The sequence below is a fragment of the Anopheles marshallii genome, chromosome X (assembly GCF_943734725.1).
Source record: "Anopheles marshallii chromosome X, idAnoMarsDA_429_01, whole genome shotgun sequence".
In the NCBI taxonomy this organism is placed as follows: Eukaryota; Metazoa; Arthropoda; class Insecta; order Diptera; family Culicidae; genus Anopheles; species Anopheles marshallii.
Window position 1 is genome coordinate 9602655 of NC_071325.1, and position 219318 is coordinate 9821972.

At 44.3% G+C, this 219318-nt stretch overlaps 14 protein-coding genes across 14 annotated transcripts; 9 read left to right on the top strand and 5 right to left on the bottom strand.

Annotated features, from left to right (window-relative positions):
* Window positions 1–62572: 62572 nt before the first annotated feature.
* Window positions 62573–63665, bottom strand: LOC128707452 (transmembrane emp24 domain-containing protein 3-like). The gene is made up of 4 exons (XM_053802407.1): window positions 63471–63665; window positions 63092–63202; window positions 62800–63019; window positions 62573–62730 (listed from the first exon to the last, which is right to left on the bottom strand). Exons 1-4 carry the CDS (start codon window positions 63663–63665, stop codon window positions 62573–62575), a joined length of 684 nt encoding a protein of 227 aa, XP_053658382.1.
* Window positions 63666–67590: 3925 nt separating this feature from the next.
* Window positions 67591–73339, top strand: LOC128714566 (diacylglycerol lipase-alpha). Its single transcript, XM_053809444.1, has 9 exons — window positions 67591–67685; window positions 67750–67856; window positions 67939–68543; window positions 68618–68716; window positions 68780–68980; window positions 69059–69477; window positions 69551–69925; window positions 70053–70185; window positions 71450–73339. The coding sequence occupies exons 1-9, from the start codon at window positions 67591–67593 to the stop codon at window positions 73337–73339; spliced, it is 3924 nt and encodes a 1307-aa protein (XP_053665419.1).
* Window positions 73340–75964: 2625 nt separating this feature from the next.
* On the top strand, window positions 75965–76240 carry LOC128711428 (UPF0729 protein AGAP000931). The gene has a single exon (XM_053806308.1). The coding sequence runs from the start codon at window positions 75965–75967 to the stop codon at window positions 76238–76240; it is 276 nt and encodes a 91-aa protein (XP_053662283.1).
* Window positions 76241–79233: 2993 nt separating this feature from the next.
* On the top strand, window positions 79234–84804 carry LOC128706888 (coronin-7). The gene is made up of 11 exons (XM_053801868.1): window positions 79234–79729; window positions 79817–80370; window positions 80437–80589; window positions 81032–81556; window positions 81926–82234; window positions 82451–82468; window positions 82650–82831; window positions 82891–83811; window positions 83905–84386; window positions 84457–84572; window positions 84712–84804. The coding sequence occupies exons 1-11, from the start codon at window positions 79234–79236 to the stop codon at window positions 84802–84804; spliced, it is 3849 nt and encodes a 1282-aa protein (XP_053657843.1).
* Window positions 84805–89652: 4848 nt separating this feature from the next.
* On the top strand, window positions 89653–97520 carry LOC128707685 (fl(2)d-associated complex component-like). The gene is made up of 3 exons (XM_053802646.1): window positions 89653–89814; window positions 89895–93836; window positions 96249–97520. The coding sequence occupies exons 1-3, from the start codon at window positions 89653–89655 to the stop codon at window positions 97518–97520; spliced, it is 5376 nt and encodes a 1791-aa protein (XP_053658621.1).
* Window positions 97521–101761: 4241 nt separating this feature from the next.
* Window positions 101762–105291, top strand: LOC128712285 (uncharacterized). The gene is made up of 4 exons (XM_053807183.1): window positions 101762–102301; window positions 103860–104159; window positions 104311–104777; window positions 104853–105291. The coding sequence occupies exons 1-4, from the start codon at window positions 101762–101764 to the stop codon at window positions 105289–105291; spliced, it is 1746 nt and encodes a 581-aa protein (XP_053663158.1).
* A 2788-nt stretch (window positions 105292–108079) lies between these two features.
* On the top strand, window positions 108080–135160 carry LOC128707246 (sushi, von Willebrand factor type A, EGF and pentraxin domain-containing protein 1). The gene is made up of 10 exons (XM_053802200.1): window positions 108080–108272; window positions 129302–129478; window positions 129732–130301; window positions 130384–130536; window positions 131214–131540; window positions 132685–133215; window positions 133298–133891; window positions 133965–134318; window positions 134387–134566; window positions 134646–135160. Exons 1-10 carry the CDS (start codon window positions 108080–108082, stop codon window positions 135158–135160), a joined length of 3594 nt encoding a protein of 1197 aa, XP_053658175.1.
* A 1241-nt stretch (window positions 135161–136401) lies between these two features.
* On the bottom strand, window positions 136402–137361 carry LOC128712118 (peroxisome biogenesis factor 10). The gene is made up of 2 exons (XM_053807017.1): window positions 136846–137361; window positions 136402–136785 (listed from the first exon to the last, which is right to left on the bottom strand). Exons 1-2 carry the CDS (start codon window positions 137359–137361, stop codon window positions 136402–136404), a joined length of 900 nt encoding a protein of 299 aa, XP_053662992.1.
* A 2029-nt stretch (window positions 137362–139390) lies between these two features.
* Window positions 139391–139915, top strand: LOC128718900 (myosin regulatory light chain sqh). The gene has a single exon (XM_053812552.1). The coding sequence runs from the start codon at window positions 139391–139393 to the stop codon at window positions 139913–139915; it is 525 nt and encodes a 174-aa protein (XP_053668527.1).
* Window positions 139916–148832: 8917 nt separating this feature from the next.
* LOC128713762 (uncharacterized) lies at window positions 148833–167155 on the top strand. Its single transcript, XM_053808632.1, has 14 exons — window positions 148833–149225; window positions 149495–149821; window positions 150830–150920; window positions 150985–151903; window positions 151976–152094; window positions 152281–153596; window positions 153726–153848; window positions 153931–154306; window positions 154437–154502; window positions 159398–161827; window positions 163308–163763; window positions 165342–165486; window positions 165754–166114; window positions 166187–167155. The coding sequence occupies exons 1-14, from the start codon at window positions 148833–148835 to the stop codon at window positions 167153–167155; spliced, it is 8091 nt and encodes a 2696-aa protein (XP_053664607.1).
* Window positions 167156–168285: 1130 nt separating this feature from the next.
* LOC128719056 (mitochondrial import inner membrane translocase subunit TIM44-like) lies at window positions 168286–169167 on the bottom strand. Its single transcript, XM_053812680.1, has one exon. It carries the CDS (start codon window positions 169165–169167, stop codon window positions 168286–168288), a length of 882 nt encoding a protein of 293 aa, XP_053668655.1.
* A 1794-nt stretch (window positions 169168–170961) lies between these two features.
* Window positions 170962–172302, bottom strand: LOC128712558 (uncharacterized). The gene is made up of 2 exons (XM_053807454.1): window positions 171244–172302; window positions 170962–171156 (listed from the first exon to the last, which is right to left on the bottom strand). Exons 1-2 carry the CDS (start codon window positions 172300–172302, stop codon window positions 170962–170964), a joined length of 1254 nt encoding a protein of 417 aa, XP_053663429.1.
* Window positions 172303–173957: 1655 nt separating this feature from the next.
* Window positions 173958–176831, top strand: LOC128707010 (brahma-associated protein of 60 kDa-like). Its single transcript, XM_053801957.1, has 3 exons — window positions 173958–174062; window positions 174140–174321; window positions 175619–176831. The coding sequence occupies exons 1-3, from the start codon at window positions 173958–173960 to the stop codon at window positions 176829–176831; spliced, it is 1500 nt and encodes a 499-aa protein (XP_053657932.1).
* Window positions 176832–177571: 740 nt separating this feature from the next.
* Window positions 177572–217977, bottom strand: LOC128712852 (uncharacterized). Its single transcript, XM_053807724.1, has 3 exons — window positions 217313–217977; window positions 190102–190248; window positions 177572–179282 (listed from the first exon to the last, which is right to left on the bottom strand). The coding sequence occupies exons 1-3, from the start codon at window positions 217975–217977 to the stop codon at window positions 177572–177574; spliced, it is 2523 nt and encodes an 840-aa protein (XP_053663699.1).
* Window positions 217978–219318: the final 1341 nt, after the last annotated feature.

The following is a 219318-nucleotide window of genomic DNA, read 5'->3' on the forward strand; positions in this document are numbered from 1 at the left end:
TTGTTTGTTTTATAGCTCCTTTATGTTTTCACCTCCCATCCCATCTCCGTTCAGGGGGGTTTCCTCTTAATTCTCTGCTGATGTTATTTAATACTTCGTCATCTGCATTTGCACTGGTAGCGTTCAATCCGTGGCAGTTGATGGGGACTGCTAACCGCAACAATTGCACTCTCCATAATGGTTTGGTTTATTTTTCCTGCTTGGATTATGGCCATTTTCCACCCAACAAAAAAAAATTATCCATTATTGTTTAACTGTCCGGTAGCAATGTATTCAATGGCTGCATCCGTTAAACTTAAATGGTTTTTTTAATACATTTGGAGGTTATTATTTAATTACCATTAACGAACAACCTCACAATATATGTGGACAGTTTTTTTATACTAGACACTCTTTGTTAACTAAAGTTTTCTTAGGCATCTATGTCACTAAAATGTTGTAGCGCTTATTAGAAGACGGACTACAATACAACATATAGCAATGCATAGAGTCGACCCGGCGGTCTTGACACGCCATCATCAGATGAACGATCATCTAAAGTGCACATTCAGACACTTTTTTGCTGTATTGGTTTCACTTTCGCTTGTCTTTTGCACTGGCTAGTTTTCTAGTAGTATGCAAATATAGCATTCACCGCACATATATTCTCTTTCACTCCTCTCTCTCTACTGCTCTCTCACTCTCGCCTTTTACCTTCACATTGCCGAATAGTACGTTATCGCAACACGGAAATCAACCGCCACTCTATTACACTACTTAACCGACCGAGTGCGTAGATCCCCTGTTTCCAACCGATTCGTCCTTCGTGCTTCCCAACCTCGACGGTGCGTCGTTTTCTTATGGCATCTCGCAAAACGGGGGGCTGATCGGTATCGTTGCGTGTCTGTCCGCGTTCGGTTTTCGGTGCAAACTGATGCCGGACCACACCGAAGCGTCCACAACGGTACGGTATCTCCGGATACAGCCTCCGACGACGAAGGCCCGACCGCGCACATCGTACCCGAAGCAGAGCAACCGAAGCACGAACCCGAACCATTTATCGGGGACGCAAGGATGCTGGATTGCAAGCGCCTAGCCTAACCAAAGCGACCGTCGGTGAGAGCAGTTTCCTTCCTGTGTTTTGGTTCCGCTCAGAGAAACCGAACCGTCATCGAAACCGTCATCGACAAAAGGGAGTGACTTCAATGACGATGCTCGCTTTGGGATAGTTTGTCTGATCGAGGTGGGGTGATGGGAATTATCGCATCGTTTCTGCGACACTACCAATAACAACAAACCATCGCAGATGAGAGTACCGGATGCAGTGAAAAGTTTTATAGTAATATGTCTGGAAAATTCGTGTACTTTACCGATAAGATCCTAACGCTTGATAGGTGTAGGCTTCATCAGAAACATTCAATCCGGTATATTACATCATAAACTTATTGTTCTGTTTATTAACAGTGTAGTACAATAACTCTACAACTTCTTTCTCCTATGTGGCTTCTTACTCTATTTGCTCTGTTTTGTTATTTGTCCATTTCTATTTCTATTTGTTTCTTTTCTTTATGTTTTCCTAGTCTGGCTATATTCGCTTGCTCCAGCAGTTTACTTAATTTTCTTTTTGTTTAGAGTTTAATTTAGATTTAATTGTAATATTGAATAGCCCCTGAGGCAAACAATAAATTAATAATAATAACAATAATAATAATAATAATAATAATAATAATAATAATAATAATAATAATAATAATAATAATAACAGTTTTATAACAGTTTTTACATAAAAATTCATTCATTCTTCAGTGTGTATATGTTTAATTGAAAAGCAAATATTCAACCATTTTGGTACACACACATCTACGTGTAATGAACAGCTTACAAACAGAACTATAGAAAAATAAGAACGATTCCTATGGTAGTGAAACATCTTAATTCCTATAAATTTAATTGCTAAGTACTAAATGGACAGATACGAAGACTTAGTGCTAAAAAAAGCCTTACCTTTTCATCGTATACGAACAGAGGATATTTTGTGCTGGACATACCATGCAGTTTAAAATAATAAAATTAGAGTTTAATACACACTTTAGCATAGGAGCAGACATAACGATTCCTTTTCGGACAATCGATGCTCTCTACCAACAACTACCTACAGATATTGTTAATCTTGAACATGTAATGTTTTGGCAGATTTTTTTGTTTTAACGTTTAGCTGTGGATATTGGTTACTCTCAATTTTAGTATTTTAAGTCCTAAAGGTTCCGAGGTAGATAAAGAATCCTATCAAATTACTAAATCATAGCTTGCGTGGATACTTTCGTCTAAGTTCCACTGTGAACTTAGTTTCTTCTCTTTTAGTTCTACAAACCGTCTTGAACTTAGGCTTGACAAATCCTATTAACTGGATCCTCTAAACTAAACGGTAGTGATGGGAAAAAGAGCTCACTAAGATGAAGTGACTCAAGGTGAGTTACACTGAAGAGATGTCTCTTGAAGAGATTCTTTGAGGAGATATTCTACGCTATAAACATAGTAAAAGCAAGAATGAGGGTAAGTGGATTGTGGGGCGAAGTCAGCTCTTCATCGCATGAGTTACAACTCTGAGTTGCTAGTCGGAGATATTCAACTCATCAGATGTTATTTTGAGTGGATAGTCGTCATGAAGTGTTATGGTTCAACTCAACAAACACCAGAATATGTTACGGAGCAAATCAACGGACAACAAAACATGAGATGTTAGTAGATCAGAGATAAATGTCAGCTCCCGATAAGTGGTGGCTTAAATAACTAAGTCGTGATTCTAATCTCAATGAGTAGGCTTATTCGCGAATGAGTGGTAATGACCTACTCATTATTAAAGTTTAACTCATTCGATCATTCTTACACAATAAGTGTTATTTAACCGACCTTCCGAAACTCTTTGTCAAAGAATATGGAAAGAAATTCATCGATAGTGACTTAGTTCTGCATCACACAGTGCAATAATCATTTTACGAATCAAATTTTACACATCCTTCAAACGATCCTAACATCAAACCATAACTCACTGGCACCCCCATAGAGTAAATAAAGAAGCCGTATTACATAACATTTCTCTTCCCATTTATTTTATTTCGAACTTCTTAAGAATGCCAAAACTTCCGCACATACATAACACATCGCTAGGAATTATCCTGGTATTGCTGATGATCTGAACTGTGCCGAAGAGCGAAGCGAATCCCGTGGACGGTTCCACCAACCCGGGATCCACTCTTGCCGCAGCGCGCCACGGAGCGAAAGTTTTACTGCATTTTAATTCAGTCGAAATAAACAGAAGTAAGTTAAGTGCGTCGTAAATTGAAAGTGTCGTTGGTGTAACGGTGAGATTTCGGGGCGAAAGAAAGTAGCTCCGCGCTGCTTTTGTACTTTTTTATGTGTTAGAACTATGTGTGAGTGTATGTGGTGTGTTGCCAACAAAGCAAATAACAAAAAAAAAGCAACCTACAACGAAAGACGCTTGAGGTTGCTTGAAACGGTGCTAAGATTTTGCAGCGGACCGGCTGGGTCTCAGCCGTTTGGCAAGATTTTAAATATAATGTTCGCGAAATTTCCTCATTAGAGGGTAGATTGACAATTGCACTCCAACTGGGGCACTATTGACAGCTGCAATTAAACGTCTCGCCCAGCAGGAAAGCTAAATCTTAGCGAAAGAAGAAACCTCTGCACTTTCTGGAAGGCTCGTAAAACTCGGCAACTAACCCACCGGGCTTTGCCCAATAGCAGGCAGGCAAGTCGTGAAGATTACAACTTTACGCTCTTCGGCTGTTTGTTTCACTCGGGCCATGGAAGTTTATTGGGTCGTACTTTGAGCGTCCGGACCGGGTCGAATATCACCGTGACGTTGACAACCGCGGGAGCGCCTCTGTTCCGAGGGCGCCTTGCCGCATCGGCGATTTATTTGCATCGTAAATTTCTCCATTCGTCACGGTTGACCGGTTCGACGCATTTTTGGGTGCCTGCCCCAACGTGCCACTGTCTGTTGATGAGATGCAAGGGGAGTAGTTTGGAACGGTTCCAATGCCTACTTTAAGACTGCTAGCAGCGTTCGGCACGGTTGGTCATCGGCGCGGAAACGCGGAAATCTCGGACTAAATCTTCCCATTTCGCCGGAGTGCCGGTTGGGGCTATAACAGTTGAATTCACAATCCCGCCCGGCCGATGGCATTCCTGCTGGCGTCAGCAACAGACGGCCCCGGTACCCGTTTCGTCTGCGAACGGGGACGCAAAGATATGTGCACGACAAACAGAAGTTCACCAATGCTGCCAAGTGCAACGAGGTGTGAAAGTTGATAATCGTAATAATGATCCCTCGACTACACTCTGCTCTGCCGTGACCAAGAATTGGGGCTGCAGCCTCGCCAGGCTGGAAAGAAAACTAAATGTCTGACAATGGGTTTTTACCTATTTGTGGCATTTGTCAACCACTTGCCATGGTTGGCGATCGCTTGTTTGGCAATATACCGCATAGAAAACTTAAGTGGCTCGTGGAAATTTCGTGGCTCTAATATTATTATTATTATTCCCATGCCCAGCCATTCTCCTTCTCACGCTTCCCTTAGTTTTCAAAATATTTCCCTTCACATAAAAAAAGTGTTCTTGCAATTGAACCATGGTCGTAGAGTATCTCTACGCCACCGGAATTAGTCACTCTGCCACAAGTTAGCGATAACAAATATCCATGCCCGGCTGCATATCCCCACCGAAGATAAGCGCTTTGTGCTCGTTGGGCCTCCTCCCTGACTGACAACTACTTGACAGAACATGATCAACGCAGGTCTAGCACCTTTTTCGCCCGGCACCGTACAGTTGTCGCCCGTCATCCCCGGGAATGATTACCAGGTTTAAAGGCCAAAATGGAGGAAAATTAATTACCCTGACCCTTGTCATAAGTCAATTTTAATTAAGGCGACAAAAAACGTCCTCGCTGCAATCTAAGGGAAAAACTTCACCCACGATTTTCAAACACGGCAGTACGACGGAAAGCTGAACAGGAAAAATTGAACGCAGGAGAGCTTGAAGAAAGAGTACACTCATATTTACGAAGGAAAAGAAAGTTCGAAATGATCCAGCTTAATGTTCTTCAAAAATAAAAAAAATAGATCGATACGAATGGCCGATTGGCTCTGTCGCGTCGCGAAAAAAAGTCTGGAAAATAACTTTTTATTTTCTCAATACTATTACGCGCTTTACTAAAACTTCAATTCTCTCCTCATTTGCAGAAATTCTAATCAAATTCCTTGCAGCAATTAATGCTCCTTTTGCTAGTTCTACATATAAGTAAAACGTCCTTTATGCTACTAAGATATCAGGTAAAACCGGGACACAACGTTTCTTACATGTACAATGCTGTGTCTCTAGGCCACTCTGAAGATCTGCGAAGGTTTACCTCGGTTATCTCGAGCCCTCAGTTTTTCCCTAAAAATTCTTCATCTGGCCATTGCGCTCATCAACGAACCGGAACTTGGTGTAAATGGATGTGCGATGTAGTACTACGGGGCTGACGATTCGCGGCAAAGCAAAAGTGACAACGATGCAAAAAAAAAAACACCAAACAAGATGGTAGAATTTCCCTTCGCTTTCATGCATGATTAATGCACAGCACAGCGTAAAGACATTTATCTTCCACCATTGCGTGAAGGTTCATTCATTGTTGAGTGAATGGTTAATTTTGGGTTTCGCGAAAATGACATACGAATGAAAGTGCTGCAATACATAAACATACATAGAACAGGACCTTATTGCTACGGCGCTGAAAGAATAGCGACTTCACATTATTTCGTAAAGCTGCTGCATCGTGCTTTTTTTCCTTGTCAGCACCTTTTCCAAGTGCAGGCTATTAATACGCATCTTAATCATTCCTCAATTAACCACATGCAGGTTTCTGGTTGCATGTTGCAGCACGCCATTTTAAAGTAATTGTTTGACTTACGGGTATCCTCAGTCGGCAGATAACAACTAAAATATCGAACCACGACATGCGGCAAACTCGTGCTTAGCGAAGAAAGTCCTGTCACGTTGACCCGCACCTTTAAACCATCATTTATGTTTTCCCGCTTCACCGTTCTTATAGAGAGACTCTCAAATTTCCTTTCAACAGAACAAAACAAAAAAAGAACACCTCCCCGCCCGAACTACTTCACAGCGACTCAAAATTCGTGCAGGTGCAGGGTGGTTCGGTGGCAACCGGAAGTGGGCACCACTTCATCATCCAATTAAATATTTTTCAACAGGATTTATGATGGCCCATTTGTTTTCCACTTCGTGGTGCTGTTGTGGGGTTTGTAGATAAATATGTTTTTTGGGTGGCAGTGCCAGGAAAATATGGTTTCTCATCGTTTTACGAGCGAATAATGGAGCCAGTCGCATGGGCAGCACAGGTGTACGGACCTGTCATTGCAACAGTAAAGAATATTGTGGCGAGAAAAAAGTCCTCTGGCAGTCCTCTGTTCGCTTGATTAAAGCGAAACTGGACCGCGCTCGCCAAACTATGTTTGCGTAATCATATCCTTTTTTTCCGAACATAATGAACTGAAGATATTTTTTATAATTATATTTAAACTGTGATATATTGTGTTGCTTCATAAACTTAAAGGTAAAAAAAAATCTTTAGTTTAAGCTAAGCATACGCTCCCGGATATCCAAACGATGGCTAAAAAAGCCGCCTCCCCCGACCCGTACGATAAAAAGAGCTAATAAAGATATTGGCTTAGCGGATGCGACCATTGCAACGGCCTCGATGCTCTTATCTGCGCACGCATGGACACGCTTTATTGCAAGGCTGGTTAATATGTTGCAAATGGACACGAAAACCCATCCGGCTACTGCCAGCGTACGGAACGGTTCCGGAAGGCTTGCTGCAGCCAATAAATTTTACCGCGCATCACGGAACCGTTGCAAGAAGGTGTGTTTTCCCGTACCACATCACCACATCCCAGCGTACCGGATACAGCTTCCAGCCAGCTCAAATTGCAACCCGATGTAACATCATTAAGCTCGGTGTGTGTAGAACTCTTTACTATCCTTCCCGTATGCCGCGTTGATAAGTGTTCGCCAGACATGCTGACAGTGCCCGGATGCAAGTATTTAGCTTGCCGAGCTCGCGCTTGAATGTGTGTGTGTGTGTGTATGAACGGACTGACGATAAGCCTCATACCGTCGACGCTCCTCTTAAAGATGTCTTGTACGGACCGAACAAAAAAAAAGGCCCTTACCTTAAATCGAGTATGGTTGCGGCCGGGCGTGCGAACCGATTACAGATTCGTAAGGTAATGTTTTCCCCCACAAGCACTGTCGCTGCCGAGGTGAAGAAAACCGCACGGCCATCCTGTACCACACCGAGCGGAAGCTGAAAGACAGTAATGGGAACCAATGGAGCAAAACCTGAGGTTGAGCTAGTGGACGTATACCAACAAACAAAAAAAATATGGATGTCGTAATGCATTAGACAAGTCAACTGGCATTGGAAATTTATGTTATTTTCTTATCGAACTTCCTTCTTACCCACCTATGTTGTCCCTGCAGGGCACAAATACATTATAGTTTTTCGCCCGCATTCTTGAAGTGAGGTTTCTTTTTTTTTTTTGGTCCACATCGCTTGTTCCAACCAAGTCTTTATCAACCAAATTCCATTTTTGAGCAAGTGTTGGTCCGGCATGTTTGTGGGTGGGATCTGCATTCGTGTATTAAAGCGTTCTTTTATATTCATGCACAGACGTTTGTTTTAAACTGTCCTAAGCTGATCATTGCCATTATTGAAGAGGGTGATGCACTCTGAAAGTCAGGATAGGTGTACAAAACAGTGCACGTAAAAGTTGTAGGACAAAGCTAGTACCAGATCCCATCCGGATCTTCTGGTTCACCTGGGATAAGGTTTGAACATCCGGCTATCTGTAAATTTTTAACATTGACTACGACGTGCACTCCAAGGCATCGAATGAAGAAAAACGAAAACCTTCTATATCTAGAGACACTTCACATCCGCAATAGATACCCAACACAGCAGTAATAATATTTGTCAGTTCGGGTGTGAGATCTGAGCCTCAAATAGCAATCGTAGTTCTGATCCTACAACAGCTTACGTCCAAGCGCGCCAAAGACTAAAGATGAAGATCGAATATAACGTGACTTCAATGTTCTCCAAGAAGGTTGGGCGGTGAAGAAATACTTAGAAAAGATAGCGATTGTTTTTTTGAAAGTGAAATTCAGAACAACAAGTAATCACCGAGATGTATCGGCTTGCAAAGCTGATGAAAAATTGTATTTCCGACGAAGCGCGATACCAAACTTTTAATGGATGACGAGGCGTATTGGACACAGGATGGTAACAACTTTTGTGGAAGATGTATAATTTCATACATCCTCGTCTAACAGAATCAACATTGAGGACTCCAACCTCATGTTCCCGAAGCAGGTGTGGGTAACAGTTAGCGAACATTTCCGTTTCTTCAGACTTTGGGATATGTGCTCAAAGTGTCTTCTTGAAGATGACTACTTCCATCAGAAACTATGACCTGAAAGGGTATGCGAACTTTTGAACTGATCTGATCACGCATATCATGCAAACAAAACTCTGAATGGAATGGGATGTCTAAAGATACCCATACCTTCAAAAAACACCCACCCTGCCAATGGTTCTCAGAAGGTGGCGAGTAGAATTTCATGATCAAAACATAAACGAAGCAACTCTTTCATGAACTTTGACAATTTCCTTTAGCCGTTACCTGACCATCAATTTTACACTCGAAATTGTTGAAGTACATCTTCCAGTTGATGTACGCACCAAAACTGTAATGCCTCACCTAGGGAACTCACCTGAGCGTTACTGAGAAGGTTGGTGATCTTCGATAAAACCTCTGTCCATCTTGATTATTTAATCCACCTTAGTTCCTCTGTTAATTTGACTTGATAAATCCAGACAAGTACACACAAAAAATGCGTTCATGTTCCACTCATAGTTCACTGTTACTGTCACTCTGTGAACAGCTTGATTGTATACCGCTTTTTTCCTCCACATCCAGCAGCAAATACGTGCTGGACGCAGTCAGGCATAGGAAATGAATTTTCTGGAAATTAGATGTCGGTGTGTAACCTAGTGGTCTAGTAAATTTATCACACAACTTCCGTCCTCAACCGCTGCAGTCGTGAAGCGTTTTCTAGAAGCAGTGTGGTTAGCATATACCTACCATTTGTAACCGACCTATGACTAAGGTTGTTATTGGTCGATTATTGAATCATGTTCTTTTTATAAGCCCCCTGGCTTATTGCTAAAACGTCAAGTGCAGCTGCTGCTACAAACCGGCCCGGACTTTTCATCTACAGCAGTTGCGAACTGTTCAGTCTAAACGTGTGTCTTAAGATGGTCGGTTGTGGCTTTCAGTGGCTCGATCTAGTCAATTAAGGTCAGTTGTTTAAGTTCTCTAGCACCTTTTCCCCGGTGGCGCACCATCCTGCAGCAGACATTTATGAAACGGAACACCAGCACGGTTGCATTGATGATTATTAAAGATAGATTTTTTTACACTATCCGCCCATAAGCAAGCCGTCTGTTTTCGACGCAACATTGCTTCCAATTATTAGCGTTCTGTTCAATTTACCACCGGTTCTTCTGGTGGCGTATTCGAGTTCGCTCTGCAACCGCCAACTTCATAAACTAGCCAACTTTATTCCCCCACGACACACAGGCATCGGGCGCGCTGGATATTCATTAGGGACGGTATCTCGCACTCGGTGGCTGTGGTAAAATTTCCCCGAGATCGAGATGCTTTCTCAGTCGGGCAGAATTGTCCAGAAGAGATCGGGCGCATTACCGCGTACCGGCGTACCGTGAGAGGAAGCATGAAATATTTTAAGCACGAAGCAAAACCCTCAACTACGGCAGCGGCCGGCAAATAAATACAACCCCGAATTGTACGGGACGCCAACCGGTACCGCTGCCCATCGTGCGCGCGGCCCTGGAATGGTAGTGAAAAATTGTTTGTGTACCATATTTTTAAATTTTACGCTTTTTTCCCCTCCCCCGCCCGTTTGCCGCCCCTGCCCTGCCCCGAACCCTTCCAGCCTTCAGATTGTGGTTTTCATGCGTTATTAAATTCTTACGTTTCGTTGAGCGGCAACATGGGATTTGCTGCTTGACTGCCCGTCCAGTCCGTTCCGGGTAGTTCCGCAAAAAGGGTGGTATACGGACCGGGAAAAAAGAGCGGGGGGAGGGGGGGGAGGGAAGCATGACATGATTTGGAGACGATGCAGGTGGTGGGTGCATCGATTGCAGTTGGCCCGTTGACAGCGAAATGCTGCGAAGAAGGCACTGCTGCCAACCGCACACTGCGCCCCGATTGCTAATGGGGATGATTTAAAGCGCACAAACTTTAAATTAATCGACTCTATGATGTTTCCATGGACCATGTCCTTGGCAGCGTGTATTGAGTGTGGCCAGCAGGAGCTGGTTTTGCCAAAAACATTTCTTTGCTAGACGGTAGACGACAAGACAAACGACATGCCGTGCAAAAAAAAAATACACACACACAGAAATGAAAACTTTCAGGCATCAATTGATGCGCACCAACCTCAAATCGTTCTACATTTTATTTTTATCGAGCAACAGTTTCTGATTTTAACGGTTTTTTTTTATACCAGTTTCCTGTCGCCTAATGGTGTATTCACTTATACATCGTACATTGTTGTGACATTAGATATAGACGATAGACAGCACCATTAGACTGGATGGACAGAATATATCGCAGAGTTATTATTTCGCACTGAAATCTCCTTCGCGAAAGGATTCTCCAACTACGACTAATCCATTAAGATGTACCTAAAAATCACTACACAAATGTATGCCTCAATACTCACTGCATCTGAGCAGCAGGACATTATCATTATCCTTTCTGATAAAACTCCTCACGGTGATCTTAATGGATGACGAGAACTACTTTACGTCTTCCTACCAATGAGGATATGCCTTGACAACTCCCATACCAACTTGCGTGATGGTGTCTTTCTGTGGTTGACGCCTAGTGAAGAGGAACTGTTCCTTCCCGTTCAATATTTGCGATGTGTTGGGGCGAAAGGGTAGGTGCGACATATGAATCAAGTCCATCGCGGCACGAAGAATGATGCGATCTTTCGGTCTGTTCTAACCTTACCTCAACATGTCGAAGATATCTCTAGGGGGTAATGCATCCTCAAGATATTCGTCTAACCGAAAAGAAACCTTTATGTGCTCAGATGTGTCTGAGGAAAAGGAAATTGGAGAAAGCTCTTAGATCTATTCCAATAAATTTGAGAGCGAAACGGAGGAACACCGTAAACAGCAGAACCAAATGCTGGTGTTTATTTTATCCCCGACCATACGATGAAGTTTCGGTCAGCTGGAGTAGAACCAGCATCAGTTGGCGATGCAGTCTTCTAGCAGGCCTATGAAATGTAAGTTTTATATTATTTGGCTCATTCTCATCCACTTTTATTATTGTTTAAGCTAATTTTAATTGCTGTTAAAACGCATGCCTTTAATGACTCCCAATGAATTAAACAGTCTGGGGTTCTACATGGTGCTTTATTTTAGGTTAACGGTCCATAACACTGGGATAAACGAAGTGTGATAAAAGGAATCGAAGATTTGGAAGAACGTGTTGCGATGATTGTTGTTGAGATATTACCCATGTAAGTCATTCAACCGTTTACAATTGTAACATACTACACATTTGTAAACGTCGTTTCATGCTGAAGGATTTCAGAATCTGGGTTTCATGCGATTCCTAGCCCGTCTGTGTCTCGCCGGTGAATTTTGCGGTACAATGCAAATAAACCTACTCACTTGGCAACAGCCACAGTTTGCTGGGCGTGAAGAATCGTTGGCATTATTGGTTAGTCGCAAAAATGTCGATTAGCTACGCATCGATAATTTATACGCGCGAAGCAGCAAACCAGCGAAGCGTTGCAGTAACTAGCCTGCAAAATGCATTGCCACACCACACTGACGTCAGACTATCGAGCCAGCAAGGCACGTAGAGACAATGTGGCCTGGCTATATCATGGAGATGTAAAGGATTGTGTTATCGCTTACTGGGCACAATTCACTGCAGCAGTTGTAAAAAAAATCCCTTATTCTCTTAACGTTTTCCATTTCACATTGGGGAAGCAACCCTTCAAAAAAAATTGTTGCCTAACTCCTTCGCTGAAATCGATATATCGATGAACTTTTCGATAACCGCCCAATGTTGTGAAACACTAAAACATATTGTTGAAACCATCGATCCCATCCTTACATCACGTTGCAAAACACAACAATCATAAAGTAGCTACTAACATAACATCCAATCAATTATTATCTATAGGAAAGTTGCACCATTCAAAGGCTTGTGCAACCGTTCTAACCAATAACATGTGCCCGACCGATATCAATCGTAACTGGCAAGCGCACACAGGCGCACCGTAACATAAGCTTACCAATGCGGATGCGCTGTTTGCTAAATAATTTAATTTATTGCTCTCAATTGAATTTGTAAGTCATCAATCATCGGATTTTATCGAAATAATCAAAAAGCATCGTGCACTGCTTGCTGTCATGGCTCACTCGAGAACCAAGATGGAGTTTCCATGTCAACCGTCGGTTCACGCAACCGCTTGGAAAAACCCCAGGCCGAACAGTCGTGCACACACAATATGGACGGTAACCGAGTGCATTGCTGGTACGGGAATTGATCACTAAAGCTTTAACAAACCTTCCACCCTCCACCCCCGTTTTTTCAGGTTTATGGTTCTTGCAGGATCAATGCTTTGGGAAAGATAAATCGGCATCGAAGCCAATCGTTCGCTGTACCACGAGCGCATTCGGGATAGCATTTTAGCGTTGGAGATGTTGCTTCCTCTGCGAAAGATCTCCGCCGGTAGCGGAGTTGATAAAATGTACTGTTTTGTGGATCATTTTGTTTCATCCGAAATTCCATTCCGATGGCAGTACATATACAAATAATCTATTTTATTGTGATTTTTTTGACGCACTTACTTGGAAAAGGACCATACATGGTGATATGCAAGTAGTAGAAGTTACTTGAACCTGGTAAAATGCTAACCCGCTCGATATGTACGATGTTCATGAGGGCTCAAGACAGCTACGCAGAAGAAAATTAATTTTATGATTTCTAAATGAAAAATTATTTCTTATCAGAAAACAGTTGTGTTTTTGTTTGGTTTTTTCCTTTTATTTCATTATTTTTTATTCCTATTGTCTTGTCGTACAATTGGAAGTACTCTCTCTAAATTACAGGCAGTCCCCGAGATACGTGGTTCAGTAAGTTTAAAGCACAAAACCTTAGAAAAAAGATGATAATTGGTCGAAAGTATCTTCCTTTGTCATGTACAACATTTGTTTTTAGTTTATGTTAATAAATTTCTTCAAAAAGTCGTCTGATTTACTGAATAAATTAAGTGCAGAGAAGAAGAAAAGAAGGAAGTCAGCATTGTAACTATGAAATATAAACGATTTTACTCTCGTTATAGCGGTTATAGCGGTCCGCTATAATAGCATATTTAGAGTACTGCATTAATTAATTCCAATTCCAATAATTAATTACATCAATTCTATGATTGCTTCCACTACAAAAATAGTACCTTCTTGTCTCTAAAACTCATGCGAATCGCCTAGTGAAATTTAATGTTGCGATAATTTATGATCTAAACGTTCATTAGCAGAAAAACAATTTACTTAAAAAAGTGTCCTAGATCACTTTGATACTACGTGGTTTGTGTCTAGGATGATCTAAAACGTCATGTGACGTTATTGTATGAGACGTATGGTAAATCGATGTCTTAGTTTTAATCGATGTTATCGATGTGTGACTTAGTTTTAATGTATAATGCGCTCCTGATTAAGGTGGTCGAACCTACATGGTACACTAGTAGGTAGATGGCCTTAATCGTTGATATTTGTGTCATAACCACTACATTTAGATAATTCGTCTATCTCCATCCTGTTAATGGACAGGAGATGGGACATCATCATCATCTTCAATAAACCTCGACCAGGTGTATGTTTCAAGGTTAGTTGCCGTGCGGCGCAACGTATCGTTTTCGGGTGCTATCACCACACTCTTACCCCTTCATGTTAAATACATTTACTATCAACCGGTTTGGTGGCGCACGTGGGTTAGGGGTTGAAAGCTTTTATCGCCAGTTGACAGTGTAATTTCCGAAAAATTGTTACTGCTCGTCAATTTCCGCTCGATTTTCATCATTGTCACCTTTTTTTTTCATTCGGATGGGCCGGAACCCTTCAGGTTGCGACGGTCAGCGGCTGCGGGTCCACTCGTATTGCTGCCGGACGCAAGGGATGCAGCGACCGACGCACGTAAGGGCGTTTCATTTTTCCACTTTATGCTTTTGCTGGAAGAAATGGTCCCGCAGTAGGTGAACATCTTCGCAGATCGGTGCCAAATCGACGACCGCTACCCGACGGACGGCACATAAAAAACCATTGTGAAAATGCAGTAAATTTTATAGCTGTAATAAAATCAAATATATACCGGGAGCCGTCCCTCCGTTTGAGGTTGCGCATATTGCTGTACGGATTAAGGTTCGCTTGTTATCCTTCGGGCGGGAATGCAAGCGTACACGCAGAGGGATTACACTGTATCGACTATCCTGAACAGTCGAACATCACCTGTGTCCTGGCACGTACCATTCGACCAACGTTGACATTAGCTGGTAATATCGTAGCCTTCACGGCAGATACCGTGCTAGAGGAAGGTTAAAAATCGTAACTACTAGTTTCTTAACCTTCATATCTGAATTTTACCAGGTTATCTACCAATTTAAGTTTATTTAATGCATCTTTTGTTAAAAAACAGTCCAACGGCAGTACCTCAAGCGACCGAACCCGTAGGGATGTTGTGTATAATGTGAAAAACATACGAACAAATGAAACCCCTTTCATAACCGATTTCTCACGAAATTGATGCAGTACGACATTGACGTGAACATGTTTATTATTCAACGCGATTTCCACCATCGGTATCCGCACAGCATCGACATCGCCATCCAGACACAAGGCTACAGATTTTATGAATTCCTTCTCTCTCTCTCTTTTTTTATGTCCGTCTGAACAACTTCAAGCAGATCGTGAAGATCAGCGCGGAAGCATTGACACGACTATTTCGGGCCCGGTGTGATCGCTCGTGGCGCTGGGGAGTGAACATTTTATCGCTCCCCGAAACAATTGAAACAATTTCATTTAATAGATTATCGTTATTGCTGGTTGGGTTTTAACGTTCTCCATCTTTCCAGCCGAGTTTGGTTTGAAACAACCAAACGAATAATAGCTACCAGTGTCCCTGCTTCACCCTGCGACAGTGAATGCACTGTCGGGCCGGGGCGGTCATAAATCTTGAGCTTTTTATTGGTTGTAGCATAATCATTGTAATATGAATTATTTATTGATAATTGAAAAGATAATTTTTTTTGTTTTTCATTAGAAACAACTACCTATGTTTTTGCTATATTTTTTGTCATTTAAAATAAGTTTAATAATAATAATTGTCAATTTATAGTACGGCAAACAGTAAAATAAATATAATAAAAAAATATTACAAAAAAAGATATTACAGATGAAATACCAGCCCCAACACGAAACAAAAACAGGCAGTGCTCTAGATACGTTATTATAGCGGACCGCTCTAATTCAGGAATGTACCACGTATCTCGAACTTCCACGTATCCTGGTGCGATATCGTTTATCGTTTAGTTACAGAGTCGACTTACTTATCTGCATGTTTCTATTCAGCTTTTTAGTTTGATTAACATTAAAAACAAACTAAAAAGCTGGCATCAAACTAAAGCATTGTGATTAAATACGTGAATCTTTATTTTAACCACTCTTTCACATTTCATTGCCTAAATGTATATCTAACAGGTACCTTGTATCTCGAAGACTACCATTATTATAGTAAGAGTTAGTGTCTGTTGAATCTGATTGAATCATACATTAGTATGATACTTAGTGTTGCTATTATTATCATGAATCGCTATTAACATCCTGAACAATCTTTTATCACATAAATAATCTTTTGAGAGTTAACTCTTAACTTGACTTAAGTTAACTCTTAGTTTGAATGAGTCTTTACTGAACATTCTTATAAACTACTCGTCAAAAGACAACAATACAACGACTGTATTAAATCTGCTGAAAACTCCCTCTTTTACCTTATATAATTTATAAAAGACTTGATTTATATTATTCTTAACGATATTTTTTATACTTTTTAGCAAAAAAAAGTTAAAATACATTAATACTATTGTTTTTTGTATTCAAAATGCAACATTACCAGCCCTGCTAGGCCATCGTTTATTAATTTAACTAAAAAAACGCATTATATGACCATGATGTTGACCAAACCATCCCATAGTGCAAATGGTTTTATCGGAAAGCTGTTTTTTGGTTTCATTTTCTTTCGCCCCCTCTGCCTTTACACCAAAAACCTCTACGTACCGGTTTGATGGCTTGGTGCAAAAGCAATTTTGTTTAATGTTTTTATCCATCGGCCCCGCCTCGGTTAGGAACGCTTTTTTTCCCCCTACAGATGTCGTTCATTTTTTAACAAACCGCTGCTCCGTCCGATCACACGTTGCACACTCGGTAAGCGTTCGATCGTGGTCTTAAATTATTTATAAAACGATTAAGAATTTCCTTAATCGTTCGGCCGGTGTTCACTATCGGCGGTTGCCGGTGGTACTACCGTTGCCACGCAAACGCTGCTTTTAACCTGTGAGGTTTAGAGGTTAAATATTTTACTGCCAGCAATCGCGGAAACCGTTTGACCGCAGGCTCATTTCAATAAACGGAACAATTTCAGCTCAAGTGGAAAAGTTCGATGGCTGCAATTGCTACATGGGCGCCAATCTACGTGGAGGCTACAGCAATAGTAGCTAGTAGCAGAGAAGCTTGTTTACACTGTACTGTATTAATATCTTCTCCTGTGTGTTTAACTAATCAAAAAACTCTATTTTTTATTATTATAAAACTCCTATGCATGTTTGAGCTTGCCGATACTATAGATTTAACTACTCCAAATGGTTTTCCCTTCGTGGATAACATGGTACCAACATTTCTAATCTACTGTTACTGCAATTCCACCATCCACCCAAATAAAATCAAATAAAAACATAACCGACGGTAATAAAGTGCATGGGAAATGCATTGGATGGAAAAAGACAAACCCATATTCCACTGTGTTAATTCAAAGTCTCCGATTTCTGCTCCGAAGCACCGGCACCGCTGTGCGAGAAGGAAAGCAACCGAAACCCCAAAAACGATATCGTACGGCTGGAACAGCGCGGAGCCGTAAGCGGCGGGTAAAAAGTCAGCAAAAGCGGGCCAACGCAGTGGCCTTAAAAGGGTTGCCAAAGATGGCAGCGTCAGTATCCTAAAGGACGCAGGTGGCACGGTGCGAGGAAATGCAATTTATTTGAAATTATTAACGGGTCAAAGCGTTATGCAATTCATACATATAAATTTTCGGGACGCGCAAAAACCCCTCCGTCCCCGAACCGAAACCGAACGAGCAAGTCGATGATCTGCCCTCGGCTCGTTGTAAGATTCGGCGGCGCGCATTGATAGGCAGGGCCTTGCCTCCCCCGAAACTTTCACCGATGATGCACCGAGCGTGGCTGTTGGAAAAGGTTCCTTTTTGCAAATGGGCCGGCCATGCTTTCCAGCACCGATAGCGCGTTTATGGGCGGAGGGGGCTGAGTGAAGAGAAAAAAGGCATCCACTTAAATCAACAGAGAGGCGCGCGTAACGATGCAATGGGGTTTTTTTTTTGCGAACCGATGACGGGTAGGAAACGATCTGGACGTCTGCTGCCAACTTCCTGTCCTTGCAATATAGCTTTGAGTAAGATAAGTTGTGGAGCTTTTTCGGTAATCGGAGGATGTCTTTTATCAAGTATTTGATGACCTTAAGTATCAAAATGACTTCGGTGCTTCATATGCAAGTGTTTACTGAAAGTCGTTATAAATAACAACATAGCGACATTCAAAGAAATAAATAAATGAGTAAATAATAGAAAAATAAATAAATAAACAGAAAATATATAATATAATAAACAAATAAAGAAATTCATCAATAAGTAACAAAAATCATAAAACAACACACAATGAAGTAGCTAAATCTATGAACCAAATAACTAGTAAATAAACAAGATAAAACCGTCTAATTTACATATTTATATTCTCCAACTACAATGGTCTAGGTTCTAAAAGCTTAGATCAAAAGCATTATTTAATGTAACTCATCGATTTTGTGAAAAGTATTAAAACACGGAACAACTTTTTATCCGCCAGTCACGAAAAGAACTGAAGAACGAAGACGTATACGCTGAGCGGAGAGAGATGATTTGACCCATTGCCAATTACCTAATCTCCCTGCTGGAGACTTCTTAATAATAGCCTGAAGAGCTTGTACCGCCATAAAGAGGTATGGCGCAAAACGAGCTCTTTTCAAGCAGTTTCGTATGTACCTATGGCAGGATGTTTCATTTTCGACACTGACGAATAGTGATGGTAAGAAGTTTCTACTTTAAACTTAAACTTTAATCATCAGCTATAAACTTTAAACGTAGAATATTATAATAAAAGAACGATAGTGTTTTTTAAGTAAGATGTAATAGAGTATTTGCTACCAGAAGTTTTGTTGTTGCAGCTCTAGAAAGCCGCATAAATTGCTTATAACCGATCGCTTTTGATTCGTCAACGACCTCTTACCGTACAAACACGAGACGGGATGCAGAACACTACCAACAAGCGTGACGATGGAGTGCGATTTAAAATGTTAGTTTGCTATTTTTCTACCTTGTTCATCCTCCTGGGATTGGAAACAATAAAAAATAGCCGAACTACTTTCATGCACGATGGCCGAATCGGTGTGTAGATGGTAAATAAATTGAAATGTAGAGCATTGGCAAAGCGACGGATGTAGGAAACGACCGGAACCAAAAAAGGAGGGGAAGGTAAACCCAACTGACCGACCGACAGATGATTGGAAATTCCCGAGCGCTTGCCAAGATCCGGAAAAGGTGGAGTCGATGTTTTATTCATCCTACGGTCAATTTCCACACCCAATCAAACCACACGAAAGTAACCAAGCGCCGGGAACGGTCCGCTTCCTGCGTGGAACGAGCGCCGCCCGGTGGACGCTGCTTAGCTTCTTTTTAATTCCACCAATCCCACTCGTACGTTCATTTCGGGGCCAAATTGAATGCTTAACAACAAGCGAAAAAAAAGGAGCCGCGCGCCGGATGACAGGATGTCCCAGAAAAGTGATTTTGCAACGCAATGTCCGTCTGGGCGCCAATTGCTGGTCGCGTCCGGTAAATGACTGTGGTTTGCGAGCTAAACCTTTCAACGCTGCCGGCACATCAGCTATTGATTTGAACCGATTACCGATCAAAGTGCTGCGAGACGAGCTCCTGCATATTTATGCTGCGCCAAATGTTCGGCCGCGCCAGAGTAGTGCGGGTAGTTTCATTTATTGGACACCGGGGTTTGGAGGGTGCTAAAGTGAGCGGTACAGCAGAAGCGAGTGACAAATGGGTCTGTTACCATACACAGTCACACAGGCTGGCAACTGATTGCTATTTTGATTTTTTTTTATTCGTGAAGAACAGCTAAGCCATACTACTGCTGATTATTACTAGATGACAGGAGACATAAATTACAAATACTACTCGAAATGCCTTGGAACGTTAGGAAGTCCAGAGTTCGCAAAACGATTGAATCAAAACGAGTCACCGGAAGAGGACCAGATAAAGACACGTACATGTGTCATACATCAGGAAGTAGTAACCATTTCTTTGATTGATAATGGTAGTTTGAGTTGGAGCAAGAGCAAAAAAAGCATAGAACTTCCAATCCCTTGAGGTCTAAGTGGTCTAAGCACTTCGGACGGTTTTGTTCCCTCTGTTACTGCGAAATTTGATTACTTTGAAGTTTAATCACCGATCGTACTGCATTCGCTATCATTGAAATTCGTACCACTTCACTGCTGAGATCTACGATACGCTACCCAATTTTTTGATGCTCAGGACGCAGGGTTAACGCGGGTCAACAGTAGGTGTGGGCAAGCAAATAATAGTCGTGTTATTATAAGCTCAAACATTGTCAGCATCGCAAATGTAGTTAAACATTCATGGCCGTTCGCGAAATCGTGAATGCAAATGATTTGTTAGGGAGGTGGGAGGGGGGGATGGGGGGGGGTTAACCCCAACCCATACTGCACGGGACATATGCGGGCGGTGTTAGCCAATTGCAGAGGTGTAGACTAACCACGTGGCAGCTTAATTAAACTAAAATAATATGTAACGTGTCGCAGGCAAACGCTTAACCGTGCGCTTACCACATTTCGCCGGTTGCAACTCATACACCTACCTACCGCCGGCCCGCACAACCTACGGCGGAGGGGCTAACTGTAGTCTATAAATTCTAATGCAACAATAGCGCGCGGCACGGAACGCTCGGACGCACTGGTGTAATTCAAAGTGATATCCTTTCGGTGAAATAACAGCTAATGTCCGGCACGGTTCTGGCACAGGTTAAAACGTTTGCTAATGTATGAATGACACTTGAGATACATCCATTAATAATTGAGAGACCTGATTTAATGCCCGCTGTTCACTGTTCCGCCGAACTTTGCACAAACGCGACGAGGTCTTTTCGGTACATGGAATCTCCAATGAACGGAACATATCAGCTATCACTGGCAATGTGTTTTTTTTGCTACGCAATAATAAATGCGCGTAACTTGTGACTCTTCTTTACCTCATCGTAATAATGCCGATAGTGGCTTGCTCGCATATTATACTTCCCCCATCGTACCGTTGTGCGTTGTGGACCCAACGCTCTTACACCCATTTGCCATATGAGCGGAGCAAGAATCACATGTTCTACCACGGGTTTTCCCCAATGCTGGTGCACGGATTTTGTCGTGTAAGAAAATACGCCCCATCCTGGCAGACCTCCGATAGAATCAGTAATGCACTCACCAGCCATTTGCAGCCCGGAAGCCGATAAGCAACATGAGAGCGGGAAAGCAAAAATAAAATAGACATTGAAGGGCGGAAGAATCCCGCACTGCCGACTACGTACGGCAAGCAGCGCAACAAAAAAAAACCCAGCATTATTCTCGCCGCAGAAGGAAAACACTAAACTTTAAAGCACAGCTCAACATACGAGAATGGGGCATTCACTGCAGGAGCCAACTATTGTTGGATTGAGGCCCGTTTCCCGGCGTGGCAGCAGTTACTTTTGCTTCCCGCAAGCGACTCCCAGGCGCTGGGAAAACCTCACTTTGCCGAACCGTGTGGTCCCACCCTTACCCGACATCCTACGCTTCCTGCCAAAGGGTTTCGTTCAGATCGTGTTGTTGGCATTGAAAGCATGTAATACATATTTTAAGAGACTTTTAGAAAACTATCCCCTACACCGCCCGCAACCCGTTCGCCGGCTTGGCCGGGGTTTCATTGCCGAGCAAATTCACACCCGCCGTTGCCGGTGGTTCCAGGGCCGACTGTGCCAACGCCGAGGAGTTGTGCGCCGGTAACGTATAACGTGCATAAGAAAGGCATGTTTGTAGCCCCATTATTTGAACAGCACCGAAAAACGAGATACCGATTCCGCCCACTGGCGCAAGCGGACCCACAATCTTACCCAATTGTCAAATTTTCACACTGCCAGGGCAAAGCAAATCGACTCCAGACCGATTGAATGATGGAATGAAAATGGAAGTTGTAGACTCAATTGGTGTTGTCTAGTTCGATTTTCACTGCAACACGCTATTGGCAATCAATTAGTCATGGATTGCAAAAAAACACTTGACTTCCATTTTGGAAAAAACTATTACAAATTTCTCTTCCCTGACAAAAAACCCTTGGTCCCTTGGCCTTTGCATCGATGGCATTCATTTAGTGCTGTAGCTCACATTGAAAATCCCTACCGCCCTGCCCAAAAATGCCATTTGGCATCAGCGATCGATCGTTCGTCATAAAGCCCTCGGTGGGTTTTATCACCTTCGTCTGGTTCCCTTACATCACCTGGTCACCATTGGCACTGTTTATCGAGTAACTGCAATGCGCCGGTCGGCTTGTCATATGCATATTTGTACATCGCATCTGCCTTAGATACTCACAGCAACAAATCCACAAAGATTCCCGTACCTTACAGTGCCGTAACTGAGCGTTTTTGTTTATTGTAGAAAGTTACTCAATCTCCAGCATTCCAGCATTGCTTGGAAAAAAGAGAAGTAATACGACTATGAGTAGTTGTGCCACGCAAGACCGTTTTTTCCGAACTTGACGGTGCGTTTTCAGTAATCTAGCGAGGGTTGGGAGAAAAAAAAACACCCAAAAATTCTACCAGGAACATCACGCTGGTGCTCTTTTTTGCCGCCAAACCCAAACCTGATCTAATTGCTCATCGGTACCCATGATCCTTCCTGCATTGTCTACCTTATATCTTTGGAGCGCAGTGTGTGCGACGACCGTATGTGCGGACATTTTCACCACTCCCCAGGCAATTTGTACACCACCTTTGCTGCTTGTACGCTGGGTAGCATGGCCTTTTCTCCTCCCAAAAAAAAAAAACCCCCGCACACACACACACACTTCACTCCCATGAGACGGTCCTCCCCCTCCCCTCCCTCTACCCCTAGAAGCAGTGACGGTAACGGTTTGCGGCGAATGTACATGATTATGCTCTTAAACTCGGCAGCCGCCAGCTCATCCGTTCCAATTGTCTCGTTACCGATGTGAGGAAAAACGGTAACGGTTTCGCTTGGGGACTTTATTTTCTCCTGTATCTGCCCACTTCCGTTCTCAATGTGTGAATGTGTGGTCGTTTATTTTAGCGCGATTTCCGTTGTTTTTTTTTTCTTTTTTGATTTTTTTTTGTTTCGTGCCGTTGTTCTACTGTCAAAACAGTGCTGCAGCTGCTTTTAGGGAGCGGAAGTTGCCGTGGAAGTGTCGCTGGATAACGAGTCAAAAGGTCACCGCGGAACCGGAACACGACCGCTGCATTAGTGGAGTACTCCTCAACTACAGCAACGCATCACTTCTTTTTTTTTGTCGCACGGGTAATTTCCCAATGAGCTGAAGACACTGGCTGTCCATCTGATGTGCGACCATCTGAAAGGTTTTTAATGCACTGTTCCACGTTGATTGAGATGCGGAGGTCGCGTTGGGGCGGTCCATATGTTAGAAACAGATTTTACAAACTTTTAAATCCATATTCCCCGCTGCCATCGCCACATTCCTCAACAAGTCACTCATCCTAGTAACAGGTACGATCAAACAGCTCCCAATCAAAACCCAGCAAAACGGACCATCGACGACCCACGCATGGTCTAACTTTGCTCCAATAGTTAAAAATAGTTGCCTCAAAATCGATCATACACTTCGCCCTAGGCAATAGCGTATCCCTAACGGACGACTTTTCCAGCAGGGCTGGGACAGGCTCTGACCGACGCCAAGGATACAAATAATAATGATTATTATAAACTTCTGTTGAATGTTTATGGATACTAATTAGACTACTTTCGCCCCGGCGTAGCACCCACTTCGGCACAAATCAAGCTAACGAACCGTCTGGTCACGGTAGGTCCAGCTGCTGGTACATATATGCCTTTGCCGGATGCTGGCCTTCTTCCGGCAGCTTAACGCGGCGTCGAACTGACGGGCAACCGCACCATGCGAGCGGCGTTGGATCGGGGAGTTTTATTAGCATTCATTATATCACGGTGGAAACCAGTCGGAAGCGTTGAGATTTTTGCCCGCACGTGCACGCTGTGCAGTGCCTTTGCCGTGGGAGCATCGGTTTGTGGTTCGGTTGGAATTTCAATTAAAAACTTCTCGCTACATAACGATCCGACAGTCGCTCGTACTCATTGTTGTAACCTGACGAAATGCGATTTTTACTCCTTTTTTTCTCTCTCTCTCTCTCTCTCTCTCCCTCTCTCTCTCTCTCTTTATCTCTCTCTCTCTCTCTCTCTTTATTCCCTTCGTACACTCGCGGGCGGTGCAAGTTTATAGCGACTTTGCTTTTTTTCCCGGATGATGGAAGGTGTTAATCAGGGTGAGGTTAAAGTAAGCACTAAAGCCAGGCAAAGTAACGCGATCCAATGCTTAAGACTATTATTTCCAAAAAGTTCATTTCGCATATCTCTAGCAAGGTGGAGCGAAATTAAACGTGAAGGTGTTAATATCCGAATACTATGTAAACGATTCGGACTTTTGTTTTACAAGTTTTGGCGAAGCGGCCTTTGTTTTTCGTAGGAATTTAATATATTTTACTTTTACGAATTACTGAGAGTGGCATTGAGCATGTCTAGACACAAGCAATGCGACAACACAACAGATATCGGCATTATGACCATTCCAATATTTGCGATGCGAGTTCCAAATACAGTCAAGTCTCTTTAACCTGCAAGCTGAAGGAACCGCTATCTTAGACAGACTTGCAGCCTTGAGAAATAAAAACACTTGGTTGGTATACTATTTACGTATGGCAAAAGTCTTCAACCATACTTTGTAAACGCTGCCATCTCGAACTGTCATTGGTAAACTCCAAAACATGGCTACCTTAGAGAGACATTAGTGAATAAACATCATGTGTAGCTTAAAGAATGCCATATTAGGGAGACTTTGCAGCTTTGAGATACATAAAATGTATTGAAAATGAAGGAACTGTCGAAAATGTGCATCTTAGGGAGACTTGCTATCTTTGAGAGACACTACCTTAGAGAGATTTGACTGTATTGATAATTGGAAAACGGTCTACTTTCCTGAGTACTATGGATTAAAGCTCGAGATCTCAATTCCAAAAACACCTCATAACCTACACATATCTCGAAAATATCTCTTCTAGGTCTTTCTAGTCTAGATCGATCTCTGCTATACATGTCTAAATCTCGAACCTCCTGAAGATTCCCTCATGTACGTACCACTTTTTGTATCACCTTCCACCAAATTGCTAAGTGACTGAAGTATAACTTCCACACCCAAATATCCGTTACCAGGCAGTCATTCGTTTATTTCTTCAATAACGCAACATAGCTCTCATAACTCAGCAATATGAGATCTTCATTCCAAAAGCACCACAAACCTACACATATCTCGAAAATATCTCTTCCAGGTCTTTCTAATCTAGAACAAGATCTCCTTTCGATCTCTGCCATACATGTCTATACCTTGAACCTCCTGTAGATTCCCTCATGTACGTACTACATAATGTATCACCTTCAAACACATTGCTTAGCGACCGAATATCCGCTACCATTCGTTTATTTCTTGTCCACCTTGTGGAAGATTAAATGAGTGGCTAAATCTAAGTAACTAGTAGACAATATGATTACCCAGACACTATTCTTGGGGTTTAGGATGTTAAGCTTTTAACACTCGTAGAAATTACATTACCTTTAAGCAATCCGGAAACAATCACATTCTATGTATTCCTAAACCATTTTCTAATGACATTTTCCTACTGCTATTAGGTATCAAAACATTTATACACAATAACAATATTTCATAACTCACTTTAAACTGAAGAGCCACGCAAAATGGTAACGCTTCTTTTTGGCGACTGAAAATTGTAATCATACCACAAACCGTTTTTTTCAATCACGATACCGGCGTTTGTAGTTGAAATAAGTAAGGGGGAGTGGGTGGTGAATAGACTCCCGAAACCATATTCGCGTTAGTTGGAGAAGAGTGTTTTTACTGGTCCTTTTTTTACGTAAAAGCGTTCCGATTCTCTATTAACCCTGCGAGAACCGAGAACTGATGTAGGGTTGGCCGTTACGTGAGCAATATCGTAATAATTCCTGGTCGAATGGAAAGATTTATCCCTGAACTTCATTAGAGCGTGGGCTCCGAAACGAAACCAAGTGCGCTAGCTGCCAAACCTTTGATGGTGAACCAGTTACCGGACGTACAAAACCGAAGGCTTCGCGTTCTTCTGCTGCTTCGACTGGAACGCACGAATCGAAGCTATGAACGGGCACATACCCTTGGTTCGGCTCCTGTTGTGTTAGCTCCCTTCCAGTTATAAGCCTATCTATCAAGATCTACCCGTCCGGTACCGGTCCGGAGACGAACCGACCCAGGCTGACCTCCATCCGCCCGTCCCCCATTTATAATCGCACCGCACTTCTAAGCACGGCAAATCAGCAGCCCGTACAGTTGGCCGGCAAAGACCGGCTGGAGATAATTTATTGGAGCATAAAATTTACATATTTCAAAATATTGACTGCCCCATAAATTGCTTGCTGATTAATTGAATATTGATTATTTCCCGCCAGCGCACTCGATTGCAGGCGACTGGATTGGGCCAGTGTGTAAATGGGAGGGAAAGGGGGGCTTTCCCCGGCGACAGACACGGCGGAGGATGGAGCGATGCCGAAACGCTGGCAAAAGTCCACTCCGAAGCATACCGTTTGCGATGCACACGTTCGCCAATTGAGGTACGCTTGGCCGGCTAACGCTATGAGCAGCGTACCGTGACCAGAAATCCTAAGCGCCTTTTTGCGATGGAATTGGCGCTGGTGGTGGTAGCAAAATGCACGGACGGATCATTCGCTCGGCTCAGTCAATGCCGCTCAACGATCGGCACTGGACCGACGGCAGTACCTTTCGTTGGGTGCAACCCCAAAAGCACGATACAGACGGGTGCTGCTAAAGAGCCGCTAACGAGCTTTTACTAATTGCAAAATAAACACATTTAAACCAGTATTTTAAGGTAGAGCGGATATTTACAATCATTTTTTAGCAGCCTTAAAATGTCAAAGTTGAACCCGTGCTAGATATTGGTCCTAAAATAGTAGACTTCACTGTAACTGCGTCCGGAACCAAACATTTCTACAACTGCACCGTGGACACTGCGTACTGGAGTTGTGGATTGAAACAAATGATCGAAGATTTCGTATAGCCCCAGACCGTTTCATACGGCACGGCATGGCAGACAGCAGAGCGAAAAAATTAGAATCCTTCAAGCAGAACGAAATGCCCACATACACAAATACTGCAACACCTGAAGACACACGTTTCGTGCATGGCGATTATTTAGTACATCCGAGATGTGCGAGAGTTTTATAATTAAAACGGATGAGTTTGCTGTAATTGTTTCCCGTTGGCGTGCACTTGTATGAGCGTGAGTTTCTACTTTTGCCTTAAATTGTTGCACTCGGAATAGTCGGATCATTTATAGAAGCTTCCTAAACAACATATGTTTTAAAACCTGTACGAATTCTCTATATTTTGATCCAAACCAACAGTAAAAAAACAAAAAATTCTCAACAAAGCATCAAAGATCTAGAAAAATTCAAAGAATTCAATCCCGAATTACTGCTAGAAATGAAGAGCTGCAGTATAGGAGGACGTGAGTTATTGCTAGAAATAAAGAATTGCAGTAGAGAAGGACGTGAAGTTCTTCAAGGAACTTATTTGTCTTGATTGGAACATTAAGCATTGACGAAGGGTCTGCAAAGTTTATCAAAGAAATCATTAACTTGGAGAATGAATTCTAAAAAATGCGGAATCCTAACTGTCGGATCACTTATAGAAGCTTCCTAAAAAACATATATTTTAAACTTGTACGAATTCTTTATATTAAGATCCAAATCAACAGTGAAAAACCAAGAATTCTTAACAAAGCATCAAAGATCCAGAAAAAAATTGAAGAATTCATTCCCGAATTATTGCTCAAAATGAAGAATTGCAGTATAGGAGGACGTGAATTATTGCTAGAAATGAAGAATTGAAGTAGAGAAGGACGTGAAGTTCTTCAAGGAACTTATTTGTCTTGATTGGAACATTAAGCATTGACGAAGGGTCTGCAAAGTTTATCAAAGAAATCATTAACTTGGAGAATGAATTCTAAAAAATGCAGCACTGTCGTATGTGGACTATGGCTCGCTTCACTCTTACAACTTGAACCTGTGTGCTGCTAGACAAGATTACTTAATTCCGGATGGTTTGCAGTATGTTCTACTGTAACACCACTTCTTTCATCGTGATGCGTACGGCACATACCGATCTGGTGCACGACGTACTGCTGGTTGCTGATCATCTTGTAGGAACTTGTGTCGCGTCGGTTCTCCAAGTCTTCTGGTTTTGTTGAGATGGATGCTGATCAGGTATTCTATTCTTAATGTGGTAGTCCCTATGCATCCAGCAGGAAATCCAGAAGAACTGCATCTTTAATTGCCAAGTTAATTGCCATGGGCACGTATGAGCCGTCCATATTCCGGCAGACCCACGTTGTAGATGATGATTTCAATGCCTTCGACAACTTCTACGATTCAACTCCAAGAGTTACTTTGATTCAATGGCGCATTCACCATATCACCCCTTACAAAATTATTTGATTTCGCACCGTTCTTAATGTTATATTGGCGATTTTGGCGGTTATTAGGCAGGGATGTTGGACAAAGAAGCTCCAGATATGTTCGCATTGGTCGTCCAAGCATTATTTCTTTCAGTGATTTTCCTGTAGGTGTACTTCGACATGATGTAGCTCAGTAGGATGTTAGGGAAGTTTATAATTCCGCTCATCGCCAATTGTTGTATAACTTACTTACGTGGTTTATTGCTACTTGATTTTGGTTGCTTTTTGGTACGTTCTTCTGCAACACTAACTAAGCGATACTTAATCGCCAACATGACTCCTAGATGTCGAGGAATACAGTGAGGTAAGCCTCACAAAACGAACGGATCATTGGATGGACGACTTCAAGAATTTTGCTGCAAAGTTATCTCCGATATCATATATAGTAACGGAAACACGACCAAATATCATACAATATACTCGATAAAGTATTCTAATAGCACAACGCCTCTGCTACACTGCATTCGATCTACGGCGCACGTCGGTGTACGAACGAATCGTAAACTACCCACGCTTAACACCGTCCAGAGGGTAAATAAAACCCTGCACCGGCCACGGACAATGCACGGAAGGAAGGCCCCTTTTCGCCCAGTTTGATCTGCAAGACAATAACCAGTTTGCTTCATTGATTTCCGGCAGCACCTGTCGAAACCTGTCTGTCAATGCTGCCAGCAAACAAATCATTAGTTACCATCAGGCGAAATCTTGCTGCCATCCTTTTGTCCACCACTGTCGCCCTTCCTGGGACGGTAAAGAAATCTAGCCACTTACGAATTAGGCTAACAATAGACAGATCCACCTGGGTGCTGGTGCCGGGCAATAGGACACGGACAAGTGACCGGTCCGTGGCACAATAAGCGGTGGATGCCTCGGACCCGGGGCGGCCAGGGTGACCACACACAATTGTACCTCATCCCGAGGTGACGGATGAGTTCCACACCGGCTTGATGCCAACCGGGTGTGTGCGTGTTGGTGTGTATGTGCACGGGGGAGAAAGGGGGAAGGAAGGAACAAAATGAACATCCCCCCTGCCCCCTCGCAGTCGGAGTTTCGGCTGGCATTTCCCGATTGCCTCTAAGGGATCGTCTAAGGTCGAAAAAATGGGCTATCCTTTCATTCATTTTCCTTTTACATACGTCGCTTTCATGCACCTTTCAGTGGAGCCCTTTCTTTCTTTTTCTGTTTTTTTTTTTGCCTCACCTGAAACATGCGAGAAAGGTCGAAAGTAAAGGCATTGTCAGTGCATCGAAGGAGCCGGCACGTGTGTAGATAGCCCGATCCATACCCGACCATGCTGTGCTGTTTTGCTGCTCGCACACACTCTTCACCGGGTACGGGTAAAATCATTCGATAACTGTGTGCGTTTTTTTTTTTTCATTCTACCCCCGCTTACTGTCTATTTTCCCGTCCCTTCGCTTCATTTCATCCCACAGGTGAGTTCATTCTTTTCCTTTCTTCTCATTTCGGTTCATATTGTTAGTAATGCTTTCAAGTTTTTCCTTGCATGTTGGGGCCATTTTCTCGGGCCCGGACCAAGACAGACTCTCCCGGCACCGCTGGAGAGTGTCTTTTTTTTTTACTTCCCTTTTGCGTTCCAGCCTTCCTTCGATGTGTGTTTGGTAAATGTTGTTGCTTTTCTTCCGCCCCGCTCACCGGATCCCGCTCACCCTTCACACGTGTCCATCATTTCCTTGAGCGGAAGTTCAGAACAATGGGCAATAGAAAATTCACCAGTGCTGCACAAATGGAGCATCTCCCACTTTTTTTTTGTTGTTGCCCTTCCTCGCACTATGTAGCTCCACTTCCACTTTCAATTCATAAAAAGAAGGACATACTTCAAGTCTTCCTTCGGCCTGTTTTCTTCGTAGCGATTTCGGGCTCGCTTGCAAAGACTTCAAACAATGGCAACAGCAACAAAAAACACTCACACACACACACACACCGTTACGGCAATTTGGCCACTTCGCTGCAAGGTGTGCAGCATACGAGCCGGTCGAAACGGTAACCATTAGGCCATATCCGGCCACTCTGGAGTTGCTGGAATCACGCCCTTGGCGACCCGGCAAACACCAGCGGGCAAACCATCGCAAAACGGGTCGCGCGCACCAGTGGAGGCAGCGTCCGCCAGCGGGCACGGCTACATATTAAATGTTTATCCATTTATATCGCACCCGCACGCAAACAGATGGGTTAGAAATGTGTTCACGGGGGCGTATTAGCGGTAAGATATGAACTCTAAAGCCCCGGGAAAGAAGTGATCCCAAATGGGATATCAGCGAGCGAAACGGCGGGGCGGTCGAGTAGTGCCAGCAAACCAAGGAAGCATCGGTACAAATTGTAATCCAATAACAATGACGATAAAGAAATAAAACTACGAAAAGCGATTATACCGTGCCGGGGCAAAAGGGGGAAAAGATTAAGGCCCACGTACCCATAGTGTTCTTCATACTGGAGAAGGAAATGCCGTTGCAACTTGGGAATTTAATGAAACGACCCTGCGCCGGGAAGATGCTTCTGTTTGGCCGGAATTCCATCGGAGCTTTACCGTCGAAACACATTTAAAGCATTTCTGCGTTTGCTTTCATTTAGAAAACCTTTAGAATTACAGTGCTTGTGATGCAATATGTAACAACGAATATGTTAAATAATGGCAATGGAAATGTTGTGGGAGATTTTCTCTAACCTTTATTAAACAGTGAAAGGGTTTTTCGGCCCTATTCCTGACTTCCCTTATGTCCTCCCTTGCTCGCGTGGTCAACTTATTCTGCCTCGGCCCTGACGCTGCGTTCGTTTCGTCCCTGTCACCTGTCACCGCGCCAGGGGTGTCGCAGCGCCAGGGACGTCGAACGTTTCGTCGCAACAGTAAAACACATAGCAAAGCAAGAGTTTTCTTCGGTTTGTTTCACATAAGCGACTATTCATTCGCTGATTACGTACAGTAGTGAAGGAAAACTGATTGCACTCGGCAATATGGTACGTCTTTTTGCTGCTATCTTAAGAAAGTTTCTTGATAAAATAGTATATTTATTAGACTATGTTTCATATCCGGTCCAAACAATGAAAAGCATGGTGAAGAATTTCAAAAACAAAGCACAATGCACGATGATTTCAAATAGATTTGATCTCGTAGCTCTAAACTAAAGAATAAAACACAATTAAGAACAATATTCCGGGCAAATGGCCCATGGATGCTTGTTTTATCTTGCTATTTGAAGCATGCGTTCGCCAGGCTATCTTTCCTTCCTTCGCGTCTAACACTGTTCGCCACCTGCACCTGTTTGCGACCGGAAGTATGAAACAAAACGTATGAGCATCACACTGAATGGGATTTCTATTGAGTCAATTATATGATTTTCATCCGTCCGCACCTTTGACCGAGGTGCAAGCACGCAAATAGTTCACCTTATTGCACACCTGATTGCTGTCGGATATTGGCCCGAAACGTTATGGCCCCAGATCGGCGACGGATTTGTGCCCGTTATTTGGTTCGTTGCACTGCTGTAGCTCTGCGAAAGACTCCAACCTTTTGTTTTATGTTTTTTTTTTTTTCGTTACACATTGTCTTGTTCGTCGAGCAGGTCATAGCATTCTATCACGGGCGAAATCGAAACCCCCGAATAGAACGAAAAGTTTATAACGTAGAAGATAAAAAGCATTTTATTGCACTTGCCTTGGAGCGCACGGTTCGTTACGGGTAGAAGCGACTAGCTGCTGTTGACCGAATACACTTGTTTATTGCGTTCTTTCGCTGTTGAATAAGCGAATGCTTCGGATGTTTTCAATACTTGGTAATTACTTTTGTTTTTTGCTTTGTGCGCCAATAGCTCATCGGGACACCCTGCAGTATTGCAATCGCCGACAATTCGACCGGGCCATTTATATTTTTACGCAAAGATTTCATTTCATACATATCTTTTTTTTAAATTGAATTGAATTTGAGAAAAAAACAATTATTCTAGCTTTACGCTCTCTAATCTCGAAAAAAATACCATACAAACGAAAAACCCATCGTTCAAACCAATCGTTTTACGCTCTCGACCAGATTGAATTTCATATCTAAACCGGCCCAACAACGCGAATGAAAACGAAACCAAATTAAACTACACTTGCAAAGCCTTGAACAAAACGCATCCGGATGGTTGATGGTTTCTCTATTAAAAATATATTGCATTGCACTTACTTCTATTATGGGGATGAAAATAAATAAAAAAAAACAACAACTACTGCATCTACTACACACGATGCAAAATTGAAACGCCAAATTGAAATGGATGCCAGTATCGATAGAATCGAAAAAAAGAAGCACCATCCATCAAAGCACAAATCAAAACAATTCAACTACCACATAAACCATGTGCAACCAGTGAGATACAAACTTTTGCTGTACAGTGATGGGCATATGTTTACCGAAGTTGGTTCGTTAACTTCTTGAAATTGTGTGATACAAATTGTTAGTACAGTCACCCGAGTTACAAGGATAATGCATCCCAGAGAAATACAAGTATCTCGGAATTTCTTTAAAAAAAAATGCGTTTATATGACATATTATGGGATCGAATACTTATTTCCACGTTACGAAGCACGTTCTAAATTGTTATTTATAAGTTATTTATAACAATAAAATGTTTTGAAAAATAGGTTTTATATTAATGCAATGTAACCTTTTTTTGAGAATATTTATAATTTGCAAATAAAAAATTGAATTCTGTCATCGTGTCTCTGAATCGATATAAATCGAGAACGGTGTTACTCGAATATTACTCGGGATTATACCATCATTATTTGAGTAATAAAACTAAAGCGACTTTTAGTAAATAAATAAACTGTAGACTGTCACTGGAATGTAAAATACAAGCACAGAAAAGTATTGTTCTAGAAGTAAAAACGATCGCCCTGAAAGAGTTTGACAGCGCAAAACTGGTGGGCGATCTTCGTAGACCATACAGATGTTAAGTATAAAAATAACTACTGGCAGTCACCGAGATATGCTATTATAGCGGACTGCTATAATCCCGGGAAATATCCGGGTATCTCGAATTTCCGCGTAATTCGAAAGCAGGAATAAAATCGTTTATACTTCAAAGTTACTTAGTCCACATCCTTCCCTGCACTTAATTTATTCAGCAAATTGGGCGACTTTTTTAAATTTTATGTTGTATATGACAAAGGAAGATATTTTCGATCAATTATTCACCTTTTTGCTTAGATTTTATGCTATAAACTAACTCAGCTGTCAAATTTTCAAAAACCGCGTTTCTCCGAATCTCAAGTACTGTATTTGCAACTTAAGAGCAATTAGCACTAACACAATCAGTTGCCCTATGGAGCTATAAATGTTTAAACAAAGAAGGTTATATCATTTATTTAAAAAATGTTTGACTAAAACATTTCTGTATTGCTTGCAACAAAATTGTTAAATAAACTGCTTTGGTTTGCTGGTTCAGTATTTCGCTGTAATTATTTTAAATTTTATTTAACATTAGGTGTACGTGCACTTACATCTGTCTGTCACTGTCTTTTGGTAGGTGATTTTGTTATTCTGCATACAGGGTTTGAAAATGTTGTTGTTAAAGTTGTTATCGGGTGCAAATGTTGCTTTACCACAACGCTCAGATCAAGTTGCTTACAATTAATGCAATAGCACCCTTAAAACTGTTGCATAGGAAAACATTTTAGTAGGAAAATTGTTGCAATCCACTAACGGCCAATTGAATAACTTTGCTTGTATTTTTATCTATATGAAATGAATCGTAAAAGGTTCCGGATCGCAACGATTGCCGCCAGGTACGGTACGAAAATCAATATCAAAATAGTACTAGACACGGAGCAGAAACAAATTTCAAACAGAACACATCAAATGAAGCGCATCGAATCGGGGCCCGTAGCAAGGTGAAAAGGGACCCACTGTGAAGGGATGCCCCAACAAAAGGCAAGTGCCTATATCGGACCCTTATCAACGTATCCCATCCATCCGTGATGAACAAACGGTTCGATCAAAAGTGAAAAACCAAGTCATGTCGAAGGAGCGAACTGTAATTAAATAACTGTTTGATTAAAATCATCCCTGCCCTACCCTCGGCAAATCGGACCCATCGGCTGGGTTGAAGCTTTTGCGAATCGGCTGGCCAACTTGCACCATCCTTCCTCCCTGTGAGGGGGGGAGGGGGGGGGGGGTTGAATGGGGGGACCCAATGACTACTGCTGCTTCCTTGCGGTTCTCATTAATAAATTCCGGAAATACCGGCCGGCACCTGCGGCCCCGAGTCCCCGACATTTGGGACTCACGATCGTGGTCGTTTGGTGCGTCCGTAGCCGTCCGGTAGCATTTGCTTGCCCCGGCACATTCTCTTTCCCCCCCGACCGCAGCACCATAAAATGCGATGGCGCGAATATGAGATGGTGGAATGAATCCGAACCGGTCCGAATGAAACCTATCGACTTGGACGACATCGCGGCGACGCTTTGCCACCTAGACATACGTTTGCCGTGGGGACGCGACCAGAGCGAGCAAGACGAACCTGAAAAGGGACACGAACACGACTGCAGCGGGATCAAGCTAACATACTTTTGATCCGTGCAAGTCATGCGATCAAATTTCCTCACTGATTAATTGAACATCAAACGGTTTCGTGGCGGGTGGTGGCCACCGACTAGCGATTCCAACGTAAACTTCCCGTGGATAGCATCGGAAACGGTCGACCAATCGTTCATCTTCAGTTACGGCACACGGGAGTGCGTATACGTGCACTTAGAGCGTGTGTATTTACAGACCGGGAAGGACCAAAATGTCGCATACGAATTGACAGTTGTCAATAAAGAGATGAGTGCGTTACAGGCCGGTTAATGAAACTAGGAGAACCTTTCCGATGGCAAGAACGCAGGTAAACGGAGTTAAAGCATGCAAAAGGGTACCAATCACATCCAAGATTAGGCGTCAGTGGCAGGATTTTGAGTACTCCTACATTCTGGAGATACAATTTCATAATATAACTTGAGCTGCAAGAATTCCAGCATGCTTAAATTGTGATCCTTTGAAGCAGCTAGTGTAACTCGGAACAACTTAACCTTTCAGTCAAAGTTTATACCTCCACGCTGCTAGTTAAGATGCATTTACGGATTTCCCTCATCCGAAAATACCTTCGGTGGGTAACACCTCGGGAAAACATCCCAAGAAGTCCCCCCGCGCTGGCGCACTTCAGCACTACACCGCCACGGCTAGATTTCGCATCCGCAGTGTGTGCCTAGGTACGGGCGGAAATGGCATGTGATTAGCGACAAAATCTTGATTTGCGAGCATCATGACCCGGCGCTTCGCTGCGAAACTGCGTCGTCTCGCAGTGGAAGTTGCCTGGCATCGCCGCGGTTGCGTTGTTCCCCGATGTGACCCCACGTGCTGACTGAGAAATTGAGATTGATTGCATCTAATTAATGGCGTACTTTATACGTGTCAGCTTGATGAGAGAACGGCAGTACAAGCATTAGATGTCATGCTTTCGCACGTTCCCCAAAAGCTTCACCATCCGGGTGTGTTGGAAAGGCCACCTAGCAGCAGGAATCACGTGGGAAACTGTCATCGGCTGAGTAGTGTTTCACCAAACACCTCTGCGTGTAATAAAGCCAACTATGCCCATATTATCCTTATGTCAATGTGCACGGCAACCTCCACCGCCTTCCCCTTCCCCCCACCTCCCCCCTCCAGCCGGAAAAGGTCACGAGAGAATTCATCGGAAAACAGCCACCCTATACGACCCTGCTATCAATTTTCCAGCCCGCCTGCAAAGCGAAAGGGCGGATGGTTTCTTATCACCTCGCACCGATCGTTCATCCGGCACCGAGCGACCGGCATCATGAGACACTTATGGAAGACAATGAAGTAGAAGAAATCGTGACAGAATGCTAAAACGTACTCGCATAATCACACACATTAAATCGAGATGCTTTTGTGTATACGGCAGAGATTATTTTAATTTCCATGCCGTACCCTTTTTGGGATTAATTAGGCGGCTTTTATTTATTTGAGGTTGTTACCAAAAACAATACAACAATTTGTTGTTTTTCCTTTTCTTCTTGTTTTAAATTATCGCATAACTGGTAGATTATGACTATCTCTAGTATCTTCATTACCAACACGGGCCGCTCTGAGTGGATTAGAGAAAGGAGTTGCTTTAGAGCTAGCACCGTAGCAGTACTGGGAAATGAACATGTCATGTATTTAACAGCAGAAGACTTACTATACGTTGGATTATATGTATTCTACATGGACATGGTTGGATTAGTAATTGTTGACTTTCATAGCTCGATATACTAGTACAAAACAGCCAAACGACATACAATTTCATGCCTTAACTATCTTGACGTTTGAGATATACTAAAGCAGGGGTCTCCAAACTGTTCAGCAGGCGGGCCGGATTTGTTGAAACTATGATAACGGGGGTAGAAGGGGGGCACTTACACATTACAGGGTTTTACATTAGATAGGATATGGCGAATCCAACTTACCGGATCGCACAAACAAATAATATAGACACGAATATAGATATTCAAAAACAACAAACTTTACTGAATCGCTTCAACTGGACAAGCAATAGCGTGCACAATTTAGTGAGTGCTAAATCGGGCAGCCTGTTTACGTACTAGCGGATTTAAGAGTTGAACTACAAAATAAAATTGGAAATTAATAACAAGTAGTTATAAAAATATAATTTTTAAAAACAAGTTTTTTTTGTTCAAAATTTTGTAATTTAATATTGTATATTATATCCGGTAAGTACTTAAATCCGGATTTGACATTCACTGAACTGTACCCCCGAAGCACTAAAATTGTAAATTTTCCCGTACGCAGGAACTGACTATCCGGCAACGGGTAAATAAAGTCACAGAAAGCCAGCAATGGGCAGGCCTCTTGAGTTTGTTGTCAAGAGAAGAAGAAGAAGAACTTGATCCCGATATCCAGCTTTTGCGATTCAGTAAAGTGTTTTGTGTTTCACTCCTCCTCTCCTCCACTCCTCATCTCCTCGTTTATCATATAAACTTACGCGATTCATTAAGTTGGGCACGCCATATTCTATCAATTGTAAAACCCTGCATCTTCCGGGTAATTTACAAAGATGTTCAGTACGCTCGTGATGATTTTTTTTGTACAATTTCTATTCCCAAATATCAGTAACTATTACAAAAATTAATATTTGAACAGTTAAAAAATATTACAACTTTTCTAAATTAGACATTTTCGTTAAAATTCGTTACATTAGCAATAGCGTCGCGGGCCGCCCAGGAGACTCTCGAGAACCGTAGTTTGGAGCGCCCAGAACTAAATTATTTGTGCATAAAAAAAGCAGAGGATTACAGACATGGTAACCTTACCGCTCACCAAATGTGCATTGAGACAGCGTTAGTTGAGTTACACTGAAGACGGCAGTGCTGCCAAATTTATAATGTGTCGTTGGTCCCTCTGCAGCAAAGCACTATCATCTAGCTATCATGGACTAAATTATTCCACTAGTTGAAACTGCTATTTTCATATCCGGCTAATACCTGTTTTGCCCTAGCAGACGCAGAATTCATTACAACCCTCAACCAACTCAGTGTATTTTTTATTTACATTAAACTACAATACCGAGAATGAGCGGAAAAACTGGAAATAATTTGCATTCTAAAATCTTTCCCACCAGCTGTAAGCCGTGCGAAAGCAGCTCTGGGGCTGTTCCGTTTCGCAGTGCCGAAATGGAAAGTAATTATCGCATGCCAGTTTGACCAATCTAACGCTGTTTGTGCAAGCACACGATAAAGTCCACCCTCGATAACGACAACGCTGGTAAAATCCGATTCGCATGAATATGGTTAGCGACCGTTTCGTTTTCATTATGAATCAAACTCTGTGCAGAGACAAAAAAAAACTCACACACACTCCAAAACCACAGACCGACAGACGGTTGGGAGGGTGACACAATTTCGGAGCGAAACAGATTGTAGATGCAAATTGAGACTGTTAAAACTGGATGGTCGCTTGTCTTGGGTCTGGAGAACAAAAAAAAACTCCCCCTTCATTGAGATAAAATCTTCTACTCCGTCTTGAGCCGGTCGGAGGCATTTATTGGGTTTAGTTTTCCTTGTTTCTTTTATACGGGGGGCTGAGTATTGTGTGCTCCATTAATAACTAATTCTCGGTTTTAACATATTTTATCACAATATCATGCTGTTTAGATTATTTCGTTTAATTTGATGACGAAGGAGAGGGAGGGACCATCTTTGTATTGATATAGTCATCGGCCGCCACGACATGTCTGATCAAGGGCTCTTGAAGTTGCACAAGAAAAGAAGATTTTTGTACGTCTAAGAACTAGTTGCTACAGAGCTTATTTTGAAGAATTCATCTTTATGCATCCTTCATGTTATTGCCCTCATAAATAAATGGTTAAATGGCCAACATTATGTCTGACGAAAACCTTGAACTCTTCTCCCCATACATCACCAATTGAAATTCCACACTAAACGCCACAGTGCGTTAAATCATCACGACCTCCAGATGCCCAACGCTTGAACAGAACGTATCGTCCCAGCTAGAACAGACGATCAGGCTACCAAATATGCTATTTTTACACTATTTATAACACCGACCAACACTGAACATCTTTCATCCATACCGATAGGTGTAGCCGTTCAGTGGCGCCCAGTTACTGGATTGGCATTCGATGGACACGTTCATCCCTCAGCGCCAAAGCAGGTCCCCAACAAACAAAGAAACATTACATTCCAAACAGCTTCCACAGAGCCATTTCATTACCATCATCATCAACATCATTACCACTCGCAAAAAGGCATTGCATTGGCTTCATTTAACGGGTGGCTTTACGGGACGGCTACGTTTGTTGCTACCGAGGCAGGCACGCCGCACGCTGCTGCTGTGGGAAATGGCGGTTTAGGGTATGAGAACGATTTTCACACCCACCGGCCCAGCATTCCCAGCATTGTGCCATCCGCACCCAACGGGTTCCACCTACAGCGCGAAAGCCAGCAGCAAATGATTGAATTTTATGAAGCAGAAAGTTAATTACTAGAAAGCGGATGAGAACCCCGGTGCCCGTACACCGCAGACAGCGCAGTTGCGAGCTGCTGCGGATCGGAAGACGTGAAAGGCTGCTAGAGGAATAAATTTTATTGCATTAAAGCTTTACAAAAAGCCACACATCCTCCCAGGCATGCACAGATACATATATATACACACACACACAAACACCGAGTTTACAGAGTACGGTGAGCGAAAGCCACTACAAAGGCAACCAGCGACCATGCGAAATCGGTGGCAGGATGAATTTGCATTGGCGGATTGCATTACCGCAGGATTTGCATGCACGGCGTCCTAGCGATGGGTGCGGGTGTTAAAAGAAATTTTCCAACATCCCCGATAAGGTCACGAACCGAACGTGACTAATAGAAAATGTCTAAAATCGCCGCTGCGAACGTCTTCCACATGTTGGTAGTGTATTGGTGAAGGGAAATAGAAAATCACCCCAAAGCCACCCACCATTCCCCGGGGGCATTTGCTTACGCTAACGAATCGGGTTACCGAGTAACGTTGTTTGGATACAATAAAGTATCAAAGAAATAACACGTTTCCAATAAGATCGAAGATTTGTGTTTTTTTTGGTTCGCCCCAAAAGCCTAGCATTCCTGTTCGGGCCAAACAGTGGAAGAAAGAAGTGAAACAAATATTGCGGGAGAGAACTCGAAAACCTTTCAAACTTTTGGGAACCCATTTTTTTCCCCCCCACAGCGAAATGCTTGAAACAATTCTAATCACTGCACCAACTCCCTTCACTTACGTTTATTGAGTGCGTACATAAAAGCATTTTCCTCCCCCAATGCAACGCGCCATATCGTACGATAGAAGGGCAAACAAACGGCCAGAAATTGATTGCATTTCCCGATGATGCGCAGCCAAAAAAAAAAGCTCTCCTTGTATAACTCGGCACCGGAATCGTACCTTGTTACATGGTGGAACTGTTTTCCTTGAATTTGGAAAAGAAAAGCACCCGGAAAACGCACGTTGTCTCTACAGTGTATGATGTGATTTTACCACTTTGGAGCACCCCCCCCCCCCCCACCGAACTGGGAAGGGTTTATCATCGCAAAAAATAAACCTCAAACACACACACACAAAGCTTCATCTTCCATCTTTCGATCGACCAAAACCCAGCCAGCGCCAGTTTCGCAGACGTCACCGAAAACCGGGCGTGCACCATTTTCCCACAAAACGCGCACATCCCCGCATTAAGAAAGGTAGGGAGGGAAGGAGGGGGGTCCGGACGAACGGGGAGCTCTCCTTGCGTCGAGTTTCGAGCGCCGAGCGATAGGGAATGGATAATTACTATTTTATGAAGACGAACAAAAGCTTTTTAAGCGCTGCGCTTCTGGGGTGTCGCTTGGTGATGATATGCGCCAATGAAAGTTCGCCCCACCATCTACCATCCCTTCGCAAACGTTCACCACGCGCCGGACGGTGCTGCTTTTGTGTGGAGCGGCTTTTATCTCTCTTTCACGTTCAAAAATCTGTTCACCGATTCGTACACTCGCATCCGATGGTATTTCTTCGTGGGTTTCGTCCGTGTGCTTTTTTTTCTTTCCCCTCACCCTCTCCTCCCCCCCCCCCCAACCTCCACTCTTGAGCCTGATTTTACCCACCCCACACCACCAGCAGCAATCCTTCAAAAAAGCGTACGGTTTTGGGAAATTTTATGGAAAATTTATTCAACCGTTATTGATACAATTTCAATTTTCCAAAGACTCCTGGTCGTACCGGCCCTATTTGTAGCACACCGTTCTCGAACTAATGCCTCACTTTCGCTATTCCCTCCCCTTTCCATTTGCCCATAATACCCGGCCTTCCAACACGTGCCCTCGAAGTTCTTATCGGTCGATCTTTTCCGCACCATGGAGCCATTTTATTCATTTTAGCCTGCCCGCGTCTGCCATACCCCTCCTCTTTCCGCGTCCTTATATTGGGCTCACGCCCCGGCTACGGACAAATTAAAGCCCGAACCTCATCAGATGAGTAGCGATATCATCATTCCCCGTCCCGGGTGAAGCACTGGTAACTTTGTCCTCTCTTACACGCTTCTTACATCTGGAATCAATGAGTTCGCCGTCCCGTAACGGGTTCCAGGCACAACCCACGGTGGGGAGGGGAGGAGGCTAACACGGATGAGGTGGAACCATGGTTCACCATTTGAACATTCTTCGACGCTACCACCGTCAGGCTTCGGGGTTTTTTGGCACCGTGGAGAGTGGAGATAATGGGAAAGTTCGAAAGTTTTAAGCCAATCGGAAATTGCAAATTGACTTCTAGCCTTGCTTTGCATTGTTTGAAATTCGCGAAAATTAGTCGAAACTACTGAATGTAACGCAGCGTGCAAGCGGGCAAATGGGGTGTTTAGCGGGGCGGAGGGGGAGGCGTGGGCGTGGGGATGGGACGTTGATCAAAGTCAACGTACAGTTTTACAGCATCAGCCGAAGCATCAATGTATTTAGTACGTACAAAGCCGCGCCAAGGAACGCACAGTGCCAGGAGAAAATCCCTATCTAGAGAAGGCCTGCGGAAAGTTATTTAAGAGGCTGTAAAGGTTTTTATTGAATAGGTACATCGATTTCGCAGACGCAGCCCATTCTTCGGGATAAGCTTCGTACAACAGGACCGGTACCAAACTAAATAGTAACTTCCGCTTTTCCCTTTCCATGTTTGTTAAATACACGAACTGAACTAGAAACTTCCATATCATTATAATAGTTTGAGCTATTTCTAACGTCTATTTTCTCATCTTATTTACTTATCCGGCGCTGCAAACGCTCTCTCTCTATCTCTCTCTCTCTCTTTCTCTCTACCGCACTTTCTATTTCTCTCTCTCTCTCTCTCTCTCTCTTTGTCTTATTGCCTACCATTTCTGGCTTACTAGACTTAATTTTACCAAATAGTCGGATAGTCAGTCCTTGCTGACGGGAAAGTGTTCCGATTGGGATTTTGGACCGGTCCTGTCTTGTGAAGACCGATGCTGCTATCAATACACCATCGGCCATCCGCCATCTAGATCGGCTAGTTTGAGCCTCTATCTTCTTACTATATCTGCTTCTTCTCTAGTTTGCCTAATAGACCAAATAGAAGATGTAAAACTGACACCATCCATGAGGACGACCTAAACGATCTTTGCAGGCTGGATCGTCCGGTGTTGGATTCTAATGACGTGACCAGCAGATCGAAGAAGAGCGAGTTTAATTCAGTGCACGATGGTGAAATCTTTGAATAGCCCATTGTTTTGGCTCCATTGATTGTCCTTCTACACAAACGGGACCACACATCCTTCTAAGTTTCCGTTGGACTATATCGATATCTGAAAGACATATGTGAGTACCGGAACTTTATATTTTCTAAAAAGTCTCAGCATTGAGAACCCTTTTTGAGTTCTTCAATTCTTAACATTTTCGTGAATCGATATTTTTAAACATTCTCATTTGTTGACAGTAAAGAGTTGAATTTAGTGTTTGGCCGTATGGAAGCAACTCATAATACAAGATTTTTTTCTAGTCCCACCATATACACAATAGTGCTTTTCTGCTCGATTTTAAAGGCCGAGCAGTGCAAGAGGTGCTTAACCGTACTTTGACCCTAATCTTTTCCACACAATATTGTCGTAATTGAACAATTTGCCAACCCTAGTCGCCATAACTAGGAAAGGCTTGGGCAAGGCTCGATAGGCGGACCACCTGACCACCCAAACTCCATTCGTCATACCTAGAATATTTCACAATGATTGAGTGCTACTATTTTTCCAATTTAATAGAAAAAAATCTGGAAGAATTTATTTGGCGATGATACGATCATACCCTCCGCAAGTTAATATTTGTAAAACAATTATCAATCACTCCAAAACTCAAGTGAATCAACACTAAAAACGAAGCCATTACATTCTTTCTACATCTTTCAAAACATGCTTGAATTCTAAAACAAAAAGTGAAGAAAAAACCGAATCATCAATTACGATTACCTTCTGGCGAAGCAAACAGGAACCCAATCAAATGCGCCGACACGAACTTTTGTGTGCGGAAAGATTGCGCGCGGTCCGTCCGCCAGGTGCCAGCACAAAGAGTGGCCGCTTTGTGGACACATGCCGATGGTTAATTAGCGTGTTTCCATCTAATAAGGTTGGGGTTTGCCATGGACCGATCAAAACCAAAGACGGTGGCACGCTACGTTTTCGTTCACAAGAAGAACTCATTTAATTGTCCTATTACATTCCACTGCACAGCCGGGCTTGACGAGGGAAAAGGAGTGTACCTGGCGCTGTTTGTTCTTGAACTGTTTGTGTTGTGAGCGCGAATTTGTATGAATAATCATATTAAAAGCTTTTTAGGATTTTTTTTTATGAGAATGAAAAACTTTATTTTCGATTGGGGTAAAAGACAAAACAAAAACCTTCTGTAAAACATCTGGCACGAGTCAAATGTGGCATTTTTACACACATAAAATTCACCACTTTTGTGGAAGCAGCATAAAAGCTCGTTGATAAAATTCTGTTTGTCAAGCTACAAACAACGTGATAAAAGCCTCGACATTGCATTCCACACATGTCCGCCTGTTCTACACACGGTCAGATTTCACGGTTCTGCCGGTGGAAATAGAATTTCCCGAACCCTAAACATCACGTCGTGGTCGGCTGAAATGAATCAAACGCTCTCGTCAAATGCTTGCACAGCGTCAACATTTGCGACAGATTTCGTTTGATCATCTGCGTCCCAGGAGCGGGAACCGCACCGGACGCCCGGAATGCCTTTCGGGAGGTTCATCTTAATCAAGTTTAAAAATTTACAAGCCACATTCTCGCAACAGCAGTCTGGCACCGCCCTGTTTGCCACGTTGCCGACCGGCCGAAAAATGGCAAATGGAAAGAATCAGGCGGAGAAAAACCCCCTCCCCGGTGAACGAGGGCTCGGGTTTGAGCAGCTCCCGGTGACGATGAAGTTACCGTATGTAACCGTAGCGGTTAACTCACCCCTTTCTAGGAACGGCTCGAGAGACGCCGGCAGGGGCGCGCGGTGCCACACATGGGAAAGGGAAATTTAAACTTGCCGCAGTGTGGAAAAACGGTACTGTAAGATGAATCCTTAAATATTTCATTGATTACAGTTTCAAAGAATTATTATCTCTGGATTGCGAGCGTTTCGCCGAGCGTGCAAGTGCTTGTGTGAGTGCGTCTGGGGCATGCGGAATTTAGTCGTTTCGGAATGTCTGTCTGCCCGAAACGGATGATTCGTTCCGAGCGGGCGAAACATTCGCCCTCGCAAAGCGTCTATTTTATTCACCCCCTTTAAATGGCGTTGTGTTTTTTTTCCATTTCCAGGTTTTGCTTTCCCGTGGCTATTACTATCATTTCCTTCGGTAACTGCCATCCCATTTCTTATTACAACATCCCTTATTTTTCTTGCCCCGCCACATTTATCTGCCAGTGCCGGGTTTTTCGTGCAAAGGACCATTCACGGACATTCGGAGCGTTCGTTTCGGCAAGCGTTGAGCATTTTAAGCCATAACACACACTGACTCCTATCATGAACAGAAGTACATGCTACTCGTCTATTTATGAGGATGAATAAATAGTTGTTTTTTTTTCGGTTAAAGATTCGTTATACGTTTTAAAAAGCCAGTTTGAGATCGGATATTTGCATGCTCGCTCTAGTTACTGGTGTAAACCATTTAAAAAGGTTACATTGGCATGAAATAATAACACATTACGATTTGATACGAATGCGGAAACGAATCATTCCAGTGCAAATAATATATTAAAGACCGTTCATATTTTTTTTAATAACACAATAAACATATCTTGTAATACAGGGGTTTCGACTGCAAAATTCTTAAAATTGGCGTCACAGATTCAAGTTGAACTGGAATGTGTAAACATAACTATGGAATCGTTCCGCCTTTGTTGATCATTTGCCAGATGAAATAAATTAGGGTGTAATGATTTATCAACCCACCCATTTAATAAGTTTGCCTCCCATTTTCACCTTATTTTTCTACCTTTTTAATTAAAATAGCTGTACATTCTCCAGACCTTTGAGGAGATCTTCAAAATGGGAAGGGTTTCCACATCCTTCGTTGCATGTTCCAGTTCAATTTGAACAATCTCCCCAAATTGGTTGGAAACCCCTGCAATAAAAACGTTTAAAAACACATTCACGTTTCGTGCAAAATACATGGCATTGGGCAACATTCGCTCCTTTTTTTTTCTCCCATATCACAACTCCAAATTAACGAGTGAAGGGTATAATGTAGCACAAATCAAGCATCATTCTCGGGGCATCGTCAACACAACAAGGTTCGAATTGATATTTTAAATTGCAAAACGAACGACGACCGCATCATCACTCGAATCCATCAATAAAATCCATCCACCTCCCCCCCCAAAAAAAAAGGGTTTTCTTCATCGTAAAGATCCCCAATTTCTATCGCCTTCCCATTTCCTCGTCCATACAGCACAGCATTATTCCTCTCTTTCTCGCCCCTTTTTTCTGTACGGAAATCGACAGCATGTATTCGTTCCTTTATTAATTTACCCTTCATCATTAAAGGTCGAATATTTGAATTCAATGCGACCACTTTCACTCCCAACGCTCGTCCATCGTAAATAGAGGAAGGTTGATACTTTGATGGTTTTTCTTTTTCTTATTCGTCCATCTTCCGGCTTCCTAGTTCTTTGGTTCTGACAACATTGCCGGAATTTGCATGTAGGCAAGGTACACTTTCCTCTATACAGGAAAGTGTAGAAGCAGAACAACAACAAAAAAACTGTTATAATAATCCGTGTGAAAATCTTGAAGAATAGAAAGGATGCACAAAATGGACACCCGTACCCGTACGCCCAGTCATCAAAGCGGGGACGATCGTATCGACCCCCGAGAGATATTGGGAACAAAACCCCAAATACGTTTAATGTATTCCACCTCATGGCAGGACGGATTTATTCAAAACCAATACATACAGCAGGGCGAAGGTGTGGGAAACGGGAAATGGAAAATGCAAACGCAACTCGATGGACACCATCCTCGTCAATCGGAAGAAATTCGTCCCCCTCTTCGTTGCATCCCGTTCCCTCCTGGTTGTTCTCCTTCCGATATCTTCCATTTAGTTTCCACTTTTTGCTTCGCCTTTCGCTCCCGATGCACGCTGGTTCCGAGCGAATTTAGGGCTGAGCCAGAAAGCAGTGCACGGAAATGGTTGAAACCATTTTTTCTCACGATTTTCGCTTTCGCTACTCAAGATTCGGGCACATTTTTTCTTGTACTTTCGCATTAAAAGCAATGCCGTAGAGTTTTACTTCCATTTGCCGGTTAAAAGGGTAGGAATGAATTTTCTATTTGCAACCAAGATTCTTTCGAGCCATTCTTTCATTATGCTCTTGTTTCAATCTTTCGAACTTCAATGGGTTCGATAAACGAAACCAGATGTGTTGTCAGACTAGCTCAACATATCTTTCGGTAAATCTTTGGAATCAAACGATTCTTACTGATTTGTGTATATATTAAGTTCACCGGACTTCTACGGTTTTTATGTTAAACATATCAAATCACTTGCTTCTACAGGGTTTTCGAGCTCTGGAGAGAATCTGAAAGTAGTTCAGCAATAGAAATAGCCTGAGATATTTCTGGATTATTTTCTGGAATATGTAGAGGTGCAGGTGGAGTCACTTATAGGGAATCTAAACTACCAGCTCTCCAGAACTTGTTCAAAATGGTGATGATTCTGTACAAATCATTTAAAGTTGACATTGAGATCGAAAAGATTTCATATCAAAATCTTTAAATGTTCTACTTCAAACTCGAAAAGAATCCAGAATCCTTTATCATGTCCTCTGACGCAAAGCCCTGTACTATTGACCACCATATGCGACTTCACGAATTTATAAGTGTCAAACATAGCAGTTAAGTCAAATATGATCTGATGTGAATAATTTATTTTAAGTCCTAACATCAAATCAACTCACCACTTTTTTAGCAATTCAATCTATTCAAATGACTATGCAAAATGGCTTACTCAAACTAATAAACAAACATCCATTCCAACGGTCGGTATCGAAAGCAACTTTTCAACCTATTGCCTTCAAGCAGCACTTCAAAGGTGACAGAAACTTAGACAAAAAGTTGCTGCTAGTCAACCATATGCAATTCTTCTGCGTTGTAGCAAAACAGAAGCTAAACTCTAAAACCCAGCTGGCGAGCTTTTTTCCATCCTTCACATCTTCTGGTCTCCGTGTTGTGCAGCCGGATTATGCGAAGGTTCATAAAGCAGTGCAGCCCCTTCGAAAGCGAGGGAATAATACAGACCAGCGGCCCAACACACAAACGGCCATAAAAAGTCGTATCCGTCAGAACCGAAAAACAGCATGTAATTCTCGGATTTGATATTTGTTCCCTATCAATCAAATGATTAATGACCGTTGGCGGTCGGGGAAGCGAAACTCCGGCATGAAGATATATCTTCACAGCTGCCAGAAAATAAATTTCTCGTGCGAGAGGTTTATCAACGACCGGAAAATCAAGTTTTCTTGGGGATTTCTTTTTTATGTCAGCTTGGCATCGACATTGAAATGAACTATAAAACATAAGCGGATATTTCCGATTCGCCAAGCCGAGTGGAACTCTTTTAACTTGCAAAGTGTATTTCACCCTTAGAACAGAAATTTGAACTTTCACTAATGAAAGTCGCGTGTATAAAACACCCTGTTGAGAACTCTCTGCGGAAGGAAGACGGTAAACACCTGCAAATGTCGAAATGACCATTCAGCAACAAAACTAACTTCCATCACCTACAGGCAAAGCTCATATAACTCGATTGATGATGATTGACACGTTCGTAAAACGGTGCCCCACTTAAAGCGCACGAGTTGTTGATGGTTTTCATTAGGCTGCAGGAAAAAGGAGATATGCTGCACATGCTCTCTTTCTAGCTCGCAGCGGGAGTGCGATTTAAGGGGGCGGCATAGAACAAACGCGCAAACCATCCTGTACGATGGGCTTGTTTTCCGGATATTAAAAAAAAACAACAAACAACGGAAGCCCCAAACCATCGACCGCGCTGGCGCGAAATATTATCAACCCACTGATTCCCACCCACCCAATGTGCCGTGCCACTGTGGGACGCGTATCTGCATCTACACGCTGCACCGTGTACGTGTGCTTTCTATACAATGCGCTGCCCCTACCCAACCGTTCATCGATACTTTCGGGCACGTTTTTATTATGTACGTTTCCACGTTGCATCAGATTTCCATCCGGCATTCGTCACTGCACACGGTTATGCGATACTGTTCAAAAGGAAACAAGCAATCTCATTCAGTTTTCATCTGCTTCATGCGCCGCTTAATGTTGTGGGTGGGAAGGGGGGAGATTCGCGCGCTAGTTTTCTTCCACTGTCCGGGGGGTGCTGCGATCAGGGAAAAGGTTTTCCCTTTTTTTTCACTTTTGCCCCATCCAATCGAATTGAAACCCCATCCAGGAGAAGTGGTTTTAACGGTTTTTCCTGTTAAAAGGAAAAATGCTATTGATTTTCGTTTCAGTTGCACCGTGGTGTGCGATCGAGTAACGCGGCTTGGGTTCTGTTTTCTTGTTTCTTTTTTTTTCGTACGGTTCCACTTAGTACACTCTGCGTGCGAGTTGAAATATGATCGAGTGGTTTGCGTGCAAACTTAACCACGGTTTGAACCCTCACACTGACATACACACGTTGACCGTGGTACAGCAATGTTACTGCGACGCATTTACGAACTTACAGGCATGGGGTAAATGTAAGCCCATATGTGTATTATTTAACTCAAGAAACTTCTTACACTGTGACGCGTGGAAAATACCCAGTGTGCCAAATTTCGTTAAATTACCCTTAAATCATCCCTAATTCATCGGGTAATTTAAGGGTAATTTAAGGGAAAAATAGCTGTCCTTAATTGTCTCTTTCTTTCTCTTTCATTGGAGGTGGACAGGTGGTGTATTGGTAACGGCGGCGGTCTTCACACGACAGGACCGGTCCAAAATCCCATTCGGACCAATATCTAAATTACCCTTGAATAACCCATAATTTGCCAGGGAATTTAAGGGTAATTTAAAGGTAAATTAAGAGTAAAATATCAATCCTTAATTTATATTTTTTTCTCTAATTGGGGGTGGCCAGAATTGGTAACGACGCCAGTCTTCACACGACTGTACCAGTCCAAAATCCCATACGGACCAATCCCCAAACTACCCTTAAATAACCCCTAATTTGCCAGGGAATTGAAGGGTGAATTAAGCGTAAATTAGCAGTTCTTAATTTACTCTTTCGAGCAGTTTTTACATGTTTATATTGGTTTTTTGAGGCATACTGATTTTCCCTCTATTTATAGCTTAATTAAACGATAAAATAAAGTAAAATCTTTTACTGAGCGTGCTCCACGGGCAGAGTAAAAGCTGTTAAACGTTTTAAACCCATTTTAAACGCATGCACAGCATAAAATCACTGTTTTATTTGATGCATTTCAGGACGCCATCACTGTAACCTCCACAACACACGAGCGAATTATATAGCCTGACGAAGCAAGCTGCTCGAATGGGTAAATTTACAGCGCGTCGTCTGACTGGGTAATGATTTCAAAAAAATATTTACCTTCACCAGTAAATACTGCTAAGGTACAGGAAGTTCCTTAAAGTCACTTAATGCCATTAAAAGCTGTAAATATTTCAAAAGCAATAGATTTTTCGTACAGAAGCCTGATGAGCTGTAATGTAAAATAATAAAATAATAAATAATCTTCTTTTTAGAGATTTTCTTTTTAGAGATTCTTTTTAGAGATTCTTTTTAGAGATTTTCTGCACTTTTTCCTACCCCACCTCGTAAGGTACCAGGCGCCTCCATGGAATGCTCTCCGACTCAACTAGGTAACTGTTTGCTGCCACCGATCGGAGGTGAGATAGAGCACGACTGCGGTTTTTTGATAACGCTGGGCAACGAAATGAGCAACATCACGCATGCTGACGCCACCCTTCATTCGCCACTCTTGGGAGCGACTACGGACACCAAAAACCTCCGCTGGTGTCCTTCAAGAAATAACCGAAGAAGGCGTTTGTTTTCTAGGCGCCGTAGCAATCTTCTGCGTGCTTATTGACTGTGTTGGGTGTCGGTGAAATAAAACAAAACGATGCAAGAGATAAAGAAGAAAAGATTTTCAAGACATCAATTCCATTTCCATATTCAATGAGCGTCGATTTCATCCAACGTTGCGTTCCAAACCGTTACTCATACCGCCAACAACCGTTCTGCTCTGGTTCATGGTCCTTCGTGTTGAACCGTTAAAGAGCGTCGAGAATACTTTTGGCGCCCGTAGAATATTATAAACATGACGTCCATTGGGCTCGTTCCTCGAGAAGCGAGTAGTCCCCGATTCCTCCAGTGGGAGTATCTAACACGCGGCACTAACTTCCATAAACGCGCAAGCCCTCACTGCTGGTACGACTCGTACCGCGCTTATGCATATTGTTAGCTCTTTGTTGATTTGCGCCTTTGATTCTCCTCCGCCTCCCCGATGCTTGATGCTTGAGTCGTATGAAACAGCAAGGGCTCGAACACAGTCTATTAATAGCAGCTGATTTATGATTGTAAACTGATTAGGCCACGATTACCAGCTACAGTGCTTAAGTATACATCGCTCGTACATTGGTGACATCTTTTTGATGTGGCCATGCACCAAACTTAAAGATTTGCAACAACGGGCAGAAAGAAAAGCAGCAAGCCAGGGCGGTGATGGAAGAAAACTTTAATACCATCCCTGCAATTCAATCGTAAAAGGCCATATGTACGGCGTCATGTGTAGCGCACGGTAATTCAATACGTCCGTATCCTGCATGTCCTGGCGCCACCGGCGAACTTCGATTTTCTTCATACTACGAAATAGGAATCCAATTCCTTGCCCCATCCTTACCTTCCCTCCCACCTTTCCCCCCTTCCGAACATCGCCGTGCAACGGATGCAGATCGTCTTCAAACGAATTTTCAACCACACACACACACACATACACGGGTGGTGCCCGTACCGTGTCCAGGATACAGTCGAAACTGGTGGATCAAAGCGAAAGCCTCAGTACCAGCTGGATTGAATTACGAACACTTCCGGCTACAAATTGATTCTCGAAGGTACCCGTCTAATGTACTCGAAATGTCGTTCATGTTGAGGTTATATTTATTTATTTATTTGTGTTCTTTTTTTTGTTTGTTTGTTGTTTTTTGTGCAGTTTTGTTTTGCACTTTTATTTTTTTTTTTCACCAATTTCGTTCGCATTCGTGTGCGCTTCAATATATTGCTGTTAGAATTTGAAGTTTTACCGTGCACTCAAGCAAATCACGGCATATGTGTCTTGTGGGCAATCGATGCGAGGCTTTATGCTGGAAAGAAACCCCCTAACTAGATGTCTAATAATACGCCATGGTTGAGATTGCATCCTTTCTTTTTCTATATAAGTTGTTAGCTTAATTGCGCAGACATTTTTCTTTTTTCCAAAAATTGTGATCTTCGACAACGGAGGTTCTGAGCTATAAGCAAATAGTTTTCACAATATTTATAATCCATCAGATTACAATTTATTTCTCCTCCCCCAGGAGTCTTCAAATCCGTACGACACGCTCGTTCATTCTTAACATTAGAACAGAAAGTTTGAAGCAAAGTCGGTCGTAGCTGGTGAAAAGAAGTGAAACAGAGTTCCGCAACAAAACCTCATTAAATATTAACCTCGGTAAACAATATCCATTGCACACAGCAGAACACGGCACCTTTTTCACACCGAAGATGTGTGTTCTTTTTGTGTGTGTCCTCCCCCCAACCACAAATCAACACTGTGGTCCAGTACGTCAAACAATCGAAGCTGCTTCCGCTTACACGTCACGTATTTCATATGTTTCAATTTCAGGCTAAAACTATCAATTTACTGATCCTCCGCTATCTACAGCCCTTTCCCATATCTTGTTGCGATAGATGCTTTTTTTTTCCTTTGTAGCACGTAATGAAGATCCTCTTTATGCTGCGGCAACCGTACTAGCGGGATTTAGTTCGCCGAAAGGGTATGATGTCAAAAAAGTTGCCATTAATATTGAGTTGTTTTAGTGTGATAAATACACATCAATATTGTTCGCTCTGTATGATTTACAAGTAGTTGTACGCTAAACCTAAATTAAGATGTCCATCATACTCCTTTCAATATCCCAAAACCAAGTCGACTCTGAAAAAAAAAGTTCACCGGACTCCTGCTCCTCCTGATTCTAATGCTAAACATTTCAAATCACTTGCTTCTACAGGGTTTTCGAGTTCTGGTGAGGAACCGAAAGTAGTTCAACAATAGAAATAGCCTGAGATATTTCTGGATTATTTTCAAGTTGAACTGGAATATCTAGAGGTGCAGGTGGAGTCACTTCTAGGTAATCTAATCTACCAGCTCTCCAGAACTTGTTCAAAATGGAGATGATTCTGTACAAATCATTTAAAGTTGACATTGAGATCGAAAAGATTTCATATTAAAATCTTTAAATATTCTACTTCAAACTCGAAAGGAATCCAGAATCCTTTATCATGTCCTCTGACACAAAGCCCTGTAATATTGACCACCTTATGCGACTTCACGAATTTATAAATGTCAAACATAGCAGTTACGTCAAATATGATCTGATGTGAATAATTTATTTCAAGTCCTAACATCAAATCAACTCACCACTTTTTTAGCAATTCAATCTATTCAAATGGCTATGCAAAATGGCTGACTCAAACCACTAAACAAACATCCATTCCCACAAAACATTGAAGATACTGTGTCTCAGAGCTCAAATACATTGTTTTGAGCAATGCCATCGTGTAATGAACTTGTGACGTTGGCTAAAAGTTTAGAATTGAATTTTGATACCAATATAACATTCAAGCGCTTCTATCAGAGACACCTCCTGAAGAGCTTATGGAGTTACTGATGCCATGCAGAAGAATACCCGTAGAAGAGTAACCAAATACCCTCAAGAAATCAAAGACATTCTGAGGGTAATGAAAGCATAGTATGCTGTTTTCACAAGCAATATCCTGAAAATGCAGTGACTTTACAAGCTTTCTTATTTGGGCAACATTAAAAACAAATTTGCCCTCACAAAAAAAAAACACCCGTCAAGACTTGGAATGTCCGAGTTTGTCGTGCCTTTTATCATCCCCTAGTAGAAGCGTCGGATCAAAGGTTAGAAGAAGAAGAAGAAAAACATACTTTCTATGTAGCATCGACGAATCGTTCAATTGCTGCTTTATTGTTCTAAGAAGATGAGAAACGGAAACATGCACATGTCAGATGCAGGTCCCAAAATTCACTCGTACAAGGTAAGGTGTGGTACCTTCGGTTGACCATCCCAACCCTGTTTTGCCATCCAGTAACATAAAGTACCGCCCGAACGAGCCGAAGCATAAAAAATAATCACTAGTCTACACGAACAACCTCGATCGTGTTTAGATGAACCTAGGCTAAAGCCCGGCATTGTGAACGCAGTTTTGAAGCATAAAGAGAAAACATTAAGAATGAGGAGAACTACGCGAAAATATCAGGGAATGTCAACCTGCATTGTGATGGTGCTAAAGTCTGGTTTCATTTTTATTATATTTCGGTTTCGGCATTAGTTTAATTCTACTCCAGAAAGTTAATCTGTTATATCGAATTACATCTTTCGTGTCTCGTTATTTACTACTTTATATACTCGATGTTTCATATGGACTTCTAATTTAATCAAGTTCAATTTTTGATTCCATCAAACAGTACTATTAGGTACATTAGATATCGTGGCTTTGCTAACTTTAGAACATGCATTCATCAAGAATAACCGCCTTGTGCCAAAAAGGCCTAGGATGAGGCAACAAATAATCTCCAATATCTCCTGAAGTTTCTACAGGAATTCGGGTACTTCATCAAATTTGTGGCGTGTTTGAGATTACTTGCTCTTTCATTACCGCTCAAAAAAGGGATATCTGAGGCTACTTCTGACAGACTTAAAGAGTAGGTTGCTATTGTTCACCAGAAGCCATAGAAATTCATATGTACCCAAGAAATCATCCGGAAATCCTCCTGATGTACCAAAAGTTAATTCGCCTTGAATCAGGGAATTAATAAGAGCTGCAGCATATATTCGCAAACAATTTAAGAATCACTTCATGGTGTACTAATATGTTCTTCAGATTCTTCAGAGAAGAGAGAAAAATAATTAAAACCTTGAGTTCCCAATTTTCGATGAACCATAACTTGGAATAAAATATGTTTAAAATAAGAATCTGTAAGTACTGAAGATGTATTGAAAGTAATTAGAACTTCTGATCAGTAAAAGAAATTAAGAGTTCTAACAAATGCTCCGTACGTGAATAAATTATTTATTCAGCTATAATTACAAACATTGATGCTTATAATTTACTAACACTGTGGGAAATTTGAGTTTTCATCCCAGTTGCTCATCACTGCTTTATCCGGCTCGGGCTGCAAACAGTACCGACAGCGACACGTTTCAATGAACGTGTTGCCGATTCCCTGTTGTCGCGCTGTGCTTTTATGCTGTTTGCGGAACAGATTGCGGCTTTCCGCTTGCTCAGCCATTCGAATGCACCGTTTCGGACCGTTCTAAATCAAGAATGCAGAGGTACCCACCCACCACTAAACCGTTCCCGACAGGCCCGCGCTAAAGCATTTAGGGCAAGTATTCTACACCAACAAAAAAAAACAAAAAAGGGGAAAAAGAATTCCACCCCATGCCCGTAGTGTGCTGCACTGATAGGCCGTACTTGCCACCGTTGAGAGGATAAGTATCTCGTACTACCCGGTGGCATGCGGCTCGGCAAATGGATCCCAGTTTGCAAGTTCTGTTTTCCGGTCGTACCCCCCAAAAGCGCACCAATCAAACAACATTAACGAAGCTCCGGTGCCCAAACAGAGACCAGAGCCCCGGTTTTCAGCATCATGGCAGCTGTGAACCTCGCATGTCGAAACGATTTTTATGTGATAGTACTAAATTATCTGCTGCCGGTGTTGGATCTTGCCGCTCTTTTTTTTTTTTTTATTGTACCCGAAATCTTAAGTGGTACACCAGAGCGCTTTTTAGTCGATCCGAGATGAAATAGAACATCCTAGACATTGCTTTTTTTTTTGTTTCGGGGGAAAAAAAATTGGAGAATTCCTCCCTTTTACTGAGCACCAAACCTAGACGAGCGAGCAGATATCTGCCATTGGTTGGTACTGTCCCGCGTTTCGTTGCGTGACGGTACGATGTTCATCTCAAGGCTCAGACACGATGAAGCTGTCTGTACTACGTCTGCACCGTTGCAGCAACAGAGGAAAAAAAAAAGCAAAACCGGTTCCCCATTGTCGTTGCGAATTACAATTTTCCGCATGCGACTGATGCTGACCTGAAGCACCTAGAGCGAACTTCACCTGCTAATAATGTATGCTAAATTCAATCAAACAAAAATGATTCACCGGGCAAAAGAAAAAAAAAACAATGACACATAATCATTGCGACTACAGTGCTTCAATTAGCCTCACAGGAGCTACCGTTACGCTCCGGTGCGGAACACAAACGTCAACACCAGCAGCAGCAGCAGCCGAAGTAATTCTCTCTGCCCGCACGGAACGGGCCGCTTTCATAAAGAATTCAAGTCCCGAAACCGGTGTCGCCCAGGTTCTTTGCTTCGATTTCGTGAAATAAAACTTCCCACCGACCTGAATACCGTGGCAATGATGAACGACCGACTAAAGCCAACCGTGACAGCGAAGAAAACACGCTGACGTGACAATTCCGCAACGTTGGCAAATGTTGTCAAAGCCGTCCGCCGTCCGCCGTCCCGGCACGCTGGCCCAGAAATATGCGGATGTGATTTCGACCAAATCGTGGCGAAAAAGACGAGCGAGACGGCTTTGGTACGTGGGTCCGGATGGGCACGGTGGGTTCGAAGTTGGGTAGGGCATGGCGATTTTGCTGTAAACATGTGCGCATCCGATTCGAGGTTCGGAAGGATTAGAAGAAGATTTTCCGCATTCTTGGGGTTGTTTTTTGGTTTTTGATAGTTTTAGAATTTATTTATTGGAGATTGAACTTTTTTTTTTTGACGTGAAATAACATAAGTCTTACAGAGTTCGTTTGGGTGTTGTCTGGTTATTTTGTTTTTGCAAGCTCCCACGGCATACATCGATAAGATCTGATGTACTGAAACAGTATCGCTTCCCCCTGCCAAGCTCACAGTAAGCACCTTCTGTAGTATTAATTGCACACCGGTAGTTTTGTTACACCGTACAGTTGGGATTTGCTGATTCCTTGCAGCAGTGCACACGGCCATTACACCGAGCCCAGGCTCACATTTGCGCCTCAATGTCCGTAATCGTCACGTTGAATGGGCCATAGTTCGGGGGCATCATTCTTCGCTTGCTCCTGTCGATCAATGCAGCGAACGCAGCGGATGGATCACCAAGGTGGAAGGATTGCTCGGTACCGAAAACGGAACCGCCCGTCGGCAGTTGAGAACAAAACGCCAGGAATGAAAACGGCGTACCAATGCCAATTCGTTCAATAATTCATGTACATCACAGCAGCAGCAGCAGCAGCAGCACCATCAGCAGCCCTAAAACCATCGCAGCACATATTTTCATCGTGCAATGCCACTGGTGCCACACATTACTGCTGGTTCTGCGTTTCTGCTGCTGCTGCTGGTGATGTCACCGTCATTTATGTGATTATTTATGTTTATTGCGGTTAGGTCGGGTTATGGTGAACACGCAACCGGTCACTCATCTCGCCCGGGATGTTGTACGCATTCGGAGTGAAAGTGAAGTCAACAGCGCCAGAACGCCCGAGTAGCAAATGGTGTCCGTCCAACCACACGCACCAAGACAGACGATGACTTCTGTACAGGGCAAAATAAAAAAAAAACCACACAACAAGCTCACATTCGGTATTCTTCTCTTTTTTTTTGCGCATCCGTGGGCTTAAAACAGTAACTGTGTACAACCCAACAAGTTTGAATGCCGTTCGGATGAAAGTTTAAGCAATCAATTTCACACACACACACGAGCGAGAGAAAAAATGTAATGAAATTACACTAAAGATACACCATAAATCAGGATTATTATGCTGCTATTAACCTGTTCCAACACGCGGCGAACAAATGCTTGTGACCGCTCCTGATGGCATACTATTCGCAACGAATTTATCAACACGCAACTGTAATGATTTATTTAAGTTGTTTGCTTTTCCGGAAAAAAACCATTTCGGATCATTTCTAAATATTGAATAGTTGTGCTCTTCTCCAGCCCTCTGGGTCCTCCTCAAGGATTTCTAAATATCGTATAGGAATTCTTTTCTAGAACTATTCCCTCAAGTAATTCTACATATTTAATTCTATAATAGTTCTAATCTTGGTCTATTTCCTCAGGAATTTCTGAATATTGAACAGTTTTTCTACTCTTCTTAGCACTACTTACTACTCTTATTGCTCGACTTCCTCAGGTATTTCTGCATATCGAATAGTTCTTCTACTCTTCTTAACTCTTCTTACTACCCTTCTTGCTCTACTTTCTCAGGTAATTCTAAATATTGAATAGTTCTACTAGTCTTGGTCTACTTCCTCAGGGATTTCTAAATATTGAACAGTTTTTCTTCTATTCTTAGCACTACTTAGTGCTCTTATTGCTCTATTTTCTCAGGTATTTCTGCATATTGAATAGTTCTTCTACTCTTCTTTACTCTTTTTACTACCCTTCTTGCTCTACTTTTAAGGTAATTCTACATATTGAATAGTTCTGCTATTCTTGGTCTATTTCCTCAGGGAATTCTAATTATTGAATAGTTTTTCTACTCTTCTTGGCACTTCTTACTACTCGTATTGCTCTACTTCCTCAGGTATTTCTGCATATTAAATAGTTCTACTCTTCTTGGTCTATTTCCTCCAAATATTGAATGACTTTGCTACTTTTCTTTCTACTCTTCTTGATAATGCATAGTTCTACTTTTCTTAGATAATTCCTTGAGTACTTCTAAATTTTGAACAATTCTGCTTTTCTTGGTCTACTTCCTTGGGATTTCTAAATTTGTTATTAGAATAATATAATATAGTATAGTTATTCTACTCTTCTTGATCTCTTCCTCAGGTATTACTAAATATTTTATAGCTCTACTTTGCTTGACCTATTTCCTTAGGTATTTCTACAAATTCTACATATTTCTACATATCTACAGTATATTACCTCAGAAATATCTAAATATTTAATAGTTCTGGTAATAGAAAATATTGAATCTGTTCTTGGTCTATTTCCTCTGGTATTTCAAAATATAGAATAGCTTGTCTACTCTCCTTAACCTCTTCCTCAGGCATTTCTACACATTGAATAGTTCTTTTACGCTTGTTGGTCTGGAATGGAATAGGACTTTTTTCTAATATGGAATTTTCTACTTTTCTTGACCTTTTCCTTAGGTTTTCCTAATTATTTATACTTTCTACTGTTTCTTCAGGTATTTCTAAACATTGAATAGTTCTTCTGTTTTTCGTGATCTACTTTTTTTAGGTATTTTCTAAATATTGAACAGCTCTACACTTTTTGGTCTATTTCCTCGGATACTTCTTAATACTGAATAGTTCTACTCTTTTTGACATATTTCCTCGATTGTTTGTTGTGTAATTGTAGGAAGCAATGAGAAGGGGTACCGTCATGCCGTCTAAGGGTGACAACAAAATAAGCTGAATGTTTTCCAAGTCCCTTGTTGCATCATGGCCGCACCGCTACCTGTTCACGACCACGCCACACATACCTCGAATCCTGCCGAAAGTAATGGAAAAGTGGATTCTTATGCTTCGCGCGTCACGGTCGATAAACCTGCGGCTAAAATATGGTTGGACTAGCAGGCCGACCAAGCCACCGTTTGCCAAGTCAGCCGGGAAGAGGAACATGCCGACACGAGCCAAACGCAGTTTGCTCCACTATTGAGGGCACCCATGCAAGAAGCTGACCTTCTTCGCGATCGGACTGTAACGAGGCGTCAGTTTTTTTTTTTTCGGAGGGGGAAGAAACAACCTACCTATTACATCCAGCAACTCTGCCCAACGACTGGGGTCACGGATGATGTCGCCATGACATATTCTACATTTATTATACGCACACGCAAAACCAATCGCGTTCGTTTATCGGCAGAGCAACATAAAGCTGTTCTCAAACCAGGCCGAGAGTACGCTGTGTCTTTCCATCCTTCCAACATGCACGGGCATGGCATTTGCAGAATATCAACGACAGAGGATAGTTTTACACTTCTGTTACTGCTTATTAATCATAAATCAGCTTGTAACACTGGCGTACCAGCATTTTCATCGATATTTGTTGACTTATGTGCGTTGCGCTACGCTCTCCCGCGTGTGTTGGCCCCACCCAGCTCATTCGGCTACATTAGTTGGTCTACAACGTGAGAGACCTATAACCGTAGTAGTAGAAAAAGGAAGGTTTGAAAAAAACCAAATCTCCAGCCACGAGCCAGCACCGTACGGATGTTCGGGGTAAAAGCTGGACATTCTTATCGGCAGCCGCAATAAATCGCCCATTTTATTGTATCGTTAATTGCCACCCGGGAAAGTACACGGGCAGTACCCCTTTTTGTAATGGGTGCATCGACGCTCCCGTGCGCTCGTAATGGGTTTTTTGGGCAAGGTGTCGTCGGTGAATAGTCATTTCCAGGCAAAACACGCACACGAAACACACTGCTGTTTTAATCCCTCACCCCCCCCCCCCCCCCCCCCTTCGATTTTCCGCCTGACCGATCGGCCAGATCATCATTCCGTCCGGTAAAGCCGCACGGAACGATCAGACACCCGGGCAGGCGTGATAAATTACCTGCTAATGCTGCGGAAGAATTAGCCCGCCAAACGGGAAACTGCACTTCGCCCAGCACGGTACGATAGCTGCGGATCATGTTTAGCGCGGCGGACAACACGGTTGTCGTGCATCGATTTATGTTCCGAGCGCCACCAATATTGGATTCCGATCGTCTAACATCCGGTTCTGGGTGCTGCGTACCAGCGAGGCGGGGTGTGCTTTTTTATCTTCGCAAACAACACTATGGTTGCGATGGTTAAGTTCGGTTATTCGAACAACATGCAGCACAGGACAGCGCTTCCACCTGCTGTCTGCTGCGTCGTACGTAAATCAGTTTTTTTTTATTCAGAGTTCATCAATTTTACACACAAACGGGTGCTGTTAGTTGATATTGTTTGTAGGCATTTGTGTTCGCTACCTCTTGTTACGTTCATTTTAGTGCCAAAACGAGCCCATTTTAACCATCCATGACCATCACAGGATCACGAAATCCTTGAAGTTGCGCAATGGTGAAAACATTCTCAAGAAAAAAGACTGTTACTGAGACAAAATTTAACTTGGCCCCTATACCTCAAAGTTGTCTCCGTAGTGATAGTACTCAAGGCAAGTTGACTGGCCCTGTGCTTAAACCCCCCAGTACCTCTGGAGGGCGTTCGGGGCAGGATATCTGACTAAAGAGTTCCTAAAAAATCCTTGAGAATTTTACATACCAACATGAAGTCGATGAGGACATACCGAAAATGAGGACAATCCTTGAGAACATCCCAACAGAGGAGAGAACCTTCATAGGACCCACCTTCCAGAAGGAAAGGCCTGTCGAGCAGAAGCCACCACACTCAGGATACGGTTCTATTTACCAAAGCACCTCTCCTCGGGCCTCATAGAACCTCGGTAGTAGGACTTCTGGTAACTATCGAAGACCTTCTTCAGGCTGCACATGTTCCTTTGGCTAGTAATGCCCACAAGTCTGGCTAGCACAATTCCCAAATTGGAGGACTCGATGATTGCATATGGTGAAGGAACTCGATTTAGAGTCCGTGACCGATAAACATCTGTGATTACCTACCCAAAACACTTGTTAAAGTCCCGAACTTGATGTCCGGAATCAACTACCTGTTCCGAACGTCATGCAAAATTCAGCTCAGCACGATGCAATACATCTTCACAGCTACTGGTTACACCAACCGAATCGAGATCTATTTGCCCATATCGGTGGACTCACGAGAACAGAGGCCTACAAGAACGTTTTCACGACTTTTAAGCTCCGTCTCCAAAAAAAAATTCATGCGTAAAGTGCCTATTATGATTCGACCAATTAAACTTAGTTACTTTTAGACAATACTTATTTCTTTTGAAAAACACTCAATATTTTGTATAAGCTTTTGTGATAATGATCGACTAATTCCTGTAACTGTCAACCCTCAATCCGCAATCATTTAATAAATTAATCGAGAAACAAACACAATTATATTTTTATTAACATCCTTTTATTCATCTTACTGTTAAATTTTATTTACATTACCTGCACCTTAAAACATTTCAAAAATTTATTAATAATATTAACAAAGCTTTGCTTTTTATTTTTATAAAGCAACCATCTTCCCTCTTAGCACCATACTGGTCACGTTTAATTGTGCTATAGTCGAAGAAAAGTTTCCTTCCCTGCACTACTTTTCTATTAAAGATGAAAAACATACATTGACTGTAGCACATGGAAATACTTTACATCCTCCAAAAAGAAAAGTAAAATCATGCGAATTTAAAACTTTAGTATGGCAACGTAACACATACAACTCGATACAGCGCAATGTTTTACCTCACCTGGCCTTGCAGGTTAATGACCTGGTTAGAACAAGTTGTTGCATATCTCTAGCAATTATTGGAATGTTCTTCCTAATTTAACAATTCATATTCGTGTACACGGTGGATTCAAAGTAGTTTTTGTTGCTTCATAGCTAGCGGTTCACCCCAGAGGACCCAAATTACCCGTGCTTAATATTTAAATTACCCATTTCTTCTGCATACATTTCTTTATGTAAAAACTTATCTGAATTGTTAATATGCTCACTTTTAATTTTAGATTAGACTGGTGGACCAAAGCTTCAATGTCAATGGAGCATTTAACAAATATTAGACGGATACACAAGTATTATGGCTTTTAAAAACGTTGAAAAAAACCTAATACACTCGTGGTCAATACATTGTACGTTTTGTGAATATTACTTCACTAGACGATAATTCATCTGGCTAGGTTTCTTTTCCGTGAAAAAGTTTCTCAACACCAGCACCTGCCCGATGGCTATCAGCAGGATAGAGACCGTCTCTGCCAGTGACCACAACAAAACACGTTCATTCAGATCTTCAGCTCGCTTCCTCCCTACGAACAAGGAAACGAAAAGTATAGGTTACATTCTAGCAAACACTTGATTTTGCTATCTACAATTACCTTGTGCTTCTCTTAGCCGATGATGGGTTTGATAGTCTAGAATAGCATTCAGCCTTATATGGATGTCTTGGGCCGACGATTCCAGCTGCGTCAGCACCGTCGTATGATCCTCGATACCGGGTAGTGGCTGTTCCTTGCCCACTTGGAAGTCCATATACACGATTTTATGTGAGAAGGTAGAGAACTCATTGCTGAAACATGCAGTATAAACACCGGTGGCCTATTGAAAAGGAAAAATCATCATATATGAGTATTTATAAACGTTGGGAGAACGTATTGCTTCCAAACGTACCGCAGCGTTGAAATGATAGGAATCGAATTGACTTTTTATCTGCCGATAGATAACTTCGCTAGTGGGGTTCTCCAGCGTTACATCGACGTCGTACCTTCCACCGTTAACAACCTGTAAAAAACGGGAAAACAAAATAAAATAAAAAACAACAATTTGTTATGTTACCGACAGTTCAATACCGGTAAAATAAGTGTTCACGCTCACGCTTATTATTCTGGTAAATATTACTACGAAAGAAAATAATCCGTAGATCAAACGTATTTTAGTTGTTTCGCTAAAAAACTTCCACGTACAACATTAGAAGTCTCTGGAACACGTTTGCACTACTAATTTTGCACAATATTCATGACGTGTATTCGACACGGCGTGATTGCTTTACCTGAAACTCCAGCGTCACCGTCTGATTCTTTATCACCTCCTCATGAAAACATTGCCTTGCGTTGTCTGGCAATTCGAATGTAAGTTCAACGCTATTTACCACGATATTTTTACGACAAAGTATTATTAACATAGTAAAAGCTAAACGCAGAACCGGCTGCTGATAGTATTGCCGGCGTGATTTTCTGTCGCTCATTTCCAGCTTTAAATATCACGCACACGGTAGATTGTTTCACTTTTTAATATTTTAAGCACGTAGTGAAACTAGACAGATTGGAATGTACTAACAGAATGTATATTAATCCAACAACTTTGTACAAATGCTATTTTCGTCATTTCCAGTTGAGTTTGTTATTGCGAAGGGCTCCTTGGCCTGCACGTACAGATGTCAACAACATTGACGTTTACAGCCAAGGTATGTATGTATAAGTTCCCTTTTTTGTGTTTATATATTTACTATAATTTTTGTATTTGTTTTTCAAAAGACAAAAACTTAAATAACTAATCATTGATTGTATAACCAAACAACACAGTTTACACAACATAAAGAGTAGAACAAAAGTAATTAAACCATCGAGCGTACATTGCATACATCTTGGCGTAAAATTTAAAAATAAATCGTTACACGCACAACGTGCTCACGAGTTCAAAAGAAAAACTAAAATAGCCCAAGTGTAGTAATTTATTGTACTTTTAAACAATCGGAAAAACTAATTTTAATTAAAAACAAAACATATTTTCACTGTTTCATAATTTTCAATAGACTTTATCAATCATATTCATAATTCATTACAATTGATAACGGTCAGTTTAAACTGCGAAGCAAGACTGTAATCAGAGAAACACATTGTTCCTGCAATGAACGTTTTGATATTTCTACGCCAAGATGTATGCAATGCTCATAGCTCTACAAACAACTGTCTGTACCTAGATTGCATATATTTTGGCGAACAAACTGTGCTGAGTTCAAATAGCTATTCATGCCGGACTGAATCGAATAACTGAATATACAAATAAAAACAAATAAAAAAAAATTAAATTACATTTGAATAGATTTCTTTTCGTTAGCACGGCTTAACCGTATTGACATTCGAATAGATTTTTACTAAAGAGAGACAAAAAAGGGAAACGAAATATAAACAATTGTTCAACCGATACTTTACTCATGCTAACATTCGAGTTACACTGCCTTTAAAACACATACTGAGTAACTCGGGAAATTATTCACTCGCACAAGATGCTTACAGTGGTATTAATAAAGAAACATGTCGTGAGCATGCAATTAATGGCCTCTTATACCTCCAATTGCCTGTAAAATCACCAGCTTACAGCATAACAAAAGAAAAACAATACCAAAAGCAAAGGTAATCTTTAAGCTAGCGTTTGGAAAATCCCTAAACTAATCCTTTTTAAGATCCGAGAGAGTGTGTGTGTGTGGTACTTCCGCTTCATTGGAATTGTTGAGGTTTGTTGTCCCCAACGAAGTCCTGAGGAAGGCTTGAAACACTCTGTCGGATGTTATGTAATTTCCGCTAGCGAAGGATAGAAATCGCCAGCAAAACATCAGAAATCATATGCATCGCATTCGTTTCTTTAAATCCTACCCAGGAGAGTTTGATATTCTCAGATCGCTTAAAACACTGTACGTCCAAGCGTATCCCAATTATCCCAAACGGAAACTCTTTTATCATTCTAAAACTTAATCACACACCTCTCACACACGTAAGAAGTATTCATTCTTGTTAGTTCACTCTCTCTCCCTCTCTCCTAAACAAGCACCGCATGGCTGTATGCGTAACCTGATTCGGTGTAATGTGTTGGAAAGCAAAGCGCAAGTCACGAGATAAGGCAAAACCCCGCTCGAACCAACAAAAAAAAACACACACACACATCCATAGAAGTCCTGCCGTGTTTGGGGGAAAAACCCCGAAAAACCCCCTGTGCTGGCTCGCAGCCCGAGTTTTCCCTCCCGACACGCACCACCGTGTGGGTCGTCCTGCCCAAGAGGCGGTGTATGCGCCGCCGAGCACCCGTTGCCGATAAGCGTCGGCTGAAATGCAGACCACCGACCGAATGAAGACGGGCAGATAAGCAGTTGTAAACCCACGAACGCTTGGTGGTGGTGCAGGTCCGGCGGCATGTGGACGAGCGCTGGGGCAAGGTTTTCCTGCACCTGCCTTGCTGCTAGAACTTCGGCACGGTTGATTAGTACGCATATCGTTTTCTTCTTTTCTTTTTGCGGGGGGGAGAGACGGCATGCACTTGCGCACTTGTGCCGCTGTGAGGCGCGCGCACGTGTTTGTGTTAGTGGTGCACGGTGGTTGCTGTATGCGTGCACTGTGATGATTGTCGGCGACGGCGACGAATTTCCCGTCGCTCAGTGATATTCCTGCACGAAAGCGAATTAGGCAAACGGCTGTGCTGCGGCCTGCGACCCGTTCCGCATCGAAACCAGACGATTGAAGCGTTCGAAAACTGCCGCACATTCCGCACGGCACGCGTCCTGCATGCATTAAGGCGGAACACACCGCCTCGGGGGGCCCCGTTGTTGTGCAGCTACCGAGCCGAGCGAAAGCGTTTTCGGTACAGCGCTACCGTACGGTACGGTGTGTGTGAAATTCCGTAACCCAGCGGAACCAGTGTTGTGACCGCCACCGTGCATGTCCAGTCGGTGCTAGTTTTCACGTGTGCGCAACCAGGTGTACCAGCGACGGTGGCAGATGCGACAGGCCCGACTCCCCCAGAGGACGACGCCGACGGCATCACTGCGTACCGACGGTGGCCGCGCGGAAGAAGAAATGGTGCCACCGCAGAACAACGCCAAGTGGTCGTAATACTCCTGCCCACGCTTCTTCACCCGTTCCACCCAATCAGCCACCCCGATCAAGTTCACCTCCGCGTGCACCGGCTACCATCACCCTCTATCATCCTGAACGGGGCCCGTTTTACGCGGTGAGTATGGCTTGGGATACGAGGCTTGAACGTGTGAACGCGTATGCAAAGCATGTGTCACGTTCCATGCGTTCAACGCTGCTGCGACCCGTGCTCCGGTGCGGTGAACCGACCGAAACAAAAGGATTATAATGCGTTTGATGTGTTCGGGTTAACAGAGAGACACCTCCGGTGTGATTGTTTGTTTGACACTATTGAACTATTTACGGGTCGTTTGACAAAAATACCTACGCCATGTTGTACTACGCCATGATTCCCACTCTCGGACCTGGGAGATATCAGAAGTTCACATCTCCGAATAAAGTAACCAAGATGCTAACAACTTCAAGACGCTTCTGAGGTTTAGCCAAACCTCCTCGTAGACTTCCTATTTACTTTCGCCATCTTCTTATCTAACCGTTACACGATAAAGCGAGTCGCTAGTGTGTAGTTTAAGCAGAAGACGTTCGCCAGTGTACCGTGCCTCCAAAGCCCATCAAGTGATGTTTCCGTGCCACGAAGTGATGTCATATCTTACCCGGAACGTCTCGTAAACGTTCCTTGAGCTCGTTTTCACGCAAGTTGCGGCATTTGCCGTATCGTATGACGAGCCCACCCGCAGATATGACGCATAATCGCAAAAGAAATCAGTTCATCACCCCCCCCAAAAAGACGATCGATGGCGGAAAGACATAAAGCGTGTTCGGGGTGTCTCCAAAGGCTTCGCTTTCGTATCGACCGTTAACTGAATAGAATTTACTTCTTTTTTGTCATGTCTTGGTTATTCTCCAACTTCTTCAACTATTAGGTAATGCCGGGGGAGCATTTGGGGGAGTTATTGGAATTAGTTCTTCCAAGAAGTCCGCGGGGAGGAGCGTTACTCGTTACACGACCTTCAAAGTGTGTTAGACGAAACGCGTAGTGACATCAAACACCGTGGAACATTCCCCTTTATTACTTTTTTTTTGTTCGTTTAGAACGCGCAGCTCGGAATTCCAAACAAATAGACGTCAAAATTGGAATTTTAAAGTAGCTCAGGACATCCACTATCATGGAGAACAGAGGACATTGAATGCTTAAGATTAGTTAAGTTATTAGAATTATTGTTTACAATATTATATTACTCGGACTAGGATTTGGGCAACGCTTTGTATGAAACGTCATCAAAGTTCGTCCACTTTCTGTTTCAGATGCCTGGTATAGTAGTGTTTCAGCGAAGATGGTCTGTCGGTTCAGACGATCTCGTAGTTCCTGGCCTATTCCTACTTGTTATTCATTTCATTTGGTAAGCAATTGCTTCAATTATAAGGTACGAGTGTCTTACTTACGCCACACCACACTTCTTCCAGGCTCGTCGTGCTGATGGTAATGACGCTAACGTTTCATTTCGATCGCACGGAGAATTGTGTTCTGCAGCTCTGGTACTTCCAGATTGGATACATGGTACTGCTTGCAGGTGAGATCTCTTTGATGACCTTCTTCCGATCCCGATTGTTGCATCCGGCGGCTTCAAACCCTTTTTTTTTTTTTGTTGGCAGTGTGCATGTGCCTGGAACTCTCCATCTGTGTGGTATCGATGCGTGGCAGCATCCTGGACACCGAGCCGAGGGCGTCGATGCAGTACCTGCTGTACGGCCGCGTACTGTTGATGCTGATCGATCTCGGCCTGCTCACGGTGGGCATCACCTGGTTAAGGGATAACTATGCCACCTGTCCGGCGGCGGAACCGAAAGAGGTGATGTTGGCCGCGATTGCCTGTAACCTGTTCGTCATCCTCAGCATGATTACCACCGTCTGGTGCACGTTTGACCCGGCCGGCCGGTCCTGGGTGAAGATGAAGAAGTACCAACGTTCGATGCGCGAGTCCGAATCACGGTTCAACTACAAGCGCAGCGGTAGCCGCAGCCGGAACTGGCGACAGCGCAAAGTGATCCGGGCGTATCAGGACAGCTGGGATCATCGGTGTCGGTTGCTGTTCTGCTGCATGGGTAACAGCGATCGCAGTCGCAACTCCTTTACCGATATTGCCCGCCTGCTGAGTGATTTTTTTCGCGACCTGGACGTGGTACCGTCGGACGTGGTGGCCGGATTGGTGTTGCTGCGGAAGTTCCAAAAGCTGGAGCGTGAAGTTATCGTGCGACAGGTGACGATTGCCTTGCAGACAGCAGAGTGGCGTGCGAGTTTTAACGATTCCATTCTATGCTACTATTATTCCAGCAAAAGAACGGAACGCACAAGTTTCTGTCCGGTGTACCCATCAACGCTGGTACACAGTTCCTGGCACTGAACGATTCCAGAGATTATGATCATTTTCAGGTGAGCTCCTATTGGGCGGCTCAAGAAATGATACCCTTTCATGTCGATTTCCCTTACTTGCAGACTGTTATTCGGTACATGTACTTTGCGCAAGGTGCGTACGGTTGGCCCATGTATCTCATGAGCCATTCGAGCACCGGCGTGTGTCAATTGGCTTCCGAGTTGCGATACTGTTTTTGCCGGCGAAATACAGTGGACGTGGTGGACGACAACTGTTGCTTCTGTAATTACGCCGCGCTCAAAAAGATGCTTGAACTGGGCGAGGTAATCGTAGCCGGCATAGCCGTTAACGCCTCTGTACGTTTACTTTACCACCACATCAATACTCTCTCGCCCATAAAGGTTGAAGTTATTTATGCTACATATCATGTTGATATCGCCGAAACACCGTTCTTCGTTGCGATCGATTACAACTACAATAAAATCGTCATCAGTATCCGCGGTACGCTCAGCATGAAGGATGTGCTGACGGATTTGAATGCCGAGGGCGAACCGTTACCACTGAACCCACCGAGGGAGGATTGGCTCGGCCACAAGGGTATGGTGCAGGCGGCGATCTACATCAAACAGAAGCTGGAGGAGGAAAATCTTATCCAACGTGCCCTTAAACACAATCCTGCCCGGGGTACGCACGGTTTCGGGTTAATATTGGTAGGTCATTCGCTCGGTGCCGGTACCGCGTCCATACTGGCAATCCTGATGAAGCAGCAGTACGATGTGTTGCACTGTTACAGCTACTCCCCACCGGGTGGGTTATTAAGGTAAACCACGTTCCATTTTCAAATTTCCGGTATACTATCCGGTTACAGCATCGTCTCCTTATTTTCTCACCAGTATGCCTGCGGTAGAGTATAGCAAATCGTTCATCACCTCGGTGGTGGTTGGTAAAGATGTCGTGCCACGAATAGGGCTCTACCAGATGGAAGCACTGAGGGCCGACCTGATCAACGCAATCCAGCGTAGCATCGATCCGAAATGGAAAACGATCGCGTGTTCCGCGATCTGTTGCTGCTGCGGACCGGAACCGACATCCGTCATGATGATGTCGACAAAGGATTCTAACGTGCAGCGTTATAAGCAGGAACGCAACAGTGCGCGTCAAAGCACGGTACACCCGAATGATAATTCTATCGCACTAACACTGCATCATCCACTCTATCCACCTGGTCGCATCATACATATCGTACGACACCATCCAATCCAAGAGGAGTAAGTATCGTCCGCTATAAATTGTCCGTTTATAGCCGTACCCACTGGAGAACCGAACTGAAATTCGAAACTGTGCTGTAATTTAATAACCGTTCTGTGTTTGTAACTACAATTCTAATCGCACCAGACAAATGCTGAAAAAACGAGACCCAGTGTATCAAGCTATTTGGGCAGACAATAAGGATTTCGATGAGGTACTCATTTCGCCCGTCATGATTCAAGATCACATGCCCGATACTGTGCTGGCAGCACTAGAGAAGGTAAGAAACATTTACGTGGCGCATTTTGCGTTTTTTTTTTCTTCACAGTTTTAAATTCCGTTTATTTTCGCCGCTTTCTCGGCATATCGCTTTGAAACACATGCAAATCAGCCGGAATACAACAACAGTTTTGCTCGCACTGGTTTGCAGCCGTGCCGTGTAACGTTAATGTTATTTGCGACCAGCTCCACGATGTACTCTTTGTCGCTCAAATCAATACCAATCTTGGACGCCTCACGCCGGATGCAATACTCCAACTCGTTTCTACCCAGGCGGGCAAAATTGATGAGCCGTGCCTCGGGAATTGTTTCCCTAATCGTATCGTTTTGTAGATTATCTGCCGTTCCTTTGAATATGAACAGTGCCTGCAGTATCAAATGATGCAATTTGCTCAAGGCACGCAGCCGGTCGCTCACTTTCTTCACGAACGGCATATCCGTAGGGTTTACGTAATCGAACACTAGCATATAGTAGGTGCATTTGCCGTGAAAGAATGTTTCCTGTTGCATCTTAAACACGGCCGTCTTAAATGCTGCGTAGCGTTGTTTCTCATCGTTCAACTTCGTACCCGACACGTGCAAAACATTCCTCGGGTATGGGTAATGTTCTGCGATGATGTTGGCCGTGAAACTTTTACCCACACCAGTTGCTCCTACAAATAATGCGCAGCTGTATGAAGAATTTCCTATTTGTTGAAACCAATCGTCCAGTTCTACGTGTAAATGCTGCTGCCCAGTAACATTACCGACGATTGCTTCCACGGTTGGTGCGAAGTCAGCACGACGTTTCGTACAAAGATCGTTGGATAGTCGGGACAATCGTTCGTACGCCTTATAATAATTGGCTTTCAAATGTTCGCCAAACTCTTTGGTACTGCTCAGAAAAACAATGAAAGCACCGATACAAAATGCAAACAGCAGTAGTTTAAGGAACAGCCACACTGTAGAGGTTTTTCTGTTAGTGCGTATCAGGCACTTTGGATCTTGACGATCTCTTGTGGCACGTGAAGCATTTAGATTACGAATTCTGTTGGCATTGCGGGACCGTATTTTAATCGTAGTTAAATTCTTAATATTATCATCCGGTACTTCATCAACATCCATGGCTTCCACTTCTGGATACATCTGAAAAAGAAAAACAAAAGAACATCTATTGTTACTCTGCTGTATACATGTATTATTATTATAAATTAAACCTAGTATATTGGTAAATGTCAGGTTTTAACTTTGTGTTGCATCAATTTAAAAAAAAAAACAACTTGCAGGTCGTCGCATCTATCGGACCCCAGAAACCGAATCGGCAATTCACTAGCCCTCCGCTTATTTCCACGGACATTGAGGAAGGTCCGAGGGCCGCAGGAGAACAGTCAACCGTAAGCCAAACACTTCAACCAAATCTCGCTTCACCTGTCGCACAACATAAGATCTGTCTGGAAACTTCTTTTACCAATATGCAATTGCTACAGCTACAACGCGGCGAGTCCCTGCACGCACCGGCACACGAGCAGCAGCACATCGATATTTCAAAGCCGTCTTCGATCGCGGACAGTGTGGTTGGACAGCATAGCGCCCTGTCCAGCCTAGTCGAGGATAGCGGAATTCCTAAGAGCATCTCAGGGCCGAGCGAAGTAACAACTGTGATTTTAGCGGAAGTACAAAGCGCGGTTGCACCGGCAATGGCAACCGTAACCCGTGTTCCTTCGGTTACCAGCGGTAACGCCGCCAAGACGTTAAATTTTATCGCCTCAGCTAATCCTACGCGGAACGATATGTACCTCATGTTTCAACCTGCCGCACCCGGCGGCACTGCGGCGTACCGGGCGGACAACCTGTCACTTGGCATCACACGCCGAAACTCCTACGAGGTGCAGAAGATCGATCTAATACACGACGATTGGTTCGGGATGGCGCCGCTTGCTAGCCCGGAAAGTTTGTCGGAACTGTCCAGCATAAGCTCGCGGGCGAGCATCTCGGCCTGCATGACGGGCGGCGTGGACAAAGGGTTAGACAACGGCAAGGAGCCACGGCCGATGCGAGTAGGCGAGCGGAACGACTTGCAAGCGGTGGAATCGCAGCTGCACACGCCGAAAGTGTTGCGTCGTACACCGAAGGTGAGCGGCAATTTGTCGACCTGCGCCGAAGATGCGCGTACCGTTTACCAGTACAAGCGGATGGGAAAGATATTCGTCCTAAATCAACCTTCGTCCGATTCGAGCACCACCCTTGAGAGTTACGACCAGGAGCAGGCTGTAAATACAATGGAAGAGAACGGTGTACTAGCAACAATCAGTGAGAAGGGCACTCTGCCGCTTGCTACGAACGGTAATCAAAATATTCTGGTGCAGGATGATCTGAATGAACACGCTGCGGGGGAAAGGCGAGCGTTTGGTAATGTCAGTGATAGCGCAACACGGTGCAGCTCGAGCTGCCCGACCTGTCCATGCCGAAGCATATCGAATGGAAAGTGCTGCCAGAAGTTTAACCACCGAGAATGTTACAATTATAAGTACACGTCATTCAACATTTTCAAGTTTAGCAAACCCAGCGAGGTTGCCAGTGGCAATGCTTTCATCAACAAAGGCCTCCACCAGCAGCACGACAAGAATGCTGGCCCAAGCTCTTGGCCGCAACACGACCGGTGTGCAGCACCGACACAAGCAGGAAACGAGGACAATAATAATGTTTACCCGATCCATACTGTTCCCGCTTTGCCATCACCGCCGGTTAAGGCCGGACTGCTCGAGTCACACTTTCCCGTTTTTTATAGCAAAAACGGCAATAATGACAACGCACGACCATCTCACGTCCAAACAGCACGGCCAGGTGCTTTACCACCGGCCAAATCCGTTAAACCGATTACACCGATAAAGCTGGCAGGTGCGCAAGAACCGCTCGCCACAGCTATAGAGATACGAACCGAAACCTTCCCGTTACTGGTGAACCTGGCTGACCATTCGTCACCAAACACGAGCGGCTTTGGGCGCAGGAAAAACACGGTGCATCCAACCGAGCGGCACATTATAGCGGTGGACGGGTTTAATCCTGCCGGCACGGAAGCAGTCGAGTCACGTTGCTCACCGGCGAGTTCCTGCGCCTCTCTCACCACCGGCAACAAGCACATCCAGCAAGCGCGCAAAAACGAGAGCAACGTTTAGGTATGCGAATCGTAACCAGTTACATTCACTTTACTTCTAACAGTGAGTAGTGATATTAAATTACCTCCAGGTTCAATAGCCATGCTTTTGGTTGATTTCATACGAGCTCTCTTTTTAATTTAGTGACATTTTGCTCAACGGACCAAGTGGGACCGATACAGTGTGCCAAACAAAAAAAAAACCGTAGGCCTGTGATGCTCGTTATGTATTCCATTTTGCTGCAGCACGTAGCCCCGATACCGATCTCTGGGTCTGGTTGCGGTGTTTAAGAAATATCTTAAAATTACTCTCAAATGATCGTATCTCATTGCTTAGGTGTTCACTAAACGCTAATCGAATAGTAGGGATATATCCCAATTTGTGAATTGTGAATGTCAATTTTACTATACACAACACAATGTACGTGGATGCATGACCCTTGGGAGGTGTATCCAAATGGAAGGAGAAGGTAGCATAAAACTAGACGATTGATTGAGAATTGAATTTATAGAATGTGTATTGAAGAGTAATTACAAAACAAATGAATAACATTGTAAAAAACAAAACAAAAATAATAAAACAGTCGGAGAGCAGAGCCATTACTAATTAGATTTAAACAAAACAATTGTTGTAGCGTAAATGATAAACAAATAATTCTAATGTTAGATGGATGAAAAACAAGGGTAATATATTCTAAATTTACGATCTTAATCAATGGCAAAAGAGAATATGTGTATTAGAGAGCAAAACAAAATTACATTAAAGAAACAAACAATTAAAAGAAATTAAATTAAAAACGAGCATTCAAAACTAAAAACGATCATGCTAAACAACTATTTCCATTTCTTTTATCTAATCAAATTTAAACCTGAGATATTACTAAAAAAACAACCCCACAATAGTGCAAAGCAAGTTATTCATTTTGTTTTTGATAATAGTACGGCCACTTTCTTGCCAATCCCCCCAATATCCCGAATAGTTAAAAATAGGCCAGCTGGCATATTTTGGACCGGTTTACAAACAATAGACAATTACCGTACGTTATAAATGACTCCGTTCGTGCAAAATGATTCTACACTAGCCTATCGACAATGGTATTGTGTTACTAGATGATGATAACGTATCTATTGATATTTTGAATAAAATCGAATTTTGTATTTGCAAATTATCTTCGTTCCTTCGATGTTAATGTTGTTCGTTAATGTACGGCAATAACAAGCCACAATTTAATTTACCACTTCTTGATGTCCGGTATGATCCGGTAGTGATCAAACAAAACCACAAACATGAAACATTCATCAATTACAGTAAATATCGTAAAGTTATCGTGTTGGAGAAGTGTTCACATACCTTTTAGTTACGCAGGATAAGATGTTTGGGCACAGCGACAGCAATCGTAAAGTTCTTGCGCACTAAGAACACAAGCGTAGTTGCTTCCAATCTAACTAATCAGTTGTAAAGTGTGCAAGTACTACACTTTCCAATTCCCGTATCGTAACTGGAAGGAAAAATCAAACGTTAAGCTACTGGCTCACCGTACAGCTGGGTTACCTATGGTGCAAAAACGAGCGTATTTTACCAAAGTTGCCTTCCGGTTTCCGGATTGATGCTTTCAATTAGAAGCGGTGCAACGTTCGATGTTTCGATGCTAGACTATAAGCAGAGCTAGAAGAAAGTAATGAATTGATGGAGTGTTCATAATTATGGTGAAATAGTGTTTTGCTAGCTAGATAACTGTTCCCAATGTGTTCGAAAGATTTACCTGATTGTAACTTTCTGTTGTGCAATTAGGCGCGGATATGTATCTTTACTTACACTGTATATCAATTGCAACGTGTTTTCCGAATAATCCAATAGGTAAAGTATAGATATTTCCATGGAAAAGTTAAGATTGCCGCGGAGGTCAGCTACATTCCGGCTTGTTCCAGAGCCTGCAAAAGTTGTTGACAGTTTATTTTGATTTCGAGTTTGACTTTTCAAAGCACCAAAGTGTGTACAGAACAGGTCGGGCATCTTGCCTGAATTTGGTTTTCTCCACTCCGAAGGATCGAAATTCGTCAACGTGGGATTTTTTGAATACCTGTACGTGTAGTGTGTAGTATGTGTAGTGTACTTTTTCTATGTTTCATACATATCAGGATCCTGCAGGAAAACTATCAATCCATCCCGCCAAAAATCCATCATCAACGGTATTTTCCTCATCAGCTGATTCAATTCTTTCGGGAAGTTTTCTGCTTATTCCAGCTGTCATTTTCGAGAAACCTCCGCTACATTTACCTTGCTCTCTTCTTGCTGACAGGTTTACAACTGTCATCGAAAGTTTGTTTTTATTGCGTTCAATGCAGAACAATTGGAAAATACGAAAAATAATAAAATTTCACTCTTCATAACTTCAATCAACACAGATTATCTCAATTCCCTGACCGCAGGATGTTATAGAGTGGACAAAAATTTATCCATGTAACATATAAGCAAATAGGTATATCTTCCAGTGTAACCCTCGGACCCGATATTTATATTCTTCATTTGCCTAGGTAAATCACCATTCCGACGGAACTCAGATCCAAGGTCAAGCAGCGCAGCGGCCAATAAACAAATCCTATGCTAGAAAATTTTATCAACAGATTAGAGCAGCAGTGAACGAAAATGGTTTGTGTGCCGTGCTTCATCGTGCCCGTTCTGCTCTACCTTTGGCATAAGTTCGTCCAACCTATTCTGCTGAAATATTGGAATCCGTGGGAAAAGAAAGACGAACATGGAAACGTTATTAAGACCGAACCGAAAAATCCGTTCGATTGTAGCGGTGGAGTGTGTCGGTTTGCGGGCAAAAAATCAACCGTCGTGGAAAACTCCGATGCAGCTGTTAAAACTACCAACGAAACACCCGTCGATCCAGACGAAACGAGCAAGAAAACTCTTTGAACTATCGCATTTGTATCCGCCAGTTGATTTGCAATAACCATTGGGGTTGGAAGATAAAAATAAACGCTAAATGCTAGTATAGAGTCCAAACACGTGCTATTCGTCAGGCAGTAATGCAATCTCTTTTCATCTAAAGAACATCTGGATAAACTTCTGGACTTCAAAGCATTTCCCTGCTTCAAATATGTGAATGTAATAACACAAGCAAATGAAAGGCTCTTTACTCTGATGTTCTGTGGAGTAACAAGCCGGAAAGAAACATTCCTACCGTCATTAATTTCTTACCGGGACCCTTTTGTTCTCTCGTACTGCACAGTGCATCTTGCTATCCGGCAGTACATTCGTTTATTGTTTGTTGCCACCATATGTGTCTGCACATGTGTGTGAGTGGGTCTGTTTCAACTTGTGAGTGGGTGTGTACGTGACATACATCGTTGGTTCGTGGCTGATTCCCTGATATAGAGCTCGTCCAGCTCCATCATCATGTTTGATCATATAATGTGAGATAAGATGTATCATCATTCAAATTAGATACATTGTCCCTTTTTTGTCTTAATGAAGATCTATAAAAAAAAACATTAAATTCATACATAGCCAGTACAATGCATGAAGAACCTCACGGAAGCGCCATCTATCGTCCATCCCGAGACACAAACCAAGGTAATTAGATGTGCTGTCGTACAGCTCACGGGGTGCGTATGGTTTAGCAGGCGTTGCAACGTACACCAACACATACGCAGGCGCAGACGCGGCGTCTTTTACACCAAAAACCCACACACACGCACACAGCATCTCCAGGCGAAAAGACAGCATCATCGAAGAAAGCCGCTCATTGTCGAAACAGAAGTCGTAGCGGATGGAGTCCACCTCCGGTCGTCTTGAGAACAGCAGCCAACAGCCAGGAAAGCAGCAGCAAAAGAAAACCCTCCAAGCCCGCTCGGCTTATTGTGCGTAGTGTGTAGTGTACCGTGGTCCGTGATTCAGTTATCCGGTTTTCACTGTTGCCATTGTTCAAAGAGGCTGGGACACACAGGTGCAGAAAGAACACAAACCGGCCCGCTGGGAAGTGAAAACCCTCTAGCCAAGAACCAATCTGCAATCAAGCGAAATCGAAGCGGCCGGCATATCTAGCGAAGGATTAAAATAAAGGTAAGCGTATGCTTCTTAATTTCCAGTCCAGGGCATTAGGTTTGGAATTAAACCATTAGTGAAATGACTCATGAGCTAGTCCAATGAAAAATTTCGTGAAACGGCTAGTGTAATGGAGCAAAAAATATATATGTTAGGACATACAAAACCCCATTATTCCTAGCATTGCACCCCCAGAAAGTGGATGGCTAAGTAGGTCCCAATTTTCCATTTGCAAGTACTCCCTCGCTGGCCAAGCCTTTTCCAGTTCGGGGTTTCAGTTACCATTTGCAATAGTGCATAGAAACCAAATCATCTGCCGCAGAGCTTGCTGTGTGCGCTCTGAGGTGAACGAGATGGTTCTATAGGTAGAGCCTACTATGTACGTGCAGTAAAGAAGTCGTGATGTCAGCCTCTCGCCCAAGCACGGCTTCACCGAGCACGGATGGGAAAAAGTTGAAGAAAACACGCGCAAAAAAAGGGTTCCGCCCTATACACCGGCCGGTTTCCCTTTTTTTTTTTTTTTTGGCGGAGATATATTGGTGAGGAAAAACGAAAACATTTTCCCTCTCGCCTCTCGGTTTTTTTTTTGCCCTCCAGTCCCTTCGGGGAAACTGGGAGGTTCTTTCCTTTAAGAAACACACAGAAAGTATGCTAGCTGTACGACATAGCCGTAAAAGCTAAAGTTGGGTTTGGTTGCATTATGCGCTTCGCTACAAAATCGTACATTATCTTGAAAATATTGTGAGTAAGGCGCGTCCCATTTCCAGTTGATAAATGCGTGAAAGCGAGTACGAAACTGTGCGCGAGCGAGCGAATAAGACAAAAAGGAGCTTAACACTTGTCGTCTATATCGATAAAAAAAAAACAACTGAGAGCAGAGCCCTACACAGCCAACACAAAGCTACACGTTCGAACCGTCTTCTTAAAGCCCAATTTCGTTTCAAGTGCTTCTACTTGCTGCTCCAAACCAAACGAACGAATGGTGTGTACTGTAATCGTCACAATGCGTCCATTCATTATCGAAATCTTCGAAAACTCCTCGTCCATTCTTGAGGAAAGAATTAGTGATTATAATATTTTGGTGTGTGTTGTTGCGCTCAATAGCTGTCACAAGCCAATTTCTTTGTGCGGGAAGCAAAGTCTTCCTCTCGTTTCCGTGCGTTCGCTGCACGATTCGATCCGTCTCGGATGATTAGATATCACGCATAGTTTCGCCGTCCCGCTTCCGCTGCAACGCGAACGCGCTGTGCCTATTGTAGGTGGCATAACGATGATGCAGCCAAAAGGAACCGGTGCGGACGTGAGGCCTACGGCGGTAGGTTGCTAGGCGGAAATGTGTGTGCATATGTAGTTTGATATCCTCGCCACCGTTCCAGCCCGCACGGTTGGATTCGGCGCACGCGCTACGCAAAAAAACCTAAGGAAAAGGGTCACTGCTTTGCTTCCAGTGAGCAAGGGCGGGATGAAGCTTCCCACTGGTGACACACAACGATGTTTCTTAATGGTACTTACACACTCACACACACACAACCGTAGGTTCGCACACAGTTGCCATACTCGCAATGTTTGCTTTGTTTTTTTTTTCTCTTGCGGTTCGCGTCTTTTTCCCCTTGTTTCTCCAAAATGATAACGTATGGCTGGTCGCAAGCAGCCGGAAGGACAGCGAAGATTCATACCCTCGTTGTGTGAAATACCTTCAGGAAGTCGAGAGCGCGTCCGGCGGACCCGTGAGAGGTTACTTCCTTGAGCAAACGTTCCTAAGTGACTGTTTCTCGTTGCAGCAAACCGTCTCCGCACTACACACCGAGGAAGACTTGTGACAAGACCTGGTTTTGTGACGATCAACAAACCCCCCGCAAAACATGGCGTGGAGATTTAAGGCGTCCAAGTATAAGAACGCGACACCGATCGTGCCAAAACCGGAGGCATGCATCCGTGATATCTTTGTCGGTTCATATCAAACGTACGGTAACAACATAGCGGCATCGGCGGCATTTATCGCATTCAACTGGGAGCATGCCGGTTCGAGCCTGGCCGTGCTGCCGATCGATGACTGTGGCCGGAAGAGCAAAACGATGCCGCTACTGCATGCGCATTCGGACACGGTTACCTACCTGGACTTTTCACCATTTCACGATGGTCTGCTGGCGACCGGCTCACAGGACTGCCTGGTGAAGGTGTGGCACATACCGGAGAAGGGACTGGAACAATCGATTTCGACACCGGAATGTACGTTCTCGACCAAGCAGCGGCGCGTTGAAACGGTCGGCTTTCACCCGACCGCCGACTGTCTGCTGTTTGCGACCGCCATCGGATGCGTCAGCCTGTGGGATCTGACGTGCCAGCAGGAAGCGTTCTGTAAGTAATTGAACAATCACTCCGCCGTGCGCCATTCGCCCCCATTAGCTTATATTCATTGGCATTTTATCGTTTGCAATTTTGCAGCAAACAACGAACACCCGGAGGTAATTCAGTCACTTAGCTGGAAACAAGACGGGCGGCTGTGCGTGACAAGCTGCAAGGATAAGATGTTGCGTGTGATGGATCCGCGCGCACCGACCCCGATAACGCTAGCAGCGGAAAGCCACCAAAGCATCAAGGATTCGCGCGTGGTATGGCTTGGCGATCAGAATCGCATCCTTAGCACCGGGTTCGATGCGGCCCGTTTGCGGCAGGTGATCATACGCGATCTCCGTAACTTTTCCGCGCCGGAGAAAACGCTCGAACTCGACTGTTCCACCGGTATCCTGATGCCACTGTACGATCCGGACACCAACATGCTGTTCCTGTCCGGCAAGGGTGACACGACGATCAACTATCTCGAGGTGACGGACAAGGACCCGTACTTGATTGAGGGCATCCGCCATTCCGGAGAACAGACGAAGGGTGCCTGCCTGGTACCGAAACGGGCGCTCAAAGTGATGGAAGGGGAAGTTAATCGCATCATGCAGTTAACTTCCAACTCCGTTATCCCAATCATGTACCAAGTTCCGCGCAAGGTACGGTATACTAGTGCTTTCGCTAAGTGAACCTCATGTGTCTAATATTTGTTTGTTTTCGTACAGACGTACCGAGATTTTCACACTGACCTGTACCCGGAAACGAATGGCTACAAAACCGATCTGTCTGCGACGCAGTGGTTCGGTGGTGCAAACACCCCGGTGCCAAAAATTAGTCTGGATCCAGCAAAACGCGAACTGGGCGACGCACCAATCATTGTAGGTTCAACTTCAATCAATTTGTTTCTCCTTTAAAAAACTAGCAATCCGCTCTAGCCCCGGTTCGCCGTGGCCTGTTACTAACGCCTGTATATAAGCATGCGGTCGGGCTTTGCATTTTTCAAAATTTAAATACTGTATTCAAATTTTGAACGGCCAAAAGGGAAATGCGATAGTAACTGCCGTATTGGTAATATTAATCGTAGCGCTCGTTTTGGGGTGCGGAATCGGCCATTTGTCCGATTGTGTTGTCTGAGGGTTGCAGTCGGGGCATCGTTACATTAATCTAGTCTTTAATATCATAACCCACTAAATAAGCATTCCCCCTATCTTTCCTCTCTTCTCGCTTACCGTCTGGTTGCTTACTTGCTTGCGCTCCTACATTGTATAAAACAACCCATCTCTGTTTCCTCAATTTGCTAACATCCTTCCGAAACTGAAGGTCCTTCGCGGGCCGCTAAACGAGGTGGTGAACAATATCGCTAACAAGATGCGCAACGCACAGTCCACCAACATTTCGACGGCAGCGAAAATCGAGCGTGAGAAAGGAATCGTAAAGACGACGTTCGTGCCGATCAAGGAGAAAATCAAACACATGGAACAGCAGTCGCACACGGAGAAGTGTGAGCTGGAGCAGCGGTTCAAGGAGATATCAGCGGCGCACAAGGAAAAGGATGAGGACGGTAACCATCCGCTGGCACCCACCGAGAAAAATGGCAACGATAACCATCACCAACAGCGGGAAACATCTTCGTCGTCGTTCGATTCGGAGACGGAAGCACGTACCGGCGAAACAACGCCGCCGAAACCGCTGCCACGGACCTCGCGCAACAACTCGGTCTGCGAACAGATGTCTACGCCCGTCGCTGGTACGAACGAGGACGTAACAATGACGACAGCCACCACACCTAGCGCGGCCGTCACTCCGCGCCCGGTTGCCAGACCGCGCACTACCAGCGGATACAAGGTTAACAGGCGTGCATTAACTCATCCTTTCATTTCATTTGTGTTATAGTCCATTTCGTTATTCAGTTCATTAGTTTCGATACGGCATATGCATCACATTAACCCATTCGTAGCTCATACAAATTAGTTTTGGATTGCTTCATTTCGCCTTAGTACATCGGTTTTAAGTTGTTTCTTTTTTTATCTTTCGTTTGGTATTTAATATGGAGTTTTTGAACGTTCACACTTTTTTCCAAACGGGCAGCCTGCCTGCGACTACAAAGTGCGAACGTCTGCAGCGTTTACATTTATCTATTAGTTTATTATTTCGCGATATCTAATGCATCTTTACATCTTTTTTATTTTATGTACAAAAACTACGTAAAACCAGCCACGTCTGGGACCAAAGCCATTCTGCAGCTCGGGAGCATCGGGTGATTTCTCCTTTGACAAGGTGTTCAGCGTCCCGGTCGTACCCGGTGTCGAAACCGGCACCGAGAAAGAGGGCATATCACCGGTACCCGCGCATCCGATGGTTGGCGATGTTGTTTCAGCTGAAACAAATGGCAACACTGTAACCATCGCGGCAGAACCGGAACCCAAAGACTGCAGTCCTACCGATGATGGAAAAGCATCTGCCGAACCGATGGACGATTGCGACATAGACACGCGTCAACTGCCACATGCAGAACTTCGGAAGGTAAGGGTAACCGGATGCGTACCGCAATATTATGCTTCCCGAGAGAGACGTAAACATATAGCAACTTCAAAGGAAGCGATTGATGAGTATAGACGGCCGGTCACAACTAATCAAGCAACAATGTCTTTTTTTTATACTTCCACCCAACTAACCACACACACACACACATCTTGGGCCCGGAACGGGATTGCTGATTGCCTGCTGAATGCGCAACAGCCGTGTGAACAAGAAAAGGTTACATATTGTGCTTCAATTCAATACGTTTGTTTTGTTTGTTTGGACGTCCCTTTGTTGTTTTGTTGTTTTGTTTTTTTTTTTTACTGTACCGTGGAATCTAGTTATTCTAGCAGCTAGTGGTAGTTTCTTTGATGTTTGCACGAACATATGTCTGATTGTTCTTCCACCTGTCTTTCAGATCTTCGAACGTCAAGCTTCGTCGGAATCAGTCGACCAATTTGATTCGAGCTCAGACGATGCCAAAAACCAATTTGAGCGGATGAGCGCTCAGCGAACAAGCCTTGCCGAAAGGCGGCGTATGTTTGAAAGTCGTTCGCAGAGCGTACAGGATGAAAAGGCCAGCTCGCCAACCCCGCTCAGGTAAGAAAGTGAACGATCATGCTTAGTGGTTCGGTGGCTCATTCTTTCTTTCGCGTTAGACGCCTTGATTCGCTGAAAGTTCGGGGTGAGCAGAAGACGTGCTCCGACGACTCCGAACTGATGCCACCACCGGTGAGCACGGACTTTCTGCGCAATCGTAGCGATCTCACGAAGGAGAACATGCCGGACATAGTCAAACGAAGCAATAGCACCGCTGGTGTCTCATCGGCTGCCAACAACAACGTCGCTTCCAAACGAACCTCCACCGTGTTTGGACGCGTGTCCAAGTTCCGACACCTGAAGGGTACCCCCGGGCATAAGAGCACGCACATAGAGAACATACGTAACCTGAGCCGTCAAATACCCGGCGAGTGCGATGGCTTTCAAGCGAATGCCGAGCGTGTGGCGGTACCGATTGCCGGGGCGGGTGGTAAAATAGCGGTGCTGGAGCTAAACGATCCGGGCCGCCTGCCGGACGGTGTCATTCCAACGCTGGTCAACATTCAAAACATCATGGATTTCCAGTGGGATCCGTTTGACTCGCACCGGCTCGCTGTTGCCTGTGACGATGGTTCGGTAAAGCTGTGGCGCATACCTGCTGGCGGTCTGACGGAACCGACCAACGAACCGGAGGCGATGCTCGTTGCGCATACCGATAAAATTTACATCATGAGATTCCACCCATTGGCACAGAATGTGCTGCTGACGGCCAGCACCGACATGGTGATGAAACTGTGGGATCTAGTCGGGATGACGGAGAAGTACAGCCTGCACGGTCACACTGATCAAATATTTTGCTTTTCGTGGAGCCCGTGTGGCCGTTACGGTGCCACCGTGTCGAAGGATGGACGCATACGGGTGTATGAACCACGTAAATCGACGCAACCGACAAAGGAAGGCTGCGGTCCGATAGGAACACGAGGCGCACGCATTGTGTGGGCGCTTGAAGGCGAATATTTGGTGGTGACTGGATTTGACAAGTAAGTTTATTTATTACCTCAACATTACTTCGCCCAATTTGGTTCGTCTGTATATTCATCTGTTTCCCTGCTAACTTGGCCATATTTTTATAGAGTCTCCGAACGCCAGATTTACGTATACAAACTAACTGATCTCAGTGCACCGATGGGTATGGTCGGACTGGATGTTTCCCCCGCCATACTGATGCCGTTTTACGATGAAGACAGCTCCACGCTGTTCGCCACTGGCAAGGGAGACAGCACAATCTACTGCTTCGAAATTACCGACGAGGCACCGTTTATCTGCCCGCTATCCCACCACCGTTGCACCACGCTGACGCAAGGTCTCAGCTTTTTAAGCAAGAACCATTGCGATGTGGCAACGGTCGAGTTTGCTCGGGCGCTCCGGCTTACGAACGGCACGGTCGAACCGCTGAGCTTCAAGGTACCGCGCATTAAATCCGAGCTTTTCCAAGACGATCTCTTCCCACCGACCAAGGTGCTGTGGCAACCGACACTGAGCGGTGATGAATGGTTTGCCGGTCGGGACGTAACACCGACTCGTATCAGCCTGAAGCCGGACGGCATGGATACGCGTAAGTGGCTCTCATTAATACTTTGCCGTGTGTGGGCATATGTTCTAATTGCCGTGCCTTCTTGTTTTAGTGTCTTCGATTCAGCCAACTGTAACGACCACACCTTCCAAAAAAACCGACACCATTATAATGCCACAGGGAATACAGAAGCCATTTTCGAAGGCTCCCGAGCACGTACAAGAGCAGGTGAAATGAGCTATTTATTGATTCTTTTTATTGATCCTCGTGAGATTTCCACATCCAAATACGATCGCCGATAATCCTTATCTGGTGTGGACAAATGAATTGGCTCTTTAAATAATCTTTTTTTTTTTGTTACTTTTAGATAAAAAATGCTGTCAGTGCCCGCATGTCCGTGAATAAGAAGCTCGAACAGGACAGCATGGAAGGCGTAGACGAAAAAGAATGGGAAGAATGAACGAGAAATTTCTCCATTTTTTGCAGCTTCCTAGCTTTAATGATAATATTTCACTAACAATATGGATAGTTCCATATTTTCATTCGAGTGTAAATGATGATTTCGGCTCTACCTAATTCGGCACCGCGGCAACAAGGGTTCCTGGTACGCCAAAGGTAATTAAAATTTTATTATCTCTATTTTAATTCTTGCCTGTGAACGCTCTTTGTTTCGGTTTGCTCAATGTAAAATTGAAATTTTCTCGATGCTCGGGAAGTACGCTTGATTGTTCCCATTCCCTACGGGAAACCCATGTACACTTTCGTCGTGTTTAAAAGGAGTGGATGGAGTGTGATTGTCGAGAAGATCGAAAGGAATCGAACCGGGCATTCTCTTCAATTCCGTTTAACCGTTCAGACAAACAGAAATGCCAGCCGTAAAAGCATGCAGCATAGTTTGAGCGAACTATGAAGCCACACACATTTTCTTTCTGTTTTGAGCCTCAACGGTATTGTGGTCTGCTTTTTCGAGACTTTTGACTAACCCGTAAACATAATAATCATTTCTGCCTACTTCTTCTTTATCGGCACAACAACCTCAAGAGGTGTTGGCCTGTGCCATTTCTGGCTTTCGTTGACTTTATGTACCCGTAGCTGGATAGGCAGTGCTGTGCACGGAGGAATAGTCCGGATGAACTTTTGGACCGGTCCTGTCGTGCAAAAACTATTACCGCTACCAATCCATTCCTGCGTACAGGGAGGGAAGAAAAGCGATAAACGGTTGGTAATTTAATCACCGGTTCCGGTGTTGTGAAGAACGACACTGCTACGGGGACGCGTCAGAATTAGGCAGTAATCTAAATCGAAAGATTGGATAGTTATACTATAACAAACGGAGACTGATAAACCATCCTCCTACTTTCCTAAACTCATTCCTCACGCTGCTCATTGCACGTTAAAGAATTAAATTGTGTCAGCAAAGGGGGTTAAAACAACCAAAACCAACTTATTCGACAGCAGATGATAGAAACGTAAAAAAGACTAGATCTTATGTGTACAGGCTCTCATGCAAAACTTGTTCTACAAGGCTACACGCTCTTATAGAACAAATGTATCGTCAAAATGCTCTCTTTTCCCAGTTCGTTTTGCAAATAACTCTAAATCAGGTAACAAAAACACACACAGAAATGGCTTAGATACTGCCCTTAATAATGACAAAGAGTAATTTTCGATACTATAGGATATACACAAAATAGGTCTTACAAATGAAGCATTTAATCATTCATTCATTTTTAATAAACCTCGTGGTAAGTTCACATATTAGCGATACATAACAAAAAAATGACAATATTTTGACAACTATATCTACATCCAGCGAATGGAAATCGGCCACTAAAGATTGTCATTACTTCCAGTTTTGTAATATTGTTTACTGATATTACTGAACCATGGCGGAGGAACGTAAGGCAAACATGATCATTATCGTTGTTTAGGGCATAATTTTGCTACACCAAACAGCCAAGAGCAATATGACAAATTGTATGTGTGTGTTGGGCCGGATTTGCCCTTGCGTTTTTTTTTTGGCTAGGTAGAAATGAATGAAACCCCATCGTTCGGATGAGAGATACAAGGATGCTTAAAAATGCTTACATTGCCTAGGTTTTGGAAAAAGAGTGGCTTACACACACACACACACCCCCACTTATGATAACAGGATACTTCATTTTGGAAGATGCAAAATGATCTACCTCCAAACCGCATTTGTTAGATTGCTTTTCTACTAGACCAAGACAATTACGGGGCTGCAAGCAGTAAATGCATTTGAACGATTTATACCGCTAAAGAAGAAGCTTCAACGAAACAAGGCTAGTCAAGTAGGAGGAGGTGGAAGGATCTGTGCGAACGTTAATATGCTCCATTACTATGAACACGGCCCATTACAAAAACCGGCACATGATAAATTAGGCAACAACTGTGTATGAAATAGATGAAGCATCGGCTTGGTATGTGCCTGTGGGACGCTAGAATACTATGCAATAAGAGATGTGTGTGTAAGAGAGAGAGAAAAAAAAAACGGATAGAATGAATATGTAACGGAAAAGACAGCAAGCGAAAGATACGCTACAAGAAAAGCAGCATAAACACACGCACGCAACGTAACGCACAAAACATTGCAAGGAGGATACTAGAAATGATTTCCCTTTCATAGATTTTATAGTTCTTAACACCCAACATCGTACGCATTTTTGGCAGAAGAAAGATTTCTATCAGCTCCTACGCTTACATCCTGTACATATACATACATGTTTGTTTTGTCACCGTTTGGCGTTTATAGGCATTAGGATATGTTTGTTTGTTTTTTTTTTAATTTAACTGCAATTTGTGTTTTTTGTCTTTTCCGGAAAAATTGTGCTAAAATATTGTGATCAATTTGTAGCAATTAGTTTTACTTTCTTTTGATATATAGAAAACAAAAGTATGGTATATAGGACCGATGGAAAAGCGCATAATGAAATGAAAGGGAGGAGAAAACAAACAAACAGATAGAAAATGAGAGGAGTCAAGCAAAACTGAGAATTATCGGTGCCATTTTCAATGCTTAAGCTGATTATGATTGATTTGAAGTACACAAACACCTGTTTTACGTGAACAGTCTTTACATTTTACAATTACAAATTAGAATGCACTGTTCTGGTCGCCATTTTCCAACGGGATTTGTACTCCAGTACTCTAGCGAACACATCACTCTTATATGTATGATAAGGTGAGGAAGTGAGGAATTCCTTTCAAACAGTGTATTTGTGGTATATAATTAATTGACTACGTTTAGCTTTACTGTATGCTTTTCGTTTCTATTTCCCATCCTTCCTCCTTTCCCATCTCCATCTTTGCACTGGTGAATGCAGAATGAACTGGGGCATGTCAGCTATCACCTACATCCCAACCACCTTCAATCCATATCCCCTGGGTTTTGTCGGTAAGGACAGTGAATTTTTGCAAATCCTATTGGTGCATGCATCTGACTGAATGTGTGTAAACGCAAATGCAACAAACTGGTGTGTGATAATCCAAAGAAACGCCATTACGCCCCGGATCAAAGTTTGTGTATTGTAAAGGAGGTCTTTTGCCTATGGGTGTCTTTGAAACTGCCAAAGATTGTAAATCAGCAGCCTCATTGTTTGGTGGCAAACGAACATCTTTCTTATACTCCCCAATCCTCCCTGTGCCCTGCCATATATTTCATTGTACTGGTATATATATATACATAGATTATAAAATAAAGAAACCGAACGCTCTATGCAAGTATATGTGTTCCTTCTATTTTGATATTCAATCTTCATCAATGTGATATTCAATCTTCATCATTAAAAAAAAAACTATAGGTATACACACTGCCTTGGGACAATCTCCCTTTATGGCCCTATATGGAAGACTTTTGCTCCCGAAATACAGTATCCGACATAGTGAAGCATTCTAGACGAAGACTTTTAGGGCTCATCGCGGCTCGAAACACTCGGATGTGCCTGATGGGTAATTGCTTTATTGAGCAGCCGCTTTTTTTGTAGCTCAGAGATGATGCCCAACGAGCTGGATCATTCAGGAGATGTCCCTGAAGAATGTTCGCGTTGCCGGGATTGTCGGTGCCATATTCCAACGTCACCCTCACGTCCAGAATTCGAAAGCTCAGCAGATGTCCCTGGAAATTGTTAGCGATGATTTGTTTATCAGTGCCAAACAGTGATGTAGTCACGTCGAGAAATCGAGGGTACTCGAGCTGCAGCCACTGGACGATTCGAATTTACTCAATAGATGGCGCTCCGGTTAGTCGTGTCTTATTTGATATGCATTCCTACCCCTACCTGAAACAGCCTGAACAAGCAGAATCTGTACATATGCTAGATAAAATGGCGTCCGCTGTCAAAAAGTTTTCTTTCCGGAGTGGAAATGCCAATTAGCTTGAATTCGGTCTTTCTACACAGTGACGCGTCTACAGTAATATCAAAGTTTTTGCATCTGTAAAGTTATTTATTTATCAAACCTCTTCACCGCTTTACGATTTTGACCTGCTGTGGGAGTGTCGAAGGCCATTCACGGTTGGGGGCCGTCGTTTACCACAGCCGGGCCTTACGAACGGACGCATCCGTGAAGCCATCAGCCAGCTACGCGTCCACGACTTTTTTATGGGCCAGATCTTTTGGTTTGGCTTCTGAGAAGAAATTTTGTGCATTCATATGTTATACAGTGAACAAGGTTGTTGTAGAACAGTGTCAATTTTGTTGACCGGCAGTGTTTTCACCTTTCACGCATGCCTCGGTGGCATCCGGCAACTCTAGTGTGGAGATGCACAGAATAAGATAGACATTTGTAACCTTCCGGTTAATGGAATTGTGAAGCATTTGTTTAGATGATTGCATATTGGTGTGTGTTTACGATAAAACGGTGTAACCGTACGAGGAATGGAACTTCCAGCTGGGAAAACATAATGTGAAACTATTCAAAGGTGGGTTTGGTATGTGGTGTTGTAATTGTGCCATATAAAAAAAGTACTATCAACAATTCATCCCTTTTTCGAAAAAAAGTGACCGCTGCTTTGTGTATATTTCAGAAGATTACACTGCCAAACAAGGAGGCTTGCTCATATCACGGGATATGTGAATAATGGTGTTTTACTGCTGAGCAATCAATTACGTTTTTGTTGCTGAGTGTCATTTAGACGGTCAACCTAACAATACAGATTAAGCAACATTCAACCATTCCTATCAATCGTATCATCGTTCGAATATTGCCCTGCACACACACACACACATACATACGGGGCATTTAGTACGCGGGCCTAAAATGTGTCGGCACTGGGGTGAGCGAGGATAAGATGTCTGCACCGATCAAACGTAAAATAACACTAGAACTCGCGAGCAAGAAGTCCACCTTGATCAAGGATCGTCCCAGCGTGTTCCAGCGACTTGGCACGAAGAAAATTGGTCGTGCCGGAGGATCAGCAGCACAACAGCAATATCACGCACAGGAAGCCGGTGTTCGTATCGATTTATAAAAGCAAACTCAGTAATTTGTTCATCTCAATTAATATTGTATTTCATGTTTACCTCTTTATAGGAAAGCAAGGAAGAAATTGTGAAACGTATCGTATCTGCTTCGGAAGAACCGGTTCCGGCGACAGCTTCCGTCACCATTCCAGAAAGTGTAGCGGCACACGCTCGGCTTATACAGGCACAGCTGGCAGCAAAAGCGCAGCTAAAAGCAAACAAAACGAACCCAAACGTTCAGCAACAGACAGGAGCAGCACCGCATAGTGCAGGACTTACCACGACCGTGGATAAGGAAGAGTTGGAGGAGGGTGCGGCGAAGCAGTACTACCACCTCGAACCGACGCATCATCATCATCATCATCATCATCACTATCAAAAGTACCAACAGTCGGAACAAAAACCAGAACGACATCGAGAGGTGCCCGAAATAAGGCAGCGGCAACGATCGCCGCACAGCACCGACAGAAGAGTGCACAGTCTGAGTAGCGATCGCAGCAGCACGGCTGCTGGTGCGAGTGGCTGGGATCAATCTTCTCTCGAGAATGCTGATCAGGCCATTCTAGAGCGCAAGCGTAAGGAATTACAGCACGAGTTGAAGCTAGAAATGGACGCGAGCTCGAACAAAAAAAAGGACAGCCGCAGTGAACTGAACAAAAAGATGAAGAAGCTAGTCGGTAGTTCGCACCGTTCGCAGCAAAAGCTGTCGCAGCAGCAGCACTTGCACCATCAACACTCTTTACAGCAGCAGACACAGCACGGCCACGGTGGACATGGGGGCCACGGAGGCCATGGACATCAACAGCTAGCGCAGCAGCACACCTCCTCTAGCACCTCCGAAAGCTCCAACAGCAGCAGCGGCTCCGAAACAACCGAATCGGACTCATCGAGCTCTTCCAGCTCGTCCTCGCATAATTCAAACCCTCGCCGGATGAAGAAGCGCCACGCAGTAGTGACCCGGATCCGTCGTAACGATTCCAGCTCCAGTTCCGAACCTGTCACGACTTCCACCTCGATCGGAACGGGCAGCAAACTATCGAAACGGCACGCAAAAAAGTTGGCCGTAGCGGCAGCAGCACACGAACAGGCCGAACGTAGCAAGCGTCTACTGGCGAAGGCAAGCAAAGGTAGCGGTGGTGCGGGAAGCACGATGCTACTCACGAAGACAATTCGTGTAAAGAAATGTTTGACTGGTAGCCCGGGCAGTGGTACGCATCATGTATCGCGCAAGTTATCCTCACGCGAACTGTCACCGACCAGTGGAAAATTATCGGCAACAAAGTATGCCCTGAAGGCTAAGCTGCTCGGTTCCGGTTCGTCCGGTTCAAAAAAAGAGAAAATGTCAGCGATCGATGCACGGGAGCGTGTGCGAGAGAAGGAGCGTGAATTGGCAATACGAGAAAAAGAACGCGAACGCGAAAAGGAACGCTTACGATTGCGTGAACGGGAACGGGAAAGAGAACGGGAACGAGAGCGTCTGAAAATGCGGCCAGTATCACCGCGAATGCGATCCGGCGCCGCATCTCCAGTTTCGTCACGCGGCGGAGGTGTCGGTAGTGGTGTTCCAATGCGCGAGTTGCAGGGCAAAGGAAAGAAAAGCCCTGAGCGACGCCTTTCGTCTCCAATGTCGAACGTGGGTGCTGCTCGCTACAGGGAGATGATACGCCGTGAACGAACACCGGAACTAACCCGCGAGGAGCGTAGGCGACATGAGGTGATGAAAGAGCGGGAAAGACGTGAACGTGCCGACCGGGAACGAGAGGTATTGCGTGAGAAGGAACGCGAAGAAGTGCTGGCCCGGTGTCAGGAGCGACAACGCGAACGTGACCGTGTGACGGGAAAAGAACAGCATCAGCATCAACACATACAACCACAGCCTCGTGGTTTACGACGTGAGAATGACGGTGGACTAGAGAAACCAGATCGTCACCGACCGGTGGAGCGTTTATTGCCACGCCCAGCGGAACGTGCCCGCGCACTGGCAGCTGCACGATCGCCCGGTAAGTCCGTCGATCGTGATCGAAGCCGATCGCCATGCTCGCCCGGGGCTTCACGCGGATCAAGAGGGACAATGCGCGAAAGGGATCGTTCCTATGAACGTGCCTCATATCTGCACGAGATGCACGAACGACGCACGTTAAGCCGTTCACGAGAGCGAGAATATGCATCTAATTTGGTCTCGCCGCCAATGCGATCGACTCGCCGTGATTCTCCTCCACCGCACTACGAGCGACACGCCGGGCTCGGACGAGGTGAATCATCCGTTGGTGGTGGTGGTGGCGGACGCGTTGAGTATCGCGTAGATCGGAACGAGTTGGCCTATGATGAGCGAATGGCGATGGGGGGTGGTGGAAGCCGGGGCGAACGAGCACAGGGTGGTGGACGGGATGAATACGTGCGTGACTATCCAGATGATCCACCACCCCGACGGGAACCGCCTGCACATCACGATCGAGGTGGATGGGAATGTGATCGTGTGGAGCGTAGCAGCCGTTACGAACAGCGCGTTGGTGAGATGGGTGCAGGCGACCGGCGTGGTGATTGGAGTGACCGTGGAGAACAGCACGGAACAATGGTGGACATGGATGGGACGTACCCGAGCGGAGGTGGTGGTGAACCACGAGGTTCCCGCGCATGGGATGAGCGACCTTCGTGGAAGGAGGGACCTGGCGAATCGTGGCACGGTTCAGACAAACCAGACCGCAATATGGTACATGCAGACTGGAAGTACAAGGAACGGCAGTGGGATCACGGCGATCACGGAGAACGTGGTGGTAATGGACCACCAGGTCCACCACCTCCTCATGGTGGAGGGCACGGTGCGCACGGTGGTGGAGTGGGTGGTGGGCCACCTTCGCGACGGTCTTGGCAAGCACCGAACGGTGGTGGCAGCGTTGGTCCATCCGGTGGCGCAGGTGGTCCAGGTGATTGGCACGTTCCAAAGGCAGGGCCTGGCGGAGAACACGACCGAGACTTTATGCACCATCAACGGCCCGGTCCACCGAACGATCGCGCCATGTTCCGACGGCATCATCATCAAGGACCGTACCACGGCCATCCGCGCAAACCTCACATTGGTGTCGGCGGTGGTGGAGGCGTCGGAGGACCAACGGGTCCTCCAGGCGGTGGAGGTGGTGGTAACATGGGCCCGAATAGTGCACTCAATCGGTTCGCTCCGAACAAATACAGCCTGAACCGCACCCAGGCGAATCTTGCCGAACGCCAGGCTGGTCATGGAATGGTTCCGAACCAATCTCCTAACCAGCATGGCCATACCCACCGACAGACGCCACCGGTAGGCGGTGGTCCGTCTATGCAACCGCCCCACCATGGACCTACGGGAGGCGTTCCTCCACCCGGTGCGAATCAAGCTTCCAGTTCCATAGCACCGATGGGGCAACAGCAGCAACAGCATCAGCACCACAGCATACATCTCATGCAAAACCAGCGACAGCCAGGTGGTGCACCCGAACCGCACGTACATGGCGACCAGCACCAACAGCAACAACAGCTAGTGCAGCAGCAGCAGCAACAACAACAGCAGCACCATCATCCCCATCACCATATGCATCATCAGCAGCAGCAACAGCAACACACAGGACCAGTGCAACAACCACAGCTAGGTTTATCCCATCGACCACCCGGTAATTACGAACCAGAACCGAAACATGTCGCTGCACCGGTGGAAACGATCGTTCCACGCTGCACGGTTCTGGATGAGCCGGCCAGTCCAGCGCCGGAGGATGCCGGTACAGCGGCACAAGTCACACCGTCAGGAGCACTACCAATAGCTTCAAACGAACCGTCCTCACCGCAAGACGCTGCTTGTGGTGTAGCTGGTGTGGCAGGAAGTGCACCGACGGTAAGTACTACCCCGGCATCGCCAACAGCAGAAGAAACCGGTGCCGGTGATGCGGCAGATACGATACCATCCCAGTCACTCGACACGATGGAGGTGGACAACTTGAGCGAAATCAGTGACGACCCGGACGACATTCTGACGCGCGACGAGGTAAGTAATCGTAGAAATAGGAACACTTACCTTCGATACAGTTCCGTATCGTTCGTAGAGATATAGGTCTCCTGTGTAACTTGCAGATGGTAGGAAATTTCGTTATGTCGCGGATAATGTCAGGCCAGTTTGGCAAATTTATTTATCCCCATATAGTGAAGATGATAGCTGTTCTTGTTGCAGTTTAACAATTTTAGTTGAGTCCATCCCGTTGCGATGACGTTACGCTGTTGACGCACGGTGTTGAAAATGCTATCAAACCCGTATTAGCACTCCATATATTGAATTTCATCATCTTCTAATTTGCCTTTTAATGGCTGTGCGATGCGATTTCACAGATTTCACAGAGACAGTTTTCACCTTCATGTATTATTTTCTCATCTCACATGTTTTGTATTAGGTCGTTTAGTTAATTAGTTTATTTCCAACCTATCCACACGTAGGAGAGACTGTTGGAGATGGCGTACTTAGACATGAGCTTGCAGATGGCACAAGCGTTGCCACCTTTTTCTGGCATATAGTTAGGACCAGCTGCTTTGAAGACTTTCAATTTAGAGTGTATTGGTAGCGGTGTCAGTCTTCACACGACCGGACCCCGGTACAAAATCCCATCTGGGCCAATCTTCCGTAACAAGGACTGGCTATCCGGCTACGTGGTAAAATTAAGTCTAGTAAGCCAGAAATGGCAGGCATGAGCTATAGAAGGCCGTTACGCCAAGAAGAGAGAGAGAATAATGTTGTCAAATTAGTCACTTGCATTGAGGTTTCGAGATTTGTTCTTTGTGCAATCGACTCACGACAGGTGGTAAAGGTCCTTAGAGTGGGTACAAATTCAATGTGCAGTTTGAAGCAATTTAGAAACGTATCGGTCAGGGATTTGACGAAAAAAAAAACGAATTTAAGTTAGACACCTAATTCAATACGCATCTTGTCATTCACCGAAACACCAATGTTACATTCGTGCTTTTCGTATTCATCTGCCGTACATTTCGCACCTCCTCTTCTCATCTTTCCCTACAATCCTGCCAATGTGTGCTGCTTGCCATTTTACTAACAATCAACCGGACGACGGGCGGCGACAACCTTCCGCTCACTGTGTGATATAGGAAATCAAGGATCTCGGTTCGACGGCGAATGATGCGGGGGCAACGGACATGCCGGATCATTACAGGCCCACGGTCGGGTCCGATGCGGACCATGGTGCTGCAAACCGTACCGCTATCGGTTCGCAGCCAACGGAGCGCCGGCCACCCTTCCTGTCGAAAGCGCGCTACAAATCCTACGAGGACGCAATCGTCGACGGCCTTAAGCCATGTTTGTTGCTTACTGTAAGCTCGGTTTTGTTTTTCTTCCACCCTCCCACCACCCCATTTACTCATGCTCTCTTCGCCCTATGCATTACCTCTTTCATGCGCAGTACAGTGTTTTGCTATTAGTTATTATTTTGTATAGCGACTATTCTGTTTTTGCCGAACCGTATTCTGTTTGTACGCATTCAGCTTTTGCATGGTGTGATGTTTCCTTTTGCCCGTTGTGTATTGCCATACTGTAAGACTACACTCGCACATCCATTGTTTTGTTTTTCGTTTTGAGAGTGGTTTTTTGTGTTGTAATTTCCTTCTTTTTCTTTTTGGACGAATGGATCTGCCCATTAACGAATACTTTATTTACCAAGATCGTAGAGGAAAATTTTTTTCAAACCATCAACGTGCGGCGGTTAAATCAAAACTAGACTACGGGCGCAGATCACCGAAAAGTCACAGACACAGTTTTTTTTTTACCAAAAATCAAACAGTGCACGTTTAATCATCATTAACAATCGTGGAATTCCTCTGCTAGCCTTGTCGATCTCGTCAAGTTTTACGTCAGCACATCCCATCTTCGAGGTCCGAATTGCAATCACGGAAGCAATCCAAATCACCTGCTATTTTATCAAGAGTAATTGAACCTTCCGATTGCTTGAAAGTCTTCGCAATGACTTCCCTCTTTATGGCAAGCTCCGTGCATTGCGGACCCAATGCGGCAGACCTGGGTGATGGTTGGGCTTCCGAGCCTTCATGTTGAACTAAGACTCTGAGCAGCAGGATTCATCATCCACATCATCCACATAGCCTGAACGTTCTGTTCGAACAAAAAGCATATAGCTTACATAATGTTACGTTGCATGCATCATTACTTCTGTTAAGAGCTTCTTATAGACGACGTGAATAGGATTCTATTTATCTACTTTGATAGCCACCGCGCGAGTTTTATCGCTATAAGAGAATTTTACTTTTGTGTTCATTCATTTACAACGAAGGATTTATTGCGAATAGGAACAGCATGTAAATTTAGTTTATTCTGGTTTTCCCTGACCGGTGGTTTTCATGCCAAGTCGTTCTAATCGGTGTCGTTATTTGATTCTTATTCCAGGACATGAGCGCTAATCAGCTGTGCGACTCTATTTCAACCGATCGCAGCGGCAGCAGTCAGCAGGTAGACCTGATTGGCCAGGAGGCAGAGCCCGAGTTAGGTGGTGAAGCGGTGAAAGCCCATCTTCCGGCTGCTGTAGCGTCTGTTACTCCATCCATGGCACTACCCGTCGACGAAACGGGACATACTGAAACCGATACGACAGCAGCAGGCCAGTTCTTGCCTGGTGCGGATAGTAAAATGGCACCGAAAGCCGGTACCACCACCGAACCGGAGCAACTGACCAAGAACGTGGGAAAGCTTAATGCGAACAAAGAGCTGAAGGAGGAGATGGATCTCGATTTTGAAGAAATCTCCGACGGAGAGCTCGAGGCGGAAGAAAGTAGTCGTTGCCGTGGACTGGGCGATCCACTCGGTGTCGATTGGGGCAGTCTGACGCAGGAAGCGCTGCGCCCTCTGAAGCCGACCACACCGCTCGAGCAACAGTTCCCCGTTTCGGCCCGTAACCGTTGGAAGGCGCACCACATCCTGCTGGATATGGGTATTTCCGTGCGGCTGGCCGGAGCAAACTATGCCCAGCGTGTCCTGACGGAGTCAAAGGATAAACTACGCGAGGAGCTGGAGGAGTTCCGTGCTGCCTCCGCTGCGGTCAAAAAACAAACGCACAAGGAGGAAAAATTAAACGAAGATGGTACGGATAACAAAGACGCATGCCTGCCAATGGCAGGCGAGGCGGCAGCGATCAAAACCGAAAAGCCCGAGCAAGAGCAAAACATTCGGTCGACCGATTTGAACGGACCGGAATTGCGGGTGGGACAGAAAGAACACCAACAGGAACCATCCAGTTCAACCGTAAACAGTATCGAGCGCGAGATAGAGGATGTTGATCGCATCCTGCATCCAATCGCAGCCGTGCACGTAGCACTGCGGGAACACGCTCGTCTGCGAAAGAATCTTATTTTGGCGACCGAACCCATCCCCGGTCAGCGTCATCAATGTGGGCGGGCGCTGAGCGCACGGAAGGATCTGCAGATCCGTCGACAGCTCTGTGGCTTTCCCCCTGCCACGCTGGCAACGATGACGGCTTGTGCTGCCGGGGCTGCTGCCGGCTACCTGCATCAAGAGCTACATGCGGACGCCCCACTCGGGGGCGGTGGCGGAACATCGTCAACCGCATTGCACGAGCAGATCGTACAGATGTACCGGCAGATGGTGGCACAGCAAGAGCAACTACAGTCGCAAGGCATCTGTACAAGCCTGGCAGCGGTCTGAGAGTGTCTGCCGCGACCGTTGCCGGTCACCGGGGCAGGCGATACCCGGCACGACGCAAATCATGGGAATGTTGTGCTACGGGGACAGGAACCACGGTCGGGTCACTGTTGGCGTCATCGAAACTATGGTCCCCGATTGATGAGCGTCGCTGATGTAACAGCATTACTGCGCAATGCGGGTCGTCCGTAGATATTGAGATTAGTTAAACAGAACTGGAAGCTAGTTAACTCATGGCAAAAAGTATAACGACACCCCCCCCCCCCCGAAATTTTTACTTAAGGAGTTTGTTATATGTCCTAGTGGGAATATAGCATACCTGCGTTTTTGCATGGCTACATATTCCAGCTCTTATCATCACATTATATGAAGGAGCGATGCATAAAAAAATGTTGCAGTTGTTCTGCAATGTATTTCTGCAACATACAAATCTTATCACCCTTAACTGTTCTATGACGTGTGAAAAGGGATGTCGTTATACTGCATTCCATGAGTGTATTTCTGGAGTGGAGAAGTTCAACATATTTGGAATGGTTTTGCTTGGACGTATCTTAACATATGCGATATACAAAGAAAAGTTTGTGAATTTGTATTACAAAAAGATATATAACGCACAGATATAGGCTGGTCGCATCCAAGATTCGAAAAAAAAAGACAGAACTGTTAATGAAGGATTCAACCGTCGTTATATTAACCATCATTTTCATTCATTTGCGGTTGTAATATCCAGTCACTTGCACTGGGCTCTAATTGGAATGCACCAAAGTGCTTGATTGCGAACGGGCTCCAAAGTTGAGATATTATTCAGCTTTTCACGTTTAACAACTTTAACAGCTCGCAACAAAGGATTTGAGACGAAACGTAATTTGGCATAGATTACATAAGTTAACCACCCCACAACCTGGTGCGTTAGGCAAAAGGGTTTAACACTATGAGGGGGGTTTCATAAACGTGCTAACACGTATGCTCATAAATAAATCGTTTAATAAGTAAAATTTACGAAGATAACCATAATGCAATAACCTAAAAATCAATAGTAGCGACAGCGACATAGCAAGAATTTTTAAATATCTCGAACAATAAAGAGAGATAACGGTGTAGATAATGTAAAATGTTTGTTGATCATCGAGAGAGTGCAAATGTTTCGCAGCAAATACCGAAATTTAGTGAGCATTATCAGTTTCAACATCGTTTTATGGGTTTGATTGTTTTCAGTTTCACTGATAGTGGTGTGTACGATCCGGAATTCATGTTCAGTGCTTAGAATATACAATACAGCATCGACATAATCCTACCAATGAGCAGGTGTCTTCGAATGACCTTCTAATATGTTTGCACCTCATCGTTTCACGGTACAGACAGTCGAGACCATTATCTAACCATAAATTGCTTTAATTACCGTTCAGGGGCTAACGGGCATGAGGTAAAAAAAAAATCCACACCAAAGCTTCCCTTTTGGGCAGGTCACTTTAAACACGGGTCATCGTTACGTAGTAAAGTAATATTGATTGTCGGTCTGGAAATAACTATCTCGCTCTCTTGCCAGACGCGCGGTTCGATGCCGAGACAAGAACAATCCTCTACTTCAGCTAGCCGCGTCTTGCAGAGAGCCGATGACTCAATGCGATCTGCGATCTATTGAAGATGCGGAAATATCATAAAGTAAACACGTGCACATCCTGCCGGACGCGATGCAATTCGTCTTGGTGCGTTGGTTGTAGAACACAGATGGTACTGGCGGAGTTCATCTGGGTCTGTTTCGAAACAAGGTATGAGAGCAACACAGAGGTGGCGGCTGGCGTGCTGCCCTTGGTAGCAGATCTTTTCCTCATTTCATTTGCTTTCCATTTAAAACAGTGAGTAAATTTTCATGCTTCAAAACTTCTTCAAAGCAAGAAAGTTTTCCACAAGGCGAATGGTAACTTCATAATCGTTTTGTGTTCGCTTCCACCTCACTGAAATGCCAAAGCATTGTTGCCATTAGAAATAGATATATATAGCGTGATTATGTATGACGCTCGCAATAAAACTCATTTTATTTATGGTTATGCACGTGTGCGTTCAAAACAGAGCTGCCCACGCTCTTGTGCAGTTGATAAAAACCGTATTACAATCACGATCGAGGAAATAAAGGGTTTTAATGGGTAAAACGAATAATATCGTACTAAATGTATTTAACCGCAGCAAAATATTGTTAGCACATCGAGTACTCATGGTTATGCCAGTACAATATTAAAATCGTCTTTGTTGGCTCTCACACTTTGTTGGCTCTGTTTCTGGTTCGCGTTAGAATTATAGCATTTGGTGCATGAAAAGATAATCTTTTCATCATCTACTGATCATTATTTGATGCTGTGTGCTACCTTTTCGCAACTAGCTACCTTAGCGGACATCGTTCAAATGAGAAATACTACGTTGGACCAACGTTTTTCAATTATACAAACAGACTGTAAATAAAAATTCTTAATTTGTGCGTCTAGTTTGAAAAAAAATGATGCCTCCACTCATCACTGTACGGAACATAGCCGGAAGTAGCATGTTTTGGGATTAAAAATGCTAATATAAGTACGGCTAGTTAAACTGTATAATTGCATTTGCTTAAACCAGGGATTAGCAACCTTTTAGGTCAAAGTAAAGACTATTTTTTGGGTTTAGCATCGTTAATGATAAAATAATAGTGGTGGGCGAAGTAATGGAAACAAGTTTCTAAAAGGAACGGAACAAACCGAGTAGACCTTCAAAGAAGGTTTGCCTTTAACAAGTTTGCTCCTTTACATTTCGGTGCCATTTACAGCCTACAACTCATTTAGAAGTGCCAACAAAAAAAAAACATGTTGTCATTGTTTTTGAACCTGAGTTCGATCGTTCTACAGAAGAAATGGAATGAACCTAATACGAAACTTGCTCCAGAACGAAACTTGCTTCATTATTAAATAGGGGCAGTTCACAAAGAGTACTCGTAGTTTTTGAGATAAGCGTAGACACGATCAAGTTGCCCATCCCTGGCGCAGAGCAGTGGCCCGGTCTCTCTTTGTCTACTGTTTTCTCAACAATTCACGCAACTAAGCGTGAGATAGTGAGAGTGAGAGTGCGCCCGCAATGATCATATAAAAGAGACGCATGCTTTGCAAACGCAAATCACCACAGTGCAGGTGGAGAGAAAGAGAAGGAAAACCGTCGAATTTCACATGACCGATCGTTGTTTGAGCGATCGCTCGCTCTCATCCAACCGTTAGATGTACAATAATGTGAACCGCACGATCCAACTCAGCGTGGTCGGCGGAAGCATCTTTCTTCGCTGCGCGGACATTCTGGTGTTTCCGCTGCATGTGTGCATACCGCTTTTCCGCGTACTTGGTTGAGGCAAAGGTGCAGAGTATAGGATAAGTGCGAACCGCTTGCATATATTTCGATCACCACGCAACCATCGCTGCCGTATCCAACGCACGCGTTCAAGGCGTCCATGGTAGTGCGTCTCAGTGTGTATGTGTACGCAATCAAACGTTGTAGGTGTTGGGGATCGGCAAGCTCCAAGCATGGAGGAATACGCTAGTGGCCATCGCGGAGAAATGTCCGCTTTCGAGTAATAAGCGGCTGAGTGAAAGTAGTCCGGTGGTAATTGTGTGCGGAGCGCAACAGACCCGAGCAGTGCGCGGCGTGTGAATTAAACGAATTTGAAAAAAACAAAATCTACTCGAATAATGCTGGGTGGATTCAAACATTTGTATACATATAGATGTATATATCGTGTGTTCGAGGCAGGTAATGTTTGAGTAACATCGTACGGTTTGACTCTCCACGCGAACAACAACCAAAGCGAGCAGCGAAATAAGGCTTACCGATGAGGAAAGCTGGAAAACCGGTATCTCTCAACCCCGAAAAAATACCTTCAATCAACCGCTGCAGAGCGACCGCGCTAGCCACGTGTCTCTATGTGTGTGTGTTTGTTTGTGTGTGAGCCGGATGGTTGATTAAGTTCAAAGCTTGTTCGTCTACCGCGGTCCCGAAGCTTAATCCGCGTGCTCTCATGCCTTTTGCGATGGTCATCAGCCTCGGAAGGTCATCCGCAAGCGAACGATAAAAAACGGCCCGGGCAGCAAAAGCCATTTTTGTTTCCTTTCGGTTGGCAACCCCTTTCATTTAGCTGCAGCATCCATCTTCCTCAAGTAAGCCGCCATTTCGCCTCTGTTGTTTGCTAAAAAAAAAACCCCCGACGAAACTACTAAGGGAGTTTTGTTGCCGATATGACGTCTTCAGCGCCAAACGCTCACCAGCAGCAATCACCCACGGCTTCGCGAGGCGATCGGCCGCTTAGCTTCTACGACAACCTGTCGAACTCCTCGACCGGTGGACGAATAATCCAGTTCCCCGACATCCAATTCCGATTCAATGAAAATATTCCCGATCGACGCTCGGTGCATAGCAGCGCCAAATCAGACTTTTTTGGACTCAGTCCCGCTGCACCGGCGACTGACCGGCTTAGCCTTACCACGAACGCTGGGGAGGAAACAGATCATTCGCCGAGAAACACTGTCGTCAGTTCGCCCAATAACCCGAGCAGATCGTTCGACAATGGCGCTGGAGGTATTGCTGGTGTGTCCGCTTCTTCGCCAACGTCCAGTGGTGGTTCGTCTACCGCACCAATGCATTCACCTTCGGTGTCACCTTCCAGCATAACGGAAATGGCCACCGATGCGGCCACCAGCACACCACGCTGCTCGCGACCCAACTCCACCATCAAAACCATCACCATCAAACTGCCCGACACTACTAGCCCGTCAGAGGTAGGTCAGAGAGAATGGTTTTATGCTAAGTGAACGTAGTATAATTATTTCTTTTTTAGGAGCATCTCGACGATAGGTCCTAAGTTCAGAGCATTCTTCTCTATTGGCACTACAAAACATTAAGAGATCTGGGGTCTACCATTTCTAGCTTTCTTTGACTTATTTACACGTAGCTGAATAGTCAGTCCTGCATACGTAGGAATGGTCCGGATGGGATTTTGCACCCGACCTACCATGTGAAACCGGGTCCACTACCAAATAACACCGCCAAACCGTGCTTAAAGGAAATATTTTCAAACAAACAATCATGTCCATAATGTACAACGGCATCTAACAAATTCTTCGCTACAAAAGTGTGATCCAACCAACAAAAAACAACCATTCTCACACTCACATGGACACAGTTCATGGCTTACAGAAATACAATAGGCAATTATGGAACCTTACGTATGCCGTCGCGCAATGGTAGTTCCATTTTTCACCGGCAGCAGGAAAAACTCCACACAGAAACAGAAAACTACGTCGAGGAAACGGATGTCGAATGGACAAAAAACAAGCTATGCGTGCCCTTGGCGGCTAGGCGGTGGTAGCGGGTGGGCTTATTGTACCGATCGGTTCCGTTTGAGCGTTGTTTTGTGTTTATTTTGTTCGGGAGTTTTTTTTTTGTTTGCCCCGCCATGTGCCTGCGATACTGAACCGTGAAGAATTACACGTAAAGTAGCGTGTAGATTGCCCTTATTCAAACCCTTGCTTTGGGGGAGTATGTTTCGCTAGTGTTTCAAATTCCCTCCACCCTCTCACCCTCTCCCCCAACCTCCCACTTCGGGTGGCTATATGGTCATAACGCGGGTATGATCTCATGTTCGATTTTCTTTGCTGACATTGCGGTCCGGTCACATAGTGGCGGTCAGGTCTGTCGTTGGAATTTTTGCAACATGTGAGTCACACGTTAGCAATTTACGAATTGAAATTAAAGTGTTGATTTTTTTTTCGCCACATGTTGCTAATTGTTAAGCGGAGTTTATGTTGGGTGAATCTGATTCTGATTTCGGAAATAGAATGCATTTCAGAACCAATTGAGTGATGCTGCATATCTACTACGAAGACTTCAGAGATTAATGTTTTTTTTTATGTTGTCAGTTTATGATTCAATTGACTCTTCACTGAATATTCATATAAATGGCTCTTTAGAAAGACACATTAATTACAACACTAGAATTCGGACACTATAATTAACTTTATTTACCATTAAACCCCATGTAGCTATTTTACCATGACATATTCTTGTGTAATCTGAAATGCTCTGAATTACAACAATTTCACGTGAGCCAGACATTGGTCTATTGAGAGAAAAAATGTTACACTGGCATAAAGCCTAAACTTTCGATAGCTTTGGCATCTTTCCAATACACATCTCTCACAGATTCCTATAAGCGTGATTGGTGTTTGTGCTAAAACAAATTCAGCCCAGTGAGCGATTTAAAATTACTTTCCTCTTTTCTACACTCGAGCTCGTTGGTTATTTTTTCTTATTATCGTATGTTTTCTACCTTTTTAGGCCGTATACATGACAACGACTGTGCCGCAAAACTTCACCAAAAATGCTAATACGCTCATCGGTCGCCACAAGCCAACGCGCAGCAGCCTCCGACACAGCCGGATGCTGGTGGTAAACAAAACAATACCGGTGCGGTATCCACCCGGCAACTCGTTAAACTTGCGCCACCTGCGTCTCTGCCGAACGTTGATGATCTTGCAGATTTTGATCGGTTTGATGCTAAACATCATCGGCCTTGCGATCATGGTGTGGTCACCGTCCACCAACACCAAGGATAATCCGTACTGGTCTGGGCTGATTGTAAGTATTCGTGGCAACAGACTCTTCTGCCGAAATCTAATATTTCCAAAATAGCTAACGAAAACAAAACCTTTACCCTTAAAAATCTGACAAAAAAAAAAGAATAATATGAATACTAATTGTGTTACTTCAACTATTTGCTCTATTTTAGCTTATTCTATGTGGAGTACTGTTTTTAGTACTGTTCCAGTTTAAACGTGGTCGAAACAGTACCGACAAAGGTGCTCAAAATGGGTCCCGAATGCAACAGCCGCAATCCCAATGGCAGGAAAATTGCTTTCACTTTTTGCGTGTAAACGCCCTAATCGTGCTATTGCTGACCATCTTCTTTACCATGCTCGCCTTCATCTACGCGCTGATACATGCGACCAACCTGTCTGCCGCGGGCCTACGTTGCGAACCACAATTTACTTTTAACGTCAACTCGTCCACCTGCGTTTGTACGATCGATACTCGCCCGGCCAGCACAACTGCATCACCTTTGGTAGCAAACATGACAAATCCATCGGATGATGGTGGGTTCAATGAAACTTCCCCCATTTCCGGTAGCAGTCCTTTCAATTTCATGAATGGAGACGACTCGCGGGTACCCGAAGGTGTGATACGTCTCGAGTATCGGTAAGTATATCCCAAGGCCTTAAAACGAGTGGCAATTATCATCGGATTTTGCATTAAACTGCTCCTTTCTTTTAGCGACTTTAACTGTAATGAAGTGCACAGCATCTGGTACTACGTGATGATTATCTCAACGCTGCTAAACAGCGTCGGGTGTTTGCTGGCAACCATATTCCTAGTCATCTACAGCATCGAGTGCATGCGACGATCAGATCGTCAATCGCACCGTGCAAAGAATGGAGAAACAGGCGAATGCATGATGGTAAATGCTATCACGGCAACAAACAACCCCATTCCGGGTCATCCATCCGCACCAAATAGCGCACCGGATGCAGCGACCCTACCGCTCTTAACGGTCGCCACACAAACATCTCGCGTAACCGAAAGCCCGGATACCAGCCTGTTCAGTACCAATAGCAATAACAAGCAAGGAACGGGTTACACCGACACAACTGTTGAGGAAAACACAATAACGACGCTTCTTTCCGACGAGGAAGACAAAACATTAATATCTTGATGGTTTAAAATGTAATATTGGTATTAAGCAGCGTTACCGAAACAAAGTCAATTCCTACGCTGATATCGCTATTCAATGAATTAAATGCAGTGCGTGAGATGGTGCTATATGAACTTTTTAAACCATACCTATGGAAGTTGACCAAGACAACCATGTAGAGATGAGTGCCCCGGGAACGAACAGTATTTTATAAGCTATAAGAATCGCAATAATACCAAGCGCCATTGCCGGCGCTGGGGTTTTGTGTATTGATTGTAAAAATTAGCTATTAGTTTTGTTACACTTGATGCTAATTTCACATCCGTGTGTAGGCACTACTGTAAATTTTCGTTCTTGATTTTGGGCAAATGCGTGCTTAAGCTATACTTTTAATGTTAATGGAACATGAAAATGGAATGAATAAATGTGTTTCAAGGAACTCTAAAAATAAAACTACATTTTATATAGCTTAGGTAGATAGTGTCCAGCCAATTTGAACGTTTCTTAGACTTAGACTTTTTACTTAACGTATTAAGCTTACAAGGTTAAATAGAGAATTCTTCTTTTGACTAGACATATTTTAATAATATCTTCTCTAGGTTTCCAGTCATATAATAGCCAGGCCTATAACAGGTATAGCCTAAAACTAATGAAGTCTTAACCTAAGGTACAATTCACATTAGTTTGACAACATTTCCTTTTCCAAACAGTGAAAGTGATCATTCGAATAATGACCTTTATTGCACTCGGGTAAACGCCTGAATGTATGTAAAACGCACAACATACTTCTTGCACTCAACTTGTGTGTGCATTTTCGACCATACGATCCGTTGATGTTTGTCCAAGTTTTTCATCCAAAAGCCCAGTGTGCTGCGAACTCCAAGAGAGAAAACGTCGGTCTTCTCGCAGCTTATAAAACTGAAGAGCGCCTGCTGATCGTGTTGGGGAGCTGAATCGTAGGAAAGTACGAGAGAGAAAGGAAAGCAAAGGAGTTTTTTTTTCTCCCTCTCGCATGCGTACACTCGCCACAAAATTGCACTATGGGACGCACGAATATTCAACGATCAGCGAAGGGTCCCTTATACGGGCAGTGGGAGAGTTGTTGCGCTTGCTGTTTCGCATCCGACAGTGAACGCTCTAGTGAAGTGTGTGCTAGTCGTTCCCAAGCTGTCTCACAGTAAGAAGCTGCCCAACAGTTGTATAATTTTAACAGCCTTAGGGCTATTAGTGTGTAACGTCCGAGCAATCCCGGTAGTGAGGTTAGCTGGTATGTGTTTAGTGACGGCCTAACACATTACGCTAAGAGGGCTAGTGTGAAGTATGTTTGATTTCTGCAGTGCATCTGACGATCAAATTGTGCTGATAGATAGGAGCTCCAAACCGCAATAGACCCTGGTCTAGTGAATTTTCGACAATTTCGACCAACTGACGCGGGTCTAAGGAGATCGTGAAACCACGCCGAGTGCATACAAACTGCAGGTCGCGGGTGCCCACTGGCCTAGTTCTGAAGCTGAACCAGTTTGTGCAGTGCCGTGGGCCTTCGTACACGGTCGGCCCGTTGGGAATCGAGTGCAGCTGAGGAGTTTGTGCGCGTAAGAAGTGGTCGGTTCAAACTAAGCGAGAGGAGACAAAAAAAAACACAGAATGATAGAAAGGAATGGGGACAGCTTCAGGTCGGTAAGAAAAGTGAAGTGAAGCAGAAACACCGGGCAAAATCTTCCGTTGTACCAAAAACCAGAGTGCAAGGAAGTGTTCGCTTCCCGCATATGAACTCCGCGCACCGCACTGCCCCGCATCAACGCAAGCAGCAAAACCGGCACCGAGCGAAAGTGAAAACTAGGAAGAGAGCACCTCGCAACCGTAACAATCAACTATTCCCAATCGTTTTTTTTTCTTCCTTACCGTCGCGCTGCTCGCACTCTGGGACCGTGCTGGCGGATAAGGGGAATGGTAAACCGACCAGCATCAACAACACAACCGCAACAACAAGTTGTGTCTTTGCCTCGACGTCATTCCGATTCCCCGATTCTCAGCGTGGTGGTGGGTGGAACAGTGCATGGGTGATAGTGCGCTGATTTTATTGGCTTGTTTATGGATTCCTGCGCTCTGCTGTCCCCGTTGGCTAGGGTGCAATCCGCTGGAATCGCCTAGTTGAACAGCACGAACAGTGGCATTCATTTTCATTTTGCAACTGCAAAGAAAAGAGGTAGCGTCGTTTAGTTTTGTTACCAATTGCTGGGATTGCTACCCAACTGATGCTTGTTTTGACCTGACCTCCATCTTTGATTGGGGTCCAGATAATCAGATCTTCCTTTAGTCTTCTACATCGCTGCAGTATCTTTCATTACTTTTGTCTATCTTTTTGTCTAGTCGTACCTCAACTGATTACTCTCTGTACATAGTAGCTGTCACGACAGGTAGTGTATCGTAATTGTGCGTACGGCAAGGGTCCGGTAGTTCCGAAAACCTGAATCTCTGCCTACCCTTCCGTCCCTGAGTGTGTGTGTGTGTGTTGATCGCTAAGTGCTTATGTGTTAACTCTAGTATACCGACAGTACCTGCGAAGGCCTCGCCACTCTTCGGGGTGTGTAAGTGTGTGAAATCCTTTCACTTCCTTATTGCGGCGGTCGACGCTCGCACCGCTACCACCGTTACATGGCCAAACCAGAGCGGCCGGGTGATTATTAGAAAAGTCCACCAGATAAGGGTGTCAATTTTGGAGATTCGGCTCCAACAAAATTTTGCGCGTGGCCGTGTGAGTGTGATTTACCCTGCGACACTGCGACCAGCGGACAGCGTTACGTTCAGCATGAGGAAATGGAAGCATCCGGGTGCTGCCACGGATGGTGGTCGGAATAGTACCGCACAGCAACCAATCAACAGCGTACTGCACAGCAAGCAACCGAACGTGGTGACCGGTGGCGCCACCTGGCGCAATGCGGCCACACTGCTAGCCATCGCCATTACGATCAACCTCACCTGTACCGGAGTCACCAGTCAAGGTGAGTGGAACCGCGTCGTGCACGATCTGTCCTTTCACCCTTCACGATACAGCACAACGGGTAATCAGGGCAGTAGCTTGATCGGGGCGGATGACGTAGCTTCGCAGTAGTTTGGAATTCCTACACCCGCATATTCTACTTATCTTTATGTTTAGTCTTACGAAACCGGGTAAGGTGCGTTAGGTGCTATTCCACTTGGAATATCGTTGATCAGCTCTTAAGATCTTCCTTGGCACCCGAAGGAAGTTTCTCCTATACTTATCTTGATCCTTAGCCATTGACTAGGACGAATTGCTAATGTGATGCGCATATTCTACCTATCTTCATGTTAAGTTCGTTAATAAAATGTGTTGGGTACCTTTAAACCTTGAATCACTGATCAAATATTGAGATTCCTAAGAATTCTACAGCAATTCCTTGAGGTCCAATTCGTTCGTCTTCTTCTCTTGATCCTTAACCATAGAATAGATCGGTTTGTTTGTCCTTTGCTTCGAAATCGCGGGAGATTCAGTAGGGATTTGAATTACCCGAGTTCTGGAGTTCTGGAGAATGTCATAGCGTATCACCTGATATCTTTCCCTGTGATCGAAACCTTGCCCAGTTCAAGATGATAAGATAAAGGCTTAGCATACGGTTTCAATGCTAGATGTATGAGTCAAGTATTGGGCATCTTGTACATTCGGTTACTGACCCATTATATTATTCCTAGCGTTACTAGTTGAATGATCGTCTACGCCAAAGTGGCAAACAAATCGTTTCGTTGGTGCAATCTTGATTTGCCTTTCTGCATCTTCTCACGCAGCCGGTCGTGAGGATCTACGGTGACCGACTATTTCGACTCCGAGCGCACATGAAAGCAAGCGAACCTTACAGCGACCTCTACAGCTCTACAAACCCTGCCTGCGGCAAAACGGTTGCTAATGATATCACGAAACCATCATCCGTTGGGACGTGATCATGGGGTCTCCGGTAACCTAAGCCTCCGAGAAACGTTTCGCCGTTGAACCCCTTGCCGTAGCAATTAGTCAGTTCACTTGATCTTGCGGTTGTCTTTTTCTGTCTATCTACGTGTAAGTAACAATACAACCGGGCCGTTTTATCATCAATTTAAAAAGAAACATCTACGTGTAAGTGTTTCTGTGTGTGCGTATGTATGGGTTTCGAACAGGAGAGAAAAAAAAACATGAATAACAGATGCTTGGTTTGTTTTTTTTTGTTTTACTCAACTGGTTTTGCTTAATCCATCCAACCACCCACTCAGACAAGTTCTGCCCAACGTGACCAAGATTGAAGTTGTCAAAATACACAAAAACAAAACAAAAAACAAGAGCGCGTACCGCTCACTCCGTGAGCAAAATGGCATTGGCCGCGCATGGATCGTTTTTGGAAGCGTTTCAATTAAGGTTTTCTTTCTGTTTTGGATCTCTTTTCATGGTGGATGATTCGAACGTAACGTTCGATCGGGTAACCTAACAAAAACAAAAAACACACGCAAAACACGACTCGTTGCGGTCACTGGAAGGGATTTGGGAAGTGAGTTGATATTCTAGAATGCGTTGTTTTTGTTGCTGTTGCTGAGATAATGATCCCCTTCTTGGAAGTACCTTGACTATCAGAAAGGTTAAATAAATGCAGTATACGCTCAAACTAGCTGATGCGGAACGCCACAACGATGGTGAAATCGAACGGGTGCCACCTTGCACTCTTTGCATAGCTAAATACAGATACGACAACCTGTCAAGGCATTGGATTGCAGTAGCGTTGGGTGAATTTGATTCAGTTTCATGAATATTTGAACTGGAGGAATGAATCTGAATCTCTGTTCTGCAGGTTCATGAATCTTCGTAGATTGAAGAGCTCTCAAAAATACATGCTTTTTCAAAAAATTAAGAATTCAAAGATTCATGATTCTTCATAAATTCAAGAACTCTTAATGATTCATGACTCTTCAAAGATTTATAAATTCCCAAAGATTCATGATTTTTCATAGAATCAAGAACTCTCAAAGATTCATGATTCTTCATGGATTCAAGATATCTAAAAGATTCATAACTCTTCATAGATTCAAAATATCTAAAAGATTCATGACTCTTCATAGATTCAAGAACTCTCAAAGATTCATGCCTCTTCAATGATTTCAGAATTCTCAAAGATGAATGACTTTTCATAGAATCAAGAATGCTCAACGATTCATAACTCTTTATAGATTTAAGAATTCTCACAGATTCATGACTCCTAATGGATTTAAGAATTCTCACAGATTCATGACATTTCATAGATTCAATTACTTATAAAAATTCATAACTCTTCATAGATTCAAGAACTCTCAAACTCTTCATGCGTCTTCAAGATTCATGACTCTTCATAGATTTAACAATTCCAAAATATTCATTCCTCTTCAAAGATTTAAAAATTCTCAAGGATTAAATATTCTTCATAGATTTGGGAGTCTTCACAGATTCATGACTCTTCATAGATTCAATAACTCTCAAACATTCATGACTCTTCATGGGTTCAAGATATCTAAAAGATTCATGACTCTTCATAGATGCAAGAACTCTCAAAGCTTCATGCCTTTTCAAAGAGTTACGAATTCTCACAGATTCATGAATCATTTGTGATTCATGATTCTGTGATGCGATAAATGCGGTTAGACGTAATGGAATCCAAAGAAACACTTTGCCCGCACTATACAAACACAACCAGGGTGGTGTTGATTTCATTCCGCATTCGCAACCGGTCAGCTTAAAACGACTTAAACGATGCTCGTTGCTATAAAAGTGTGCTGTTTCGCTGTGGTTTGAAAACGCAGTAATAAAAAAAAACACGAATTCTCTCTCGATCTCTCCGTCGATTCTACGGAAATAGCTCACCGGCGGACAAACGCGTCCAAGCGAAGGTCGCATACTGCGCTACGGATTTCTCTCGCATGAGCCATTGCGCCGGGGTCGCATCGGTTAATTAGCTTCCCCCAAAAGCAAAAGTTGCCGCACTCCGTACAATAGCCTACGTCGAAAAAAAAAAACGAAGCCTAAACTACAACTACGGGTTGTGAACGTTCTCACAGACCACCGAACTGCAAAAGCCCCCAGCCTGACCTAGAAAGCCGCAAAAATGAAAGATGGCTAAAGCAGAAAGGAGAAAAGGCTTCTGGCATCTGCCACATCCACACCTGCCCCCCAGTTCTCTTTCACCACCGCCTCGTTCTCCCATTCCTCCCACCCGTCCGTCATGCAGTAAGCGGCGTGCACGAGAACGGATCTGAATCATCCAGAAGCCGGGTACAGGGGTGTATCGAGGGGCCCCGGGTAATTGCTAAGTCACATCTTCGACCCAGTGTACGGGGCGTATGTAGAAACCGTCCACCGGGTGGACGGACCGTTTTGCCGAGGGGAAGCAAAAACTCTCTTCCAGCGATTGACGTACTGCCTCTGCGGCATAATTTGATGGAATGACGAATAGTTGTCCTCCTTTTACCCGGCGTGTACTCGTGATAGCGATACTCCTTCCATCTGGCACTGTGGTGAGAAAAACGCACGTGAAAAGGGCTTTGGGAACGACTAACAGTGGCCCATTCCGTCCGTTTGTCTTGACAGACAATGGTCAGGGTAAGAAAAAAAAAAACGTACGGAAACATTCGGAAGGGTTTGGAAGAGGAAGGCGGAGAGGGAGTGTATGCCCTTAGGAGATAAAATGCCCACTGGTCTACGAGAATCTCTAGACATACCTTTACATTGTAGCAGTTACACTCGCTCACAAGCGTTTCGGAAGTGGGCTAGAGAATGTCCAATAGTGTAGATGGAGTGCGATAATTAAAAGCCTCACACATTCGAAGCGCTACTTGGACATCCGTCGGACTATCGGGTCGCAAGACTCGCACGGTACGAGTACTATCTTTGTTGGAGCTACTTTCCCAGGGTGAGGTTAGAAAAATAATTGTATCTTACCAACGTTCATTAATTAGTTTTGTACTTCGTCCAGATTTCAATTGGTATCGGGACGATTGTGAATGACATTCCTTAGCACTGATCCGCGCTATAAGTATCTCCAAAAGATCTTCCGGTGAACTTCATTTGTGGGTCTTCAAAGAAATGGTCCAAGAAAGAAAGTCCAAGATTGTTTTCAATTCGCAACTTAAGTCTTGATCAACATCACCAACATCAAGTTTATGAACGTTAAACTTGATATTCTCCGAATGCTTCAATCTGAGTGACTTCGGAACTTTACATATCTCACCAAAATGCCTTGAATGTTTAGACTTCATCATCACCAACATCAAGGTGATTAAGGCGTCAACGAGCACCAAGTAAACAGGGTTCCAGAAACCCAATTGCTCGATATTAAGGAGTAGAAGAGTAGAGACGTTAACAGTAGTGTTTAGAAACTCAGAAGGCAGAGATCCGATCCAAAGCTCTTAGGAACTCACATGAGAGGATCCCAAATTGGAGAGGATTTGGGCAATTTTCTTCAGGTTTTCTAACAGCAACAAACTTATTATTTTTTTTTATTATTTTTAGGTATTTTTTAGTTTTGTACGGTGTTTTCCACCAGTTTTCCTTGGGATTTCTTGTGGAAATTACTGCTGGAAATAATTAACTACGTAGACCACAGTTGTAAAAGCGTATTGAAGTGTGTTAAGAAGGTTGGGATACAAAATAATAGCGTCGTATACAATCAGAATGTAGTTAAAGTTTGTTAACAGTGGTAATAAATTAGGCCTTCATTATTTTCGAGTAAGTTTTCCTTTAAGTAAACAATGAGCAGCGGCATTAAACTACATCTGCCATTGGCTCGTTACCATCGTAGACTGTGCAAGTTTATAGTGACAACCACAAAAATGCATTGTTTTCATAAAATTCAACCCTCCCCCCATCAGGAGAAGCATTTGACATCCACACTTAGGCATCGTTTCGGTACATTTTGTGCGTTTTTTATTGTTTTTCATCACTGCGCCCGTCGGCTGTTCGGCCGGGCAAATGAGGTTAATCAGAGAAGAAACGGAAGCGCACTGTAAAGTTCTGGAATGGAAAGCGGGAACAGTCCACTCCTTCGCCAGCGATGGAAGCAGCGTTGACAAACCGTTGCGGTCACGTCGATGGGAAAAGAAAAGGGGGTGATACACTTACCTACCATCGCCGTGGCAAAATTTGTGTTTTATTGCATCGTTGCCGGTGGTACCGGAATTTCAAATCAAGGGCAACGATCTGTTAATGGGCTGGGAAGGGCTCATGTTTTCTGTTTTGGGGCGATGTCCGGCGAATGCGATGCGCCTGCCGCCCGGCGGAAGATCTTCCGCGCTAGGTCGTCCTGTGTTAGCTGGATGGGCCACCATTGTTTAAGTACGATGAGCCACACTAGACCTGTCCCATGTCTATTCTCAACCGGTCAGCGCAATTTAGCGTAATTCTTACTTTACAGCTTTCCTTGTTTGCTATAGTTGGTACGGCTGTCTTCCGTTTTCTCCCTTGGATACTACCAGCGAGATATTCATGTGATATTGCAGAAAGGAACGTTTGGCAAACAAAATTACGCCACTTGCTGAAAGTCGTTCCCTGTTTGGCGTCTTGTTTTTTGCCCCATTTTTGGTCTATTTATTTGCGCTTTCTGTTGAGACGAGATTGATTCACACTTCACGATTTAGGTGAAATGAACGGAATCAATACGTTTAGCATTGATTTCATCACACCTCACCGCTGACTCAGATGTTGCGTTCTTTCCAATCAATTGTTTTGAACAATACATCAGTTGTTTTAAGTTAATTCTTTGAATGACTTCTCGTCCTACTGCGCTAAAGACAAACGATTGTAGAATGATAAAAAAGAAACCGATGTGCTTTCTATATTTTGTCACCCGAGGTCGGTACGCAACGTTCTCCCTTCCTTACAGCGGAGGTTATTGGCTGGCGCATGTGTATCGAGCCTGGTCTATCATGACGTTGTCGCCATTCAAGTACGACCACTTCTTTAGCTACCTTTCATCCCAGGTCTCGGCAGTGGAAACGGTTAAGCGCACAAGTTAAGTACCGCTGCCGCTCGCCGTCCCGTCCAAACCGACGTGTGCTCACCTGTGACCACCGCCTTCGAGTAGCGATGAGTGCCCGTAGCCAAGCAAAAATATCGTCCACACTCTCCAGCCTGTGGTCCTGTGTGTGGACCACACCTTATATAGCGCGAAACAGGTACCGTCACCTGGTTAGTGCAAAACAAAAAAAGAAACGCTCGACAGCACACGTTCTTTCCTGCCGTGCTGCTGTCATGCTGAAGCCAGTGGGATTGAAATAAATAAATTTACAGGGTTCCACCATAGATATACAAGATAGGAAGGTATACACACTATACCGAGGCGCGCAACTGTACAAGATGATCGTGGCAGTTGATATTGAAACAAAAACAACTTTACTGACTTTGTAAAGTTTGATACTGATTCACTAGCACATTTTAGTGAATATTTTATACTGGCGAGTTCAAGAGTTGAGATTTTAATTTTCTTTTTTGCTGGTTCATTATAGAGTTGAAGATGAAGCAATGAAGTCAACTAGTGATGTTCACAATGATTTAGAATTAATGAATGATTTAAATCTTTCTAGGGAGTGAGCTGATTCAAAACTCAAAGAAGAATATTTGCGATTTAACTCATTCACAAAGCACTGAATCATTCAAAATAATTAAGCTTTAATTCATCACGGCAACCTTTAGCTCTAGTTTTAACTCATGAGTTAACTCTCATGGGAGTCAACTCTCTGTTTAATTCTTCACCGTGACCTATTACTCCGTGAGATGAAGGCCGTAGCACCCCGTCGCTTATTTGAAATTATTGCAATCTTGAAGAGTTCAGTTAAATTTTCATGAGCTGAGTTAATTCTTCATCCTTTAACTCGGATATATATCCTTAAAAAGAATTAAATTTCCCATCTCTACAGTCAACCCCTTAGTGAGGCGTATCCCAATTCACAGTTCTTCGGATAGCGAGCAAATCATAACGAGCGTATGAGTTGGAATACTTTGTTTTTGCTGCATAGTCAACAGGTGTGTAAGAGATTTTATTTTCTACTCGTAGCTAATATGATGATCCTGCTGAGATCCAACTTGGAATTGCTGTAGCATCGAGTTTGGCTATGTCTAACACGTTCCTACTTCGCTGAGATAACGCTGGGGTTAAATTTGCTGGTGTGGCGAATCGAATTCCCTACTCTTTCAACTATGAGACCCCAAACAACTAGATCCCTGATGTCCGTTAAAGTGGTCCCACGGGTACCATGTTTGGGAAACGTTCTCTCAGGCTTCAGGTAGATGCGGTTCCATGCAGATGGCCAGAACTTCAGATACAATTACGATGTTTGAATACTATTATCCAACACACGAGAACCTAATATCTCTAAGAATTAACCTTGCCAAACTGCAACAAAGACTGTAGAACCCTTGGGAACTCCTTGAATGTCCACTTCAACCCGTGTGAATCTTGAACTACGTTGTCTTATTCTACTTTATTTTCAAAATATTAGTGATTTCAACAATTTATATCAGCAACTTTCGTGCTAACACGGCATAGAGTAAAAATAGATTATATTCCGTGTATTGAAGAACCCTGTATTGGCAGTCAGGAAGGCACGGTAACCGAGAGGGAGTAGGTTTCGGTGCGTGTAAAGCACACCTGAATCCTTAGAAAATATACAGACACACACCGACGCATCAATTTACTATGGCGGTGTTATATTTTTCGTGGTGAATTCAAAACAAGTTTAGCCTGCGCGTTCTGCACGATCGCGCTAGAATTCACCAGCTACCTCCGCCTCACTCAAAGTGCCGTTGCAAATCATTGAGATCGGCACGGTACGGGCTGGATGCCGGTCAGCATCGGTAAGAACACTGCAGCGTATTGCAACTCGGCACTGCTTCTTCCCTCAACTCTGGATTTTTCTCGGCAGGTGAAGGGTTGCACAGTGTGATATGGCACAAGAAGGAAACCAAAAAACGAAGAAAAAAAAACAGCAACAACAATCCGAATGCGCTAGTGTCAAGGAAACGCGAGCAAAGGTGACATTTAAAGGCAGCGCGAGGGAACCAAGCCGCTCGAGCGAAATAGCCCACCTCCTAGCCCAGCACGAAGCATAGAAGCAATGATCTCTGGCAGGGGGGGATTCTTTGCTTGTTGCTGATCGCGAGAAAAAACGTTCCGTGCCACCCGTCGCTTTCGGCACGAAGCAGGCAAACCTGTTTCGCGGTCTGGTCTGCAGAACACGAACCGCGAACCACTCGCGCTGGATTTACAAATCGCTAAATTGTCGACGAGATCGGTACGGCCAGATCCGTCCTAGCTCACCTCCTCCCTTCCACAATTGAAACCGTGGGTGGTTGTGTGCGTATCGTCCGAACGGCAAGACGCCGAACAAGAAGAAAACTCAGGAGAAGAATGGATGAATAAATAATGTGCGGCACACACCACAATCGGATTGTTTCAAACGTTCGCCACCGGGCAGCGGGGTCACTTGTAACCGCCGAAACCACAAACACAGAATCACCTAATGTATACTAGCCATGTTACTACTACCAAACCGATCGCCGATCGTGGTACAATTCGGGTTTTCCTATTTCTTGCCCGGTACCCGTTTACACCACTACCACCAAAAACCACCAAATGGCAAATCAAATCGATACCATTAGAAGGAACAACAACAAAAAAAACGCGCCGTTCTTGTTCAGCCGTTGTTGCCGATTGCCTGCCGATGCGGCGTAACACATACCGGCCACGGTACGGCTAGAAAACTACCGATCCGTGGCGTAAAATGGCTAGCGAAACACTGCGCTAACTTCCTCATGCGTGGCGAGGCAGCGTGCTGGAACTTTTGCGGCGAACCGTCGGCAACGAACCGCCACCGTGCAGTTTGTTTTTCTGCCGACGTTTAAGGACACGTACGAGCAGTTTTTTTAGCGGATACCGGGTGATAAAGAACGGGGTGGATGATTCCGTTCGAGGCGGCTGAACGCATTCATCAGCTCGGTTGGAGTTAAATATTTATGGGCTAGAACAGCGTCTGCCCCGGGCCGCACATAAGCAATGGGTGATTCACGTGAAACCACGTGTCGATCTTTTCGTTTCGCTAGCTTTAAGTAGCTTTTTGCAGCAAGTATTTCTGGGAGTTTTTTTTAAAGATAAATATGCATAACTAATCACACCAGAAACCTATGTCAAATTTACTTTTCAATCCTTTCTACTCATACACGACGTATCCCGTGCCGTTCAACCGAATCCTTTATCTTTATCAGCATTATTTCAATAATTATCCCTGCCTTTGATTTTTATTCCAACAGTTTAATGATTTATGTAAAAGGTTCATCGCTTGCTGCCGTGCAAATCTTTCGTTTTTTTTATAATTCATGGTAAATCGATCATACTTACATATATTCCCCGATTCATGCAACCCTTTTTTACCGGATTTTCATTTCATGGTTCGTCGCTTGTTGCCGTGCAAGTTATTCGTTTCTGTCATTTTTCGTTTATCTTCATGTTCTTTAATTTATTACGCTGATTCTAATTTGGAATTTTATTATTTATTATTATTTTATTTTTTTAGTAAGGTGCATCCGTAGGATGAGGGAAGGAAATGTACCTCATCCTCATAGCTAAAAGTTGTTTTTTTTTTGTTGCACATGTACAGTCCGACCGTTCTTCCGTGAATAAAAAAAATAATAATACGGTTCGTCGCTTGGTGCCGTGCAAGTCTTTCGTTTTTATATTAATTCTTGCACATACATTTTTGTAATGACTGTTTCGGTCGTCATTTTACATTTGATTGGGTAACAGGAGGATTTTAAATCCAATCCACATCACATCTTTTATTACTTCATTTTATCTATCTTCTTCAGTTGAGATGATCCATATGCTGATTTGAAGTAATACAAAGGAAGCCCCACTAGAGCTAGTTTGCAACGCACCGTCTATGCGCAACATTTCATTGAATCTCGCCGCGTCCAACTACTCTAGCCCGTAAAAATGTTAAAGATCATTTACATCCTTTGTACGTTCTTTGGTAAAATTTCAACACATACCACACATCTGTGGCCGACAAGTGTGGCATTTTACCACTCCAACACACAGCCTCCCTCCTATAGCACTGCTGCAACACACTGTGCACGCCGTTTGCTAATTGCCTACGCACATTATCGTGTTAAGGAGCAGCAAAAAGGAGGCACCGAAGAGTAATGGTCATCGTCGTGTCGAAGCAACGCGGCGCTGGCTGAAGTTTTCCGAAATTGATGAACTCCGGACACCGCACAGAAGTTTGTGTGTAAAGTGTGCATTCGGGCAAACATTAGGCATTGATTGGGCTGATCAAGCGCATACTGCCCCTCTCACACGGGAGGGAATAGAAAACCTTGCATTTCGGTACCGGCTTGGGATGTTCGAAGAGGGGGTGTGTAAAAGCGTGAAAATAAAACAAGAATGGGTGAGAGAGAAAGATACAGCAGGAGCGGGAAATAGAGAAAGGGAAACCATGACGACGGTTGACGACGTTTTTTTTTTTTATGTAATTTGAGTTGAGTTTCGATACGAAGCATTGAATAGATCACGTTGCACAATTTGCAACGTATGGTAAAATGGCGCTGCACACAGTCGCCGCACTGTCGCTTCATCTGCCCATTCCTACTCATTCTCATACGGTTCCTACACCAACACTCACATATCCACAAATATGAATATAATGAAGCAAAAAAAACACACACAGCGCTGCAACAACTTTCACTTTCACGAGTTTTTGGTTCGCTTTCGGCTTTGGCAGGTTTTGGGGGTGCATTAGAAGTCAGAAACAGCGAGAGAAAGAGAATCGACCAGCAGTGCAAGAGAAAGACAAGGGAGGGAAGTAAAAAAACCAGTCAAAACCGTTCGAAGCTACGGGTGAATATTTCATCCCCAAGTGGTCCCTTTCGACTTTGTGGTGAGCATGTATTACAAAAAAAAAAAAAAAAAAAACACATCCCCACACGGTAATCAACGGTTATTGGGCATTGAAATCGGCAACGTTTAATTATTTTCAATCAAAAAAAAGAAGAAAAAAACACACACAAACCCAACGCTCACATGAACGCAAGGGTGTACTCTTATTTATGTGCAGGCATCATAATTTCCCATCTTCCAGTTGGGTAATGGGAGACCTCTCTAATAATATTTTCACAGCACAGCTTCGCGCCAGCCTAATGTGCATCGCACACCCAGCAATGAAGATTTGTAATGCATAATAGAAAAGTGATTCCACCAAATAATAATGCGTGAACCTGTGATGTTGCCCCATGGGAGGGCGAAATTGTGTGAAACAGGAACAGGCGCCCATGCCCGTCCGCACACATATGATGAGGGAAAATGATTTTCCTCCTTCACCGATTAATAATGCGCGAAACGACCAGGGACTCCGGCCAGGTTGACTTCCTAGCGTTACGCAAATCTTCGCAGGTATCTTCGCCGCGCACTCCCGTGCCAAACCGTTGCCAAATTGAATGATGCAGGAAGTGCAATGTGCATGCGGCCCCCTACTGCCGATCACCCCGGACGCTATTGTAGCTCGACGGGTGGACCGATAATTTTCTTAGCATGTGAAAGTTGCGTTTGAGCGCCTCGCACCACACGTGAACTTGAGTATGTATATGTGCATACACACACACACACTTATCGTGTGCGTGCAGCAGTGGGTTGAGCCGTGCGTTTGAGCTTAAGAACAGATACCAACCGTGTGACCGAAAACATAAGCTACTTTGTGTGCGAGCGAGGGGTTCGTCGCTTGAGCGGGCGCGTTGAAGTCTTTCGATTTTAACCACCGTTCGCAGCTCCAAATGAGTTCTTTTCGCATAGCGTTCGTTGTTTGGTGTACCAAAAGGAGTTTTTCACGATAGGGAAGTAAAATTTGAATGCAAAATTTAAGGCACAAACTTTCAATTTCTTTGTTTTGAAATTTTCCGACCCAAAAATAAAAATGGAATCACAAATTTTAAAGTCATTTTAAAAATTGGCTGGTGGAGCCGGAATCGAAATCATTTTGCCAGACACGCTTATCTAATCTCTCCACCAGCGAGACGCCGATTTCGGTAATCATATGTGTGCCCTGCAAATGTGACGATTCAAACTTTCATTTTCCATTTCGCCTGATTATCGATTCGTCTGCACGGCAATTATAAAATCAAAGCGATGCAATGTTCCATCGGCAGTGTGTGTGTGTGTTTTTTTTTTGGTATAATTTTCGCACCTTCGTCATAAAAATTAGTACGCTTCAATTCACGCTGCGTCTAGGCGTTGCTTCAAGTGGCACCAGTAAACGGTTGCGGGTTACACAAGCCACCGCAAGCAACCTGCAACATTAGGGAGTAGGGAGAAGTCGTGCATTAAGGCCGATTTGGTTGCTGCTGTTGTTGTTGCATTTGAATAGCAAATCAATTCGCAAATCGTGCGCCATCGGCTAACCCGAACAGTGCACTTGGTGGGTACAAACTAGTTATGTAGGGCAATGTGATAGTCGAATTGTTACATTCGTCTAGCGGTCAGGGGGTTCTGCGACTGATGATGCGCACTCGTTATGATGATGAAGGTAGAAATGAAGAAAACAGGCAACCGCTCCTGTACATTGCGCAATCTATGGTTTGCTGCAAACGTAAGCTGAGCTGTTTCATCAACGAACACGAAAATTTCTTGTTGCGAACATGGCTTACTTCTTACCGATTTTGTTTTGGAACATGTTGATCTGCTCAGTAGCTTAACAACAACATTATTGCACAGATCCTGTTATTTCTTTGCCCAAAACTACCCAAATATACTAAGTTTTTTTTTTTTGCGATGAGCGTTTCCAAATTAGATTGTTTTCCAGTGAATTTGATTTGTCTGTTCTCAATTTTAACACGCTTCATCAACTTCCAATTTATCCTTCGATGGTCAGTAACGATGACTATCTTCTTTTTTTTCTACAATCGATCGTACGCATCATTAGCCGATGTCCAATCGCATGACGTTTTAAAGCTTGGCCTTACTGCGGTGGAAGGAAAATTTGACGATATATTGCATCAAAAGCTCGTCACAGGCACTCAAAACTCTGCGTGTTGATTGACAGCCTTCCGCTCTAGTGGATTGCCATTGCCTAATTAAACCAAGCCCGGTAATACCTGCTACGTGAGGCAACCTGCGCTCTGTGATGTGCATGATGGGAAAATTGTTCTTTGAAAATCTCTTTTCTTTTGCGCTCAATTATTGATCTCTGCATGTGGTTTGTCCATGGACAAATAAAAAAAAAAAACGCCCAGAAAAGACAAAGCAACACCAAAAACCGGGAGTGTGCTTTGGAATGTGCGTTCCCGTTAGTAGGAACATATCCCTCAACCGTACCCAGCCAAATCCAGCCGCATGCGTGCCAACAGTACGCGTTCTTCCAACATAAATTACCCTGTCCCAGGCGAGCAGTTTGCCGGCTAGTCGGGTGACACTCCCAGCGTTCCAATCTTGAACACCCAACGAGGTCAACTGAAAATTATACATTCGATGGACATCCCGACCATACTGGAAGCGTGTTGTTTGCACAAGTGCTTCTCTCCCGCTCGCTTCTGTCTGTGGCCGCATGCCGCGAGAATTCGAGATGTGGACGATTTTGGCGTTGGTGGCGACGAAAGCAGTAGCAAACTCCCCCGGCTGGGTCGGGGGGTGTTAAAATCTAACGGTTGTCCATCCCTGCTTTGTTTCTCAGCTCAGTTCTCAATTGTGTGCTGCACTCGATATTACCATGTAAAAGGGTGACAGAGTGGTGAAATTTGTGATGAAATTCGCCGGGATGGTTCGGGTGTAGCAGTGGCGGACAAGAAATTCTCAAGTAGTCCACCGGGTTATTGGTGTCACGATATTTCATCGGTGTTTGAATACGCAGGAATAATTGTGGCTGAGCTTTCTGGGTTTTCTCTTTCTTCATGGCGGATTATACCGGATGTCTTAAGATGTTTGTCAAGTGATTCATCGCTGGTGATGATATCAAGTAGAGATGGGAAATTTAATTCTTTTCAAGTATTTAAATCCGAGCTAAAGATTTTGAATGAAGATTCAACTCTTACACTCACTCTTCAAGAATGGGGAGGAGTGCTGAGGCCTTCATCTCATGATTTAATTCGTGAGTTAAAGGTCGTCGTGAAGAATTAAATCGGGAGTTAACTCCCACAAGAGTAAACTCACGATTTAAATCGAGAGTTGAAGCTCACCATGAAGAGTTAAATCTTAATTATTTTGAACAATTCAATTCTTTGTGAGTGAGCTTCGAACGGTGGTTAAAATCGAAAGACTTCAACGCAACCGTTCAAGCGACGAACCCCTCGCTCGCACACAAAGTAGCTTATTTTTTCGGTCACACGGTTGGTATCTGTTCTAAAGCTCATTCAAATCGTAAAGAGCTTTAAATACTCTTTTTTTTTAGATTTCAATAAATTCACTTCCTAGAAAGATTTAAATTAATCATTCATTCTGATTCATTCTGACATCACTAATATTAAGTGAAAAAGTAGTTATAGATCTGCAGGAGCCTATTCTGTGTAATGTTATTAGAAATTGTTCTACAAAATTGTATAATAGTGATCAAATTTTCTCCACCGAGCAATCACATGACGCAGAACCTTCCTAGTAGACAGAATCTTACAATAATTCGGAAAAGTCCTGCATTAAAACGTTTTCAAAAGCATTCCGACGACAACATTGACACATGCAATCAAATGTGCCGAAACATCCGTTCGGCGGATGTAGTATGTCGCATAACGAGTGGCCACAGTGGTGAAGGATGGCCGCCAAAGCGTTGCAACGCCGGGTGCACAAAAACAAAAGCGACAGATCGCATAGAAGTGAAAATAGCGAACGGCAAACAGTAGGAATGACAACGGCCCAAAGCCAAATGTCACTCGACGGTGGCGCGGTGGTGTGGAGGCGGTGGCAGGGTATATTGTCGCTCAAGACCACTGCGAAATGAATGAGATGCATGCGCAAAACGAATGATGGAAAAAAAATGAAAACGCTAAATACCACAATGCCACGCAGCTTCGCGTTACTCCCGCTTAGCATCTCATTATTTTCCTGATGGTTTGCGTTTTGCATTTTTCCGCACACCATTCGCTGTGTCACCCCTCCTTCTTCCTCCCTCTCACCTTCCCAACCCTTGCAAGGTAGTTCCTGTGGTGAAAATGGGCGGTCAGGCGGGCAAAACAAGGGGGGACGACCGTGGATGATGCAACTGATGCGTATCGGTGCGGTCGCAAATGGGAGAGAAAAGGTCAACGTAATGCGTGCGGTCACATGAGAAAAAGTTAATCTCATGCGCGTCGTGGCGTTAATCAAAAAATGATTAGCATGTTTCCTTCCAGGTCCAACTAAAAACAAGCAAAAACTGTATGTTTGTGTGTGTGTGTGTTTTTTTTTTGTCTGCAGATGGTGCTAACTTTTATGTCTTTCTTCATTGTAGCCTCTTTGCAGAGGTCACGAAGTAACAAACATTTTTAAAGCATGCGTAAGAACCTGTTAATTCTACAAATTGGTTAGGAATTCTGAGGAAAAAATCCTCAGATTTATAAACCGGTAACTGAGCAATGCGAGATCTAAGCATGCCAAACAATCCTATTATTATATCCGATCTGATATGATCATATTATGTTGTGGTAGGACACTCGTACATCACGAAATGACTAATGAGATTCCCATGAGTTGTCAAATTTCAACGTCCAAAAAACAACCCCCTCAAATAAAGCCCACACAAAGCAGGTATCTTCAGGCACACACACTTTAATGCGTATACACCACACGGAAGACATAAGCAGAAGGTCTTCAATTGAACCTTTATTTCACACAGTGGCATTGCACAGGTACCATTCCACAGTGGACGCGGTTCATACAAATGCTGAGGAAAAAGACGAAGCCCATGAAATCATTATAGTTTCGTTTGGATGAGGGCTCAGAAGTCGATACATCTGTAATAGATCAAACAGTTTTAAAAGCAACATCTAAGGAGCGGTAGAAACACCTGCATCTTCTCCTCTTGCGTTTCTAACCGTTCATCGATTGGAATGAGACTTTGAGAAATGAGATTTGTGAATCTTTGTAGATCACAAGATTTGCTGAGCAGTCATCAAAATTAGATATTCGTTTTGAAAAATGAAGTTTCAAGGTTTTATGAAACTTTGCAGACCTCGGCAACTGTGCAGTATTCATCAAGATCTTCGAAGATCTCCATAATTGTTGAGCATTCATCCAAATTGGAAGGATGAAATTCCAAAGATTCATGAAGCTTTGCACATCTCAGAAATTATGAAACATTTATTAAAGATCTCAAGAATTGTTCAGCATTCTTCAAAATTAGATATGCATTTGGAGAGACAAAATTCCAAAGATTCACGGAGCTTTGCAGATGTCAGAAATTATGGAATTGCAGATTTCAAAAATTGTTGAGGATTCATCCAAATTGGAAAAATGAAATTCAAGAGGTTTGTTAAGCTTTGCACATCTCAGAAATTGTGAAGCATTCATTGCAGATCTTTGCAGGTCTCAAGAAATGTTGAGTATTCTTCAAAATTGAAGAGACGAAATTCCAAAGATTCATTAAACTTTGCAGATCTCAGGAAGTGTGTGGCATTGATTGAAGATCTCAGGAATCTCAGGATCTCAGTAGCATTGAAGATCTGTGGAGCGTTTATCAAAATTAGGTATTCATTCCAAAAAGAGAGACGAAATTCCAAAAATTGATTAAATTTTGCAGACCCCAGGAATTGTGTGGCATTGATTGAAGATTTCAGGAATTGTGAAGCATTTATTGAAGGTCTCAAGAGTTTTTAAGCATTCATCAAAATTAAAGAGACGAAATTTCAAAGATTCATTAAACTTTGCAGGTCTCGGGAATTGTTGAGCATTCATCAAAATCTTTGGGGATCTCAAGATTTGTTGAAGATACATCAAAATGAGATATTCATTTCTAGAGATAAAATTTCAAAGATTCATGAGTCATTTGAAAATCATCATGATTCTCAGATAACTCTTCATTGAAGGTTCTGCAGAAGAGTCTTTTTAAAAGGTTCTTCTAACACTGGACTTGCTCCTTTCATTTGTCAAATTTCACGAGGTTAAATCAATTTAGCATCCAGAGATCTTCGGGCCTCAGTGAGTGCTTGTTTATTGTACAAAACAAGCAAATGAAAACTTCCTACAAGTACAGTAAATTACACTAATTTCAATCATTGTTACACCGGCATGTGCCCATTGTGCATTCGGGCCACAAGACCGTTTTTCACCGCATTATGCGAAAAACACCCCGAAACGGTGGAGAGAAAGATGATTTATTAAGGCTGAAGGATAACCTCACACCTTCGTCCCATCCTCGCCAGTACACCCGGCCGAACCCCCGGGCCCTGGGGCGCAAGCAAACTGTTGGAAAATTGTTTTCGAGCGACGGCAAGCGGCAAAAACAAAATTGCAAACGTTAGGCGTGGAAGCGCCAAAGCAAGCGTCTGCGTTCCGCGCTCCGTAACGTGATCATATTTTTCTCATGATGTTTATCATCGTGCACACATACACGCATGCATTATCACATGCTATCTAGTTTCTGCTTCATGCAAAACCATGCTTCACCCTGCTTCGGTACGGTTCCTCATCTCCACAAAAAAACCTCCCCCGGATGGTGGTAGTGTTGTATTCGATGCAAATGAAGAAATCGATTTCCATTTCGCTTGCAAGATGGAGATGGAAAGTAAACACGTAACTGCCCTTCTCCTCCCTTGCCACTTCGCTTTCCTGCCCCTGCGATAGGTTTTCCCCTTGACACGCTCTACATCCTTTCCCACCGTTGCTGCAGCGATACTTGTACACCACGGGCTCGTCTTACCAGCTTCGGAGGCTGCCGAGAAAGTGTGGCAGGTGGAAGCGGAAACGGCCGGCGGGGTGCGCTTGGATGACGTCGACCACCGATTACAACGGTGCCGACTTTCGTTTTCACTTGTGGAGCTGCCTTTTACAGCCACACCACACACGCACTGGTCGGTGCTTGTGTTTCTTTCGCTCCCTTTCCATCCCAGATTACGTTCGCGTTCCGGATGGAATTATTGAATTGGTATTATTGATTTTATTGCTACGGTTATGGCGAGCCCACCCGAAGCCCACCCTTCAACGGTACCGTCGGGCCTCGATTGTTGTTGCTATTCAGCGGTAGTGTGATAGAGAGAACGACACGCAGAACTGCATAAACAATTATGTTTGTTCCAACAGCAAACGAACGTGTGCAATCGGATACATTTCTGTGGGTGTGTGAGTGTGTGGGTTTGTTGAACACGCGTTGTAAAATCGATTAGCTATTTATTCACGTACTGCGTTCAGTAAAAGTGTACCTTTGTTTGGGCAGCAGCAGAGTAAAAAAAAGGGGACTCCAAATTAATAATTGCTGCCCGAATTGGCATCATTTCTGTGTCATTGCTGTGTCACGTGGTGTAAAACGGAGGCCCACTTCTACTGCAATAACAGATTATAATTTTTTTATACAACAATCTTTCAAGGCTTGTCAAGGGGTTTAATTTTTCTGTTTGAATTCACACTAAACCATAGTTTCTTTCCATTCGGTGGTTTAATATTCCTTTAATTTATGTATTAATGAAAGATTTTGGTAATTTTATGTGCACTATAAGGTACAATCAGCTCCCGAGTTACGCAAATAATAATAGTCGAATCCGGGAGTAAAATGGTTTATACTTCAAAGTTTCATAGTTTACTTCTTTCTTTGCACTTAATTGATTCAGCAAATCAGGTGACTTTTTGGAAGAAACTATTAAAATAAATTAAAAACAAATAAAAAATTTTACATGACAAATTAAGGTACTTTCAATCAAATTTTTACCTTTTTACTTAGATTTTCTGCTATAAATTAACTCAACTGATGAATGATGAATGATAAAATGATTTTTACATGCGAAACTACACGAACTGTTAAAATTTCCGTTTGCGCGTATGTCGAATCCGCGTATCTCGAGTGTCACGTAATTCGGGAACTGCACCTCCCAATATTACTCCTCTTTATTAATGACTTTTAGCCGTGTTTTTGTTTGGCCAAAGTTCAAATTCCAGGTCGAAAACTCTCTTTATTTGTTTGTAAGTTTGTCTTTATTTGTAAGCAGTACAAGAATCAGGTCATTTTTCGAATCTTCTCATATTAATTGAACTATTGATCAGATAGACTATATCCAGAATACCTAGTGCAATATCTAGAGAATACGCCAAATAAAGGTAAAAGCTTGACCCGTTTTAACAACAAAATGGCGAGCTTTGCAATGGTGCATAATCTATTTGTAATAGCCTATTTGGACGGAGCGCTTTCTTGAGATTTGCGATAAATCTCAAAGAATGCGCATCAATCTTTCTGTCCAACGACCCGATTTGATCAAACTTTCCGTAAAAAAAAAATGCGCTTCAAATGTCAAAAATAATAAAATAATAGTTTTTTTTATCGCTACAAAACGTAAATAGAAGCCGAAATTACTTAAAATTGCAAAGTTTTAGCGCGTTTTCAACGGTGCTGATACCGTAGTGGAATGCAACCGAGAGGCAATGCGTCGATATGTGGTCTGGATGTGTGTAACTTGAATAGTCCGTGGGCATCAATTTTGGGAATTTCTTCGTAAATCTCAGATTTATTGTAAGTCTCAAGAATGCGCTCCCTCCAAAGTGACTTTAATGCCGGTTATTAATCGGGCGTCATAATAAACTCATAATGGTTTATACCAAACTGGTCCCACCAGTTCACTAACAGCGAATGCTTTTAGCCTTCAACTACGAAAGTTATCGTCGAATTTTTCATATTTAAGGTGAAGGAATTTAGGCTGTTGATAAGCTTTACTGCATTTTTAAAGTCTTTTCTCCTCAAATGATGATTATTAGACACGAATTCACTCATATTGAGGCTCCCATAGTCATACGGTGCAATAAACAAATGAATTGGATGTTGCTTAGTTGCGGATCTGACATAAACTTTCTCTTAATTTTCCAGGAGGTTAGGATTCATAAATATCCTTCCGAGAACTTCTCAATTTCTAAGGTCTTACAAACCGCAAGATTAATTTAGAAACCTTGAGTAACCCTTAAATAATTAATCATAAGGATTAATTTACACAAAGCGCATCTTTTTTTTTTGCTGATGCTGATACAGAAGAGTGCTCTTCTCAGAACCATGCACTTTTCATCAACATCGGTCGGGAGATGTGTCCACATTTTAATCCGTAACCTTTCACCAAACCACACCAAAACAGCGTACACTCAGCCGGGATTGGTTGTGATGAAACAAATTTGCACAACACACCATCGATCGTCCAATATTTTGGATGTCCCGCGGACCACCGAATGGTACAATGTCCAGCAGGACGTGGGCGCCCGTAAATGATCGGGCAAAGTTCCCGCACCGTTTGCTCGTGGGCCACCAGCCCGCGGTGCTATTTCTTTCCATCGAAAGTTGAATGAAACTTCCCTGCATGCCTTGCGGCCCCGCCTGTTTTGGGTTTAGGCAGGAGAAGGAGGTTCGCCTGCGGTAGGGCGTTGAAGTCTCTTTTTTACCTGATCCGGACTGAACTCATCCGCGTTCCGGGCAATGAACGAAGCAACGGCACTTACGTAACGCGTGGGGATGAGATCAAGAGCAGCCGCATAAGCATCTAAGATGCAAGGAACGAGGTTTTTGAGCATGCGCACACGAGCCTTCTGAGAAATTTTCTAAAGTATCCTTCAGTTTGGGGCAGCCATTTTTCAGCACAAAATTTCCGACCGTATGATGTAAAAAAGAAGGGTTTTAAATTATTAGTTCATAGAAATGAAATTAGGTTGTGGCAATACCTTTCCTTTAAAGTAACCTTTTCGATCGTCCCTCTTCCATTCGAAGCACTCACAACCGGTTCGTTGAATATTAATTCTACATTATTGTGGTAAAGAAATATATCTTAAGGTACAAAAAAGTCTCTTTCTATTAATTAAAACGCTTGTGTTTTTTTGTATCTTCTTTAACTCGGCTTTAGTTTGCGGTCCCCCGGCAGTGCCAGCGAATGCCAAGGTACACACAGAAAAGGCAAGCGATGGAAGTGGAGGGCTGAAGTCGGCCCGGTATGATTGCGATGCCGGCTACGAACTGTTCGGCGCGGATACAATCCGCTGCGATCCGGCGAAAGGATGGGACCGTGAGCTGCCATTTTGCGGTAAGTGTTTTGCCAGTTTGGAGTGGAGAGCTTTCCAATTTTACACCTTCACACCTTGGGCATGGAAGTACAACATTTCGCAAACAAGACGAAGAAGCTGATGCTGTGGAGTTGTTTGTTGATGCAGTTGTAGCGTGTGTACTGAGATTAGCTATGCTTGTCAGGCTATTCTTGAGGAATTGAAAAAATGTGTCTAAACCTTGACTTTATCTACTAATTGCTGAGCAACTGCTTTTATTTTTCCCGAATTCAGGAACGAATGTAGCGTACCGCAAACCGGTGAATCAATCGTCTGCGACCCGGTCGGGTCCGGCAGGGTTCGCCAACGATGGCAAACCGGGCAACCAGAACCCGGATGGCCAAGAGTGCTCGGAAACGCAGAAGGAGGTATCGCCGTGGTGGCGGGTGGATCTGCTCACGCCGGAGGCAGTGCGCGTGGTGCGCATTACGACGCGCGGCTGCTGCGGGCACCAACCCCTGCAGGATCTGGAGATACGCGTCGGCAACAGTAGCAGCGACCTGCAGCGGAATCCGCTCTGCGCCTGGTATCCGGGCACGGTGGACGAGGGTACGACAAAGTCGTTCACCTGCGCCCGACCGCTGGTCGGGCAGTACGTGACGGTGCAGCTGGTGGGCGTCGAGAGCAGCCTCAGCCTGTGCGAGGTGGAGGTGTTCTCCAACGACGAGTTCTCGTCGGACCGTTGCGCTTCGCCGAACTTGAGCGTCGAAACCGTGCTGACAACGTTTGCCAAGACCTGCTACGAGTTTCACATAACGCGGGGCGAAAGCTTTGAGAAGGCCCGGGCGGTCTGCAAATCGCACGGTGAGTCGGGTTGTGCGAAGAATGCCGTGGCTCAAGGCGAAATTCTCCCGAATAACCCTGTCGCTTCGTTTTCGCTTCGCAGGTGGCGATCTGATTCACGACTTCCGCGGCGTTACCACCGACTACATCATCTCGGAGCTGGAGCGCCGCAAGAGCGATCTTCGAACGCAGCTCGTGTGGATCGGGGCACAAAAAGAACCAGGCATTACGTCACGCACCTGGAAGTGGGTTAATGGTAAGCGCACATCGAACATTATCACTCGCCGCCCAAGACGCCACGTTTATCAAGGGGGCAGCAATTGGGAAGGGTCAGTGGGAACGCGTGACGCCCGAGAAGCCCCGAGAACAACCACCGGGTTGGGAATCATTTGCAAACAATCAGCACTTTCTTACACACCAGCAAAGATCTGTACACACCCACGGCATGTCACCGTGATCTCGCGAAAATGGTCAAGCCATGGAAATACGCGATCCGCGCGAAGATTAGCGTAGAAGGGATGTGTTGCATTGACACTGCGAAATGCAAATCGGTCTGTCGAACGCGGCCACCGTTCTCACGTCGCTTCCATTAGATACGGTCACATTGATGTAACGGCCCGGCATGCAGTCATAATTGGCCATTTTATTTCGCTTTCATTTTCAATGCATCCCGAAGCGTGTTTGCGGCGCGAAACAATGGTGGGAACAGTTCGAAATAGTGCGTAAAACAATGGTAAACGGTTTTTTTTTTATTGCCTGATTGCGGCGAATGATGAATGTGTTACAGGGACACGGTGTAGGTGTTTCGTTTTTATCAATCAAAACGTGGGGAACGTTTAAAATTAAACGTTGGCCTCCCGCCTCCTGATGGCGCATCATCGTAACACTCGTCGTACAGCAGCGTAATATGATGTGCTGTTCTTTGTCTTGCAGGCGATACGGTGCTGAAGCCAACGTGGGGCAAGGATCAGCCGAACAACTACAACGGCGAGCAGAACTGCGTTGTGCTCGATGGTGGTCGCAGCTGGCAGTGGAATGATGTGGGCTGCAATCTCGACTACCTCAACTACATCTGCCAGCATAATCCGCTGTCGTGCGGTTCGCCAGAAGCGCTGGTCAACACGACGATCGTCGGCAGAAACTATTCCGTCGGCGCCAACATCACGTACCAGTGCCCGGTCGGCCATTCGTTGATTGGGGTCGAAAGGCGAACCTGCCAGCAAAACGGCATCTGGAGTGGTGTACCACCAGCATGTAAATGTAAGTGCCCAACATAAGGTCAATACTAATTCAGAGTCAGGAATCGCAATCTACTGCAAAAGAAAACGGAACTCTTTACATTCCCCATGAATATCTGAGGATTCTCTGAAGATCTTGTCTTCTACAGTAAAACGTTGTACAGATGTACAAAATATTCCAAGAATTACTATTCTTCGGTCAGAACGATCAATTCTGTTGCTGTTTTAGCAATATCAGCGACTTCTAACTAGGACGAGTAGTATACAAATTATGTCAGAAGAATTGGTCTAGACAATCGGAGATTAGCAGTGCTTGGAATACATTGTGTTTATACACCGTAGTATTACAGAATCTAAAAAATAAGGAACTCATTACTCTTTTAAGTTTAAGTTCTTACTCTAACTTCAGGACTCTTTAGAGATGCATGAATCTTTAGACATTCAAGAGTCTTTAAAGATCCAATAATTTTTGGAGATCTTCAGAGATACCCTTTCTTTAGAGATGCATGGATCTTTAGACATTCAAGAGTCTTTAAAGATCCAATAATTTTTGTAGATCTTCAGAGATACCCTTTCTTTAGAGATGCATGAATCTTTAGACATTCAAGAGTCTTTAAAGATCCAATAATTTTTGGAGATCTTCAGAGATACCCTTTCTTTAGAGATGCATGGATCTTTAGACATTCAAGAGTCTTTAAAGATCCAATAATTTTTGTAGATCTTCAGAGATACCCTTTCTTTAGAGATGCATGAATCTTTAGACATTCAAGAGTCTTTAAAGATCCAATAATTTTTGGAGATCTTCAGAGATACCCTTTCTTTAGAGATGCATGAATCTTTAGACATTCAAGAGTCTTTAAAGATCCAATAATTTTTGGAGATCTTCAGAGATACCCTTTCTTTAGAGATGCATGAATCTTTAGACATTCAAGAGTCTTTAAAGATCCAATAATTTTTGGAGATCTTCAGAGATACCCTTTGTTTAGAGATGCATGAATCTTTAGACATTCAAGAGTCTTTAAAGATCCAATAATTTTTGGAGATCTTCAGAGATACCCTCGGAGATATCTGTTGACAACCGACTCATGATTCCAATGACTCTGAGCATTGTAGAAATTGACTCAGAAAATATTAAATCTCTATTGTATTTCGTTAAAATTCCACAGATGTCGATTGTGGTCCACTGCCAGAGATCGAGCACGGAGGCATCATTCTATCGGAGCAGCGTACCAGCTTCGGTGTACAAGCGTCCTACACCTGCCATGAGAACTATACATTAATCGGTAACGAAAACCGTACCTGTCAGACGAACGGTTGGTCCGGCACACAGCCGAAATGTCTGATTGATTGGTGTCCAGAACCGCCACCGATTCAGGGTGGCAAGATCAAGGTGTCGGGACGTCGTGCCGGTTCCACTGCCTTGTACACCTGCGATTATGGCTTCGTGTTGATCGGCGAACCCGTGCTGTCGTGCGGGCTCGGGGGCAACTGGACCGGAAAGATACCCGTTTGCCGCTACGTGGATTGCGGTATGCCGGCGCGACCGGATCGTGGCAATATGCTTTTGCTGAACGATTCCACCACCGTTGGTTCCGTGGTGCGTTACTTCTGCGACGATGATTACTGGCTGGTTGGACCGCAGGAGTTGTACTGCACGAAGGATGGCAAATGGTCGGGCAGTGCACCGGCGTGCGAGTGTAAGTAATTCCACTGCTATCGATATTGCTTCCGTTGCGCAACGATGTCTAAACGATTCTCCATTTTTCGCACCCAACCTAGTGATCACTTGTGAGACGCCACACGTACCACCCGGTTCGTATGTGATCGGGTACGACTACAACATCCATTCTTCGATCCAGTATCATTGCGATCCGGGGCATATTCTGCGGGGTGACGATACGCTGACCTGTCTAGAGTCAGGCCAGTGGAGCGGAGATGCACCCGACTGTGAATATGTCGACTGTGGGCCACTGACACCGATACCGTTCGGGTCGCATCGTTACCTGCAGAACACGACGTTCCTTGGTTCGGAAGTGGTCTACTCCTGTGCGAACTCGCACCGGCTAGCGGGTGTGAATCGACGAATTTGCCTGAATACGGGCCTTTGGAGCGAGACGGCTCCACGCTGTGAGGAGATACGGTGTACGGAGCCGACGCTAACGCCCCACAGCTTCGTCAGCGTTACCGGAAATGATCGCATGTACGGACGAACGCTAATTCGCACCTCGGACGCGACGGTGAACGGTGCCCAAACGTTCCGGGTCGGTGCGCTAGCGAAGTATCGTTGCGAGCGTGGCTACAAGATTGTCGGTGAGGCACTGATCACGTGCGAGGAAAATGGGCTGTGGAGTGGCGAGATACCAGAGTGTGTTTGTAAGTATCGATACACGTTTGCTCCGCGCGCTTTGTGAGCATTATTAATCACTCGTCCTCTTCCAACAACTAGATGTTGACTGTGAAACACCACCAAATGTTACTAGCGGAAAGGTTACGTTGGCAACGAATGCGACGTATTACGGTGCGGCGGCACTGTACGAGTGTGAAGGTAACTTTAAGCTGGATGGTGTTTCGAGACGTCTGTGCCTGGAAGACGGTACGTGGAGCCATGAGACGCCCCAGTGCGTGGAGATCACCTGTAACGAAATGAACATTTCCGACGCACTGCTCGTGAACTACGGCAGTCGTAAGGTTGGTGTGCAGGCGGAGTTCAGCTGCAGCAAGGGACGATACATGGTCGGGAACGGTACCCGTAGCTGTCTGCCAACGGGCCAATGGTCCGGAAGGAATCCTGTGTGCAAGTGTAAGCATCTAGTTTGAATGGTATTTAATGTCACCTTCATATTGCTGATGTCTCTGTTTCTCTTCCAGTAATTGACTGTGGCCGCCCCGCGGATATTGAAAACGGGCGCGTGATCGTGGTGAACGAATCGACGGTATATGGTGGCTCAGCGGAGTATCACTGTGTGCCGCACTACAATCGTATCGGTCCCTACTTGCGCAAATGTATGGACGATGGCAAGTGGAGCGGTGAAGAGCCACGGTGCGAACGTGAGTATTGCATACCGAGATCCAACCAAGGGTTGTTCATCCTCATTCGAGCGTGTTTTGTTTGCGTTTGTTCTTCCAGTGATTGTAAACGATGCACAGGAGACGAACAGTCTCGGTACGGGCATTGCCATCGGTGCCGCCATCATTGTCATCCTGCTGATCCTAATCGGCGTTCTGTTTCTGCACCGCAATAAGGCACGGCCGGTTAAGAATACCGAGAACGTGCAGGCGGCCGAACACAAGGAGGACCAGAATGCAGCCGTCATGTCCTACTCCAGCCTAGAAAATGGTCGACATAATTTCGATCTCACCAACCGGGGCGGGCTAGTCACGTTCAACACGTTCCACCAGTCCGGGGCGGGTCATCCGCCACCACCCAGTCAGCTGACGCACAGCAACCATAACAATAATCATCTTAGCAATAGCAACAACAACACCAGCTCGCGCAGCGGTAGCGAAAACATCTACGACCAAATACCGAGCGAACAGTTTTACGATGCACCGTACGAGATGCGTACGAACGAGGAGGTGTATGAACCGGAACCGACCAGCCGTGGCAACATCATTACCATCAATGGTGTCAGTGTGCGGTGAACGTTCATACATTAACCGACGTAACGCGGGTTCGCATGTGTGGCCGCTGAGGCATTTGATCCTCTAAGTTCCTTGAGCGCAGTAAAGCAATCCTGCCCTTGCTGCAACTGGCCGCAGCATCGCGCCGGCAGGATTCGCAACGTTTTGGCCGAGGGTGTTGAGAATGAGAAAAAAGCATGAAAGAAAAGTATGTCTGCGAGTGATTGTATGGGGAAAAAAAATGAATGTATGCGAATGCATTGCAGTGCAGCAGTGCAATATCTTTAAACACCACGTGAAATGAGGTTAACGTTACATCATATAGTTATTGGGGGGAAAAAAATAACGTCCATACGATTATAACGCAACAATGAAATAGCGTTTTGAACGTTCGTGAGCTAAAATATTAATGTGTTACAAAGCGCAATACAAAGATTATAACATGGGTTGAGAACCGCAACAATCCAGCGATAGGATGTTAGGTAGCAAAGAATGAAACGGAACAATTTTAATCAAACCGCATGAAATTTACACAAGAATACTATCGCACACACGACGGTGACGCGATTGTGCGGTATAGAATGTTGCAAAATATAGGTAGGTTGAACACACATTAGGTAGGTGCTTAAGAAGGCGCACACACTGTATATAGAAATTTTCATACTCTTTACTTTACTTTACCCTTCCCTTCGAAAGCATAACTAGCCGGATTATTGAATAATTAAAGCAAAATCGTTATACCTTAGCAGCTATTTAGCAAGAAGTCAATCGATGAGACTCGTAGTGTTCGTGTGCATCAACGATACGCACGCATATTCTTACGTATACTGCTGCACCATTGTTGTACGCTATGTTTGTTTGTTTTTTTGTGTAAATAACAAGAAAAGCTTTTCAAAAAACTAAAACAAACCATATCAACCTACGTATCAAAAATTGTTCTGAACAGAGTGAGATGAATAAAGATTATGTTTTTAACTATACATGGTTCGGCATTGCATTCCATTTTATGCTATTTTATACAAATTCGAGCAAAAGTTTGGTTTTCACGGATCGTTAACGAATTTTTACGTTAAGTTTGTTGTTTAGCTATAAAATTTCCATATTTATTTTATCTTTTTATGTAAAAAATTGTCTCACTGACCCCACCTTTGGAAATTAATATATTAATTTTAACCCAGGACCTTTTTATGCACAATTCTATTCTACGACCCCTGGTGCTGTGCCTAGACACCTGCATTAACATGTTTACCCCCAAAATTTGACTAGCTCGATACTTCTAATTCAGCCGAAAAGTTTTGTAAACGTACAACGCGCGTTTTTTTCACAGTTTCGCGACAAATTGGACAAATTTGTCGCTTGTCAAGCCAATTCAGTATACAATGCCAGCAAAATAAATGCCCACACTGCGTGACGCTAATATCTTGCGTGGTATCCATGCAAAGGGCACAGTTGCGTGCTCGCAGCGAAGCACTAGACGAACGTTTGCCGCTGGTGGCCCGTGCCGGGATGGATTTCGTGGTTGGTTCCGACCGGTACTGTCGGTAACGCGCGGCCAGGGCTAGCACAAGTTGGGTCAGGGTGACGTACCCTAATACCCTATAACCGTAAACGGAATGGTCCTCTTTGAGCCAATTTCGAATAAGAACCTGTAACGAAAGATATGATTTTAGCCAACGCAAGGAAGCAATACATTTCTATAGACTCACATAGTTAATGCCAGTTAACCGCTTCGATATGTGGTACTTTCTACCGTTGATGTAAAACAGGCTGGTATGAAATCCACGCACGTACGGTACCACCACACGGAGCGTATCGATCAGCTTGTGTAGTGCGTTTTTAACCGATTCCAGCAACTCCTCGCTGCGGTCTATTTCGGTCTGCAGGTAAGTGAGCACACGGTCCACCACATGCTCGCCAACGTACTCAAGCAAAATAGCCAGCAGCTGAAGTGCTTTGTTCGGTAACATTACATAGTTGGCGTCCACCTGTATGATCCCGGTGTACTCTTCCCCGAGCGTTTGCAGATTGTTGAGGATGGCATAGTGATGATAAAGGATTTCCGCTATCAGCTTACACAGTGAATTGTACTTGAACCAGTGCCGTTGGCTCAGTAATAACAAAACCTCGCTTAGCGCTGTCCGTATGTACTCGATATGTTCCTGGTCCTTTTGCACACTGCGGATAATTTCCGCCTGGCCAGCATTAGCGTGGAAAAGCGACATGCCGGCTAAAACAATAAGCGCTGTTTATTCTCACCAAAACTCTAGCTGCCTACATAACTTTCAAGAAAAACAATCGCAGCTGATTTGAGCATATGTACGGGAATGTAAACTTTATGCTGTCAAATATTTGATGATTATGACCCAATTACAACACACCAATCTTGTTCCAGCAGATGGGCAGAATGAAAAGATGTGTTTTTCGTTACGTTTCGTAATAAAAGAGAAATATGTATGCAATATAAAAATCTTTGCTATTTACAACTAATTAACGTGTAAATTTCTCAGCGTAAGAAAAAAGGTCAATGTTTCCAATTTTAATTTCCAAATTTTCCAATTAATGGAACATCTCGTGTGCAGTGCGCCAATTTTTCCCCTACTCCAAATAACCGGGCTGTCAGTTGTGGAGACAATTCCAGCCAACTGTCAGTTCAGCGAACCGTTCCAACTGTCGTGTACGCGTACGAAGAAGCTAAAGAGCTAAAAGCTGGTGTGCGTGTGTGTCGTGTTATTTGCGGTAAGTTAAACAAATTTAACTGAAAAATTGTATTTTGCCTCAGAGTAGAAAGTTAAATTGTTTCGTTAAACATCAGGTAGCATAGTTTTACACGCATTTGTAGATACGCATGTGCAAAAAATGATCGCCACCGTCTGCAAGGGTGGAGAATGAAGTTGTGATGGTTTTGGTTGCCATTTTTCTTTCCTTACCTTTGTCTTCACGGGTGCAAAGTGAAGAGAATGTTGATGATTCACCAGCGTAAATACGCACTGGTACCATCCATTCGATTTTCATTCAATCTTGTAACGTATTTGCAGATGTTTCTTGTATCTGGGTGAATCATTTGATTCAAAGTTTGAGTTTGTTTCTCTTTGAAGCTTTCTATATAAAGCAACCAATCGCTTAAATGTATGTCAGTAGTTATTGTAGTAGCGATAGATAACATAAACTTGTGTAAGAAAACATTAAACCCTGGTCCAAAACAATTCTCCATCTGTTTATGGAAGTTTAATGTGTCAGCAATGTTTGCAAAGGAATGAAAAAATGTTGTTTTGCCTTTAAAGGAACTGCTACCCGCAAAGGTAACTACCGATGCTGCAAATCCCTTCCAAAAGCTACCCGATGGAGGGGATTTGACGTTCTTATGTGTGCGTTTTGTCATGGAGAAGAAATAAAGGTAGGGCTGAAGCAGGCCACTCGAGGAGGTCACTGTTTACCAAAAGGGGCCATAATTTTGTCCGTCTTTCGCCATATAAGGATGTGATTTTGCAGCCTGTACACAGCGCACCCCAAGTTGGTTGGGTTGATTCGGTGAAAAGTATCCCGTACCGACACAACCAACTCTCACTCGACCTCGTTTTGCGACGTTGGTGGTGGTAGCTCAATTCTCGATTACCGAGTCGTCCTACACGGTACAGCAGAAGTAACAACTTGATGCCATCTGGATGGCATTATTGGTCGATGTAACACATGGTGCATCGCTGAGCGCGCGAGCTGGAAACGGGCGGGGGCCTGAGAGAAGTCTCTTGCCCTCTAGACGCTTACATATGCGTTGAGGTTTAAGCACCGTGACTAAAAACGGTCGCCACCAACACAATGAACAATGTTTGAAATGTCTCCATAAGTCTGTGGCAACGGGGACTTGATGCTGTTAAGTCCAAGGTTTGCGATCTCGTCGTCTTACTCGATAGGAGCTCATGTTTAGTCGTAATAATAAAGTCGTGGACGTAGGTGGGTTCAGTTATTCAGTACTGACAGGTTGCTGAAGCATCTGTGTAGCATAGTGTGATATTTAGTTAGTTTAGGTCTAAAAATAAGAATTGCAAAACCATCCTTTTCTAACGATTCGAAGTGGTGGTTATATTTTAATAATGCATTTTGTTTTGTTTCGTCCGGTTTTTATTTTCTTCAACGCTCAATTCAACATCAATCAACATACTCGCCATTCACCAATCATCCTTCCCGTGGCATCTGGTCAGCATTCTCTGTTTTCTTTTAGCATCAACAATACATCAACAAGCACAAGATATAAACATGTCTTCCCGCAAAACTGCCGGACGTCGGGGTACGACGAAAAAGCGTGCCCAGCGCGCAACGTCGAACGTTTTCGCCATGTTCGACCAGGCGCAGATTGCTGAGTTCAAGGAGGCGTTCAACATGATCGACCAAAACCGGGACGGATTCATCGAGAAAGACGACCTCCACGATATGCTGGCGTCGCTCGGCAAAAACCCAACGGAGGATTATTTGGAGGGCATGATGAACGAGGCGCCCGGTCCGATCAACTTCACCATGTTCCTGACCCTGTTTGGCGAACGGCTGCAGGGTACCGATCCAGAGGAGGTGATCAAGAACGCGTTCGGTTGCTTCGACGAGGAAAACGCGGGCGTCATCAATGAAGACAGGCTGCGTGAGCTGCTGACCACAATGGGCGATCGGTTCACCGACGAGGATGTGGATGAAATGTTCCGCGAGGCACCGATCAAGAACGGGCTCTTCGATTACATCGAGTTCACTCGCATCCTTAAGCACGGCGCCAAGGATAAAGACGAGCAGTGAGGATCATGGAAATATTTTGTTTCTGCCTATTATCTTAAACTTAAAACAAAAAAATTCTCGGGACGCATTTACCTTGAAATGATCGTACTATCACAAATTCCATTTGCAAGTTAACCTTTTAGGGCGACACTTGCAGTACCGTTTAAATGACCATCAGTATTTCTCGTCTCAATTGGTCGTGTGCCATTGCAGACCCATGATGTGTTAAACCCCGATTTGCCTAATTAATAAACGATCTATGTAATTGGTCTGTGTTATGTAAATTAAATGTGGTTTTCAATATGTCGCTTTTTTCCAAATTCTAACACAGCGTGTGAATGATGGCGAGGGTTGATAATCATCATGATCTCTAGTGTATCCGAACGCCGTCTTTGGAATTGCATTTAAATTGCTGATAGCTTTTAAAAACGATTATGAAACGAACAGAACAGAACAGACGAGAACGAAAACGACCAGCGACAAACAGAGGTGATCGTACGCGTAAATAACCAGACGGGATATAGAAGATCAACAGGCATGAAGCATCAATACCATGCAACAGAAGTTGGTAAAAAGGTAAAATAGAGTCCCAAACAAACATTTGACATTTCGAAAGTGCTAAGGGGCTGCGCACACGCAATGTGTGTTTCTTTCAATCGCTCTGTAACGGTAACCTCTGGCGGTGAACTTCGCGCAGGGAGTTCTCCTGGATTATGCTGCTGCATAATCAGACGACAAACATTCAACGGGAATGTGCCTCAGTCTGCTCGGATAGCAGACGAACTGTCGCCAGTAGCCGCTGCTGCCGCATCCAAACGTTGGTGGAAAACATCCGGTAGCAATTTCCAGCGGTAGAAAACATATTCCGGGAGTTTTGGCGCATCATTTTAGCTGCTAGCGCTGGTACCGTTGCGCCTACTGTTGTCATACACTTCGTCTACTGCTGCATCCTCCGATAGCAATCATTCGACCGGGAGTTGCACCGGCCCGGAAAATATCACCAAACGATCACCTGCATTGCATCATTCTGCAAAAATCCGCCAACGGTACACGGCAGGTCGCATAAAATTAGCTGAAACATAAATTAATTAAAACACTGTACAACAATTAACAGAATAAAATCCAAAGCGAGGACAAAATCATCACTTCCCTGCACAGTAACGATCACGATGCCAAATGTAAACAAACAACACACCAGCGATTGAAAGAAACACACATTGCGTGTGCGCAGCCCCTTAGCACTTTCGAAATGTCAAATGTTTGTTTGGGACTCTATTTTACCTTTTTACCCAGAAGTTTATGCATGAAAGTTCCTGATGAGACATAACATAAAAGACATTTAAGATTTATCCGCAATCTTTCGACGTTTTACACTGTTCATGTTCATGTTTCGGCCTTGGTCGTGTTGGAGTCATACTAATGACGTTATCAGGTTAACAAGAAACGAATGTAGCTCAAAGAAGCACACATACGAACCAGAAACCGTGAGCATTTGCCTCTCAAACCCTCTGCTATGATGTGGGAAACATATGAAAGAAAACTTAATAATATCAAGAGTGTATCAATAATAATCCATTCTGGAATCAATTACCAATCTTGACAATAAAGCGCATCGCGATAAAATGAATACAATCACAAGGCTGTATAAAAGAAAAGTTTTGTATGAAATCATTATTATTATAGATGTACAAGTTCCAGGTAACATATTTTTGTATGCAACTGTAGAACTTATGCGAAACACACGAATTCCTCATAGGAATATGTTCAATGTTAACTGTTCAACTGTAGCATATGAAAATTTACGAAAATATCGTTCTCTGTTTTGTTTTTCATCCTCTTCATCTTCGGGACGAGTGTGAATTCGATCGAAAACAACTCACGCGTCACTTTGACATCTCAAGTGACATTCATCCTAGCGGCAAATACGGAGGGAACCATTGCTGCACAATTTCCTCGAAAAAATTCGCATCTTTGGTTCATATCAGTGCAGTGGTGTTTGTTGCGTCGTATTTCTTTTCGCGTTCAACCTACGAAAAGACCCGAACGAATGGGATTGTTATTACTAAAATTGGTCGCGATACTCTACAGTTGGTAGCAAAAAGTGAAGAATCAATAGAAGTACAGAGAACCACCGCCAAGTGCGTGACCCGATAGCGTCCTACAAAAACGAGAACAAAAAAAAAGACACATTTACTGCAAATTTTTTTATTCCCTTGCAAGGACTGTGCGCTTCCTGTCACGCGGTAAACTAATTTTAGTAAGTTTAGGGCATAATACACCCACCCGACACTCGCGGTGGCAATTCAGCAGTGCAAACCGGCATCGTCATATGCAGAAATATTGGATCGAATGGAAAGATAACACGTAACTTTGAAAGAAAATCTCGGAAACAATGACTTTTCTGTACGATCCTGAGGCTGGGAGCTACTTGTTGTATGTAAGTGCTGTATTCAATACCTGTTAACCTTTTTGTACCCTAGTTACCATCCGTTTTTCGTTTATCATTTCATGCAATGTGGGTTTTTTTTCTTACCTATTTCGAGACGTACCATCAGTACGTCACAAAAAATCTAAATCAGCATAGTGGGGACTTGTCTGTGCCCCTTGAGTACATATAGCTTCAATACATTGGTTTTGTTTGTGTAATGTTTCCTGTTTTCTTTTATTTGCTTTTTATTTTCTCGATTGCGAAGTGACTTCCTGTACCGAACCCCGAACCACGTCCGTCTTAGTGCGTGTATTGTATCTGTCCGATGTGCGCGTACAATTAATCTACATTTTACGTGTATGTTCTACCCTATGGTGGGTAATACGGCTACGTAGGTGTGCGTAGTAATGTGTGTTTCGTAAACAATTGTCCAAACGTTCAACATCAGCTCCAACGAGCGCTGCAATACCCCTCCCGGGGAGAGACTGCTGTACAAAAAAGTGTGTAGGAGGTGGTCAGTCTGAATAGCGTCACTACAGGCTGGTGGATCAACCGGTTGAAAGCAAAGTGGGAGCAAATCGGAATCGACAACCCCTGTCATCGCACATCTTATCAGCACTTGGACTGGTTGTCGCATGCGTTTCGTGTGATAAGAAACGCCAAAAACGTTTCGATCCCTTTCCGTGCACATAACCCACGGTCGGTCGAACCCATCGGAAGCAGTACGATACAAACCGAGGTGATGCAAAGCATCGTTCATCCACAAACGCACACCGTTCTGTACACATCCCCCTGTGGTGTCCTGCATGTCCTGTCCATTCTGTGCGCCGCACTGCCCTAACGAATTGGTTATTCATCCGAGCCATGTCTTACACCGAGCTGGAGAGCGGCTATCAGGGCCTGAAACAGGCATCCTCCAACGATGGCATTATCAGTGCCTTACAGACGCCCTCTGGACGGCCCGGATTCTACGTTGGCGATGAGGTGAGTGCAGTTATCATCGCTGCTTTCATTCCTTTTTAGTCTGCACACCCCCGGTACGAAGTGGAGAAGGCTAGGATATAGATCCAAGAAATCTTGTTGGAGTTACGTAACGCACGGTTGCACTTCTCCCACGCGTGTAAATGCCGTCTATGAGCGGAAACGGTTGAAACGTAAGCATATCATAAATGTTCGTACTGTGCGCGATACGAAACGGGAAAGCCTAGCTCTTTCTACGCCGTCCTTAGATGCACTGCACTGTCGCCATCCCTGTTATTCTCCCAACTTATTAGCAGAGCGTTACAGTTTTTTTTAATGGTGTGTGATTCGTTCTAGCGCGAATGCACTAAGGCACATGCACCATGCAACGCGATAGTCTCTCAAAATGTGGAAACAAACTTCACTCCACTTGAACAATGATTTACGGTCCAGGGCATATTCATAACTTTTTGACGATGCACTAGTTTCGGTTTGGCACATTTAATTTCATTGTTATTTTATGATTTGTGGCATACAATACTATTATTGGTACATTTTCTATACCAAATGGTTGAAGTATCAAATCTTATTCATCAATATCTGTTTGTATTACTTGACCCAAGATGTGTTAAGTTGGATCGCATTCGCTCAGTTCGTTTATTTCATTAGCTCATTTAGCGTTATTCTAATTGTATTGCTGTCTTCAGTTTTTTAAAGAACTTCATTATTGTCTCTTATGTATTGTTACAACATAGATCGTAACTCAACGATGATAAACGAAATTTTTAATGAGAAAAAGAAAGAGCTAAGCAATTCATTGACTACGGATAAGAATGTGGACGGGGAGAAAAAAAAAAAACACTGCGCACACACCACCACCAGGGTTCTTGTTTGGAAGGGTAAAACGGTCGACACGCACGAACCAAGAGCAAACGGTGTTGGATTGTGTCACGTAAGAAAACGTGAAGACACACCACCGCGTTAATGAGAGGGATGATGTTCTCGCGGAGAGAGAAGAAAGCTAACAGAGCACGCGCGCTTCATGGTAATGGTACGGCCGGCCACGCTTAAAGCGCGCATTTTCAGTACGCTGTCTATCTTCCGCAGTGCCATTACGGCGGGGTTTTTTTTTTCTTCCCCAACAGCGCGCTGCGTACATTCGTGACGAATCCATTTTCCCGTTCTCGCGCGGCCCGCAGTGTTTGTTTACTAGTTTCCCAGTTCCATTTATTACCCTACCGCGAAGAGATGTGTGTGTTTTGGAGAATGGTTTTCTGTTAGCGTTTAGATATTATAATTAATGCGTTTGGTGTCTGGTTGGTGCTACCGTTTAGGGTTGATAATCCTATCAGCATTACCCTTCGCAACAGCAATTTGGTGAACTGTCTGTTGGTGGTTGGTTGGTTGGTAGTGTCGTAACTGTTTGTTTTTTACCAAGTTTTCAGCTTGTCTACAAGCGAAAAGTGTTGTGTTGTTGGTTAGAAAGTGCGATGCTTTGTTACATTGCTTCACAGTTCTGTGAAAGATCACAAAGATCACACAAACATTGATGGATTCGATGAAAGTTCTAACCATTTCTCTACTCACAGCACATAATCGCTGATGGAATGCGTTCTTGCCCATTGCTTACATCGTGATCGGCCAGTAAAACAAAACGTTACACGGGTAATGCGCACAACCTGCTAAGAAAGCAGCAGAGTTGCGTAGTAATTGTATCCTGTAAAGCACCGCCCCATAACAAAACTCACTCGAGCAACAAAAAAAAACATCACGTGAATAAGCGACATGGAGTTTGTGTACGCTTGTAGGTAGCGGTTTTGTTCTTCTATTGTGGTGATCATATGATAAACATATCCCGATAAGAGCTCCGGCACTGGATGTTCAACAATCTCAGACAAGGTGCCACACATTGTCTTACGTTCTGATATTCCTTGCATTACACAGACGGCTAAGCACTCCACGCCTTGCAGAACGAGGGGAAGAAGCACAAATCAGCTCCGTTGTGTTGCAGTACTAAAGCTTTTTCCACTTAGCGGTAACATGCAAAGAGTGAAGAACCGGCCTGACATGATCGTGACAATGCGATTCAAGTGCCACGTGTCTGGTTTGGAAAATACCAATCCGCTAATGCCATCCATTCGGTACCATCCCGTGCCAGGGAGTTGTGGTCCCCTTGATCCCCTCCCCCCCGTGCAGGTGGAACAGCGGTTGGAGGATGGTTTCTTTCTCCGTTACCCTCCGTATATTTTGTGGCTGTCGGTGCAAAACGGCACAGGTTGGGATGTTATCAGAGCAAACCCACACGTCACAATGGCAATGAAACGCTGTGCGCTGGTTGGTGGGTTGATAAAGCGAAAGATAAATTAAATTGGGTCGGTCAATAATGGCGCGATTCAGCAACACACCCGGTTTGGGTTGGAATCTCGATTGGACCGCGAGTTACTTATCTACCGCTATACCTTAGATCCGTTTAGGGCTGTTGACATCAGAAGATCATCAAGAATATTAACAGAACCACCAAGCTTTTGTATATTGGAGGTCACTTGATGAGTAACTTTGAAAAAAAGGTGGATTATATTGTTTGAAGTTTGTAAAATTTCTGTGTTTTGGAGAAGATATGTGGAATATATAGTTGTTTTACATCAACAAATAATGATTGCCCTTCTCGTTTTAGTATCCCATCGACACTGCTTAACGTGCGACATTCTGCTAGTTTACGGCATTATTTACGGCATTTCACGCTGCAAAACTGGAATTCGGAACGATCTAAAACAGTAGCGGGCCAACCAACTTTATTCTTTCCCGTGTTGAAGTGTGTCGGTTTGCACGTTATCGCTTCACCGTTGGTTTCAATGGAGCAAATTGGATCGTCGAAAACATCAGCTTGAGTGCCCTCCCCCGTTGGACATTGGGAAGAGGTCGGGAGGGAAATGACCCATGTCCGATTGAAGGTTTTTTTCTTAAAGAAAAGAAAAAAGGAATGTCCACTATGAGAGATGGCATGGCAGGGGAATTTGGTTTTGGCTGTCTAGAAATTGTCACCGAATGTTTACAGTAGGAGACGCGAGTCAGCGAGTTTATTCTATTTTGACGGGAGTTTAAGATACATTCATCTTACCAACGCTGTTCGGTTTGACGTATTTTGCTAGCTGGTATTGAATTTGGTTTAGTTTTTTTTTTCTATTGCTTTCCTGTCTTCAAGGTTCTCGTTTCAGACATCGTGTATGTCGTTTGGTTTATAAAGACTACTGGTACACTACTGCTGGCTTTCGTTAGTTAGTGTGCTACAAATATTGAATGTAATATTGTGTGTTAATAATAGCCGAAGAGTCAGCACATATGCAACATCAGCAGCTAAGTCAACCAAGACCTTTGTAGTTGCCGTAGCAACCCTCACGGCTATGCAACAGACTGTGCATACTTTTTGGGATAAAAAGTTAATTGTAAATCAAAAGAGAAAAACACAATCAATACTCCGACGCAAATACCCTTCAGCAAATGAACTAAGGGTTTTGGTTTAAGACGCAAAAAGGTACCCTTTCGCGCTGGGTTCCATTCAAACCTACGTACACCGTTTCGTTTATTTTCGTTTCTTTTTTTTTGCTCCTCCCCACAGCAGTCGCGGTTGCTCTGCGTGTTTTAGTTGGCGCGTTGGTTTAGTACGCCACCCGACCCCGACTCCCGCTCATTTATTTGTTTTATTTGATATTTGAAAACATGTAAAACGGTGACCATGAAGGGAAGAAATTGTGAGTTCTCGGGCAGTGAACGACCAATTGCATATATCCCATGCGTTTTGACGCGATGACTGATGCGGCGTGATGCAACTGCGCAAGAATAGCCGATCGATTCGGCGCACTTCTTTTCTTTTTCTTATACACGGTTTAATGAACGCACAGCAGTGTGCGTGTACCGATGCCGGCATTAATTGACATTGGTAATATTGGATTGCCCACTGCCTGGAGTGGACGTGTACTTGAACCGACGATAGAATCTAATTATAATCAAACGAATCCCCTTTGCCTCGTCCAATTACAGAAAACCGCGCTCGGTGCAGTTGTCGTTGTGGAATGCTAGTAACGTGTTGGACGTTAAGTATTTTGAGCGTTGTGGCCTTTTTTTGTTGTTGTTGTGGTTGCTTACTTTCGGGGGAGTGCGTAACACTAACGTAATTCAATCCTGTACTTCTGGGTGTAATGTTTGTGTTGGAAACAAATCGGTATTTTGCTAAAGAACAATCCCTAATGGCCATTTTCGAAACAATTCAATAAGAGCTAAAGACATTTACTCAAGGTTGAGCAAAATATTGTTGAGGAATGAACTCTAATTTTATTTTCTGAATGATTGGAAAAGAATTCTAGAAATTTTCTCAAGATTGAGCAAGATATTGTTGGGGAATGATCCCTAATGGCCATTTTTTAAATAATTTTATAAGAAATGAAGACATTTTTCCAAGATTGAGCAAGATAATGCTGAGGAATGATCACAAATGGCCATTTTCTAAATAAATTAATAAGAATTCTAGAAATTGTCTCTTGAGTTAGCAAAATATTGTTGAGGAATAATATCTAATGGGCATTTTCTAAATAATACAATGAAAATTGAAGAAATTTTCTCCAGTTTGAGCAAGATATTATTGTGGAATGATCTCTAATCCCATTTTCTAAACAATTCATTTAGAATTTTAGAAATTTTCTCAAGATTGCGCAATATATTGTTGAGTAATAATCTCTAATGGCCATTTTCTAAACAATTCAATTAAAATTCTAGAAATTTTCTGAAGATTACGCAAGTTATTGTTGAGGAAGGATCTCTAATATCCATTTTCTAAGCAATGCAATAAGAAGTCCAAAAAAATTGTATGAATTCTCGATAAATGAATCACAATTCATCAATATTTCTCTTCAATAAAGTAAATTTATTTTCGAACATAGTTAATTAAAGACAACATTGCCTGCATGCCATGGTAAACGTTTAAATGTAAATGGTATTTGTTTGTTGGAACTAATGAGAGAACATACTGAATGGGGTTATGTGTAAATGGGAAGGCAATCGTTTCTCACCGGAAATTCATCTTATCAACGAAAATAGCCAATTAAGCTAATTTGTCTAGACATACATCTTGACCTTCAGCGTAAGATTGTTAAGACCTTGGGTAGATTCAAACATAGAGATGATAAATTTAAATTCGAAAAGAAGTGTCAACTCTCAACAACGGAAATGTTCCTAGTGTGGAGATATTCATGAATCTGAATTCAGATTCACCCAACACTGGTAATAACTATATGCAAATATGCTCACTAACTACAAGGGCGCTTTCACAGGAAGTTTCTTTTGTTAATTCAACGATGAATAACCTTAAAATTGCTCGGTGGTGCATTTGTGCGTTGCAGTAGTGAAACGATAATTTAGCTGTTGTAAACGAGTTGTGTGAAACAAAGTAAAACAAAACAAAAAAAACACCCAAGGAAAGTGTGAAAACTTCGTGCCGAAAAGAGGAAACTCAACGATCAACTATCTATCATCCTACACATCGATCAATATAATCAAATGGAATGGTCGTGGTTGCGCGACTGGTGGCACATGGCAAAGTTCCGCCGTGGCGACCGAACCAACCCAGCAACGCAGCGTCACCGAAGACGTGGTAGTGGTAATGCTGTAGCACCCGCCTTTACGGATAACGATGCGCCTGGAGATACAGACGGCAACACCGAACAGCCGGTGGGCGAAGGTGAACCGAATCAGCCCGTACGATTTTTCGTCGATCGTCACGATTACTCAGAGGATGACGATGACGAGGAACAGTTGGTGGAGGACGATGATGATGATGATCCGGATAGAGTGCTGCTCTCGGATACAGAGCTGGACCAGCAGGCGTACTCGGAGACGGAGGCGATGTACGATCATCTGTACTGTGACTGTGAAAAATCCTTGAGGATGAATGTACGCTAGATTTCTCACCCATATCTCAGTATAACCGTTCTATAGTCTTAGTTACTACTATCTCTATATCCTCCCCACTTCCCTGTACTGCATATCGAACTTGTCATATAGTTTCAAACTCCTTTCAAGCGACTTTTATAGCACGTGTAATAGAGTACATCAAAGCGTTCCCGCGCTCATTTTGTTCCACCAACACAACCATGGTGGCATGCATTTCTTTTTCATTCACGCAAATAACTATCTGTCGCATGGTCTCCGTTTCGTTTTAGGGTGATCTGGATCCAACCGATGGGCTCGATTCGGACGACTCATCCACGTCCGGCAAACAGGTCGTGGTGGCCGTATGCGCCATGTCGAAGAAGTCACAATCAAAACCGATGAAAGAAATATTGACGCGGCTGCAGGAGTTTGAATTCATCCGCATGGTGGTCATCGGCGAAGATATCATACTGAACGAACCGGTCGATCGGTGGCCCTTGTGCGACTGTCTGATCTCATTCCATTCGAAGGGTTTCCCCCTCGAGAAGGCAATCCAGTATGCGCAGCTGCGCCAACCGTACGTCATCAACAACTTGCACATGCAGTTTGATATCCAGGTATGTTACGGTCAGCGGCATTGAATGTAGTAGTGTGTTATCTATGATGCTTTATCATACACATATGTATTCTCATTAAACCAGACATCATCGAAGTTTGTGTAACATGTGTGTGTAGGGGAAATAAGGTGTAGGCGATTGTCCATCGACATATAAAACCAAACGAAAGCAAAAAAAAAAAAAACTAAACAATGGAAAAAGGTATTAATACTTTGGATCATACGCAGTGTTTAGAGCTTAGAGGCAGTAACAGGGATTGGAAGTTAGTAATTTAAAAAGGAAAACATGATTCCTCGCACTGATACTGTATGTGTACCCTCTTTCTTTCCTTTCTTCCCCGGTGGATGCCGATTTGACTGGCCGATAATGGGGTTCGGGTGATGAATAACACCACCCTGTCAGGAGGTAAAGGGACGAGAGGAAACCATCGCAATACTCCATCACTCCTTCCCCCCGCCCCCCAACCCGTTTTCTCCATATTACATGGTCCTCATTTTTAGTTTACTTTTCGCCGGCAATCGACGTTGAAACCGACGCAAACGTTTCCCTGGTTCCTTTTCTGGATGCCTTTGGATTAGGAATTAACGGATATTGGGCAAATTGACAACAAGCTGAATGTTACTTTCCTCTAGTGGTTCGTTAAAGCATTTACAGGAAAATGATTCAATGCAAGAGAAAGCCAAAGAGATATAGGAGATTGAGAGAATATTAGATAGTGAACCTTGTGCAGCTGTTCTGCAAAAATAATTTGGAGATAGTTTTACGATCAATAACTGCTTGATTGAAATGATTTTGTTTTCATTATCAAATGAGTTAAGATGTTTCGATGTATAAAGTATTGTTTCGGTAGATCAAAGCTAACAAAAAAATCGTTACAAGATTTCTAGTAGGAAGGATTGTATTATTTTATGACATATATGTATACAAAAATTAAGAACATTTCGTTTTATTATTTGTAGATGTTTATAAAAGATTTATCGTTTGATTTTTTTTGCAAAATACTTATAGGATCGACGACGTGTTTATGCGATCCTGGAGAAAGAGGGAATTGAAATACCACGCTACGCTGTACTGGATCGTGACTCACCGGATCCCAAACGTAAACATTAATTAATTTTCAGTTTTAGATGCGGTTATTATATGATTTATCTCTCACCTTCCAGAGCATGAGCTGGTGGAGTCGGAAGATCACGTCGAGGTGAATGGGATTGTATTTAACAAACCATTTGTCGAAAAGCCTGTCTCCGCCGAAGACCACAACATATACATCTACTATCCCACGTCCGCTGGCGGTGGCAGTCAACGGTTGTTTCGCAAGATTGGTAGTCGGAGCAGCGTCTACTCGCCGGAATCGCGTGTGCGCAAGACTGGTTCGTTTATCTACGAAGACTTCATGCCAACCGATGGCACCGATGTGAAGGTGTATACGGTCGGTCCGGACTATGCGCACGCGGAAGCACGGAAAAGCCCCGCCTTGGACGGTAAGGTTGAACGGGACAGCGACGGTAAAGAGATACGTTATCCGGTGATCCTGAGCAATGCTGAGAAGCTGATTTCGCGTAAAGTGTGCCTTGCCTTCAAGCAGACGGTGTGTGGATTTGATCTGTTGCGCGCGAACGGCAAATCGTTCGTGTGTGACGTTAACGGGTTCAGCTTCGTGAAGAATTCGAACAAGTACTATGACGACTGTGCAAAAATACTGGGTAACATGATATTGCGCGAGCTGGCACCGCAGCTGCATATTCCGTGGTCAGTGCCATTTCAACTAGACGATCCACCGATCGTACCGACAACGTTCGGCAAGATGATGGAGTTGCGGTGCGTGACCGCCGTCATCCGACATGGTGATCGGACACCGAAGCAAAAGATGAAGGTCGAGGTGCGGCATCAGAAATTTTTCGAAATATTCGAAAAGTACGACGGCTATCGGTACGGCCATATTAAGCTGAAGCGTCCGAAGCAACTCCAAGAAATACTCGACATTGCCCGGTCGCTGCTGGCAGAAATACAAACCAAGGCGGCCGATTCGGAGATCGAAGAGAAGCAGAGCAAACTGGAGCAACTGAAAAGTGTGCTGGAGATGTATGTTGTTTGTTGCACCGACCGCCAATGTTACAAGCGTGTTTGATTGATTTTTTTCTCTTTCAATTACAGGTATGGTCATTTTTCGGGTATCAACCGCAAAGTGCAAATGAAATACCAACCTAAGGGTCGACCGAGAGGATCAAGCTCAGACGATGGTAAACACGATTGCAGCAACTTTGTTTTTGTGTGTATGTTCCTTTGTTTTCTAACCCTTGTGTTATTTGCTACCTATCCTTGCTTTAGTTGAACATTGCCCGTTACGTGTGGCTCGTTTTTCTTAATTCCCCAATGGTGGTTGTAGTTTAACTTCCTTACTTAATTTCCCTATGCTTTATGTAATAAAATTTCCTTTTCTGTTCCTTCTTTTCCCCCAGCTGATGCACCGAAGGAACCCTCGTTGGTACTCATTCTCAAATGGGGCGGTGAACTTACGCCCGCTGGGCGTATTCAGGCGGAAGAATTGGGTCGCATTTTTCGTTGCATGTACCCTGGAGGACAGAGCCGTCAGCCGGGGGTTGGCGAAGGTCCCGGCGCTCAGGGTCTCGGTTTGTTACGGTTGCACTCCACCTTTCGGCACGACCTAAAAATTTACGCATCCGACGAGGGTCGTGTGCAAATGACGGCTGCCGCCTTTGCCAAAGGCCTGTTGGCACTCGAAGGCGAGTTAACGCCAATACTGGTGCAGATGGTAAAAAGCGCCAACACGAACGGACTCCTCGACAACGACTGTGACTCGAGCAAGTACCAGAACATGGCAAAGTCCCGTCTGCATGAGCTGATGCAGATCGATCGGGAATTTACAGCGGAGGACCGGGCAGCGATAAACCCGGGCAATGCAATCAGCATCAATCAGGCGATGAATTTCGTCAAAAATCCGGTCCAGTGTTGCGCGCAGGTACACTCACTGATTCGATCGCTGATGGCGGTGGTCGCCGTCAAGCGTGATGATCCGAAAACGCGCGATGCAGTGCTGTACCATGGTGAAACCTGGGAGCTGATGGGTCGGCGATGGGGCAAGATCGAGAAAGATTTCTGCACGAAGAACAAAAACTACGACATTTCGAAGATACCGGACATCTACGACTGCATCAAGTACGATCTGCAGCACAATCAGCACACGCTGCAGTTTGACCTTGCCGAGGAGTTGTACATTTCGGCCAAATATCTAGCAGATATCGTCATCCCCCAGGAGTACGGCTTAACCATGCATGAGAAGCTGACGATTGGTCAAGGTATTTGCACACCGTTGCTGAAAAAAATCCGCGCAGATCTGCAGCGAAACATCGAGGAACTTGGCGGCGAAGAGAGCGTGAATCGGCTCAACCCACGCTACAGCCACGGCGTGTCGAGCCCGGGACGGCATGTGCGAACGCGCCTGTACTTCACCAGCGAGAGCCACGTACACTCGCTGCTAACCGTACTGCGGCACGGTGGTCTGTTGAATGTACTGACTGATGAGCAATGGCGCCGCGCGATGGAATACGTGTCCATGGTATCGGAGCTAAACTACATGTCGCAGATCGTGATCATGCTGTATGAGGACCCGATGAAAGATCCAAGCTCGGAGGAACGCTTTCACGTGGAATTACACTTCAGTCCGGGTGTCAACTGCTGTGTTCAGAAAAATCTTCCACCCGGTCCGGGCTTTCGCCCACACAGCCGAAACGATTCCGTTACATCGAAAAATGCGGTAAGTTTAATTGTATGGTTGTGCTATTTAGATCTTTGTCACAGTATGTGTGATATCAATGGTCAAGTCTTGATAAAGAATTACATTCCATTCGACGTGTTTTCTTTTCTTCATTGTTTGAATATTTAGAGTGGTGACGAGGACACGACATCACGGATCGAAGAGGAAAATGACACTGAAGAGGAAAACTCGTTTTCACACAACTCTTCATTGCATCATACGCCCTCAAAATCATTGGCTCGCACGGAAACTGTAAGTAGCACGTTCTTCGTTTGCATATACAACACGTAACCGTTTCGGTTGATATGTTTTGCGTTATTTCTTTGGTAAACAGGACATTGATAATATTGTAGCCGGTGCTGCATCCGCCGTAGTGCTGAAAGAGCGTCGAATGAAGAAAATCAAATCGTCATCACCAATACCGATCGGTTCGTGCCACACCGTATCCGGCCACGAGGCGATGGATTTAGCAAAGCGGCTTAGCGAGGAGCTGGCTGTACAGCAGCAGCAACAGCAGCAGCAGCACCAACAGCAACATCATCTGACGGGTTCGTTCGGGTGTGGCACATCGAAGGACATAACACGTCCGCTCAGTCCAGATTCAGAACCGCGTGCTCGGTCCTTCGAACATCAACAGCAGCACCATCACAGCCATCAGCACCATCACCATCATGGCAAAATGCACCATCACCGATCCAAGGGAAAAGGAGGCAAATAATGGAAAACATCCCACCCCACACGGACAACGCAGCTAATTTATACAATGTGTTATTATTTTCATCTCTTTTTAATGCTTGCGCTACGATGCAACCACAAATGAACGTAATGAACTCTAAACAGTTTTGAACACGAACACCTCTCGGGGATCGGCTGAACGTTGCAGGGCGAAAGATTTGCATGAAGCAGGTAATGTGATCTCTTTTTTTTTTGTTCAATCATCATATCTAATCTCCTTCGGTCCACTATCCAATGTTTTGTTTTCTTCGCGTCCCTTTCTACTCTCAACTACTTGTTGAACTATGTCTTTTTTAATTTATTCTATACATGGTGGAATAAGTAAGACAATTTTCATGCACAAGGTACTTTACATTACATTACATACATTAAGGAATAGGTGAAAGAGGGAGAGATAGATAGTAAGGTCGGGAATGTAGAAGAGGTTTTAATCTATCCTCTGTTCCGTACTTAACATACTTTACAAAGGATGCAATGCGAGGGTCCATTTGCGTGTGTTGTCTTTAAATATTAATTTCAACCTAATCGTTGTGTTCATGCATTACTGATGCCTGTCCGTCGCTTTTCGGGAACGGGATTTTAGTAGATCAATTCGTCCGTAAAACGAGTAACTTACATCAATGCAAGACAATCCGCTCCTTACACAATTCCTTTACGGGTACTGCTTATCAGGGCGACCAGCTACTTACGCATACAGCCCGTATGTAGTGATGCATCATTATTTCGCGTACGACATACACTTTTTATGGACCTATTGATCTGACTGTACCGGTTGTTTGGCGTTGCTAGTGAGTGGCTAAATTTTAATGTTGTGGATGTTCGTCGCGGTAATACCTTATCATCACCTTAACACATGTGCAAATCGATATGCAATTTCATAGAATGTGCATTTTCCTAACCGCCTCCGGCTTCCGTTATATAATGTATTCGTATCATTGGGTTAGCAGTAAACTATGTAATCCTTTTTATACCTTAGGTTAGTAATTAATTACACCGGCACTTTTTAGGCGAGCACTCACCCTGACTGACGTGTAGGGCAAACTAGATTGCTTAGGGTTGTTTTTCTTTTTTGGTTGCACATTTTGCACTTGTCTCTATGTTAAACAGCAAAGATCTCTCTTTATTTACAGTTTTTTTTCCTCAGTAATTATAGTAAAATCTACACTATGTTCATGAATTATACTTTGATGAGACTGTTTTTTTGTGTGATAATTTATCGATGCTTTAGCATTGCTTTGATCGTGATCACACTGATACCAACATATCGCTGTTTCCCTCCAAACAGATCATACAGAAAAAAAACACATTCTTAGATTTTTATTGCTTTCTTTTTACAGAACTTTTTAATTTATCTAGCAAAGTCGGAACCATTGCTGGACTCGGTCCAAATAGTAGATGGCTGTAAAAATTTGAGCACCTTCTAGGTGCTGTTAGTTTCCATTTGATCTCCTAAAACAGTTATAGTTTCTTAAACCATTGGACTCCATTAACGATTGGATTCTCCGACTTTGCCAATAAGTCTTGTAAACCGTTTACATTCTCATAGGTGTTATTGTTTTAGTGATAAAAAACAGTGTTTATTTAATTTTTTTACCCTTTTTCTCCTCCGTCAGCTTAAAACAGCAAAGTTTTATTTAATGTTTATATTGATATTCTATTCTAGATGTTAGCCAGCTTAACTTAGTGTTATGAATAATGTGTAACATTTATTTCCCGACTGTGTTTTTTCATCGCTAGTTTTGTGGAGAATTGTTGCATTCGTTTTGTTTTGTCTTTGTTTTGGTATCTCCTATGTCGATGCGTATAGTAGTATACGACCGCGACCTGCGAATAAATCCAACCAAAACATGTAGCAGCTGTGTTTCGTCTCGAATGGCCTGCTTTCTGTCATGTAATCATGTTTCACCGTAGCGATCGGATTATGTTAGTTAGCTATGTCTTAAGCACACAAACATGGGTACACTGGATATAATCGTGTAAAAGTTTGTCTGGCTGTAAACACCTGTACCGGTATTTTTTGTTTGTTTGTTTGTTTGCGGCTCTTAGTTACACATGTACATTGCGTTATGTTTTTTTTTTATTCTTTTCATTATAAATAAGTATCTGACTAATAAGCTACATTCCCGCTGAACTCTAATAAACCCGCGCTCGACAGATATATGGAAATACGACATAATGCAAGCGAGAGGTGTATAACCGGAGTACGAAAGCATGCTGGGCTTACATACAGACCTCGCGGTAATCAACCGGAACCTAATGTAAATGAATTTATTAATAACTCATCTGGCCAGCAATTGATCCGTGTCCTCGGTTGGTTGGCAACCGGCGCTAGCTCTCGTGGGTTTGGTTTTTTTTCTTTCCCCTTCAGCATCCCTGCTATGTGAAAACAACCAAAAAAAAAAAAAAACGATGGCGACGTAATCACAACCCCTCCCCCCTCCCTCCGCCAACCCACTTCCATCCTCTCTTTCTCTTGTTCTGCGTGTTTGGCTTTTAAAAAGGAGTAGCACACTTTTGGCTTTTGGACCAGCATGACAAGCGATTGACACTACTGACTCTAGCTGCGGAAAAGATTGAAATGTACGCGAGTCCCGAACATTCCCTTACGTTACTCTGCAATCTGCTTTCTTTTCGATTCGTTCCCTATCGTGAGTCGATAAACCAACAGCCGTCGTTCCATTCTTATGCTTTCTTATGCTAGACAATTCTGCCAGCCAGTCGCCGTTCCGTTGCACTTGCCGACTCGCAGTTTCGATTGTTGAAAGCAAACTCTTCTATATGCCTTTTACACTGTTTTCGTTGAACAAAAAAAAAATGTCCAAAAACAATAATTCCTATTGCACTACACGGCATTATTATTGTGTCTTCGGTTTTACACGTACATTTTCTCGCCATTTCAAATTGTGCACTATTATACCCCGCCTTCTTCGCATATCGAAGCAAACATTCCAAAAACAACGCCTTGAATGATTGAATTAGTGAATGGTTAGTGTTTTTTTTTTAGTTGTTGCTTTTTTTCCTTCCAACTAAATAATAAAATACGCTGCTAATATAGAGTTTTCCCCTCTCCTTTTGGATTGATTTCTTTTTTTCCATAAGTTGTGAATCAACTTTCATGTCTCATGCATGGTTCGTGACAATCATAACCGCCAAATGTTATTTTCTTCTCTGGTGTTTTTATGTGATTTGCTTATTTTTTTATATTTATACTACAAATTATCTCCATTGCTCACCGAAGAAAACTCCTTTTATATTGTGGTTTTGTTTCTGACAAATTATTGGTGTTGTGCTGAATGAATCATTTAAGAACAGCCATTCAAATGAGTTTTCCAAAACGGGTATCGACACGCAAACTAAATCATGAAACTTCAAAGATTGATGAGATTATTGAAAAGGTCTACGCAATTGAATGCTAGCTATAGCTGGGTTAGTTCATTTGTATAGAAATTTCTTAGTTTAGAAGCGAAAACCATAAAAAAATGCTTAAAATCATGATTCCTTGGTGATTCATGATTCTTTGAGAATCTGCAAGGATTCATCAATCTTTGATGATTCTTTTGAAGGCATTCCTGAAAAGATTCGCGAATCTTCAACATATAGATTCAGAGTCATTCGTGCGACCTAACGATTCATTCAGAATCATGAAACTTTAACAGATCCAGAACCAACACTACAAACCGCGCTTTATCCTAGCTCTAATTTCTTTGTCGTTCTTCTTTTTTTTCTTTTCCCATTTCCTGGTCTTCTTCTTTTTTTTATTCGGATTCACGCCTAATGCTCCATCGATCCAATATACGATACACAATTGACTTTGCGCAAATGTTGTCATTTGCCGTCCATTCCCCATTTCGTCCTCACTCATTTGCTCCCCGTCTCTACCGATCTGATGTTGGCTATTGCCACTCTACCGATGGGGTATCGCAACCATCCACTTGAAATGGTAACTGTATATTTGCAACGTTTTTTTTCTGTTTTTTTTTCTTTCTTTTTTTTGAAATGTTGCTGATGCGAATGTTGCTGTTTGATTGGTTTGTTTGATTTGTTTTTCTTTCTTTCATTTTTTCATTCGGGATTTTCTTCAAACAATCGGGCTAAATGCGGCGCGGTCTCGTGCAACATGATCGTAACAACCCGTTCATGACACACACACACACACAAACAAACAAAAAAAACATTTAAAAATTATCCCGAAACATGTGCAATGTGATTTTTTTTATAACATTCTGTGGGTGTTTCTGCGTTTTACGGATTTGGTTTTCCATCTCTAACACATTTCGTTTTTACTTTACCCCAAATTCACCCACTTGTTCAAACAAATGCATATTGTCACTCTGCATTTTTCTCTGTGTTTGTTTTTAACGTGTGTATTTTGTGTGTTGACTTGCTCTTTTACTATTCGTTTGGTTTTTGAATGGCTATCTCACAAATGGAATGGGTTTTGTTTGTTGTTTTTATTTTTTTTTACGAGACGTTTTGTTTTCCATTCTGCCTCTACCTGCCGTATGAGCAAATGTGTTTTATACATCTATGTATTTTTTTTTTTTGGTTGCGTTAATGATTATTTACGCGCTAATGTTTCATCCAAACACATGCAAATGTGTATAAAACTTGTTTTTTCGTTCTGTGTACGCGAACCCTGCATTTGCTGCTCACGCATTGGCTAATCATGCGTGTTACGCTTGTGCCGCTGTGTATGTGTGTGTGTGCGTGCGTGTGAATGTTTCGATGTGTACTTGGTGTGATTTCCGACAATTTCGAATTTTCTTTCTTAACTGTATATGCAATGAATAAACGCTACCAATCACTAAACAAACGAAAAAAAATACACACACGCACATATACATATTCATCCATTAAAAATGGACTTATCTATGTATGTGTGCTTTTTAATCTTTAATGTTATTCGCCTTTCTTCTTTACGGCATACTACATTACATTCTTTCCAATACTCTTTGGGTGTTGTATTGATCGATTTGACTTTCGACTGCTTCTCTCTTAACCCCGCTGCGTTATGTTTCCCGTTTTACGAAAACCATTTCCCGCCCTTTGACTGTCATTGTGCGCAGATTTTCGCAGTGAAGGATGCGAACGTTGCGACTTTTGTGAGTCATTCACGTTGGAGTCTCACGGAACGTTCGCTAACGCAGATCTAACATTGTCGGCGTTGCCATCTTTACGAGCGCAGGAAGAGTGCGTCAGTTGTACCTCGGAACCATCAAACGTTGGTCAGCTGTACCCCGCAGAACCATCGTGCGATGGTATAGACGAGCCCGAGCTGGCAACAGAGAACGTGAAGCATATTGAGGTGGATAAAACACTGAGCCTGTACATTGGTCCACCAGAATCTTCGTACAGCTGTGATTCGATCAACGAATTTACACCCAACCTAGACGATCAGGAGCTCTACGTGTCCTCGTTTTCCGAATCGGAGGACGAAAACGAAGCGGACGGTTACGATGATGCGAGCGAATCAGAACCATCCCGGTACTACAGTGCACTCGGTCAGCATGATGCGGAATTGGACGGTGCAATCGGCCGTAGCTGTCTGCGACGCTCGCTGTCGTACACCTTCTCCAACGATCCAGACCGTTACCACCCGAATGTGGATGATAACTGTTGGCCGTGCGGGAGAAACATGTCTTCAGTGGAGCTGGATGAAACCCGTATCACGTCCCTGATGACGCGCAGTTTCGACGAGCTGCTGGTGGATGCGCACGACAAATGCTGTGCAGATCATCGAGACTGCTACTGCAGGTACTGCTGGATGTCGCAAATGCCACGGTTTGCGTTGCGCACAAGAGATGTCGACGAGCCGAACGCTAGCACACGCCAGAGTGATTCGCTGAGTCCACCGCACGCTAGTGTGCGACGGTTCCGCAGTAACACTACCACTGGTGTATCGCACACGGACACATCCCATCCGTCAACGCTGCAGGTACCGGGTGGTAGTAGTGTCGCTGCACGGCATGATTTAAACGATCACGGACGGTTGCGTCTTGTGCGCTATCCGGTGCGGGCAATGACCCGGTTTGCTAGCGATCCATCACTACCATTAGGGCTCGCTTGGGCCGAAGCATCGAACGCGTCGGACAAAATGATGGGCTTTAGATCTTCGCCTGGTAAGGTTAAAGCAACGGATCATCTGGTAGAATCGGCCCATCAGCTAGTGTTCGTGACGCTTACAACGCCACCACCAGACGAGGACGACGGTGAGCCCCTTCTGCATCAGCTCTTTAACCGCGGTGCAAAGACACAGGCACGACCATTCGACTGTGAGCATCGAGAGGATGGAAGGCAGCCCTCGCCAGGTTCGAACCACGCTCGTTCTCGCTGTTCTGGTAAAGAAGGCAACGACGAGCAATGTCATACTGCGCACAGTACTCCATCATGCGGTACTAACGTTCATCCTTCGTGCGAACACGATGACAGTGTTCCTTCGCCCATATGTCCCTTTCCGCACATCTCCACTAAAACACCGTTGCCTCTGTCGCCCACAAAGCAAGTGCCCTGTAGTACTGTCGAGACTCATTGCAATTCGGAAAACATTAGTACAGCCATAACCAACCATCGTACTGTCCCCGTTTGTACTGCTTCCCCGTATACCATGCCCAGTAATATCGGCAAACAATCTGCCAGCGTAGATTGCCCATCATCAGCCTTAATTACTAATCCTACTATTACCACTACGACTTCTTTTCACACCACCGTGGCTACGTTTACTTCCGTCACCACTACTGACACCACCGTGTGTTCTGCCGTTGCTATACCTTGCGTTACATCTGTGGCTGACACGAGTAACATCTTTTCGACTTGTTCTTCTTATGTTCATACCACCAACATGACTACCTCGTCCGCTATCGGTTCACTAACCATGCCGTCGCTGGTCCCTGTCGTTGCCGAACGCAAACACACGCGCTGTCCGGCGAAACTGTTCGTTAAATCGTACACGATAGACGGTAGCGGTGGTGTTGGTTACAGTTCGATGATGGCAACCGCTATCACCACTACGACCACGGTGACGACGACGACGGTGTCCGGGGCAGGCGAGGCAGCAACGGCAGCAGAATCCAACGATGATGGAGCGAACAATGTCACCAGCACAGGCAGCACCATCACCGGCAGCTGCCTGTACTGCTGCACCGGTGGCACGACCACCGTACCGAGAATGGCGGGGCCGGGAGCCGCCCTCTCCCACGGTTCCGGCTCGTTATCGTCCTGCTGCTGCTGCTGTTGCTGCTGCTGCTCCACGCCCTCGTCGTCCGCGGGTGGGCTCGCCGGGACCGGCGTCGGTGGGCCGGCGGGAACATCCAATGCTACGACGGTCCGACGCCAGCGGCACAGCATTGCCGGCCAGATGAGCTACTTTAAAATGTTAGGTACCTTCAGTAAAAAGATGGCGACCAGCACAAACAGTCTGTTCAGTACCGCGGTGATCAGTGGCAGCTCGTCCGCACCGAACCTGCGCGACATGATACCGAGCACAGCGTCCCCGTCAGGTAAGGTAACTCCGTGCGCCGTGTTATCCCGGCGCGTTGCACACTCCTTTGTCAGCAGTTGTTCATGGTAAGATGGAATTGAGCTACAAAACGCTAGGTTGTTATTTTCCAGCAAACATTACTAACAGCAATTGCTCAGACACGGTAAGGTGTGAGGCTTGTAGTTCAATTTCAAACTACTGATGAATGATTTGTTGTGACCGTCACGGCGGCTGTATCCCTAGCTCAAGCCGTGACTAAAGCGCTTTCCATACCCCGACTCTATGGGACAGGTGTCAGGATGTTGGTGTGAAATGTTAGGGCCAAGTCTCGGCAGCTTCATGGCATGCGAGGCACGTCTAAACCGACCCATTGAAAGACTTTTCACCTCAGAATTACTTGTTTTTTATTGCATTTGCTAAACATGTTCCTGGAATACAGGTTCCGATCGATCCGATTCGATTTGTATGATGCAGTCTCTACGGGTAGACTACGCGCTTGATATAATTGTTGACATGACAGAACCTTCCAGATGTATGCACTAAGATTTGGACAAACTAGGAAAGAGGATTAAAAATAATAGAATATAGTAAAGTTAACATTGTATTGACGCCCTAACGAGTGGCCAAACTCAAGCTGGACAGATCCTTGCAGCTAACACCACCCCAAAACGATACTGTTAGTAGTAATTGGTTTAGGTTTTCTCATGGCCTTGGCTGTCAATCTCAAAGTTGTCATATTAGATTCTTTGTTTGAGGTTTTCCCTCAAAAGTTCTGTCGGTTGTATCCTAGGGAGGAACCGGACAGATTGCCTGACAGTCAGCAGCAGTTGGTCTCGTCTAACACTCAATAACATTCACCTTGTTCCGGTACTTCAGACTGTTCCAAGAGAGGATCACTTTGCCCACGATCTTCGTCTTTCGATTCTGCTGCATCTTACGCTCAGATGATCTCCGTTTTCGACTGGCCTGCTTGGAACTCTGGCCTTTCATCCGCTTGGAGAAGATATTATAGATGTCAGGGTTCCAAAGTGCCTCACTATATAGCATTTCTTGGCTCCAATGTGACGTTTAACGTTTGCACAAAGATTTGGAAGTAGTTTCCTTACTGGTTACTGTAATAACTGTGACAAATTAACTGATATTGTCAAATTTTGGCTATGCATGATAGTCATGATGGTCAATGTTGAATTCTTCCTCAGATGGAAGGGAACTCGTATGATAAATCTCTGATAATAGTCCATCTTTAATGCTTACATTCTTTCTTCTCCGCTTATTGAGTGATCTTTATAACTAGACTTAATTTATCGCGTAGCCAGATAGAGAGCCTCTCCAAATGTGCATTGATTCTGCGTGACGCTCCAAACAGCAAGAACAGTCGCACTGGAGCAAGTCTCGGGCGTACCTAGGGTTACAACCGGTGTACAGTCCACGGGGCTACGCAAACTACTTTGTTCGCATCACAGTTAATATTCTCGCTTATTCTAATTTTCCGCGAGAAGGATTCGGCGGCGTACCACCGATTCGCCCGTTGGAAACACTACACAACGCGCTTTCGCTCAAGCAACTGGATGCGTTTCTGGAGCGCATGACGACCGGGCCACTCTTCAAAACTCCCGCCTCTTCACCGCCACCGAAGCATCCCCTCGTCGCGGCAGCCCCGGGTACGTCAGCATTATCCACCGCTGGATCGGGTTCGAAGAGTCCGCCGTCGCTGGTGAATCGTGACAGCTTTCCGGAAGGGGCCACAATGCTAGCCCAGCCGTCGTCAAACGTTCCACCGGCGGCGGGAAGTGGTGGCGAGGAAAAGGGCACCAGCCGTGCCGGCATTCGGGACTTTGCACCGTTCGCGTCGGTTGGCCAGCAGGGAGGAGCGACAGCAACCGGTGGAATTCCAGCCATGCCTGGCGCCGGTACTACTTCTACCAACGGTGCGAATGTGACCGGTGCTCAGCAGAGTAAGTTGTAGCGATGTGAACAAACGAAGGACGAGAACCAGACCCATTTCAAACGGAACGATAACGGTCGTGTTGTGTGTTAGAATAGTGGCTTTCTTCGTAATGCGTTTTGTTTTATTAAGTTTTCCTCAAGCATATTAGGCACCGACTAGTAAACCAACAACAATGTTGCGAAGTACTACAAAATGACTGCAAATCTATGGAAAATGCTTTACGATCAGCAGGTGTTTCTTTGCCGCGTGATCTCACAGCAGGCGAAGAGATGCTCTGATGCTCTGTTATGAGTTGTTTATTGTGTGATATTTGGAAACAAAAGCTACTCCGTCCAAAAGAGATTAATGTTTAGGGGTAGATTCTTGATGTGTTGTGCGCCATATTTAGTCGAAACAAATTGTTTACTCAAAACCCTTGCAGAAATTCAACATTATCTCAGCTTAAACTGAGGCCGACAGCCTCGGTTAGGAGGGTAGAAAAATGTAACAGAACCTTTCGTTTGTTTGTGATCAGATGTTGGGAGCTGTCACGTACCTTGTCTGCTGTGTAATCAACGTATTATCCTTGAGGTTCTGTAATAGTTTAGGTATCTGCTCGTAGTTAACAGATGCGTCGTACAATAATACGTACTAATGTAGGCGTACGCTAGTCAAAAAAGGATACAAAAATCGAACGTACGTTATTTAGTCACGACTTTAACAGGCCAGCAAACCCAATTTATGACACAGGTGCGTGCGATTATGCTTTTGTGGCTGTGGTGTGAAGGCAGATCCCTTCTGGAGGCGGTATCATGTAAACGAAATTATAAAAACCGCCAAAGCGTTACGCTACCGGGAGATTTTGAAGATTACTGCATGGTGTATGCTTCTGTGGGCGAAAAACTTGTGTGTAAACTAGAGCAATTGTAATGAAAATAACGATTCGATTAGATCAAGAGAGATTCTTTACGCAGTGTGAACGTAGCCGTTTTGCTACTTATCAATGTCTACCGCTTATATTAAACATATGTTTACCATCGAAACAACTCATCCAACCAAATGAGGTTTTATTTTTAGTTTAGTTAAACCAACGATCCTCAGGTATGGTTTGCGGCACGCTGTGCAGGTTTTATGTTTCTGCTGATAGATTCGTTGTAGTTGTAGTTTATGAGGTAATTTTTTAACATGATGATGATGATCAGTCCCATCTCCTGCCCAGATGATGGTTTGAGAATGACCCCCACCAAGGATTGAGAGGCGTTAATTTTGCGTTTAGAATGTTTTAAAAACCCGCAAGGGAACTCTCCAGATAGAAAGAGACTCAAGGGAATTGTACAGTTCTTGTGATGTCTTAGCCTGTGTTCGGATACGGGACTTATCATCGTCCGCATCATCATCTTCATCGTTAATACGTTGTCTGCACAACCTGCATTCAACAAGCCAGTGTGATATATAAACAAAGCTAACACACTTCATGCAATTAGAAACTGTTCACCACTGTCTAACCCGTACTAACATGTTATCCGTACAACTCTATTTTACGCACGTCTGCTTCTGCACGGCTGTTTAATGCAATGCTTCGATCACGGACTGGCCCACCCTGCAGGTTGGAGTGACCATTCGAGCAGTATGACCAGTAGTATCAGTGCACTGTCGAGCGGTGGCCCATCCTCGCCCAACTACTCCGAGGTATATTCCCGCGGTTGCCCCAGCAGTGACATGTCCGCAAGCATAACCAGCAGTACCGATGGGTAAGCGAACCGTACAGCATTCCACCGCACCCTAGCCTTCCCAACTTCGTCACGTGAGGTGTTTACGTTTGCGGCTTTTATTTATCCTATTCGTTGTTATTCATTACCACTTCGGTTTTTCATGTGTTACACATCGGGCTGGAAATAATGGGATTTGCTAACGCTCATCATTTTGTGTGCTGTAATATAGACTAACCAAAGGATTGAGAGAGGATGTTGGTCATTGATTTCCGCTATTGGCGTTACTTGTTGTTGTGCACTAATTAGCAGCCTGGCGGCAATTGTCGGTGGCGGTGCTGGTGAGCAGCTGGTAGCACTGCCACAGTTATTCGCTCATCCACAACCGACTGCGGGCGGTGCACGGATGTCACCGAAGCACCCGCACATGGAGCTAGCAATGGTTGATTCGTTCGGTAAGTTCGGGGAGGAAGACGCTAGACAGCAGGACGATCAACACCTGCCCGGTGGTGGCGACCCGGTTGTTGCCTGCACCTCCACTGCCGATGCATACCTTCGGCGGAGTTCCACCATGGACATTAGCGGAGATTTAACACCGGTTAGCGGATGTTCTGACTGGGAAAGCAACACAAACGACGCAACCAAAGGGTCGACGACTAATTATGATTTGGTAAGTAAGGCGTACAATGTACTCTTCCACGGTGTCGAATTACCGTACTGACCTGCTTATTATGTTTTGTAGACCACGGCAAACACGACCGAGGAAGATGATGAAGACGCAACGATATCGACCGACACCTGCCTGAGCGTCGGCGATCAGGAACAGCAGCAAATGAAGGCAAGCGTGGAGTTGAGCACTGCTCCCTCCGGTGGTATTGTGCCGTGTGGTAGCACTTGCATAACTAACACCGTCCCCGGTGTGTTCCCATTCGATGAACCGCTGCACGGTCGAGATGATTCGGTGGACAGTGTTGGTAGGGTTGACAATCGTGTGCGTGGTAGCCGCATCCAGCGCCAGATTAGCCTGTATGAGAAGGAGAGCCGAACGGTGGAGACAAAACACACACAAAAAGCGCATGAGTGGTGCGGAGAAGGCGCAACACTCGGTGCTGCGTGTGTAGTGCAACTGGGTCGTCAACACCAACACCCATACAGCCACCAGGTACAGCAGCCATTGCACACGTCGTTCGATGAGCTGCACAAAGCGCTGCCCGGCATCGAACGGACCACACGTTACCACCAAGAGCAGCTGGGTTCTGCTCGCTCGACAGAAGAACCGACCAGATCGCAGCAGCGCGCACCATCCACCGCTGGGCAGGATGCCGCTGGATCGATACACACGCCCGGCGCATTGGTGATACGCGAGGGTTACATCGAACCACCGAGGTTAACGCGCGTCACGAAGAGCTTCCACGGCAAAACCGACCACCAGAAGCTGAGCGTCGAACTGCAACAGGGCGCGGCCCGGTCGGCCACTACTGATGCAGGCGGACTCCGACGTGCGAGTGACAGTCCGGCGGTGGAGTCGCATCGGTACAGCAAGAGCGCATTGCGCCAGCAGCACTCGAGCACCGGTAGCAGCAGCAGCAGTCAGGGACGGTTCACGACGTCGATCGTGCAGGAGTTGGAACAGTTGAATACGGTTGAGGAGGGGGCCGCTACCAGCAGGGAGAAGCAGGAACGCGTAACGCACCGAGCGTTACCGAAATAATGCGACAGCCTTGAAGATGTAAGCGCTCTGTGAACTGGCTGTGCTTTCAATGATCTAAGGATTATGTTATGCGGAACACTGTAGTTGTTGGTTGTGCAATTGTAAACCTGTAGTTTTAGAAACATGTTTCTCAAAGCATTAATATATAAGATTTGTTCGAAGCAGTAGCTACTAGAAGCGGAAACTTGTGTGTAATATTATTATCTAAGATAATACACAATGTAGGGGACGCTGTAGCTGCCCTAGCTTACAAGAACTTTCCTCGATGATGTGAAGAGAGGTTGCATTTCGGCCGAACAGATCACTTGTTGTCCATTCCAATAGACCAACTTAAGGTGCGATGACGTGCGCCCAATAAAATCTGGGTTTTGTTAGGCTTTAGAATCAGACTCATCCTTCGAGTATGTCTCGTAGTGTGGACGTGTTTTACGAAACATTGTCTAATTTCTTTCCACCTTTTTTAATCGCTTCTGGTCACTACCATGGCAGAGCATTTAGGAATTTTGGTTGACTAACGTTTGTAGACTACCATAAAGCGAGATGTTAAGGTATTATAGCACCTGAAAAGAATTTAGAAGACTAAATGAAGGGTTTGGAGCAATAAATCCTACCGAAATTCAAACACAGAGGGCACTTACAGACAGTTTCAAAACGACCGTTATCGCCTAACGGTTATTTGCAAGACCCGTGCGAATGGCGATGAATGTGATAAGCAATGTAGGGATATGATAAATGTAGTCGTATATTGTGATAAATATATTTCTCTATATGATAACGTATAATTGCACAAGAAGTTTCTGACCCCTGGTGCTGTGTTGTCGAATGTTGCTCCGGTGTCATTTTAACCCTACAGGAATTGCATTACTCCGGCCCGGTAGTAATGTGCCTTTAATGCTTGTACCTTTTTGTTTTGGAATTAGGTTTGGTTTGTTTGTTTTTTTTTTTTTTTTTTTTTTTTTTTTTTTTTTTTTTTTTTTTTTTCTGTCCCTGGCATTGTTTGTTTCGCAGGGACTCAGGGTGTATCAATGGCAATGGCAAGATGTTCACATATCTACGAAAGGTAAACCATAAAGAGGGGTTAATAAAACACTCACCGCGCGAACGGTTGGAATGAAAATAACAAACCAAGATCAATAGTCAATCCAACGGTCGGTCACCAACTCCAACAAGCGCCAGGCGCTTTCCGGTGCCACCTCGCTCGGGTCGCGGCACAGCGCCCACACATGGTGGCAACGCAGCACCTGCTGTGGATCACCCGCAACCACCGTACCCGTCCCGTCCCGCATGCACATGATCTGCTGCGCTTGGAAGGTGATGACCAGTACGGGGCCCTGTTGCATCACCCTGCCCATTGCAAGGCGCACACGTTCGATGCCTAGTATGGTGGAATCGAAACGATAGCCGGCAACCAGCGCGTGGGCGATCGGTGGTGCGATAGCGTCGTATGCGCGCTGATAGCACCTGTCCCGAATCATGCCGAGATCCCCCCGCACGCTTGCCCCGAGCAGCTCCGGGATGAACGCGTTCGCGCAGTAGCGCAGGAAGTGGATTATGTTAAAGTTGGGTTCCATCTTCCGGATCGCTACCATCGCATCCAACGAACCGTCCGGTGCGAACTGTGTTGGCATCATGTCAAGCACTTTGGGCGTCAGCAGCATGGAATTCGGGTGGGGTGTTACCGAGTGTTTTATGAGGTGCTTTTGAAGCAGACGTACATCGTTGTAATGGTTGTTCAGCACCTCACTGTCGGTGTGCATGCCATTCCCGATCACAATGCCCGAAAAATGCACGAAAGAAGAAGGCATCCTGTCTTCCTCGGTGGGAGCGATCTGCGCAATCGGAAGTATCCAGTTCATATCCCGCTTCAGCAAATTTTCGTTTTTATCACTGTCAGATTCACCAGCGATAGGCGATACGAACTTAAAGGGGTTTCGTAGGAAATTAAATGGAGAAATGTTGTTCTCGAACGACTTTTTTTCCTCCTTCATCTCCACCTGATTGTTATGCGCCATATCTGGAACACTAATGCTTATCGTGTAAGTCTTGCAATGTAGCAATTATCCGCACGTGTCTTCCTAAACGCGTTGCCGATCTACACGTGCCGAATGTTTGTGATTTTTTGACATTCATTGTTTTGACATATGGACAAGGGGGATGTAGGTTAAGGGTAGGGGTTGAAAACCAATATTTAGAATATGAAAGGATTCCATTTGCTGACGTACCTAGTGTGCGTTCAGCAACACACCAAAATCTGCTGACAATCCCTTTGTTTAAATTAATTAATTATTCTGTGGATCGATTCGGTGTGTGAACAATCGATTTTTGTTCTTGATTATTGATTATTGGAAATGGGTTTAAATTTTGCCCGATTGCATTGTTGTCCACCATTACACATTATAGATCTTGAGATCTATAGAGTGGACTGCGAATAGGACAGGTAGGATCATACATGATCCGCTCACTTATGCGTTCACCTTTCACCTTTTTCCCGCGCATATCAAACAAGATCGTCATTTCCTGTCGGCATTTCTTTGCTCAACTGGTGCCAAATGTGATATCAGGCTGGCAGGCACAGAGGAGACATCCGCTGCTTGTTGAAATTTGAAAACAACTGCTAGCATCATCTGTCTGTAGAGCATCTAACCATGGAATGATAATGGCGCCACCTATGTGTCATGCTTTGAAACATCTAGTCTAATGTTGAGCCTAAATGTATGCAATTCAGTCGGTCCGTGGTTTTTCACCACGCTACGTTTATCGATTCCCCCCAAAACAAACTTTTCGTTGGAATTTTTAACCGAGCACCACGAACGCGAATTTAATGCAGTTTATGCCACCAACGCGAATAACTGCAATCTCCCGTTTATCGTGTTTTTAAATTTATTATCTTTATTCACATGACCAATTTTGTTGATTGATATACAAGTGTTTGTTTTTTTTCCTTCTTCTGTGCCGATTGTTTGACTCCCACGTACCTGCGGCGGTACATTGAAAAACAAACGAAATCAAACTAACAAATTAAAAATTGGATAATGAGTCAGTGAAATAAATGCTTGAATCATTGAAATTATGTAAAAGAAGTTCCTACCTCACATACTAACTATGATGGTTAGTTACCATAGCTACAGAGAATAGAATGGTGAATAGCGACGATTACTTGATGTTCAGATCTGATCTGCTCCTCTTATAATGTCACCACCACTCAACCTCGTTGGCAATAGGCTTTAGCATGTTCCTACGCAAATTATGTTCGTGCGGCCAGTACTGTATTGTAATCGTTATCCGATGGTTCTTTCTGGCTCTGATCTAATCTTGCCGCTCTGTCTTCTACTTCCTGTAGCATGCTATGTTTGGTTTATGCTATGCAGTCTTATGTTTATGCGTATATCCAGGGGAGAATTTTTACGATGTTGCTATACTATACGCATCCTGCATCGGGTCATTCTAACATTTGCTCGTTTTACCCATCGTTGCCGTGGTACCCGGGTGTATGGGTCGATAAACTCCTCTTTTTTCTACACAAACATAGAAAAGATTCTATCTCGCTGGTTCCCGTTTACTGATTATGCATACTATTTGTTAGTCGCTTCATCTCTCGTGTTTCAATCAACTAAAACGATCCTTTCCCTTCCCTACTGTTATTCTACACATTCCTTATTAACATAGCAGTGTCTGTCCATGTCTCTTTCTCTCTCGTTTGCTTTCCTATACCATACCTTATATCTTGCTATCCTTAATCGTAACGTACCTTGCTGTAAATGTTTGCATGTAATAATGCAAATAAGCTGACTGACTCGCCGTTAAGTTTACCGACCGTATTTTAAATTAGTAGCTGCGCGAGGATTTACCAGCAGACAGTTCATCGGCTGCCCGTCGAGCTGGCGGTTGTGGTAAGCATCGACCGCCTTTTCGGCATCTTTCAGATTGCGATAAATTACCTCGGCAACGCCCGGGCGCACCAACCGTGACTCGAGCAGATCGCCAATGTCCTCAAATAACTCCTGCGTGGTGAGAAGAGAGCGAGTAGAGTAAATATATATTTTGTTTTCAATCGTGATGGTAGTGCATGGATAATCGTTGTAACTCACCTTTATGTCGATCTGCGAGACGCTCGGGTGCAGATTGCTCACTACGATACGATACCCGGTGACGGATGTTGTTGGCGGGCTCGGAAGCGGTGGCTCACCGCCGAAATTGTGCGCAAATATGCCCATGGACTTGTTCGGGTTGGGGGCACGCTCAAGACGGGCGCGCATACTGGGTGACAGATTCTGCGGAACACCCGTTACCGGTGCAATGGAAATCGTCGGCGCTGGCGGTGTACTTGGTTTTGTGCGCAGGATGCCTCGCAATGGTGGTCTGTTGCCAGCCGGTAGTGGTGGTGGCGGAACGTTCAAATTCGGACGGTGATTCACCTCATACTGATCGAATGGATCCGCAACCGAGCTGACGGAGGGTGGCGTAAATTTCGCCAATTGGGTACCGTTGTTCGAGTTCATCGGCGTGCTGGTTGCCCGTACCGTGCGGAAATGTGGGAACGGCGGCATCGAACTCGGCAGTGTATATGCATCGTTGTGCAGTGTGCGGGTGGCGTTTGCCAGTGAACCCATCGGTTGATTGACCGTCAGCCGCTGCACGTTCATTCTTTCGAATTCCCCCTCATCCGGAGTGCCGTTGCCGAACGAGATTCCGCGGGTGGGGAAGTAACGAGGCAATGGTCCCGATGGGGTGGGCATTGTCGGTACGTATTCCGGATCCGCGTAGCTTCGATCTAACCGCATTCGCTTCAAATGATCCGGAATGGCATTGTTCCGACCGTTGGTGGATATTGCGGGCGTTACGCCTGATGAAACGTCCGGCTGACGAGGATTCTTATACCAACGGTAGCGTGAGTTACGGCCACGATTAATCTCGTTCAACTGGTCACGGGCATCGCGCATTTTGGCGCGCTTGTTTTTGATAATTTTCATACGCGCATCCTCAACCGGTCGCTGATGGCGACGATTTGCCCCATTATCCACGCGGTATCCTCCTCGTAGCCCGTTCGCATTCGTGCCGCGCTGTGCTGGACCGTCGGTATACCGTGGACGTTTGGTTTTACGCTTCCGGATAATATCATCCAGACTCAAGTCCATTTCGTCATCCATATTGTGTGTCGTACGGTAATTGAGCTAGAAAAACAACCTAGAAGAGAGAAACGAAATAGGATACTGCGAATTAGTTCCTGATAATATACTTTCTTCCTAGTCTGTGATTCTGAAATGAAAAAAGCTTCTTAGTTAGCAATGTGGTAAACCATGAGTTAGCGTCATAAGCGATGTGGTTAACTTTAACAAAAGCGTCACGACGATGTCTACACGCATATCCCTTCATTTTCATTTTTCGTGACAAGAACAGTATACCTCCCGATGATTTTACCAGAAATATCATTAGATTGAAAATGTTTCACCAGCATCGGCGAATAAGCAAAGTAAATGCAAACCTTTAATGCAAAGGGCGGCAAACGTCGATACCGGCACCGTTTTTTTTCTTGCTAACGCTTCTCAATGAAAAAGGCGGTGCGTGTTAAAGCAATATTGGCGGAAAGAATGAAGCCGCAAACAAAAGAATTACCTGGAAAACGATACGTAGCTAGGAATGAATTTGACAGTTGTGTCAAACGGCTTCCTAGGTAGGCGCTGCATTTGAGAAAAAACACATACGCGCCCAAAGACGCTCTACCGAGAAATTTCATGATCGGTACTATCGAACATAACCACACTAAATGTAGGAAGATAAATTCCGCCATTTTCAACCTCTCTAGCAAATTTATGTTATTTTACCGATAAAACCGCTTCACTTATTGAGAAAACTATGCCCGGATGCTACCGATATTCATATTAAGTTACCCGAAACGGAACAACAATATTTGATCAATCAAGAAAACACTGCAGGCGCTCTAATAATTAACAAGATAATTTTCCACAGAGTAATAGGGTACAGTCCCTTTTTCCCAATTTGCTTGCCTACTTACCTTGCGTGTGCCGCAGATACGATAGAATTGGTAAACCAATGAACAATTGGTATCACCAATCGTTGGAGATTAAACCATCGAAGACCAGACCAAATTCACGTCCTAATCGCACGGCTTCACCACCAAAAGTGATGGCTGATTGCAAGGGAAACACATAGATCAAGTTTTCTTGCTGTGACGCGAGATGGTGAGCGATATTTCGCTTGACATTATAATGCGGCGAAACAGTGTGCCTATCGGTTGTCAGAAACATACCAAGGTTGAAACAAAAATCGTATTTTTTGTTATAATTTTTTTATGAAAAATGTAATTTTGAGTGTGAATATTAAAGAGTTTGTGTTTGTTAAATGTATCGATGGAGTTCGCTTTCATTAAAACGTGTAAGAATATAAGTAATTTAATTACTTTCCATCTGTGTCGATTGTGTCATTCGAGTGGGTTTTCGCATGTTGTGACAATCTTGGGTTGCCGTTTGATGTTTCTAACATTTTCGTCTCGACTTTTTCTGCGAAAATGAATCTTTTCGCCCGTAGCGATCCGTAGCGGTGGTTCACAGCTTGCTATGATTTGTGTACAAATAAATGTTTTGTGTTGATTTGTAAGGTTATAATTGCTTTCAATGCCTTTTCCGGCGTATGCGTGGAACGTGCCAACGGTTACTGTTACAAAGCTTTTGCTAGAAACGATCAACTATTATCAAACTCAAAACACCCTTGCTGTCTCAATCAACCATACTCAATCGGGTTAATTTACGTTGCATCGGAAAGCAATCGCAAACTTGGAGAGACGATGGCCCAGCGATTTCCGGGCGCTGGTGGGATGCCGCAGCGTTACGGTACACCCGTTAACAATCCACCGTTTATGCGTCCGTATGGGCCAGGAAACAGTTTCGGGGTAAGTGAAACCGTCACGTCAGCTAAAACCTTTATCCTGCCCAATAGTATAATTTTGATTTTACCTTTGTGTTGTAGCCGCGGAACTATTCTGCCCAACCGCAAACAGGTGGAGGACCAACGCAACTGCCACACCAACGTCCGATGTACGCCGGATTTCAGGCAACTAGCAGCAGAGGTTCCGGTGGACCCAGCGGTGGAGGTGGCGGTGGTGGTGGCAAACGCGGTAGCGTAGATCGTAATGCGTCCCATGCAAAGGTGTAAGTGTTGTCACGGTCTTTATTTTATTTTATTTAACTTTGTTGCATACAGCAAGAGTTTTACATTATGGGTAATAGCTTAAGACTAATCTAGCTTAAAGGGAAACTATAAACATCGAATTTACCTAAGAGCCCATTTGAACAAACACGGGCAAACACAAGGTAGGAGAAAAATAATTAAAGATTTTCATTAGGAGGTAGAAAATATACATTCAAGCTCCTCAACCAACAAGGCAACGGATTGTTTTGACCATACAGAGCGCGTCGTAGAGCGTACATAAAAACCAATCAGGGAAAGTAGACCAGGTAGGTGAAATGAGCTTCACCAAGAAGGAGATTTGCCGCTAAATAGGCCTGGGAATCTAGAATGATGAAAACCCTAGAATAGATTTTTCATTTGTCAATATCAATCTATCTCTCAATTCATCATCAATAGATCCAAACCCCACAACTGGCAACGGGTAGAATATGAAAGGGAATGGGCACAATGCGACAAATAGCAAACCCATGCTATCGATGTTTGAACCTGTATTCGCTTTTTGGATTCCAAATGACAAGCATTGGCCTCAATGATGGGAATAACAAATGGGATATATAAGTCAAGGTAGATCATTGAACTTAACACACAAGAGGCGCGTCTATATCAAGACAAGAGATTAAGTACGATCGCAAGATTTCGACTAAAGTCGACGCATTCTAACCGAACATTCGTCATAATACAGTCGTGAATATTTGTTTCGCGAAAATAAGAGAAACAAGTCATTGAACATTTTTTGGAACAGGTATTAAGGAAATAACAGGAATAACAATTACGTACCAAAAGGAATGTACAATAATAACTCTGGAACTCCAACATAGCAAACACGTATCGCACCTGGTGTCAAGTCCGGCGAAGTGGGAAAACATGCGTTGGATGGAGTGTAGTGTCCGAGCAGAAGTGGACTGTAGTAGGCCTTTGGCCTGTGATATTAGGGGAGTAGGGGTCTAGGAGCTCGCGAGCTAGGTTGAAAACCAAACCTACCAGATGATTAACTTTAGCGGTAAAGATTCTTGAAGGATAGACTAGAGTCGAGCATAAACCCAATAACCCCGATTTTCTTTGTTTATATTTTTCATTCATTTTCACATTTTCTAATATTTCCTTCAATCACTCTCGTAACCCCTTTTCTTATAATTATTAGTTTTGTTGCTTGTTCGTATCTATATTATCATGTTCGTATATTTGGAATCCAATGTTAAGTCTAATAGCAGATTAATGATGCTATGAATGCTTTTGCTTTTTTCTCTCCCTCTGCAGAAACGATCAGCAAGCAAAGAAAAGGAAAAAACTCGCCGATAAGATACTTCCGCAGAAGGTGCGCGAATTGGTGCCTGAATCGCAGGCCTACATGGATCTGCTCGCCTTTGAGCGTAAGCTGGACGCAACTATAACACGCAAACGGCTCGACATTCAGGAAACACTCAAGCGTCCGATGAAGCAGAAGCGCAAGTTACGGATCTTCATCTCCAACACGTTCTATCCGGCGCCGCATGACAGTGAGACGTTGAACCCGTCACTGCCGCGCGTGGAATCGTCGTGGGAATTGCGCGTCGAGGGCCGGTTGCTGGAAGACACCGGTAAGCCGGACGGGGTAAAGATGAAGAGAAAGTTTAGCAGCTTCTTCAAGTCGCTCGTAATAGAGCTTGATAAGGAGTTGTACGGGCCGGACAACTATCTTGTCGAGTGGCACCGAACCCATACGACACAGGAAACGGATGGGTTTCAGGTGAAGCGAACGGGTGCCCGGAACGTGCGCTGCACCATACTGCTGCTGCTCGATTATCAACCGTTGCAGTTTAAGCTCGATCCACGGCTCGCACGCTTGCTGGGCGTTCATACGCAAACCCGACCGGTAATCATTTCCGCCCTATGGCAGTACATCAAAACCCATCGGTTGCAGGATGCGCACGAGCGTGAGTACATCACGTGCGATAAGTATTTGGAGCAGATCTTTGGCTGTCAGCATATGAAGTTTGCCGAGATACCGCAGCGGCTTAACCCGCTGCTGCATCCGCCGGATCCGATCGTAATCAATCATGTGATCATGGTGGAGGGTGGCGACGGGCAGGACGGGAAACAGACGGCCTGCTACGACATCGATGTCGAGGTGGACGATACGCTGAAACATCAAATGAACAACTTTCTGATGAGCACCGCTAGCCAGCAGGAGATACAAGCGCTCGACGGCAAAATCCACGACACGGTCGAGACGATCCAGCAGCTTAAAACGAACCGAGAGTTTTTCCTCTCCTTCGCCAAAGAACCGCACACGTTCATACACCGGTGGATCGTGTCACAGAAGCGCGACCTCAAGCTGATGACGGACGTCGTCGGCAACCCGGAGGAGGAACGGCGTGCTGAGTTCTATTACCAGCCCTGGGCAGAGGAAGCCGTATCGCGCTACTTCTTCGCCAAGGTGAATGACAGGCGGACTGAGCTGGAGCAAGCACTCGGCATCCGTCATACCTAACAGATAGACGACGCCGCTGCCTTCCAACCAACCTGATAACAAATCTGATTTACAAACAAAATGAAAAGTTTACGGTGAACTACAGAACCAAAACCCAAGCGTACAAATCTCACAACGTGTGCCGGCAATTAGAATCAAATCTTAAGAGAACAAGTATACGTGTTAGATTTTGTTTTTGTGTAGTGGCGTGATAGAAACCAGAAATAAATATACCATGTATACGATGACTATTTTTCTGGGTTTTCCACTTGCTTGGCGGATAATTATATTTCATGTTTGATAAACTATTTTCATACACTATGTATTTTCCGGTTTTGTCCAGTTGTTGTTGGTCCTGCGGTCGGCGTGCGAATTTACCGTGAATTTGTTTTCAGTGACCCAACACTCATTGTAATTTGCCGTTCGGACGGCTCGCTAGTGCGGTTTGTAATTCACGCCGGAAGTTCAATGCGTTATTTCGTAGCATTAGTTAATCAAAGTTATTTACGTCTTTTTTTATACAGGAGGAAAAAAATTATATAGAAAATTATGTGAAGAAAAAAGAAAAAAATGAAAAAAACAAAACTTGCCGAATGCAATGGCTTTACATGCAATGGCTTCATATGATTGATGATATAATTTTGGATTTTTAAGTTGCATGTTTGATTAAATTTTTCACAAAGTAGTTAGGATGTGCATGGAAACGAACTGTAGAAAGAGCTTGTTTGCTTCTAATAAATCAAACCGGATTGTGAAGCAGATCAGTAGAACTGTCCATCACCACTACCCGTCGAGATGCGTCCGCCCTGGGCGATGGTGGTGGTCGGTGGGGAGCTACCGTACTGGTAGGTGTCCTGTTGCTGGTTGCTGAAGGTTTGGTGTTGCTGTGACACCTGCTCCGGTACGTGATGCTGCTGTACGTTAGCAGGCGGCGTATCCATCCTGGGCTGCCCACCGTACGGCAGATGGGCCATTGCTGACGGCATGTACTGCTGGCCGCCACCTGTCTCGCCCACGCCATAGCTAAACAGCGCCCCGTTCGATGTGCTGTGCATCCTGTTGTTCGTCTGCAGTGTGGTGTGCCGCTGCTGCTGAACGGTGCCGTGCATTTGACCGTCCGCAGCGCGCAACATCGCGATGCCCCCGGTCGGGGGACGTTCCTCCGCACCGTGGCGGGCACCGTGGTACCCGTGAACGTCCGTGCCGGCGTAGTCGTGCGTTGGCATCAGCAACGGCACGGTGTCGCGCGCTCGGTCCGCATGGTTGATGACCTCCGCGGCATGCTGTGGAGTAGCATGGTGTAGTGTGACTGAGGGTATGCGACCTGGCAGGATATATTTTACCTCTTCCAGGTCTGGTGTCTCACCGGTCCGCTGTTTTCCGGCGGTGCCGTGCTCGATTGACGGCGATGTCGGATGTTGCTGCTGGTGCAGCGTTTGGCCGTACTGCGGAAATGACCCTTCGTTGATGTTTCGAGATTGCTGTTGCGCTGTGAACCGGTGCGTGGCCGACTGTTGGCTGTAGCAGGCAAGTCCTGCCTCACCGAAACCACCACCGCCGGCTGGATGGAAATGTGTCTGCGCACCGTGATACTCCGTCGTGTTTGGCATGTAGGAGGCGGCATAGTTGGAGTAGGTATAGCCTGCCAGGACGTGGGAGCTCGAGTGCGGCATACAGCCGGACGATACGTTCCGGTTGCCGAGCAGCTCGTACGAAGCCGTCGCACTCTCCATCGCGGCTGCGGCACGCGTCTCAAGCCCGACGCCGTTCGTTATGCCGATGGCCGGCGTCCAGTCGCGGGTCCCGTTGCCAAAGTCCCCCGTTTGGCCGTGGAGTTGCGTCGAGCCGGGCGGCTCTGTGACGGTGGTGATCGTCGGCGCATCAACGACCTCCATGCTCTGCGGTTGGCCCTCATCGAGGAAATGACAATCGGTGGGAGTGTGTGTATTCCCGGTGGGTTCTCCTCCATCGACACCGGTCGAATACAGCTCCACTGAGAGGGGTGCCTCATACGGCGCAGCCGCACCACTAGCTCCGTAGTCTGTCACACCCTCATGCGCAAGCTCCATCTCGTAGTTGGCGGTGGTGGACGGGGCACTCGCCATCACATTCGCCTCACTCGCCGCCGCGATGCGGACATTCGAACGACCTCGGGACGCTACCTTGGCCGCCGATTGCTTGTGCGTGCGGGACAGCCCACTCGTCGACGGACGGTGACCAATGGGCTGTGGGTACGGGCTGCCAGATTCACCGGACGACGCCACCTCGTCCATGGACGGTGGACTCGCCAGCTCGTGCAGCTCCGCGTAGTGATCCTCGCAGCACTTGCCCGACTTGGCACCGGCGCCAACGCAACGCTTCGACTTCTTGCGCCGCGGCTGATACTTGTAGTACGGATGTTGGCTTTTATGGGCCAACCGAAGCTTTTCCGCCTGCTCGACGAACGGCTGCTTATCCTCATCCGTTAGACTTCTGGGAACGATACGAACAGAGGGTGAAGCTATTTAGTCTCGATAGCGCAGGGTGCTGATATGAATCGATTGTATTGACGAAAGTGACACAGGTGCAGTAGCACCTTCGGGGGGGAGGAGGCGTTATTGCGGGAGGATATAATCCGCCGGGTGAAAATGTTGCCGGTCCCCGTTTTGTCTTGTCCTTGGTGCCGTCGATGTTGACTTCCTTCCACTTCCTACCGGCAAACGCCCAGAACGCCCGCTAGACCGCAACGGTTGGGAGTTTTTTTTTTGGAGTCTTGAGCGTAAAGAGGCACTCGATTGTGCTGAGCTCTGTTTGTGCAGCTTTTCCGTAAGTAGTGTCGCTACTGTCAGTGTTGTTTTGGCCCGGTACACACAGGTACTAAGCAATCATTTCCCTACACCGGCTTATACGCGCTCCGAAACCGTGGAAAGCCTTTTTGGTCGACACCAACTGCAGAACGCTTTGCAGGAATAATAACACCACCACCTCTACAAACAACCCTCGACAAGGGTGGATGAAAGACACTTATTTTATGTTTTCATATTGCATTGAAAGTGATGTTGCTGTAGGACGTGGAATTACCATGGTTTCATTAAGCATGTACATTGCCGTTGGGAAGGTCTTCCAGAGCGATTAGTAAAAGATGGCGTCTAGTGGAAGCATGTCGTAATTCTAAAATTATGCTCAGTGGAGTAATTCACATTTGAAGGCTTTCGAGTTTAATATATATAGAGGTGAATAGAATATACAGAGGTGAGGTCTAGAATCGTTCTTCCCTATGCGACGTTTTGCAAGCTGAAATTCTGGTAATCTCCCTCAAACTGAGTGACGATTTCCGACATAAACATCAATGTCTAGCAGAAAGATTCTAGAGATGGGAAATTTAGTTCTTTTTAAGGATTTGAATCAGACTTGAAGAGTTAGAATGAAGAATTCTTATACTCACTCTTCAAGGATTTAATAATTTCATATAAGCAACGGGGGGGAAGCAAAGCGGCCTTCATCTCATGGTTTAAATCGTGAGTTAACTCGCGATTTAAATCGTAAATTAAAGGTCGCCGTGCTGAGTTAAATCGTGAGTTGACTCCCACAAGAGTTAATTTACGACTTAAATCGTGAGTTGAATTTCATCGTGAAGAATTAAATCTTGATTATTTCGAATGATTTAATTCTTTGCGAATGAGTTAAATCGCAGAGTTATAAATACTCTTCTTCGAGATTATAATTAACTCACTCCCTAGAAAGATTCAAATCTTTCATTCTTCTGAATGATTCACTAGAAGATTCCACATCTATCTCTCAGGGTTTCACTTCAACTGGAAAATAATCCGGCAATGGGTCCAACTTCACCACTAGAAACCCCTTAAAACCCCCTCCAAGATATTGTCCCCTGCAAGACCTCGGCGTATATAAAGGGGAGCTTCCGATGTGATAATAGATTACGTTGCGCCGATCCATTCAAGGGTTAAGTACTGCATATGCTCCATTCCGGTTTCGTTATCGTGATTGGTGTCGTCTAAACTTTCGAACCGATAGCGAGAGGAAATATAAGAAAAAGAAATACATTTCCCCCCTTTTTTTGTTGTTGACACACGTGCGGGACAAATAATTGATAAGTTTGCATGTCACATGTTTTATGCGCCCCTTTCTCTACCCTGTTTTCGTTACTATATATTCGTTACTTGAGCTCTTTGCTCTCGGGAAAGGTTAGTTGTTATGTTATAGCGTTGGCTCGGTGACTTTATTTTTGTTGACGTTCAGTTTTTTTTCACATATCGTGACCGAACCAGATATGTGTACTCCCGTTTGGAACGCATATTGCTGTGATGTTTGGAGTGTTTGAGATTAGGCACGCAAAAGAGGTGATGCGTATTATTTAGGTAATATTAGGTACATGTTCAAGAATTGGGAGAGAGTTCAGCTAGGTAAACTAGAAGGAATCTTGGAACCTTGACATCATCTACCCCATATGCAACACGAGAGATAAGGTGGAGTGCAGCAATTACAGGAATTCTGTTGAGTTGAGTACCGCCTACTAGAGATACCCCTCTATACTACAAGATCGAATAGTGCTGTCCCTAGAAGATATAGTTGGTAACTTCCAGAGAGGGTTCCGAAATCGAAATTCAGCCACCGATCGGATCTTCACCATGCAGCAGATCATTTTGAAGCTGATGGAAGACTCCACTCTTGCTATCTTTTCATTGACTTCAAGATGAAACTTGGGAGTCCCGGCCTTAACTTAACAGATTATTACGAGTGACAATGGCTAACGTTACATTACTTGTGATGTTGGATTGAAAACTCTCAGGGTCCTTTGCTACCACCAAGGGTCTGCGTCAAGATCATCTTGGGAGAAAGCCATCTTGGGTGAGTTACCGTACTGCCCAGTCTGCACCAGTGCCGTGGGGGATGTGAGCCACGTACCGTTCTCATGACCCCGATTTGCTCTGATACAGCAAGGAATGCAACAGCGAAGTCGAACTCGGCTCACTGTGGAGCACCTTGTGGCAGAGATGTGCACCGACAAGGACACCTGGAACGCAGTACGTACGACCACCAGGACAATCCTCAAGACACTGCAACAGTTGTGGAACAAGGTAAGCTCATAGCGAAGATGACGACAACGACGGCGTAAACCTCACAGAAACATTGTAAATGCTGTTTCCCGATGCAGTATCCAAAGAACTTTTAATGTCTATTTTCTGTCCATTATTCTTTTTTTTTTAAGGTGAAGCAACAGAGCCAAAAGGCACAAGAGGACGTCGAAGTGGCAGCAGAAGCAGCAAAGGATCGACGACAAGGGTGTTCAGCACATAGGCCCCCTGCAAGGAGTACTACGCATCTCAGCGTTCTATAAGTCAATCCAGCTCAGAAAGATCAGGAAGATGCTCAGAAGGGGTTTTTGGACCCGAATGTGTGGAATGGTTATGGAAGAGTCGCTACAATAAAGAACTCTACGAGCTGTACGATGAACTTAATATCGTACAGCGAATTAGGCTCGTCTGGTCATGTAATGGGAATGACACAGGACAACCCAAATGTGTAAAGTACTTTTTTTTTTTTTTTTTTTTTTTTTTTTTTTTTTTTCGTTAGAACGGCCTGGCCGTATCGACTTATTTTACCACGTAGCCCGATAGTCAGTCCTTGCTACGGGGGATTGGCCCGGATGGGATTTTGGTCCGGTCCGTTCGTGTGAAAACCGGCGCCGCTACCATCATGCCACCGGGCCGCCCCCTTGTAAAGTACTTTTAAGTCGTCCACATGAACAGAGGAGACCTGAGAGTGACAGCGTTGATGCGTACGCCAGAAAAGCCAGGCTAATCGGGAAGGAGGATTAAAAATAGTATATCCTTTTAAAGCTGAGGTTCATTCCTAGGGATTCTTGGGGCTGTAGAAGTAGAAGAAGCAAAAGTTCCACCTACAGGTCATCGGTAATTCTGACAAATGGTTTGTATAGGTCTTGCATCTATCTGTATTTCTTCTTGAGGATTTCTGGAGGAATTAAGTAAGGGGTTTTTTCATATCACTTGTAAACTTCGTTAAATCGTGTGTTGTAGTAGGAATAAGAATGCTATTTACCAAAGTGATATTTGGGGTAGAATGTTATGAAATGTTACCATAATTTTCTGTGAAGTTGGGGATGCTTTCCCACTAGCCCGTCTTTAGCTATTGACGAAGCACTCGGTTAAGTAGAATTCCCGACGACGGATGAAACTTTTTCCTTCGCTACACAGCCCCAAAGTTTGACGGCAAATGCGGGAAACAAACACATAAACGCGCGCAAAAATTTTTCATGCAACTCAAACTCAGACGTCACGATGCGAAATCTTAGCTGCCACCGGCCGGGCTGGTGCCCTGCAAACACAGCAAGCACTGCAAGGGATGAAAGGCAATGCCGAAGAACATGATAATCCCGTCACTGCCAACTGTAGGTGGGGGGAGTAACGCCACCAACAACCATGCGTCTCGCCCTTCTGCTTAGCCCCCGCCCCCGCCCCCGGCTAATCAGCTTCCGGATGTTGGGTGGCGCGGTTGTAGGATGGATCGACGGCCGCCCAGCGCGCATATGCCTCATCGAATTCGCGGTTTGCTAACGGGTGGAAAATTCGGTACGAAACTTTTGCACCACTTTTCACATCGCTCATTAAATGTGTGTGTGTGTGTTTGCTCTCTCTCTCTTCTCTTCCAGCCATTTGGAGGCATTTGGGTTCTTTTGTTTAACTTTTCCAACGATCCAAGCCGCATTCTGTTACAATCACCCTAGGATAAGTACGTACAGCAGAGAAAAAGCCAAAGGCATAGAGTGGATGCAAAATATGGCTTTTGATCCGTCGAAACTTTTGCAAAAGAATTATGAAACGTACCAATAAAGGGAAGGTAACAAAAAAGAAAACATTTCGATCTATTCTTGCTGTGTATTAACCTCTGCCGGTTTCGGTATTGGTTTGATCTTTCGCTTATTAATAATGTTTTAAGAGTTATTATAAATTTATAATGTTCTCTCTCAACATCCCTCCCTATTGTGGGGTTGTTTTTTTTTGTTTCGCAACGATGTCTAATAAATTAATTTTGACTCACCTTTTGATGCCACGGAACAGCGAGCAGGACTGTCGGCAGTAACCGGTAAGCAATTTCTTCGAAAACTCATCAACTGTTTTAGCACATCCAAGCACAAGGAGCTTTAAAATATTAACGTTTGCATATTTATGGACGTTCTGTTTGTTTTTTCCCCCCTTTTGCTTCAATGAAATATGGAAAAATCCCCCCCACCAGTCGAGGGGCGGTACAGTCTGGCAGAACAACCCTAATCCTTGGCGCGCTCCTGACGAACGGTTCCCTTTCGCTCTCGCTTTTCATTCAGCCCAACCCAGTGCCTTCCGTTTCCGGGGCCGTTGCGTTCGGAACGAAAGCTCCCACCGGCAAGACGCAGTCGTTGGCAGCATTTTCCACGATTCGTCCACCATCTTGTGCCAACGAATTCCAACGCTTCACCCCGTTTTTGTTTTGTTTTGCTGCTGGATGCCGTCCCCGTGGTCCATATAATCGTAGCTTATTAATTAATCCACGCTGATCTTTTGTCGGGATGCCACCCAACCCCAACCCTCTCGGGCGATTGTTGTTGTTCGGCCGTGCTCACCGTTTTCCGGGCTGGCTAAACTTTTCGGGTGAAAAATCATCCGCACCAAACGAAACAAAATATCCAAGTCCACCCGAAGAACGATGCGAGCGCGAAACTAGACGAAAGTAACGATATTTATGCTAATGCCCCATATCGATCGTCCAATAGATATGATATCGTTTTTTTTCCGTGACCGGCAGCATGGGGTTGCGTTTAGTTTTCCAATAAAAACAAACAAACAATACTTTTAACGCTCGAGAAAATTGCGCTGCTTTGATGGTAAAAAGCTGCGCCAAGCGATTCTTTGAAATTGTATTTTAAATACCGACTTTCCACTAGCTGACAGCAGGGAAAGTGTGTGGCAAACCTGCTCCGCCGCGAGTGTCCCGGCTCCTGAAGCACGGTAACGATGGTGACGGGAAATAATTAATTAGCAGCAAGTTGTTCCCCTGCGCACTAAACAATGGTACGGTAGGAAAAACCCCCTGCAGCAAACTGGCAGCGAATGCAAAAATTCGGTGACATTTGCCATCATCCTTCACCAAACGTTCTCATCATTAAAATCGTATTGCGCGCCGTGTGCGCTTTACCGTGTGTGGGCGTACGCATTTGCTGTCGCAGCCACTTGTGCTGCAGTCGCATCAGCCGCGAGATCCGGTTTAATTGGGAAAGTTGGGATGAAAAAAAGGGCAGCCAGCAAACAACTTCCGGATGCACAATAGCATTTTATTTGCATGATGGAGAGGGGATTGAGGGGGAGGGGGGGGGGAGGTGGAGAAGGGTGTGAGATGCATACAGGTTAGCCAAACTTATCTCACCCACTGCGAGATGCGTTGTGGTTGAAGGAAAGCTGCAAACGAACGCGCGACTACCAGCGGCTCGTTAATTAATACGGAAATAAAGCGTTATTTTGGCGCTCTACCATCAACCCTGCCAACGCTAATAGGGGTAAACTTATATTAACACGTACAGTTGGATTGAAACACTTAGCGCAACGTTTTACTTACAGCTTGTGCTAACGGAACGTTTAGCCACCGGTACCGGCACTCGCGGGCGAAAGAAAACGTCAATCAACCCACCATTAAGGGCAGACAAATCTTATTACGCGAAACGCGCCATCTACCGGCAAAAACAAAAAAAAAGTTTGCAAACATCAACGTCATGTACGGTGTGCGCGTACTTCATTTTAAGCCCCAATTACTCACGCTCATCGCATTAAAACACATTTAAAGAACAATTGTGCCGGAGTCCGGAGTGCGACACACGCGATGGAGTTGATAGGTTGGATCTGCATGGCTTTGCACTTCTCGTTAACCTACACCGTTGCCTGCGTCTTGCCAAGCAGGCAGGCCTGAAGGCGCTAACGGAGATAAGATTTTGCTTCGTTGCTCTATGCTGGCGGGATGTTTATGTTCTAATTGTCTCATTTTTCTCTCCCTCTCTCTCGGCACACTTCCGAGATTGCTGGTGCGTTTGTACATTGGAAACCTTGAACGATTGTTTGGACGGCTAATTAATAAGAATAGCAAACAAATTGTGCCCAAAGATATGTGATACAAAATCTAATGCGATCTAAAAAATAATTATTTAACAATTTTAGGATGATCTTCAAGAATTATTCAATAAATATGGAGTTGGAGCAGGGTCGAGATAATGATGATGTCCTCACATACATCTACATCATGAAGACAGATGAGTTATCTGAAGATAGTGTTTAGATCAAACATACCAACGATTGGGCTAATAGAATAACTTGTTTTATATATAGAAGAGCGGCCCGCAAGGTATCGGTCGAGTACCGGTCTAGACAAGTTTAACACCTCTTTCTCGTATCAAGTCTCTGAAGTCCAAATTAGATGCGATGGATGCGCTATAATTTGACATTCCTGTCATTATTAATTTAACGTGTCAACTGATTATGAATATTGCATCCTGCGACCATTGGCATACCACGATAACCATGCCAAATTCTACGAATTCTCCTCAATAACAAATGGTACACTTTGGAAGAAGTCTAGGTCTAGGTCTTCTGGGCTTCCCTTTCCATACTCAACAAGTTATTGGAAGTTTAGGATCGTCTGATTTTGGTCAAATAGTTCGTTATTTAATTTGATGCCATTTTTTAAGGCAACTCCATAACACCTCTCTCATAGATGTCTAGAAATTTCTTGATGATAAAATAAAGTAGTCAATTCAATTCTTATCACTCTTTTGCAACTTAATAAAAAGCTGTTCAAAGCTTGATGCCTCGTCAGGGCTATATGCATTAAAGCTCCCTAACTAAACTTCTGATGTGTTTGACAGACGTTTGTCAATTCTAGGCATTACTGATCTGGTCTATTGACAGTAGATAACTAACTTTAGCGTTTAGCTCACAATAACAGCTTTTTCTTCCAGTCCCACCAAACAAAACAGTAGAACCTTCTTGACCATTAGTCCAGTTCTGGCCATCGTTTGTGTGGCTACATCGTGATCGGTTTCGTTTTTTTAACCTATTTCTAACCTTGTTTTTTATCTAAGTGCTGAGACATTTACGAAGATTTATCGAGAAATCTATGTAACATTTTTCACTCTAGTATTGAAAAAAGGAAAGGTATTGAAATTCGTAGCGAAAAAGGGAGCAAATTATTTTAATACCAGCTATTATCTGATTAACCTTCTCATAGCTTTTTTTTTCACACTTCACCCTTAAAATCACTGCGGTCGTCCCATTCCCTTGCGCTCCAACTGATGATGATGTAAACGGTACAGCAAACAAACCAGACACGCAACGGAAAACGGGGGGCAAACTAGAGTGTCCCTATAAAGGTCCTGGATCGCCCTCCAGTTTATCATTGACGGTACGACGAGCACAAGCGTCTACCTTGTCGTGTGTGTGTGTGTATCGTTTTTTTATCACCTAAAGGGGTAAGCGTCATGCGGACACCCTTTTTTAAAACTCCTTACCCAGCAACGATACATAGCTGGCTGGCAACCTTCTTCGCCAATGATCGATTAAGCAAATATGCATCGGAAAAAAAGGGGGGAGGGTTATCTAGTGGGCACATTTTCCATCGGAATCTCTTTACCGCTAAATCATCACGGCAACGGTCCCCTAGCTATGCATGTTTGTAGCCCTTACGAGAGAAAAAATAAACGAGATTATTAATGCAGCACAGTGAGGTATAGGATCTCCTTATAAATTCCCACGCTCTCGGATTCCTCGACGAGTTCCAGCGGTTCGTGCACGTTTAGGGGCATCATCGGTTCCAGCTGGTTGGTGAATGGCCATTTGGATGAAAAGGTGTGACATTCCCCAACGTGGGAGACGTTAGATTCCGATGCACATTCGGAACAGTTGGAAGCTTTAAGCAAAGCACTCGGAAGGCCCAAGCAAGCATAATAACCAGCAAAGGGATCGATGCGCAAATGCAGTAGGACCAACATAGAAATATTAACCGTTAAATACACTTCGAGACACAGAAGACAGATGCCCTACCATATCTGAAATCCATTTCTCCAAGAACGCAACAATATATAAGCGAGTTACGATAAGAGCATATGTTGCGCTTCTTGATACTGTTTAATGTTTGATGTCTAAGGTTCACCCCCTATACAATGTATTTGGTCGAGTTGGCGTTCTTTCGAATTCTAAGCTCGGTGTGTCCCCGGTCCCCGATATTGCTACAGTACAGCCCGCAGGATCGCGACGCTGCGCTTCGCCGAGGAAAGTGGCGGCAGCGGTAGGTTTATCGTAAATTCTCATGGAGGAAATCCCAGTTCTGAGTTTGTATTCGACCTCCTTTCGCATACTCCTTTCGTATATCCCCACATCCACAAGCGCAACCGCATGCTCCGTGCGGTTATTTTTCTTTCCTTCCCTCCTTGGCCCTTTTTGGGTGGGGTGCGTGTGTGATGTGGTGACAGCCACCTTCCGTGCGAGGCAAACCAACCGTTCGCCAGTCACCCTAACAATCGAACCGATTGTAGTCCATCTGGGTGACACGCAGGCACGGGAGCGGTACGGATGGGGACTGCGGTATTTAATTCGCTGGCAGAGTTCATAGCCGAGCGCTGGCATGACAGTTCTCGTACGTCGAACGGTTGCTGGACGTTGCCGGGGCACTACTCGCCACGGACGCAGCGGCGGCTGGTCAAGAACAGATGGACGTGCGAGCACGTAACAGCTGTAACAGAAATCGTACGGACGGACATGCACGGACGCGTGCGTATATCGGGAAGAATCGATTGACTTATCGCTCAAGTCGTCAGGCTTCGATTTTGAATAAACCTGCACCAACGCGTGACAAAATCGTGTGCGGAGTTGGCAATTACTTCGAACTATGCTACTGCACCCCGCCATGCTGCCAACATACGCAGAACTCCCTGCGGAGGCCTTACAAGTTAGCAAACCTTCGCACGCCATAAATCATCGTCCACGTTGCCGTTAAAGTAGCTCATTTTATTCCAGACCACCAACGGGGACGTGTTTGCACTAGATCCTACAGGCAGAGTGCCCGATTAATCAACGGTGGTAAAAGCGATCGAATGGTTATGTCGGCCCCCAGTGCAGCAGAGTCCACCTTCTGCTCCAGCCCACCTTCCAGAATGGGGAAGGTATTTGAAAGTTGCCCTTGACTCTGTACCGTCCTCGCTTGGCATTACACCCCCCCTCAAACAAATGAACCCCTTTTATTTGCACCGCCTTTCTCCCTGTTGGGTGTTGTGTAAACTTGCAATCAAATCATAAAAAAGTAACCCCCCCCCCCAACCCCAAAATATTAACACTACAACGACCTACAAGGTATTTTGACCGATGAAGAACTGTGCTGGAAGGAAAGTGGCAGGAACTCAGAAATTCTGCTCGGGGGAACAAAAACGATCCAGTTGCTGTTGCACATTTACTATCTTGATCGTTCGAGTGTTTCAAAGCTCATTCTCCAATATTAGGGGTACAATTTTTGTTGTTGTTTGCTTGGCCGACACCACCTCATCTCCATTCTAGATTTTCGCTTTCCGATGTCGCGAATTTACATTACAGTGGAGCTACAACCGCCTGCAGTTTTGCCCTGCGGCAGGAGCCCTCCGAACAGTTCACGGTCATTATCTTTAACATTCAGGTGGACGCCTCAACTCTTAATTCTGGGGTTGTCCGGTGTCATTATCCTGACATGACCAGCCCACCGGAACCAGGAGAGTCTAATCCGTTGTACGACAGTGAGTATGCCGTACAGCTTATAGAGCTCGTCATTGTAGCGACACCTCCACTCATATACGGGACCAAAAATCCTTCTGAGCATCTTCCTCTCGGCTAAGAGGGTTTCGTCAACTTTGGACAAAAGTCCATGTCTCAGAGGCGTATGTGAGTACTGGAACTATAAAGGTTCTATATTGTCCAACCTTCGTTCGTCGCAACAGGAGTGGAGAGGACCCCCTCTGTCCATGTGGATGATCTAAAAGGACTTTAAGGGTTGGGTTGTCCTGTGTCGTTCTCTTGACACAACCAGCCCATTGGAGCCTGACAAGTCTAATCCGCGCGTCAATGTCACCCAAGATAGGTGAAGTTTCGGACTACTTCGTGCGATCACCTATTTGTTCGATGTACGAGATACTATCCGTGTTATCCAATTCAGCACAGACAAACAGCACTCCAACTGTATTAACATTTAACATGCAACTACCAAGTACGGTACGATCAAGCTCGATACTTACTTCCAAATTTTTCCCAAATCCTTGCTGATTTCCGAATTCTGCAGCCTCGGTTGCTGCTGTGCCATCTCGCGACGGGCGGCCTGGGCCCACACCATGAACGCGTTCATCGGGCGCTTGATGTGTTGCTTCTTCTTCGTACTCGGCGACCTTCAGTGTGGATTGAGAGAGGAGAAATTTACATATTATTCACTTATAGAACAAGATCACATTTATTTTTTCAACAAGCGGCTACACGCTGGAGGCTCGCAGAATTGAATCGGGTTTCGAATTTGGTCAACTCAATGGATTCAACTTTAATAGTTGAGGATGTCTATAATACCTCTCGGTACATTAGGAACCAGTGATGGGTTAATCTGATTCAGATTCATGAATCTGAATGAATCTGTATCTCTATATCTAAGACTCATGAAACAGCCAAGATTTACTTGTCGCCCCACTGCACCCCTTTCTCGCACTTCAGTTCCCAAAGATGGGCACGACTACCACTCCGCTTCAGGCTTCCAAGGGGTTTGATCCACCATTGCTCTGGAGATTCATCTGGAAGAACTCTCTGCTCTGGAGATCGACTCCTCACTTAAGAGTTATATGAATGACTCTTCTCTAAAGATTCATTACGCTACAATACTAAGGATGACCCAAACATCTCGTGACATTCAAGAAACGACCAGACACCAGGTGATCAGCTAGAGCTGGTGTTGTTGAGGCTCCAAAGATTGGGTAATCGAATGTAAAACGTTAGACGAGCTAAGTAATGCTAATAATAATTCTAGAATGACTAGTGTAGAGGCATCATCAGAGATGACTGCTTTATAAAAGTGTTAAATCGCTAGGGTATTTCTTGAAGACCTTCAAGGAGTTGCATCTCTCGTATCTCAAACTGCTTTTTTGCTTCCTTTTCAACCAATTTATTATCTCATCATCTCCAGCAAGATCTTGATGAAAACCTGCACTTACAGATAATAGAGTCAACCTGAGACACTGAGGCTTGGAAGAATCACCCTGCTGCGAACTCCCTATCTTTGGTTAATGATTCCAATGATAGGGAGTTCGCAGCAATCCTGCGCAATTGGTAATGATTAATTATCAAGAATACTACTCTAAAATAAACCATGAGCAACCCATCGAGATGGACACCTTGCGACACCTCGCAGCGATTAAATAGCAGCAAAATCAAACGCCTAAACGCAGTGAGCCTCAAACCAGAACATGCCGAGATAAAGAAATGTCCCCACCCTAAAAAAAAAATAGAAGGAAAACACAGCATCAATGCCAAACAAACGGCAAAGCGGCTGCGGTCTTCACTTCCTTTTCGCATTTTAGTTTTGTTTGTTTTATCGCGTCCTGGGGCAGGCATCAACATCGAGCCGTGCCAGCCATCCGACCTACTTCGGTTCGACGGTGGGTTTGGATGCAATCAAAACCAAAACCGCCCTAAACGCGTGGTGGAGGTGGTGAGGAACACGTTTTTTTTTATTTTATTGCGGGTGTATGTGTCCGCGCGGCCACTTTGTACCATATCCCCTCCCGGTGCCGGTGTGTAGTTTTATTATTTTATATATTCCACTCCACCTCCTATGTAAATTCCCAAACCCGCCCCATTGCCCACCCTTGACACGTTCAATCGGTCCGCTTCCTGCGAAGATTGCACCGGAAATCGTTGCACGTACACGTCGCGCCATTCGCCGGGCGACACCTCATTACGGGAAGACGATGAGGCAAAAATATATACACACACAAAAAAAAGAAAGCGAGATGTACAACCGGTCCCGAGCGATAAGAACTAATTTTCTACGAAATAATATGAAACAAACGATGGTGCAGCAACGAAAAAAAAAGGGAACAAAAACAGCAGAAACCAGATCGAAATAGTATGAGGCAGGCACGCACCAGGATACTGTTCTTCCTTTTTTACAGTCCCAGCGATGATAAGGTGCTGGTGCTTGTTTGGAATGGTTATTATTTGCGCACTGCGTCCTGCATCCGTGGTGCACCTTCGCTGCGACGCTAGATGCGTTTGATCTTCGAGGTACGGGAGGGTATGTTTTGTGCCGTTTGCAGCCACATTTCCGTTTCGCATTTGTAAACAGATCGCCCCGCGTGAAAGCGTGAGAAGCCGCGCTAAAAAAAAAAAACCACGCACGAAGGAAGCTGCAGACGGAACGCATCTTGATGGTTTGGTCACTGTTGAAGGGAAATTTCTCACTCACTCTCTCTCTGTCTCGTCTAAAAATCTTATTACGAGCGAGTCAACGCGGCTTCCACGCGAGACGTTCGCTCACAGAGGAGATCGTACTGCACATCAAACAGCGCCTCTTCCCGCATCCACTTCACGCCGCATTGCACATCGAAGATGAAACAAATAATTAAGAGAACCAATCCTCCTTCGCCTTAGTTTTGCGGGCGCGCGTTCCACGTTCTAGCAGCGGTGAGTGAGACAGTGATCATCCATTAGCGTTTAATAGCCCCCTGAACGGGGGACGGGCGTGCAGAATTCGCTACAACACGCGTGCCTGCACGGAACAAACAAAACTCTTTGAAGCTGATGCACCCGCACGGTGTAGGTGCCGTATGCTTGCAGCGTTCGCTATGCTGTGGCCCCCAGTGCCCGTGCTCGCCCGACCACACCAGCACGAACATTTGGAGCGAAATTTCACTCGGAAGCTGATGCAAAATGCGTACATGCAGTGATCGAGGTTATTTCTTAATTAGGTGTCTAAGATCCGCTGCCGTGGGAGGCGCAAGAGGTGGTGCGCCGGGGTTGGGGCCTCCAGCAACACACCCCTAAGTGGGATGCAAAACAACAGCACAAAACAATATACAAAACAAAAAACAAATTCGTTCGTTTTGCCTCTCCGCAAATCGGTATCGCTCGGGCCGTCGCAAACAGAAGGGGATTCGCTCGACGACTCTCCGCTTCCTGGCGACGCGCTTGGCGACGGATCGCAATCTGTGAGTCATTTAGATTGCAGCCACGCGAAACGAGGAACGCGGCTCGATCGTAGCCCGCGAGCGAAGGGAGAGCGCACAGGGCGGGCACATCATCGAACGCGTCAGCAGACCGTCACCGCGGGGTTATGCCAAGACGCGGCACGTACGAGGGATCGCATTTAAGAGGTTAATGAGCCGTGGCTACCGTTGGTCGCTGCTGGGGTCCGGGATGTTTAAACCGCAATACCATTAATAATAACACCGAGCCGCTGCCATGATCTCTGGAATGCTTCGTTTTGGAGGGGAGGGGGCGAGGAGTGGATGAAGTGATGAGTGGTTCGAAGAAGCCTCCACACGTCCTGCCTTGGATTGAGTCAGCAAGAATTTTTAATATCCTTTTTTTGTGGTTGCTACGTTATCACGCAATCAGTTGTGTAAGATGCTGTAGTTGATTGACTATTAAGAGGTTTCCAAGAGGAGCGTCCTAACTTTGAACATTGATTGTGGCCATAGTGCTGACCAACTCTGAGTACCAGGCTGATCTTACCTTCAAAGACCGGAAGGTGTCTCGTGTCTAAATTATAGAAGCCAAGTCATCACCAGGATTCAGGTTTCAGGAATTCATCAGGATGGTCCTATTGATTCAACCCTATCCCTCCATTCTTGGAAGTAGTGTGTCTAACGACTTCTACAGCAACTCCTTACTTTGGAATACTTATTGAAAAACCTCTCTGCTTGAGACCTCACATGGATGAATCTCATCAGTCGCGTCAACCAGATGTTGGGCATTATCTTTAGAATGACCACAGAGCTTCGCAACTCCGCTACCATTGAAGCTCGCTTTTGCTCGCTGGTGTGATCTGTTTTAGAATGCGCTCTTCGGGCTCTGCAGCGCAAATTCAGCGCATTGGAACAAAACACCTTAATAACCTTACTCGGTACTTCACCGGAATCCTTTCCTGGAGATCCTTGTTAGGCATAGACAATAAGAAGAAGAAGAAGAATGAAGAAGATTGAGAGGACTATTAGTAACAAAACCGAGACTTGGGTCCCTAAGAGCCTTCCTGTTTAGTTCAACAGTCATCCTTGAAGTTCATTATTGCTCAAGCCGTCGAAGAGATTCAATCAGAGCTCTTTGGAAATTGGACCACACCGATAGAAATGCCCCTTAACAAATCAAAACAGGAAAATAAAATGTTCAGTACGCCCCCCCCCCACAGTAAGTCCAGTAATTGCTCGCACGAAACATGCAAAACGATGCCACAACAAAGCCACAGAGACAGCATCATCATCTTGTGCATTGGTGCACCACACGCAGGAGGTGGAGTAGCCGCAGGGTGCATAGCGTACGAGTGAGAATCCGCGCGCATTTATGATGTGTGTCCCTTGACCTCTCTGCTGCTTGATGCTGCTGCTCGGCGTGATGTATACCATCCGGTCGCCGTACGGTAGGGTGGCATTCCCTCTCCCCGCACCCAGCCCTTCGGTGCATCTCGTGCCCGTACGGTTGGCTTCGCGTTAACGTTTCTTGGAAACGGGCAACGGCAGCCCAGCGATCGGTCCGTTCGAATTTTGTACTCGCATTATGCGCTCGCGGTGGTGTAATGCTGCTGTGTGCAGCCACGAAGCGTCTAACTTCCAGTAAACGGGCATAGCACGCGCTAGGTGGCCCGAGGGCATGGAAGGTAGCATCAAAGGAAGAGGCAGCACATTAAAATTTTGTTGATTATTATGCGCGACTCCGCGAGCCGCATGCACTCGGGAGCGAACGATGGAATGGAGCAGAAGAGGCGGAAGAAAAGGAAAACTCGATGCAAATGTAATTAAAATAAATGCAATCAAAGTTACACTTGGAGCTAAAGCCGGCCGATAAGCCGAAACGAGCGAGAGTAAATGAGCTACGACACTTAATGTGGGTAAATCCCGCGTGTGACGTATGATGCGCAACTGCAGTCAGACTTTCAAATCATTCCGTCCAAAACAACTGCCCTTCGCCAATAGTGGTCTCGGCTATGAGCTCGATAGGAGGTTCAGCAAATTACGCATATAGACGATTCGAATCGAAGACCACAATCGAAGCAGATACCAGATGACTCCTGGCCATTACTTGGGCGGTGGAGTTGCATTGGTTGGTCTACTTCTTCTACATTGTCTGATCCAGCTGCCGAGGCTTGTGCTTGATTCAACGTACATCATCTAGAACGTAACCGAGTGTCGGAATGTGTGATCTAAGATCGAAATGATCTAAGCATCGCACGCACACACCGAACGGAGCATGATGCCGCGTCCGACACTGAACGCTGGAACGCGCAAGTGTCCAACGAAGCAAAGCACTCGGTCGGCAGCGTCGGTGGCAACGCTTACATGTTTCGTAAATTTGATTTTATCCCGATCCGTCTCCCGCACTTCATGCACTCAAGCACGGCCCCCGCACCGGCCACCACTCGATACACGTCCGCCGCGATACTTCCACCCGTACGCGAGTCCGAGGGCACCAAACCTTCCGACACTTGTGGCGGTGCGCGTTGACAGCAGACCGCTGACAAGATCCAGAGCCACACAGCGAGCCTGCGTGGTGGGTGTGATTCGGCGACGGATGGGGAAAGGTGGCGGAGGTAGGTGGGAATAGTATCGGCGATAGGGTATTAAAGCTGACGATGGTGATCATCGTCGACCTCGAACTCGAGGTTTGATGATGATGGAAACCACCCGGGAGCACTCGCAAATCTGCCGCACTGCAGCAAATCACCCGAAGATGCAACAAACACATCCAAACGATCCAAACGTTCATCACCGTCCAGTTCGCATTATAATCACTTAGTAAAGCTCAAATTCATTTTCTAATACGAATGTGTGAGAGAGAGAGAGATCGAAACAGAGTATGAGTGCTCTATTATAGTATTAGCGCATTAGTAGTTGCAGATGCCACACGCCACAAGTGTGGACACTTTTCTTCAATACCGAAACCTGTGCGAGATTGTGTGTGTTTTGTGGTAAATTTTGATTTTTTTATTCTTTACCTCTCCTCCCCGTCCATTCCCATCCACCTTCCGATCCCATTTCTTCCTGTGGGACAATAAGCAAAAAAAAAACCTGACCATCTCTACCAGTACGAGTCTGGGCCCTTTCCAGAGTTGGCTACCAATGCATGACGGGGTAGTGCATCTGTGTGCGGTCGGCGTGATCGTAGCTTTATTATAACACATTTGCATACGCTCATAGCACACACCGTTAGTCTCGATACAGGCAGATTTCTGTCATCGGTATTTGGCGAGGTACACAGGCAAACTTCCCGGGGATGGGCAATGAATAGGTTGCACATTTTATCTGTATTAGTCACACGCGTCTTCTACGAGTGCAAGTGCGATCTGACAGTCTCTCGAGCTTCAACAAAGCATGATTACGACCCCATTCGTCGCACTTGAGGATTGATTTTGCAAAGCCCTGCATTACCAAAATTAATTATCCTTTGCTTTGGGTAAAACGATTATTACACCGTCCTAAAAGGTAGCATAAAAGGTGTTGCAGAATCATCTACCTGTGTTTATTCGTAACCACAACACCATTACCCGTAGATCAATAAGCAAAACAATAAAACCAAAACCTCAGCGCAGCGTCATGCAGACTGTTGCGCGTATGCGGACACCGGCCACCCCGGGGTTAACGTGCCCTGCCCCTGTAAATATTGGTTCAATGAAACGGGAGTGAATGAGTTACGAGGGCGTGAAAATCTTCGGTACCGACCAGTCATACCGTGGGTACAAGTGCTGGAATGGAAAAGCGCAAAAGGAAACGCAAAAGGAAAAAAAAACCCAACAAACATCCTTTCAGCGGCACTTCACGTCGTATTGGAAATATTGAGGTCTGGGGTGTTTCTCGTACTCGCAGCAAGTGGTGATGGGTTTGATACCCTTGGTGGTTTGTTTTCTTGCTGTCTGCTGTTTCTTATTATTTAAAGCAGCACAACTTATGACCTATCACCGAATGCAGACCAAAGCAAGTATCCGAAAACACTTGGAATGTGTATGAGGTCTTTCTTGAGGTATTCCTTTTTTTCGTGATAGCTTGGGTCGCAAAACCAACTGAGGCTCCAAAGACCAAAGACCAAAGAACCAAAGACTAGAAATTCTGCTAATTAGAAGCAACTTTTCCGCCCTTACTTATAGAATCTTTTGGGTCTTTGGAGGCGGTCTTTGTGTTCCGATGGTGCTACGTCACATAATTGGGATGTCCGGATATCTGTCCGTCCACGGAGGTACATACGCTCAGGTGCATGATTAAATCTGTTCCACATTCATGTCCATGCTTTAAATAAGCCACAAACTGCCCGGTGGGAGCACCTTTCTGCGTGAGCTTTCCACCAGCGATAACTTGGTATTCTGTTCGCTCATCCCATCCACTGTGTGTCTTTCATTTCCTCGCATCTACATGATCCGGATATTGGAAGACCACCCCGTGGGAATCCTCCACCAGGACGGAGGCTCCATTGCGATTGCACAAAATGGTTGTGGGCCTTTTTCTTTCTTGTTTTCTTCCCCCTTTGTTTGGGTTTGCGATATTGGAAAAGCCCCAACTTCTGTAGCAAATCATCCCCAAAGGCAGCCGCATAATGGCAATGCTCCACAGGTGCCAAAGGTTCAAAGACGAATGTTCAATGTTGCTCTGCTATTTATAGCCACACGTACAAACATACATTGTCGAGACGGTGAAAGCTTTAGTTGAGCGAAAAAATGTATATTGCCAGATGTGATTCACCCTAAACTAACCAAAAATAATTCTTCTTTGGAGCATTTCCGGGTTGATATGATGATTCTACAAGGCAGCTAGGAATAAGTAAGAGCTGCTGAATTTAATTACAGATGGATAATTATATTGCAACATCAGAATCTTCTATTGCATCCCTTTTTTTCTCTGCGGAGTTAAGCTTATCCTACACTTAATGTTAGACCTCCTCTCTATATTCCAACCAGGCTCACGCGTTATGGTCAGAATGACCCTTTCCTCAGAGCGCAAATTGCATTTAACAACTCTTAGCATCTGTTTGACTATCATGTCCCGTTTTCAATTTTTTATACTCGTCTTCGTGATCTCTCTTCCTTATCCTTCTCTTAATGTTAGTTATTAAGTCATATTCTTTAGCCTTTAAGGCAGACTTATGTTATCAATAAAGAAATACATAAATGAATAAATAAATAAATAAATCATCAACCACTATTTTTTATTCTATTCTAAGGATCTGGCAAGCTCTTGCAAGCTAAAATTAATTTTCTTCGTCTAATAATATACTCAGTAAGCTGAGCCCCAAAAGCAAGGGACTTTTGGAATTTAACTGATGCAGCACTTTACATCCCAGGAACTTCATTTCTAGAGCTTTTAGCGGGATATATTTATATCTTTGCTTAATACTCACTGCTGAAACTTCTTCCAGTAAATTCTGAATACTTGAACCGGCATCACTAAAGCGAACTGCAAACTAAAGCGAGCTTGCAGCAGAAAAATCCTCCAACCAACGGCTCCCATTGCATGGATTGAAAGCGGACCAGATCGCACCGACGTCAAACCATCTTCGAGCGAACCCGGGGCTGCCGCGAATGCCCTGCCATTAGCGCGCCCCGTAGCGCGGAGACAACACAGAGGCAATAAAATAAAGTAAATGTATTAAACTATATGTCAAAGGCAGAAATATTATGTGTAAAAAAAAGGTAAAACCGTTTCGAACCGTGTTATAGCACACCGCCAATAAAGCAGCCCGTACCGGCACACACCCTGCCCCTGTTGCCTCAACGCCCTCGTGCTAGATGGGCAGGAACTACGGGGGGAAAAGAGACAAAAAAAACCTTCTTGCGACCTACAAAGCAGATGAGGATTAAGCTGGAAGAAGGAAATTAATGGTGAGAAAAACACCCCACAACCCCACCTTCCCGTTGGGTTCCCGTGGCCGGTAAGATGACACATTGGCCACTACTTACTCACATCGATTTTACGCTTCCCCGATGGCACATCGAAAGCGGACATTTCTCGTCGCTTCGCTATTCTCACCGACAGCACCGAACGCAATGTTCACGCGTTTTAATTTGGCCATACCGTCTCGCCCGTCCGCCCGGAGCGGTGCTTGCGTTTGTTAAACAGCTCATTTGAAATTCATAAACACTGCTTCCCGAGGTCCATCCCCTTCCCTATGGCGCTTTCGGTATGGATTTTTACGACCGGTGTACCTTCTGGCGGAATGCCCGGGAAACGGTATCTTACCCACTTTCGGTCGCCGGGCGTATCCGAAGGTATCGGCCGCGACGCGTTTTGAAATATTACAACTCCATTCCTGGATGTGCGTACTGCCTGGAGGCGCGGGTGCCGGGTTGGGACACGCCACCTCCAAACATCTTTGCTGCCATCGTGTGCTCTCCGCGTAGTTATGTCTGTTATGTTGTTTTTTTTTTTGTTCGGAAGCCTGAAACGAGATGATGAACGATCGAAAAAAGACACAGAAAACAGGCACACACATGCGTACCGGTTCAGTTGAAAGTAAATATGTATCGGCAAACAATCATATTGACAATCGACGCTTCCGGCGCGGTGTAGAAATAACTCAGAAAGAAAGCAAAGCACGTAGAACGGAAGGAGCGCTTCGAGCTGTTGTGCAACTTGATGTGAACTGGACCAGAGCAACACTTCTTTGGGGGACTTCAACCTGCATGAGATGCTTAGAATTTATGTAGCTTTTGTTACTCCGCGTCAAAATGGATTTTGTTGCAGTGAATCAGAATGATTCCCAGCTCTTCATCCTCGATTCTTTAGCTCTCTGTGTTGGGAGGGTGTCATTAGCTGGTACAGTGTAGGGAGTCTTACCAATCAAGAGTTAGACCAGAATGTCCCAGCTCTTGAACTCCGATTCTTTAGCTCTTTATATTGGAAGAGTCTCATTACCTGGAGTTGGTACAATGTAGGAAGTCTTAATAACCAAGTGCTTGATCAGTATGTTCCAGCTCTTGAACCCCGATTCTTTAGCTCTTTATATTGGAAGAGTCTCATTAGCTGGAGTTGGTACAGTGTAGGGAGTCTTAATAACCAAGAGCTCACAATGTGTCTCATTGAGGAATCTTCTGAAGTACCTTGAATGCCTACTACTAATGTCTAATATTTTTACGAATGATCTGGTAGTAGGTTCTATTACTCTATTAGGTAGGCTAATTCTGACATGCTGCCAATAATCTGTGAGATGTAGTTGTCAAGTTGCCAAGTTGAAGTTCGTCGCGCTATCAGATGCTAAGTATTTACAATTTTATTTCAGTGAATCAGAATGATCCAGCTCTTGATCCTCAATTTTTCAGCTCTCTCTATTGGAAGGGTCTTATTAGCTGGAGTTGGTACAGTGTAGAGAGTCTTATAAGCCTAACACACTATCCAAGAGTAAACAATGTGACTGTTTGAGGAATCCTCGGAAGTACCTTGAAGGCTTACTATTAATGTCTAATATCCCTATGAGTGATCTGATAGATTCTCTTATTCTATTAAGTACGATAATTCTGAAATGCTGCCAATAATCTGTGAGATGTAGTTGTCCGGTTGCCGAGTTGGAGTTCGTCGCGCTAGAAGCTAGGCAATCGGTGTTTTAGTGTAGACTAAGGAGATTTATTAGATGCAATAGATGACTGTTCGAGTCGTGTCAAATACGTTTTATATTCTAAGATTCCTATCAATCCCCAGCACTTGATGTAACGAGCACTTGGTATATTACGCCCTTCTCTACAGGTTATCCATCGTATCAGCAGCAATAAAACTTGCACAGCTTCAAACATCAATTCAACCCGAAAACCTTGAAGATTCAACAACAGCCCCCGGCATCCAAATTGTGCTAAATCTTCCGCGGCGGTGAAAAGCAGGCTGGAAAACGATTTTCACCGTGTTACTGTTTGATCTGACACTTCACCGTTTGTTTTGCTTTGTATAATTGCTCGTAAAGCAAGACATTTTAGCCCATGCCTCCGCTACCGTCGAAATTCGACCTTTTGTTGGTTGTGTCGGCAAACACGCGGCTAGAACCATTTAACAAACTAACTAAAACTAATAAAGTCTTGCCCCATCAACTCCCCCCCCCCCCTCCTTCGTTTTACTCCAGCGAAAGCCCGTTTAGAAGCCGGCGGCCAGGAAATGTTCGTTGAAGAAATGTTCAGACCAGTCCGAGAGCTGTTGCTCCTCTTCGAAGCGCCACCATTGCGCGTGGGTGGAGAGTGGAAGGATGGGGCGAAGGAGGGAAATCAACGAAAAAAAAAATGCCACCGACACCACGATGTGCCTGTGGTTGGATCTGTCAGAAGCGTCCGATGGGTTGCGTGCGCGCGCGTGTGTGTGTGTGTGGTTGTATTTGTTTGAATTTGCATCTGAATTACGCAATTTGTGAGCTACTTGTTGTTTGTTTGCCGGCAAGACCGACGAACACGCAGGGCGCCGGTCGGAACCGGGACCCGGTCGGCGTCGACAAAACGGTGATCAAAGTTTATTTCCCAGCGGTGTGGGAAAAAGTTCCACCCTTGCGGATGAGCGTGGCCGGAGGGCGAAGGGCCGGGTGTAGGTGTTGTGGCGCTGTGAGCTATATTTTCGTCACATTTCGGCATATCACGCGTCACTAGCGTACCGGAACCGGCAAGACGAGCGAAAGAATGGAACGGTTAAGGAGGACACCCGTGGGGGGTTCGGGCAGGGGTCGTAAGCTGACAGGGGCAGGTATTACTCTAGCGCAACGGAAAGATGGTGCGCTGGGTGCTTCGGCAAATGTAACCGGCTGGAAGCGATGACGGGCGTACAAATATCTACCAAACCACGATCCGAAAGGTTATTGCACAGCATCGCACCAAGTACCGCACAGTATACGTGGGGGGTTTGGTGTTGTGATTATGGGAGGTGAGACGATGGATGGCCGAAATCAAGCGCCAACGATCAGGTTAAGCTCCCGTCACATGATGGAAAGCTTCGTTCCTTCGTGTACTTCAAGAAATGTACAGCAGAGCCGGCCTATTAAAATAACCTTTGCTTGTGTACGACACACATCCCAATAAGCAGAATTATACAAAAAAAAAAGATTACAATAGCCTAAGTTAAGATATTCCGAAAGCAGGAAATTGTACAGAACCTATGAGACTGTCAAAATTAACCCGCTGCAGAGATCGGGTGGATGTAGCTAAACAGAGCACAAACCAAACAAACGAATAAGGCCATGCTCTAGTGCTGTGCCGCGGCTGTACGCTGACGGCTTGGGGCGGAAGTGTCGGGAGATCATAGGCGAAATGTATTGACGTGCACGAACAAACAAGCCGACCGCTCGGCACACACGCGCACGCACAAGGGGGAGGGTGCTTGGTTTCAGCCCTAGCGGTGCTACCGTCCTGCCGGCGAAACCTTCCGCAGGCGCGTTAATGTTTGAAGAAAATCAGCAAAGCCCGGTAGAAAGCGGTATGCAACATTCCGCATCCGACACCTGCTCAAAATGTGAACCGAACCCTAGCCGTGAGCCAGGGGGAGTTCCGCATCAAACGTCCGCGACTTGGGAGGCTTTAGGACGCGTTGGTTGGAACGGTGCAATAATGCGTGCCTGCCAGCGTCCCTGCGAAGGATAGCGAGGCTAATAATAATAATAAAAAAAAACAACCTGCTAAAGCGAATGGGTGGAGAAGTTCGAGAGATCGGTGTTTACTAATTGAATTATGGCCCGGGTGTCGCCACGTTTGATGCGTTCCATTGCAAGCGGTTTGTCGCATGCACTTTACGCTAATTATCGGTCTTTCGCCGTCCCTTGGTTTGCCACCGCGTAATGCAACAGTTGGACGGATGCGAATTTTGCCGAGCGCATAAATAAATATAGATTTGTGCCAAAACTTGGGCCACGGTACGCCGGGCACAAGGGCGACCAGCCAGCTGGGTAGGAGTGTCGGCACTTAGCACCTTTCGTAGCACAAATCCGACAAGGCTGGGCGGTTCGCATTAAGTACCACCGTACCGCTGCTACAGTATGTGCGATAATTATGGCACATCGTTTTCGTTTCTTCATGACAATTTTATAAAACCTCTAGATGCTTGCTTCGCTTAAGAAATTCGCTTCAATTTAATTTCTCAAAACAAGAAAATGATGCTAAAATATTAATAAAATATTACAATAAAAATTACAATTAAATCTCTCATAACAAAAAAAAAAAAAAAATTAATTAATAAAAGCTCTCTGGAACTCTTTTTTTATTCGAAATTTCTTTTTATTTTTAATAGATTTTTAAATCTAATTAATTTTTTTTTTTAAATTTAATTAATTATTTTTTATTGTGGTCGAAATATTCAAGAAAATTTTACATGTCCTTAATGCAGGAACGTAGCATGTATGGGTGAGAGGAGTAAGTCTCAAGAAGAAGAGAGAGTTAGTTGCGAACCAACCATTGAACGGGACGATAATAAATGTACAAACTATACTGAACTCTACACTCGATTGTCCAGAAAATGCCTAGACTAAGGCCACAAAATATTATAGCTGTTAATGAACTTGTGACGGTGTCCTATAGTTAAAGAATTTATTTATTTATTGTATTTATTTATTTATTTCATGATGACGGCATTTGCCGTATTATCAATATAGTTAAGGAATATTGGATATAATAATGCTGAAGAGCTTATAACGATCCTTTTCGAAGAAGTTATAGAGGTCTTCTTTTTCTTTTTCCTGCTTGAGGCACAACAACCTCAAGAGGGCTGCCATTTCTTGCTTTCTGTGGTTTTTTTACCCGTAACTGGATAGTCAGTTTTGCGCACGGAGGATTGCCCGTAGCGGACTAAAGCAGAGCCTCAACGAGCGTAATGACTTGCACTAGTTAAACTCTATTTCTTTATGTTCGAATTTTCTGGGTACATTTTCAACTTTTCATATAAATTGTAATAAAAAAAAACAGTACATCCCACATAATAAAAAAAACTCTGGAACGGATTAAATTGACTATACAAAATTAGTAAGCGTACTTTTAATGTCATTGCGATAAGTAAATAATAAAAAAATATATTTTAGAAACTAATTAAGGAAATTTTTGCGATTGAAAACCCTTAACAGAACGTCTAAAAGGTGTAATTCTTGAGATTCGAGAACGTTATTTTCGAAAGGTTCACTATTGATCGAGATTATTTTTATGGAACACAGTGTAAAAGCGATTTCGGTTTTTAGCCCGTATTGTTATTTTTCCTTCAATTTGCATCAACGTGGGGTATCGCAGCATGACATGCACGGTGGTTGCTGACACATCCTTACCTGCTATGTATGCCTCACACAACCGAGCAGTATTGAACCATACGCAAGAGGAATTTTCTTTTAGGATGTTCTATACAAAAAAGAAATGAAAAACATCTTCACGTCTGGAAATCGTTTCCCAGCAGCGGTTACGAGCCGTTAGGAGAAATTGTTCAGCGGTGTGGTGAAAGTAATTGAAATCATATCCTCAATGGCGTTCTAGCCGTGGCATCGCCCAGAGCCATACGGACGCTGTTTCGAGTGTCATCGGAGATCAGGGAACGGATAGCGGCACAGGGCAGGACAATGTCACAGAAATCATTGATTCGTTGCATCATCCCTTCGGCGAATGTAACCGGACGCCTTTCGGCGATGCCGGCTATCGGTGGTCGGCGTTCAAGTGTTTTTTTTTTCCATTACTGCCTGCAGGGTACCGTGCCAGCGGTGTCAACCGTTTACGGTCCGCTTCTGTCTGTGGGCGTTTTACACATAAAGTATGAAATTTATATACCTACTCCCTGCCTTAGTCCTGCGCACGGGAAGGCGAAGAAAATCGGGCACATTACAGATTGTTTCAACTACAGACCGGAGGGGAGATGCGTGCCAACGGTTCAACGAGGTTTAATTGAATGGTGTGCCTACAAGCACACCGAATAAGGTTTCGAACGATGCGAAGGAATGCAATCACACTAATAACCTTCGACATCGACTGTTCGATCGGAACATTTTCGCATTTCTCCGTTTCGTATGAAGGCACCGCGACCGCAATCTGGGTGAAATTTTGGAGTACGAGACAAAAGGATGGGGAATTCTGAGCGAGTTTCAACCAAACCGCAACCAAGCCCCCACAGACGATCCGGCACGCGGCACGCGGCACTCGGCTAGCATGACTAGACCCTCGAAGCGCCCCAATAATCGATCATCGCCACAGCTATGCCCGACCCCATTGTGCTGTATCATCCCGCTTCGTGACCGGTGATCGCGCTGTGGCACTGTGTCATTCTTCCTCCCATTCGGAAAGAATCGCCCGGCTGTAAAATCGTCCAGTTTGCCCGTCTAGTGGTAAATCGCAACTGCAGAGCGAGAAGTAAACGGTATGTTTATCGCATCATTTCCGGACAATGGGGCACGCGTGTCCGCGGAAGCTGCCCACCAGCTTGTACCGGCCATTAGTTATAATCAGCCTATAAAACGCCACATCATTACCGTCCGTTGATGGCCGGTGGGACGTGGGTTGCTGGAAATGGTATATTTTTTTTGTAGGAAACTCCCTCGCACAGTATCCTTACCGCCCGGAAGCCTTTTCTGTTTCTCGAGTAAATTTGTGTTTGTTCCACATTTAGGCCACAGATCCCAAAACAAAACAGAAAATAAAATAAACGAAATCTGCGTTGAGGATTGCGCGACACTGGTTGACAGAAGTGAGTTATTATTGAGGGATAAAATATTCTTTACGAAGTTCCTTAAAGTGTTTTTGTTTAACGTGTACTAGAAGTTTAACGATGCTGTTATTTTCTTACTTCTTTAATTGAAAAATAATCTAAAATTCCTGGAATCCTATGGAAAACCCTGTGTGACACTACTGATATGCTTCTGGAAGTCGTTAAATAATGGAGTTTGAATTAAATTCATTGAGAATAAGAATTCTTATTCTACATCAGATGACTCAAAGAGTGGCCCAAATAACTACTTCGTCCCACAATGAGGAATTCTACCCAATTCCAATGAATTCTGTAGACATTAGACTATCAAAACACCAGTCTGTTCCAGTCATATGAAGACATCAAACGAAGGTATAGTACCTGATTTGCTTCAAAAGCCAAGCACATCATACGACAAGAAGTTTGGAATGTTACAAAAACATTGCCCCCTTTTACGAGCATAATCTCGCATAACGAGCTTGCTCTTAGAACTCTTGTTTTTAGCAGCTCGGCAATGAATTTAGCTAAATTAAAGAAATTTGGACCTGATATGGAATGTTCATAAACTGCTCTGATCAACGCCATCAGAGACCCAACTGTTGTACTTTCAACGTAGGCTACTAGTGCAGTAACTAATTGATAACTGGAACATCCAAGCGCGTCTATTGGAGTCGAATTCTAATGGAGTTTCAATCGAATATCCCGAAGAACTTGCAATAATTACGCCCTTTTTCGCCCATAATCTTGCATATCAAGTCTGCTCCTAGTATTCTTTACCGTTTACTGTTCGGCAATGAATTTAGCTACATTGAAGAAATTTGGACTATATCAGGTTCATAACCTGCTCTGATCAACACCATCAGAGACCTAACTTTTGTACTTTCAACGATGGCTATTTAAGGCACAATTAAATAATTGATAACTTTAACATCCAAGAGCATCTAATGGAGTCGAATTCTAATGGAGTTCCAATCGAATTCCTCGAAGAACTTGCAACAGCAAGAAATAATTGGATAATTCCAACCATCCGTCCGGCCTGGCACTGTGGGAAATTCGATATGATATGCGAAGCGCCACATGGAATTTCTTGTTATGGTGCAATGGTTTTGGAGACCGATTTGTCTGTGAGGCAGAAATGAAATGAAATTGCATTTTATATGTGGTTAAAAACATAACAGGTGTATTAAAAACAAGTCAGTCAAGGTCAATGTAACTTTGCAACAGGGTTCGATAGCACATTATGCAAAGATGTTTTCGTCTCCAAGCATTATCATCTGGTTCACTTCAAGTACTGTGAGTTGTGTGTTGAGGTTATTCAACAAACGATTCTGGTCGCTTCTGGTGCCGATCTCCACGTCAGCAAGATGACTAGTTTAATAGCGCAAAGACAAGACAAAGAGCGGCGACACTACTCGACCGGATGGTGAAGATCCGGCCCACGGCGGGGCAACTCGTGACGTCCGACAGCGGGTTCTCCACTGTCTGCCGAAAGGGTTTGATGGGAAAAAAAGCGAAGCGTACCGCCGTTGCCGGGGGCACCTCTCCTTCTCCCCCCCCGGTAAACCTCTCGAGTTGCGCTGGGGATGTTAAGATGAGGTGGAAAGCGATGCATGCTAAAGGGAAATAATAATGCCGACAAGTACCGGGGCCCCGATTGACCGATTGGGCGAAAAATGTTGATCTAATTAAATTCTTGTCTTTCACTTTTTGTTAACCTCTCTTGCTCATTTAGCTCGTTTCTTCTTCCTTTTCCTCTCTCTCTCGCTCTCTCTTCCTTACAACTAATATCTGTTTCTTTGTCTTTGGGGTTTGGTTTTTTTTTTGCGCCCACCCACAACGGACCCGGCGGTGCAATCATCATCGCAATGGAGAATCTTAAGTGCGAGTGATTTTTTTTTTCTTCCCTTTCTACATCGTTCTGTTGCTCATTCTGCTTAATCCACAACGGCCACTCCGTCCCGGCATCTACACGTGCGTCAAGTCAAAGCCGGCCGTGCGCAAGGGAACGTCCCAGACCCTGTTAAAGCCGGCGTCCCGATGGTTCCGTCCATCGATCGGGCCGGCAAGATAAAATAAAATCAAATGAAATGAAATCAACTCAAGCGCGCGCGCGCGCTCGCGATCGCTCGCCCGCTTCGCTATCTGCCGTGGGGACGAAAGGGATTTAGCGAAAAGCGAGCAGTAGAAAAAAAGGGTTCCTCCGTATCTTCCAACCCCCGTCCCGGGAGGGTGCTTCACCAAGTCTGCCGCACGCCAACTAGCCTACCAGCTATTACAGCGTTTGAAGTCGGGCGGATAGGATTGATCGCGGTCCGATCTACACCGCGCCGTGGTCCGAAATGTGCAATCTAATCGTTGTTTACATGCTTTTCCTCTTCATGCTTAAGTATGGGTGTGTGTGTGTGTGTGTGTGTGTACGTTTGCATAGCGTGTTTCATCTCGTGTTTATGCTGCTAAATTGCCGCCAACGGTTGTGTTGACAGGTCCGGAATATTGAGGATTCAAGAGCGGAGGGGCGCAAATTCTAAGCACCGCCCGTCTAATATTCTGGAGCATAAGTAATGCTCCTTTGCGGTTCCCATTCCGTTCGCTCCCTGCCCAACAGCTCGGTGACCTGTCTATCTCGAAAGCCCATGGCTAGAAGGTTTAGACAGTAGACTCATAAAAAAAAGCATGAAGAATAACACATCCACCGGATAATTTGATAAAGTTTGAAAAGCATTAGACATCAATTGTTAAATTTGACACTTCTATACATATTCTAAGATTGACGTGGTTAATTAATGTTGCCACTATCAGCGGCCCTGCAAACTTACACCATTGAAGTCTTCCAAAATTTCACTCATCTTGGGTCAGTTCTGACAACAGCGCTAGAGTTCCGACTGCCAACCGGTCTTTCTAAAGCCTGAAGAAACTTCGCTACTCAGAACACCTGTCACCAAGAACGAAGCTGGGACTATATCGAACTTATATATTTCTGACACAATGTGTGTGTAAGGCTGATTGGACCTAAAAACACTCACAAGATGCTCAGAAGGAGTTTTTTGGCCCCGGTATGTGTGGAAGGCCTATGGAAGAGTCGCTACAATCAAGAACTCTACGAGCTGTACGGTGAACTCACTATCATACAATTAGACTCGAAAGGCTTCGGTGGTTTGGTCATGTCATGAGAATGACACCGGACGACCCACCCCGTAGAGTCCCTTTAGGTCTTCAACATATTTAGAAGAAGCGTGGTCCACATCGATATAGAGTGATCAGAACGGACTGGGTATTAAATTCTTCTTCTTCTTCTTTTTCTTCGTCTTTTTCTTCTTCATCATTCTGCTAGGTGATCACCCCACCCCAGTGGTAGGCCTATGGAAGAGTCGCTACAATCAAGAACTGGTGAACTCACTATCGTACAATTAGACTCGAAAGGCTTCGGTGGGTTGGCCATGTCATGAGAATGACACCGGACGACCCACCCCGTAGAGTCGTTTTGGGTCTTCAACATATTTAGAAGAAGCGTGGTCCACATCGTTATGGAGTGGTCAGAACGGACTGGGTATTAAATTCTTCTTCTTCTTGTTCTTCTTCTTCTTCTTCTTCCTCTTCTTCTTCTTCTTCTTCTGCGAGATTATCCTCCTGTATGACTGGGGAGTCCTGACCATCAGGTGTACTAAAAGTTGAAGAAGTTTCCTGGGCCTTCCCTAGTTACTCTGCAGAACAATAGGGTCGGAATCTCATGGCCATATACCCTAGGAGGTATTAGATTGGTAGACGACGGTGCTCAACCGTGGCAGGCTTAGAGAACTCCTACAACAGGACAATATTCTACCAGCCTCTGTCCTAATGCTATATTTAGGATGCGAAACAAGCAGCAAGTTAGGCTGCGACAATACAGCGCGATTTCCTTAGAATATCGTATACACCCGGTACACAATACACCAACAATGTCTCACCGTGCAGCATCATTTTGTTAGCTTCACGAAGAACGAATTGGCCCAACTGATCGAAAAAGAACCACCGGAGACAAGTGACAAACCCGAAGAAGAAAAAAAAACCTCCATAAACCATCCTCGTCACGGTTGGCCGTAAAACACACCGCTCGGGGGCTTGCTACGTATTTTAATAGCTTCCAAGTGTGTTCCAACCACAACCTCCCAAACAACCCGAAAGGAACAAAAAAAAAAGGAAAGGAAAGTCCACCAACCAGTGTTCTGCGCCCGGTACGTCTAATTCGTTCGCGCTGATGAAGTGTAAAAAAGTGGTTTGGTCGATTGCACCCACAATGTTTACAAGGAAATTACCAACGCAACGAAGGATGCGGCGAATGTTTTCGGTTTGCCCGCCGGTTAACGGTGCGGTAGCGTTCGAGCGGCGCGTAATTTTCTGCATCACTTTAATGAGCTTTCGTTTTGGTAGAAATAATTCCTACGATGCGTAGCGTTGCTATCTGCTGCCCGAGTGTGAGCAGCCTAGACGTCCAGAAGCTTGCCGCAACGCACCGATTCGATGCGGTGTTTGTTTTACAATACGTGTTCTCACGGCTTTCCATTGCGGCAGTGCTGGTAAGAAAAAAATAACTGAGCCTGACTAGGGGGTTGCGCACAAAACCGTTGGAAAATGCATTTGACGTCTCACGAAAGTGATCGCCGAGACGGACAGCTTGGAAAGTTGATACGCTCGTGTAACCAACACGAAATCTCGAATTCTATCGCCGGCAAGAGAAAGTGAAGTCCTGCGTCCAAGTGAGCGCACCGTCCCGCGGCAACCCCGAGCCCGATATCGCAATAATCCCTCTGTGGTGCCATAAACGGTGATCGGTGGGGGGTGTGTTACACCCCGGCAGGGGCGGTGGTGGGGAAAAGAATCTAAAATTTAAATACATCTTGCCAGTTGCGCACACCGCTGGCCGTTTAGCGGAAAGGTGCTAAACACCCTTTTGCTGGATCGTTTGATCTTTCTCATCTTACGCGCGGGGCATTGCAATCGGCCGACGACGACTCTCGCTTCCCAACGTTCCCCGCCAACGGGCGAAGATGTTAAAGCTGCTCTAGGGCCGCAACAGTACCGTGTGCAGGTTGCTTCGTTTCAACAGTAATGTTTTTCCCATCAACCACACTGTCGTACGCGAAAGAATCTCCAATTCTGGAGCAACTATTAACAAATTGAACCTTCTCGGTCGGTCACCTGGAGCACCGCTGCTGTATCGCGATTGGACAAATGCCACCATAAGTTTAAACTCCAACCCATCGGGACAAGTGGAGCTCTCTTTATTCCCCTTCACCAACAGGGTGCTTGAGGCTGTCATCCTGAAGCACCCGGAGGGGAACTCTGGAACTCCAAGTTCCACAAGCTTGATTGAGGGCAGAGCGCCGCTGGACCACCCTAAAGAGCTGCAGTGGCCAATGCACCCGAAAAAAAAAACGGGAGATTCTTCTGCAACGGCTATGTCCACCAACGCGTGGAGTCCCGAACGGCTTTCACCGGGAATTAAAACTCCCTTTTACGCAAAGTGTGAGCAAATCTGATCTGTTTGCGCAGTCGCGATTTGCACGTTGAGTTACCCCTGTGCAAACAGGTGTGTCTGTTTTTTTTTAACGGCTTTAGGAGCAACCGGCGATAGGCGAAGACATATCTATTAAAGGCGCTTCTTGCTTTTTTTTATATGTTGGCACGTGGCCACTCCGACTCTTTGGTCGCCGATAACAAACTCGCCACTATCGATCGGTTCGTTTGGGTGCTAAAGGGAAGTCGCGACGATCTCATCAAAAGGGCAGATAGGGTTCGCCGCTTCCGACTACTTCAGTCTTTCCAGGTATCAGATTAGATCTTGCGGGTATCAGTTAAGAATCGATTAAGGGGGGGCTTTTTTTTTCTTGAGCCAGAATCATCCCGCCACTGTCCTACATTCGTGCCCCCGTAACATCAAACGCGTTCGCGATCTTTTTCACCGCCGTAAAACAAAGAGAGAAACCAGCTAAAGCGGTATACGCTAACAGCAGGTACCATAAAAATTCCACCTTCCCAAAGCCTCCGGCACACACCACCATCGCCTAAACGGCTCGGCAACACTCCGGCGTAACACGGGCGAGCGAGCAGAACACCCAAAACAGAAATATAACGATAAACGTTGGGCGAGGGTGGGTTTCGTGAAAAACGCGTACATATCTCGGCGGGCAAACGGCGGGAGAATCAATTTACAGACTGACACCAATTGATGCATAAAATTTGAATACCTAACATTTTATAGCACCTCCGTGGCCTGGGCCCGGCGTGTTGGATGGGCGCGCTAGGCGCGGGATTTAATTTTTATCTTTTCGTTTGGCGTGCGGTTAGCGAGGATGCTATGTGTTACCTAGCCGCCCTTACCTTCCACCCATTTACCCCATTCATGACGCACCCGGCCCGCCCCCCATCCACCCCCCCCCGGGGGGCTCTGTTCGGCTGGTCCAATGTCCAGTTATGGTTCTCGTTTGTTTGATTTATGCTTTACGACGCGCAGCGCAATCGGACAATCGTTTTAACACTTCCGTTTCTTTTCTCTAACCTCCCACCCCTCCCCCCCACACCCTTCCCCCATATTCCCCTCCCTTTAAATCCCTTCATATTGTGCGTGTGTGTGTGTGTGTGAATGCGGCTGTGGAGGAGGGGAAGGAAAGAAATGTTAAATAGTGAAAAATTTCTACGAAAAAAACCAACCAAGGCTCACACACACACACACACACATACACACGCGCGCGAAAGGCATCCGGAGGGCGATAGTGGTCGGGTGAGCAAATATACCTCGGCATGGACAACGGCAAAATAAATAAATAAAGCTTACCACCTCCAAATGCCTCCACACGCTACGCCTCCATTCCGACGCTTGCAACCCCCCCCCCCCCCCCCCACCCCTCCCCTTTCCCCTCACCACAACAGAAAAATAAGGGCGCGAAGGACACGTTGAGGGAAATGTCGGTAAAACGGCAAATAGAAAGCTTCTGACCGATGGGCTTCTAAGCTTGTTTGAAAACATTCCAGCGGCTCAAACTTGCCCATTAACGCCTTGCGCTTCGGCGCACTATCCGCCAAAGCTGGACATTTTGCAACTGGACGAGCTTCCCCCTTCCCCGATGGATTGGTAAACAAATTGGAAAATAGATAACAAATGCACACAGACCCCACACAAGTTCGCATCGTCAATCTAGGCAGCGGTGGCACCAAGCCCACTTGGTAAGCGTCGCGGGTAAAAAGGTGCAAATCGTCCTCCGTCGCGATGATAGCCCTGAGTTATATTCGTTTACCCGCCAGGAGGTATAGCTACGTTCCAGATTCCGGGCATCACGGTACGGCACCACGCCTTTAGGGCATAAGAAATATCTTTACGGACATGCAATTCGAACGCAATTGCTCGGAGGCTTTACGAGCCTTCAAAGAAATCAAACAGTAAGTAACCCCAAGTGGCAGACAATTTGGACATAAATAAACATAAATAAATCGGTCAATTGAAACACAAATTTTGGGAAAATTTATGGAAAAAATAACAGAGTGAAATATAGAAGTAAATTCTTAAACAATAAAATTACGAGCCTTCAAAGAAATTAAACAGTAAGTAACCCCAAGTGGCAGACAATTTGGACATAAATAAACATAAATAAATCGGTCAATTGAAACACAAATTTTGGGAAAATTTATGGAAAAAATAGCAGAGTGAAATATAGAAATAAATTCATAAACAATAAAATTACGAGCAGCAATACGGCCTGGCCGTTCTTATTGAATAAAAAAAATATTACGAGCCTTCAAAGAAATTAAACAGTAAGTAACCCCAAGTGGCAGACAATTTGGACATAATTAAACATAAATAAATAGGTCAATTCAAATACAAATTTTGGGAAATTTTTGGACAAAATAGCAGAGTTAAATATAGAAGTAAAATTCTTAAACAATAAAATTACGAGCCTTTAAAGAAATCAAACAGTAAGCAACCCCAAGTGGCAGACAATTTGGACATAAATAAACATAAATAAATCGGTCAATTGAAACACAAATTTTGGGAAAATTTATGGAAAAAATAACAGAGTGAAATATAGAAGTAAATTCTTAAACAATAAAATTACGAGCCTTCAAAGAAATTAAACAGTAAGTAACCCCAAGTGGCAGACAATTTGGACATAAATAAACATAAATAAATAGGTCAAATGAAACACACATTTTGGGAAAATTTATGGAAAAAATAGCAGAGTGAAATATAGAAATAAATTCATAAACAATAAAATTACGAGCAGCAATACGGCCTGGCCGTTCTTATTGAATAAAAAAAATATTACGAGCCTTCAAAGAAATTAAACAGTAAGTAACCCCAAGTGGCAGACAATTTGGACATAATTAAACATAAATAAATAGGTCAATTCAAATACAAATTTTGGGAAATTTTTGGAAAAAATAGCAGAGTTAAATATAGAAGTAAATTCTTAAACAATGAAATTACGAGCCTTTAAAGAAATCAAACAGTAAGTAACCCCAAGTGGCAGACAAGTTGGACATAAATAAACATAAATAAATAGGTCAAATAAAACACAAACTTTGGGAAAATTTATGGAAAAAATAGCAGAGTGAAATATAGAAATAAATTCTTAAACAATAAAATTACGAGCCTTTAAAGAAATCAAACAGTAAGCAACCCCAAGTGGCAGACAATTTGGACATAAATAAACATAAATAAATAGGTCAATTCAAATACAAATTTTGGGAAAATTTTTGGAAAAAATAGCAGAGTGAAATATAGAAATAAATTCATAAACAATAAAATTACGAGCCTTCAAAGAAATCAAACAGTAAGTAACCCCAAGTGGCAGACAATTTGGACATAAATAAACATAAATAAATCGGTCAATTGAAACACAAATTTTGGGAAAATTTATGGAAAAAATAACAGAGTGAAATATAGAAGTAAATTCTTAAACAATAAAATTACGAGCCTTTAAAGAAATCAAACAGTAAGCAACCCCAAGTGGCAGACAATTTGGACATAAATAAACATAAATAAATAGGTCAATTCAAATACAAATTTTGGGAAAATTTTTGGAAAAAGTAGCAGAGTGAAATATAGAAATAAATTCTTAAACAATAAAATTACGAGCCTTTAAAGAAATCAAACAGTAAGCAACCCCAAGTGGCAGACAATTTGGACATAAATAAACATAAATAAATCGGTCAATTGAAACACAAATTTTGGGAAAATTTATGGAAAAAATAGCAGAGTGAAATATAGAAATAAATTCATAAACAATAAAATTACGAGCAGCAATACGGCCTGGCCGTTCTTATTGAATAAAAAAAATATTACGAGCCTTCAAAGAAATTAAACAGTAAGTAACCCCAAGTGGCAGACAATTTGGACATAATTAAACATAAATAAATAGGTCAATTCAAATACAAATTTTGGGAAATTTTTGGACAAAATAGCAGAGTTAAATATAGAAGTAAATTCTTAAACAATGAAATTACGAGCCTTTAAAGAAATCAAACAGTAAGTAACCCCAAGTGGCAGACAAGTTGGACATAAATAAACATAAATAAATAGGTCAAATGAAACACAAACTTTGGGAAAATTTATGGAAAAAATAGCAGAGTGAAATATAGAAATAAATTCTTAAACAATAAAATTACGAGCCTTTAAAGAAATCAAACAGTAAGCAACCCCAAGTGGCAGACAATTTGGACATAAATAAACATAAATAAATAGGTCAATTCAAATACAAATTTTGGGAAAATTTTTGGAAAAAATAGCAGAGTGAAATATAGAAATAAATTCATAAACAATAAAATTACGAGCCTTCAAAGAAATCAAACAGTAAGTAACCCCAAGTGGCAGACAATTTGGACATAAATAAACATAAATAAATAGGTCAATTCAAATACAAATTTTGGGAAAATGAATGGAAAAAATAGCAGTGAAATATAGAAATAAATTCATAAACAATAAAATTACGAGCCTTCAAAGAAATCAAACAGTAAGTAACCCCAAGTGGCAGACAATTTGGACATAAATAAACATAAATAAATAGGTCAAATGAAACACAAACTTTGGGAAAATTTATGGAAAAAATAGCAGAGTGAAATATAGAAATAAATTTATAAACAATAAAATTACGAGCCTTCAAAGAAATCAAACAGTAAGTAACCCCAAGTGGCAGACAATTTGGACATAAATAAACATAAATAAATAGGTCAATTCAAATACAAATTTTGGGAAAATGAATGGAAAAAATAGCAGTGAAATATAGAAATAAATTCATAAACAATAAAATTACGAGCCTTCAAAGAAATCAAACAGTAAGTAACCCCAAGTGGCAGACAATTTGGACATAAATAAACATAAATAAATAGGTCAATTCAAATACAAATTTTGGGAAAATGAATGGAAAAAATAGCAGTGAAATATAGAAATAAATTCATAAACAATAAAATTACGAGCCTTCAAAGAAATCAAACAGTAAGTAACCCCAAGTGGCAGACAATTTGGACATAAATAAACATAAATAAATAGGTCAATTCAAATACAAATTTTGGGAAAATGAATGGAAAAAATAGCAGTGAAATATAGAAATAAATTCATAAACAATAAAATTACGAGCCTTCAAAGAAATCAAACAGTAAGTAACCCCAAGTGGCAGACAATTTGGACATAAATAAACATAAATAAATAGGTCAATTCAAATACAAATTTTGGGAAAATGAATGGAAAAAATAGCAGTGAAATATAGAAATTAATTTATAAACAATAAAATTATAGTTGGCTTAAAAATTAGATGACTCTACTCAAGCAGATCGTGTTAAAGGAAGAGGGAAGAAAAGAGAAGGCAAATCACATATTTTATTGCCGATAGTTGCAGGACGACAGATAACAGTGTGCTTGGCGAGTTTTACCGAAGAACAGACCGACGTAGAGGATGTGAGGAAACTACCCTCAACAATATCTCCGAAGTCTTCTACGCACGAGTGGACCATTTTTACGAGAATGACAACAAAAGAAATCTGAAAAAAAAAAATCTCCTCGATCTCCAAAAAGTGCTGACGACACTGTCAGCAGCACGATCCCGAATAAATCCATCATCCTGTCTTGCTTTGATAGATTGAGTTGTGAGTAAGAGCGAGAAAGTAGGATGATTTTTTCCCCGCAGGGATGCCACGGCTTTTGTTACGTTGGATGCACACACCTGTAGGCGTATCATCCACACACACACACCGTTGTTTTGCAGTAGCACTGTGAGCGCCTCACCACATAGAACCTGTGTAGCGATCATGTGGCAATTCGAGACAATCTCTGTTCACGGAAAACAGACAACCCGAAACAAAGCCAGCATTGGCAAGGGGGTAAAGTAATTGTCCCACTACTACCAAAAGAACTTTATCCCTCTCGAAATGTTTTCCTTCCGTGCCTGCGTTTTAACACAAGCAGCACTGTGTTGCACTGTGTGTTTATCTTTATCCAGTTCCTAACCTCAATAATGCATCGCAACAAACGTTCGAAAGTAATGCGAATAAAATGGCGAACAAGCGCGAAATGGTAGCGTTTGCTAGTGCAACAGCCGCAGTGCGCACACCCATACGCACGCAATTCCCGCACACAATTTACCTGATCGGTGCGACCGGCGGCGTCCATTTGTATTCGGTGAACACCTTTTTGACGGCCTGCGTCATCTTTTCCTGATCCTGCGGTGCGAGCTTATTATCATCCTGCTCGGAATCGTCCACCTCGGCCGCCCCGCCCGTATCGTTGCTCTCCTCCCCCGGCTCGTCCATTATCACCATCCGTCCACCGTCGTCCCCCTCCGGCTCGTCCGGTTCCTCCTCCTCTTCCGCGTACTCCGGTGCGGCCTGGCCATTGTGCAGCACGCGGGGAACGGGCGGGCCCACCACCGGCGGTGGCGAGCGCGAATCCTGGCAGACGCCATAGTTCGAACCGGTGTCACGCGAATCCGGCCTGCCCTCGCCGTCGCTCGCTTCCAGCTTGATGTTGGCGTGGTCGTGGTCACCCTGGCCGTTGGCCGGCGCGGCGTCACCGGCGCTGACCGGCCCGTGCGCCGCGGACGGTTTGTAGCAGTCGTAATTGTTGTTGTTTGTCGCGGACCCGTTCGATGCCGGCTCGACCATCTGCCCCACCTGCGGGTGCAGGAAGCTAACGTCCCGGAGCCGGTAGAGCGGGATCGAGATCGGCAGGCTACCGGACACCAGCCGGATCGCGGGCGGTTCCGTGGCACCGGCCCCAGGCTGATGGTTGGTCATGTTGTTCAGCTGCATTGTGTTCGTGTTTGATTGCAGTGGCCGGTTCGCTTGGCCTCAGCCCCATGCACCGTGGGGCCGTTTCTTTCTATTGCTCACTGTTCACTGCACTGCACGCGCAAGGATCGACCGTGGTTCCACCACCGACACAAAACTATTCGTAGAGGCTGCACACACTAAACGCGTCGCACAGTAACATACGGCAGGCACAAACAGACACTTCTGCATGCGAAAAATAAACCCTTCCCGGCACCACAATGTCACTTGCAATGGACCAAAAAAAAAACACACACACACACCTTGGATCGCCTTTACTCTCACCGCGCGCAACTCGCGTCACTTCGATACCGCTTTATTATTGTTTCGTGTAATAGACTTTGGCCTGCATTCGTCTCTAACCTTCGATACTGTTTCCCGGAACGATGATGCGCGCAGCTTTAATAGTCCCGCGCACTTTTACCGCACGCTCGTGCGATCCCTGTCACGCGCGGTGTGCTTTCTCTGTTCGGCAGAACGCTCGTCTCGCTCGCGAGAATCGTTCCATCGCACCGTGCTCGCTCTCTGTCTGGTGTGCGGTTTCCGCGCACGGCGCACCGCGTGTGCCGTAGAGTGTTCGCTGCACGCCACACGGTCGCTCTCTTTCGTCTTGCATTTCACTCACGGTTGCGAAACGACCGTAGGGTGCGTTTACGGCCGGTGCGAGCGCAATGCGATTGGACCATTTTTTTTTCTCTCGTAGCACGTCACAAACGTCAGTTGTGGATGGGGGAGAAAAAAACAACCGCGGCAAAGCAAACACTTGCAGGGTCGGTCCCCCGTAGCTGAATACACACGTTTGTCAGCTGTTTGCTCGGCACAGCGAGCAGCCGGGCAACGATTGGATGGCCGTACCGGGCCCGGGGCGCAAGTGTTGTGCGCACCGTTCCCACCAACGTGAGCCGGTTTTTGTTTTTTTGGTACCGCAATCTATCAAACTTGGACGTCGGATTGGTCACGAACACACGCCATTGCTAGGCCGCAAAGTCCTGCAAGCTCCATAGCGTCTGTTGCACCTTGCAGCCTGATTACATTTGATGGCTTCTTCTACTTCTTCTTCTTGCCGTAACGATTCTTCCCCGACATTTCCCCCTTCCCCCATTTATGATGGTTTAGAGAGGGTATTTTCCATCAAACCGCTGCGGACAGTACGTTCGTGATTTCGAAGCGAAAAAAAATAAATTAAAAAATAATCATAAAAAAAAGGTATAAAATAAATACATTCGATTAGGTGAAAGAAATTAAATATCATAATTCGCGCAGCTACTTACTAGACCTCGTCCAGGTTGAACCACGAAGCAGGCGAGATGTAGCAACAGGTCC

What these genes read in the sequence shown, in the direction of transcription:
- LOC128706888 (XM_053801868.1), top strand. Translation starts at nt 79,234, where the DNA reads ATGGCGTGGAGATTTAAGGCGTCCAAGTATAAGAACGCGACACCGATC. An exon ending in GTGGTGACTGGATTTGACAA is followed by an intron (nt 83,812 to 83,904) that starts GTAAGTTTATTT and finishes ATATTTTTATAG; the next exon opens with AGTCTCCGAACGCCAGATTT. An exon ending in GCCGGACGGCATGGATACGC is followed by an intron (nt 84,387 to 84,456) that starts GTAAGTGGCTCT and finishes TTCTTGTTTTAG; the next exon opens with TGTCTTCGATTCAGCCAACT.
- LOC128711428 (XM_053806308.1), top strand. Translation starts at nt 75,965, where the DNA reads ATGGTTTGTGTGCCGTGCTTCATCGTGCCCGTTCTGCTCTACCTTTGG.
- LOC128712852 (XM_053807724.1), bottom strand. Translation starts at nt 217,977, where the DNA reads ATGCAGCTGAACAACATGACCAACCATCAGCCTGGGGCCGGTGCCACG. An exon ending in CCGCCGGTCGCACCGATCAG is followed by an intron (nt 190,249 to 217,312) that starts GTAAATTGTGTG and finishes TCCACACTGAAG; the next exon opens with GTCGCCGAGTACGAAGAAGA. An exon ending in GATTTGGGAAAAATTTGGAA is followed by an intron (nt 179,283 to 190,101) that starts GTAAGTATCGAG and finishes TATCGTTCCCAG; the next exon opens with AAGTCTAACGGATGAGGATA.
- LOC128714566 (XM_053809444.1), top strand. Translation starts at nt 67,591, where the DNA reads ATGCCTGGTATAGTAGTGTTTCAGCGAAGATGGTCTGTCGGTTCAGAC. An exon ending in GTGAAGTTATCGTGCGACAG is followed by an intron (nt 68,544 to 68,617) that starts GTGACGATTGCC and finishes CTATTATTCCAG; the next exon opens with CAAAAGAACGGAACGCACAA. An exon ending in GAGATTATGATCATTTTCAG is followed by an intron (nt 68,717 to 68,779) that starts GTGAGCTCCTAT and finishes CCTTACTTGCAG; the next exon opens with ACTGTTATTCGGTACATGTA.
- LOC128713762 (XM_053808632.1), top strand. Translation starts at nt 148,833, where the DNA reads ATGGAATGGTCGTGGTTGCGCGACTGGTGGCACATGGCAAAGTTCCGC. An exon ending in CATTGGCTCGCACGGAAACT is followed by an intron (nt 153,849 to 153,930) that starts GTAAGTAGCACG and finishes TTTGGTAAACAG; the next exon opens with GACATTGATAATATTGTAGC. An exon ending in CCGATCCAAGGGAAAAGGAG is followed by an intron (nt 154,307 to 154,436) that starts GCAAATAATGGA and finishes AACTCTAAACAG; the next exon opens with TTTTGAACACGAACACCTCT.
- LOC128719056 (XM_053812680.1), bottom strand. Translation starts at nt 169,167, where the DNA reads ATGGCGCATAACAATCAGGTGGAGATGAAGGAGGAAAAAAAGTCGTTC.
- LOC128707685 (XM_053802646.1), top strand. Translation starts at nt 89,653, where the DNA reads ATGTCTGCACCGATCAAACGTAAAATAACACTAGAACTCGCGAGCAAG. An exon ending in ATCACGCACAGGAAGCCGGT is followed by an intron (nt 89,815 to 89,894) that starts GTTCGTATCGAT and finishes ACCTCTTTATAG; the next exon opens with GAAAGCAAGGAAGAAATTGT. An exon ending in ACATTCTGACGCGCGACGAG is followed by an intron (nt 93,837 to 96,248) that starts GTAAGTAATCGT and finishes TTCTTATTCCAG; the next exon opens with GACATGAGCGCTAATCAGCT.
- LOC128707452 (XM_053802407.1), bottom strand. Translation starts at nt 63,665, where the DNA reads ATGAGCGACAGAAAATCACGCCGGCAATACTATCAGCAGCCGGTTCTG. An exon ending in CGGTGACGCTGGAGTTTCAG is followed by an intron (nt 63,203 to 63,470) that starts GTAAAGCAATCA and finishes CGTTTTTTACAG; the next exon opens with GTTGTTAACGGTGGAAGGTA. An exon ending in TCGGCTAAGAGAAGCACAAG is followed by an intron (nt 62,731 to 62,799) that starts GTAATTGTAGAT and finishes CCTTGTTCGTAG; the next exon opens with GGAGGAAGCGAGCTGAAGAT.
- LOC128707246 (XM_053802200.1), top strand. Translation starts at nt 108,080, where the DNA reads ATGAGGAAATGGAAGCATCCGGGTGCTGCCACGGATGGTGGTCGGAAT. An exon ending in GGCGGTCTGCAAATCGCACG is followed by an intron (nt 130,302 to 130,383) that starts GTGAGTCGGGTT and finishes TTCGCTTCGCAG; the next exon opens with GTGGCGATCTGATTCACGAC. An exon ending in TGTACCACCAGCATGTAAAT is followed by an intron (nt 131,541 to 132,684) that starts GTAAGTGCCCAA and finishes AAAATTCCACAG; the next exon opens with ATGTCGATTGTGGTCCACTG.
- LOC128707010 (XM_053801957.1), top strand. Translation starts at nt 173,958, where the DNA reads ATGGCCCAGCGATTTCCGGGCGCTGGTGGGATGCCGCAGCGTTACGGT. An exon ending in GGCCAGGAAACAGTTTCGGG is followed by an intron (nt 174,063 to 174,139) that starts GTAAGTGAAACC and finishes TTTGTGTTGTAG; the next exon opens with CCGCGGAACTATTCTGCCCA. An exon ending in AATGCGTCCCATGCAAAGGT is followed by an intron (nt 174,322 to 175,618) that starts GTAAGTGTTGTC and finishes CTCCCTCTGCAG; the next exon opens with AAACGATCAGCAAGCAAAGA.
- LOC128712118 (XM_053807017.1), bottom strand. Translation starts at nt 137,361, where the DNA reads ATGTCGCTTTTCCACGCTAATGCTGGCCAGGCGGAAATTATCCGCAGT. An exon ending in GGTTAACTGGCATTAACTAT is followed by an intron (nt 136,786 to 136,845) that starts GTGAGTCTATAG and finishes CTTTCGTTACAG; the next exon opens with GTTCTTATTCGAAATTGGCT.
- LOC128712285 (XM_053807183.1), top strand. Translation starts at nt 101,762, where the DNA reads ATGACGTCTTCAGCGCCAAACGCTCACCAGCAGCAATCACCCACGGCT. An exon ending in ACACTACTAGCCCGTCAGAG is followed by an intron (nt 102,302 to 103,859) that starts GTAGGTCAGAGA and finishes CTACCTTTTTAG; the next exon opens with GCCGTATACATGACAACGAC. An exon ending in GTGATACGTCTCGAGTATCG is followed by an intron (nt 104,778 to 104,852) that starts GTAAGTATATCC and finishes CCTTTCTTTTAG; the next exon opens with CGACTTTAACTGTAATGAAG.
- LOC128712558 (XM_053807454.1), bottom strand. Translation starts at nt 172,302, where the DNA reads ATGGATGACGAAATGGACTTGAGTCTGGATGATATTATCCGGAAGCGT. An exon ending in TCTCGCAGATCGACATAAAG is followed by an intron (nt 171,157 to 171,243) that starts GTGAGTTACAAC and finishes CTCACCACGCAG; the next exon opens with GAGTTATTTGAGGACATTGG.
- LOC128718900 (XM_053812552.1), top strand. Translation starts at nt 139,391, where the DNA reads ATGTCTTCCCGCAAAACTGCCGGACGTCGGGGTACGACGAAAAAGCGT.